Consider the following 231,938-nt stretch of genomic DNA (forward strand, 5'->3'; position numbering starts at 1 on the left):
TTTTAATGCAACATTTTGGATTACTTGAAAAGACATACTTTATTTAAATTACTTTCTGAGAGATGACAGATGACTTAGTATTTGGTTTGTTTTACAGCTACACAATTATATCACGACGCTCCTAATGAGTGACACGATTCAAGTTATTGCATAAAAAGTTCTGGGTTTACTTTCCGCGTCAAATTTGGATAAAATCTCGAGCTTTCAATGACTACCTCCATCATCTTGGTCATGGGTAAAACTGTCGTGGACCTGTGAGGCTTCCGCTTTTATAAGCAGTGGACAGCTTCTAATTGGCTGGATGACGTCACGGTGAAACCGGCGCGAACGGAGGTGGCGGCCTCTTCGTTCATAGATTTTTGTTTGCACGCTTTATGCAGCGTTGCTTGCAGCGCCATCCATCGCAACAGGCGGAGAACTGCGAGGAATGTATAAAGTCGCCATCTGCGCTCTTTCTTTATCAACTGCGCACTTCCATGCATCCGGAGTCTCTGTTGAAATTATTTTCACAAAATCTAATTTCAACTGCTTCCCTGATGATGGAGACCCAATACTTTGAAGCGTGAGCAAGTTTTCTTGTTTCATCGAATAAAATATTATGTTTATTTAACAAACTGTGCTCAGCCACCGCTGATTTTCGTAGATACCTGTATTTAAGGTGACACTCATTTTCCACACAGCGATCGGCAACAGTTGCTATAGACTCGCCCACATAATTTTTGAAACTTCCTGGCAGATTAAAACTGTATGCCCGACCGAGACTCGAACTCGGGACCTTTGCCTTTCGCGGGCAAGTGCTCTACCAACTGAGCTATCGAAGTACGACTCACGCCCACTCCTCACAGCTTCGGTAGCTCAGTTGGTAGAGCACTTGCCCGCGAAAGGCAAAGGTCCCAAGTTCGAGTCTCGGTCGGGCACACAGTTTTAATCTGCCAGGAAGTTTCATATCAGCGCACACTCCGCTGCAGAGTGAAAATCTCATTCTGGAAACATCCCCCAGGCTGTGGCTAAGCCATGTCTCCGCAATATCCTTTCTTTCAGGAGTGCTAGTTCTGCATGGTTCGCAGGAGAGCTTCTGTAAAGTTTGGAAGGTAGGAGACGAGATACTGGCAGAAGTAAAGCTGTGAGGACCGAGCGTGAGTCGTGCTTCAGTAGCTCAGTTGGTAGAGCACTTGCCCGCGAAAGACAAAGGTCCCAAGTTCGAGTCCCGGTCGGGCACACAGTTTTAATCTGCCAGAAAGTTTCATATCAGCGCACACTCCGTTGCAGAGTGAAAATCTCATTCTGGAAACATCCCCCAGACTGTGGCTAAGCCATGTCTCCGCAATATCCTTTCTTTCAGGAGTGCTAGTTCTGTAAGGTTCGCAGGAGAGCTTCTGTAAAGTTTGGAAGGTAGGAGACGAGATACCGGCAGAAGTAAAGCTGTGAGGACCGGGCGTGAGTCGTGCTTCAGTAGCTCAGTTGGTAAAGCACTTGCCCGCGAAAGGCAAAGGTCCCGATTTCGAGTCTCGGTCGGGCACACAGTTTTAATCTGCCAGGAAGTTTCATATCAGCGCACACTCCGCTGCAGAGTGAAAATCTCATTCTGGACACATAATTTTTGCCACACTTGCAAGGAATGCTGTAATTTCCCGGTACTCTTAGGCCGAGATTATCTTTCACGGGTCGCAACATTTCCTTTATCTTCCTGGGTGGCTGGAAGACTGGTCTGATTCCCTGTGCCTTTCAGAGGCACAGATGTAGAAAAAGAGGCCAGTAACCTCACTACTGACATTTGATTGTAGATAGCATCACAAATACGACACACTCATACTTGAAAACATATGATTACACTTTGGAGCTCGTACTTTCTGATATTTACGGAAATGCCTGTAAAAGATGAGAAATATTTTACGTCTATACACCTGATTATGACTACTGTCTTTCTAGTTGAGAGATTTTTTTTGCTGCCTTATGAAATGCCATATGGCTAGTGAATGACATCTTTATACTTTGCCTTGTGTATACTTGCTTATTTTGTTTGATATCTAGTTTCTAGCTGCACTGCAGTATTGTTTAAAATAAAATTTATAACATGTATTAATGTAAATATTTTATGTCTACAGATCTATTAAATAATAATTTTATAATCTATTTTCTTAAAAAACGGGAGCACTAGGACACAAAAGAAGTACAGGAAGGAGAACTGATATATACACATTAAGATGTAAATAGACATTTCCCTTCATAGGAATTGCATGCATAATCTTTTTAAAGACTTGCTAACTTGTTTGGTAGAGTAAGGTATTGTGATGCATCACTTTAGTGTTAAGATGTGACATAGGTATTAGTCATTTCCTATCTTTACTGTAATATTTTTTCTTCATAAGCTTTGTCATGTTTAGGTATAGTTTATTACTTTTGCTGCTACCGTTTGTCAGGCATTGTCCTGCTGAATTTCACTTTGTATTAGTCTGTTAAGCCAGTTTTACTAATGATTTATTTTTCTTGTTGCTGCACATTAGCTCATATTAGTTGTAATGTTGCATTTGCTTTGGTAATTTACATGTACTGCAGCTTGCTTTGTTATTTTGAATTTTTTTCTTGTTCTTCTTTGTGTTAATGTTTGTGCTGCTGCATTGCCTTGTCCCTTAGTTTATGCATCTGAGCTCAGTAGATTTTAAGTTAGTTCAAGAGGGGGGATACTATATAAGAAACTATCTATGAAGAATACGGAAAGAATGTATTGAGAAGCTATAAGAAAAAGGTTTGGCAAAAGAAAGGTAATGTACAATGAAGAATAATTATTTTGAATAAGGATATGAATAAACAAGTAGGGCTTAGTGACAACAAGGTTAAGTAGGATTTTCTTGAAAACAAATAGGAGGTAATGAATATGTGAAAATACTAATACTGGAAACATGCATAGATAGGACTTTTTGGGAATAATGATGAACTAAGGGAGATCTCTGTGAAATAAAGGAAGTTTTGTTCACAAATGAAATACGATAAATATTGCAGTACCAAATGTTATACTGAAATCAAACCCTGTCCTTTCCTTTTGTGTTATTCCACTATGTGTTTATGTGTACCATTTGAAACGCCCCCTTAGAAAACTTAATGAATTACTATGCAGATAACCCTCTTACATTATTTGGTTTTCAAACAGCTGAGCAAAACTGAACGTACTCAGACATTACTCTCTTTACTTATTCTGATCAACACTAAACTGATACACAATATTTTTGGCGCAACGCAATCTGACTTTCAATAAGCCCTACAAATGAATGGCCCTGACTAACATTAACCTATACCTTTCATGAATCACTTACCTCACAAAAATCTTCGTTACTCGAACTACTGCAATACAGCGAGCGCCACTACTGCCAGCTAAATAAAAGATTAAAACTACTGAAGGCACTAGCTACTGATAGGCATAGTTAGCAAATCAAAGATTTTGATAGAGAACAAACAATGTATTTACCTTAATAGTGTTCATGCATGAACCCCATGCTGCCCGTAATCGCAGCAGACTGTATTATTCGTTTCGGACCTCTTGATAAGTATGGAGGTGTGATTACACATGTCAATCACATCACGATTAGGGGCAGCATAGGGTTCACGTCTGAGCCTCAGGACGTGCGCTAGCAGTGCATGTCGGGTGTTTCAAGCATCAACTTCGCGTCTCAATATCTCGGGATGTAATGGGAATATTGCGATGCAATCAACGCCATTGTGTATGTGCTTTGTCATGCTATGGATTGCTGAAGAAAAAATATAGGAGGCCCATTTAAAAAAAACATAAGTTTGTGTTAAAAAACACATATGCTTTCGTTTTAGAATATTTCCAAATATGTACATTCATGGGCCCCAGCCCTACATTGATACCGGTGAAAGTCGTTTTCCAATAGATGTTATTGTTCCAGAGATATTTCAGGTGAACAAGATAGCTGGGATACCCTGTATACACACACACACACACACACACACACACACACACACACACACACACACATATATATATATATATATATATATATATATATATATATATATATATATTCTAAAACAAAAGCATATGTGTTTTTTAACACAAACTTATGTTTTTTTAAATGGACCTCCTATATTTTTTCTTCAGCAATCCATAGCATGACATAGCAGTTCATGGCATCCAATCTTACAAATTTACTGTTTCTGTCCAGATCATCAGCTCGCAAAACTCCGCCATCTCACTCCCCACATCCACCACTGCTGGCGGCTCACCTCCAACTGCGCAACGCTACTCGCTGTTAACAGCCAACTGCCTAACGCTACAATGGCGAGTATTTCAACAATGCCAAGTCTGAGCAGTAAAAAAAATGCACACTGAAGTAGTGGATTTCCATGCCGTCTTGAAGAAGTAGTGTTGTCCTTCCAACGGAAAGACAGTGCTGACTCTTGAAATGCAGACAGGTAATGGGCCACAACAGAGCAAACCCACAACAGAGTCAGTCGAAGTTTTGAAGAATATTGGTAGGTAGATCATCACAGAGTAGACCCACTATAGTCCTGGTAGAGATTACGGTATTGGTGGGCCACCAGAGGCGCAGACCCAGTGCAGTCCTTGTAGAAATAATGGTATTGGTGGGCCGTCAAAGATGCAGAACCACTGTAGTCCTTGTAGAGACGGCCAGCAGCCATCTGTTGCGACTGTGTAGGTGCACAATCACCATCAAAGAGTCTTGCGGACAATATAGGAAGTCCATAAACCACCATTTGTGCACTCACAAAGTTTTTGGAATTGTCCTTAGAACCAGCAATGCTGTTAACCAGTCCCTTACTGAATTATTAACACACGTGCAAACACTAACAGTTCCAACTTCTCACATATTGTGCATATACTATGACCAACAGAAATGTGTGCAGTGAAATGTAACTTAATTTGATGAACTGGTGTCTATACAATTATAAATTTACAATATAAGAATACAATTACAAAGGTACAAAATACATCATTAAAGAAAATAACAATGCAGATAACATTTGTGGTAATGCAGGCTTTACAAAAGAATCGAAATAACATATACATCAGTGTTACAGGAATTATGACCTAAGTACATACAAAAAAGATCAGAATAACTTTTGAAACATCAACTTCACACATGAGCAACAAAACAGAACAGATAAATAATGTCTAAACATCTTTACAAAGTAAAGAACATGGTATTAGAAAAATTCTACAACATAACTCTCATTAGCTAAACACATAAAGACAGGAAAAACACATATACACAAGGGTACACAAACACATAGCAGAATAAGACAAGAGGAAAGGGCAGGGTTTGTTTTCAGTGTAACATGTGGTACTGCATTCCAACCCAAAACTTCATTCCATAGATCTTTCGTCTTATTTCAACATTTGTTTCCACCAAAAAAATCCAATCCAAGCATGCTTCCTGTCTTTATATGTTCACATATTTCTTACCTCATTATTTATTTTCCGTTATCTTACCTCATCATTTATTTTCAAGAAAATCCTATCTAAACCTGTTGTCCCTAAACCCTACCTTTTTCTTCATATCCTCTTTCAAAATACTTTTTTGGCCAAACCATTTTCTTATAACTTCTCAATACATTTCTTCCAATTCATCACAACTCGTTCTCTTTTATAGCCTACCCCCTCTTAAGCTAACTTAAATCTACTGAGCTCAGGTGCTAAACTAAGGGACAAGGCAATGCAGCAACACAAAACAATTAACACAACCAGCAATGACAAAAAATACAAATTGGCAAAGCTAGCAGCAGTAAATCTAAAATAGCAAAGGAATTGCAATATTACAACTAATATAAGGCACTGTGCAGCAAACAAGAAAAATAAATCAGTAGTAAAACTGGCTTAACAAAGTAATACAAAGTGAAATTCAGTAACACTATGCCTGGCAAACAGCAGCAGCAAATGCAATAACTTATATCAAATCATGACAAACCCACAAGCAAAACAAATAGTACACTAAAGACAAGAATGCAGATAAGGGAAATGTCTATTCACATCTTAATGTCTATGTAATTAAAGTGGTGCACCACAACTTATTCTACAAAAATATTACCAAGTACTTGAAAAGAAAATTATGTATGCAGTTACTGTTATTAGTCCCTTCTTATTGTTCTTTCCTTTCTAAGTGCTCCTTTGTCGAAGAATGTGGATCATAAAATTATTATTTAATAGATCTGTTGACAGAAAGTGTTCACATTAGCAAATGCATTTAATTTTATAAAACCAATGCTGCAACACAGCTGGAAACCAGGTATCAAACGAAATAAGAAACTATGTACAAAGTAAAGCATAAAAATATCATTCAATAGTCATGTGGCATTTCATAAGTTAGTAGAAATTCTCTCAACTCAGGTAGAAAGACCCTTGTCGTAATCAAGTGTGCAAAGGTAAGTATCTTTCCAAGTAATGAGTGTGTCGTATTTGCGACTCTTTCTACAAAGAAATGTCAATAGCGAGGATAAAGGCCTCTTTTTTTTTCTCCACCTATGCCTCTGAAAGGCACAGACTTATAGCTTTTCTTCCAGGTGACTGTCGCTCAGATGGGCCTCCACAGCACATTACGTCAAGGTCATCTACCTTCTTCACTGAAATATTTACGACAGCAGTTTGCGCTACAGTGACAGTCTCATATAAAAAATTTCACAGGTCGAGAATTTGCGTTACAAATGTGTAGAAACAAAACCCTGTAAATACAGGGTTATTACAAATGATTGAAGCGATTTCACAGCTCTACAATAACTTTATTATTTGAGATATTTTCACAATGCTTTGCACACACATACAAAAACTCAAAAAGTTTTTTTAGGCATTCACAAATGTTCGATATGTGCCCCTTTAGTGATTCGGCAGACATCAAGCCGATAATCAAGTTCCTCCCACACTCGGCGCATCATGTCCCCATCAATGAGTTCGAACGCGTCGTTGATGCGAGCTCGCAGTTCTGGCACGTTTCTTGGTAGAGGAGGTTGAAACACTGAATCTTTCACATAACCCCACAGAAAGAAATCGCATGGGGTTAGGTCAGGAGAGCGTGGAGGCCATGACATGAATTGCTGATCATGATCTCCACCACGACCGATCCATCGGTTTTCCAATCTCCTGTTTAAGAAATGCCGAACATCATGATGGAAGTGTGGTGGAGCACCATCCTGTTGAAAGATGAAGTCGGCGCTGTCGGTCTCCAGTTGTGGCATGAGCCAAGTTTCCAGCATGTCCAGATGCACGTGTCCTCTAACGTTTTTTTCGCAGAAGAAAAAGGGGCCATAAACTTTAAACCGTGAGATTGCACAAAACACATTAACTTTTGGTGAATTGCGAATTTGCTGCACGAATGCGTGAGGATTCTCTACCGCCCAGATTCGCACATTGTGTCTGTTCACTTCACCATTAAGAAAAAATGTTGCTTCATCACTGAAAACAAGTTTCGCACTGAACGCATCCTCTTCCATGAGCTGTTGCAACCACGCCGAAAATTCAAAGCGTTTGACTTTGTCATCGGGTGTCAGGGCTTGTAGCAATTGTAAACGGTAAGGCTTCTGCTTTAGCCTTTTCCATAAGATTTTCCAAACCGTCGGCTGTGGTACGTTTAGCTCCCTGCTTGCTTTATTCGTCGACTTCCGTGGGCTATGAGTGAAACTTGCCCGCACGCGTTCAACCGTTTCTTCGCTCACTGCAGGCCGACCCGTTGATTTCCCCTTACAAGGGCATCCAGAAGCTTTAAACTGCGCATACCATCGCCGAATGGAGTTAGCAGTTGGTAGATCTTTGTTGAACTTCGTCCTGAAGTGTCGTTGCACTGTTATGACTGACTGATGTGAGTGCATTTCAAGCACGACATACGCTTTCTCGGCTCCTGTCGCCATTTTGTCTCACTGCGCTCTCGAGCGCTCTGGCAGCAGAAACCTGAAGTGCGGCTTCAGCCGAACAAAACTTTATGAGTTTTTCTACGTATCTGTAGTGTGTCGTGACCACATGTCAATGAATGGAGCTACAGTGAATTTACGAAATCGCTTCAATCATTTTTAATAGCCCTGTATAACGGTGTCCAAAAAATTTTCGCCGGCATTGTGATTCATTCACGCATTTACACACATTTCATAACTCTTAAAGTACGATTCTTGGTTTCCAACATCCTTTTCATAAATCAGAGTCCCTAACCACTACTCCTTATTCCTTACCTTATTATACATATACATATTCGTCGACACATCAATCTTGCGTCGACTCTTCAATATGTCATCATAATAAATGCGTAGCATAATCAAATTCATCATATAGCATCAGCTTATTGATCATAAACATACCTCAACAGCATAATACACTTCGTCGTCGTAATAATAACATCATAACACCTCAGTCAAATCTCAAAAACGTCGTAGCTTTCTGCAATTATTTCAAAACCTAAAAAAATTCTCTGCTCATCTCAACAGTGTCATCTACCTCAAACGTACTTTAAAAATCATGATCTCATACCAAATACATCATTCAAAGCTCTCATAGTATCACAATGGTTCCGGAAAAAATATGAAGAATTTACAAAGTACAGACAAAATACAATTTCATAAGTGTGAAGTTATCCAACTGTGTAATTATGTAAACACCTGTCACTGACGTAGTAAAAAAAAAATATTTCTTTCTCTGTTAAATAATCAGATAGCTGTGGAATTCTGTGTTAGAGGAATATGGTACCGATTTGTAAAGTTGTATAAGCAAATACCATATTAGCTAGGGCTCCTTGTGCTTGCCAAACACATGGTACACAAAGTAGGCGTGTACCCCCTGAGAATTAATGTAATTATACCCTCAGGTGTTACAGATTACAGCAATGGAATGAAATGTATCACGGAAAACCTTTGTATCATTGTAGTTCAAAAATCTTGAAAAATAAACGTTTTAAGTACAAAATTAATCACTCAAATACGTGTACTGCAGCGCTAAACTGTGCGTCTTGTTGTAACATAATCTCTGTCATTATTTTAGGGTAAAAAATGTGCCAAGTGTCGTAATTATCGTCGTCCGTAAACAAAGTTCTGTAGAAGTCAATGTTCTTACCTCGTAATAAACAAAGTGAATTGCTATGCGTATAGATATCGTAGTTGTTACGCTTATTGCCGTGATGAACTACTACACTGTAACGTATTGTTGTGCTACCAAAAAAAGCTGTCTCATTGTAAAAAATGGTTCAAATGGCTCTGAGCACTATGGGACTCAACTGCTGAGGTCATTAGTCCCCTAGAACTTAGAACTAGTTAAACCTAACTAACCTAAGGACATCACAAACATCCATGCCCGAGGCAGGATTCGAACCTGCGACCGTAGAGGTCTTGCGGTTCCAGACTGCAGCGCCTTTAACCGCACGGTGTCTCATTGTAGCTATACCACAAAGGTTACTACTAAAACATGTTTTACTTTCCAGAATAATTCAGAAAAACTGTGCAGATATAAAACAGAAACACCGCAAAAGCAACATTATAAATTCTCACTCATTAGTAGCGTCGTGATAAAATCGTGTAGCTGTCACATAAACTAACCACTGTGTCATCTGGTATCTCGCAGAAAGCACTTTAAATCCAGAATGTATTTTCAAGTAAACCAAAATGTTGCATTAAAATCTCATTATCAGTACCAGTATATGTTCTAAGTATGTAAGCCTGATAGTCGTTACGTAATCGTGCAACTAACAAGCAAGAATGTACAAATAACAACATTGTGTCGTCTGTTCACTATAACAATGCATTCGTAATTTCTGTTTAAAAATGTTCCCTAGGTTCTAGACTGGATAGTTAACTTTAAAACATTGTTGCATGATAACAGTCTCTAAGTGTGACAACGCGTACTAGTAGCGTGAAGTGAAAAATTGTATGGCAAAGACTAAGTAAAAAGCAGATTATCTTTCAATAAACGGTTTTACATGTGATATGTGGTGCAATCCTTTACTCTTCCTAGTACGCAGAGTTTCAACTTCAACGCAATTATCATGTGGTATACCTCGGATTCCGTAAGGTCCATTGTAAATCAGAAAGAATTTGTGACTCAAGTGTTTCTTCTTACGTGACAATGAATGAGCTTTAATGAGAACTTTCTGACCAATATATAATTTCTTTGCATTTGCTTTACCGTGTAGTTTTCTCCTTTTGTCTGCTGCAGATTTTATATTTTTAATAGCCAAATCAATTATGTCTTTGTGTCAAAGTTTACGTGTATTCGGGAAAGGTACAAGCTCTCTGATTCTGTTCGGTGGTTCTCCATTGTTCAGTGCAAAAATAGGTGGTAAAGCAGTGGAGTCATGAGGCATTTCATTCAGCACGTTTTGAAATAAGTGTAAATATCTGTCCCAATGCTGATGTTTTCTGTGATAATAAAGTCTGCAAAGCTTATTGATTTCTTTCATAATCCGTTCAGACGGGTTACAATGTGGTGAGTACAATGAAATAAAAACAGGTTTGATTTTATGATTCCGAAGCATGCGTGACCAAACAGCAGACCTGAATTGTGATCCGTTATCTGAAATGACTTTACTAACGTGTCCAACTTCACGTAAGAAATGTTTGCCAAAGGCGTTGGATACAGACCGTCCAGTGGCTTTACGTAACGGAGTGAAAGAAACAAATTTTGAAGTAAGTTCAACAGCGACTAGAACGTACGAAAATCCATTCGATGTTCTGACAAGGGGTCCCAAGAGATCAACAGCAGCAAATTCTTTTAATTTAGAAGGAATGATAGGAAAGAACGGAGCACGATGTGAGATAGTAGATGGTTTAGCCTTTTGACAAAGTTTACAAATAGACAAGACTCTTCGTATTCTCTTTTCTATATTATTAAAATAAGAAGTCGTTCGAAGAATATGATAACATTTTCGTGGACCCAAAATGTGCGTAGCTGAAAGGAATGTACCAAATGAGCTTATTAACAAAATCGTCTGGAATGCAAAGTACCCATAGCTTGTCATCAACAGTACAGCGTTTGAAGAGTATGTTGTTTCTCACCAGATAATAATGACGAATCTGCGTGTGGGTGTTTTCATGCTATTTACTTTTGATGTCTTTCCAAATCGGATCTTTATCTTGTTCATGAGCAATGTCCTTTAAAGATGTCGTGATGAAGTTTTCAAAGGCGACTTTCTGAATGTAAAGAATACTGAAATTTTTCTCGAGATTGCCTTGTGTGTTACTTTTCTCAAGCCCAGACGGTGCGCGTGACAGTGCGTCCGCAACAATGTTCTCCTTGCCGGGAATGTAGACTATTGTGAAGTGGAATTCTTGCAGAAACAATGCCCATCGTTTTAACTTGTCATGATTTAATTTTGAAGACATAAGAAATTGTAATGCACAATGATCACTGTATACTTTTACGTGCTTACCAGAAAGAAAGAAACGGAATTTGTTAAATGCCCAAACGATAGTTAAAGCTTCTAATTCAGTAACAGAATAATTTTTTTCAGATTTTTAGCACTCGGCTAGCAAAAGCAATGGTTTTCTGAACAGTAGTGTCATTTTCTATGACTTCTTGAAATAAATGGGCACCAAGACCAACTTTAGAAGAATCTGTGCTAAGGCAGAAATCTTGTGACCGATCTGGATGAGCCAGTATTGGCGCGTTAAGTAGCGCTTCTTTCAGAGAATTGAATTCCAACTGAGCTTGTTGGTCCCAGTTCCAAATAGTATTTTTTCCAGTGAGAGAACAAAGTTTTGGTCTAACTAGAATTTGCATATTCAGAAAATGACTTTAAAAATTTACGAGACCTAGAAAACTGCGGTTTTGTTTTTTTGTGGATGGAACTGGAATGGCTCTGATTGCTTCTAACTTTTCAGGACCTGGCTGAATGCCTTCTGAAGAAATAATATGTGGCAAAAACCTCACCTTTGACCTACCGAATTCAGACTTTTCCAAGTTAACTGTAATTCCAGAGTTCTACAAAAATGCGTAACAAACTGTTGATGATGCGATTATGTTGTTCCCATGAGGCTTCTGCTATTAGAATATCATCCACATATAAGGTGATGTGACGTTTTAAGAAATCAGGTAATATGGAATGTAGCCCGCGAATGAACGCTGCCGAAGAAATTTTCAAACCAAAAGGAAGTTTCCGAAATTGATAACAAACGCCGAAACAAAGAAAGGCTGTGTATTTTCTACATTCTGGATGAAGTTGATCTGATAAAAGCTTTTACACCATTAAAATTGTGAAGAAGTTCTTCCAACGTTTGCGGCCTGTCTGTTTCAGGAATGATGATAGTATTTATTTGTCTCGAATCTTAGACAAGCCTCATCGATCCATTTTTCTTCTCAACAACATGTAATGGATTGTTGTGTGAGCTTACTGCAGCTTCAATAATGTCCTCGTCAAGCATAGATTGTATTTCTGTTCTAACACGGTCCCTATAATGTGCTGGAATTACGTATGGTCTAACACAAAATTAAGTATGCTCACGAACACGAAATTGGTATTGAAATCCCTTGATTGTTCCTGTTTTGTGAGTAAAAACTGTGGAATGAGCTTGTAAAATCTCAAAAAGGTCCTGCCTATCAGTATCCTTACAGTTCTCAATTGTTTGAATTCTGTTCTAAATTAACACATTAGTATCAAATATGCCGTCGATATCATCCCTGTCAGTACTTGCAGTTTGATTGTTAGTGTCTAGTTCCGTCGAAAATTCCGAACTGTTGTCTAACAGAAGGTAAAGCCGATTAATTTCTTCGTCATGGTTTGAGAGCCAATCTTCAAATTTCAAAGCTATTGACTTACCTTCTTTCTCTAAACTTATTTCAGCATCGTGAAAGTTTAAGATTGCTTTGTATTCATTCAAAAAGTCTACACCCAATATAATTTCCGTCGACAATAATGGAACAATAAGAAAGTTCATAGAGAAGCTGTGGCTTTGACAAAAGTATTCTAAGTTGGTTTGTTGGCGTACAACTATACATTTTCCAACGACTGCACCTTGTAATTTAATCTTACATAACGTAAGTGTGGGGCAATCGTTCGATTGTTGAATTTGCTAAAGGCTGTTTCACCAATTACTGAAATGGGACTGCCAGAGTCAAGTACTGCCGTAAATTTTACGTCATTTACTGTAATGTGTGCGTCGTGTTCCTGGAGTAAGATGTCCCTAAGGTCTTCCATTTTTCCATAATTACTAGCCACGGCAGCTACGTCGTCAGCTTCATAAGTATGTTTTGTGGTTGCCAGCGGTGTGAGTCATTGCCTATTGTCTCTTTGTTAGCGCGCTTCGTTATTGGGATTTGGAGATCTAACTTCTACAAATTCACCTTGTCGAGAGGTCCCTGCCCTGTTTGAATCCCGCCAGTTCTGATGGAATTCAGGTCTGTCGTTTTGTCGGTAGTTTACATAGTTTCTTGTTTGTCGGTCATGTGGTGGAGAATTTCTCCCGGAATCGTAACTGTGAGGCGGACCGTTGCGTCTGAAGTTATTCTGTCTCCCTTGACAATAGTTATTTCGGTTCCCATATTGTCTGTTTCTCTGATTGTCTCTGTGATAATCATTACTGCGGAGAGGTGATCTTTCCGTGTAATTATTACTACTCTGCCAACGGTTGTCATACGGGTGGTGTCTGTTTTGGTCACGATTTACGTTGTAAGAATAGCTTTGTCGTGTCCATTTATTATTTCTGTCGTCACGGAATTGTGACAGATGTGACCTGTAATTGTTGAGTTCCTGTTTTCGCGTTCCGTGATTGTCAGTGTGAATTTCCAGTTCTTGTAAGAGTCCCTGAAAAACTTCAATGTCGTCTTTACAACGTCCTGCCAAAATAATGTGTCGTAAATGTTCAGGCAATTTGATTAAGCAAATGCGGATGAGTTCTGAGGGGCTGTATGGGTTTGAAAGATACTGATTCTTATGTAACATGTCTCCGAAATATTTGACAAGGCTAGAAAATTCCGATTGTTCTAAATGTTTCATCATTTTGATGCTATGTTTTACTCGGTCTTGTGTAGCTTGAGACCAACATGCTGAGAGGAAGACATGATAAAATTCTCCTTCACTGTGACAATTGTGAATGACCAATCGCATTCTTACAGCTGGTTCATTCTCTAAGTAGCCACACATAAATTCTAACCTGTGCTGCATTGACCAGTTGGGAGGAAAACAATGAGAGAATTGATGAAGCCATGGTTGTGGATGAATGTCGTTGCCAGAATTCTTAAATGTTTGGAATTTACGTGTAGTAATGAACAGCTTATAGTCAAAATTATCATGTCGGCGAGTCGCATATCGGTCATTGTTCCTCAGTTTCGGCGGTTTAATCTCAAAATTCAGTGTGCCTTGTCAACTTCTTAAATAATTTTCGAAATGCCTTGTGTTATTATTTTGTGACTTTTCCGTATTTCTAAGTCCTCTTCCCGTGATGGAGTGCGAGTCTCCTCTGAAATATGTAATTCTTGTATTACCTGTGTCAGCTGATCTTGAACTTCACGGATTTCTCTTTTGTACTGTGTATTGATTTGATTTTGATGTTGTTTGAATCTTCTAATTTGTTCATACTCTTCTGTGTCAGTGAAGGCTACGGGTCTTGTGTCATTCAGATCATCATCTACCTTTTTAGATAAGTTAGTGAACTGATCCGAAAGGTCGGCTACTTTCTCTGATAGTGAACTGATTTCCTCAGTGTGTTTTCCTGAACCAAGTTTCAGAGTGTCCATTTGTGTTGAAATCGTATCTACTGTGTCCTTTAAGTTTTCCTGAGTTTTTGCAAGTTGCGTAACCGAATCAGTAGACGCAACTGAGTCAATTTTAGCTTGCAAGGTGTCGTGATTTTCATGAACAATAGTATGCAGTTCTTTTATGGCTGTTTCATGATTCTGTAATGCATTTTCATGCCGCGAAAAAATAGGTTGGAAATGCTCAGAAATTTGTGTTTTTACGTGATTAAAGACTTTTTGACATATCGATTCGATGTTATGTAACTCAGCAGTTAAACCTTCACGTGTTTGTTCAAGCGTGGTGTCTAACTTTTGAAGCTGTTGCTGTGTTTGTCTCTGATTTTGTTTCATTTATTGCATTAATTGCAATAATAATGTATTAGTGTCTGGAATCTGTTCCTCTAAGCTTTTCGGCAGTGCATTTGCACCAGCAACACTCACATTTTGATGAGCAGAAAATGTGTCTTGACTTATCTGAGAAAACGGTGAGGACACAAAACCTGAATCTACAGTATTCGCAGGATTGTGTCCTGTCATTTCGGATTCCTGAGGCGAACTGTTGCCGACCGATCGATCGATAATGCTTCCCTGTTCACTAATTGTTTCACTGTCTACACCATTATTTGCCACCCACTCCATTTCCCTATGCACAATTACCAAATTACTACTTTGAAAATTAGTTAATTCATTACTCGGTGGCGCTAACAGACTGCTTTCGTCTTCACTGTCATTTCTCAGTTTACTTTGGAGAATAGTATTTCGTTTTTCACACGCCATAATTGTCACAATGTTTCACACGATAACACAGAAAAGCACAATTTGAAAAGCACTGAAAATAATATCTAGTTAATTGCAAGCGCAGCTGCAAAATACTAGGTGCAAATCTTCATGCATGCCACAAGTGTTTTACTGTACAACAATGAAAAACTACAACTACAAAGAAGATTCTCTCTACAATTATGCACTAGCAATAAACAATAGCTACACTAATTCCACAAACTACAAGAAAAAATCAGAAGATTCCAGTGAGGTATCCTGGAAGTGTCACCATATGAAACGCCTACTTTGAAAACTTAATGAATTGCTATGCAGATAAACCTATTACATTATTTGCTTTTCAAACAGCTGAGCAAAACTGAACGTACTCAGACATTACTCTCTTTACTTATTCTGATCAACACTAAACTGACACACTATTTTTAGCGTGTAATATCTCTTTATATTCGATGCATTATTCTGATACAATTCTACCCTTGAATGACGTTTACAAATTTTCTATCTTCATATTCGCAGAATCCATGTGCAAAGTAGTTTCATACAATAGCTACGCCATGAGCGCATAATTATTCTTTGTAGTACTCTCTCTGGTGGTTAGAAGAAAAAAAGCTTCCGGGATTGTCTTCGTGCCGATTAGCCTGAGCTTTGTTTGAAGAACTGTAATCTGATTATTGAGATTTATGACAGAAGATAACTGATGCGAAATTGTACGATTAAAAGAGAAATATATGTGTATATTGCTCCTTCATACAAAATGTGTGTATTTGACATTTCAGTATTAATGATATTCGTCGATATATTGCGTTGTTGTTAATCAGAAGCGAACTTCAGAAAGACTGGATACGAACCTGCATTTAATAATCCAAGAGTTCCATTATTTCTTCGGAAGGTTAAACTTCATCAAAGCCAAACATCCGCTTGATCTGAGGTTTCCCGACTGATTATACAACGCTCCCAAAATTACGAGGCATTTTATTTGCACAGATTGGCAGACTGCCGCAAAGCATGAGCCTGCAGAGAAGAAGAATCATCGCCTGATTTCATTCTAACAAGTAAAATTTCTGAATCATTTGAGTGAATGAGCTATGACTGTGTTTCATATTATGAATAACTGATTGCTCGAACGAATTGAGAGCTACATAATCACGCAGTCTCACTTTCAATAATCCCTACAAATGAATGGCCCTGACTAACATTAACCTATACCTTTCATGAATCACTTACCTCACAAAAATCTTCGTTACTCGAACTACTGCAATACAGCGAGCGCCACTACTGCCAGCTAAATAAAAGATTAAAACTACTGAAGGCACTAGCTACTGATAGGCATAGTTAGCAAATCAAAGATTTTGATAGAGAGCTAACAATGTATTTACCTTAATAGTATATATATATATATATATATATATATATATATATATATATATATATATATATATATATCAGTTCATGACATCCAGTCTTACAAATTAACTGTCTCTGTCCAGATCATCCGCTCTCAAAACTCCGCCATCTCACTCCCCACATCCACCACTGCTGGCAGCTCACCTCCAACTGCGCAACGCTACTCGCTGTTAACAGCCAACTGCCCAACACTACAATACCGAATATTTCAACAATGCCAACCAGCCATAGACTGCACACAGCACAGCCAGTGATTTTCATACAGAGCGCTACGTGGCGTTACCAATATAAAAACCTAAACAGCCTACTTACATACTGTATGTCTATGTTCTCCCTGTCTTTATGTGTTTATCTGATAAGAGTTATGTTGTAGAATTTTTCTAATACTAAGCTACATTCACTATGATGAGGAGTACTGTTATCCTCAAATACGACCTGTTCTTTAGTTTTAAGAAAAATGTTTAGATATTACTTATTCTGTTATGTTTCCTTTTTATGCTCATGTATCAATCTGATGTTCTAATTAATATTCTCATTTTTCTTCATTTATTTACTTATGTCACAATTCCTATAATACTCATGTATATGCTTATTTCCATTCTTTTGTAACCCCTGGTTTACTACTAATGTTATCATTATGTTTCTTAATGATTTTTTTACTTTTATAATTGTATTCTCATGTAATAAAATTGTAATTGACTCCAGTTCATCAAATTAAGTAAGTAGTAGAGCTTCATTTCACTGCACACATTTCTGTTGGTCATAGTATATGCACATTATGTGAGAAGTTAAAAAAAGGGTGTTGTTAGTGCTCGCAAATGTGTTGATAAATCAGCAAGGGACTGGTTAACAGCGTTGCTGGTTCTAAGGACATTACAAAAAGTTTGTGAGTGCACAAGTGGTGGTTTATGGACTTGATATATTATCCGCAAGAGTCTTTGATGGTGACTGTGCACCTGCACAGTCGCAGTGATGCCTGCTGGCCATCTCTACAAGGACTACAGTGGGTCTGCAGCTGTGGTGGCCCACCAGTACCATTATCTCTACAAGAAATACTGTGGGTCTGTTCTGTGATGACCTACTTACCAATATTGTTCAAAACTGACTCTGCTGCGGGTTTGCTCTGTTGTGGCACCTTACCTGTCTGCATTTCAAGAGTTAGCACTGTCTTTCCGTTGGAAGGACAACAGTACTTCCGTGTGCATTTTCTTTTACTGCTCAGACTTCGTGCATAAAACTGTAATTACTATTGTGATGAATGATAAGGACTTCCTTTGTGGAGTGTGAGGACAATTTTTGCTTTTGACCAAAAGTGTATCAATAAGTGTGTGCATTTGATATATTTGTTATCGTTAATATGAAAAATTTTAGCAAATCAGTATTGGCAACTGCCCAAAACAATTTGTAAAATTTTTTGTGGGGAGCATGGTTCTATGTATGTAGGCTGTTTAGGTTTTTATGTTGGTAACGCACGAAGCGATCTGAATTAATATCGCTAACTGCGCTGTGTGCAGTCTGTGGCTGGTTGGACTCGTTGTTGGAAGTTAATCGTGAAGTGTTGGGCAGTTGGATGTGAACAGCCAGTAGTGTTGGGCTGTTGGAGGTGAGCCACCTGCAGTGGTGAATGTGAGGAAAGAGATGTCAGAGGTTTGAGAGGTTACTATGAGCGGACGATCTGGACGTGTGTCCGTCAGAAAAAGGAAATTTGTTAAACTGGATGTCACAAATTTATATTTATATATATGATGACTTTTGAACACTATTAAGGTAAATACATTGTTTTTTCTCTATAAAAATCTTTCATTTGCTAGCTGTGCCTATCAGTAGTTAGTGCTTTCAGTAGTTAGAATCTTTTATTTCACTGGCAGTATTGGCGCTCGCTGTATTGCAGTAGTTCGAGTGACGAAGATTTTTGTGAGGTAAGTGATTCATGAAGGGTATAGGTTATTGTTAGTCAGGGCCATTCTTTTGTAGGGATTATTGAAAGTCAGATTGCGTTACACTAAATTATTGTATGTCAGTTTAGACATGATCAGAATAAGTAAAGATAAAACAGTCTCAGTACGTTTAGTTTTGCTCGGCAGTTTGAAAATCAAATAAGGTAAGAGTTTTTTCAGCACTGTCATTCTTAATTTTCTAAGGGGACGTTTCAATTGGAGTGACGACGCTACATACGGTCAAAGTTGTACACGCCGGCGCCTGTAAATATATGTGTATGCGTATACAGTGTGATTCTGTGTTGTTACAAATTTTCTAGGATGTTGGAGGAGAGGAAATGTATCAGTTTGAGGTAAGGGTCACTGTACTGCAAACGAACGAGACGAAAATGAAAACTATTCTGATATATCTGACAGTGGAATACAAGTATTGGTACTGTTATTACTAAGACTGCAGAACAGGCAACTTTCAGAAGTGATAGTATGAGCCAAAACAAGGAAAAAATGTACTGTACACATGGACTCTAAAATGCGTACCTGAGGAGCTGTGAGTACTTGTTTATCTTCGCTACTGTGAACCACATCTCCTCTATTGAACAAGTGCTCGTAGGTTTTAAGGTACTCATTTTAGAGTCCATGCTTTCTATATTTTTCCTTGTTTTGTTCCATACTACCACCTCTGAAAGTTACCTGCCATAAAATGTTAGCAACAACAGCACCGGTGTATGTATTTCACTGTCAGAGCTATCAGAATAGTTTTCATTTATAACTTTCGACTCGTTCGTTGCCGGTAAAGGGATACTTGCCTCAAACTGATGCATTTATCCTTCTCCATCATCCTAGCAAATTTATAACATCATCACGGAATCGCACTGTATGTACATACATTTACATGCGCCGGCGCCTATAACTTTGTCACTTTGTAGCGTCGTTGGATGACGTATCCGGACATGGGTTCCTTTCTAAAATTTTATATACTCATTCCCCTCTACAAGTCCTAGAAGTTTGTAATGGGATTTCCCGAACTCTCTGTATATGAGTCTAGCTGCCTGCTAGCTAATGACTATCAGCTGTTCTAGGGTCCAAGACATACTAACTTGGATCAGGACAGTACTGCCGTTGACAATGGGTTTTAGTCGCAACTAGAGCGCCGTAGTTACCATGACGGTTATTTTTAACGGCGTCATTTTCCAGTTAACAGGGATTTCCATTTATGAGCTGTGAGTAGTTGTTTCTCTCAGCTTAGTTACGATTGCGATCTCGATTTGTACCTTGGAAAAATCACTACCTCCGTCCTTCACAACAGTGGTTAAAACGTAAAGAATCTGCATGGCCGATCCATTACACGGATCCTACCACAGTGCTGACCACTTCAGATAAGCAGTTAGTGTGCATAGTACATTTGGCGTCTGTTAATACGGTACTGTCAGTTCTGGGATTTACGATTGTAGTTTTATTTATTTTATTTGTTTATTGCGTATTTAGCCTGACCAGTTTGGCAGCTCCACAAGCGAATTAAAAATACGTGACTAAAACTGAATCTCACTATTTTACTGTTATTAGAAGCCTCTGGAGGAAGGGATGAGCAGGATAATGCGTATATCACTCAATTATATCTTTTAATCCATCTTCCATTCTGGATATCTTCCTTGATGAGTGACTGAGTGAATCAGTCAATTTTAAAAGTTCCTTTGGCAATAGCGCCTCAAGTCCACCCTGCACAAGCTACGCCAAGCTTACAAAATGCTGTAAGGATTGTTGCCTAGGCGACATTGTATAGTGCCTGTCACCGTCAAAAATGTATGTAGAATATGCTGTTCCCGTGGATGGCTCTGAGCACTATGGGACTTAATATCTTAGGTCATCAGTCCCCTAGGACTTAGAACTACTTAAACCTAACCAACCGAAGGACATCACACACATCCATGCCCGAGGCAGGATTCGAACCTGCGACCGTAGCAGTCGCGCGGTTCCGGACTGAAGCGCCTAGAACCGCTCAGCCACAGCGGCCGGCAGAATGCTAAAATTACGACTTACACCTGACCAGCATTATAAAAGAGAAATTTTGAAGCATGTTGCTTACGATGATAACTATGACCCCAAGATCGTAGATTCCCCAACTCAGAAAGTAAAATCAAAAAACCATAAATTACCTTAAAAAAAATGTACTCTAAAATGGTACATCTGGGAAAATTTTCCAATAGAATTAACAGACTTTTCAAGAATATCAGCCTCTCTATTGACTTCTTACTAGCAAACACCCTTTTAAATAAATTAAGGTACTCTATTGGAAATACCAATGAACACTTTTCCTTTCAGGTGTATGTAAACTTACCTGAGGTACATGTGAAAAAATATACATTGGACAGACTGGGCGTAATTTTAAAACGCGTTTTAAGGAACATACCTCAGGAGTCCCACGAAGTAAACCGATGTTTGGACAAAACTATAAAAGTGAGGAGCACACAGAAGGTGACATCACCAACTGCTTCGAAATATTACACTCAAGCCCAAAGGGATTACTCTTGCACACAATTGAGGAGTTCGAAATTTTTATTCACGGGAAAACTAAATCTTCAATTCTTTTGAATGAACAATTAGATTTTCACGAAACGATCTTTTTTGATATTTTTAAAGAAATAGTGTAAGGAAGGATTCCCGCTTCATTTTCTCATTTAAGAAGGTTATACGACAAATTTTTAAACATATTTCACTGAGGGTATTCGAAATAACTTATTTCGTTTTTATCAGTTGACTCCGTCATTTTTTTAATATTTTGTTTCCTAAATATTTTTTGAATACTCATACTGTATGTTACAAAAAAAAACCTTTTAAAACGCCATTGCATTTATATTACGTATGACATAGCGACATATCTATCATTACAAATTTTAATTAATTATCTTAAAGAATTTCTACCCTGATGTTACACTGATTACTCACACATTATAATTATTGTAAATGTCGTGTAATTCTTCCAGTCTCTTATAAATCACACTATTCTTTATGCACAACGGCGCAACATTTTGTATTGCTGCACTTGTAATTAAAGTTTATTTAAAGTTTACTGTTTCATTAATGACATGCACTGTTTATTAAAACGGCACAACTTCTGTAATAACATGCATATAAGTGTACCGTTGGTTTTATACTTCGTTTGCAAGCCATAAATATTTTTGCGTAAAGTAAGATCCCATTGGCTGCAGCCGACGTAATGCAGCAAATTGCCGCGCTATCGAGCACAGCTTAACGACAGGCAGTTCAGCCACTAGCAGCAGTTCCCGTCTTGATAACACGCAGATACTCAGCAAGTCGCCATCTTCAGCAAATGGGTAAAACCCATTTTTAGTTTAATCTTTGTACATTTTATGCAAGACTGATCTCCCTAATTACTAAGCACCTTTATAATCGTCACAGCACTGTCAGTCTGAAGACGTGATACTGTACTTGCCAAAATCGGTCATTTGAAGTAAATGATATTTTGCGATTGTGATGTTTCTTCATAGGTAATTAATTGAGGGTACTGACGAAGTGGAGGGGGGAGGGGTTGTCTTAGAAGGACCCTTTCCGGTTTTTATTAAAATTGAAATTCCTTCAGCTGTACTTAAGATTTTATATTTACTTCGCTACTAGTGGTGTGGGGCACGTGTTGGTCTCACCGCGGAGTTCTTGACTGACCCACACACTACTGATTTCATCAAAGTGTACGACGCTGAGGCAACGACGAAAGTAGTAGCGAAGTATATATAAAATATGAAGTATAGCTGGAGGAATTTCATTTTTAATAAAAATCATACCAGCTGTGTCCCACCTTCATTCAGTTTAAATATGGATATACGAAAACCTTCCGGTTTTATCCACACATGTGTGAATTTAGTCTCTGCTCGTGATCGTGACAAAGGAGACCGCAAAACACGAGGGATGAAGAAGCAGGAGCATTATTTACTGCTTCTGATCGCGTGCAAATTTCGTCACCTGGTGTTGAAAGGACGCTTCGGTTTCTCACTGTAGACAACAAAGAGGTGCGAGCACATTCAGTTGTCGTTAGAGAATGGTTGAAACATTCGAGGGTGTGAGTAGTGGCACAGGCTGTGAAGAACATTTTCCTGTTGCTCGTCGCACTGCGAACTCTCGTGTCCGAGCGCGAAATGTGTGGGATTTAACACACAACGGAAAGGGGTGTTTTCATTGACGCCGTTCATGCTACTCCCCGGGGCCTCTTCGTGTCGATTCTGACCGGTGCTGAGTCTGAAATGTTTTCCTCGGCAACTCATAAGGAAGTAGCGTGATTTCAACGGTGGGCGTCGCGATTCTAACCTCCATCGCGGAAATATGGGTAAGAGGGGGTGCAACGACCTTCCCCTCGTGTGACACGTTTATAATGCTTTTAGGCAGAATTGTGGTGCGAATTTGTTGCAACGTGACATCACCAACCGCCCTTACATCTCACATGAACTTCTGTGCCCTGGCCTTTTTCTTTTCCCGCATGTGTCGACATCTTAGAGTTTGAAGCGTCACCTAGCCAGAGATTGACGTCGCAGGGGGCCAAGATTTTGCACCGTTACAGAGGAAGGTGTACGCTTCTTTCAAAATGGTTCAAACAGCTCTGAGCACTATGGGACTTAACTTCTGAGCTCATCAGTCCCCTAGAACTTAGAACTACTTAAACCTAACTAACCTAAGGACATCACACACAGCCATGCCTGAGGCAGGATTCGAACCTGCGACCGTAGCGGTCGCTCGGTCCCAGACTGTAGCGTCTAGAGCCGCTCGGCCACCCCGGCCGGCATACGCTCCTTTGAGCCCAGTTTCAAGTTTATATGTCACAATGGGAAACAGTTATACAGTTTTGAAAAAGTGATCCTTTAACTGTGTTGCGCAGTGTAGTACCGACACGAGTACTGAATTGCTCCTGTTTCGACGATTATAGAAATTAACGTTTTCCATTGATTCGGTATCTGACCAGTGACAGTCCTGTTGTTGCCCTACTTTCACCCTAATAGCTTTCATTGCAGTAATTGAACACCTCGTAGATCATTAGTATTTACCATCTCAGACCGCCCGTTGTAGCCGAGTGGTCAGCGCGACAGAACGTCAATCTTAAGGGCTCGGGTTCGATTCCCAGCTGGATCGGCGATTTTCTCCGCTCAGGCACTGGGTGATGTGTTGTCCTAATCATCATCATTTCATCCCCAGCGACGCGCAAGTCTCCGAAGTGGCGTCAAATCTAAAGACTTCCTCCAGGCGAACGGCCTACCCGACGGGAGGCCCTAGTCACACGACATTTACATTTTTAGTGTCGTATACTGTGAGACACTCTGTAGCCTACACAGTCCATCTAGAGCAAACGGCCTGGGCTGTTCACGGATGGAGTGATTCTGTTGCACATTAATGCTTGTCCACACGTCTCCAAGGCGACACAAAGTGTAATGGCCCAGTTCAAGTGGGAGCAGCTTGAACACGAGCTTCAAACCCGGACATGTCGCTCTGCAACTTCCATGTGTTTCGCCCGTTAAAAAAAAAAAAATAAATCATCTCAAAGGAATGCGCTTCAACTCGGACGACGAAGTGAGTGGCACAGTGGAGGACTTGCTCGCGGTCTCATCCACAGGAATTCTGGAAACCGGGAATCTTTCCGCTCGTGAAATAGTGGGACAGTTGTGCTCAGGTCTTTGGTGGTTACTCTTGGATAAAGACTTCAATTAAACTCACAGTATGTTTCCTTACCTTTTCTCTTGAACACTCCTCGTACCTGGTATCCGAAAACTGACAAGTAGCTTCATCGTTCTGATCAAAAACTTGTGGCGGCAGCAGGAGAAGCAGCTGAACCGTAGAGTTACGATACTTACTTAGGTTTCCCAAATTCTCATCAGGCGAATACTGGCTTCGTTTTCTGCAGAGGTCTTAAAAGGTTTCCTTTTCTATTCTTGTCCGATCAGAGTTTGTGTTCAATTTATGATGACTCTGAAGACGGCAGGACAACGACTCTAACGTTACATGTTCTCATCTTTACGGTGAAGCATTTCCAAAAGGACCAGGCCCACTACAGCACTGTGGTTTTCAAGCCAAACACCAGAATGGTGGCTAGTAGCAGTTAACGATTGTTACTAGTGGGTTTCGTCAAAAGGAAGAAGACTACAAATGGGCAGATAAAAAAGTGAAACAGAAATGTTACTGGAGCCCATCCCCTGAAATACAGCAAATTTTTCGTTAGAAGTAATCGCTATACTGGTAATTCATTAAATCCATTCATGAGCAAAGTGTGGTAATAACTTAAACAATAGTTGTTTACGATCATAAAAGCAAGGCCATACTACTTCTGCGACAAATACGCAAGGACATAACCAAAGGGGGGGGGGGGGAGTGTCCAGGGCGTCCGGACCTCCCCCCCCCCTCCCAACTACCTAAATGGAATAACACACGACCTGTTTGCCGTGTAGTGAAAGTGAAAGATGTTTTGATTTTCCATAATACGACGAAACGGGGACTCGCACTATCGATACTCAACAAGACCGACGATGGATTCAAACGATAAGTGTATCGACAGCATTATCGGTTATCGCGCATCCCTGCTTTAGCCAAGACCAAATACTGTACTATGCTGACGTTACCGGACTTCATTTACTGTTTTGTTAAACAGTTCTTACGTGCAACTGAGTTTATTGTAATTACTGCCGCTTATTGTTTTTGTAGTGTGTCTTCTTGTAATAGTTTCTAATTATGGCTAAGCGACAAGACAAAAATCAATACCGATCCGTCTACTAGCGTTATGTCAAGTTGAAAATATGTACACATGACCCGTACCATCAGCTCTTCCCAACTGAAATCGGAACTCATCTGACCAGGCCACGGTTTTTCTGTCGTCTGACGTCAAACCGACATGGTCACGAATCCAGGAGAGTCACTGCAGGTGATGTGTTGCCATAGCCCATTAGCGCCAAATTTCGCCGCACTGCGCTAATGGATATGTTCGATGTATGTCCCACGTTGATCTCTGTGGTTATCTCACACAGTGTTACTTGTCCGTTAGCAATGGCAACTCTACGCAACCGCCGCTGCTTTCGGTCATCTCGGAATACTGAATTCCCTACCGATTACCGTAATTGATTGTCCAATACGTCTAGCTCCAACTACCACTCCGCGCTCAAGGTTTCTTAATTCCGGGAGTGGGGCCATAATCACGTCGAAATCCTTTTCATATGAAACACCAGAGTACAAATGACAGCTTCGTCAATACACTGACTGCCCTTCTGTACCTTGTGTATGCAATACTGCCGCTATCTGTTGTAAGAGGTCCATGATTAAAGAATTTGTTGCTAGCGAACTCGAGCTGATGTAATTTCGATGGATTGCTCAAAAGTGTAACCTCCCCACAAAAAAATTCCGTAACCTACCAATAATAAAATGTGACTAATCTCTCAATAGAATTGTGGTTCATTTATAACCATTCAGTAATTAACTGTGAATTTAAACTGCTAAATTTTGGACTTCATCAGTGCTGCGACATGGCCCTGAAAGATCATTCTAAATAAATTGAAAATTCTTACCTCAATAAGGTCGCCGGATAACGCATATATATCTGCTCCTATAAGAAATTTTCTGGCACAGCCCTGTGCAATGCTGGCCGATAGATTTGTCATGTATAAAAAGAAACAACTGATTTTTCTTTACAATAATCGGGATGACCATGGATTGGAGAAATTAGTAAGTTCTTTAAATTGAGATGAATGATTATCAAAAGTTAATTTTTTATAAGAAAGATTATTATTAAGAGATTTTTAAAAACATTTACATGGGGCTTGACATAACAATAGTACATATGCGCGAGACTGCTTTTACCTTATATTATATCGCTCAGCCTCCGCCATCGCTCCCCACGACCGGCCAAGCAAACACAATACACCAGACTGATCGCTACTACTGCTACATCTGCCACAAAGGTCCTATTGCAGTCAACACTGCTCTCTGGTCTGAGATTCTCTTATAGTTTACATATCGCAGGCAGCGCATGAGCAATCCATCGAAATTACATCAGCTCGAGTGTGCTAGCAACAAATTCCTTAATCATGGACCTCTTACATTGCAGTCAACACTGCTCTCTGGTCTGAGATTCTCTTACACTTTACATATCGCAGGCAGCGCGTGAGCAATCCATCGAAATTACATCAGCTCGAGTGCGCTAGCAACTAATTCCTTAATCATGGACCTCTTACACTGTGCTTGTGCATATTTCACAGCGCAGCAGATGGATAAGCATAATAATAAATAACAATAAACTAAAATCAGTGCACAGAAATACACTTGGGTTTGTCTGTGTTGCCCAAAAATGATGTTACCCTACAAAAAACATGCTCCAAACGGCGATGGTTGCATATATTTTTCTTTTTTTAATTTGCTCAAAATTCTGTCATTAGTAAATGTCAAAACATCGCCAATCTCGTCACCCAGGCGGTTCACAATTATGGAAACAAATTCCGATACTGAGCGATGGGGCGGATTTTGTGGATACCGGAATAGGAATTTGATGATAGCAGGTTCTATAGTACCTTCTTTTCTAAAATACACTACTGGCTATTAAAATTGCTACACCACGAAGATGACGTGCTACAGACGCGAAATTTAACCGACAGGAAGAAGATGCTGTGATATGCAAATGATTAGCTTTTCAGAGCATTCACACAAGGTTGGCGCCGGTGGCGACACCTACAACGTTCTGACATGAGCAAAGTTTCCAACCGATTTCTCATACACAAACAGCAGTTGACCGGCGTTGCCTGGTGAAACGTCGTTGTGATGCCTCGTGTAAGGAGGAGAAATGCGTAACATCACGTTTCCGACTTTGATAAAGGTCGGATTGTAGCCTATCGCGATTGCCGTTTGTCGTATCGCGACGTTGCTGCTCGCGTTGGTCGAGATCGAATGACTGTTAGCAGAATATGGAATCGGTGGGTTGAGGAGGGTAATACGGAACGCCGTGTTGGATCCCAACGGCCTCGTATCACCTACGATGGTGTACTCAACGACGAAACTGGGTGCACGAATGGCAAAACGTCATTTTTTCGGATGAATCCAGGTCGGAATGATGGTCGCGTTTGGCGACGTCGCGGTAAACGCTCACTGGAAGCGTGTATTCGTTTCACCCGGCGTGATGGTATGTGGTGCCATTGGTTACACGTCTCGGTCACTTCTTGTTCGCATTGACGGCACTTTGAACAGTGGACGTTACATTTCAGATGTGTACGACCCGTGGTTCCACCCTTCACTCGATCCCTGCGAAACCCTACATTTCGGCAGGATACAGCACGACAGCATGTTGCAGGTCCTGTACGGGCCTTTCTGGATACAGAAGATGTTCGACTGCTGCCCTGGCCAGCACATTCTCCAGATCTCTCACCAACTGAAAACGGCTTTTCAATGGTGGCCGAGCAACTGGCTCGTCGCAATACGCCAGTCACTACTCTTGATCAGTTGTGGTATCGTGCTGAAGCTGCATGGGCAGCTGTACCTGTACACGCCATTCAATCTCTGTTTCTCAATTCCTAGGCGTATCAAGGCCGTTATTACGGCCAGACGTGGTTGTTGTGGGTACTGATTTCTCAGGATCTATGCTCCCAAATTTCGTGAAAATGTAATCACATGTCAGTTCTAGCATAATATATTTGTCCAATGAATACCCGTTTTTCATCTGCATTTCTTCTTGTTGTAGCAATTTTAATGGCCAGTAGTGTACTTTTCGGCGGGTTGCTTCAGTTCGTCCGAGAATCCCCACATTGCACTCCCTTCGTCCTTAATCTGCATACGCTCTTGTAATACTAAAATAACTGAACCTGCAATTCAATGCACAATTAAATCTTAGGATATGCAAACATTAATCAAAATACCAAACTCGTACAGTAAAAGGAAAAACATGGAATATCAGAATTACTTCTTTCGTTATCATGCATTTTATTTTAAACAATGTGCAACGACCAGTTTTTCCAAATTATCAGAGTGGGTTTAGCTCTGCGCCTTGAGCTGCTCAACTAGCAATCCCTGGATTCTGGAGCCGACGTGATTCTAATACATCTGTTGGCAACCTTGAATATGGATTTTTCTCCCCGTTTCCCACTCCTGGCGATAGTCCCTTACTTTAGGCCACAGCCAACTGCTTCCGAATTCGTTTCCTGACGGATTCAATTTCCCTTAAAGATTCAGCCTCTCTTCTTAAACGAGAACAGTTGCATCGATGACGAGACGGACATCTCCACGGAGACTCCCGGCACTAAAAACCATAAAATAAATAATATAAAATTTCCTCATTTAGGCTCATGCATTTGTCTGCCGGGACGTTCTTTAATGCAGAAAATTATATTTCTATATTGCCAGAAATGATGGATGCATACTTAAATGAGGAAATTTGGGAAAATGTATGACAATATTTCCAGAGCCTTTCCATTTTCGGATCCAAAAATTGTTCTAGCTTCTCTGTCGAAGAGACTTCTTTACTCCAACAGCGCTGTCGGTGATGATCAGGGGTGTCCCAAAAAATTTACGGTCGTTCATTCCTGATCACTTCCCCAGCTCAAATCCAGACTAAAAATGAACGACTGTAAAATTACATTGGAGGGTGAAGGAAGATTGGAGTATGACTGCTTCTTAGTGGTTCACCAAGGTACAGCACTCCTAAGTAATGAGATTGTATCTCAGCTTGGTGAAAACTCCTAGATCATTGTTCGATAAAATTGTGAAATTGTTTATCGTTTTTTACCGAAATTCACTCGAATAAATTAAAAACATGAGTCTCCTTAAAGTCTTCCTTAACAATTAGAGCTCCCCTTTAACGTGGTGCGATAATCTAGGTACTCTCCCAGCGGAGAACTGGACGTGAATTTGACAAAAGAGGGCAGGTAGCCGTTAGTTTGTATAGAATTTGGTTTTCCGCTATTTCCCTCTGTAGGCCAAGACAAACGCTGATAATTTTCGTTTTAAAAGAGGAAGACCGAGTTAATGCTCACGTTCATCAAATCCGAACTTACGTTGCAATTCAAATGGCACAAAGCCGATAGAATGTAGAAACACAATTTTCCTCCCTTCGATTCTTTGTCCGTTGGTGCTACTGGGGCTGACAGTAAGCCAGTCGCAGCTTGTTGGTGTTCCAATAGTGGCGTATTTGGACAATGGATTGAAAAAACATAGAGTAGTAATTTAATGCCTCAATGAACAGTGATTTTTGAGTATCACAAGCGTTTCCGTAGAGAGTATGAGCTTGATAGTAATTTTTTTATAGTATTGTTGCGAACGAAGAGTTACGAATTTTCCTTAAAAAAGACTGCTATTTAAAGTACATGTAAATCTCGCTGGCGCATGCCGGAGTGGCCGAGCGGTTCTAGGGGCTACAGTCTGGAACCGCGCGACCACTACGGTCACAGGTTCGAATCCTGCCTCGGGCATGGATGTGTGTGATGTCCTTAGGTTAGTTAGGTTTAAGTAGGTCTAACTTCTAGGGGACTGATGACCTCAGATGTTAAGTCCCATATTGCTCAGAGCCATTTGAACCGTTTAGAGCTGGGTAGTACGTTGAAGGCCTGCGAGGGGGAAGATTTGCCTGATGATGTGATAGATGAAGAAACTGTAGACTATATAGAAGAGATAAAGGATCCAGTGTTAGAATCAGAATTTAAGAGAGCTGTGACGAATAAGGCAGAAGGGATAGATAACATCCATATGAATTTCTGAAATCATTCGTGTAAGTGGCAACAAAAAAGACTGTTGACGTTGGTTGTGTAGAACCTGAGTCTGGCGATACACTCAGACTTCCGGGAAAAACCACACAATTCCGAAGATTGCGAGAGCCGGCAACAGCGAGAATTATCGCACGATCAGCGTTTGTGTGGAGGACTGCATCGAATGAAAGTGAATCATCGACTGGGAGAAAAAGGAAAGGAGATAATCGAAGAGTTGATAATGACGCATTAGCGTAGGGCTGAAAATTATGTTCAGTGATGAGAAATGAGTAGGTTCCTCGCAAAATGAGTGGGGAGAGGAACGTGCATGGAAATATTAAGGACTAACTTCCATGGTATTGAGGTTATCAACTATACTGGGAGAGAGAGAGAGAGAGATCGAAATAACGAGTGGTTATAATTAAAGTGCAGCTTTTCATAGACCTATAGTGTGTGCTGTAATTGTCGTATGGCAGCGAAACTTTATAGATACTCTAATGACGTAATGCGGAACCCTTTCATTTTGGAAAAAAATGGTTCCATTTTTGCTGACCAAGTGCAAATCTGCCACTGTGAATGAAAGACAGGTACATAGAAATGTTTCGGTATGTAATGGTTGAACGTGAACACAAAAGGTGAAACCAGTGACAAAGGCATAATGTTGATTTTATTATTAAACACCGCTTACACAAGTTGTTCATTATGAACATCAGAGACTTCGACGAGACGCTGCATCTGTAAAACGCCGTGATCAACAATTACTCACAGTGGTTCCGGTGCAATCTGAGCAACGTGTTCCTGTAAATAGCCTTCAAATCAAGCAGACGGAACGTGTCCCTGTCAAACGCCTTCTTTTAGATATCACCAGAACCAAAACTCGAACAGATTCGCATCAGGTGATTTGCAGGCCACCCATCTGGAAAATCTCTGTGGCGTAACACGTTCGTGGAAAGCTGAATTAAGCACACCTTTCATTGGGCGAGCGACGTGAGTTGTTAACGCATCTTGCATGAAAACAGTGGTTTCCACACAGTTGTGCACTTCCAAAGCAGGAATGACAAGCTGTACAAGGAGGCTTCACTAACGTGCAGACGTCACGATACGCCTCAAAGGCAATCTGTATGTATTCTTTTCAAAAAAGAACGGACCGATAACAAAGGTGCTTCCGAATCCTTACCTCACCACACACACCGAGTGCACAACACCCGGTTCAGCAGTACTCCAAATTCGGCAATTCCGTGTATTCGCTGCACCCTGTAATGTGAAATCTACCTCGTCTCTCCATAGAATATTGCCTGATCACCTGTCATCAACTTCGATCAGTCCCAGCAACTGAAGAATAAATGTAGAACGTTGCTGTGGATCCTAATGTTTCAGTTGCTACACCGTCGGATTTTTACCAGTACCAATGTGAAATACACCGCAAAACTTTCCGTACTGTTGATCGTGTGATAGACAATTCTCGTGACACGGCGCGAGCTCTACCACTATCAGGGGCACATTCTGCTTGGTCAATTGCAGCAACAGCAACCTCCTCAATTATTTCCATCGGGATAGGAACACCTTCCTCTTCCAGGAACATGCTAAGTTCACCCGTGTTTTCGAATTTAATTATCATCTTCTTGAAACCATTAAATGCCATCAGGCCTCTTCTCAGACATTCCAGTCGACGATAGTCTCTCAATACCGCACTTTAATTAATGCCACCACTGTAAAACAGTTTCAGAAATGAAACATCCCCTTAGAAAAATTTTATAAATGACAGTGCTGGAAAACCTCTACGTAATTTGATTTTCAAACAGCTGAGCAAAACTGAACGTACTTCGACATTTCTCTCTTTACTTATTCTGATCATCACTAAACTGACACACAATATTTTTTTTTAGCGCAACGCAATCTGACTTTCAACAATCCCTACAAAAGAATGGCCCTGACTAACAATAACCTATACCTTTCATGAATCACTTACCTCACAAAAATCTTCGTTACTCCAACTATCAGGAGAAAGAAAACTGGCATTCTACGGATCGGAGCGTGGAATGTCAGATCCCTTAATCGGGCAGGTAGGTTAGAAAATTTAAAAATGGAAATGGATAGGTTAAAGTTAGATATAGTGGGAATTAGTGAAGTTCGGTGGCAGGAGGAACAAGACTTTTGGTCAGGTGATTACAGGGTTATAAATACAAAATCAAATAGGGGTAATGCAGGAGTAGGTTTAATAATGAATAAAAAAATAGGAGTGCGGGTTAGCTACTACAAACAGCATGGTGAACGCATTATTGTGGCCAAGATAGACACAAAGCCCATGAAATGTATGACGAGATAAAAGAAATTATTCAGGTAGTGAAGGGAGACGAAAATTTAATAGTCATGGGTGACTGGAATTCGAATGTAGGAAAAGGGAGAGAAGGAAACATAGTAGGTGAATATGGATTGGGGGGAAGAAATGAAAGAGGAAGCCGCCTTGTAGAATTTTGCACAGAGCATAACTTAATCATAGCTAACACTTGGTTCAAGAATCATAAAAGAAGGTTGTATACCTGGAAGAATCCTGGAGATACCTAAAAGGTATCAGATAGATTATATAATGGTAAGACAGAGATTTAGGAACCAGGTTTTAAATTGTAAGACATTTCCAGGGGCAGATGTGGATTCTCACCACAATCTATTGGTTATGAACTGCAGATTGAAACTGAAGAAACTGCAAAAAGGTGGGAATTTAAGGAGATGGGACCTGGATAAACTGAAAGAACCAGAGGTTGTAGAGAGTTTCAGGGAGATCATAAGGGAACAATTGACAGGAATGGGGGAAAAAAAACAGTAGAAGAAGAATGGGTAGCTCTGAGGGATGAAGTAGTGAAGGCAGCAGAGGATCAAGTAAGTAAAAAGACGAGGGCTAATAGAAATCCTTGGGTAACAGAAGAAATATTGAATTTAATTGATGAAAGGAGAAAATATAAAAATGCAGGAAATGAAGCAGGCAAAAAGGAATACAAACGTCTCAAAAATGAGATCGACAGGAAGTGCAAAATGGCTAAGCAGGGATGGCTAGAGGACAAATGTAAGGATGTAGAGGCTTATCTGACTAGGGGTAAGATAGATACTGCCTACAGGAAAATTAAAGAGACATTTGGAGAGAAGAGAACCACTTGTATGAATATCAAGAGCTCAGATAGCAACCCAGTTCTAAGCAAAGAAGGGAAGGCAGAAAGGTGGAAGGAGTATATAGAGGGTTTATACAAGGGCGATATACTTGAGGACAATATTATGGAAATGGAAGAGGATGTAGATGAAGATGATATGGGAGATAAGATACTGCGTGAAGAGTTTGACAGAGCACTGAAAGACCTGAGTCGAAACAAGGCCCCGGGAGTAGACAACATTCCATTAGAACTACTGTTGGCCTTGGGAGAGCCAGTAATGACAAAACTCTACCATCTGGTGAGCAAGATGTATGAGACAGGCGAAATACCCACAGACTTCAAGAAGAATATAATAATTCCAATCCCAAAGAAAGCAGGTGTTGACAGATGTGAAAATTACCGAACTATCAGTTTAATAAGTCACAGCTGCAAAATACTAACGCGAATTCTTTACAGACGAATGGAAAAACTGGTAGAAGCGGACCTCGGGGAAGATCAGTTTGGATTCCGTAGAAATGTTGGAACACTTGAGGCAATACTAACCTTACGACTTATCTTAGAAGAAAGATTAAGAAAAGGCAAACTTACGTTTCTAGCATTTGTAGACTTAGAGAAAGCTTTTGACAACGTTAACTGGAATACTCTCTTTCAAATTCTGAAGGTGGCAGGGGAAAAATACAAGGAGCGAAAGGCTATTTACAATTTGTACAGAAACCAGATGGCAGTTATAAGAGTCGAGGGGCATGAAAGGGAAGCAGTGGTTGGGAAAGTAATGAGACAGGGTTGTAGCCTCTCCCCGATGTTATTCAATCTGTATATTGAGCAAGCAGTAAAGGAAACAAAAGAAAAATTCGGAGTAGGTATTAAAATTCATGGAGATGAAGTAAAAACTTTGAGGTTCGCCGATGACATTGTAATTCTGTCAGAGACAGCAAAGGACTTGGAAGAGCAGTTGAACGGAATGGACAGTGTCTTGAAAGGAGGATATAAGATGAACATCAACAAAAGAAAAACGAGGATAATGGAATGTAGTCAAATTAAATCGGGTGATGCTGAGGGGGTTAGATTAGGAAATGAGACACTTAAAGTAGTAAAGGAGTTTTGCTATTTAGGGAGTAAAATAACTGATGATGGTCGAAGTAGAGAGGATATAAAATGTAGACTGGCAATGGCAAGGAAATCGTTTCTGAAGAAGAGAAATTTGTTAACATCGAGTATAGATTTAAGTGTCAGGAAGTCGTTTCTGAAAGTATTTGTATGGAGTGTAGCCATGTATGGAAGTGAAACATGGACGATAACCAGTTTGGACAAGAAGAGAACAGAAGCTTTCGAAATGTGGTGCTACAGAAGAATGCTGAAGATAAGGTGGGTAGATCACGTAACTAATGAGGAGGTATTGAATAGGATTGGGGAGAAGAGAAGTTTGTGGCACAACTTGACTAGAAGAAGGGATCGGTTGGTAGGACATGTTTTGAGGCATCAAGGGATCACAAATTTAGCATTGGAGGGCAGCGTGGAGGGTAAAAATCGTAGAGGGAGACCAAGAGATGAATACCATAAGCAGATTCAGAAGGATGTAGGTTGCAGTAGGTACTGGGAGATGAAGAAGCTTGCACAGGATAGAGTAGCATGGAGAGCTGCATCAAACCAGCCTCAGGACTGAAGACCACAACAACAACAACAACTCCAACTACTGCAATACAGCGTGCGCCAATACTGCCAGCTGAATAAAAGATTCTAACTACTGAAGGCACTAACTACTGATAGGCATAGTTAGCAAATGAAGGATTTTGATAGAGAGCAAACAATGTACTTACCTTAATAATGTTTAAAAGTCATCATATATATATATCAGTTCATGATATCCAATATTACAAATTTACTCATTCTGATGGACAGACGTCCAGATCGTCCGATCTCTAAATTCTGTCATCTCTTTCCCCATATCCACCACTGCTGGCGGCTCACCTCCAAATGCACAACGCTATGCGCTGTTCACATCCAACTGCCCAACAGTACAATAGCGAATATTTCAACAATTCCAACCAGCTACAGATTGCACACAGCACAGTCAGTGATTTTCATACAGAGCGCTTTGTGGCGTTACCAACATAAAAACCTAAACAGCCTACTTACACAAAGAGCGTACGGTCTCTCTTCCCGATAGCCATATTGTTAACTCAGTTATGGCTTGTCAAATGACAGCGTGGATATCATACCATCACGCAAACAACGTACAGCGCCAGATCTGCACCCGGGTAAATCGGTTCCGCATTAACAGATTAGCAAATATACCAAATTTCGCAAACAAAAATAGGATTACCTCCAGTAGTTTTTGCCACTATTGTCTCTAGACCTGTACACTGTGAACCTGGACAGTGCCTCCGCGAGTGGCAGAATGTGGTGGAAGCAGCCTGATGAAAAATGTCAGGTCCTAAGCAACGGCCCCGGGATCTGAACTCGTTCCTTTGTGGCAGCGAGGTCGCCACTTGCGGTGACCACCTGCGCCTCGGCTGCCTTCGCTTGCGTGCAGAGTGCCATTGTCCTTGGCGTCGCGCGGAGCAGATGTCGCACGAGCGCACCTGCCTAGGGGCCCACGCCGCCTGCGACTACCGGCCACCTGCCGTCGTCTCGTTGTTCGCGCTTCAAACAGCCACTCAGCCCCACCCAGGGCTGCCAGGTCCAAAAATAGAAAAGCCGGACTCAGCGATACACGCTGACCGCCAAAATATCACGACGGCAAGGAAGCGTCGCGCGGACGAAAGTTGCTGGGCCTGTTTCTACCTCTGGAAGATGACCTCGATTCAAATTTCGCGCCAATCGCGTCAGAGCTGCGATGGTAGCGCCACTACGAAGGTGCAAATCAGGTTTATATTAAATACGCGCTGTAACGGTTGTGAACGTTATTTACCTTTGAGACTGGACTGCAGAAAGACTTGGTGGGAATGTAGCACCAGACATAATTGCTGGCAGCGGTGGTCACGAGAACGTACGGTCGCAAGAAGACCGGGCTGTGGCAACACCTTCTAACATACAGGCTAGTGATGGGGAGCTCGTGAATGAGTCGTTCAAATGAACGCTTCACTCCAGTGAAGTGTGAACTAACCACTCGATTTCAATGAACTGGTACTTCAATCTCTTCACAGATAGCACACTCCACACCTTTTTCTAGTTCACTCACTCTCTTCCCCTCTCCCTCTACCACTACATCGGCGCTACGTCACTCATCCTCCCTTCACTTCAGTCCTCCCTCTACTGCCTGTCGACGAATCGCGCGGTGTTTGTGGGGAAAGATAGGTTTACGTTGGGTAGTGATGGTGAGGGGCGAGGGGAAAGCAGCGTCAGTTGCTTCCTGCAGTGCTGCCATCATTACCCGTGACTATTTGTGAAGTTAAACTTCGCGTCTACGGGTAGCCTACCGTTGGCAGCGCTTGCAAACAAATGAATATTAAAGATACAAACGAAGAGGCTCGCTGTGTGAGCACGCACAGCCAACATGAAAATAAAAGGTTTGTTAAAAACACTGAAAGAGGGATTTTACATGAAATCGTACCAATGACTACAGGTGACAGTTTACGTTTTGAATCTGGAGGGTTATTATTCCCAACAAAAATAAAATCTACAGGAAATCTTCTGAATAATTATACTTAACGTAGGTATATAGACTTTGTGACATTGGTAAACATACTCATTCTATTTTGGATTAAATTTTAAAAGGAACATAAAATTGGACTGCATTTCGTTGGTAGCCCTAGTTTTCAGTCCATGAATACAACAAATAATGTTTCATTTGGCAGATGGACTTTTTGGGCGCTTCATGAGAAAATGTCGAGCAAGATTAAATGTAATATCTTCTTTTTATGTGACAGGCTTCTCTGTTTATCTTTCCTTTGTCCCCTTCCACCATGCTCTATTTAACTCAGACGCTGTAAGAGCGTAAAACGTTGCGTGCACGTTACTGCATAGTGAGGCCATCTGTTGGTAAAATTATGAAGTATTACGAAGCTTTATTGTACGAGCGAGGCGAAGCGAGCGTAGTCGCGGCTGAGCGGCGAACTGGGCAACTTCGCCAGGCTTCCGTACTTCATGAATGAACTACTTCATTTCAACGCTTCATGGCAAAGAGTGAAATGAATGAAGTAGTTCACGGGAATGAACGAGTTCGACCCATCTCTAAAACAGGCCTCCCAGCCAAGACGAGTAGGCCATGTGACGTCACTTCCACTAGGCCAGTGGTGGAAAGACAGATTTTGCTACAACTAGCGCTGCTGGTGGCCAAAACTGGATCTAATAGCCATACCAACCATGCAACAAAAGGCATCGGTAGAATACATTGTTCATTTAATTGAAAATGAGTATATGAAGCACTGCAAGAAAAAATAGCGCCGTTTACAAAGCAATGTGCGATAAGAAATCTGCACCGTGATATGCTGTGCTTAATTTGTGTCGATTTACCTTTATAAGCAATTCGAAATTCTGTGTTTATGTTGGATAACCTACCCGGGAAACAAAACTTGTGTTCTGTTTACTTTCAAAGTATAGTGGTTGATTCGTCGGAATTACTTCTCCGTTTAACTCTGAGATTTGATTTGATCGTAAGGTAAGCTCAGGTTCTTTACAATTCAGTTAGATTGTCTCAGGGTGTGTGTTCTTTAATTTAGAGAGCGGGAGCAACTAATCACATATTTAAGTAGCACGCTCTTTAGATGTTCATTAACAACATGAATTTGATTGATTTGATGCCCTTGTCTAGAAGATCAACTACATTACATACATTACTGAGTCACTGGAAAACTGTGATTTACTTATGCAAGAATAGCTTTAGCCTTTTAACCAGAAATACCGAGTGAACAATAATCGATTTGATCTGAAGATAACTGACACTAATCCCATGTGTTAGCATTAGTTCCCCTCGGGATTATTACATGTAGCTGATAAAAGATTTTCTCATTATTTCAAGGTCTGCGAGCTCCACTTCACTGAAGACCTCTTTCTGAAACATAGTGAATATTTCGACAGTTCCACAGGGAAGAAATATTCTGTGCCACTTCCAAAACCTCGCCTTGTGTTCCACGTTGAATAGGAAATTACGAAAATGGGCCACGAGTAGTGGTGTTTTCTTTTCCTAAAAGCACTTAACTACAGCAGAAATGGAGATCTGCAATACATCGTGAAAATTTCCAGGTTACACAGAATTCGAAGGTAAGCTCAGGTTCTTTACAATTCAGTTAGATTGTCTCAGGGTGTGTGTTCTTTAATTTAGAGAGCGGGAGCAACTAATCACATATTTAAGTAGCACGCTCTTTAGATGTTCATTAACAACGTGAATTTGATTGATTTGATGCCCTTTGTCTAGAAGATCAACTACATTACATACATTACTGAGTCACTGGAAAACTGTGATTTACTTATGCAAGAATAGCTTTAGCCTTTTAACCAGAAATACCGAGTGAACAATAATCGATTTGATCTGAAGATAACTGACACTAATCCCATGTGTTAGCATTAGTTCCCCTCGGGATTATTACATGTAGCTGATAAAAGATTTTCTCATTATTTCAAGGTCTGCGAGCTCCACTTCACTGAAGACCTCTTTCTGAAACATAGTGAATATTTCGACAGTTCCACAGGGAAGAAATATTCTGTGCCACTTCCAAAACCTCGCCTTAAAACAGGAGCCATACCATCCATTCTGCCTAATTTCGTCGGCTTCTTGTTCGAGGGAAAGTGGAGATGAGAGACGAAAGCGTCTAGCAAACAGAGACTTAGAAGTAGCCATTGCAACGAGTGTAGCAACTCATGCTCAGTATGAACAGGAAAGACATTTTGTGGACTTCAATGGTTTTGTTAAGTGTTTAGTGGGTATCAAGCTGCCTAATGACTGGCATCTCATATAGTCAGAAAGTTCCATAACTTTTGTTGTAATAGACGTCAAAGATATTCCTATACTTTTGTGTTCTGTTGTGGTGACTACTGATCTGAGTATGTCTTTACATGAAGGTAAAAGTGTAATCTCAAAACTTGGTACAAGAAAGTACCCTTTAACTATAAACCATTTAAATGACTTAATTAACACTATTGATAACTTGGAGAACTTTACTAGGAAAAACAATGGTAGTACCAGAAAAGACCACTTGCTATTCGTTACTGATTATTTGAAAGATATGGCAAAACATTTTGATGAGAGTGAAAGTAACAAAATAAATTTTTTATGTGAGCAATTGAATCTAATGGAAGTCCACAAGAGCCATTACAGATACTCAACAGACTGTATTATATTTTGTAGCAATCTATTTTCAATATCACCACATGCTTATAAGTTTATAAGAAGTACACAGTATCTTGTGCTACCTCATCCTAATACCCTGCATAAAATCTGTTCACATTTTGAAACAAACCCAGCAGCTGAGCAGCTAGGTGGCAATTTTCTGATGTATATAAAACAGAAATTCCAGTTTCTTTGTGAATCAGATCATGTTGTTTCACTAATGTTAGATGAATTACACTTGAAACCTTATTTAGACTTCACAGGAGGTAACATTTTGGGTGCTGCATTCAATTCTGAAAATGTTGCAACTAGTGCTCAGGTTTTTATGATACAGAGTTTGTTGTCTTCATATAAAGATGTAGTCCACATTATTCCAGTAAAAAGTATAAATGGTGATGGACTTTTCACTGTAATAAAGAAAACAATTTCCAGACTGCATGCAATAGGTTTTAAGGTAGTCTGTGTTGTTAGTAAGAACAATTCAGTTAACAGAAGGGCAATGTCATTCTTTGCTTCCCCTCCTCAACTGTCAGTTGTGTACAAACACCCCTGTGATGACACTGATCCTCTTTTTTATGTTTTAGATTCTGTTCACATTTTAAAATGTGTCAGAAACAATTGGATTAATAAAAAGGATCCTGATCAGACAATTATGTACCCCCAGTTTGAAACAGATTCAGAAAATACACAGCTGTGTATAGCCAGATTCTCTTCAGTTAAAAAACTTCATGACATAGAGGGTACACAGATAGTAAAATTTGCCAATAAGCTTAATTTAAAGTCTCTTTTTCCAAGTAACCTGGCGCGACAAAATGTCAAACTTGTACTTAATGTTTTCAATGAGATGACTGTCGAAGGTTTGCTAGTCTTGGGGGAACATCATCATATTGAACGTTTTGAGAGCACTGCCAAATTCATTAAAATAATTTGTACATGGTGGAACATTGTTAATGTTAGCTCACCTGGTAAAGATATCCGTTTCAAGAATCCAATGCTGAAACCACTCTCAAGCACAAGTAATGAAAATATCAGGTATTTAGAAAGATCTCTATCATGGCTGGATAAATGGAAACATGTTTCTGATAGTACATTTGGATTATCCAGTGATAAACATTTGGCCATATCACATACCACTCATGCCCTTCTAGAACTGACGAAGTATTGCACTGAGGAGCTGAATTTTAAATATCTTTTGCCAGGTAAGGTTCAGACAGATGCTCTAGAAGCAAGATTTGGAAAATATCGAACAATGGTAGGATCTCAGTATTTGGTATCTTTGAGACAGGTATTTGAAATTGAATCCAAGCTAAGAATTCAGACTCTGCTTTCCTTGAAAATTTCATCCTCTGCTCTTGGTGAAGTTGGCATAGATTTAGATTCTTTTGAAAGTGATTTTCTAGATGATATTACCCTACCACCACCATCAAACTTTGAGAGCATAATGGATTTCAGTGAAGAACAAGTTCAGTCTGTTCAGGAGTACTTGCCTGTTTTCACATACTTGTCAGGATACTGCGCCAGAGCCATTCTTAAGAAGCTGAGGTGTGAAACATGTAAAACATACTTAGTGCTTGATAAAACATTATCGGTAATAGAAAGTGATGAAAGCTATGAACTTATAAGAAAGGTAGATAGAGGTGGATTGTATTGCCCTAATAATGAGGTCATTAATGCTGTTATTTTCACTTATTTGATTGTTAAAAACTTGGTGTCTGGAGAACATGACCTATCCTTCATGAGATGTACATCCCAGAGAAATCTAGTTATAAGATTAGCTGTTGATATAATTAAAAGGGAAGACTTTTTTCTAAGGGAGTTTTCTTGTAGTCAGGTAGATCACACTGATGACAAAATTCTTCAGTCTGTAGTAAAAGTAGCATGTAATATATTTCTAAATAATTATGTTAGAAAAATTAATGACAGCCATATTGGCAGTAAAATGAAAAAGAGAAAACTGTTAACTTTAAAGTACTTTAGAATAAATTTTGTGACAGGTTGACAAACATTTACATTTGTCATTCTCTCCTAAGTCCTACTTTTCTCTACTTGATGTGTGTAGCTGCATTGCTTAAAATGAATGTGCATAAAATTAGGCCTATATTCTATTTACAATGATGTCATATCATTATCAAGAATATTCTGTTACATATTTGAGAGTTTTGATGAGACAGACAAAGGTGTCAAACTTACAAAATCCCTGATTTTGCTTTGTGGGTTAAAGGTTAGAGTAGATTCAGTTTGTGTACTATAGACTCAAAAATTATATGAGTCTCATGGGTGTGGGACATGTCAGAAGATATAACATAAAAACATAGGACACTCTAATATAATACTCACTTCCCTGATCATTTTGCCAGTAGATTGTCAAGATATCCAGATACTTTACAGTAAACTGAAACTAGTAATATCTACAGAATGTACACAGTCAGAACGAAACAGAATTATACACTTTTTTATTAAATATATCATACACAAATTACCTAATCTTGACTGTTGTGGCCAAGTGCTGTGAGAGCTTAAATCTAACAGACATTTTTACTTCAGCTGTTCTAACAGTCCCTGTTAAAAAAATTCATCTCTAGAGTACAAAAGGAGTTACCTACCATGAAGCTTTTCAACCTGTGCTTTATCTTAAATCAAGTTTTTAATGGTTGTTAGTAGTTTATTGAAAATGTGTATTCCTGAATATTGGACCAAGGTGAGTGATTTTAGGTATTTATGTAGATTGTTCTTATTCCTAGTATTGGTACTATGTATTGAGCTATTGGTTGGAAGTAGAGACATATTGTTTGCAACAAATTGCATTAAGGAATAAATATACTGAGAAGCAGTGGTTAGAATACCCGGTTCTTTGAGTAGATTTATACATTATGTTCTTGGATTTACACCACAAATGAGTCTTATTTCACGCTTTTGCATTGGTTAAATGAGTGTTTGAAATTAAACTTTGCACTGTGACAATATCTCCAATATCTATGCGATCATTGACGAGCGATTCATGCCGCAGTGAATTACATTTTTGTCCCAGTAATAAACTTATGAGCAATACAATAATTTCGTCATCCTGTCTGTTAACTGTTATGAAGTATCTACGTTAGTGTCATTTACTGGCTAATGGATCTAGGTTTCTGTAGCGACGATTTTCTTAACAAGTAAGTCAGATTTTGCATACGATTTTAAACACAACAGAAGGAGATCACACTGTGTTGTAATCAGTGTGCCAGATTGCGCGCGATATCATACAAGGGCGGCACAATTTCTCTGTAAAGGGACAAATTTAACGATCAGTGAATTTGTTATGGTTTCACGAAAGAAATACACGTTCATCGGCTCTAGCGCACAGGCTGTCTTGCAGCGGCAGAAGGTGTTAGCCTAGCGCTGATGACGTCATAGTTCCGCCGTGAGGCCTGTGTATCAGAAGGTGTTGGCTGTGGACGCCCACGTGGCACTACTGAGAAGGAAGACCATCGTGTTCGGCTCTTTCGCATCGTACTGCATCTGCAGCAGCAACATGAGCAGCAGTCGGCACCACAGTGAACCTGATCGGTTACTTCAAGCACAGCTCCGAGCCAAACGCCCTGTAGAGTGCATTCCACTGACCCAAAACCACGGTCATTTGCCACTGCAGTGGTGTCAAGTGAGAGCTCATTGGAGGGCAGGGTGAAGGTCTGTTCAGTTTTCTAATGAAAGCTGGTACTGCCTTAGTGTCAGTGATGGCCGAGTGTTCATTAGGAGACAAGCTGAGGGTCTGCAATGAATCTCTCTGGGTGCTGGGCGCATCGGACCTTTACCTTAAGTTATTACAGTATCTGATTTCGTACAACAGGAACAGTTTCGTGGTTATCTAACGAAAGCTGACTGCAAAATTGTAAGTCAAGCTGGTGATTCCGCCTGTTGTGTGGCCATTCATGAACAGCATTTCAGGGGGTGTTTTCCAACAGAATAATTCTCGCCCACGTACCGCTGTTGAAACCCAACATAGTCTAGAATGTCGACGTACTGCATTGCCACCTGTGCAACATAATACACGAACGTCTGTATGTTTGTATTCAACATTTCGGTGGTTACACCTGTTATTAATGTACCAGTGTTTTACATTTGTAATGGCTTGTATCGCCCTCACATTAACTTCCGATCTTGCAATGTTAATTACTTAATTACGTTACCTAGACAGATGTATTCCCGAAATTTCATTACTCTACATTAATTATTTTTTTCCTGTTTACAATTTTTTCCGTCAGTGTGTTTAGTCGGACATTTTGCAACAAAAGCAGGATATTTTCATTTGTTTATTAATTACTGGCAGTTTTTTTACAAGAACAACCTTAAAGGGGCTTAAACTAAAATGAGTCAGTGGACAACTTTACAACTTGCCGAATGTGATAAAGACTATGAGCTCAATCTTCTTAAATACTCCTTTCTGTTCCCAAGATAATGATCTATCCAAATTAACTAAAAATTCATCCTTACACGAAATGAATATTTATTTATTTTTACTGGACAATAAACGCAAATTGTTCAATTACACTGATTTCAATAAGACTTAGAAAAATAAACAATAAATGGTAAGTTAAACAATGTAGAGCCAAAGAAACTAGTACACCCGCCTAATATCATGTAGGGACCCCGCGAGCACGCAGACGCGCCGCAACACGACATGGCAAGGACTCGGCTAATGTCTGAAGTAGTGCTGAACGGAACTGACGCCATGAATCCCGCAGGGATGTCCACAAATCCGTAAGAATACGAAGGGTTGAGATCTCTTCTGAAAAGCACGTTGCTAGGCATCCCAGATATGCTCAATCTACATCTACATCTACATTTATACTCCGCAAGCCACCCAACGGTGTGTGGCGGAGGGCACTTTACGTGCCACCGTCATTACCTCCCTTTCCTGTTCCAGTCGCGTATGGTTCGCGGGAAGAACGACTGTCTGAAAGCCTCCGTGCGCGCTCTAATCTCTCTAATTTTACATTCGTGATCTCCTAGGGAGGTATAAGTAGGGGGAAGCAATATATTCGATACCTCACCCAGAAACGCACCCTCTCGAAACCTGGCGAGCAAGCTACACCGCGATGCAGAGCGCCTCTCTTGCAGAGTCTGCCACTTGAGTTTATTAAACATCTCCGTAACGCTATCACGGTTACCAAATAACCCTGTGACGAAACGCGCCGCTCTTCTTTGGATCTTCTCTATCTCCTCCGTCAACCCGACCTGGTACGGATCCCACACTGATGAGCAATACTCAGGTATAGGTCGAACGAGTATTTTGTAAGCCACCTCCTTTGTTGATGGACTACATTTTCTAAGCACTCTCCCAATGATTCTCAACCTGGTACCCGCCTTACCAATAATTAATTTTATATGATCATTCCACTTCAAATCGTTCCGCACGCATACTCCCAGATATTTCACAGAAGTAACTGCTACCAGTGTTTGTTCCGCTATCATATAATCATACAATAAAGGATCCTTCTTTCTATGTATTCGCAATACATTACATTTGTCTACGTTAAGGGACAGTTGCCACTCCCTGCACCAAGTGGCTATCCACTGCAGATCTTCCTGCATTTCGCTACAATTTTCTAATGCTGCAACTTCTCTGTATACTACAGCATCATCCGCGAAAAGCCGCAAGGAACTTCCGACAATATCTACTAGGTCATTTATATATATTGTGAAAAGCAATGATCCCATAACACTCCCCTGTGGCAGGCCAGAGGTTACTTTAACGTCTGTAGACGTCTCTCCATTGATAACAACATGCTGTGTTCTGTTTGCTAAAAACTCTTCAATCCAGCCACACAGCTGGTCTGATATTCCGTAGGCTCTTACTTTGTTTATCAGGCGACAGTGCGGAACTGTATCGAACGCCTTCCGGAAGTCAAGAAAAATAGCATCTACCTGGGAGCCTGTACCTAATATTTTCTGGGTCTCATGAACAAATAAAGCGAGTTGGGTCTCACACGATCGCTGTTTCCGGAATCCATGTTGATTCCTACATAGTAGATTCTGGGTTTCCAAAAACGACATGATACTCGAGCAAAAAACATGTTCTAAAATTCTACAACAGATCGACGTCAGAGATATAGGTCTATAGTTTTGCGCATCTGCTCGACGACCCTTCTTGAAGACTGGGACTACCTGTGCTCTTTTCCAATCATTAGGAACCATCCGTTCCTCTAGAGACTTGCGGTACACGGCTGTTAGAAGGGGGGCAAGTTCTTTCGCGTACTCTGTGTAGAATCGAACTGGTATCCCGTCAGGTCCAGTGGACTTTCCTCTGTTGAGTGATTCCAGTTGCTTTTCTATTCCTTGGACACTTATTTCGATGTCAGCCATTTTTTCTTTTGTGCGAGGATTTAGAGAAGGAACTGCAGTGCGGTCTTCCTCTGTGAAACAGCTTTGGAAAAAGGTGTTTAGTATTTCAGCTTTACGCGTGTCATCCTCTGTTTCAATGCCATCATCATCCCGGAGTGTCTGGATATGCTGTTTCGAGCCACTTACTGATTTAACGTAAGACCAGAACTTCCTAGGATTTTCTGTCAAGTCGGTACATAGAATTTTACTTTCGAATTCACTGAACGCTTCACGCATAGCCCTCCTTACGCTAACTTTGACATCGTTTAGCTTCTGTTTGTCTGAGAGGTTTTGGCTGCGTTTAAACTTGGAGTGAAGCTCAATAATGTTCATGTCTGGGGAGTTTCGTGGTCAGCAGAAGTGGTTAAACTAAGAGTGTTTCTGTAGTCACTCTCTAGCAATTCTGGAACTGTGGGGTGTCGCATTGTCCTGTTGGAATTGCCCAGGTCCGGCGGAATGCACAACGGACATAAATGGATGCATTGGCCAGACAGGATGCTTACGTACGTGTAACCTGTCAGTCGTATATAGACGTATCAGGGGTCTCATATCACTCCAACTGCACACGCTCCACACCATTACAGAGCCTCCACCAGCTTGAACAGTTCCCTACTGACTTGAAGGGTCCATGGCTTCATGAGGCTGTCTCCAAACCTCTATGCGTCCATCCACTCGATATAATTTGAAACAAGACTCGTCCGACCAGGCAACATGTTTGCAGTCATCAACAGTCTAATGTCGGTGTTGACAGGCCCAGGCGAGGCGTAAAGCTTAGTGTCGTGCAGTCATCAATGGTACACGAGTGGGCCTTCGGCTAAGAAAGCCCATATTGTGGTTTTGTTGAATGGTTCTCATGCTGATAGCCTAGCATTGAAATCTACAGCAGTTTGCGGAAGGGTTGTACTTCTGTCAAATTGAACGATTCTCTTCAGTCGTCGTTGGTCCCGCTCTTGCAGTATCTTTTTCCGGCTGCAGCGATGTCGAAGATTTGATGTTTTACCTGATTCCTTATATTCACTCGTGAAATGGTCGTATGGGAAAATCCCCGCTTCATCGCTACCTCGGTAGAGCAGAAATTGTACTGATGAGGACAGGCAGCCAAGAGTTATTGACGGAAACGTTTCCCCAAGGTTTAACTCTTACTGGCGGTTTACAAAACGACGTAAATTATTTCTGAGCTTCCAAGAGACTGAGACTGTCAGTAGACCGACGAGTTTTAATTTACTGAATTACGGGAGAATCGGATTGAGTAACTCAGCTTGTCTTTTGCACTGCGCGACGTTACCACGGAGAGTAGCTTAAGAGGAAGCAGCACTCCCTGAGGAAACTCCGGCATCCTACAATGTTGGCAGTGTGTGTAAGTGGCCGTCATGTTATATTATTCCTGTGATTACAGATTACAGAAAGAAAGTTGAAGGTACGCTCGGGGTAGCTGAGGCAGCTGATTAGTGGTGATTCGCCCCAACAAGAAATGAATGCATTGAACCGACTATAATCTACTTCAGGGAGTCAGGAAGTCAGAATTCTCTCCAGTCTGCCCAGTAGTGCTGTGAGAAAATCATGTGCTAGCCATATGGGGCGTTCAGTGTTGTGGCGGTTACTATGCCTAGCGTCAGGATTTCAGTCCCACTTCAGGCGAAGATTTTGTCAATAGGCACTAGTAGATCCTATTGGCCCTTGATTACGCCAAGTGGAGAACGGACGATTCCACCGTGGTTCCAAATGTACATTAAACGTGATGTCCCTTCACTACCGACTACAGGTCAGGCTGGGACATGACAGAGGCGTAAGTGGCAGCGTGGAGAAACTGTCACCAGTAACCTTTCAAACACAAGTATTTTTATTTTTATTAAAGAACCAAACGCCATATAAGGTCTCAGGACGCTTATTCTGCCTTTATTTCGGCTTGACGTGTTGAATGTATTGGTTCAGGTTTGACGGGATTTGATTCCTTCGCGTCGACAAATGGTTGTCTGCTCTAGGTTCCAAACTTCTCTAGTTTCCACGTAAGGCGCGTTTCAGGTTTCGAATCTTGGTTCGACACAAAAATTTTCATAATGTACTTTCAGGTCTTAGTATGACGATGCCTAACTGTTACTGAACATTTATTTTGATTTTCACGTCTCTTCATGGACTGTCAATAAAGATGTGTGACCGGTTCGACTCCCAGAGGGACACAGATCTTTTCGTCAAATCATTTAAAGTCCAAATACGCTTCTCCTAGCTACCGTGAAAACGAATTCGATACTTAACGTGTCTTCATGTGCAGACAGCAACGATATGTGCGTGGTTGGATTCCCACTCGTTACTGTACCCTTCGTCACGCTACTTCCAGTTACAACATGGCACATCTCGCTTCTGGCGAAAGAAACCTATATTCAGTGTGCATTCGTGCCTATAAAACAGCGACAATACGTGCCGGGTTCGAATGCCGGGAAGGCATAAATGATCAGTTTTTTTCGTCATTGCAGTTTCAAACATATCGCTAGTGCTGATACCTGGAATTTGACTGTCCTTAAATAACAATCGTATTAGGTGCTGGGTTCGAATCATTATTCACCACAACACATTGCCATTACAAGGGTTATCTGGGAATGAAACCACACTTAACATGTATCATAGTTAGTTAACAGGGACAACAGTTTCTGGATAGTTGTCTCAATCCAGTACAAAACCCTTCGCCATGAAATTTAAAGTTCAGATTTGCTAACTGACTGGCGAAAATTGTATAGCATCACATCTCTTTATAGTTAGTCAGTAATCACGATTAGTGTTGTAGTAAAGTCTCACAACATATGAATAACTTTAATTGCTAATGTCACCCTGTGTTAGATAACAAGTACGATAGGTAGTTTTCAAATTGCACATGGATCAACGTGCAATCACGAATCTAGTGAAATTGAGTGATGCGTTGTTGACTGAGGTTTTCATACAGCTCTCGACGCTGTTAACCATGGTTTTTCGAAGTGGTTAGTTCATTAATCAGTTGATGCAAAAGTACTCACTCAGTAAACGATGGCTGATGGTGAAACGTCCCATTAGAAACATTATTGAATTACTGTACTGATAAACCTCTTACATTATTTGCTTTTCAAACAGCTGAGCAAAACTGAACGTACTCAGACATTACTCTCTTTACTTATTCTGATCAACAGTAAACTGACACACAATATTTTTAGCGCAACGCAATCTGACTTTCAATAATCCCTACCAAAGAATGGCCCTGACTAACATCAAACTACACCTTTCACATATCACTTACCTCACAAAAATCTTCGTTACTCGAACTACTGCAATACAGCGAGCGCCACTACTGCCAGCTAAATAAAAGATTCAAACTACTGAACGCACTAACTACTGATAGGCATAGTTAGCAAATGAAAGATTTTGATAGAGAACAAACAATGTATTTACCTTAACAGTGTTCTAAAGTCATAATATATAGCAGTTCATGACATCCAGTCTTACAAATTAACTGTCTCTGATGGACACACGTCCAGATCATCCGCACTCAAAACTCCGCCATATCTGTCCCCACATCCACCACTGCTGGCGGCTCACCTCCAACTGCACAACGCTACGCGCTGTTAACAGCCAACTGCCCAACACTATAATAGCGAACAACAATGCAAACCAGCCACAGAGTGCACACAGCACAGCCAGTGATTTTCATACAGAGCGCTATGTGGCGTTGCCAATATAAAAACCTAGCCCTACTTACAATGGATGGTAAGAAAATCTTTTAGAGAACAGAAGTACAAGAAAGACTGATGTATTAGAGTTACGTACATGTAACAAGTAGTAATGAACGTGGCAACACTTAACAAATGTCAACACTTGTAAACTAAGTTTTTTACAAGAAGGACGGACTATCTCATGGGTTCCCTGATATTTGTAGTATCGTGATATCAATTTAAATGTAGAGATCTCGCCATAAAAAGGAGTGTTTTCTAGTGGTCACTTTTGGTAACCATTTTGTATTATAAAGTGACAGTACCGAAACGACATCAGAGGAACGGCAAAATAGTTGTGGGCTGCTTGCTACTCAGGTGAAACGTAATTCAGGTCGTTCGGTTACTTCTGAGCATGATAGTACGTATAGTCACTATTCGGTCGACAATGGAAGTGGGGTGGTTGGTAGCCAGTTACTTCCTGAGGTCTTAACAGCAACTTGTTGGGTTGAATTCTGAACCTGTACACACTATCCGAGGAAAGGACGGCGTCTATCAGTGAGATTCCACTCACTATAGGACAACTCTACTCATCCTTTCTTCTAACCCCTCTGTTGTTTACTGAGTTATGGCAGAAATCAGCTGGATTTGCTTTCATCCTGTTTTAGTCAATTACAATACTTGGTTTCGACCCACAGCAGCATTATACACTCCTGGAAATTGAAATAAGAACACCATGAATTCATTGTCCCAGGAAGGGGAAACTTTATTGACACATTCCTGGGGTCAGATACATCACATGATCACACTGACAGAACCACAGGCACATAGACACAGGCAACAGAGCATGCACAATGTCGGCACTAGTACAGTGTATATCCACCTTTCGCAGCAATGCAGGCTGCTATTCTCCCATGGAGACGATCGTAAAGATGCTGGATGTATTCCTGTGGAACGGCTTGCCATGCCATTTCCACCTGGCGCCTCAGTTGGACCAGCGTTCGTGCTGGACGTGCAGACCGCGTGAGACGACGCTTCATCCAGTCCCAAACATGCTCAATGGGGGACGGATCCGGAGATCTTGCTGGCCAGGGTAGTTGACTTACACCTTCTAGAGCACGTTGGGTGGCACGGGATACATGCGGACGTGCATTGTCCTGTTGGAACAGCAAGTTCCGTTGCCGGTCTAGGAATGGTAGAACGATGGGTTCGATGACGGTTTGGATGTACCGTGCACTATTCAGTGTCCCCTCGACGATCACCAGTGGTGTACGGCCAGTGTAGGAGATCGCTCCCCACACCATGATGCCGGGTGTTGGCCCTGTGTGCCTCGGTCGTATGCAGTCCTGATTGTGGCGCTCACCTGCACGGCGCCAAACACGCATACGACCATCATTGGCACCAAGGCAGAAGCGACTCTCATCGCTGAAGACGATACGTCTCCATTCGTCCCTCCATTCACACCTGTCGCGACACCACTGGAGGCGGGCTGCACGATGTTGGGGCGTGAGCGGAAGACGGCCTAACGGTGTGCGGGACCGTAGCCCAGCTTCATGGAGACGGTTGCGAATGGTCCTCGCCGATACCTCAGGAGCAACAGTGTCCCTAATTTGCTGGGAAGTGGCGGTGCGGTCCCCTACGGCACTGCGTAGGATCCTACGGTCTTGGCGTGCATCCGTGCGTCGCTGCGGTCCGGTCCCAGGTCGACGGGCACGTGCACCTTCCGCCGACCACTGGCGACAACATCGATGTACTGTGGAGACCTCACGCCTCACGTGTTGAGCAATTCGGCGGTACGTCCACCCGGCCTCCCGCATGCCCACTATACGCCCTCGCTCAAAGTCCGTCAACTGCACATACGGTTCACGTCCACGCTGTCGCGGCATGCTACCAGTGTTAAAGACTGCGATGGAGCTCCGTATGCCACGGCAAACTGGCTGACACTGACGGCGGCGGTGCACAAATGCTGCGCAGCTAGCGCCATTCGACGGCCAACACCGCGGTTCCTGGTGTGTCCGCTGTGCCGTGCGTGTGATCATTGCTTGTACAGCCCTCTCGCAGTGTCCGGAGCAAGTATGGTGGGTCTGACACACCGGTATCAATCTGTTCTTTTTTCCATTTCCGGGAGTGTATTTAGTAAAGTGAATGCTGCGTGAATGTGAATGTTGTAGTAAAGCGAATATGCGTCGATGTCATTAGCGCCGATGGCGGACACTGCCCCTATTAGGCAACAGGACACATGCTGAACTTAGATGACTGAAAGGCTAATCATTACTGCAGACCGTTCCAGTGTACATGTCCTGTGAATGTGAACGTTCTATCTCCAGTTGTTCAAGATGTTATGTTTTTTAAAAAATGAGTTGTACATTCATTGTAACGTTTTGCCAAAAATAATTAGACTCTTCTATTTTTTACTTTATTTTATTTTGTAAAATGAACAATCCCTCAACTGTCTTGTTCGTAATTATGTAATGTAAGTAATTTTTCGGCCTTTAAATTGTGCTGGAAGTGACTTACTTGGTGACGGAGATTGATGAAGAATCGTAAGCGCTCTATGAATAAGTTTTCGTCTTTCAAGAAAGTCGAACCTGCACCTCTATTGGAAGTCAGATTCACTTTTTAAGAAGTGATAATCTTAATAAGAATATTAACTACATACACGGGTATTTGTCACTAAGAGGACCATTAACCAACAATGGCCATGTAGGCCTGAATTCAACGTTCATTGAAACTAATAAATCAAATGAACTCAGGTTTATTCAAACCGAAAATAAGCAGTATTCACAAAAATTTCAGTTTTTAAATGAGAATACCTCTTTCCCTTTTTTATTTTTTTACCACCTTCGAAATGGATCGTTTTGTTTGATACTTCATGGTACACATAAACAAGAAACTTAGTTAGCTTATGCGAATTGAACCACTTGAAGTGACGACTGTCCATCAGGACAAAAATGCAATTTTGTTGAGTTTCCCCTATCTACAAATTTTGTTGTCAAGTAATTTCAAATTATATTCTTCCTTTCCGTATTCACATAGGTATGTGATGAGATGAGATAATGTGATATGGAGAAATTGGGCAAATATGCTACAGATAATAAGAGAAAAGGTGTAAAAACTAAGAAAAAATCATAAAATTGTCAAGACAAAAATTTTCCGGTGATCTAAAATGCGCCACCACACGTAAGCTAAGCATATCATTGTTTATTTCTCCGACTATGCATTTCTAAATTTTGTCAGTCAGTCAGGTAGATGCTTCATGGCCGATACTTTCTCAACTGCTTTGTTCAAACTTGGTAATCACTTATGTTATTTATGAAATTAGCTTCAGAAAGATGACCGAATTTCTGCACAGAGCCAACAATAAGGAATAGCGCTACTAATTGTTTCCTTAGATGAGTAATTTCTTGTTCAAAGTTTACACTTTCAGCCAATATTTTTTGTTTGTTCCAATATAAAGTGGATATACAAAAATTTCTGCCCTCTGTTGCACGGTAAAGATAGACATAATTACAAATATGGAATCTGTAAAAAAACAATGATCATGAATCACATGCTGATGATTGGCGGATTTGCCGGCAGTTGATGATACGAAATAAGAATCTGAAGGACACGAGTTAATTCCACAAACTAGACGCACAGTTAGTGGAACAGTTCATGAAATTGTATAAAAAATTAGAAGCAATGATGAAAACGAATTTGAAGACAAGTTTTCATTCCTTATCAACAAAGGCGGACGCCATTGTGTCGATACCGGAACGAAATAAGATCCGAAATTTCGGAATTAAAGGGTGTCTACCAGGTAATACCTGATGGTATGAAAAGAATAACAGAGGGAGTGGATGGTTCAAATGGCTCTGTGCACTATGGGACTTAACATCGGAGGTCATCAGTCCCCTAGAACTTAGAACTACTTAAACCTAACGAACCTAAGGACACCACACACATCCATGCACGAGGCAGGATTCGAATCTGAGACCATAGCAGTCGCACGGTTCCTGACTGAAGCGCCTAGAACCGCTCGGCCACCGCGGCCGGCGGGAATGGATGAAATGCAGTCCAGCCTAGAGGGAACTATTCAGCAGCTAACAGAAAGAGTAAATAATTTTGCCACTGAACAGGAGGTAAAATTCAAAGAACAGTTGATAAGCAGAGCCAGAACGTTTCTGATGAATTTACGAAATGGATAACAGAGAAAGACACGACCCGCCAGGGTAGCCGAGAGCGCTAACGCGCTGCTTCCTGGACTCGGGTAGGCGCGCTGGCCCCGGATCGAATCCGCCCGGCGGATTAACGACGAGGGCCGGTGTGCCGGTCAGCCTGGATGTGGTTTTTAGGCGGCTTTCCACATCCTGTTAGGTGAATACCGTGCTGGTCCCCACGTTCCGCCTCAGTTATACGCGTCGCAGACTTTTGACACACGTCCGCACTATTTCCCGATTTACACTAGACACAGACAGTTTGGGTACATTGATTCCATCCTGGGGGGTACGGGGTGGCGACAGGAAGGGCATCCGGCCATCCATAAAACTAACATTGACAAATCCGTTGTAATCACTCCGACCCTGCGATTGCTGCGTGACTATGGCGTGATCTAAAGAAAGAAAGAATAATATCAGAGAAAAACACAAAGGTTCATTGGAAGCTGGACTCTGGGTTAAAATTTACTACACAACAGGCTAGTAGAGAAACATCATCAGAACGAGGACTTCAGGTGAACTAATTCAATCTGAGTTTCATTAAATTAAAGCTACAGAAAATAAGGACATCTCTCAGTTGTGTAAAAATGTTGCTGTACAAATTAATATGAAGAGGGAGTTGTCAGCTGTTACAAAAATAGTGCATGAGGCACGCCCATCCCTTTCTTATTAGGACAGGTGAGGCTTACAATGTTTAGAGTCACTTTCTTATTCTATGTAAGGGCGAAGTAGATCATAGTAGCATCTCACCAGTATTACAGAGAATGGGGCAGCTCCTACTTAATCTGTTCTATTAGAACAAAGGTCACTAAAGCATGGCCAGTTCTAAGTCTTTTCATCCGGACAAAAAGAGCACACACACCTTGTTTTTAAACAATCAGTGAAAGGGGTTTAGCCTAAGACATGGACTGATTAACAAAAAATACAGTTCACTACAGGCTTTATCTGGGGTGAATTCGATTTTGAGCAAAAGAAGCTAAGTTTTGTCCGGGTATAAACAATTTAACAGTTTCTTGTCCAAACACTGGTATATCTTTGTACAGGAAAAGCTCAAGAAGTTTTTTATCCAGAGCCTTTTCACGGCTGGCAGCGTACTTCAGTAAGTATTCGAAAAATATTTCGACAAAACATTCTACTGGGCTCAACAATCTCACATTGACATACGTTGCGAATTCTTAAAGCTAAACTACCACTAAACATCAGAGAAAAATTAGTACCTTTTCTTGAAACTAATGTGGAGCATTTTATCTCCATATTGGACTAAATGGACTTCATGCATGAAGATTGTAAAATACATGTCAACAGCACCAGTCAGTTCACTTCATCTAGTAACGATTTTTACAATGTAAGTAGAACATATGATTGTAATGGCAGCTGCCGTCAGTTGACCATCTGACGAATAATCTTATGCAAGGATCAGTCTGCCGAACCTAAATAAAGCATGATAGTAGGTAGAATCCTGGATACTTCGGTAATAGAGGAAATTTGTGGCACAATAATCATCGCAGTCGGTGGAATCCTAATTCAGGAAATCATTGCTAATCAAATGTAAATAATGGCAGGATAAAGACTTCATGTTGAGGTGGTGAGAGATTGCCATCCCATTACGGCAAATTCAACAAACATGTAGCGACCCCATCTCGATACCCAGCGTCGCTTATGGGACTGAGTGAAGCCCATTTATCTGTTGCAATACAATGATTGGACAGATATTAGACATGAGTTATATCTGATCTTAAAATGTGTAATGAAAAATATGAAAATAAAATTGAGGCTGCTGTTAATAATGTAAAGGAAAACATATCCACAACAACTGTACTGGATATTGAAGCTGCCGCCAGTGTGGCATTAACTAATCTTTTCAATAGAACTGACATTACAGATAGAACTGACATTACAGAAGTGCCTGCCTTTCCAGCTCATAATTATATTATTCCCTGTGTGGTCGGTACTTGGTCAGGCGCTTCAAAGTGCAAACAGAAGTGCCTATGATTCTAGCAGATGGAGCCATTAGAAGAAATTTGTGGTAAGGTCGTAGTTTAATCTAACTTAAACTAAATTACACAAAGGACAGCACACACACCCATGCCCGAGGGAGGACTCGAACCTCCGACGGGGGGGGCCCCACGGACCGTGACAAGGCGCCACAGACCACTAGACTACCTCGAGCGGCGAGCTATTAGGTACACAATCCTAATTGTAGTAAGTGTAATGATGAATTGCATTCTTGATATTAAATTTTTACGAGAGAGTGACCTAAAACTAGATGTAACAAATGTTAAGTGCTGTCTACGTATTTATAGAAAGAATATCACTGCTGATCTATTGAAGACAAAACCCGTACATGGCAAGTACTATCAAGCTGAAAAGGCCAAATTTGTGAAAACGAAGGAAAGCCGCATATCAGGAGCCAGCGGCCTCATTGCACAGATATGAACTTCATTGAAAATCCTATTAAGTGACAGTGTCAGAACAAACCTTTATTCAGTGACAACCTGAAAGAGTTAATTTGTTGTTAAAGTGAGTAGATGCATTTGTAGAAAAACCAGGCATCATCAGAGGTTATGAATACCATTTTTTTTGGATCGTCAGTCTTCTGACTAGTTTGATGCGGCCCAACATGAATTCCTCTGATGTGCCAACCTCTTCATCTCAGAGTGGCAATTGCACCCTGCACACCTCAGATCTGTGCTGCATGTATTCCATCTCTGTCTTCCTCTACTACCATGGAAGTTACTCCCTGATGCCTTAACACATTTTCCATCATCCTCTTCCTTCTCTTGTCAGGGGTTTTCATCTGTTTCTTTCCTTGCAGATTCTGCATACAATCTCCTCATACCTCTTATCCGTCCACCTAATTTTCAACATTCTTATATAGCACCACATATCAAACGCTTCGATTCTCTCCTGTTCTGGTTTTTCTACAGTCCATGTCTCACTACCACACAATGCTGTGCTCCAGACGTACAAGTTAAAGTTGAGACCTATCTTTGATACCAGAAGACTTCTCTTGGCCAGGAAGGCCTTTTTCGTCAGTGCTAGTCTGCTTTTCATGTCCTCCTTGCATCCGCCATCACTGACTTTTCTGGTGCCTAGGTAGAAATATTCCTAAACTTCGTCTACTTCATGATCCCCAATTTTGATGTTTGTTTGGTTTGTGGGGCCCTCAACTGCGCGGTCATCAGCGCCCGTACAAAGTCCCAATTTTTACACAGTCCATTTTCTTTTCACAATCCAAATTAGTCACTCTCACGAATCATGATGATGAAGATGATGATTGTGTTATCATCATCAACACCCAGTCCCCGGGCAGAGAAAACCCCAACCCAGCCAGGAATCGAACCCAGGACCCCGCGATTCAGAAGCAGCAATGCTAATCCCTAGCCACGAGCTGCGGACATCCCCTATTTTGATGTCAAGTTTCTCGCTGCTCTCACTCCCACTACTTTTCATTACTTTCGTCTTTCTTCTGTTTACTCTCAATCCATATTCTTTACGCATTAGACTCTTCATTCCATTCAACACATCCTGCAATTCTTTCACCTTCACTGAGGATAGGATTGTCATCAGCGAATCTTATCAATGATATCCTTTCACATTGAATTTTAATCCCACTCCTGAAGCTTCCTTTTATTTCCCTCATTGCTTCTTCGATGCACAGATTCAACAGTAGGGGCAAATTACTACATCCCTGTCTCTCACTCTTTTTAATCCGAGCACTTCATGCTTGGTCTTCCAGTCTTACAATTTCCTCTTGGTTCTAGTATATATTGTATGTTACCTATCTTTCCCTACAGCTTATCTCTGTTTTCCTCAGAATTTCGAACACCTTGTACCCTCTTACATTGTCGAACGCTTTTTCTAGGTTGACAAATCCTATGCATGTGTCTTGCTTCCAGTATTAACCACAACGTCAGAACTACCTCTGTGGTGCCTTTCTCTTTCCTAAAGCCTAACTAATCGTCATCTAACACATCCTCAATTTTATTTTCCTTTATTCTGTCTATTATTTTTGTAAGTAAATTTGATGTTTGAGCTGTTGAACTGAATGTGCGATAACTCTGACTTTTTAGCCCTTGAAATCTTCGAAATTGTGTGGATTATGTTTTTCCGAAAGTCACCAACCTGAATAGTCGTTTTGTCACTTTGCCTAATAGTATGTTATCTATCCCTTCTGACTTACTTGATCGTAATTCTTCCAAAGCTTTTTTAAGTCTGATCCTAATACTGGGTCCCCTATGGACTCTTGTTTCTTCCTCTCACACATCATCAGCCAACTCTTCCCCCTCATAGAGGACTTCAGTGTACTCTTTCCACCTATTCGCTCTCTTCTCTGTATTTAACAGTGGAATTCCCATTGAACTCTCAAAGCTACTGCCCTTGCTTTAGAGTTCACCAAAGATTATTCTGAATTTTCTGTATGGCGAATCTGTCCTTCCAACAGTCATTTCTTTTTCGAGTTCTTCAAATTTTTCATGCAGCCATTTTGCTCTTGCTTTCATGCACTTCTTATTTCGTCCCTGATTGACTTGTATTTCTGTATTCCTGAGTTTCCCAGAAAATCTTTTTACTTCCTTCTTTCGTCGATCAGTAAAAGTATTTCATCCGTTATCCATGCTTTCTTGAAATCTTTCCGTGCCTCCTGGCTGCTTCCAAGCATACCTCCTCCTCTTGTGATTCCTGAATAGAGTATTCGCTATTAGTAGCAGAAATTTTTTGCAGAACTCAATTAATATTACTCTTCTCTCGTTTCTTTTACCAAGCCCAAGCCCACATTCCCATGTAACCTTCTCTTCTACTGCTTCCCCTACAACTGGATTCCAGTCCCTCATGACGACTAATTTTCATCTCCCTTAAGTACTGTATTACCCTTTCAATATCCTCATATATATATACACTCCTGGAAATTGAAATAAGAACACCGTGAATTCATTGACCCAGGAAGGGGAAACTTTATTGACACATTCCTGGGGTCAGATACATCACATGATCACACTGACAGAACCACAGGCACATAGACACAGGCAACAGAGCATGCACAATGTCGGCACTAGTACAGTGTATATCCACCTTTCGCAGCAATGCAGGCTGCTATTCTCCCATGGAGACGATCGTAGAGATGCTGGATGTATTCCTGTGGAAAGGCTTGCCATGCCATTTCCACCTGGCGCCTCAGTTGGACCAGCGTTCGTGCTGGACGTGCAGACCGCGTGAGACGACGCTTCATCCAGTCCCAAACATGCTCAATGGGGGACAGATCCGGAGATCTTGCTGGCCAGGGTAGTTGACTTACACCTTCTAGAGCACGTTGGGTGGCACGGGATACATGCGGACGTGCATTGTCCTGTTGGAACAGCAAGTTCCGTTGCCGGTCTAGGAATGGTAGAACGATGGGTTCGATGACGGTTTGGATGTACCGTGCACTATTCAGTGTCCCCTCGACGATCACCAGTGGTGTACGGCCAGTGTAGGAGATCGCTCTCCACACCATGATGCCGGGTGTTGGCCCTGTGTGCCTCGGTCGTATGCAGTCCTGATTGTGGCGCTCACCTGCACGGCGCCAAACACGCATACGACCATCATTGGCACCAAGGCAGAAGCGACTCTCATCGCTGAAGACGACACGTCTCCATTCGTCCCTCCATTCACGCCTGTCGCGACACCACTGGAGGCGGGCTGCACGATGTTGGGGCGTGAGCGGAAGACGGCCTAACGGTGTGCGGGACCGTAGCCCAGCTTCATGGAGACGGTTGCGAATGGTCCTCGCCGATACCCCAGGAGCAACAGTGTCCCTAATTTGCTGGGAAGTGGCGGTGCGGTCCCCTACGGCACTGCGTAGGATCCTACGGTCTTGGCGTGCATCCGTGCGTCGCTGCGGTCCGGTCCCAGTTCGACGGGCACGTGCACCTTCCGCCGACCACTGGCGACAACATCGATGTACTGTGGAGACCTCACGCCCCACGTGTTGAGCAATTCGGCGGTACGTCCACCCGGCCTCCCGCATGCCCACTATACGCCCTCGCTCAGTCCGTCAACTGCACATACGGTTCACGTCCACGCTGTCGCGGCATGCTACCAGTGTTAAAGACTGCGATGGAGCTCCGTATGCCACGGCAAACTGGCTGACACTGACGGCGGCGGTGCACAAATGCTGCGCAGCTAGCGCCATTCGACGGCCAACACCGCGGTTCCTGGTGTGTCCGCTGTGCCGTGCGTGTGATCATTGCTTGTACAGCCCTCTCGCAGTGTCCGGAGCAAGTATGGTGGGTCTGACACACCGGTGTCAATGTGTTCTTTTTTCCATTTCCAGGAGTGTATATTCTCTTTCATCTTCAACTTGCAACATCTGCATGTATATCTAAACTATCATTGTCGGTGTTGGCCTGATGTCGAATCTGATACGAACAACCATATCACTGAACTGTTGACAGTCTGTGCCCTACCTTCCTATTCATAACGAATCCTACCCCCGTTATACCATTTTCTGCAGCTGTTGATATTACCCTATATTCTTCAGACCAGAAGCCATTGTCCTCTTTCCATTTCACTTTACTGACCTCAACTATATCTAGATTGAGTCTTAGCACCTCCATTTTTAGATTTTCTAACTTGCCTATCACATTCAAAATTGTAACATTCCAGGCACCGTCTCGTAAAACGTTACCATTTCGTTGATTATTCAGTCTTTTTCTCATGGTCACCTCCGCATTGCCAGACCTTTCCCGGATATCCAAATAGGGGACCAGTCTAAAATCTTTTGTCATTGGAGACATCATCATGACACTTTTTCATTTTCAGGTCACTTGTCGTGTGGATGCACATAAGGTGTCTTTAATGCAGTGGTTTCCATTTCCTTCTGCAGCCTCATGCCATTGATCATTGCTGGTTCTTCCGCTTTAGGGGCAGTGTCCCGCTCCAAGGGCAAGGGTGACCTGAAACTATGTCTGCTCCTCCGCCTTCTTTGACAACGCTGTTAGCTGAATGGTGCTCTCTTAAGCCGGAAATCCTCGGCCGCCATTGTCGTTACCGAAGTCACTAATTTTTTCCAGTGTAAATTAACATATATTACACATTTTGATGTTTGCCATATAAACAGCAGTAGGCATCACTTTAACAGTACTTGACACAATAAAGTGAATAAGTCACATGTATTCAACAAATGATGAATTCCATTCCACAGTTTTTCAACTGAATGGCAATTATAGTTAATTTAAATAATTTAATTTAACATAACTAGAAATGACACAATAGAAGACTCTTTAAGGGGCTCTGGAAAGGCTCAAATTCATGAAAAGTTAAATTTTTCCTTTTTTGAGTTTTCTGAATCTGCAGACTATTACCTTTTAATAGATATATAATTTATTCAATTCCGAAGACTACAACTATTTTTAAATTTTTTTTGAAATGTGTTCTACATGGGCGTGACCCACTGTGGCGCTGTTAAACTGCTGTCAAATGGTGTTATTATTAACGTCCGTGTTCATCAGGTACATTTTAGTGATGTGAGATAAAGTATGTGTTGTGGCTAACCTGTGATGGTTCAATACATATCGCTGGTGTGATTGTCGATTGTTTCATGTTTATTTACTCTGTCGTTATCTCGAAAATATTCGTAATTAATTCTGTTTCTTGAGTCTCTGTTTTGTTGAAGTATAATAATGAGTAAAAGTAAAGTTATTAGAAATCCTCTGAAGGCTTTTAAGAAAAGGAGAAATGTTGGAAAGCCAAAGGTATGTGTTATTACTGTAAACAATAAAGACGATGAAAATCCCCAACATAGCTTGTGTCCCAAAGAAGAAGACAGTTGGTGTAAATACAACAAAGGATTGCTAACTGGTGAAGTGTACACTCATAAGCATAGTCTGCCTCATGCAATAATGGAGGTGATAAAACCTATTTTCAGAGACTTAGCAGCACCTGAACTGTTGAAAAAGTGTATTCACGGAAAAACTCAAAACCCCAATGAAAGTGTAAATAGTGTTATATGGTCGAGAATCCCCAAGACTGTATTTGTTGGAATAGAAACACTTCACTTTGGTGTGTATGATGCTGTTGCGACTTTCAATGATGGCAACATTGTAAGGCGCAAGGTATTTAGAAATATGGGAATGAAGATAGGTTCTAACATGGTACGAGCGATGCTTGCTTTAGACAAGGAACGCGTTCGGGCTGCAGACAGGGCTGTAAAGAGTCTAGAAATACAAGCAAGAGTAAACAGGAGGAGGAACAAGAGGAAGCTGGAGGAGGAGTTTGCAGAGGATGAAGATAATCCATCCTATGGACCTGGAATGCACTAAAAAGTTTATCCAATCTTTGTCGCTCGATTCCCAAAACTTTTATTTTCTCATACTAATTACATTTTTTCTAAGGATCTTCCAAACATATTTGTTTCAAACTTTCAGTAAACGTTAGACAGTACCTTCTGCATAATTTAACACAGCCTTTTTCCAAAAAACTGTATATTTTTGAATATATAAATAAAAAATTGCAAAAAAATGTTGTGAATTTTCATTACAATTGAAAAAAAATCATCTTTAATAACTGAACTAAAATTTTGTAAAATCTCTGTGTTAAGTTGTAGCCCATATTCCAATAAATAATCTGTAAAAAGTTCAACTTCCTACCTTAAATACTTTGTGAGGAAAGATGTAATTTATAAGCGTTATTTTAACATTGCAAGTATAGGGCGTTCCGGAGCCCCTTAAATGATAAAGACAAAGTCAGTATTTATATACATTTTCTTCCAGAACAGGCTACAAAATAGAATTTCCTACAAAATTTCAACAAATTGTTTTAAATGTTGTTTAATCAACATATCCTGTATTTGACCGCAGATCGCCAGTGGATCGTTTGACATACAAAAGACAAGGCGACACTCGGCAACTATGGTCACTTGCAAGTGCAGAACCCAGCAGCCACGAAGCAGAAGTTGATCGCCACAGAAGCAGTCTCCTTACAGGTCACCACCTTCAACTAGTACTGGTGGGTGCATCATGCTCTCAGGATTCTCGAAAACACAACAGTTAGAAGCCAAAGCTTTCACGTGTCCTCTGGCAGCTATTACATGTACCTGATCTACTGGGCAGGGACTTCCCTACGCGTGGCAGGTATCGTACTTACCGTGGGGAACTTGACACCTTACTTCCATGGCCATTTATCCTAACAGTCCGATTATCCACTCTTGCACAGAATTGCAGAAAGGACAACATGCAAGACTTTAGTTCACATTAAACCGACTCACTTTGCTAGATGTCACAGTACTCACTGTCAGAAGCCAAACATCAGTGACAACTCTAGTTGCTTCACACTTATCTGCAGTAGAGACTTACCTGCAGACAGGTAGTTATCTCTACAAGGACACATTTTTTTGCATCTAAATCTTGACCTGAGCCAATTCCCTATACAGTTTTTCACAAACGGACAAAGGATGCATGGTGAAGATGTTTTAAGACTTCTTATTCCCAAAATACACTGTTACTACTACATCACTGACTTAAACATCCAATTTTATGTTTTACTATACTTCTTAAATATTCTTCTAAAATTGTAAAACTTTAATATTTTACATACCTGTTATTTATAATTCCGGTAAAACTGGTATTTAATTTTAGGCTACTGACATTTTAAAACAAATGCTAAGGTTCTATAAATAAAAGTGCAAGTATAAATTATACACGTGGTACAAAACAATAAAATGTTTTGAATTTGAAGAACATTTCACTCCCGACATGAATGTATATAGTTGCAAGGGTTCACAACTAAACCCCTTGACCACAGGTGCCATATAGAGGTAATTTTTCACAAAATCTGTCATCATAAATCTTACTCCATCCCACGGCGCAAGTGAGAAACTGTTAGCGAAGAAATACATAAAAGATCTGAACATAAATGTTAGCTGCTGTATGGACATTTACAGAAACCTTGTCTGTAATTCATGAAAAGGTACAAAAGCTACAAGGAAAATATAGTGTTTAATATTACACGTCTTGATGTACATGTTGTATGTAATGTATGTATATTCTATAACTGAAGAGTGTGCATGAATAATGCTGTGTGACAAATTTTGCAATTTTTAGGAAACAACAATAACTGTTAATGCCAGAGAATTATTGCAAAAAATAATGTAATAGCATACATGTAGTGTTTGTGCATACAGGCTGATGAACATAGTTGTGCTTTTTAAAATTGCGCTAAGGACAGTTTTTTGAAAATTAGTAAATATTAAAATGGAAAAACGCTTTGTAGCAACAAATATACAGCATTATTCCAGATCACTTTGTACTCTGCTCTAATAAGCTTGCTTCAAATCAAAAAATTGTAAGTAAAAAAATTACAACATACAAATTAATACTTACTACCTTAAAAAGGTAATAGAACACCACTTTGCTAACAAGCTGAGACGCAAATGTGTTACATTGAACTCGGTAGTCCGCAGCTCGTGGTCGTGCAGTTGCGTTCTCGCTTCCCACGACCGGGTTGCCGGTTTCGATTCCCGGCGGGGTCAGGGATTTTCTCTGTCTCGTGATGACAGGGTGTTGTGTGATGTCCTTAGGTTAGTTAGGTTTAAGTATATCTAAGTTCTAGGGGACTGATGACCATAGATGTTAAGTCCCATAGTGCTCAGAGCCATTTTTTGAACTCGGTAAGTAAAAGACTGACTCATTGATTATCGTGTTGTTGGCTTCGTCTTCAGCTAACGATTCACCTTTGTACACTGAAGTGTGTGTATTGCCCGTAATTACAATATGTCACTGAAATCGTTTTCTTCAGCAACGAATTTAGCGTTATGTTGTGTTTCCAGTTACATTGTGTCTAGTTTTCCTAGCTTTACGATAACAACACAATGTGACTGGAATTTGTGTCGTACATCGAGAGTAATTTAGCCTCCAAATAATTTTTTCGCAATAGAACATGGCTAAGCTAAAACAATGAAACGTCACCAAGTCATCAAGAACTCCTGTGACACGAATTCCTCCATCTTGTATGGTACATTACATTCTAGTGTTAAACCATGTAGTCCTGAAAGTATTTATCCTATTATAAAAAGCAGACTTTTGAATGAGTACTGACTGCATTAACACCACTTTACAAATAAGATATTTTAATAGGCTATATTTTAATTACCTGATTTGGTATGTTGAGTACAGTCAGCTGTTCGTTTTATTTTGGTATTATAATTTTTATTGTCACTCCAGTAAATGGTTTGACATTCAATTCTTTCTTTTTTTTACTCAGTTGTCCATTGTAACAACATTATACTTAACATTATGCATTAATCATTTGTGCATGAAACAATCACAAACTACAACAATGCATTGTAATGACACACACAATATACACTAAATATTTACACTCTTTATGCAAAGTCCTGACTCGCGGGACTTAGTTGTAATATATCCCGCGTTAATCTGAACAAGGATGTGATAGAATGTTGACTGTTCTGTAGCGGGATATATTACAACAGCTGCAGCGAGAGTGGAAATAACTCTCATTAATTTTGAATCGAAATGCGTTTTGAACAAAATTCCCACTATAGCTGACACTGCACGTTTTACAGTTTTCTTTGGTCCTATTCCGACGAACCTAGACGCAGAGATCGCTGTTGGACAGCGATAAGTTGGGTGAAGTGTGGTAGCGTGATGATGAAGTACAGAACGACGAGATGTGTCGCAGTGCACAGTAAGAATAATCTAACTTTGTATTTAAAACAAATCACAGTGCACGTACTACAATGAATAATGTAATTAAGCATGTAGTAATGCGTGGATGTCGCGCGGTCATCATATCAGCAACCTCTCAGCGGAAATAAATAGTGGGGCCATAGAACGCACATAATTATTGATACGTGACGGTTATATGCAATGAGCATTTAATCAAGTATCTCGAAATATAATTATTATCAGAAATTAGCTTAAGAGTACAAATATGGATGTCTTACTTTTAAGAAGACAGACGAGTGAGAGAGTCTCAGGAATTCCAAGGAAGCTCACTTGTTTTATAAAAAAAGACCAACGAAAATACATAATTGATATTATTATATCGAAATCAGAGAAATTTCATCATCAAACACAGCTGAGTCAATGAAAATTAACATGCTATAATGGCTACGAGGACTACGGGACTCAACTTCTGAGGTCATCAGTACCCTAGAACTTAGAACTACTTAAACCTAACTAACCTAAGGACATCACACACATCCATGCCCGAGGCGGGATTCGAACCTGCGACCGTAGCGGTCGCGCGGTTCCAGACTGAAGCGCCTAGAACCGCTCGGCCACACTGGCCGGCTGTATCCCCACCTTTTCTCCCAAAATCCACCCGCTAATAATAGCAATAAAACCATATTACTGAGTGAATGGCATTAACTGATATAAGCCTGGCACAGAACAAACAATAAAAGCAGAATACACAATTCAAAATGCAATTGTGAAGAAATAAAAATAATGAAATGTACTATGAAGTTGTCAAGAAATAAAAATAATAAATCATAGTACAAAATACAAAAATAGGGGGGAGGAAACCGACGGACCACAAATTAAACAAACTAGTGGAATTGTATGGTTGTACTATAACGATCTAATTCCTACAGTAACATGATTTTAACTCTGTCAGTAGCGGGGAGCGTTTTGGAGAAAACGTGGACGTGCGGCCCTGCTGCCGTGCGGCCGTGTTAGCTATGATTTTTTTCCCTCATCCCTGCCTTCATTATTAGCTCTAGCGGTGGCCACTCTATGACGTATGCGAATAAAACGTTAATTAGTTACAAACAACGGCGTGCACACACTTTATTCAACATGAAAATGTCATTATACATATTCGGATTTAGGTTATGACATGTCGATATCCCTGCCATCATTGGCAATAATGTGGCGCACGACGAACAACGAAATTCTACATGACCTGCTGCAGTGTCGGAACATCGATGCTGTCGATGACCTCCTGAATGGCTGTTTTCAACTCAGCAATGGTTTTGGGGTCATTGCTCTACATCTTGTCTTTAATATAGCCCCACAAAAGGGAGTTGTATGTGTTCGAGGCCCATGCCAGTGTCCTCTGGGCACCCCACAGCCAGAATGCGGTCCCGTTAAGTGCTCCTGCAGGATATCAATCTCCTGTTTCGATGGAGTGGAGCTCAGTCCTGCATGAACCACATCTTGTTGAAATAAGAATCGCTTTGGATAATGGAGGTGACTTTCAGAACCTGCATGTACCGTTCGGTAGTCACCGTACCATACAGGAATATCGCACCGATTATTCAGTGACTTGACATTGCAGACCAAACAGTCACGCGTTGACGGTGAAGAGACTTCTCGATCCCGAAATGTGGATTCTCGGTCCCCCAAATGTGCCAGTTTTGCTTATTGACGAACCCATACAAATGAAAGCAGGCTTCGTCGCTAGACCAAGCCATACAGCACATACTAATTCCCATCATGCTCCGCGGCCAATCGCGCAGTTTCAATGTGCTAACGTAAACCGTTAAGAAGTTATGACGATTTTATTTCATATAGTTCAAATAATTGTCATGTTGCAAACGGTTCGTACGGCGGCCTATTGACTGGTCTTACTGGGCGTTCTCGACATGAGGTGGACTGGGCTCTTGCATGGTAAGCTACGATGGAGATTCACAAATTGGCATTCTATGGCAGTTAGGCGTTTATTTTGCTCTCCTAAGCCTATAATAATTCCAATCCCAAAGAAAGCAAGTGTTGACATATGTGAAAAGTACCGAACTATCAGTTTAATAAGTCACAGCTGCCAACTACTAACACGAATTCTTTACAGACGAATGGAAAAACTGGTAGAAGCTGACCTCGGGGAAGATCAGTTTGGATTCCGTAGAAATATTGGAACACGTGAGACAATACTGACCTTACGACTTATTTTAGAAGAAAGATTAAAGAAAGACAAAACTACGTTTCTATCATTTTTAGACTTGGAGAAAGCTTTTGACAGTGTTGACTGGAATACTCTCTTTCAAATTCTGAAGGTGGCAGGGGTAAAATACAGGGAGCGAAAGGCTATTTACAATTTGTACAGAAACCAGATGGCAGTTACAAGAGTCGAGGGGCATGAAAGGGAAGCAGTGGTTGGGAAGGGAGTGGGACAGGGTTATAGCCTCTCCCCGGTGTTATTCAATCTGTATATTGAGCAAGCAGTAAAGGAAACAAAAGAAAAATTCGGAGTAGGTATTAAAATCCATGGAGAAGAAATAAAAACTTTGAGGTTCGCCGATAACATTGTAATTCTGTCAGAGACAGCAAAGGACTTGGAAGAGCAGTTGAACGGAATGGACAGTGTCCTGAAAGGAGGATATAAGATGAACATCAACAAAAGCAAAACGAGGATAATGGAATGTAGTCGACATAAGTCGGGTGATGCTGTGGGAATTAGATTAGGAAATGAGAGACTAAAGAGATTTGCTATTTGGGGAGCAGAATAATTTATGATGCTCGAAGTAGAGAGGATATAAAATGTAGACTGGCAATGGCAAGGAAAGCGTTTCTGAAGAAGAGAAATTTGTTAACATCGAGTATAGATGTAAGTGTCAGGAAGTCGTTTCTGAAAGTATTTGTATGGAGTGTATTCCATATGGAAGTGAAACATGGACGATAAATAGTTTGGACAAGAAGAGAATAGAAGCTTTCGAAATGTGGTGCTACAGAATAATGCTGAAGATCAGATGGGTAGATCACATAACTAATGAGGAGGTATTGAATACAATGGGGGAGAAGAGGAGTTTGTGGCACAACTTGACAAGAAGAAGGGACCGGTTGGTAGGACATGTTCCGAGGCATCAAGGGATCACAAATTTAGCATTGGAGGGCAGCGTGGAGGGTAAAAATCGTAGAGGAAGACCAAGAGATGAATACACTAAGCAGATTCAGAAGGATGTAGTATTGCAGTAAGTACTGGGAGATGAAGAAGATTGCACAGGATAGGGTAACATGGAGAGCTGAATCAAACCAGTCTCAAGACTGAAGACCACAACAACAACAAGAAGCCTATGAGACGTACGTGGTACACAACGATTGGTGCGTAGGTTACCTTACGCTGGCAACGAGTGTCTTTTTGTTGATATGTTCACGGCTTTTTCGGTTAGGCCCCATTTACCCTGTGCGGTACTCGTTCACTCAAAAAACCTTTCCATGCCTCACTCGCACGGGATCTCGCATGCTACTTGTTGCGGATGATTTACAAGACGATTTTCTCTTACAAAATCAACGAATGACCTAGTGTTCACATTTTGATGGACCTTTTTAATGTTAATTAGCTTGATGTAGCATTCCTCTCAGTTTCTCTTCCATTTTGTAGCGCCTGAGATGGGATTTGCACCCTGAAACCTAGGTCGTCTGTACGATTTTATCCAAATAAAGTATTTGTCAAGCGCTAGTAGAGCAGATTTATTCATCATGAAAATATTTAGCAACTTATGAACGTCACATACTTCTATTTGGAATTATCAATTGTTATAATAAATATTTCAGCTTAACTTCCCCGAGTATACCTGTTATGAGCTGCACTGATCTATCATGACCCTAGCAGTGAGTGTCTAAATTCGTTCGACGACTGTTGTCATGCCTACTTGAGAGAAACTCCAAGAACTGGAACAATCTATATTACTGAATGGATAAAACGATCATCTCGTTCCAATTCAGGGTTCAAGTACCAACAAAAATTTTATTTTCAGTGTCCATACATATTAGAATAGTTTATGTATGTTGCACATCTCCTCCTAAACCACCACATCGATTTCAACCAAGCTATGTACAAATATCACTTACTGTCTGGGAAGAACCATTGCAGTTATCCTTAATTTATGAACATGAATGTACATTCTTGCTTCAAAATATCGGGTTTTTAAAATGGGCTGTTATTTTATATACGTATCGTAGAAATGAAATCTCAAATTGTTATACCAAGATTCGAAGTACAAGCGCATTCAGAAATTATTTCTCTAAGGAAATGCACAAGGCACGCCTCTAAAGTGTTATTCTTCTTCGCTTTCCGGAATCTTTGTTTTTCTGAATACCTATAAATTTTCTGTCCGGCTATTAATGCCAAAAATGTGAAACGTCGTTCAAGCATTTAATATAAAATGCAAAATCCTGTGGAACAGTTATTTCCTGAAGTTGTTTTAAACTGAATTACATACCTGACGTAAGTAACAGGAAATTCATGACACTCGCCTGCGTGAGAACAATTTATTAATTTGCTGCCAGTTAGTCACTGACCATGATCTGACACAAAAAATCGGCTACTCCTAGTCACATGTCAATCATGGTGAATCATACAGTCGTATGAGTAATAATATAGAGTAATATTATGGGTAATAATATGGAAGTAAATTATTTTTCAGGAACTTTATAGCACACAAAAAGATTTCTATCAAAATGATACCAGCTCTGGTTTCACGTTGGCTTGTCTGCATGTATAACGTTTGATCCAATTGTTGTTCATGAAGTTTGATTACGTAATAATATCTATCGTACTACTTTTTCGTATACGTCCTTCCCGCTCTTAAATACCTTACAGAGTATAATTATTGCAAGAATAAAACTGCGCTATTATTGATCTTGCTTTATTGCAGCTTTTTTCTGGCCACATTTAGCTTATTTCGTTTCGGACAGTTGGCAACACTGCTTGCATTATCGTCGCCCCATATGCATATTCTTAGGTACCTAATGGATGTGACTGCTTCTAGTGCTTCTCCGACAATCGGGTAATCATACAATAATGGGTCTTTACAGCTTTTGGCATGCAATACATTACACTTGTTTGTTGAGGGTCAATTGTCTATCCCTGCCCCATCGCATACAGTGCCATGACGAGTGACTGGAATGAAGCAATATGAACGATCTGTAACCTAATTGAAATGATTTAGATGGTAGAACTAGAAGTTTCACTGTGAAGTCTTGCGTTTTCGCTCTTACTACCCAACAGCTGAATTTCACCACTGAACCGCATAGGGATATCGACGAACTGCTACAGCGCTCGGTATGACAACTCCTGGATATCGTTCGTGCGCTGCCATGAGGAAATAAGCGAATAATGTAATCTACGGTTTCGTTACAAAGAAGAGAAGCCTAACGCGCAATCGCAGAGCCATTTTTAGACCCTCAGGCTCTGCGAGATGTCATGGCTACGCAGTCGAGAAAGTCTTGATGCTAAATTTTCCAAGATCCAGTTATCGCCAAATGAGCAGCACCACTCTAGGCCAAATGGTAGCTATACTTCCTCATTATGATTCGAGGAACTGCCTACGCCCAAAACAAAAAATCGCATTTAGATGGACATGTCTACTGCCGATATAGGAACTCGCCTCGTTAAAGGCGAGGAGATGATAATGGATGTTTACTTAAAGCCGAACATCGACGTCCTTAGCTCATTTGTGTATATAACTATTAGGATGGAAATCGAACCCAAATTAGCCCAAATGACAGAAAACGGTAGAGATACTCCGCTTATAGAGCAAGGCGTTACGAATATCATGCCGGTGAGACTAGTGTTACTCCATATGTTCAAAAATGAGATTTGTTTGCAACTCTATATAATACCCGTTTACGGCATGGTAAACCTCTATACTGGACGAAAATGTTATTTCCTCGAAGAAGGTTAGAAAAACTCCTTAAGAATACATACGCTACTGCCATAGCAATGGCCGGTGAACGGGTAGGTGCGTTCTTCGATGGAGCAACCTTAATATTACACGAGAACAGTTTTTCCTCGCTATTACTATGCAGACGTCCTAATAACATGGTCTAAAGAATCTGTCATTGCTTCACCCTTTTCCAAGTAGTGAATAATGATAAAGTCTTGTGAGGATGGATCAACGGTTGTAATTAATTTTTCCACCGATCGGAAGTTTCTTCACTTTTCTTGGCGAACTATTAGGTTCACGATTTATTTCGTTTTACTGCTGGTTAGTCTCACGGTTGTAATAGAAGATCCATATTTCGTTTACAGACACAAAATTACTCTAAAACTCCTTCGTGTTGTGCTCCTGCTGACATAAAACCATGATTTTAAATGTGTGGGTGAGACGGAAACAATAAACGGCACCTGTAATCTCGCAGTGTAAACCACTTAAATATATTATATAGATAAATGCATTCTCAAAATTTCATTACTCTGTATTAATTACATTTTGGTGTTGCGAGTTTTTCCTTCAGTGTATTTCCTACCTTAACATTCTCGTGTGGACAGCATAGCGAAACACTTCTTCTACACCCAGTAAAATATCTTCTGACCCACTCCGTCTCTCAGCGACCGTTTTCCATAGCATGAATGTGACTCCGCAGTTTTGTCCCTCACAGTATCGTAAAAGTGACTCACTTCTTTACTTTTAAAAGGCAACTGATGTCCTATTTTCTAAAACCACATGCCTCCCGTTAAAGTTTTACACAACCGTCTACATTTATCACTCATCTGTTAACCAATGCTTACTATTGGCACTAGACCTTTCCCATGTCCGAAAGCCCCTATGTAAAGCAGCCAACTTCATCTCTCTTTATTACATCAGATTGTCACTCTTGTGCCCTTCCTCATATGTACACTAGCTTTTTGTGTTACCACTATTTCATTATTATTATAGTTTTAACAAGCACCAAGTCTAGAGGTAGAAGAAGGAGAAAACAAACGGACGGAGAAGTTTAAATATCTAAGAGAGTGGACGGAGCCAAATATCTCAGAGAAAGAGGCTTTGGATCGTGGACCAGTATATCAATCAACCAAAAGTTAGGTAATCAACTTGTGAAAGTAACGTCTTAGATCTCCTATTAACGAACAGACCTAAACTTCCCAGATCAGTTAAAGTAGAAGAGGGTATCACTGATCCTAAGGCTGTGATAGCAACTATAACTACGTGCATTACAAGAAATATTAAGTAAGGTAGGACATTATTTTTGCTTAGCAAGAGCTCCAGGATACAAACTGCCGGGTACCTGAGTAACATCAAATCTTCAGTGCTGAGTTCAAACATGTGGTGCACAAATGGAAAAGAACCTTAAGTAGTGGTTTTGACTTTGTACATATGTACTGTTTGTGTTTTCCTTTTCTTTTTCGTTTATAAATGTATAGCTATGGTGTTCTTTTAATCATTGACAAAGGTCTTCTTAGGCACTTGTGGGTTTTATTGGTGTTCTGAAGAAGGTGTAGTTATCTACGCCGAAACCTAGGTTAACACTAGGTGCTTTTTTCGCAATCGAGGCGGGTTTTTAGTTTTTTAATACAATAACAAATGGAAAACATCCAAAAGCGTCATTCAGTACGCCTTAGACAAGTACGTGCTGAGTAAGTTCCTAAGTGATGGCAGAGATACAGCGTTGTTTAATAGCCGTGTTAGAAAACTGCTACATATGCAATGGGAGCTTCATCACGGGTTCAAAAGATGTCAAATCCTAGCTGAGAAGCAAAAGCTGAACGAAGTGAAATCGAACGTAAGATGAAAAATAAGAAAAGTGTCGAGCGTCTTTGAAAGTAAAATTTTGTCAACAGATTTGAGCAGAATTTTGTCAACAAATCTGTCTGAAAAACGTAGGAGGGCTTACTAAAATCAGGAAGCGGGTCGAAATCTTCTCTTTCGTGACTCCGTGACCAAAATAGCACCGAAACGGAAAATGACAGAGAGAAGGCCAAAATACTGAATTCGGCCATCTGAACTGTTTCACTTTGGGAGATCGTAACACGATCCATCCTTTCAACCATCGTACGAACGTCGAAATCACAGATATCGAGATAACCAATCGTGGAACAGAAAAACAACTATAATCGGTTAGTAGTGGGAAGGTATCAGGAGCACATGAGACACATATAAGATTCTACAAAGATTATCCGAAAGAACTTGCCCCCCTTCTAACGGCAGTTTGTCGCATATCGCTGCCGCAAAAAGAGTACCCAGCGAGCGGAAAAAAGCGCAGGTCATTCCCGTTTTCAAGAAGGGTCATACGTCAGATGCACATAATTAATGGTGTACATCGCTGACGCCAGTCTATTGCAGAATTGTGGAACATGTTAAATGCTGAAGTATTATGATTTGCGACTGGATTCAATACAATATATATAAATGATATAGTAGAAGCTTTTTAAGGCTGTTTTCAGATGACGAGGTTATCAGTATAAAGGTAGCAACGCGATAAGACAGTATGGATTTTCAGACTGATCTGCAGAGGATTGATGAATGGTGGAGAGACTGCCAGCTGACCCTACACGTAAATAAATGTAACATATTGCGCTTATATGGCAGAAGAAGTCAACTACTGTTCAAATAAACTACTGGCGACAATTTTCTGGAAGCAGTAACCACCGTAAAATGTCTTGGAGTAGTCTGGAACCGCGAGACCGCTACGGTCGCAGGTTCGAATCCTGCCTCGGGCATGGATGTGTGTGATGTCCTTAGGTTAGTTAGGTTTAACTAGTTCTAAGTTCTAGGGGACTAATGACCTCAGCAGTTGAGTCCCATAGTGCTCAGAGCCATTTGAACCATTTTTTTTGTCTTGGAGTATTTATCCGGAGCGACCTTAAGCGGAATGACCACATTAAAGAAATAGTACAAAAAGTTGATGCCAGTGTTACATTCACAGGAAGTACCTTAAGGAAATGTAATTCATCCACTAAGGAAGTGTCTTACATCGCCCGAGTTTGACCGATTAGTGAGTATTGTTCATCAATCTCGGACTCTTACTAGGTAGAACTGATAGAAGACATGGAGAAGATTCAACGAAGAGCGGCGCGTTTCGTCACGGGATTGTTTACTCACCGCGAGCGCGTAACAGAGATGCTCAACAAACTCCAGTGGCAGGCGGTACAAGAGAGGCATTGTGCGTCGAGGAAAGATATACTACTGAAATTTCTAGAGCTTACTTTCAAGTAAGAGTCGGACAATATATTACTTCCTATCACATACGTCGCGCGGAACGACCACAACAAGAAAACTAGAGAAATTAAAGGTAATTTAGAAGTAAACCGACAATCATTCTTTCCTCGCGCCATTCGCGAATGGAACAGGTAAAGAGGGATCAGTTATGGTACTGGAATTACCCCCCACCATACTCCCTCAAGTGGCTTGAGGTGTATTGACGTACATTTAGAGAGTGCCTAAAAGAAAAAAAATCAGTATGTAGTGCAAAGATAGGACATTACTGCACAGTAATACGAGCAACAGAATGCTCTGCTTTTTTGTTTTCAAGTCATCAGTCTTCTGACTGGTTTGATGTGGTCGGCCATGTAAGTAGTGGGACAACCTATGTGTCACCCCACATTCCATTGTTGCCAGATGTATCCAAGATGGCGGCGGTGACACCATCCAAGATGGCGTCGTGTGGACTTGGCAAGTGTGCATGACGTCATTCAGGATGGCGATTCCAAGGACCAGAGTTACCATTCGACTGTGGATCCGTCGCATGTTACATCTGGATCGGTGTTGAGATGCGGAACCACAATATGCCACACATGGGATTGGGTATGGAGGTGGATCTGTCACGCGCAATGTATGAAGCATAGTTTAGGATGCAGATACACAATCTATCACATCTGAGTTAGCGTTCGGGTGTGGATCTGTCATGGACTATATACACGGAGCTATGTTCGGAGACAGATCCTCCACGCGCCACATCTACAATAGGGTTCGCAGGTGGACCAACCACACACTACATCCGGAGGGGTATTTTGTGTTCAAAGTTTGGTCCACAAGCGGATGGGACTGGGTCCTGAGAGCCATCTACGAGGCGTGCATATGCACAGACATACAGAAAGCATGGCAAACTCTCTGAATGTGGAGGTGACTGGATACAGTCGAGTGCAGTGCTATATTACGCGTCATGGTCAATGCATTTGGGCTAGGTGGTGGCAGCTGTGCTACATTTACAATCAATTTAGGAACACAGAACGAGATGTTATGTAATGATTGCAATAATAGATCTGACCTCAAATCGAGAGAATTGCGAAAAGTGATGAGGGAATAGGTACATATTGACTGATTATAGACCCTAATGTAGTGAAATTGAGGAAGTACTTTGCTATCTTCTGGTTTGCGCCAAACAATTTGTATTTGGGACCAAGTATGCTGCAACAGGAGGAATCCTGGAAAACGTGGACATCGAAACGGAGGGAACAAGGGAAGTAGTCTATTTTTTCCCCGTTGAGGGTGCATTATACTGTATGTCTATTGAGGTACCAGTGATTACGGATGCATCAGTCACGTGGCATATCCTGCATTCTACTCGTATACAGCTACACGTTCCATATGTGTTTTAAAGCACTGTCTGCTTGTGATCGTTAACGGTAAACCTGTCGGTCATCAGAGGACTTCCTTCTCATGTGTGCAGAAACTTGACACACTCCTCTAAAGGAGCTTTGGTTTATGTGATCGCCCCTGTCGCAGCTTGGGTATAAAATCGAGACTTCAGGGTCAAACTAACTTAGCGGTAAAAGCTTGTGATGTGGTGCAATCCCTATGTAGACATTTGCCCAACTGATGCGCCGTTTGAACCGCACGACTGCTACGGTCGCAGGTTCGAATCCTGCCTCGGGCATGGATGTGTGTGATGTCCTTAGGTTAGTTAGGTTTAAGTAGTTCTAAGTTCTAGGGGACTGATGACCAGAGATGTTAAGTCCCATAGTGCTCAGAGCCATTTGAACCATTTTTTGATGAGCCGTTTACAGAGTTAGTGACGGAATGACTTGTAATTTTCACATGTCGGACGCTGCTCCTGTGCGTTTATCTTTTTCCTTGTAGGATGTATCCCCTGCTACTATCATTTTATGTAGGTCTTATGCAGGCACCGTATAATTTCTGAACCGTGAACAGATGTGAACATTGGACGCTATACGTCTCCACAAAGCTATATTGCGCTTGTATCACGCAAAGGAAATGTTTTATGATTCGATAAGATAGTTCAGCGTAGAGAAACTGTGAAGAAGGGTGTATGTCTGATAGGCTGGAAAGGTATTGGATCTAACATTATAGCCCGTTTGTAAGTGCAGAACGTTGTAGTCTTAGGAGTGTGTGTGTTTATGTTATCTATCTTACCAGTACCTTCCCGGTAAAGGTACTAGACTCTAGAACAATAATTTAGAGTTGATAGCTTCGTTGATTTAGGTAAAAATGTGTCCAACTCAATTTGTCTCGAACTCCATCGCGTATAAAAATAAGTCTTTTCTTGTTCTTCTTAACTGTATTGTATTGCATTATGGCACTTTGAAATCTGTTACTGTGCATCAATAAGGAGTGCTAAGCTCCTCGACATGGTCACATCTCGAGAAATCTCCTGCACTTGGATGGGTTGGGTCTTGGAAAGCTATATTCGTTCACGAGACATGGAGTGTAGCGCTCTTCTTCTGATCGCTTGGAGATTAATTCTCTAATGGTGCTGCAGGGTGGGTTGATCAATGACTGTGTGAGGTTGATCTTTTACCCTAAGAGGGTGAGAATGCTCTCTGACACCCATATGCCGAGAGATAGATCGTAAATTAAAGACTATGCTAGAGGTGGTACAAATATGTAGAGCACTGTCTCGTATACTTTGATGATTTATGTGTTCGAGAATTAAGAGTTAATGGACGTACTGCTCAGTCATCTATCGATGTTCGCAATGATACTTGCAACGTGGAGAGGGCATGGTTTAGCTATGTTACTGAAATTGGGGAAACATGCTGTCACATCATTGGCTGGTGCTGAACTTAGTGTAAAATTCTTTGCACTACCAAGTCTGTTGCTTAATATTACAGTACATCGATGGTTTCTTTTCCATCACATCCGCACATTGGTTACCACATAATGATTGAATGACATAACTTGTTTGAGTTGGGGAACAAGTTTTGTGGGTGGGTGGCAACTTCTGGGGGTTGCTAGCAGCTAAACAGCGATCGCGTACATGAGTGAAAAATTGCGAATAACTCGAAATGGAACGCCGAGCCATCATCTATTCCGTCACAGTGACATATGAATTTAAATGTAGAGGTCATGAAACTCTTTCGGACGGTAGTTCGGAAGCTCTCGACAAGGCTGCTAAACTCCTCTCGTTTCCTTATGTTGTAAGTGTGTTTTATTTAAAAATGATTCAGTGTTATGCTATCCGCCCTAAGAATATGATTTACATCGTGTGATGTCTAGTTTTCTGTGAGAGGTCGTGGATCAGAACGTCTTAATGTCAGTTTAGAATCTGACACAGACCTCGAAGTCGTGGCTGAAAACGAAATGCTAGGTGTTGTACAAAAGCGTGTTAGAAAACATTGTTTGAAACAGGAGCAGATGGAGCATCTAATACGATAATTCGCTTAGAGTGTAGGTGATGGAAGTTTAAAGTCATCTATGCGGTGTTTGAATATTTAATATGATCGTCTCCACATAGGCCGCTGCGGTTTGATGTGTCGAACTTGGTGAACCATTAGGAATGCCGTGGTGGCTGCACGCTACACTATTCTGGGGAAGTATTATGAAACTTCGTTCTCCGTGCTGGAGGCCCACTGCAGCTATACGTTAACTGCACACGCATCGGTGTCTAGGTGACTTGTAAATAGGATGAGCTTTTATAGTTGGTAATTTTTCTATGTTGGTGTGGTAGAGAATAATGATGATATCATGTCTGGCTGATTGATTTGAACGGACGCGGATGTGTAGTATTTGTGTCTAGTTTGGGGTCGTAGGACATTGCGCGCATTTCCGTCGAATGGACAAAACACGCTCCTGTTGCAGTAACTCTAGTCGTTATGTTTCTACATGGAGTGCAGAATGTCTTGTGTATGTGTTTCTCAGACTTCAGTTCAGTTCACACTTAAATTGGAACTAAGGCACGTGGAAAGCTGTAGAAATGGGAACGACTGCAGAATGTGTAGAGCATGACTAAAGCAGGTTGTAATTTTACTGTAGCAGACAGGAAGTTGACTCGTTTAGAGATATGAGAGTGCGTGAAATATGATTGACAGGTGGCTGTGAGGCTATGCAAGTATGTGCTTGAATGGAGAGACCTCATTCCAAATGATGGATATAATTTCTAACATATAGCGTAACACTAGAGATCCGAGAAGCTAGTGTACTTTTTTCCCCTTAGGACCTGAATCGACACATCATCTACTACTACTGTTTGCGCTCCTTGTCAATCAGTCGTCGCCTGATATGGTATCGAGGCAGAATGCGATGGAAATAGTATAGAATTATATGTTTGAGGGAGTAGCAAATACCTCTTACATACAACGTTCCTTAGCAGAATCACTTCCAAAGTTCATTGAATTTATCACGAGGTTGAATCGTTAGCTGATAATACGTATTCGTACGATCACTGTCATGGTATTTGCCCGGAAAACACCACCTCATTCAGAGGTAATGTGTAACGTCCCCTTAGAAAAATTTATGAATTACTGTGCTGGTAAACCTCTTACGTTATTTGATTTTCAAACAGCTGAGCGGAACTGAACGTACTCAGACATATCTCTCTTTACTTATTCTGATCAACTCTAAACCGACACACAATATTTTTAGCGCAACGCAATCTGACTTTCAACAATCCCTACAAAAGAATGGCCCTGACTAACAATAACCTATACTTTTCATGCATCACTTACATCACAAAAATCTTCGTTACTCGAACTACTGCAACACAGCGAGCACCAATACTGCCAGCTAAATGAAAGATTCTAACTACTGAAGGCACTAACTGCTGATAGGCATAGTTGGCAAATGAAAGATTTTGATAGAGAACAAACAATGTATTTACCTTAATAATATTCAAAAGTCATCATATATATCAGTTCATGATATACAGTATTACAAATTTACTCTTTCTGATGGACACACATCCAGATCGTCCCCTCTCAAAATTCTGCCATCTCTCTCCCCACGCTGGCCTGTGTGGCCGTGCGGTTCTAGGCGCTTCAGTCTGGAACCGCGTGATCGCTACGGTCGCAGGTTATAATCCTGCCTCGGGCATAGATGTGTGTGATGTCCTTAGGTTAGTTAGGTCTAAGTAGTTCTAGGGGACTGATGACCACAGCAGTTAAGTCCCATAGTGCTCAGGGCCATTTGAACCATTTTGTCCTATCGTGAGGGATGTATAGATTGAGCACATCGATAAAGACTAGGGTATGAGAGAGAGTTTTTAGGTGGAAAATTATAAGCGCTATAGATACTGAAGAAAAGTCGTCAGGAGGAGAATTTACGTGTACAATGATTGGTGTCAGATTGTAGCAGCAATGGTATATTGAACTGTAGTTGCATTGGTAAATAGATTCCGGGCTTCGAATATTCTTGTCAGTCTGGTATGTATTTGATAAGGTGGAGACAATTTTGCAGGTTTAACTGTTAATGCAATATTGCGATCTGTGTAAAATAACCGCTGGAAGTCCGAGATAGAATAGGTGGATGGTGCTTTGATACCTGCGGCATAAGTAATATGGCGTTTAAATTCGGTAAGAGCCAGCAGAATGCTCGATTCATTGCCATCGTTTGTGCTGTCATATAGGAGTCTCTACGTAGCGGAGGGACCGTTTGCGTAATTTGAAATCTGGAAGGGTAAGACTATAGGATCGCTGGGGAGACTGCATTCGGCGTTATTAACGTAAACAGGTCCTGTTAGGGTAAGAATTCCCGTGCATACAAGCTGAGGCATCTACAAAGCGAGTGTTAACTATTTCTGGGACACTATACAATTCCCGAGAGGTCGACTTGGCTCTTATTTTTCTACAAAGCGATGTGGTGTAAGAATAAGATTGGGAACGTTGTTAGATGAGTTTCTAATTATGTGTGTGGACTTAGAGGTGTTGTGTCGATCACGCTGGGGCGGGTATGTGCGGTTGAACGCATGTGTCAACACGCTCTGTGCTATCCTGCCTTCAATGGTAAAGACAAGTGGCGCCTGGAGATGCCTCGAATATGAGACTGGCGTGAACTCGCTTTGGAATGCTATGGCAGTATAACGGTGACTGTATAGAGGCATGCAACTTTCACCAGTGCTCCGCGGCGGCCGCTGGCGGGTGCGGCGGAGCGCGCGTGCCTGGCCGGTCGCGCCAGGAGCTGTGTCTAGGTGAACACGTATTTCGATAGGAATTTCTTAGAAATGATGTATGTAAGGGATGTAGTCGCCTATGGCCGCGGGATCCGAGCGGGAGCCTGTGAGTGGTGCGACAGCTAACGATCGCGTCACTTCGCGGTCCTGTGGGCAGGGTGTGGCAGAGGGTGCTTGCGCGCGTTGATTACATTATTTTGCGAGTATGTCTGCAGGCTGTGCTATGCGTTATTTGGACAGTTTACATGTCCTGAGCGTGTCTACACATCACAGTACTGCATTATTTAGGGGGAGTCTGAATGTCTGTACTTGAATTATTTGCGTATATGAAGAGTTGTTTGCGTGTCTGCAGACTGTGTATTGTGACCCCAAGCATAATATGACGGGTGTTTTGTGTCAGTGTGATAAATGTATTCGATCACTAAATAAAATGTTTCAAACTAAATAGAGTGCACTCCTTCTTTACTCCCCCCAACAGCCCAGCGCAGGCTGAGTCGTTTTCCCACCATTTTCCCTCACCATCTTGGTTTACGTCAGGAAATGGACGACAGCGTCCTCTGCTGGTGGTAGTGAGTACTAGACCCCGTGGAGAACACACTGTTTTCCGCCGTCATGGACAACTGTACTTGCGTCATCAGCTGGTGTCACGGACGTGTCCTCTGGCGGCGACGAAATGTTCTAAGACAGCTGGGGTCTGGAGCTCGTGGTGAACCCACTAGGTGATGCCATCTTAGATTACAGTACTTGCGTCATCACCTGACGTCACTACCGCATCCTCTAGTGGCATCGATATGAACTAAGTCAATTGAGCACTGGACTCAGTGCGGAATTCACTGGGCGGTGGTGCTCCCTCTAATTGTTTAAATAAAGGCTGGTGTATGATTTCGACAGTTGACGATTAGCAAGCAGAGTATTTTAGACAGATTATTATTTTGACAATTTACGAGTTGTCTGGCTATCTGGACGTAAATGTATTGCATTATTTACGAGTGGTTCGCATGTCTGTAGGCTGTGTGTTATTTTGGACGGTTTACCATTAGCAAGCGTGTGTGTAGACCTTATAAATGAGTTATGTAGTAGGAGTGGTTTGCAGGTCTGTATGCTGTTGGGCTTGTCAGTGCGTGTGTTCTGTAATACATATACTCCATCCCTAAATAAAATGCCCCCCCAATAAATAACGTACATTCCTTCCTCTCACCATCAGCCTAGTGCGGGCTGAGTCCTTTTACCAGCAGCCCCTAGGAAGAGGTTGCGTCCTGGAGGCTTAGGTTAGTGTTGGTGAGCTTGGTAAGCAAAACGTTTGTTAGGATGGTAACGAAAGGGCAAGTGACCTTTCTCTAGTGCAAGAATTCAAACTCGGCGCCGGTTCCTAGGAGAGTATTTGAAACTAGGTAGTTAAAAGTGTAGCGAACCCCTTTTCTTACCTATATGAGGCTGTGGGGTCAAACAGCGATGTACAGTTACGCTGCTGCAGCAGGCAGGACTACGGCGCGCTAGTAGTGCGGGCCCATGCACCAGTTGCGGCGACCGGTTAGTCCCATGCGCTCGGTAACTGTCAGATGACATGGCGGCTATCAATGTCGGCGAAATGTCGGATGGCGTGGCGTGTTTGGAATGTCAGAGCAATCTTGAATAACGGTACTCGCGTGATAAGCTGACGTCACGACAGTGTCCTCTGTGTACCAAGCCATTTGGTGGATACACTGGGTGCAGCCATCTTGAATAACGGTACATGCGTCATGATCTGACGTCACGGTGGCGCTCTCTGGTGGATACACTGTTTGCCGCCAGCTTGGATAATGGTACTTGCGTCATCATGTGACGTAACGGTAGCGTCCTCTGACGGTGGCGCTGTGTACTAAGTCAGTTGGAGTCCAGACCTCTTGGCGAACACACCTGCATGAAATTGTTCGAATAAAGATTTCTTCCTGAAATTAAGAAACGTGAAAGCGAAACTTGACAGACGGCAGCATCTGGGAGTGGTCGCACCGGTTTCATCAAGCTATTGCCTCACCCCTATGGTAACGATACAGAAACCCAATGACGATGTTAGGCTTTGTGGCAATTTGAAACATACAACCAACACACAAAGTGAAATAGATGTTTATTCCATACTACGTCTTGAGGAATGGCTGGGTAAGTTGGCCAGTGGACAGTATTTGTACAAAACTGACCTCAGAGATACACATTTGCAATTGCCGCTTGACATGAGTCTTGGTGGATTCGGTATTAATTAGTCCTTTCAGGATGCACCAAATTAACAGTTTGCCATTTGGGGTGGCTTCAGCTCCAGGAATATTCCAGCGTTTTCATGAGCAACTTATCAATGATATTCTGGGCTGGATCAGCTATACAGACAACATTTGCGTTTCAGACTCCAAAATTCTCTGACAGTTCTTCAGCGAAAATCGACTATAGGTTGCGTTTGAAGCTTGAGAAATGTGGTTTCTGCCCATAGAGGGCAGTATTTACTTGTTTACTAGCTGGGATACCAGGCCTTGCTCAGAGAGGAGATAACAGAGTGTGTGGTAGTTGGAATAAAAGAACAAACTTTAATGTCCAAGAGGTAAAAAAAATTATTGAAACTATATTCTAACTGTTCACGATACTACAGAATGAGATTTTCACTCTGCAGCGGAGTGTGCGCTGATATGAAACTTTCTGGCAGGTTAAAACTGTGTGCCGGACCGAGACTCGAACTCAGGGCCGTTGTCTTTCGCGGGCAAGTGCTCTACCACTTGCCCACGAAAAGCAAAGTCTCGAGCTCGAGTCTGTTTACGATACTTGTTAAACTATATGAGGTAAAAATTTTTTGTTGAAAACATATTCTAACTATTTACAATAATTGTTTACAAACAACATTTTTCATTTTCTTATCCTTTATATGTGCAAATTTTTCGAATTTTCTACTCGAGAGAAAGCTAGTATTATTGACATTGAGAGAAGCAGGCGTCTTCGAGGTTGATGCCGCAACATTTTAAAGTTAGTTCTTGCGCCTTATTAACTGTAAAACTGTAGGCTAATTTGATTGGAAATTACAGTCTTTTAAATTGGAATGGCAGTTCAGTGGAGATCAGTGGTAATCTGGCGATAAGTAGTGTGTGTCTTTTGTACTTTCCAGTCAAAAGTTCGGTTTAGACAACACTTGCGTTTCAGACTCCAAAATTCTCTGACAGTTTTTCAGCGAAAATCGACTATACGTTGCCTTTGAAACTTGAGAAATGTAGTTTCTGCCCATAGAGGGCAGTATTTACTTGTTAACTAGCTGGGGTACCAGGCCTCGCTCAGAGAGTTGACGACAGAGTGTGTGGTATTTGTATATGTGGCCAGAGATGTGATTTTTTTGAGCACGCGTTGATCTCGTCTGTTGGTGTTGATTTGGTGATAACTGGAAGTGTTTGTCGAAAATCTCCTGAGAGTATGTGTAGCGCTCCTCCCATCACTCCAGAGTTTGCTCGCAATTCTTGTAGTGTCCTGTCCATCGCTTCGAGTGATTTTTGATGTGCCATTCGGCATTTCGTCCCAGAAGATAATTTTAGCTTCCTTTAGAAATACACCCCGTCCAGTTGCTCTTGAAATTTTACATACCGGGAATTGTTCTTCAGCTATATTCAGTGGTAGTTGTAGGGCGGAATGAGCACTTTGTCTTCCTTCCATAAGTGTATGTGGAATGCCAGATGATGCCAGTGGAATGCGATGTGTTGTTTAGCACGTATTTCCGCTAGCAACAGATTTATTAGAAACATAGAGACATATTCCCGGAGCCACCTGGTGCGTCCAAGTAAATAATTCCGCCAGTGTTGTTGTCGATCCGGCCCATGGTAACCTGTAGATTTCCTTTTGATTGTCATGGAGGAGCGGTTTTTTGTGAGCAATGTATTGAAGTAGTTCGTTAATGTTGAAGCTCTTTTCCTTTATAATTTCGAAGTTTAGCACGCTTATAGCATCTTTTCGTGGTGCTTGCCTCCCAAGCTGTACTGATATTTGGTTCTTTATTGCCAAGCATTTATCTTTTAGGCGAATGACTGTTTCATTGAAGATGTCGTCGTCGAATTCGATGGTCAGTTCAGGATGGGCATGTCGGATTTGGTACAGTCTGTCATCACCCAACTCTCTTTGATGCAGTTTTGGATTCGATGGCTGACATGTTGCTAGAATTGTGGCGAATAAGTCTCTTATTTGTTCAGATGATACTGTGGTTGTCGTTTCCCAGTAGTCCTAAGCTTTGGCATGCACCTCTGTACGTCTGGCACAGATAAAGGTCAACAGTCGTGAGATCTGTGAAATTTGTTGGTCCCCATATTTCATGTAGCAACATCCGGAGATAGAAACATTCGGCGTTGTTCGGATGTACGGTGTATGCTCGGCCTAGTGCGTCAGTTTTCATGATTACTGTATGATCTTCAACTGGAATTCCTTGTTTTCGTCGTTGAAAGATTTTTCTTGTTGTGTTCCACGTATAATAAGTGGGGTCGTCAACATATAGTAATGTTTTCTCTAATGGATCTGTTTGGTACAGTTTGTAAAATGATGTTAGTGTTTTGTTCTGAGGCTGTTCGCTTGCAATTTTTCTGACGGTGTCTCTTGTGAAGTAAACTCTTTGTCCATTGTTCAAATCCGCCACGCTGCTTCGTTACTGTTAATGTATCTTCCCATTTGGAACATGAGGTACTCGTCGTTTCTGTTTTGTTGTTCGCTTTCTTTGTCTATTTGAAACACTCCCACGTCACTCCCATGTCACCGAATAGCAGCATTCTACGTTTATGTGTGCTTGGAACATTTTGGAAAGTAGTGTGTTGTATGGTACTACCCACTGATTATCTATTTTCAATTCGTTGCTGCCTCATAATTGTATGTTTGCTGTGAAGCCACCGTTTTTCGGTGATCGTCTTCTGTATTTGGGATAACCATCAACACCGGTTTGTGTGTCGTCCAAGTATGGTTTTGGGTATTTATTTGCACAATTTCCATCAGTCACACCTGGCGAATTGGGGTTTAATGGTCCGCTTTGTCCGTGAATCATGATTTTCACTACAGATACGAATCTTCTTGTGGATTAGGAAGTTCAGCTTGGACAATTTTGTCCATATATGTGGGATGAATTCTGTCGTGTAGCATATGAGATGGTGTGAGTGAGGCAGTCCTCGTTTTTGCCATTCGATTGTGTAGATCCAGCATCTAACGGTTTCAAAGATGTGCTGTTTTGTGATGACTTCAATATATCTCTTTTTTTTGTCGGAAAACTGGGGTTATTATGTCGTGTCGATGCATAGGTTTTTATCCGTATCTTAGTTCTTCTTTGATTTCTGGTCACGACGAGTTGCACGTGAGTGTGAATGTGATTGCGTGTTTCATTGTCTCTGATTATTAAACGGTGAGCATAGAACTCCTTGGAAATTACTTTTTTGTTTGTTTCTACGCCTGTTTCCGGTTGGATTTGCTTAACATTCAAATGATATCCCACCTCTCTGTGCAGAAATATTAATGGATGTGGGAGGACATCATATGAACGGTATGTCTCTGCAGTGCTTTGTAATCCTTCTTTCCTTCGTTATACAATTATGTCATGGCTTGTGCTTTCATTATCCACAATTACGATGGCGACTTCGTCTATCTAAGAAGCATTAAATCAACGTTCGTGTTCTCCAGGTGGTTTTTTGTCGGCTTGTGTTGTTACTTTATAGTCATCACAAATCATTCGGTCTAGTGCTGTTTTGAATGTGTGAATCAGTAGCTTGTATTTGCGTAAAATCCTCTGTACATCTTGCACTACTACTCGTCTGATCAATTTTTGTTTCTTAATTTCCGATTAAATATATTTGTAGAAATTTATGGTCTTCGTTGGGTAATAGCAGTAATGATCCCATGTTGTGATAGATTTGTCCTTGGATGGAATAAACATAATCGATTCCATCTCTGTTTGTGTTGATCGAAGTGACACCGGAAAGGACGTTTGGAAGCAGACGCTGTACTCTTTTATATTTTGAAGAAAGTGTTTTGATTCTGGAGTTTTCCGGTCATGTAACGTAAAAACTCCTGCGGGGATGCTTCCATTGGCGCTAATAGAAGTTTTTCATTCACTCAACAGAATCCTGGTGTTCCTGTACTGAATTTTTCCGCTCTGCAAAGTAAGCAGCTGTTATCCATTGCCCGCATCTCGTGGTCGTGCGGTAGTGTTCTCGCTTCCCACGCCTGGGTTCCCGGGTTCGATTCCCGGCGGGGTCAGGGATTTTCTCTGCCTCGTGATGGCTGGGTGTTGTGTGATGTCCTTAGGTTATTTAGGCTGTTAAGTCCCATAGTGCTCAGAGCCATTTGAACCATTTTTTGTTATCCATTTTTTCGATTACGACGTGTTACTTATATTCCTTCGTCGGTTCGTAGTGGAATGCTTTATTTGTTAGGTTGCAATCTTGACTTGTCCTCGTTCGCGCTGCTCATAGGGTGGTATTTACATGGCTGGCTTGAGTTCATAATCTTTTGTTATAAGGTTGTGTCGCAATTCTTGATTCTTCAATTCGTTCATTTCGTTGTTTATTTATTTATTTATGCATTTATTTTACCTGTTCTTCGGTTTCTCTGCTTCTCACGGTTCTCGCGCTCTTCGTCTGTTTCGTATTTTCGCTGTTCATTTTGTTTTCGCCGTTTTGCTTCAGAACTGGCAAGAGCTCCTCCTCTTTTACGTTTGAGCATTGCCGGCCGGTGTGGCCGTGCGGTTCTAGGAGCTACAGTCTGGAACCGGGTGACCGCTACGGTCGCAGGTTAGAATCCTGCCTCGGGCATGGATGTGTGTGCTGTCCTTAGGTTAGTTAGGTTTAAGTAGTTCTAAGTTCTAGGGGACTGATGACCACAGATGTTAAGTCCCATAGTGCTCAGAGCCATTTGAACCATTTTTTTGTTTGTTTGAGCATTGTCTAAAATATAAAATCAATTTGTGTTAACAAATGCACTAAGTACACTTTACACACATTTCGCACTTTGTTTCGATTTATATTCAGTCACTGTATCTCCTTGACTACTCACACTTCACTGTTTGTTTTTATTCACTCACTGCTCTACTTTTTAGGTACCTCGCTTCTTAATTGATAAGAAACTGATATTCAAACCCATGACGGGTCTTGCTTTATACACCCCTATCCATGTGTAACCCCACCAGTGGCGAATTCCAGAATATACCAAAAAGACTTCGAATGGTTCATATTGTTCAACAACATTCCACAACATTCGAGAGTGTTCTGGAATACTCCATAATGATCTGGGATGTTTCGGGATGTTCCCGAACATTCTGGGATTTTCTCGAATATAACAGACAATTCCCGAACATTCCAGAACAATCAGGATCATTGTGGAACATCCCGGAACATTCTGGAACGTTGTCGAATGTTCTCGAATACTCTAGAATGTTCTAGAATGTTCTTGAATACTCTAGAATATTCTGGAATGTTCTAGAAATCTGTAGAGAGCGAAACTTCCCAGCTCTTATATCTTCCAAAGCACATCCTTCAGGTGAAAATGGGAATCTACTGCATGGATGGAGGATAGAGGTCTACCACATCATATAACTCCCTTGAACGTACCGGTACTCGTTTCTGAGTTTTAGCGGCACGCACATTGTACACTTACTTTTATAATATATGTTTATTATTTATTAAAGCTAATCTGATTAGGGCTACCAGGCCCTCTCTTACACCGAATCAGGGCTCACACGTACAATACCTTTTTTTACAGAATAGTTACCTAGGAATAACCATTTTAATATGACAAGTACTTATTATTATTCATGTATGGGCCCAATATGACGACGCGAGGTACAATCCATCAATGTCACTAATGATGGCTGGCCTTCCTTCGTGTCCAAAATTGTTTCATCCTTTCAGAATGAAGTCTCTTTCTTTCATTGGACCAAAGTGTTCCAATCCGTTTTCTAACTTCCCTTTGACCAACTTTCCAAGCAAATATCTTTTGGCTGAATGTTTTTCTATCTGTAACGTCTGCCTGAGTTGTATTAAAATGATTTGAGTGAAGTGATAGTATGAATAAATTATGCTATCAACTATGTAATTAATATTGGCAGCACTGGTACTCGTATTACTGCAGCTGCTGCCACTAAGTGATAATAATAATAATAATAATAATAATAAAACAACAATAATAATAAAACAACAAGTTCCTACATACAAGTATGCACCACAAAATGTACTGGAGAATGATGAATACAAATTATACTGGAACAGAACCATTATAACAGATAAAACAACGCCACATAACAAACCTGACATCATACTCACCAATAAAAAGAAGAAATTAACACAACTAATCGAAATATCCATACCCAATACAACAAATATACAAAAGAAAACAGGAGAAAAAATTGAAAAATACATCCAACTGGCTGAGGAAGTCAAAGACATGTGGCATCAGGATAAAGTTGACATCATACCAATTATACTATCAACTACAGGAGTCATACCACACAATATCCACCAGTACATCAATGCAATAGAGCTACATCCAAACGTATATATACAACTACAGAAATCAGTAATTATTGATACATGTTCAATTACCCGAAAGTTCCTAAATGCAATATAACACATACCATACAGTTAAAAGGAAGTGACGCCTGATCAAGGTCCGCGTCATTTTTCATTTTTTAACCAGACTTAACGTCTGAGAAAGTAAAGAATAATAATAATAATAATAATAATAATAATAATAATAATAATAATAATGATAACGATAATGATAATGACAGTTATAATGGAAAGAGTGTGGGGTCTAAAACCTAACCCTGTGGGTCGCCAATTAGGTTGACACTCTGTGGTTTTCGCAAGGTCAGGGAACTCCACGAGCATTCCAGAAAGTTTTAATGTAGGGTATCGTCTTGATAAGTGAGATCTGATTTCCCACGTGCCTAGAAATCTTCGAGAACTGCCTATTGCAAACATTTTGGAGCTACTGTTCAGCTTGTTTGACATCTCCAAGTCTACCGGCCAGTAAACTTCACTCCCCTATAGTGTCCGCATGTAAAGCGTTTAGGAAGTAGGGCTGCATGGACCCTTTCTGCACACACTGTCTCCATCTTCAGCATCACTACTGTGACAGCACTTTACAGGAACTTACTTTCTCAGTGCGCAACACTACTACTAGTATCTGAGTATTTGCTTCCTTTTTTTACTAAAGTAATACAATCACAGTAGCAACACAGACAACAATGAAGAGAACTGGGTGCTGGAAGGTGCAGAACAGGGGAAAACTGCTGATAGATTTGAATATGCATAAGTGTTGTAGAGAGAAATGAGAGTAGTGGTTAGGCAGGGTTGAAAAATTTAGTAAAGGCTGGAAGAGATGGAATTCATCTAACTAACTGACAGAATGACGACTTCAAAATATTAGGCACTCCTGAGACCAGACAGAATAGTTATGGCCGGGCGGGGTGGCCGAGCGGTTCTAGGCGCTACAATGTGGAACCGCGCGACCGCTACGGTCGCAGGTTCGAATCCTGCCTGGGGCATGGATGAATGTGATGTCCTTAGGTTAGTTAGGTTTAAGTAGTTCTAAGTTCTAGGGGACTGATGACCTCAGAAGTTAAGTCCCATCATAGTGCTCAGAGCCATTTGAACCATTTGAATAGTTATGCCAGTTCCAAAGTTGACGACCTTGTCTGGCAGTCAGCGATAGCCAAGGAGGAAAGTAGCTGCTATCGGTCGGACGCAGGGGTGGCAGCTGTGTCTTGACTGGTGCAAGGCTATCAGCTATCAGTGTGAAGGTTCAAGGCTGGTCCCCAGTCGCCACAGCGTACGACAAGCGTCTGCTGGCTGGTGAGGACTAGTCTTGTACAATGCGCCGACTATTGCTGCTGGCTTTTTTCTCTGTCGCTGTGGCACGTGTGTTGGGTGACTCGTAGGTTCCACTGGCGTATTTGACGGCTTCCTGCGCCTCGCAATGATGTCTGCGAGGATTCTTAAACGCATAATTGGGCGTGCTGACAAGGTGGTACATTCCACGGTGTCTTCTCGAAGTCCCAGTGCACAAATGCCATTCTCTGACACGAGAAAGCTGCTCCAAATGCCCAACTTGGCTATAAGAATGTGTATAGCGTTTATGCAATACATGTAATGTATTTGCAGTAGCGAATAAGGACAGCGACCAGCTGTATAATGGAATGACGACAATGAAAACCTGTGCCTGGCAGGGGCTCGAACCCGGGTATCCCACTTATCGCGAGCGGTCACCTTACCATTAGGCTGTCAGAGCACGATTCACAGCCAGATCCAAACTTCCATATGTCGTCAACTACATCTACAACCCGTACTTGTACATCCATAATGTATAACCCATATAGTGTAGTCATTTTATGCAATTATTTTTCCAATATTGTCTCTCGTTTGTGTTGATATCTATGATTATGAAAATGAAACGAGGTGGTGCAGCATGGTGGCAGAGTAACTAGTGTTGTCGAGCTTAAGGTATCCCTCCTACATACTTAGTACTCTATAGAGCGGACACCTTTCCCACATTCCAACAGACGACAGGGAAAGGTATTGGTTTTAATCCAGGACAGAGACACACAATCTCGGGACTACGAAACACGAGCCAACAAAAAACTGAACCGTTATAGGGTCACTTTGTTGTCTGTCTGTAAGACTGTTAAAAACCCTTTTTTCTGAGGAAAGGGTTGGCGTATCCATTTATGTCACCTGCTAAGGGCTGTGGTTCCTCATCGATGTAAGAAATTGAGGCTTCTAAGCCAATGCAATCAAATGATACAGCCATTTTTGTCATATTTTGATACTCGCAAAATCACTCGTCTAAACCTATAGAATATCCTCTTTCCTGCAAAATACAGATAGTGACAATTTTTTTCAACGGCAGTATTAATGCCGACTACCTTTTTATTCAACATTATAACATTAACGTGTGTTCTGTTAATGACAGGAGCCGCAATCTATGTTTTTTACCTGTTTTCTATCTGAGAGGCAGCTTCATTATCTCCACACAGTGACGAACGGTATAATATCTAGGCCCAAAACGTTGTCTAGTTTCTCCAGGGTTCTGGAGACAATCTATCTCATTTTGATGAATAATCTCTGAAATAACTATTGTCTCACGAGCAGCGTTAAATTTGTGATGTAAGTGCGTCTTATAGGTTGAGGATGAGTTCAGGTGATGGTGGTGATTTCGCCTGTCGGAGGGAACTTCGTACTTCTCTGTGAGCTTGACGATTGCGGTAGGGAACACTTTCCTCCAATACTAAAATTGTCTGCGATACCTTATGTCTCAGAATGTGTGCTATCAACCGATCCCCTTTTTTAATCAAGTTATGGCACAAATTTTTTGTCTCCACAATTCTGTTCAGTATCTCATCAGTAACGCGGTCTTCCCATTTAATATTCGGCATTCTTCTGTAGCATCGCATATCAAAAGCCTTTATTCTCTTTTTGTCTTAACTGTCTACTGACCATAATTCACTTGCGCACCTGGATACAAACCTAAAAATACCTTCAGAAAAGTATTTCTAGCGCCTACATCTATCTTCAATGATAAAAAATTTCTCTTCTTGAGAAAATACTCCTCCTCCTTGTGTTGTTGAGCAACCTCAAATCCCTAGATTCATTCCCAGCAACAGTATTGGTGTTTTTAATTTATAAAATCTCAGTTTTAAAATTGTCTGCTATACTTTATGTCTCAGAATGTGTGCTGTCAACCGATCGCCTTTTTTAATCAAGTTGCGTCACAGATTTTTTGTCTCCACAATTCTGTTCAGTATCTCTTCATCAGTAAAGCGGTCTTCCTATTTAATAATCAGCATTCTTCTGTACCACCGCTTATCAAAAGCCTTTATACTCTTTTTGTCTAAACTGTCTACTGCCCATGATTCACTTGCACACCTCGCTATACACCTAAAAAATACCTCCAAAAAAGAATTTCTAGCACCTACATCTATATTCAATTATAAAAACTTCTCTTCTTGAGATATGGATTTCTTGCCACGGCCAGTCCATATTTTTTATCCTCTGTACTTCGGTTATCAGTTATTTTGCTGTCCAAATAACAAAAAAAACGTACTTCATTCTATTTCTCGTTTCCAGATTTAATATCGTCGTTGTTGTTGTTGTGGTCTTCAGTCCTGAGACTGGTTTGATGCAGCTCTCCATGCTACTCTATCCTGTGCAAGCTTCTTCATCTCCCAGTACCTACTGCAACCTACACCCTTCTGAATCTGCTTAGTGTATTCATCTCTTGGTCTCCCCCTACGATTTTTACCCTCCACGATGCCCTCCAATACTAAATTGGTGATCCCTTGATGCCTCAGAACATGTCCTACCAAATGATCCCTTCTTCTGGTCAAGTTGTGCCACAAACTCCTCTTCTCCCCAATCCTATTCAGTACCTCCTCATTAGTTATGTGATCTACCCATCTAATCTTCAGCATTCTTCTGTAGCACCACATTTCGAAAGCTTCTATTCTCTTCTTGTCCAAACTATTTACCGTCCATGTTTCACTTCCATACATGGCTACACTCCATACAAATACTGTCAGAAATGACTTCCTGACACTTAAATCTATACTCGATGTTAACAAATTTCTCTTCTTCAGAAACGCTTTCCTTGCCATTGCCAGTCTACATTTTATATTCTCTCTACTTCGACCATCATCGGTTATTTTGCTCCCCAAATAGCAAAACTCCTTTACTACTTTAAGTGTCTCATTTTCTAATCTAATACCCTCAACATCAACCGACTTAATTCGACTACATTCCATTATCCTCGTTTTGCTTTTGTTGATGTTCATCTTATATCCTCCCTTCTAGACACCATCAATTCCGTTCAACTGCTCTTCCAAGTCCTTTGCTGTCTCTGACAGAATTATAATGTCATCGGCGAGCCTCAAAGTTTTTATTTCTTCTCCATGGATTTTAATACCTACTCCGAATTTTTCTTTTGTTTCCTTTACTGCTTGCTCAATATACAGATTGAATAACATCGGGGAAAGGCTACAACCCTGTCTTACTCCCTTCCCAACCGCTACTTCCCTTTCATGCCCCTCGACTCTTATAACTGCCATCTGGTTTCTGTACAAATTGTAAATAGCCTTTCGCTCCCTGTAATTTACCCCTGCCACCTTTAGAATTTGAAAGAGAGTATTCCAGTCAACATTGTCAAAAGCTTTCTCTAAGTCTACAAATGCTAGAAACGTAGGTTTGCCTTTCCTTAATCTTTCTTCTAAGGTAAGTCGTAAGGTCAGTATTGCCTCACGTGTTCCAGTATTTCTACGGAATCCAAACTGATGTTCCCCGAGGCCGACTTCTACTAGTTTTTCCATTCGTCTGTAAAGAATTCGTGTTAGTATTTTGCAGCTGTGGCTTATTAAACTGATTGTCCGGTAATTTTCACATCTGTCAACACCTGCTTTCTTTGGGATTGGAATTATTATATTCTTCTTGAAGTCTGACGGTATTTCACCTGTTTCATACATCTTGCTCACCAGATGGTAGAGTTTTGTCAGGACTGGCTCTCCCAAGGCCGTCAGTAGTTCCAATGGAATGTTGTCTACTCCGGGGGCCTTGTTTCGACTCAGGTCTTTCAGTGCTCTGTCAAACTATTCACGCAGTATCGTATCTCCCATTTCATCTTCATCTACATCCTCTTCCATTTGCATAATATTGTCCTCAAGTACATCGCCCTTGTATAGACCCTCTATATACTCCTTCCACCTTTCTGCTTTCCCTTCTTTGCGTAGAACTGGGTTTCCATCTGAGCTCTTGATGTTCATACAAGTGGTTCTCTTATCACCAAAGGTCTCTTTAATTTTCCTGTAGGCAGTATCTATCTTACCCCTAGTGAGAAAAGCCTCTACATCCTTACATTTGTCCTCTAGCCATCCCTGCTTAGCCATTTTGCACTTCCTGTCGATCTCATTTTTGAGACGTTTGTATTCCTTTTTGCCTGCTTCATTTACCGCATTTTTATACTTTCTCCTTTCATCAATTAAATTAAATATTTCTTCTGTTACCCAAGGATTTCTACTAGCCCTCGTCTTTTTACCTATTTGATCCGCTGCTGCCTTCACTACTTCATCCCTCAAAGCTACCCATTCCTCTTCTACTGTATTACTTTCCCCCATTCCTGTCAATTGTTCCCTTATGCTCTCCCTGAAACTCTGTACAACCTCTGCTTCTTTCATTTTATCCAGGTCCCATCTCCTTAAATTCCCACCTTTTTGCAGTTTCTTCAGTTTTAATCTACAGGTCATAACCAATAGATTGTGGTCAGAGTCCACATCTGCCCCTGGAAATGTCTTACAATTTAAAACCTGGTTCCTAAATCTCTGTCTTATCATTATATAATCTATCTGATACCTTTTAGTATCTCCAGGGTTCTTCCATGTATACATCCTTCTATCATGATTCTTAAACCAAGTGTTAGCTATGATTAAGTTGTGCTCTGTGCAAAATTCTACCAGACGGCTTCCTCTTTCATTTCTTAGCCCCAATCCATATTCACCTACTACGTTTCCTTCTCTCCCTTTTCCTACACTCGAATTCCAGTCACCCATGACTATTAAATTTTCGTCTCCCTTCACTATCTGAATAATTTCTTTTATTTCATCATACATTTCTTCAATTTCTTCGTCATCTGCAGAGCTAGTTGGCATATAAACTTGTACTACTGTAGTAGGTGTGGGCTTCGTATCTATCTTGGCCACAATAATGCGTTCACTATGCTGTTTGTAGTAGCTTACCCGCATTCCTATTTTCCTATTCATTATTAAACATACTCCTGCATTGCCCCTATTTGACTTTGTGTTGATAACCCTGTAGTCACCTGACCAGAAGTCTTGTTCCTCCTGCCACCGAACTTCACTAATTCGCACTATATCTAATATCGTCAGTATCACCTAATTCCTTTCAGAGTATGCAGACAAAATAGTGCATTTCTTAGCAATCATGTACAGCCACTCACTTGACGAAAGGTCTGTTCCTAAAAATTGGGAAGTAGCACAGGTCACACCAATATTCAAGAAAGGAAATAGGAGTAACCCATTGAATTACAAACCCATATCACTGAATTCAATTTGCAGTGGGATTTTGGAGCATATACTGTACTCGAACATTATGAATCACCTTGAAGAAAATGACTTATTGATACATAACCAACACGGATTCAGAAAATATCGTTCGACAAGGGATCTCAGATCGATTCCATATTCCTAGATTTCCAGAAGGCTTTTGATACCGTTCCTCACAAGCGACTCTTAACTAAATTGCGTGCACATGGAGTATCGTCTCGGTTGTGTGATTGGATTCGTGATTTCCTCTGAGAGAGGTCACAGTTCGTAGTGATAGACGGTAAATCATCGAGTAGAACAGAAGTGATATCTGGCGTTTCGCAAGGTAGTGTCATAGGCCCTCTGCTGTTCCTGATTTACATAAATGATCTTGGTGATAATCTGATCAGCCCTCTTAGATTGTTTGCAGGTGATTACCGTCTAGTAAAATCATCAGATGATCAATTCCAATTACAAAATGATCTATAGAGAATTTCTGTATGGTGCGAAAAGTGGCAATTGGCACTAAACAGAGAAAAGTGCGTGGTCATCCACATGGATACTAAAGGAAATTTGATAAATTTTGGGTATACGATAAATCGCACAAATCTAAGGGCTGTCCATTCGACAAAATACCTAGGAATTACAATTACGAGCAACTTAAACTGGAAAGACCACTTAGATACTATTGTGGGGAAGGTGAAACAAAGGCTGCGCTTTGTTGGCAGAACACTTAGAAGACGCGACAAACCCACTAAAGAGACAGCTTCCATTACACTTGTCCGTCCTCTACTGGAATACTGCTGTGCGGTATGGGATCCTTACCAGGTAGGATTGACGGAGGACGTCGAAAAAGTCCAAAGAAGGGCAGCCCGTTTGGTGTTATCGTGCAATAAGTGTGAGAGTGTCACTGATATGATACCCGAGTTGGGGTGGCAGTCACTGTAACAAGGGCGGTTTTCTTTGCGGCGAGATCTATTTACGAAATTTCAATCACTAACTTTCTCTTCTGAATGCGAAAATATTTTGTTGACACCCACAGACGTAGAGAGAAATGATCATCATAATGAAATAAAAGAAATCAGAGCTCGAACGGAAAGATTTAAGTGTTCCTTTTTCCCACGCACCATTCGAGACTGTAATGGTACAGAAGTAGTATGAAAATGGTTCGATGAACCCTCTGCCAGGCATTTAAGTGTGAATTGCAGAGTAACCATGTAGATGTAGATGTAGATGTATCCGACTACATTCCATTATCCTTGCATTTCTTTAATTGATGTTCATCTTATTGACTCCTTTCAAAACGCTGTCCATTCCATTCAACTGCTCTTCCAAATCCTTTGCTGTTTATCACATAATTACAATGTCATCGGCAAACCTGAAAGTTTTTATATCTCCTCCGTGAATTTTAATTAATTCTACAAATTTTTTCTTGATTATCTATACTGGTTGCTCAATGTACAGATTGAATAACATAGGGGATAGGCTACAAATCTGTCCAACTCCCTTCTCAATCACAGCGTCCCATTAATGCCCCTCGACTATTGCAACTGCCACCTGGTTTTAGTACAAGCTGTAAACAGGCTTTCGCTCCCGTCAATTTACCCCTGCTACCCTCAGAATTCCAAAGAAAGTATTCCAGTCAACATTGTCAAAAGCTTTCTCTAAGTCTACAAATACTGTAAACGTTGGTTTTGCCTTTTCTTAACCTGCCATCTAAAAAAAGACGTAGGGTCAGGAGTGCCTCAAGTGTCTACCAGTTTCTCCATTTTTAGGCAAATAATTTTGTAACCATGAGTTGTGAAACTGATAGCTCGATAATATTCACATTTTTCAGCGCTTGCTTTCTTTGGAATTGGAATTATTGCGTTCTTCTTGAAATCTGAAGGTATTTCGCATGTATCATACAACCAAATGGAATCTTTGTTATGGCTGGCTCCCCCCAAGGCTATCAGTAGTTAGGAGGAAATGTCGTCTACTTCAGGGACCCCGTTTCGAGTTAGGTCTTTCAGTGTAAACTAAGTACATGTGTCCTCCTGAAAGTGGGTATAAAGTAATAATCTGTGTGCTATATGATTAATCTTTTCTTGCGAACTATTTGAACATTTGTCAAAGATATACCTTCATCGTCGCATGTAGTTTGATAAATGCAAAATATTTTGTAACGACCTATTATAAACTCCGACTGACGCAGTATAAGTGTGCTGAATGTTTTTCGTCTTGTTCTTTTTCATAACAAGCATGACACGTGTAACACTGCGTTTAGCAGTAATTTTTATAACTAAGATTTCTCATTATCAGAGAGCATAAATACCAAGCAGTTCCGATGGGTTGAAAACTGATCTAAGTCTAGACTGCTTGCTGTGTGGTATGCAACTATTCTGTGGCTTCTGATCTGCGAAGGACAGAGAGTTGGAAATATTCTATGACTAGCTGAAAACGAAAGCGTATTACATGTAGAATGAAATTAGAGGGAAAGCCTGAGAAAGTAATACCACTGTATTGCGTGTATGATAGTTTTGTAAGGCAGGCAGTGAACATAATTTCACGGATTTTGTTTGTAACTTCGAAGTGTCAACACTGCCTAATTGACACGCACCACACACACACACACACACACACACACATACACACACATGCACACACACACCCCCAATTGTGGAGTGGAAATCAATAACGGGCTAAGTGTCAAAAGACTGATTCCGAATTATTCAGTTTTTTTGTTTTGATAAAAATATTCAGTGAAAAAAACCTCATCATTATTTACTATCTACAGTAAGAGTCACAAAACTGTTGTCATTTTTTTGCAAATTTTTTAAGGTTCCCTTCCTTTGATGAAACAAAATCAATATTTTACTCTCAAAATTACAGAACGTGCTACATTCCATAGATATATTGGCAAACACGAGGTAAGTGACAATGAAAGAAATCTCAAGCATTTATCAGTTTTTTTTAATAATAAACGTTTTTCAGATACGTTTTACAGGTATACTTCCCTGCGATTAAATTATTTTTAATCCTTCTTTTAATTTTATGGAGCACAAAGCAATTTTAATTGATTAACTGTTCGCAAATTGTTCTATTAGCTCCATTCAAATACGGCAGCATCTGTTCAGGCCGTTTCACATCGCGGTCACACTATGTCACCTTACGTAACGTGACAGATGTCGTGTGACAGATGTGCAGTTCACACCGCCACCGACGTCTGTCATATACTGGGACATTGTTTCTGCTCTGTCAGTCAGTTCAGTTGAAACAGGTAACATGGCAAGTGGTTCGTGGTGCGATAGCGCGTTTACAAAGAATGTGCCTTGGTTGCATGACGGCGATAGTTCTTAGAATAGTGAAGAGGAATTCATACTGTTGTACTCGGTTACAAACCGAACGCACGGGGTGCACCCCATCAACGAAAGACGGGAACAGTGTGGCGAGTATCATCATCTGATGGAGGATTTGGAGCTAGATGATGACAGATTCAGAACATACTTTCGGCTATCTAAACCTGAGTTTGAAGAGATCTTAACATTGATAAGTAAAGATATTAGTAAAAAAGACACCAACTACAGGAGATGTATTTCCAGCAGAGAAAGATTGGCGCTATGCCTAAGGTAAGTTTACTAATGCTCTATGCAATTTACTTTTTTGAAATCTTATCGTAGGTGGTTTATAATTTTGGTAAAATTTATTTGAAACATAAAAACAAAAATGTATTACTTTTGAAAATTAGTTAGCATTTATTCTATTTAAAAATTATTCACATTTAGCTGAATCTGTACTTTAATTACGCACCTTAGAACTTATTTTGAGTTAATAATCGAGAAGGAATCGGCTCCAACGTTTCACATTGTGTAATTGGGGCAAAATCCGATACGACCGCCTCTACCACTCACTCACAACCAGAACAATTAAAACGGTTTATTGTTTAACTGAAATCGTTTTTATAGAGTTCAAGAGTACAATATTTGGTCGAAGAAAATATACATTACATTATTGAAATTAGCATAATGTGCAAAGTTACTGAGAAATTAGAGAGATTCAAAACTGGTGGTGTTATCACTCAAATAAGAGGTGCAATGCATGTTCGAAGAGCTGGATGAAGGAGAGAGGCAGGATGGAGAAAATGAATGATGTGGTACACTTGATGGTTCTTGAACAGCTTGCGACACTGGGACCGAAGAGGGCCAATGCTTTTGCTATTGACTGCATCAGTTCTAGTTTTATCCGTGTTTGCAAAAAACGAGAGAGCAAACGAGTGGACTTGTAAGCACTCGCGAAAAATAAGTCCAAGTCATCAGCTTTTGGTGCAATTCTTCTTGCTCTCTATTTTTCTTGCAAATAATTAATTAATTTGTCCACATTTCTGGGGTGATTCTTACGGGATTCACCTGGTGTTGCCGCATTAGTAAAGGGAAGGCGACTAATCTCTTCATTCTCCTCTATATCAGTAATGCTTTCATCTCCTGGAGTGAGAGGACAGTCGCAGTCAGGGACTGTTCCCCCAACAACACTTTGGTCCATTGGAGGGTTATTAGTGTCACACCTGCAACACACAAAAACAAAGACGCAGTACAACGGTGATATCACATGCAGAAACATATTAATACCAATAATTACAAGGAGAGCTAAATTTCAAAACTTAATATGTATACGTTTTAATTAATAATTACAATGTATGTAATAATTTGACAAACTGCCTATTGGCTTCTGTCTCGGGTTCTTCGGCCGACGTTCATCTAATGATTTTTCTGACGTTTCGCCAGCACGAGTGGCTGGCATTGTCAAAGCTTCACCCTCCATTGCCGGTGGTGAACTGGAGCCGAGCTCGCGGGCGCAGACTATATGTACCTGGCGCGCCAACGTCCGAGGGCTTCTCCGCGGTCATTTCCGGTGCGGTTCTCCTCTTGCTACCTGCGACGGTCGTTCGCTGCAGTACGGGAAGCCAGGATCCGTTGACCTTAAGGCTTTCCTCTTTCTTGACAAGAAAGAGGAAAGCCTTAAGGTCAACGGATCCTGGCTTCCCGTACTGCAGCGAACGACCGTCGCAGGTAGCAAGAGGAGAACCGCACCGGAAATGACCGCGGAGAAGCCCTCGGACGTTGGCGCGCCAGGTACATATAGTCTGCGCCCGCGAGCTCGGCTCCAGTTCACCACCGGCAATGGAGGGTGAAGCTTTGACAATGCCAGCCACTCGTGCTGGCGAAACGTCAGAAAAATCATTAGATGAACGTCGGCCGAAGAACCCGAGACAGAAGCCAATAGGCAGTTTGTCAACAAGTGGCCACGAAAGCCTCAACAATTTTGTATGTAATAATTTGTCTTACAACTCGTATTTACAGGATGGTAAATATATATGCAAGACAATCATGTTTGATCAGTCCCACTGGTCATCATCAGGCCTAAAAATGGCAGAAATAAAACGGTGTCACTGCTTAAATTCTATTGGCTACCAGAAGTTCCGGATACAAATTACGATAGATGCCACTGGGGTGAATTCTGTTATTTCTTGTTGTTAGTATTTAATCAGTGTTGCCATATTGATTCTGCCATTCATGTGCCTCATGATGACCGATGTGATTGGTCGAAATCGAATGCGTTTTATGTATGTTTACCGTCTTGTATGTACGTGCAGTATAACTGTAAATATATTTTAATTGCTATAAGACGTAAAGTGTTGCATACGTTGTAACGTCAACAACACTTCTCATGTTACTGAAACATTGTCACTTAAAACGACGACCACAGTCTTCGTTCATCCCCATCACTTTTAGATTGAAAAATATTTGAATATACAGGGTGATTCAAAAAGAATACCACAACTTTAGGAATTTAAAACTCTGCAACGACAAAAGGCAGAGCTAAGCACTAGCTGTCGGCGAATTAAGGGAGCTATAAAGTTTCATTTAGTTGTACATTTGTTCGCTTGAGGCGCTGTTGACTAGGCGTCAGCGTCAGTTGATGCTAAGATGGCGACCGCTCAACAGAAAGCTTTTTGTGTTATTGAGTACGGCAGAAGTGAATCGACGACAGTTGTTCAGCGTGCATTTCGAACGAAGTATGGTGTTAAACCTCCTGATAGGTGGTGTATTAAACGTTGGTATAAACAGTTTACAGAGAATGGGTGTTTGTGCAAAGGGAAAAGTTCTGGACGGCCGAGAACGAGTGACAGAGCACTTCATCACTGGCCTCCAAGAAGCCCTGATCTTACCCCCTGCGATTTTTTCTTATGGGGGTATGTTAAGGATATGGTGTTTCGGCCACCTCTCCCAGCCACCATTGATGATTTGAAACGAGAAATAACAGCAGCTATCCAAACTGTTACGCCTGATATGCTACAGAGAGTGTGGAACGAGTTGGAGTATCGGGTTGATATTGCTCGTGTGTCTGGAGGGGGCCATATTGAACATCTCTGAACTTGTTTTTGAGTGAAAAAAAACCTTTTTAAATACTCTTTGTAATGACGTATAACAGAAGGTTATATTATGTTTCTTTCATTAAATACACATTTTTAAAGTTGTGATATTCTTTTTGAATCACCGTGTATACTTGACAATGAATAAAGGTCTTTACTTCCTATGTTTCATTGTTGTAACGAGGAACTCCATTTGTTGTTCGTATTTCCATGGCATGCATTTTGTAACTGATTGGCCTGACTTGGTCTTCTTCCGGAAGAGAACTTGGCGGTGGCGGTCACGTAATTTCCTCCATTCCTCTTTCAAATTCGCTTGTGTAAAAATTAACACAATTAAGGTGTTGGTTATGTTTTTTCAGATTCTTGTCTACAGGAGATACGTTTACAACAATCAGCTTCAACTACAGAATTGGAGTTAGTACCGTGTCAAAAATAATTGAAGAGGTGTGCTTTATGGAAGAACCCGCAACCTCTGTACATGCCTACTCCAGACTAAACATGGGGCGAAACATTGAAGAGGGCTTATGTTCCAGATGGGATTTTCCGCATTGCATAGGAACCATTGATGGCAAACACTTACAAGTACAAGCTCCCTCGAACTCTGGATCAAACGTTTTTAATTAGAAAAAATACTACTCTACTGTCCTTTTGGGACTGGTTGATTCAGAATACAAGTTCATCGCTATAGATTGTGGTGCCTATGGAAAAGAATCTGGCAGTAGCATTTTTGTTGAGAGTGAATTAGGGAAAAGACTAAGCAACTATGCTATGGCAGGACACTTCAATGTTCCTTACGTGACTGTGGGTGACAAAGGTTTTCCCCCTAAACGTTTCTTGCTTCGTCCATTCCCAAAGGACCGACATCTTAACGATGAAAGAAGAATGTTCAAATACAGACTTTGTAGTTGTAGAAGAGTGGTTGAAAATGCTTTTGGCATTCTTGTGCAGAGATAGCGTATCTATTTCAGACCCTTAAACTGTAAGCTGCACGTAGTAAACAAGACAGTCAAAGCAACAGCCGTCCTCCACAATTATCTTTGCTCAAAGGGATCAAAAATGTTCAAATGTTCAAATGTGTATGAGATCTTATGGGACTTAACTGCTAAGGTCATCAGTCCCTAAGCTTACACACTACTTAACCTGAATTATCCTAAGGACAAACACACACACCCATGCCCGAGGGAGGACTCGAACCTCCGCCGGGACCAGCCGCACAGTCCATGACTGCAGCGCCTAAGACCGCTCGGCTAACAAAGGGATCATTATCTCCAGTAATGACGCCTGATGAAATTTTAGAACCCTATCACAAAGCATGGAAACCTATTCCTCGTTATGGTGCTCAGGCATCTAAAGAAGCTACCGAGGTACGAAATCACTTTGTTCAATACTTCATGTCCGAAGAAGGAAGTGTTCCATGGCAGTGGAACCACATTTAATGATAACCAAAACAGCATTTGTCCTAACAATTTGTATTGATTCTGCTGTTGTGTATGATTAATATTAACAAAAAAAAATTGTGATGTTAACAGTCAGCATGTAGTAAGAATGTGTATTCTACTGTCTGTATATGAACATTATTTGACACGTAAATTTTTTTTGTGCCATTTTCGTATAAACATAATGCCAATTTGTATTTGCGTGCATGTGTTCTTCTTTTTGTTAACTCGTGATTTGTTACCCTTGCGAGATTTTGTACTAAATTTACTTTGGGCTGTTCATTAAAGAGTATAAATAATAAAAATTTATGCTAATATTAAAGCCAGTGTAATAAATATTAAGACAACACATTTATGTTGTTAATATTATTAGACTATAATCAATTATGAAGGTTTATTTTGAAAGGTTTCCAAGAAATGGTTCAAATGGCTCTGAGCACTATGGGACTTAACATCTGAGGTCCTCAGTCCCCTAGAACTTAGAACTAATTAAACCAAACTAACCTAAGGACATCACACACATCCATGCCCGAGGCAGGATTCGAACCTGCGACCGTAGCAGTCGCGCGGTTCCGGACTGAAGCCCCTAGAACCGCTCGGCCACAACGGCCGGCTGAAAGGTTTTAAGCTTGAACTAGTACAATTAAGAACTACTTACTATTTTGTCCCAGTTGCTCTGCTATTTCGCCCCATGCTGTGTCCTTCAAATTGCTGTCTCTATACTCCTCCAAATCTGTATTCCTCAGCAGTTGACGCGTTCTGACGGATTCAATTACCTGTTCCATAACAAATAACAAAAATAGCAATACAGCTTAGTGTAACGAGTTCAGTACGAAACTCCCCGCCAGGTGTGGTCATGCGCGTGGCAGTGGAGTTTGGGCCACTGCGCATGCGCGAGGCAACAGACGTCGACAGATGCTTTGAAAAGACTGCTCTCGGAGCGATCTCGCAGATTCGTCTGTCGACGTCTGTGATGCTCTGCGAGGTCTGTGTGAATTACACCATTTAAAACTATGGAAACAGATCTTTTGAAAAATTTGTCACGTTACGTAACGTGACATAGTGTGACCGCGGTGTGAAACAGCCTTTACAGAACCTTTTTCTTTTCAGCTGACAAGCTATTTTTACATTGTTGCGATGGTAAAACAAAGTTCTTTATTATGTCAGTGGTAATCCCTTTCTTGTAAATCTTGTAGTTGTAGCTGGCCCAGTCTTTGATTTCGTTAAACACTGTTCTCATATTGACAGCACCTGGTGGAATTTTTTCCACCTGAATCCAACTGAATTTGGAAATATTTATTTTCGTTGTTAATAAGTGTATCGGCTAGCACACTGGACTCGCATTCGGGAGGACGACGGTTCAATCCCGCGTCCGGCCATCCTGATTTAGGTTTTCTGTGATTTCCCTAAATCGGTCCAGGCAAATGCCGGGATGGTTCCTTTGACAAGACACGGCCGACTTCCTTCCCCGTCCTTCCCTAATCCGATGAGACCGGTGACCTCGCTGTCTGGTCTTCCCCAAACAACCCAACGCAACCCAATAAGTGTATCGGTTGCTTCTATAAAATATAAAGGTCGTCAGGCTGGAGCATAGTAACCACAAATAATGGTTACACTGTAACGTGCTTCCAGCCTCTTACGTTTTTCAATTTCGGCAAAATCTGTGTGACTCGCTGCAAACGGTTACAAAAATTTGTGGCACTTGGCCCCCTTTAGCCTCACCAGCGCTCCGCATATACCGGTCATGCTATCCTTAGGGCCTTATAAGCCCTGTTAGAAATGATCGTAACGCTTAGCCCGCCTTTCAGATTGCTGGCAGTGCCACTTAGCTTGATTTTTTCGGGTCTTAATAAAAAAAAAAACAACTTTTTTTTGGCACTTAGGCCATTATTGATTTCCACTCCACAATTGTTCACGCGCGAATGCATACAGCAAAGGTGATATTTGGAAGGGAAAAGGAGTAACAAATGGACAAAGAGAGAGAGAGAGAGGGAGGGGGGAGGGAAAGAGAACCGGCCGGCCGCAACCCTCTTAAAACTCGCCCCTCCTGTAGTAAAGCGGTTCCTCTCTCTTTGTTAAGGGGATTTCCCGTGGCAGAATAAAGATGGAGGGGACCTCTGCTAAATGTAGATGCCTTAATTCCGAAAAAAAAGAAGAAACACCGAGTAATTATTTTGTTATTTCAACATCAGTGTTACAACGGAGAGCACTTATATCACAGAACTATGGAGACGGTGGTGCGACGTAGTCCACGTGACACATTATGTCGCAAGAACGGTTCGAGAAAATGCTGTTCGAATGCACGCATAAGTTTTTAATTTTGTGTTCGTTCCATTCTTTGCCAATAATGTGAGCAATTTTCGAATACCTTGCATAATGTGCTCCGGAAAAGGTGAGGATTGGTGCTTACATTGTATTACAAAAATTAATATTTGTACTCGCGACTTCTAGCGACCTGTTTTCACACAATTCTGACAAATTTATTAATCCACGACTTACATGTTACGCTGATGGAAAGGGTCGAATGTTAGTAAACCAAAGCCAGCCAAAGAATTAGATCGCGAGTTATGAGATCGTACTTTCGTTTTACTTTACTATGACAATAAGAAATGTTTTCAATGAGATTTATGATGAATGTATTGATAGAATAACCATATATACTTCCTTTTCTTCCCTTCTTTGGGTCACAGTTCTTACGACTGATTTAATGTGACTTATTGCAATTTCATCTCAGAATAACATCTACATCGTAAATCCAATTTATTTGTCATATATATTCTCTGTTTTCACAATTGTTTCTTCTATGCTCTCTCTAGTACCACGTAAGTGATTGTGATTGGTTTAGTTAGGAGCAATGTTGTGAAGCTGAGTTACATAGCAATAGATACAGTAAAGGTTCCACTTTGTGCATCATTGTTGTAACGATGAGTTTAGATAAACCCCACAGTTGAGTTAATTAATGTCGATTTGATTTATTGTTCCTAAGATAGGGGAAAGTGCAACATTTATAATTATTTTAATATACAGGATGTAGTGACTATAAGTGCAGATACTTTTATGTACGGTACCTTACATCTAACCATATCATGTTTTTTCTATGTGTCGAACTGTCTTCACATTATTTACAACCTGATGTTTTCTGAACAGTCGTAACAGTGCCAATAAGTAGGCTACGGCTACAGTATAGACTACTCACTGTGCATCCAAATGTCCGCACTTCAACAAATGATGTGCTTCTCAATGGAAAATAAGCACTGATGGCTTGCTCTTGTCACATGTACTTCGTGCTGCTAACCAACCTAAAAACATATTACTCCTAATAGCTAAAATTATTAGTCTGAAAATGACGTAAATACTGATGTAATGTTGCTTAGTACACTGTCCTCAGTCACCATTAAAAATATCTGCACTTACGCCTGTTACACCCTATATGTAGAGTTTACGTATGTTACCGGCATTGTGTGAAATTCTGGTGCTGTATAAAATGCCTGGGTAATGTGTAGAATGCCTGACTGTTATAGGCAAACTGTGAATATTAAGTTTTTTGTGAAAACGGTACATACTTTTTCTAGGCGTATAGAATGCCTGACTGTAATAGGCAAACTGTGAATTATAAGTTTTTTGTGAAAACGGTACATACTTTTTCTAGGCGTTCTATACAATTTCTTGATGTTATAAAGAATGACAAATATCTTTTACACAAAGTGTTAAAAGGGCGCAAGATGAGAAGCCATTATTAATTAACACATATTTGATAGTGAAAGAACAAAACTATGAAATAAAGCAACGGATATTCTTACCGAAAAACAATGGAAGCAGAACTGAGATTGAAGTACTTGAACTCACGTTTCGTCTTCACAAAGAAAAAAAAAACAACACTGTACGTTTTGGTAGTTTGATCTTGGACATACATTTCACGACTTAACAGAGGATTGCGAAGAGAATACTGGCACTAACAAAACACAAAGCAGAATTGACATGACCTTCTTGTTGCAGCAGGGAAAGCTAGAGTGAGATTTTGAGCTGCACGTAATTTGCTTTTCAAACAAAGCCGCCTCATATTTTAACATTTCGTGTAGCTCACGTGTAGCTCACACATCTTAGGAATCCCTGGCTACTTACTGTGGACTGAGAAGTACCTGCAGATCGGAGAGGTACTCGTGGTCAGAAACATCTTCAATTCTCATTAAGTCCATTGGGTATATGGTGATTTCTGATCTTGGATACAGCCAGGCCGGCTGGAGTGGCCGTGCGGTTCTAGGCGCTGCAGTCTAGAACCGAGCGACCGCTGCGGTCGCAGGTTCGAATCCTGCCTCGCGCATGGATGTGTGTGACGTCCTTAGGTTAGTTAGGTTTAATTAGTTCAAAGTTCTAGGCGACTGATGACCTCAGAAGTTAAGTCGCGTAGTGCTCAGAGCCATTTGAACCATTTGATACAGCCGCTTCAAGATTCCTTCTGCTGTTCCAAATCAGTAAAAGCCATCTTCTGTCACGTTCATGACATTTGCCAACAGACTGCGAGTCACCCCACCCTTTGTCGACGCTCGCAATCGAATCTCGCACAGTGCACCTAAAGGCACTGGAGGAATTTTTTGGCCTAAATCTCATGGTTCAGTTTAGATTCCGTTTTACTTTCGGTAGCTTTCTCAATACTGAAGCAAAGACTGGAACGCCACCCCAAACAATGGTGGAGGGAAAAATGGCGGGACAGCCGTATTTTGTACTTTGACAGCAGATAATCCGACAAAGTATACAATACCTAGACAATGTATAAAATTTCAGTACTTTGTCGTTCTATTTTAGGCATTATATACATTTCTAGACATTCTATAGAATTCCAAATTTCACACAATACACCATATACACCATCTACATAATTATAAATAAACTTTATTACAATCACTTTACTTCCACAAAATAAATGTGTTTTTTTACATCAAACCTATCTAATTCCACTTACCCTTTACAATATTTTTCCATCATTATGAGTAAATTAAGAAAACAGCCTGTCTATTGTTGTTATTGTGACTTTCAGTCATAAAACTGGTTCGAAGCAGCACTTGATGCTAGCCTGTCCTTTGCAAACTTCTTAATTTCTGAACAACTGTTAGAACATGCTTACTGTGTTAATGCCTAGGTCACCCTCAGAAATTTTTACACCTCTTACCAAACATGATATTTATTGATGCCTCAGAATGTGCCCTATCATCTGATCCCTTATTTTGGTCAAGTCATCTCATAAATTTCATTTTTACCTCATTAGCTATTCGATCTACTCATCCAATCTTTAATATTCTTCTGTAGCGCCATATTTTAAAAATATCTATTCTCTTCTTGTCTGAACTGCTTACTGTTCACGTTTCGCATTTGTACAAGACCTCATTACAGATAAATACCTTCCGAAGAGACTCCCTGAAGTTAAATTTATATGAGATGTAAAAATTTCCTGTTTTTCTACATTTTTTTATCCTCTCAGTTTCGACAATCATTGGTTATTTTGTACCTAAACTGCAGAACTCGTCTACTACTTTTAATGCCTCATTTCCTATTGCAATTAACCTCCCCCCTTCCCTCAATCGTCTTATTTTATTCGAGTGCATCCCATTACTCTTCGTTTACTCTCGTTGATGTTCATCTTATAATATGATTCCAAGATCAATCCATTTCCTTAAACTATCCTTCTAAGTCCATCGCTGTCCCTTACAGAACTACGTTGTCACTGGCAAAGCTTGAACTTTTAGTCCCTGTCCCCCAACTTTAATTCCTTTTTCAGTTTTCCCCTTGGTTTTCCGTACTGATTGGCCAGTGTACAAACTGATTAACACTAGCGATATGTTACGACTCCGTCTTACTCCCTTGTCAACCACTCCTTCCCTTTCATGTTCTTCGTCTCTTACAACTGCAGTCTGTTTTCTGTATAAGCTGTGGAGAATATTTGGCTCCTTGTACATTATCCCTGCTCTCTTCAAAATGCCAAAGAGTATATGTAGTCCAATCAAAATTGTCAATGGCTTTCACCAAAATTTGCAGATCCCTTTCTTCAGCCTATCTGCCATTATATTAACGGAAATCACTGGGTCGTGTTTCCTGGCTCATGTTCAAGTTACTGCTCTAAGCCTTAACATGAGACTTGGTGATCACGAACTAGATAAAGTTAAGGAATTCTGCTACCTAAGAAGTAAAATAACTCATGGCGGATGGGGAAAGCAGGACATAAAAAGCAGACTAGCACTGGCAAAAAGCGCATGTCTGGCAAAAAGAGTTGTACTACTATCAAACATAGGCCTTAACTTGAAGAAGAAATTTCTGAACACAAACGTCTGGAGCGCAGCATTGTATGATAGTGAAACATGGAACGTGGAAAACAAAAAAAGAAGAGAATCGAAGTATTTGAGATGTGGCGCTACAGAAGAATGTTGAAAATTAGGTGGACTGTTAAGACAAGGAATGAGGAAGATCTCCGCCGAATCGGCAAGGAAAGGAATATGTGGAAAACACTAACAAGAAGAAGGGACAGGATGATAGGACATCTGTTAAGATATCACGTAACAACTACCAAGGTGCTTGAGAGAGCTGCAAAGAGTAGAAACTGTAGAGGAATATTGAGACTAGAATATGTTCAGCAAATGATTGAGGACACAGGTTTCAAGTGTTACTCTGAGGTGAAGAATTTGGCACAGGAGAGAAATTTATGGGGGGCGTATTAAACCAGTCAGTAGACTGATGACTCAAAATTCTACCGCTGACGTCTTCAGACTGGAAGTAGACCGGATTAGAGTTGTCTTCAGTTATGAGTCCCGCTTGGAACTGAGCCCCAATGACCAGTGAAGAGCCGGCCGTGGTGACCGAGCGGTTCTAGGCGCTACAGTCTGGAACCGCGCAACCGCTAAGGTCTCAGGTTCGAATCCTGCCTCGGGTATGGATGTGTGTGATGTCCTTAGGCTAGTAAGGTTTAAGTAGTTCTAAGTTCTAGGGGACTGATGACCTCAGCAGTTAAGTCCCATAGTGCTCAGAGCCATTTGAACCTGTTTTGAACCAGTGAAGACGTGTATGGAGACGCACCGTATAGCAGGCTGGGATAGCAACGTTATTGTCGCCCGGCAAACGGTCTGACAACCAGGAGTGATGGTTTTGGATGCCAGTTTTTTTTCATAGCAGAGTTCCTTTGGTTGTCATTCGCAGCACAGCAGTATGTCGACGATATGCCATGTCCCATTTTGTTGCCCTTCATGGCAAGCCATCCTTTGCTTGCATTTCAACAACATAATTCCCGACTGCACACGGCGATACTTTCTTCTGCTCGTCTTTGTGCTTACCAAACCACCTCTTGGCCAGTAACATCTCCGGATTTCTCCCCAATTGAGAATGTTCGACATGTTGCGGATAGGGTACTCCCACCAGCTCAGGATTTTGACTACCTAACCCACCAGTTGGATTAAATTTGACACTATATCCCTCAGGAGGACATACAACAACTCTATCGATCAATGACAAGCCGACTGATTGGTTGGATAGCGGCCAGAGGTGGACCAGCGCGTTACTGAGGTGCTCAATATATGAAGCTCTGTCTCTTGAATAAATCATCCACACTTTCTGAAATTTTACTCGTTTGTTTGTCTGAACATGTACATCACATCTACGGATTTCCGTCCCATTCGGATAGTTCCTTCGTGGTGTGTCGTTTTTTAGTCTTAGATTGTATATTGATCAGTTTAGCAGTGAGGACATGTTTGAAATTGGTCTCCCAGTACAATGTTCAGTATTTTCAAATTAGCACCTAGCTATGGGCGCAGGTTTCCTTGACATCAAATGAAGCAATACATAGGAGTGGCACACATACAGACACATTTCACAGAAAACCTGGAAAAGATCTATTAAAGCTAGTCTCTCCAATGGGTAATTTAATAAGCCAGAACTGAGAGGATATAGTATGTTGCAAGGAAGGCAATGATGAGACGGGCTCCGTCTTAGAAAAAACTGCTCACATTGGCGCTATCGACACGGATTGAGACCGACTGCGCAACTGACCTCCTTGTTACAAAGAGACGATGGTGGGTTCATAGCTTCGCCGTTCAAATTTCTTTGTCGAGCGGCTCTCGCACCACCTGACTAAGGATACTAACTGAAAGGTTCTGGCGTGAAGGAATCATCCCCGGTAGTTAACTTGCACAAGCCAAGAGCAAGCACCCCCCCTCCCCCCCCCACCCCCAGTTTTTCAAGACACGGTCATTTGGTGCGGAAAGTGCGAGTACAACTTACGGGCTTTAACCACCAGTGCCGGAAAATGTGATATCCCTATGCTTAACGGCAACAACTGACTCCTCTTTACCGCACCGAGACTTGTGAAGCAGCTTTCCTGCACATTTTTCGCACCTAAACCTTGAATTAAAAAAAATGCCCTCTGTATGTCACACTTATCGTGACAGAGGTAAAAAGTGAACAAATTAGTGAGGTAACTGACCTTTCGATCAGTTCACAATTATTAAGTTTAACTGGCCGATTAAGGTTTAGTTCTCCAAGGATAAAATATTTTTTATCATTATTGCACCTGAACGGATTCTCCACATGCCACCAATTCAGTCTTGCAGTTAACAATGTCCTATTAATGTGTATATATACCTTATATCTTTCTAAAGATAAGAGGACAGCTGCAGCCTCTTGGACCTGTTTGGAAACTAAGTGATACAAAGCCGCGATAGTAACACCGGTTCCTGTCAGATCACCGAAGTTAAGCACTGTCGGACTTCTTCTTTCCATTTCACTTTACTTCCAATACAAATATATTGAGTCTTTGCATTTCCCTTTTCAAATTTTCTAGATTCCCTCACACAGTAAAAATTCTGATTTTCCTCACTACGATTCGTAGTATGTTGTCCTTTCGTTTGTTATTCAGTCATTTTCTAATTTTTACCTTCCTCCTTGGCAGTCCCCTCCCAGAGATCCCAATAGGGGACTAATCAGAGTTCTTTTTTCTGATTATTCCCCATCCCAAATGCAGGAGGTTGCCCTGAACTTCTGTCCGCTTCTCCGGCATCTTTGACAAGGATGTTGGCAGAACGCGGGTGAATTCTGATATCGAGAGTATTCGGAAACGACTGCCGATGATCTTCATACGAAATTTAAGCAGTGGATAGGAGCGAACCAGACACACTGGACGTTTTGATTATTAGTAAAAGACGCAACTCCTAGATCACGGTTCCCTACCGGATTTCTACAAGTAATTATAATTTCATAAACTTTGATTATTTCACAACAGGTCTCCTCTTGAAATCGGATATGAAGTGATAATCTCTACGCTATGTGATTTACATTTTCTTGTAAACTGTGTGAGTATTTGTAAGAATTATAACCCCATCGTCGCACGTAGTTCGACAAACACTAAAAAGGTAACTAATTATTACGAACACCGACTGACGCAATATGAGTGTACTGAATGTTTTTCTTCTTTTCCTTTTTTCACAGCTAACATTGTAGGTGTTCATTCCGTCTACCCGTAATTTATATAGCTAACATTTTTTTTAATTTCTCATTATTCTTAAGTATGTCAACTATCCGTGTACTTAAATACTAAGTAATTCCGACGAGATGGAAACCGTTCTTAGTCCTGGGTTATTACTGGATGGTACGAACTGTTCTGTGGCTTCTGACTTAGCGAAGGACAGAATATTGGAAATGTTCTGTCACTGACTAAAAACGAAAGCATCTTATAGGGGTAATGAAATCATAGGAAAAGGCTGAGAAAGTAACACCACTGTATCACGTACATGATACCCTCTTAACGCAGGCAGTGAATATAATCTAACGGATCTTGTTTGTAAGTTGCAAGTGTCAGGACGTACTTTTTACCGGCCACATATTCAATCCTCCAAGCAACAATATCCTATTAATATGAATACTTGCGTTATATCTTTCTAAAGAAAGGAGGGCAGCTGCAGTCTCTTGGATCTGTTTTGAAAACTAACAAAGTCATACTAAGCCAACGGTCTTGCTGCAGTGGTAACACTAGTTCCTGTCAGATCACCGAAATTAAGCGTTGTCGGGCTGGGCTAGCACCTGGATGGGTGACCGTCCGGGTCTGCCGAGCGATTTTGGCAAGTGGGGTGCTCTCAGGCCTTGTGAAACCAATTGAGGAGCTATTTGATTGGGAGGTAGTAGCACCAGTCACGAAAACTGACAATGGCCGGGATAGGGCTGTGCTGACCACGTGTCCCTCTGTATCCGCGTGTAGTGGCGTCTCAGAGCGGCCGGTCGGTACCGTTGGGCCTTCAAAGCCTGTTCGGACAGGGTTTCTTTTTTTACGTGGTACAAAACTCCTCACTAAGCAGTGGAAAATCCAGGATGGAATAATGAAAGTATTATGGAAACAGTACATTGCTGCTCACTACTGCGATTTTGGCAAGTGGGGTGCTCTCAGGCCTTGTGAAACCAATTGAGGAGCTATTTGATTGAGAGGTAGTAGCACCAGTCACGAAAACTGACAATGGCCGGGACAGGGCTGTGCTGACCACGTGTCCCTCTATATCCGCGTGTAGTGGCGTCTCATAGCGGCCGGTCGGTACCGTTGGGCCTTCAACGCCTGTTCGGACAGGGTTTCTTTTTTTACGTGGTACAAAACTTCTCACTAAGCAGTGGAAAATCCAGGATGGAATAATGAAAGTATTATGGAAACAGTACATTGCTGCTCACTACTGCGATTTTGGCAAGTGGGGTGCTCTCAGGCCTTGTGAAACCAATTGAGGAGCTATTTGATTGAGAGGTAGTAGCACCAGTCACGAAAACTGACAATGGCCGGGATAGGGCTGTGCTGACCACGTGTCCCTCTATATCCGCGTGTAGTGGCGTCTCATAGCGGCCGGTCGGTACCGTTGGGCCTTCAACGCCTGTTCGGACAGGGTTTCTTTTTTTACGTGGTACAAAACTCCTCACTAAGCAGTGGAAAATCCAGGATGGAATAATGAAAGTATTATGGAAACAGTACATTGCTGCTCACTACTGCGATTTTGGCAATTGGGGTGCTCTCAGGCCTTGTGAAACCAATTGAGGAGCTATTTGAATGAGAGGTAGTAGCACCAGTCACGAAAACTGACAATGGCCGGGATAGGGGTGTGCTGACCACGTGTCCCTCTGTATCCGCGTGTAGTGGCGTCTCAGAGCGGCCGGTCGGTACCGTTGGGCCTTCAAAGCCTGTTCGGACAGGGTTTCTTTTTTTACGTGGTACAAAATTCCTCACTAAGCAGTGGAAAATCCAGGATGGAATAATGAAAGTATTATGGAAACAGTACATTGCTGCTCACTACTGCGATTTTGGCAAGTGGGGTGCTCTCAGGCCTTGTGAAACCAATTGAGGAGCTATTTGATTCAGAGGTAGTAGCACCAGTCACGAAAACTGACAATGGCCGGGATAGGGCTGTGCTGACCACGTGTCCCTCTATATCCGCGTGTAGTGGCGTCTCATAGCGGCCGGTCGGTACCGTTGGGCCTTCAACGCCTGTTCGGACAGGGTTTCTTTTTTTACGTGGTACAAAACTCCTCACTAAGCAGTGGAAAATCCAGGATGGAATAATGAAAGTATTATGGAAACAGTACATTGCTGCTCACTACTGCGATTTCGGCAAGTGGGGTGCTCTCAGGCCTTGTGAAACCAATTGAGGAGCTATTTGATTGAGAGGTAGTAGCACCAGTCACGAAAACAGACAATGGCCGGGATAGGGCTGTGCTGAACACGTGTCCCTCTGTATCCGCGTGTAGTGGCGTCTCAGAGCGGCCGGTCGGTACCGTTGGGCCTTCAACGCCTGTTCGGACAGGGTTTCTTTTTTTACGTGGTACAAAACTCCTCACTAAGCAGTGGAAAATCCAGGATGGAATAATGAAAGTATTATGGAAACAGTACATTGCTGCTCACTACTGCGATTTTGGCAAGTGGGGTTCTCTCAGGCCTTGTGAAACCAATGGAGGAGCTATTTGATTGAGAGGTAGTAGCACCAGTCACGAAAACAGACAATGGCCGGGATAGGGCTGTGCTGAACACGTGTCCCTCTGTATCCGCGTGTAGTGGCGTCTCAGAGCGGCCGGTCGGTACCGTTGGGCCTTCAACGCCTGTTCGGACAGGGTTTCTTTTTTTACGTGGTACAAAACTCCTCACTAAGCAGTGGAAAATCCAGGATGGAATAATGAAAGTATTATGGAAACAGTACATTGCTGCTCACTACTGCGATTTTGGCAAGTGGGGTTCTCTCAGGCCTTGTGAAACCAATTGAGGAGCTATTTGATTGAGAGGTAGTAGCACCAGTCACGAAAACAGACAATGGCCGGGATAGGGCTGTGCTGAACACGTGTCCCTCTGTATCCGCGTGTAGTGGCGTCTCAGAGCGGCCGGTCGGTACCGTTGGGCCTTCAACGCCTGTTCGGACAGGGTTTCTTTTTTTACGTGGTACAAAACTCCTCACTAAGCAGTGGAAAATCCAGGATGGAATAATGAAAGTATTATGGAAACAGTACATTGCTGCTCACTACTGCGATTTTGGCAAGTGGGGTTCTCTCAGGCCTTGTGAAACCAATTGAGGAGCTATTTGATTGAGAGGTAGTAGCACCAGTCACGAAAACAGACAATGGCCGGGATAGGGCTGTGCTGAACACGTGTCCCTCTGTATCCGCGTGTAGTGGCGTCTCAGAGCGGCCGGTCGGTACAGTTGGGCCTTCAACGCCTGTTCGGACAGGGTTTCTTTTTTTACGTGGTACAAAACTCCTCACTAAGCAGTGGAAAATCCAGGATGGAATAATGAAAGTATTATGGAAACAGTACATTGCTGCTCACTACTGCGATTTTGGCAAGTGGGGTTCTCTCAGGCCTTGTGAAACCAATTGAGGAGCTATTTGATTGAGAGGTAGTAGCACCAGTCACGAAAACTGACAATGGCCGGGATAGGGCTGTGCTGACCACGTGTCCCTCTGTATCTGCGTGTAGTGGCGTCTCAGAGCGGCCGGTCGGTACCGTTGGGCCTTCAACGCCTGTTCGGACAGGGTTTCTTTTTTTACGTGGTACAAAACTCCTCACTAAGCAGTGGAAAATCCAGGATGGAATAATGAAAGTATTATGGAAACAGTACATTGCTGCTCACTACTGCGATTTTGGCAAGTGGGGTGCTCTCAGGCCTTGTGAAACCAATTGAGGAGCTATTTGATTGAGAGGTAGTAGCACCAGTCACGAAAACTGACAATGGCCGGGATAGGGCTGTGCTGAACACGTGTCCCTCTGTATCCGCGTGTAGTGGCGTCTCAGAGCGGCCGGTCGGTACCGTTGGGCCTTCAACGCCTGTTCGGACAGGGTTTCTTTTTTTACGTGGTACAAAACTCCTCACTAAGCAGTGGAAAATCCAGGATGGAATAATGAAAGTATTATGGAAACAGTACATTGCTGCTCACTACTGCGATTTTGGCAAGTGGGGTGCTCCCAGGCCTTGTGAAACCCATTGAGGAGCTATTTGATTGAGAGGTAGTAGCACCAGTCACGAAAACTGACAATGGACGGGATAGGGGTGTGCTGACCACGTGTCCCTCTATATCCGCGTGTAGTGGCGTCTCAGAGCGGCCTGTCGGTACCGTTGGGCCTTCAACGCCTGTTCGGACAGGGTTTCTTTTTTTACGTGGTACAAAACTCCTCCCTAAGCAGTGGAAAATCCAGGATGGATTAATGAAAGTATTATGGAAACAGTACATTGCTGCTCACTACTGCGATTTTGGCAAGTGGGGTGCTCTCAGGCCTTGTGAAACCAATTGAGGAGCTATTTGATTGAGAGGTAGTAGCACCAGTCACGAAAACTGACAATGGCCGGGATAGGGCTTTGCTGACCACGTGTCCCTCTGTATCCGCGTGTAGTGGCGTCTCAGAGCGGCCGGTCGGTACCGTTGGGCCTTCAACGCCTGTTCGGACGGGGTTTCTTTTTTTACGTGGTACAAAACTCCTCACTAAGCAGTGGAAAATCCAGGATGGAATAATGAAAGTATTATGGAAACAGTACATTGCTGCTCACTACTGCGATTTTGGCAAGTGGGGTGCTCTCAGGCCTTGTGAAATTAATTGAGGAGCTATTTGAATGAGAGGTAGTAGCACCAGTCACGAAAACAGACAATGGCCGGGATAGGGCTGTGCTGACCACGTGTCCCTCTGTATCCGCATGTAGTGGCGTCTCAGAGCGGCCGGTCGGTACCGTTGGGCCTTCAACGCCTGTTCGGACAGGGTTTCTTTTTTTACGTGGTACAAAACTCCTCACTAAGCAGTGGAAAATCCAGGATGGAATAATGAAAGTATTATGGAAACAGTACATTGCTGCTCACTACTGCGATTTTGGCAAGTGGGGTGCTCTCAGGCCTGGTGAAACCAATTGAGGAGCTATTTGATTGAGAGGTAGTAGCACCAGTCACGAAAACTGACAATGGCCGGGATAGGGCTGTGCTGACCACGTGTCCCTCTGTATCTGCGTGTAGTGCCGTCTCAGAGCGGCCGGTCGGTACAGTTGGGCCTTCAACGCCTGTTCGGACAGGGTTTCTTTTTTTACGTGGTACAAAACTCCTCACTAAGCAGTGGAAAATCCAGGATGGAATAATGAAAGTATTATGGAAACAGTACATTGCTGCTCACTACTGCGATTTTGGAAAGTGGGGTGCTCTCAGGCCTTGTGAAACCAATTGAGGAGCTATTTGATTGAGAGGTAGTAGCACCAGTCACAAAAACTGACAATGGCCGGGATAGGGCTGTGCTGACCACGTGTCCCTCTGTATCCGCGTGTAGTGGCGTCTCAGAGCGGCCGGTCGGTACCGTTGGGCCTTCAACGCCTGTTCGGACAGGGTTTCTTTTTTTACGTGGTACAAAACTCCTCACTAAGCAGTGGAAAATCCAGGATGGAATAATGAAAGTATTATGGAAACAGTACATTGCTGCTCACTACTGCGATTTTGGCAAGTGGGGTGCTCTCAGGCCTTGTGAAATTAATTGAGGAGCTATTTGATTGAGAGGTAGTAGCACCAGTCACGAAAACTGACAATGGCCGGGATAGGGCTGTGCTGAACACGTGTCCCTCTGTATCCGCGTGTAGTGGCGTCTCATAGCGGCCGGTCGGTACCGTTGGGCCTTCAACGCCTGTTCGGACAGGGTTTCTTTTTTTACGTGGTACAAAACTCCTCACTAAGCAGTGGAAAATCCAGGATGGAATAATGAAAGTATTATGGAAACAGTACATTGCTGCTCACTACTGCGATTTCGGCAAGTGGGGTGCTCTCAGGCCTTGTGAAACCAATTGAGGAGCTATTTGATTGAGAGGTAGTAGCACCAGTCACGAAAACAGACAATGGCCGGGATAGGGCTGTGCTGAAAACGTGTCCCTCTGTATCCGCGTGTAGTGGCGTCTCAGAGCGGCCGGTCGGTACCGTTGGGCCTTCAACGCCTGTTCGGACAGGGTTTCTTTTTTTACGTGGTACAAAACTCCTCACTAAGCAGTGGAAAATCCAGGATGGAATAATGAAAGTATTATGGAAACAGTACATTGCTGCTCACTACTGCGATTTTGGCAAGTGGGGTTCTCTCAGGCCTTGTGAAACCAATGGAGGAGCTATTTGATTGAGAGGTAGTAGCACCAGTCACGAAAACAGACAATGGCCGGGATAGGGCTGTGCTGAACACGTGTCCCTCTGTATCCGCGTGTAGTGGCGTCTCAGAGCGGCCGGTCGGTACCGTTGGGCCTTCAACGCCTGTTCGGACAGGGTTTCTTTTTTTACGTGGTACAAAACTCCTCACTAAGCAGTGGAAAATCCAGGATGGAATAATGAAAGTATTATGGAAACAGTACATTGCTGCTCACTACTGCGATTTTGGCAAGTGGGGTTCTCTCAGGCCTTGTGAAACCAATTGAGGAGCTATTTGATTGAGAGGTAGTAGCACCAGTCACGAAAACAGACAATGGCCGGGATAGGGCTGTGCTGAACACGTGTCCCTCTGTATCCGCGTGTAGTGGCGTCTCAGAGCGGCCGGTCGGTACCGTTGGGCCTTCAACGCCTGTTCGGACAGGGTTTCTTTTTTTACGTGGTACAAAACTCCTCACTAAGCAGTGGAAAATCCAGGATGGAATAATGAAAGTATTATGGAAACAGTACATTGCTGCTCACTACTGCGATTTTGGCAAGTGGGGTTCTCTCAGGCCTTGTGAAACCAATTGAGGAGCTATTTGATTGAGAGGTAGTAGCACCAGTCACGAAAACAGACAATGGCCGGGATAGGGCTGTGCTGAACACGTGTCCCTCTGTATCCGCGTGTAGTGGCGTCTCAGAGCGGCCGGTCGGTACAGTTGGGCCTTCAACGCCTGTTCGGACAGGGTTTCTTTTTTTACGTGGTACAAAACTCCTCACTAAGCAGTGGAAAATCCAGGATGGAATAATGAAAGTATTATGGAAACAGTACATTGCTGCTCACTACTGCGATTTTGGCAAGTGGGGTTCTCTCAGGCCTTGTGAAACCAATTGAGGAGCTATTTGATTGAGAGGTAGTAGCACCAGTCACGAAAACTGACAATGGCCGGGATAGGGCTGTGCTGACCACGTGTCCCTCTGTATCTGCGTGTAGTGGCGTCTCAGAGCGGCCGGTCGGTACCGTTGGGCCTTCAACGCCTGTTCGGACAGGGTTTCTTTTTTTACGTGGTACAAAACTCCTCACTAAGCAGTGGAAAATCCAGGATGGAATAATGAAAGTATTATGGAAACAGTACATTGCTGCTCACTACTGCGATTTTGGCAAGTGGGGTGCTCTCAGGCCTTGTGAAACCAATTGAGGAGCTATTTGATTGAGAGGTAGTAGCACCAGTCACGAAAACTGACAATGGCCGGGATAGGGCTGTGCTGAACACGTGTCCCTCTGTATCCGCGTGTAGTGGCGTCTCAGAGCGGCCGGTCGGTACCGTTGGGCCTTCAACGCCTGTTCGGACAGGGTTTCTTTTTTTACGTGGTACAAAACTCCTCACTAAGCAGTGGAAAATCCAGGATGGAATAATGAAAGTATTATGGAAACAGTACATTGCTGCTCACTACTGCGATTTTGGCAAGTGGGGTGCTCCCAGGCCTTGTGAAACCCATTGAGGAGCTATTTGATTGAGAGGTAGTAGCACCAGTCACGAAAACTGACAATGGACGGGATAGGGGTGTGCTGACCACGTGTCCCTCTATATCCGCGTGTAGTGGCGTCTCAGAGCGGCCTGTCGGTACCGTTGGGCCTTCAACGCCTGTTCGGACAGGGTTTCTTTTTTTACGTGGTACAAAACTCCTCCCTAAGCAGTGGAAAATCCAGGATGGATTAATGAAAGTATTATGGAAACAGTACATTGCTGCTCACTACTGCGATTTTGGCAAGTGGGGTGCTCTCAGGCCTTGTGAAACCAATTGAGGAGCTATTTGATTGAGAGGTAGTAGCACCAGTCACGAAAACTGACAATGGCCGGGATAGGGCTTTGCTGACCACGTGTCCCTCTGTATCCGCGTGTAGTGGCGTCTCAGAGCGGCCGGTCGGTACCGTTGGGCCTTCAACGCCTGTTCGGACGGGGTTTCTTTTTTTACGTGGTACAAAACTCCTCACTAAGCAGTGGAAAATCCAGGATGGAATAATGAAAGTATTATGGAAACAGTACATTGCTGCTCACTACTGCGATTTTGGCAAGTGGGGTGCTCTCAGGCCTTGTGAAATTAATTGAGGAGCTATTTGAATGAGAGGTAGTAGCACCAGTCACGAAAACAGACAATGGCCGGGATAGGGCTGTGCTGACCACGTGTCCCTCTGTATCCGCATGTAGTGGCGTCTCAGAGCGGCCGGTCGGTACCGTTGGGCCTTCAACGCCTGTTCGGACAGGGTTTCTTTTTTTACGTGGTACAAAACTCCTCACTAAGCAGTGGAAAATCCAGGATGGAATAATGAAAGTATTATGGAAACAGTACATTGCTGCTCACTACTGCGATTTTGGCAAGTGGGGTGCTCTCAGGCCTGGTGAAACCAATTGAGGAGCTATTTGATTGAGAGGTAGTAGCACCAGTCACGAAAACTGACAATGGCCGGGATAGGGCTGTGCTGACCACGTGTCCCTCTGTATCTGCGTGTAGTGCCGTCTCAGAGCGGCCGGTCGGTACAGTTGGGCCTTCAACGCCTGTTCGGACAGGGTTTCTTTTTTTACGTGGTACAAAACTCCTCACTAAGCAGTGGAAAATCCAGGATGGAATAATGAAAGTATTATGGAAACAGTACATTGCTGCTCACTACTGCGATTTTGGAAAGTGGGGTGCTCTCAGGCCTTGTGAAACCAATTGAGGAGCTATTTGATTGAGAGGTAGTAGCACCAGTCACAAAAACTGACAATGGCCGGGATAGGGCTGTGCTGACCACGTGTCCCTCTGTATCCGCGTGTAGTGGCGTCTCAGAGCGGCCGGTCGGTACCGTTGGGCCTTCAACGCCTGTTCGGACAGGGTTTCTTTTTTTACGTGGTACAAAACTCCTCACTAAGCAGTGGAAAATCCAGGATGGAATAATGAAAGTATTATGGAAACAGTACATTGCTGCTCACTACTGCGATTTTGGCAAGTGGGGTGCTCTCAGGCCTTGTGAAATTAATTGAGGAGCTATTTGATTGAGAGGTAGTAGCACCAGTCACGAAAACTGACAATGGCCGGGATAGGGCTGTGCTGACCACGTGTCCCTCTGTATCCGCGTGTAGTGGCGTCTCAGATCGGCCGGTCGGTACCGTTGGGCCTTCAACGCCTGTTCGGACGGGGTTTCTTTTTTTACGTGGTACAAAACTCCTCACTAAGCAGTGGAAAATCCAGGATGGAATAATGAAAGTATTATGGAAACAGTACATTGCTGCTCACTACTGCGATTTTGGCAAGTGGGGTGCTCTCAGGCCTTGTGAAATTAATTGAGGAGCTATTTGATTGAGAGGTAGTAGCACCAGTCACGAAAACAGACAATGGCCGGGATAGGGCTGTGCTGACCACGTGTATCTCTGTATCCGCGTGTAGTGGCGTCTCAGAGCGGCCGGTCGGTACCGTTGGGCCTTCAACGCTTGTTCGGACAGGGTTTCTTTTTTTACGTGGTACAAAACTCCTCACTAAGCAGTGGAAAATCCAGGATGGAATAATGAAAGTATTATGTAAACAGTACATTGCTGCTCACTACTGCGATTTTGGCAAGTGGGGTGCTCTCAGGCCTTGTGAAACCAATTGAGGAGCTATTTGATTGAGAGGTAGTAGCACCAGTCACGAAAACAGACAATGGCCGGGATAGGGCTGTGCTGACCACGTGTCCCTCTATATCCGCGTGTAGTGGCGTCTCATAGCGGCCGGTCGGTACCGTTGGGCCTTCAACGCCTGTTCGGACAGGGTTTCTTTTTTTACGTGGTACAAAACTCCTCACTAAGCAGTGGAAAATCCAGGATGGAATAATGAAAGTATTATGGAAACAGTACATTGCTGCTCACTACTGCGATTTTGGCAAGTGGAGTGCTCTCAGGCCTTGTGAAACCAATTGAGGAGCTATTTGATTGAGAGGTAGTAGCACCAGTCACGAAAACTGACAATGGCCGGGATAGGGCTGTGCTGACCACGTGTCCCTCTGTATCCGCGTGTAGTGGTGTCTCAGAGCGGCCGGTCGGTACCGTTGGGCCTTCAACGCCTGTTCGGACAGGGTTTCTTTTTTTACGTTGTACAAAACTCCTCCCTAAGCAGTGGAAAATCCAGGATGGATTAATGAAAGTATTATGGAAACAGTACATTGCTGCTCACTACTGCGATTTTGGCAATTGGGGTGCTCTCAGGCCTTGTGAAACCAATTGAGGAGCTATTTGATTGAGAGGTAGTAGCACCAGTCACGAAAACTGACAATGGCCGGGATAGGGCTGTGCTGACCACGTGTCCCTCTGTATCCGCGTGTAGTGGCGTCTCAGAGCGGCCGGTCGGTACCGTTGGGCCTTCAACGCCTGTTCGGACAGGGTTTCTTTTATTACGTGGTACATAACTCCTCACTAAGCAGTGGAAAATCCAGGATGGAATAATGAAAGTATTATGGAAACAGTACATTGCTGCTCACTACTGCGATTTTGGCAAGTGGGGTGCTCTCAGGCCTTGTGAAACCAATTGAGGAGCTATTTGATTGAGAGGTAATAGCACCAGTCACGAAAACTGACAATGGCCGGGATAGGGCTGTGCTGACCACGTGTCCCTCTGTATCCGCGTGTAGTGGCGTCTCAGAGCGGCCGGTCGGTACCGTTGGGCCTTCAACGCCTGTTCGGACAGGGTTTCTTTTTTTACGTGGTACAAAACTCCTCCCTAAGCAGTGGAAATTCCAGGATGGATTAATGAAAGTATTATGGAAACAGTACATTGCTGCTCACTACTGCGATTTTGGCAATTGGGGTGCTCTCAGGCCTTGTGAAACCAATTGAGGAGCTATTTGATTGAGAGGTAATAGCACCAGTCACGAAAACTGACAATGGCCGGGATAGGGCTGTGCTGACCACGTGTCCCTCTATATCCGCGTGTAGTGGCGTCTCAGAGCGGCCGGTCGGTACCGTTGGGCCTTCAACGCCTGTTCGGACAGGGTTTCTTTTTTTACGTGGTACAAAACTCCTCCCTAAGCAGTGGAAAATCCAGGATGGATTAATGAAAGTATTATGGAAACAGTACATTGCTGCTCACTACTGCGATTTTGGCAATTGGGGTGCTCTCAGGCCTTGTGAAACCAATTGAGGAGCTATTTGATTGAGAGGTAATAGCACCAGTCACGAAAACTGACAATGGCCGGGATAGGGCTGTGCTGACCACGTGTCCCTCTGTATCCGCGTGTAGTGGCGTCTCAGAGCGGCCGGCCGGTACCGTTGGGCCTTCAACGCCTGTTCGGACAGGGTTTCTTTTTTTACGTGGTACAAAACTCCTCACTAAGCAGTGGAAAATCCAGGATGGAATAATGAAAGTATTATGGAAACAGTACATTGCTGCTCACTACTGCGACTTTGGCAAGTGGGGTGCTCTCAGGCCTTGTGAAACCAATTGAGGAGCTATTTGATTGAGAGGTAGTAGCACCAGTCACGAAAACTGACAATGGCCGGGATAGGGCTGTGCTGACCACGTGTCCCTCTGTATCCGCGTGTAGTGGCGTCTCAGAGCGGCCGGTCGGTACCGTTGGGCCTTCAACGCCTGTTCGGACAGGGTTTCTTTTTTTACGTGGTACAAAACTCCTCCCTAAGCAGTGGAAAATCCAGGATGGATTAATGAAAGTATTATGGAAACAGTACATTGCTGCTCACTACTGCGATTTTGGCAATTGGGGTGCTCTCAGGCCTTGTGAAACCAATTGAGGAGCTATTTGATTGAGAGGTAGTAGCACCAGTCACGAAAACTGACAATGGCCGGGATAGGGGTGTGCTGACCACGTGTCCCTCTGTATCCGCGTGTAGTGGCGTCTCTTAGCGGCCGGTCGGTACCGTTGGGCCTTCAACGCCTGTTCGGACAGGGTTTCTTTTTTTACGTGGTACAAAACTCCTCACTAAGCAGTGGAAAATCCAAGATGGAATAATGAAAGTATTATGGAAACAGTACATTGCTGCTCACTACTGCGATTTTGGCAAGTGGGGTGCTCTCAGGCCTTGTGAAACCAATTGAGGAGCTATTTGATTGAGAGGTAGTAGCACCAGTCATGAAAACTGACAATGGCCGGGATAGGGCTGTGCTGACCACGTGTCCCTCTGTATCCGCGTGTAGTGGCGTCTCAGAGCGGCCGGTCGGTACCGTTGGGCCTTCAACGCCTGTTCGGACAGGGTTTCTTTTTTTACGTGGTACAAAACTCCTCACTAAGCAGTGGAAAATCCAGGATGGAATAATGAAAGTATTATGGAAACAGTACATTGCTGCTCACTACTGCGATTTTGGCAAGTGGGGTGCTCTCAGGCCTTGTGAAACCAATTGAGGAGCTATTTGATTGAGAGGTAGTAGCACCAGTCACGAAAACTGACAATGGCCGGGATAGGGATGTGCTGACCACGTGTCCCTCTGTATCCCCGTGTAGTGGCGTCTCAGAGCGGCCGGTCGGTACCGTTGGGCCTTCAACGCCTGTTCGGACAGGGTTTCTTTTTTTACGTGGTACAAAACTCCTCACTAAGCAGTGGAAAATCCAGGATGGAATAATGAAAGTATTATGGAAACAGTACATTGCTGCTCACTACTGCGATTTTGGCAAGTGGGGTGCTCTCAGGCCTTGTGAAACCAATTGAGGAGCTATTTGATTGAGAGGTAGTAGCACCAGTCACGAAAACTGACAATGGCCGGGATAGGGCTGTGCTGACCACGTGTCCCTCTGTATCCGCGTGTAGTGGCGTCTCAGAGCGGCCGGTCGGTACCGTTGGGCCTTCAACGCCTGTTCGGACAGGGTTTCTTTTTTTACGTGGTACAAAACTCCTCACTAAGCAGTGGAAAATCCAGGATGGAATAATTAAAGTATTATGGAAACAGTACATTGCTGCTCACTACTGCGATTTTGGCAAGTGGGGTGCTCTCTGGCCTTGTGAAACCAATTGAGGAGCTATTTGATTGAGAGGTAGTAGCACCAGTCACGAAAACTGACAATGGCCGGGATAGGGCTGTGCTGAACACGTGTCCATCTGTATCCCCGTGTAGTGGCATCTCAGAGCGGCCGGTCGGTACCGTTGGGCCTTCAACGCCTGTTCGGACAGGGTTTCTTTTTTTACGTGGTACAAAACTCCTCACTAAGCAGCGGAAAATCCAGGATGGAATAATGAAAGTATTATGGAAACAGTACATTGCTGCTCACTACTGCGATTTTGGCAAGTGGGGTGCTCTCAGGCCTTGTGAAACCAATTGAGGAGCTATTTGATTGAGAGGTAGTAGCACCAGTCACGAAAACTGAGAATGGCCGGGATAGGGCTGTGCTGAACACGTGTCCCTCTGTATCCGCGTGTAGTGGCGTCTCAGAGCGGCCGGTCGGTACCGTTGGGCCTTCAACGCCTGTTCGGACAGGGTTTCTTTTTTTACGTGGTACAAAACTCCTCCCTAAGCAGTGGAAAATCCAGGATGGATTAATGAAAGTATTATGGAAACAGTACATTGCTGCTCACTACTGCGATTTTGGCAAGTGGGGTGCTCTCAGGCCTTGTGAAACCAATTGAGGAGCTATTTGATTGAGAGGTAGTAGCACCAGTCACGAAAACTGACAATGGCCGGGATAGGGCTGTGCTGAACACGTGTCCCTCTGTATCCGCGTGTAGTGGCGTCTCAGAGCGGCCGGTCGGTACCGTTGGGCCTTCAACGCCTGTTCGGACAGGGTTTCTTTTTTTACGTGGTACAAAACTCCTCACTAAGCAGTGGAAAATCCAGGATGGAATAATGAAAGTATTATGGAAACAGTACATTGCTGCTCACTACTGCGATTTTGGCAAGTGGGGTGCTCTCTGGCCTTGTGAAACCAATTGAGGAGCTATTTGATTGAGAGGTAGTAGCACCAGTCACGAAAACTGACAATGGCCGGGATAGGGCTGTGCTGAACACGTGTCCCTCTGTATCCACGTGTAGTGGCGTCTCAGAGCGGCCGGTCGGTACCGTTGGGCCTTCAACGCCTGTTCGGACAGGGTTTCTTTTTTTATGTGGTACAAAACTCCTCACTAAGCAGTGGAAAATCCAGGATGGAATAATGAAAGTATTATGTAAACAGTACATTGCTGCTCACTACTGCGATTTTGGCAAGTGGGGTGCTCTCAGGCCTTGTGAAACCAATTGAGGAGCTATTTGATTGAGAGGTAGTAGCACCAGTCACGAAAACTGACAATGGCCGGGATAGGGCTTTGCTGACCACGTGTCCCTCTGTATCCGCGTGTAGTGGCGTCTCAGAGCGGCCGGTCGGTACCGTTGGGCCTTCAACGCCTGTTCGGACGGGGTTTGTTTTTTTACGTGGTACAAAACTCCTCACTAAGCAGTGGAAAATCCAGGATGGAATAATGAAAGTATTATGGAAACAGTACATTGCTGCTCACTACTGCGATTTTGGCAAGTGGGGTGCTCTCAGGCCTTGTGAAATTAATTGAGGAGCTATTTGATTGAGAGGTAGTAGCACCAGTCACGAAAACTGACAATGGCCGGGATAGGGCTGTGCTGACCACGTGTCCCTCTGTATCTGCGTGTAGTGCCGTCTCAGAGCGGCCGGTCGGTACAGTTGGGCCTTCAACGCCTGTTCGGACAGGGTTTCTTTTTTTACGTGGTACAAAACTCCTCACTAAGCAGTGGAAAATCCAGGATGGAATAATGAAAGTATTATGTAAACAGTACATTGCTGCTCACTACTGCGATTTTGGCAAGTGGGGTGCTCTCAGGCCTTGTGAAACCAATTGAGGAGCTATTTGATTGAGAGGTAGTAGCACCAGTCACAAAAACTGACAATGGCCGGGATAGGGCTGTGCTGACCACGTGTCCCTCTGTATCCGCGTGTAGTGGCGTCTCAGAGCGGCCGGTCGGTACCGTTGGGCCTTCAACGCCTGTTCGGACAGGGTTTCTTTTTTTACGTGGTACAAAACTCCTCACTAAGCAGTGGAAAATCCAGGATGGAATAATGAAAGTATTATGGAAACAGTACATTGCTGCTCACTACTGCGATTTTGGCAAGTGGGGTGCTCTCAGGCCTTGTGAAATTAATTGAGGAGCTATTTGATTGAGAGGTAGTAGCACCAGTCACGAAAACTGACAATGGCCGGGATAGGGCTGTGCTGACCACGTGTCCCTCTGTATCCGCGTGTAGTGGCGTCTCAGATCGGCCGGTCGGTACCGTTGGGCCTTCAACGCCTGTTCGGACGGGGTTTCTTTTTTTACGTGGTACAAAACTCCTCACTAAGCAGTGGAAAATCCAGGATGGAATAATGAAAGTATTATGGAAACAGTACATTGCTGCTCACTACTGCGATTTTGGCAAGTGGGGTGCTCTCAGGCCTTGTGAAATTAATTGAGGAGCTATTTGATTGAGAGGTAGTAGCACCAGTCACGAAAACAGACAATGGCCGGGATAGGGCTGTGCTGACCACGTGTATCTCTGTATCCGCGTGTAGTGGCGTCTCAGAGCGGCCGGTCGGTACCGTTGGGCCTTCAACGCTTGTTCGGACAGGGTTTCTTTTTTTACGTGGTACAAAACTCCTCACTAAGCAGTGGAAAATCCAGGATGGAATAATGAAAGTATTATGGAAACAGTACATTGCTGCTCACTACTGCGATTTTGGCAAGTGGGGTGCTCTCAGGCTTTGTGAAACCAATTGAGGAGCTATTTGATTGAGAGGTAGTAGCACCAGTCACGAAAACAGACAATGGCCGGGATAGGGCTGTGCTGACCACGTGTCCCTCTATATCCGCGTGTAGTGGCGTCTCATAGCGGCCGGTCGGTACCGTTGGGCCTTCAACGCCTGTGCGGACAGGGTTTCTTTTTTTACGTGGTACAAAACTCCTCACTAAGCAGTGGAAAATCCAGGATGGAATAATGAAAGTATTATGCAAACAGTACATTGCTGCTCACTACTGCGATTTTGGCAAGTGGAGTGCTCTCAGGCCTTGTGAAACCAATTGAGGAGCTATTTGATTGAGAGGTAGTAGCACCAGTCACGAAAACTGACAATGGCCGGGATAGGGCTGTGCTGACCACGTGTCCCTCTGTATCCGCGTGTAGTGGTGTCTCAGAGCGGCCGGTCGGTACCGTTGGCCCTTCAACGCCTGTTTGGACAGGGTTTCTTTTTTTATGTTGTACAAAACTCCTCCCTAAGCAGTGGAAAATCCAGGATGGATTAATGAAAGTATTATGGAAACAGTACATTGCTGCTCACTACTGCGATTTTGGCAATTGGGGTGCTCTCAGGCCTTGTGAAACCAATTGAGGAGCTATTTGATTGAGAGGTAGTAGCACCAGTCACGAAAACTGACAATGGCCGGGATAGGGCTGTGCTGACCACGTGTCCCTCTGTATCCGCGTGTAGTGGCGTCTCAGAGCGGCCGGTCGGTACCGTTGGGCCTTCAACGCCTGTTCGGACAGGGTTTCTTTTATTACGTGGTACATAACTCCTCACTAAGCAGTGGAAAATCCAGGATGGAATAATGATAATGAAAGTATTATGGAAACAGTACATTGCTGCTCACTACTGCGATTTTGGCAAGTGGGGTGCTCTCAGGCCTTGTGAAACCAATTGAGGAGCTATTTGATTGAGAGGTAATAGCACCAGTCACGAAAACTGACAATGGCCGGGATAGGGCTGTGCTGACCACGTGTCCCTCTGTATCCGCGTGTAGTGGCGTCTCAGAGCGGCCGGTCGGTACCGTTGGGCCTTCAACGCCTGTTCGGACAGGGTTTCTTTTTTTACGTGGTACAAAACTCCTCCCTAAGCAGTGGAAAATCCAGGATGGATTAATGAAAGTATTATGGAAACAGTACATTGCTGCTCACTACTGCGATTTTGGCAATTGGGGTGCTCTCAGGCCTTGTGAAACCAATTGAGGAGCTATTTGATTGAGAGGTAATAGCACCAGTCACGAAAACTGACAATGGCCGGGATAGGGCTGTGCTGACCACGTGTCCCTCTATATCCGCGTGTAGTGGCGTCTCAGAGCGGCCGGTCGGTACCGTTGGGCCTTCAACGCCTGTTCGGACAGGGTTTCTTTTTTTACGTGGTACAAAACTCCTCCCTAAGCAGTGGAAAATCCAGGATGGATTAATGAAAGTATTATGGAAACAGTACATTGCTGCTCACTACTGCGATTTTGGCAATTGGGGTGCTCTCAGGCCTTGTGAAACCAATTGAGGAGCTATTTGATTGAGAGGTAATAGCACCAGTCACGAAAACTGACAATGGCCGGGATAGGGCTGTGCTGACCACGTGTCCCTCTGTATCCGCGTGTAGTGGCGTCTCAGAGCGGCCGGCCGGTACCGTTGGGCCTTCAACGCCTGTTCGGATAGGGTTTCTTTTTTTACGTGGTACAAAACTCCTCACTAAGCAGTGGAAAATCCAAGATGGAATAATGAAAGTATTATGGAAACAGTACATTGCTGCTCACTACTGCGACTTTGGCAAGTGGGGTGCTCTCAGGCCTTGTGAAACCAATTGAGGAGCTATTTGATTGAGAGGTAGTAGCACCAGTCACGAAAACTGACAATGGCCGGGATAGGGCTGTGCTGACCACGTGTCCCTCTGTATCCGCGTGTAGTGGCGTCTCAGAGCGGCCGGTCGGTACCGTTGGGCCTTCAACGCCTGTTCGGACAGGGTTTCTTTTTTTACGTGGTACAAAACTCCTCCCTAAGCAGTGGAAAATCCAGGATGGATTAATGAAAGTATTATGGAAACAGTACATTGCTGCTCACTACTGCGATTTTGGCAATTGGGGTGCTCTCAGGCCTTGTGAAACCAATTGAGGAGCTATTTGATTGAGAGGTAGTAGCACCAGTCACGAAAACTGACAATGGCCGGGATAGGGCTGTGCTGACCACGTGTCCCTCTGTATCCGCGTGTAGTGGCGTCTCTTAGCGGCCGGTCGGTACCGTTGGGCCTTCAACGCCTGTTCGGACAGGGTTTCTTTTTTTACGTGGTACAAAACTCCTCACTAAGCAGTGGAAAATCCAGGATGGAATAATGAAAGTATTATGGAAACAGTACATTGCTGCTCACTACTGCGATTTTGGCAAGTGGGGTGCTCTCAGGCCTTGTGAAACCAATTGAGGAGCTATTTGATTGAGAGGTAGTAGCACCAGTCATGAAAACTGACAATGGCCGGGATAGGGCTGTGCTGACCACGTGTCCCTCTGTATCCGCGTGTAGTGGCGTCTCAGAGCGGCCGGTCGGTACCGTTGGGCCTTCAACGCCTGTTCGGACAGGGTTTCTTTTTTTACGTGGTACAAAACTCCTCACTAAGCAGTGGAAAATCCAGGATGGAATAATGAAAGTATTATGGAAACAGTACATTGCTGCTCACTACTGCGATTTTGTCAAGTGGGGTGCTCTCAGGCCTTGTGAAACCAATTGAGGAGCTATTTGATTGAGAGGTAGTAGCACCAGTCACGAAAACTGACAATGGCCGGGATAGGGCTGTGCTGACCACGTGTCCCTCTGTATCCCCGTGTAGTGGCGTCTCAGAGCGGCCGGTCGGTACCGTTGGGCCTTCAACGCCTGTTCGGACAGGGTTTCTTTTTTTACGTGGTACAAAACTCCTCACTAAGCAGTGGAAAATCCAGGATGGAATAATGAAAGTATTATGGAAACAGTACATTCCTGCTCACTACTGCGATTTTGGCAAGTGGGGTGCTCTCAGGCCTTGTGAAACCAATTGAGGAGCTATTTGATTGAGAGGTAGTAGCACCAGTCACGAAAACTGACAATGGCCGGGATAGGGCTGTGCTGAACACGTGTCCCTCTGTATCCGCGTGTAGTGGCGTCTCAGAGCGGCCGGTCGGTACCGTTGGGCCTTCAACGCCTGTTCGGACAGGGTTTCTTTTTTTACGTGGTACAAAACTCCTCACTAAGCAGTGGAAAATCCAGGATGGAATAATTAAAGTATTATGGAAACAGTACATTGCTGCTCACTACTGCGATTTTGGCAAGTGGGGTGCTCTCTGGCCTTGTGAAACCAATTGAGGAGCTATTTGATTGAGAGGTAGTAGCACCAGTCACGAAAACTGACAATGGCCGGGATAGGGCTGTGCTGAACACGTGTCCCTCTGTATCCCCGTGTAGTGGCATCTCAGAGCGGCCGGTCGGTACCGTTGGGCCTTCAACGCCTGTTCGGACAGGGTTTCTTTTTTTACGTGGTACAAAACTCCTCACTAAGCAGCGGAAAATCCAGGATGGAATAATGAAAGTATTATGGAAACAGTACATTGCTGCTCACTACTGCGATTTTGGCAAGTGGGGTGCTCTCAGGCCTTGTGAAACCAATTGAGGAGCTATTTGATTGAGAGGTAGTAGCACCAGTCACGAAAACTGAGAATGGCCGGGATAGGGCTGTGCTGAACACGTGTCCCTCTGTATCCGCGTGTAGTGGCGTCTCAGAGCGGCCGGTCGGTACCGTTGGGCCTTCAACGCCTGTTCGGACAGGGTTTCTTTTTTTACGTGGTACAAAACTCCTCCCTAAGCAGTGGAAAATCCAGGATGGATTAATGAAAGTATTATGGAAACAGTACATTGCTGCTCACTACTGCGATTTTGGCAATTGGGGTGCTCTCAGGCCTTGTGAAACCAATTGAGGAGCTATTTGATTGAGAGGTAATAGCACCAGTCACGAAAACTGACAATGGCCGGGATAGGGCTGTGCTGACCACGTGTCCCTCTGTATCCGCGTGTAGTGGCGTCTCAGAGCGGCCGGCCGGAACCGTTGGGCCTTCAACGCCTGTTCGGATAGGGTTTCTTTTTTTACGTGGTACAAAACTCCTCACTAAGCAGTGGAAAATCCAAGATGGAATAATGAAAGTATTATGGAAACAGTACATTGCTGCTCACTACTGCGACTTTGGCAAGTGGGGTGCTCTCAGGCCTTGTGAAACCAATTGAGGAGCTATTTGATTGAGAGGTAGTAGCACCAGTCACGAAAACTGACAATGGCCGGGATAGGGCTGTGCTGACCACGTGTCCCTCTGTATCCGCGTGTAGTGGCGTCTCAGAGCGGCCGGTCGGTACCGTTGGGCCTTCAACGCCTGTTCGGACAGGGTTTCTTTTTTTACGTGGTACAAAACTCCTCCCTAAGCAGTGGAAAATCCAGGATGGATTAATGAAAGTATTATGGAAACAGTACATTGCTGCTCACTACTGCGATTTTGGCAATTGGGGTGCTCTCAGGCCTTGTGAAACCAATTGAGGAGCTATTTGATTGAGAGGTAGTAGCACCAGTCACGAAAACTGACAATGGCCGGGATAGGGCTGTGCTGACCACGTGTCCCTCTGTATCCGCGTGTAGTGGCGTCTCTTAGCGGCCGGTCGGTACCGTTGGGCCTTCAACGCCTGTTCGGACAGGGTTTCTTTTTTTATGTGGTACAAAACTCCTCACTAAGCAGTGGAAAATCCAGGATGGAATAATGAAAGTATTATGGAAACAGTACATTGCTGCTCACTACTGCGATTTTGGCAAGTGGGGTGCTCTCAGGCCTTGTGAAACCAATTGAGGAGCTATTTGATTGAGAGGTAGTAGCACCAGTCATGAAAACTGACAATGGCCGGGATAGGGCTGTGCTGACCACGTGTCCCTCTGTATCTGCGTGTAGTGGCGTCTCAGAGCGGCCGGTCGGTACCGTTGGGCCTTCAACGCCTGTTCGGACAGGGTTTCTTTTTTTACGTGGTACAAAACTCCTCACTAAGCAGTGGAAAATCCAGGATGGAATAATGAAAGTATTATGGAAACAGTACATTGCTGCTCACTACTGCGATTTTGTCAAGTGGGGTGCTCTCAGGCCTTGTGAAACCAATTGAGGAGCTATTTGATTGAGAGGTAGTAGCACCAGTCACGAAAACTGACAATGGCCGGGATAGGGCTGTGCTGACCACGTGTCCCTCTGTATCCCCGTGTAGTGGCGTCTCAGAGCGGCCGGTCGGTACCGTTGGGCCTTCAACGCCTGTTCGGACAGGGTTTCTTTTTTTACGTGGTACAAAACTCCTCACTAAGCAGTGGAAAATCCAGGATGGAATAATGAAAGTATTATGGAAACAGTACATTGCTGCTCACTACTGCGATTTTGGCAATTGGGGTGCTCTCAGGCCTTGTGAAACCAATTGAGGAGCTATTTGATTGAGAGGTAGTAGCACCAGTCACGAAAACTGACAATGGCCGGGATAGGGCTGTGCTGAACACGTGTCCCTCTGTATCCGCGTGTAGTGGCGTCTCAGAGCGGCCGGTCGGTACCGTTGGGCCTTCAACGCCTGTTCGGACAGGGTTTCTTTTTTTACGTGGTACAAAACTCCTCACTAAGCAGTGGAAAATCCAGGATGGAATAATTAAAGTATTATGGAAACAGTACATTGCTGCTCACTACTGCGATTTTGGCAAGTGGGGTGCTCTCTGGCCTTGTGAAACCAATTGAGGAGCTATTTGATTGAGAGGTAGTAGCACCAGTCACGAAAACTGACAATGGCCGGGATAGGGCTGTGCTGAACACGTGTCCCTCTGTATCCCCGTGTAGTGGCATCTCAGAGCGGCCGGTCGGTACCGTTGGGCCTTCAACGCCTGTTCGGACAGGGTTTCTTTTTTTACGTGGTACAAAACTCCTCACTAAGCAGCGGAAAATCCAGGATGGAATAATGAAAGTATTATGGAAACAGTACATTGCTGCTCACTACTGCGATTTTGGCAAGTGGGGTGCTCTCTGGCCTTGTGAAACCAATTGAGGAGCTATTTGATTGAGAGGTAGTAGCACCAGTCACGAAAACTGACAATGGCCGGGATAGGGCTGTGCTGAACACGTGTCCCTCTGTATCCCCGTGTAGTGGCGTCTCAGAGCGGCCGGTCGGTACCGTTGGGCCTTCAACGCCTGTTCGGACAGGGTTTCTTTTTTTACGTGGTACAAAACTCCTCCCTAAGCAGTGGAAAATCCAGGATGGATTAATGAAAGTATTATGGAAACAGTACATTGCTGCTCACTACTGCGATTTTGGCAAGTGGGGTGCTCTCAGGCCTTGTGAAACCAATTGAGGAGCTATTTGATTGAGAGGTAGTAGCACCAGTCACGAAAACTGACAATGGCCGGGATAGGGCTGTGCTGAACACGTGTCCCTCTGTATCCGCGTGTAGTGGCGTCTCAGAGCGGCCGGTCGGTACCGTTGAGCCTTCAACGCCTGTTCGGACAGGGTTTCTTTTTTTACGTGGTACAAAACTCCTCACTAAGCAGTGGAAAATCCAGGATGGAATAATGAAAGTATTATGGAAACAGTACATTGCTGCTCACTACTGCGATTTTGGCAAGTGGGGTGCTCTCTGGCCTTGTGAAACCAATTGAGGAGCTATTTGATTGAGAGGTAGTAGCACCAGTCACGAAAACTGACAATGGCCGGGATAGGGCTGTGCTGAACACGTGTCCCTCTGTATCCCCGTGTAGTGGCGTCTCAGAGCGGCCGGTCGGTACCGTTGGGCCTTCAACGCCTGTTCGGACAGGGTTTCTTTTTTTACGTGGTACAAAACTCCTCACTAAGCAGCGGAAAATCCAGGATGGAATAATGAAAGTATTATGGAAACAGTACATTGCTGCTCACTACTGCGATTTTGGCAAGTGGGGTGCTCTCAGGCCTTGTGAAACCAATTGAGGAGCTATTTGATTGAGAGGTAGTAGCACCAGTCACGAAAACTGACAATGGCCGGGATAGGGCTGTGCTGACCACGTGTCCCTCTGTATCCGCGTGTAGTGGCGTCTCAGAGCGGCCGGTCGGTACCGTTGGGCCTTCAACGCCTGTTCGGACAGGGTTTCTTTTTTTACGTGGTACAAAACTCCTCCCTAAGCAGTGGAAAATCCAGGATGGAATAATGAAAGTATTATGGAAACAGTACATTGCTGCTCACTACTGCGATTTTGGCAAGTGGGGTGCTCTCAGGCCTTGTGAAACCAATTGAGGAGCTATTTGATTGAGAGGTAGTAGCACCAGTCACGAAAACTGACAATGGCCGGGATAGGGCTGTGCTGACCACGTGTCCCTCTGTATCCCCGTGTAGTGGCGTCTCAGAGCGGCCGGTCGGTACCGTTGGGCCTTCAACGCCTGTTCGGACAGGGTTTCTTTTTTTACGTGGTACAAAACTCCTCACTAAGCAGTGGAAAATCCAGGATGGAATAATGAAAGTATTATGGAAACAGTACATTGCTGCTCACTACTGCGTTTTTGGCAAGTGGGGTGCTCTCAGGCCTTGTGAAACCAATTGAGGAGCTATTTGATTGAGAGGTAGTAGCACCAGTCACGAAAACTGACAATGGCCGGGATAGGGCTTTGCTGAACACGTGTCCCTCTGTATCCGCGTGTAGTGGCGTCTCAGAGCGGCCGGTCGGTACCGTTGGGCCTTCAACGCCTGTTCGGACAGGGTTTCTTTTTTTACGTGGTACAAAACTCCTCACTAAGCAGTGGAAAATCCAGGATGGAATAATGAAAGTATTATGGAAACAGTACATTGCTGCTCACTACTGCGATTTTGGCAAGTGGGGTGCTCTCTGGCCTTGTGAAACCAATTGAGGAGCTATTTGATTGAGAGGTAGTAGCACCAGTCACGAAAACTGACAATGGCCGGGATAGGGCTGTGCTGACCACGTGTCCCTCTGCATCCGCGTGTAGTGGCGTCTCAGAGCGGCCGGTCGGTACCGTTGGGCCTTCAACGCCTGTTCGGACAGGGTTTCTTTTTTTACGTGGTACAAAACTCCTCACTAAGCAGTGGAAAATCCAGGATGGAATAATGAAAGTATTATGTAAACAGTACATTGCTGCTCACTACTGCGATTTTGGCAAGTGGGGTGCTCTCAGGCTTTGTGAAACCAATTGAGGAGCTATTTGATTGAGAGGTAGTAGCACCAGTCACGAAAACTGACAATGGCCGGGATAGGGCTGTGCTGACCACGTGTCCCTCTGTATCCGCGTGTAGTGGCGTCTCAGAGCGGCCGGTCGGTACCGTTGGGCCTTCAACGCCTGTTCGGACAGGTTTTCTTTTTTTATGTGGTACAAAACTCCTCACTAAGCAGTGGAAAATCCTGGATGCAATAATGAAAGTATTATGGAAACAGTACATTGCTGCTCACTACATAATTAAAACGTCGAGTCGAAGGAAGACTCTACAAAAAGACAGCTAAACGAGTAAGCTTTCTGCAAAAAGCCTTCTTCAGAATTAGACGTCATACACACACGCATTCACGCAATTGCAACGCAGCTGTAGACACTGGTCTTGTGTGTGTGTGAGTGTGTGTATGTGTGTGTGTGTGCTACGTTTTGGTGAATATGTGTGTGTAAGTTGGGTTTGGGTGAACGTGTATTTGTGTTGTGTAATTCACAAAAAGCCTTTTTGGCTGAAAGTTTACTTGATTAGCAGTCTTCTTGTAGCGACTGTCTGCGACTAAACTCCTCATTAGTAGTTCTGTCTCATCGAATTCGATTATGTGCTTTCCTCGTTTTCCCTCTGTCGTATCCTGTCTTTCAGTGTGTACCACACTAGGCCAGGTGAACAGTAAAAGCTCCAGTCATTATACTGCAGGACAGGACACCGTACCATGTATTCTGCAATGATTCAATTATATCATTCTTTTTCTGTATGAAAATGAGGTGACTTTTCCTAACAATCGTGCTTTTTATTTAGATCAGCCATCACAAAATACAAACGCGCAAGTACAGAATAGTGAACGTACTATTACCAAACGTATTCCAATCTAAAACCACCTACCCATCCGTCATCATTAAGGCTTTCTCGAGTGTGTAACACGTCTGTTAAGAAATACACACACAGAGTGAACCACAATAGTCTTGAGCTCAGTTCCTGTCCTTGCAGAAAATAATAATGAATATTAAGGATGGGTCCGTTTTTTTGCAAGTACACAAATTATTGTTTTGCTGTAATACGCAAACACGTTTCACCACAGTTGTGGCATCCTCAGTTTGTTCTTTTCTTTCATTTTTATGAAATACATATGTATGGATTCTGTTACATCGAATTTTGTTGTTATGCAAGTTACATATGTACAGGGTGTTTATAAATGAATATTGGGGTTTTAACGCTTTAAAATATTTATTACATTAAACTTACAGTTATAAATGACATGTCAAATGAAAGAGCAACTCAAACAGTTTTACCAAGAATCATAAATGTTCAATGTGAGCACCATTTGTCACACGGCACACATCAAGTCTATAGCCGAGTTCTTCCCAAACGTTGATAAGTGTGTCTTCAGTGATTGTAGCGACAGCTGCTTCAATCCGGTTTCTTAATTCAGGGAAGTATGCTGGTAGCGGAGGCACGTACACACGATCCTTGACGAACCCCAAAGGAAAACATCGCATGGCGTTAGGTTGAGTGATTGGTCGAACTTCACTGTACCCAAGCACTGGATAGGCGGCAAGGGGCCAATGACAGGGCTTGCTTTGTATGGCCTCCAAGTTCACCAGATCTAACGCCATGCGATTTTTTTCCTTTGGGGCTTCGTCAAGGATCGCGTGTACGTGCCTCCGCTACCAGCATACTTCCCTGAATTAAGAAACCAGATTGAAGCAGCTGTCGCTACAATCACTGAAGATACACTTATCAACGTTCGGGAGAACTCAGCTATAGACTTGATGTGTGCCGTGTGACAAATTGTGCTCATATTGAACATTTATAGGGTTCTTGATAAAACTGTTTGAGTTGCTCTTTCATTTGAGATATCATTTATAACTGTAAGCTTAATATAATAAATATTATAAAGTGTTAAAACCACGATATTCATTTTTAAACACCCTGTACTTATCTTTCATGTTACTTATTACGTATCATGTGGCTGCCAACCGAAATTATCACAGGTCTAAATTATTACCCCAAGTCATCTGCAAATATGAGGAATATTAGTATCTCGTCTGCATCGAATTTTTTTTTAATTTTACCTTTTTACTGTATGTTCAGGTAGAACCTGTTTTACACTTTACCGTTGTAGTAGTCCTGAGTTCTGATAGATTTGCTTTTGTATGCCAAACGTGGTTTTGTATAGTGGGACTGACCTGTAGACATGGGTGAAAGATTTGTGAAGCTTAGGTATGGAGAACTATTTGGTATAGTTTGTTATTCATGGATTATGTTTCGTATTACGAAAGTGTTACCTCCTGCTCGTTTATGAATGCTGTGTCTTGTTATGTAGCTGTGGCTTAGACAGCACAACTTTACGTTTCTGATCACCTTCTGGTTGTCGATTTTTTACTGTTTTACTTTGCGGACGTGAAACCAAAACTGTGACTATATTTTGCACTGTCAAAAAATTCCACTACTAACTATATAGCGTAAAGTTCCAACTGATAAGAGGCCACAAAAAGGGCAGACCTATCCTTCATTCATCATTATTCTTGTTACACCCTTCTGGGGATTGAAGACGGGACTTAGACGATAAAGTTTTCATAAGGATACTGTGTCCGAAAATGTACCGTTAAGATGTAAAATAAGTTTGAAGATCGGATCACTTTCAAACCTCTCGCTTCACGGTACTCATACAAAGGAGACGACAAGCGTATGACCAGTGTGTCGTAGAGGAGCCCGTTGTGTGAGAAATGTTTCGAGTGCTCGCCGTTGGGTTCTCACCTTCGTGACGTAGACTGTCCTCTTCAAAGCTGAAAGTATGCCATCTTCGTACATCCATATTTAAACTGGATCAAAGTGGGGACACAGCTGGTATAATTTTTATTAAAAATGAAATTCCTCCAGCTGTACTTAAGATTTTTTATTTACTTCGCTACTAGTTTCGGCGTTGCATCAATGCCATTTTCAAGCCCGTACGCTTTGATGAAATCAGTTATATGTGGCTCAGTCTAGAAGTCCGCGGTGAGATCTCACCGCGGGCCAGAAGATGGCGTTGACGCAACGCCGAAACTAGTAGCGAAGTAAATAAAAAAACCTTAAGTACAGCTGAAGGAATTTAATTTTTAATAAAAAATAGAGAGTATGACATGTTCGTGCAGCACCACAGTCAACCCTCAACTTACCAGTTTCTCGTAGCCTTTGTTGTAGGAGAGTAAAAACAGCGTGTGACGTCGTAATTACGACAAAACTGATGACAGCGCCATCTTTACAGTTTATATACGTACTGTAATACAGGATATTTGAAAGTGATCCGATCTTCTTTTGGACGTACGTTCCTTATCTAACCCCAATCTCCTAAATCCCCTTTACAACCCTTATACAGGGTGAGTCACCTAACGTTGCCGCTGGATATATTTCGTAAACCACATCAAATACACACGAATCGATTCCACAGACCGAACGTGAGGAGACGGGCTAGGTTAATTGGTTAATACAAACCATAAAAAAATGCACGGAAGTATGTTTTTTAACACAAACCTACGTTTTTTAAATGGAACCCCGTTAGTTTTGTTAGCACATCTAACATATAAACAAATACGTAATCAGTGCCGTTTGTTGCATTGTAAAATGTTAATTACATCCGGAGATATTGTAACCTTAAGTTGACGCTTGAGTACCACTCCTCCGCTGTTCGATCGTGTGTATCGGAGAGCACCGAATTACGTAGGGATCCAAAGGGAACGGTGATGGACCTTAGGTACAGAAGAGACTGGAACAGCACATTACGTCCACATTCTAACACCTTTTTATTGGTCTTTTTCACTGACGCACATGTACATTACCATGAGGGGTGAGGTACACGTAAACACGTGGTTCACCGTTTTCAATTAGGGAGTGGAATAGAGTGTGTCCCGACCTGTCAGGTCAATAGATGTTCAATGTGGTGGCCATCATTTGCTGCACACAATTGCTATCTCTGGCGTAATTAATGTCGTACACGCCGCAGTACATCTGGTGTAATGTCGCCGCAGGCTGCCACAATACGTTGTTTCATATCCTCTGGGGTTGTAGGCACATCACGGTACACATTCTCCTTTAACGTACCCCACAGAAAGAAGTCCAGAGGTGTAAGATCAGGAGAACGGGCTGGCCAATTTCTGCATCCTCCACGTCCTATGAAACACCCGTCGAACGTGTACCTCACCCTTCATGGTAATGTACATGTGCGTCAGTGAAAAAGACCAATAAAAAGGTGTTAGCATGTGGACGTAATGTGGTGTTTCAGTCTCTTCTGTACCTAAGGTCCATCACCGTTCCCTTTGGATCCCTACGTAATTCGGTGCTCTCCGATACACACGATCGAACAGCGGAGAAGTGGTACTCAAGCGTCAACTTTAGGTTACAATATCTCCGGATGTAATTAACATTTTACAATGCAACAAACAGCACTGATTACGTATTTATTTATATGTTCAGATGTGCTAACAAAAGTAACGGGGTTCCATTTTAAAAAAAACGTAGGTTTGTGTTAAAAACATACTTCCGTGCATTTTTTTATGATTTGTATTAACCAATTAACCCAGCCCCTCTCCTCAAGTTCGGTCTGTGGAATCGATTCGTCAGTATTTGATGTGGTTTACGAAATATATCCAGCGGTAATGTTAGGTGACTCACCCTGTATTTCCGTGATCCGAATTGTGGAACATCCTGCATTTATACAACTCCCAACTTCCACATATAAATTAAAGTGAAATTACATCATCTGTGGAATTCGAGTAATAATAAAGATAAGGTGACCGTAGTGTAACTAACAATGTAAACAGCGCTACTATAGCTAATGCAGTCCGTGTATAACACTATTACCATATTTCCTAGGTTAAATTCCAAACCCTTCTTAGAACGACATGCAGAAAACTCTTCTCTGCGCAAATGTTCGTTACAGTCACCCATACGTTTCTTAGGTTGTCAGTCTTCTCCTTGTTTTGTCGTGGCCTACCACGAATGCCACTGCTGTGTCAACCTTTTGATCTCAGAGTTGTAGTTGTTGCAAACGTTCACAACTGTTCCTTGGGTATATTACAGTTGTGAACTGCTCGTACAATCGTCCGGCCACAACTGTTGGTTCTATGCCGGCCGCGGTGGTCTAGCGGTTCTAGGCGCGCAGTCCGGAACCGCGCGACTGCTACTGTCGCAGGTTCGATCCTGCCTCGGGCATGGATGTGTGTGACGTTCTTAGGTTAGTTAGGTTTAAGTACGAGGGCAGTTCAATAAGTAATGCAACACATTTTTTTTCTTGGCCAATTTTGGTTGAAAAAACCTGAAATGTCTTGTGGAATATTTTCAAACATTCCCGCTTCGTCTAGTATAGTTTCATTGACTTCCGACAGGTGGCAGCGCTGTATGGAGCTGTTAAAATGGCGTCTGTAACGGATGTGCGTTGCAAACAACTGGCAGTGATCGAGTTTCTTTTGGCGGAAAACCAGGGCATCTCAGATATTCATAGGCGCTTGCAGAATGTCTACGGTGATCTGGCAGTGGACAAAAGCACGGTGAGTCGTTGGGCAAAGCGTGTGTCATCATCGCCGCAAGGTCAAGCAAGACTGTCTGATCTCCCGAGTGCGGGCCGGCCGTGCACAGCTGTGACTCCTGCAATGGCGGAGCGTGCGAATACACTCGTTTGAGATGATCGACAGATCACCATCAAACAACTCAGTGCTCAACTTGACATCTCTGTTGGTAGTGCTGTCACAATTGTTCACCAGTTGGGATATTCAAAGGTTTGTTCCCGCTGGGTCCCTCGTTGTCTAACTGAACACCATAAAGAGCAAAGGAGAACCATCTGTGCGGAATTGCTTCCTCGTCATGTGGCTGAGGGTGACAATTTCTTGTCAAAGATTGTTACAGGCGATGAAACATGGGTTCATCACTTCGAACCTGAAACAAAACGGCAATCAATGGAGTGGCGCTACACCCACTCCCCTACCAAGAAAAAGTTTAAAGCCATACCCTCAGCCGGTAAAGTCATGGTTACAGTCTTCTGGGACGCTGAAGGGGTTATTCTGTTCGATGTCCTTCCCCATGGTCAAACGATCAACTCTGAAGTGTATTGTGCTACTCTTCAGAAATTGAAGAAACGACTTCAGCGTGTTCGTAGGCACAATAATCAGAACGCACTTCTCCTTCTTCATGACAACGCAAGACCTCACACAAGTCTTCGCACCCGAGAGGAGCTCACAAAACTTCAGTGGACTGTTCTTCCTCATGCACCCTACAGCCCCGATCTCGCACCGTCGGATTTCCATATGTTTGGCCCAATGAAGGACGCAATCCGTGGGACGCACTACGCGGATGATGAACAAGTTATTGATGCAGTACGACGTTGGCTCCGACATCGACCAGTGGAATGGTACCGTGCAGGCATACGGGCCCTCATTTCAAGGTGGCGTAAGGCCGTAGCATTGAATGGAGATTACGTTGAAAAATAGTGTTGTGTAGCTAAAAGATTGGGGAATAACCTGGTGTATTTCAATGCTGAATAAAACAACCCCTGTTTCAGAAAAAAATGTGTTGCATTACTTATTGAACTGCCCTCGTAGTTCTAAGTTCTAGGGGACTGATGACCACAGATGTTAAGTCCCATAGTGCTCAGAGCCATTCGAACCACTTTTGTTGGTTCTATGAGTGCTCTCGGAGATGATTCATAGCAACTGTAACAGATGAAATAGTAGTTCGCTTTATTTTATAAATTACTTAGCTTTGACACAGGAGTACTGGATAATTTACAATCGGCACGGACAAACAAAGCATTACTTGATGCACTAATCGAAAAACTGTTATCTTGCGGTTCAATGTTCGACATTAACAACAGTACAAGTTCATCTGAAACTTCACAAGCACTGTTCCTTCAAAATGTTGTTGACTGCTGTATCTAAGGTCTAGGAATGGGGAAGTGCTCTTGCATGCTCGACTCTATATGGTTCTCAGCGTGAGGATGGTGCTAGGCTGAGAGGGAAGGCACTGTCTTCAGGAGTGTGTACCACACGTCGTTGCGAATTGCAGCGAGCTGTCGCTAATGTCTGTGGTATCGATTCTAACTGTCGACTTTAGTGTGGTACCGCGATGTGTGTACAATACTGCTATTACAAACTCTATCGTCCCCTACAGCTCTTTCCCTCTACTGATCCAACCAATATCATGTAATTTTTTCCCTGATCTCTCATTTCCTATCATCTAGTCGCTTCTTCTTGTCAGTGGTTCCTTACGTTCCTTTCCTCTCCGATTCTATGGAGAACCTCTTCATTCTTATCAGTTCATCTAATTTCAGTATTCTTCTATAGCACGATACCACAAATCACATGGTTCTTTTCGCTACATTTCCCACAATCTGGTTCACTACCATACAATGCTGGCTGCAAACGTACGCATTCAGAAATTTCTTCCTCAGATCAAATCCTACTTTTGATACTAGTAGGCTTCTTTCGGCAGTGAATGCCCTCTTTCCTTGAGCTCGTCTGCATTTTGTTTCCTCCTTGATCTCTCCGACGTATATTATTTAGCTTCCGAGGTATCGGCATATTTTAACATCGCCTACTTCATGCACCCCAATGGAGATGTTGCATTTGTCGCTAATTTCATTTCAGCTACACTTCATTACTTTCGTCTTCCCACAGTTTGGTCCAGTCCATATTCTGAACCGATTGGACTCGTGTTTCTATTCAGCAGTTCCTGCAATCATTCTTCACTTACGACGGCAATGCATTAAGCTTGTATTAGAACTGGTAGCCCAATCTTGAATCATTCGTGTATTTCCGTCACTGCTTCTTGAGCAGTAGGTGTGGAAGACCGCAATCTTCTTCATGTGAATGCTATGTTCTTGGTCTTCCATTCTTAGTGTTTGCGCTTGGTTCTTGCACATTCATAATATTTTGTTGTAGACAAAACTTTAGGAGAAATCAATGACCAACCACTTCCATTAGGATCCAGCAGAGAAGAGCTGTGCAGAATTTGTGCGTGGCCTCAAACGCTTAACATTTGAGTTTGAGATACTTGAAATATTTTACCAAGCACTCAGGCATATTTTCAGATGTTTCAGATGAAGTAGATGAACCAGATGAACCCATCAAGTGTTACGTTTGCGATTCCACAAAGGATTCTCGCTGTGAAGACCCATTCAGCTATCCTGCAGACCTGCCGATGACATGTCCAGGAAAAGAGGCTGACAGCTGGATGAAGAAAAACTTCGAAGGTGAGATTCCCACCGGTCTGTTTCACTAAAAGGCCAAAACGCTCACATAGTCACAGCGGCAAGTTGCCTGTTTATTAGCTCGCAGGGGCTACAAAAAGTTGTTTTTCATTATTTCACGTCATTATTGACTGAACTTCAGAATTTAAATTGTGTCATAATGTACTGTTATAACCTTACATTAACGGTGTAACACTGAGATGGAACTGGTTGTCCCGTTCCATTACGTCATCTCAGGGTATCCAGCATTCCTTTGTTGGTAACGATGGACTGGTCTTTGTAAATATTTGCTCTGTTACCGAGAAGCTCTGAGGTGGACGCCACTGTGTTTATTTGATCATGTATTAGTGCACATCCTCTCCCCTCCCATGTTATGTTGCTCTTGAACATCAGAATGAACGCTTTGGGTGTGATTCTATGAGCAGGACAGCTGTAATGCATAGATGCGCTTTTTGTTTGGTTTGTTGCCAACCTAACTCTCGTATGTAGACTGGCAAAGATGCACCAGTAGTAGAAAAGGATGGGCAGAGAGACCGTTAGGGGTGCCCCGCCATTTATCACCACTCAGATTCCGGACGGCTGAGAGTATGGACGGAACTTGTGTTGGCCTCCGTCAAGCAGATTGCAAGTTTAACGAATGGATGGGCTATATCAAACATTAAGTCACTAATCCGTTCTTTTCCAGCATCATGACACCTAGACCTACATTACGAACATTTTTTAAAATTTGTTTTCCGAGTATACCTTTAATTTTTCGAATTTTCTTGTGCTTTTCATGTCGCTGGATGTATATGGGAGGAAGTAATATGTTGTCCGACTCTTCCAGGAAAGCTCTCCATCGAATTTTCAGTAGCAAACCCCTCCGTGATGCACAACGCTTGTCTTGTGACCTCTGCCAATGGAGTTTCTTGAGCATCAATATAACGCTCTCGCGCCATCTAAACCAGGGGTCTGCAAACGTTTTAGTCTGCGGGCCACATAGACTCCTCCACGAAGTCATAAGGGCCAAGATCTACCTAGTGGGATTAAAGAAACCCAGCACTCCATGATCACCGTAATGTAAGGTAAAGGAAAGATGAAATCGCAAAAATCTAGGGTTGAGGGGATAGCTAGCACTGAAGCGAACTACGATTTTTATTTAATTACATAATTTTGATTGGTGGACGTACCTGATCGAAATTCTGGCGTATTTTATTCTGGCGAATTTCACCGACAAAAAAATCTGTCACTGCACATCTTCACAAAAGCGTCCTGCAAAGTTAACGAAATCTCAAAATCATTGTTAGCAACACTATTACTGCAAGACGTAACAGAGGTAGAGTATGTCAACGCATTGTTATTTCAAGCGGCGCAACAATTAGTTTAGTTGCGTAGTCTTGTAGCGAGTAGCAGAGCCAATGTCGCGATAGGCCTCGAAACTCAATTGTTGGCAGTATAGGTACCACCTCAAATATTTGGCGGGCCGGATTCCGGGGATGTCCGGTCAGCTAACGCGGGCCGTAGTTTGGAGACCCCTGATCTAAACGATCCCATGATGAAACTACTCTCCGTGGGATCTTCGTACCCCTCTTATCAGCCCTAGCTAGTAAGGATCCCAGACTGATTAACAATATTCAAGAATCGGTCGCACAAGCCACTTTATTCGTGTACGAGTTACATTTTCTTAAGATTCTTCCAATTAATCTGTCTGGTGTGTGCTTTTCCTACTATTCGTTTTTTGTAGTTACTCCACTTAAGGTTGCTCTGGATAGTTACTCCTAAATATTTTACAGTTGATATTATTCCCAGCAACTTGTCGTAAGTAGTATTGTTGTACAGTAGTGGATATCTTTTCCTACGTATGCGCAATATGTTACATTTATTTATGTTCAGGATCGACTGCCAGAGCCTGCACCATTCATCAAACCTCTGCAGATCACTCTGCAGAGGACTGATGAATGGTGCTGGCTATGGCAGTTGACTCTGAACATAAGTAAATACAACATATTGTACCTACATTGGAGAAGAAATCTACCAATATACAGCTATTCTACTGATGTCAAATTTATTTATTTAAACAATACACTGGGATAAGTTTACGCATTAAAAGCATCATTTTTATGAGCAGCTTTGCTTAATAATCTAGAAACGTAGGGGAAAATCTAACAAATAAACTTGAAATGGTAATTAGCAACTGGACGTGTTCATACGTTGGAATTTTTACAGAAAATGCTATGACACCATTAAATTGCAGTAGCTCAGCCAGTAGGACGACATGCTGCTTCGAATTTCCTTCAAACACACTGCAACGTCGAAGTGGGTTACGTAATTTTGGATCCTAAATTAAGGTAAAAATTTTCCGCCATTTCAAGTAGGGAAACACTGAAATCCCTATGAAGATCCATCCGTTAGAGTGTGCAGACCTCAAATGACGGCGCTCAGACAATAGGAATGGACAGAAAAGAGGTGGCGGTAATAGGAACTTGATTTCCAACTCTGTTCAAGAAATCCTACTGGTGGAGAGGAGGGGGAGACAGAGTTTGACTTTCATTTTCCAATTTATCCTTACATGTGAGAGATATTAGGTTACATCCTGACCTTGAGTGTACCACATTCAATTATCAGGGAGTCATGAGCGTTGATAATGAGATTAGATCGTTACATGCCCAGAACTCTGATACACTACAGGCGGCCGGCCGGGGTGGCCGAGCGGTTCTACGCGCTACAGTTTGGAACCGCGCGACCGCTACGGGTGCAGGTTCAAATCCTGCTTCGGGCACGGATGTGTGTAATGTCCTTAGGTTGGTTAGGTTTAAGTAGTTCTAAGTTCTAGGGGACTGATGACCTTAGAAGTTAAGTCCCATAGCGCTCAGAGCCATTTGAACCACTGCAGGCGCCCTCCCATTTTTTGGCGCCCTGGTGAAACGGAACCCAGATGCTCAGCTGGGAAATAATGTGGGAAAGAAACCTACACACACTGATTTGTATCTACATGCTTTCAGTAGTCACCACAACTCCTAATGTGAAGTTGTTTTACTCACTATCGTTCACAGCACGCGAGCAGCACAGCTTTCCATCTGGGGTACAGGATCACAGGATCAATCAGATAAGGCATTAGTTTAGACAGGCAGCACTAGACAGCAGCAGGAACAAAAAGAAGATCACAAGTCACTGCTGTACTGCTCGTTTGCCGGCAATACCTCCAGAACAGTCGGCAGATTCGCAGAACGAGATAGTGTTTAAGGTGTTTTTCGTCCACCATCTAAAACCTTTACGCTACTGGGTCCAGCAAAGAAGTATTTAAATCTTCCAAAACCTGGGGTCTGTCATATTGCCTGCCATCGCGGCGAAACTGGAGAAACTGTACGCTTGGTATTTCATGCATCTTCAGGAATTGTAGTCGTCTATAATGAGATAATAAGCAACCAGCTACATAAAAGAAATTTAATTACTTTACTGGTTTCGGGCACTTAGTGCCCTTCGTCAGAAGGCATCACATTATTTGCGAGTATCCATAACAATATGCATACAGCAAAATGCCATGGTACTAAAAAATGTGCAGGAGCAATAACTAATACAGTTCTGAATCCATTAGTAGAATAAGAACTCTTAGATGCCTACATGTAGTTCACACTGTGTTTTTCTGTTTCTTCGTAGTTATCTTCCTCGCACATGTTTTTTTCTCCACCGTTTGTGAGTGCTCTTTTTAGAGATGTCCGTGTTTCTTCAATTGAAGTGCCTACTGAGCTATTCATTATCACAGTATATGTAGCCTCAGAGAACTCCAAGTTTATCTCTCCATTCCTTAGTACTTCCGTATCTCACTTCTTTGTCTGTTCATTTTTCCTGACTAGTCTCTTAGACTTCAGCCTACTGTACATAATTACTAAAATTGTGATCGGAATCTATGTCTGCTTCTGGGTATGGCTTACAGTCCAATATCTGATTTCGGAATTTCTTCCTGACCATGATGTAGTTTAACTCAAACCTTCCCATAGATCCCGACCTTTATCGAGTATGCCTCCTCCTCATGTGATTCTTGAACAGAAAATTCGCTATTACCAGTTGAAATTTATTCCAGAACACAATTATTATTTCTTCTGTCTCATTCCCATTATCAAGTTCACTTTCTCCTGCAACCCTTTCTTCCATTCGTTCCTCTATAACCCAGTTCCAGTCCCCCACGACTATTAGATTTTCATCTCCCTTTACGTACTGAGTTATCCTTTAGTTATCCTCAAATACTTTCTCTATCTCTTCATATTCTACTTGCGACGTCGGCATATATACCTGAGCTATTTTTGTCGGTGTTGGTTTGCTGTCGATTCTGATGGGAACAATCCTATCACTGAACTGTTCGCAGTAACTCACTATTTCCCCGGCCTTCCTATTCATAACGAATCCTACTCCCGTTCTACCTTTTGCTGCTGCTGTTGATATTACCCCGTACTAATACGACCAAAAATCATTGTATTCTTTCCATTTTACTTCATTGACCCCCACTATATCTAGATTGAGCCTTAGCGTTTCCATTTTCTGATTTTCTAGCTTCCCTAACACATTCAAACTTCTGACATTCCACGCCCCGACTTGTAAAACATTACCCTTCCGTTGGTTATCCAATCTTTTTCTCATGATCATTTGCCACTTGGCAGCTCCATCGCGGAGATCCGAAAGGGAAACTACTCCGGAATCTTTTACTAATGGAGAGGACATCATTGCACCTTTTCAGTAACAGGCCACATATCCTGTGGATACTCATTACGTTTCTGTAATGCAGCGATTTGTGTTGCCTCCTACATCCTCATGTCGTTGATGATTGCTGATTCTTCCGACTTTAAGGCAGTTTCCCATCCCAAGGGCAAGAGAGTGCTCTGAACCTATGTCCCCTCTTCTGCCCCACTGGAATTGCTGATAATCTGTACAGGAACAACACTACGCCAGATGAGAATATCACCCCACACCCTCTGCAGCTAGTTCTAAATTTGGGAGAATCCCTTTTCTAGGGAACCTTTCGTTCGCCTTCGCCAAAATCCTTCAAAAATACGTTACAAACACTATATATTGGTCGGCTAACAGAATGAGAAACGAGCGGCTATGTATCTAAGACCTGTCAACACTTCCTGTATGAGGACTGCAGACAGTGGAAATTCACTAATACGGTGAATCATAGCCTTGAAGTAACGGAACGAGTGACAGGAGAAAGCATGTATCACGGAAGTACTCGTGGTTGGTCTGTGGTAGATATCAAACATGATACTAAGTACATTGCGTTCTAACTGAAAACCTTAATTATTAAATATGGAATGTTCATTCATCAATTCCTGTCTGAGTTCCATTTTGATACAAAGTCTACTGAATTTTTCTACTAACCCTTTCACATTTTCTGTTTGTCCTTTGAAGACAACAAAATTGTTGTCAACACATCGACGGTAAAAGAAGACTTGTTTGGAATTCTTTTTGTTATTATTGTAACAGCTACATTCAAGACCACTTACGGAAACGTCGACGATGAAACCTGCTAAAGAGTTATCCGTAGCCAGGTCGTCGGTTTATCTATAGTACTTGTCACTAAACGAAAAATAATTATGAGCTGTCAGCAGCTATGGGATGCAACACATTTCATTAGTCTCGTATGAGAGCAATGACTCGTTTATGGGAGCACTAGCTTCAAGATTTTTTATGATCAGAGATAGGAAAACACTGCTAGATGGAAAAACGGTACTAGTTAGTAAATCAACTAATTATTTTATTAGTTTTGATTTGGGCACGTAACAATGGGACTTTAGGATCCGTATTTTCATTTTTTGCCGCCTCAATAGGGCAGAATGAAACTCCTTTGAAAATGGATCTTCGATCTCCCGATGTTGACCTCGTTAAGGAACTGTAATGTTTCGTGATACAGGTTGTATAAAACGATGGAAGTACTTTCTTTGCCCACCCTTAACTTATCGTTAATACTTTTTAATGATAAGCGATGAACAATTTTTAGATTTCATACGAGAGGCTTTCTCTATGAGCTCATTAGCTCTGCAAGCGATTTTAAACATCTCATCTCTAGTGCATGGGGAAACGGTCGTGGCGATTATCTGATCCAGAATTAGGGATGTCGCTAGTTTTCTGTCTAGGTTACGTTGAATGCAGTGTTTCAGACCCTTATTTAACAACTGCATTTCTTTTTGGTCAAAGCCTTTGATAGAGAGATTAAGCACTCTCTCAGGAAACAAAAAAGACCTTCAACATTAACACACTCTTTCTTAGGTGTAGGGCAGTAAATACATCTGTAATTATTTAACTTAAGAGAGTAGGTGCGAACAGTCAGTTGGGCAGTATTTCAAACAGCATGGTTGACAACTTTCATTAAAACACCCAGTTGGTCGTAACAGACGAGTTAAACTGTCGAGAAATAAACTTCGCGCGAAAGTAGGTTATCTTTTTCCTTAAATAAGCACCTAATGCGGCTTGATATGAGGAATCTAAGACGCTTAAGAAAGTCTTTATTCGGACGTTGGTCCTTAGATTTGCATACAAGTAGAAGGTAATGAGATTATCATAAAGATAGTTTGTTGAAAATTATGTTCATCGCAGTTTTCATTACTTTTAACTTACATTTCAAAGCTGTGATTCATCGCATTAGTGACCCGCCATTATCTGTAGCATACATAGAGAAAGAGTTGCGTCGTCTTAGATATATCAGCACTCGTAACAACTAAAGCCCGGTGCTTGTTGATAATCGGCGAACGAACAAGACTGCACCAGCTTTCAAACGTTCGGCAAAAGCCAAGTGACATATGACCTGTCCTTTTTGTTCAATAAATGTTCGCGGAATCTCGTCTTAAACATACTGTCCAACACCCTCAACAGCTATTTCTGAATTCTTATGAAGTCTTTCGTTCAATTTAGCCAAACTGCTTCAAAAATACAATATAGACGCTGTCTATTCGTCGGCTAACAAGGTGCAAAATCGCTGTATTCATAGCGAATAGCCATACACGTAAAAATTTAATGGTTATGAGTTTTATACGAGTAACTGCGAAGAATATGGTGCAGCATACATTAGACAAACAAGCAGTATGTTTATTGAACAAAAAGTCAGGTCACACACCACTTGGCTTTTGCCGAACATTTAAAACCTAACCACCACCATCCCTCCATTTTAAATAATTTGAAAATACTTCATCCGCAAAAAATGGTCACAAACGAAAATTCAGACTTTGCTGCAATTTGAAATTGTATTATTTTTCAAAGTATGGAAGACTTCAAGCACAAGTCACATGCGGTATTACTGTTATAATTGTTCTATAATATTTTCAGAAGAATACACTTGGCTTGCATATTGGCACTAGTGATCAAATCAGTTCACAACTGTGTTCCCTCCGTATCGTCTGTAATATGTCATAATGTTATTGGCTCGATAAACTAAGCAGTACAGAAAGAGAGGAAATTTGCTTTGGGATTTATCAGAGAGATGGTAGCAGCTGCTGGGAGTGTATCAGCTTCCAGGGAAAAATGTAATGCTTTCATCCGCTCAGTAGTACTTCGTAAGGTTGTTGCCTCATTAAAGTAACCATTACAGAGAGAGAGAGAAACGTAACTTTGATGTGTGAATCAGAGAGATGGTGCCAGCCACTAGGGATGTCAGCTACTGGAGGATGTGTCATGTACTAGGGAAAGTAGCCTTCCTTTCATTCCATCTGCAATATATTAGCATAAAATCAGAGAGAAAGCATATCATGGGAAAATGACAATAATGCAAGCTGCTCTGAAACTGTCATGGTGCCTCTACTGGCTATTATTTTTAGAATCAGAGGAAAGACCTTACTGCGCGTATCCATGCTGTAAATGAAATGCTCATATGAGTACCGGAATCACACTACCGAAATTGGAAAGTGTTAGCTCATGAGGTACCAGTCAGATGTTTATCAAACTTCGTGGAGGTGTTCATCATAAAACGGGTATTTCTTGATGGAATTTACATTCGTAACTGTTGCTGGCTGCACCAGTCAGTTCAGAGTCGCAGAGCTATATAAAGTTAGGTTGTTGATGCACAAGCTAATACGTGTCACAGTAGCCAATATGAACTTATTTGTGTTAATATCACTGTATTTCATCTAAAGGAAAATGGTCACACGTGCATATATCTAAATATTGCTCATGTGCAAAGTAAGGTTAAAGTGTCTCTGTTTCGCTAGCATTATTATACTACGTCACCTAGTGCACTCGATAAAAGACAAAGTCTGTAGACTACGTCGAGAATCCTCATGGAATGTAATCAGCACTGTAATATTATAAGTCTTGAACGCTGAAGCTCAAAATAAATCAAACTTCGTTAAACCACAAAATAAATGGAATTTCCGAGCGTGGATAACTCACAAAAAATAGTACATGTTCTCACAACAGCGCCTGAGGAAGCCGACAAAGTTCGGAAAACCAAGGAAGTTCGAACTGCAGCTCAACGCCGAAAAAATTCTGAAGTGCAGAAAGCACACACACATAAAACTAAACTGAAACGGCAGGCGAGGCCAAATATGTGCGTAGACTGACATAAATTCTACCTCATTCATGGTCCCAAATTCAATTATTCCACTCATGTCTCTAATCGTCTTTATACAGCCGTAAGTTGCACTCTCTCTCATTCGGCCCAGATTATACACCAGTACAGTGTCCCATAGTCTATAATCATGAAAGTAAGAAATTACAAGTACAGACGCACACTTTTGAGCTGATTTAAATGAAGTATTGCTGGGGGTTGTATGGTTAATAGTGCACTCACAGTTTACAAAAAGGTAATTACGATGGTAGCACATTTTCACCAAGTGATTAACAGTGCTTAATATTTAGAAAGAAACGTGGCACTTGATGTTTTTGTGAAGTGAACTGTTCGTTCCGTTAGTGCATTTAGTTTTATCATAGATTCAATACAATTTGAATTAAGGCCGATTTTGGTAGTGTATATAATCACTGACTGGAATTAACCTGGTAAATGACGAAAAAATTACATTGTAAATACTGTGATTTGTGAATCAGAATGTATAGTTACTATGACTGTAGCAGGCTTCCCTTTTCAAATAACTTCGTTTTAGGATGAAATTTTCACTCTGCAGGAGAGTGTGAGCTGATATGAAACTTCCTGGCAGACTGAAACGGTGTGCCAGACCGAGACTCGAACTCGCGACCTTTTGCGTTTCACGGGGAAGTGTTCTACCGACCGAGCTGCCGAAGCACGATTCACGACCCTTCTCGCAGCTTCAGTTCTGCCAGTACCTCGTCTCCTACCTTCCATTCTTCACAGAAGCTTTCCTGAGAAATTTGCAGAACTAGCACTCCTGGAAGAAAGGATATTGCGAAGACATGGCTTAACCACAGCCTGGGGGATGTTTCCAGAAAGAAGTTTAGAAAGTAGGAGACGAGGTACTGGCAGAATTAAAGCTGTGAGGATTGGTCGTGGCTCGTGCTTGAGTATCTCAGTCGGCTGCCGGCACGGTAGCTCAGCGTGTTCGGTCAAAGGGTTAGCTACCCTCTGCAATAAAAAAACTGAGTGGACGGGTGTCATCGGACGTACGCCCCGAACAATTTCAACGAACAGTATAGAACAAAATGAGATAAAAAAGGTTCGGTAGAGCACTTGCCGGTGAAAGGCAGAAGGTCCCGAGTTCGAGTCTCGGTCACAGTTTTAACCTGCCATCAAGTTTCAACTTAGTTTGATACTGATTCTGCATGTATTCGACAGTCAGGAACCGTGCGACCGCCATGGTCGCAGGTTCGAATCCTGCCTCGGGTATGGATGTGTGTGATGTCCTTAGGTTAGTTAGGTTTAAGTAGTTCTAAGTTCTAGGGGACTAATGACCTCAGAAGTTAAATCCCATAGTGCTCAGAGACATTTTTGTATTCGACATTTCTCAGTGAGTTGTTTAATTAGTGACAAAGATTCTTGCACCTCCACATGTGTTTTGATGAGCTCCTTAAAGTTGACATTTTGATTAATGCTGTACCATTTTTTATCAAATTAATGAATTCGTAACGATTTCTCTGTTACATCTTTATTCGACTTCATGTATCTTTGGTGATTTGTATAAAAGCTGTATAAACGTGCTCTTATTGAATAGCACGTCACGCTTTTTGATAAGAGATGCCATGGATCACTGTAAATTTTTTGGTGTCCTGAACCTGAGCCTAATTATGTAGAAAATACAGTAGCCAGGACGCCATCTTTCTTGGTGGTAGCTCCCCAAGGATATTACTCCCAACTTCTGGCACTAAATGTACTTGACAGACCCATATGCACTGACAGTTTCCTCCTTGGAGTTTCGCAGATTAAGGGACACGCTGCACTTAGGTGCGAGCATTCCGTTCGTAATGTTACACCCTGTCTATTGCGCAGTATCAATCGTCATTCTTTTTGCTGTTTCCTCAAGTACATATAAACTTCAGCAAACACTGGAGGATCTCTAAGAATATGTTTTGGAATGAAGGGCGTAAAATGTGTTATAATAAAACAAGATCAATGTGTCAAAAAATATGAAAAGAAATCTGTGGGAAGGTTAACACTGAATTCATAAAACCAGTTCTGAGTCTATTAAGAACTCGAAGACAAAACTGCATGGAAAAGGGAAGAAATAAACAGAAGTGTTCTGATTCTCTGACGTGCTTCTTTCAAAATATCAGACGACTGAAACAATACACCTCCGGTATTTCAGAAAACTGAAGTTTACTTTCAGCGTATATGTTACCAATTTTGATTTGTAGCAGTGGAAGACGGACTTTAAATGACAAAAGCATTAGAAAAACTATGGTGATCACGCCGGCCGCTGTGGTCGAGCGGTTCTAGGCGCTTCAGTCCGGAACCGCGCTGCTGCTACAGTCGCAGGTTCGATTCCTACCTCGGGCATGGATGTGTGTGATGTCCTTAGGTTAGTTAGGTTTAAGTAGTTCTAAGTCTAGGGGACTGACGACCTCAGATGTTAAGTCCCATTGTGCTCAGAGCCATTTGAACCATCTGAACCAGTGATCAGTACACAGCTCCATAGGCAGTGGTTGGACATTAGGAGGCAGAAATGGGGTAGGGGACTGGGTTACGAAGACGGTCGTGGTATGAAGAAGATATGAATAAAGAAAATGGGGATGCAGAGGAGAAACCCTTGAGGGGTAACGCGTAATAGTCCAAACTGTCGTTACTCCGTTACGTCGTTAGGAAAAGACACTTAAATTATCAGTGCATGCTTTGCACTTACGTTCGCCTTTTACAAGAGTCTGAAAACTATTTTTGCGGACAGTCAGAAAGCGGCGGAGAACCTACCGACCATGATTTCCAATCTGGAAGTCCACATTACTTTTTGTGCTCACTGAAAGAAAATGTTCCTACTTGCTATTTACTCACAAAGATCATTATCTATGACTATAAATAAAAGTTTTGAGTTTAAACTGGTTGCTGTATGCTTTAAATGTTTTCTCGCAAAAAATGTAAGTCTTAGTATTCTATCCGATATACCTAATGGAAGTAATACAATTAACAGTTCAGAGGCTACCTCACGACAAGTTCCAAGTAAAATGGTCGATCGCCCTGACTTATTACCAAAAGTTAATTGCTCCTCTTAAAAGTGTAGAATAATCTCGCTACTTGCCACGCGGTTTTGTGAACATGACTAGCGGCACACCGCGGAATCTAAGTGATCCAGAATGGCGTACAGTCCTCTCGAGTTCACTTCCTACTTTTATCGAAAATGAATTGAAATTTGCCCAGCTCTGATGTCATACATAGCACAAAGGACGCAGGCGTTTGACTGACGCCAACAGATTGACATCTCGGTGGATGTGCCCCTTCTCACTGCCCCTCTGGCCGTATTTACATACGTGCGCAGTGGACCGCCAAACGGAACATCTGCTATCAACCATATTAGGCACAGGTAGCAGTATCTAAATGATCCCGTCTCAGGCACATATTAATATCTCTGTCTTTTAACAATTAACAATCTTAATTTTTAAAGAAATAGAGTTAAGTTTGCTTTAGTTACAGAGAAATTTGTAGGTCGACTTAATTTAAACTCTGCTAGCTAGAATTTTAGAACAGAACAGACAGTAGAACATGACCTCAGAACTTCCTCTTTAAGATTCCTTGTTATTATTATTATTATTTTCAATACAATCTTGAAACTTGTTCGGGCCGTATTATTGCATAAATGTGATAGAGAGCCGGAAGTAGAATTTCCTATTAGAAATACAAATGATACTTAATCTATCATGAAGAAGGACATTTTAATTCCAAATTTGGTTTTTAGTAAGTAACTTGAAAACTAATAGAGGTAGCTTATTGGTATCACATATATAATGTTTTTACAAGTAACTGAGCTCACATAGTAATTTTCATCTTTCTGAGTCTAATATTTAGTGTCTTCAGTTTTTCGTAAAAAGACGCCAGTTTTGACCAGAATATTGCTCTGATCAATTTGAAATTTGTATCTTTTAATTGAGACATACATTCGCATATTCTGAACAGTTTTTAGCTTTGTACTCTTATTATTCAGCGCCACTCATTTTTTTCATAAGATCGTACATTTGGCCTAACTTATTCATTTGAGCATTCTGACACCTTACAATGTTAACATTAATGTATTGAAGTATACACTCACGAAGTTAGGAAAAGTTAGTCTAATTTCACTGTTAGATTATTGTGCAGTCCTTTGTATGTTAAGCACAGATGCGTAATGAAGACGTGGCGCTGGAAGCTGTGAACTAGGGTAAGCCCCGTCACACTCGCTCGCCTCTGTACCTCTTACAATGACACAGCCCTTGTTTCGCCTCACCCTGACAGAGGGTAGCATAGGGAGGGAAGAGGTAGAAATGGTAGGAAGGATAAATATTGGCGCAGATTCGTTTGCCTAGAAGAAGGATTGAATTCCGGTTTCATTGGTACAGTCCATGGCGTGTGTATATGGGTTGATGAAAAAAGTATGTCTGGCATGCATTTTGCATTGCTAATAGAGAGGATAGTAAGGATGTAGAGGCTTCTCTCACGAGGGGTAAGATAGATACTGCCTACAGGAAAATTAAAGAGACCTTTGGAGAAAAGAGAACCACTTGTATGAATATCAAGAGCTCAGATGGAAACCCAGTTCTAAGCAAAGAAGGGAAAGCAGAAAGGTGGAAGGAGTATATTCAGGGTCTGTACAAGGGCGATGTACTTGAGGACAATATTATGGAAACTGAAGACGATGTAGATGAAGATGAAATGGGAGATATGATACTGCGTGAAGAGTTTGACAGAGCACTGAAAGACCTGAGTCGAAACAAGGCCCCAGGAGTAGACAACATTCCATTAGAACTACTGACAGCCTTGGGAGAACCAGAGTGACAAAACTTTACCATTTGGTGAGCAAGATGTATGAGATAGGCGAAATACCCTCAGACTTCAAGAAGATTATAATAATTCCAATCCCAAAGCAAGCAGGTGTTGACAGATGCGAAAATTACCAAACTGTCAGTTTAATAAGTAACAGCTGGAAAATACTAACGCGAATTCTTTACAGATGAATGGAAAAACTGGTAGAAGCCGACCTCGGGGAAGATCAGTTTGGATTCTGTAGAAATATTGGAACACGTGAGGCAATACTGACCCTACGACTTATCTTAGAAGCTAGATTAAGGAAAGGCAAACCTACGTTTCTAGCATTTGTAGACTTAGAGAAAGCTTTTGACAACGTTGACTGGCATACTCTCTTTCAAATTCTAAAGGTGGCAGAGGTAAAATACAGAAAGCGAAAGGCTATTTACAATTTGTACAGAAACCAGACGGCAGTTATAAGAGTCGAGGGACACGAAAGGGAAGCAGTGGTTGGGAAGGGAGCGAGACAGGGTTGTAGCCTCTCCCCGATGTTATTCAATCTGTATATTGAGCGAGCAGTGAAGGAAACAAAAGAAAAATTGGGAGTAGGTACTAAAGTCCATGGAGAAGAAATAAAAACTTTGAGGTTCGCCGATAACATTGTAATTCTATCAGAGACAGCAAAGGACTTGGAAGAGCAGTTGAACGGAATGGATAGTGTCTTGAAAGGAGGATATAAGATTAACATCAACAAAAGCAAGACGAGGATAATGGAATGTAGTCGAATTAAGTCGGGTGATACTGAGGGAATTAGATTAGGAAATGAGACACTTAAAGTAGTAAAGGAGTTTTGCTATTTGGGGAGCAAAATAACTGATGATGGTCGAAGTAGAGAGGATATAAAATGTAGACTGGCAATGGCAAGGAAAGCGTTTCTGAAGAAGAGAAATTTGTTAACATCGAGTATAGATTTAAGTGTCAGGAAGTCGTTTCTGAAAGTATTTGTATGGAGTGTAGCCATGTATGAAAGTGAAACACGGACGATAAATAGTTTGGATAAGAAGAGAATAGAAGCTTTTGAAATGTGGTGCTACAGAAGAATGCTGAAGATTAGATGGGTAGATCACATAACTAATGAGGAGGTATTGAATGGGATTGGGAGGAAGAGAAGTTTGTGGCACAACTTGACTAGAAGAAGGGATCGGTTGGTAGGACATGTTCTGAGGCATCAAGGAATCACCAATTTAGTATTGGAGGGCATCGTGGAAGGTAAAAATCGTAGAGGGAGACCAAGAGATGAATACACTAAGCAGATTCAGAAGGATGTAGGTTGCGGTAGTTACTGGGAGATGAAGAAGCTTGCACAGGATAGAGTAGCATGGAGAGCTGCATCAAACCAGTCTCAGGACTGAAGACCACAACAACAACAACAATAGAAAGGTTATAAGTGTACATTTTGTTTAATGGTTTGTGAGCCAGTGCTATTATGTTATGAAACTTTGTAATACTTTTATGTTTGTGACTGTATTGCTTCCATATGACCCACAGTAATCTTGTACATGCACGGACAGCACCTCCACTTCGGAGGCTTGTGTATCGTGTGGATCAGGGCAACAATGGTTATACATTGAATCTTGGTAACGCTCTTGTATTTGGGTTTTTGTTGTTTTCAGGTGGCAAATGGCAATACTGCACAAACAGTGACATTGAATCTCTCCTTCAGTGTTGTGAGTTGTGTGACACAGGGTGGGAGAGAGTGCATAATGAACATTTGTAATGATGTAGTGTTTTTGTTTGTTTTGGCCCCAGATGGCAGGCACTGCATAGTAAACTTCGGCGACTTACGTAATGAGCCTTTCTAACGGTAATGTGTTTGTGTTTGTTTTGGTTCCAGGTGGCGCGGAGCGGTGTTGCCTATGTAGTGACAGCGACACCAGTGTGGGGTGCTGTGGCAAGCATGGCACAGGAAGGGTCGTGTCCACCGTCAGCCTCTGCATTGTAGATGGCTGCAATGGCTCCTATTAGTAAAGAGAAACGGATGCTGATGGTATCTGAAGTATGTCAGTACATCACTTCTGTTATTTTTTACCTGTTCTATCGACACACGTATGCTTGTTAAACTGAAATATATTGTGGTAATGCAAGTAACGTACTTAAAACATTTACTATATGCTAAATAAACAGCAGAATTAATTTTACCTGGTTTTAATTTCACATATATTTACAGCCTTGAGCATCCTCTGCAGATTCAGTACCAACTCTAGGACATGCTAAAAACGAAGAATGTAGTTGTACGAGACTGTCATTCAAACAAATTACAAAATTATTCGGAAAAAATAAATGAATGATTTCTGTAATATGAGAGAGATTATGACAGTATTTATGCAATGGAATATTGCTACAGTAATTCCCCCAAATTTATCACAGCGACACTCCTCAGTTGACATCGATCTGAAGAATTACTGACTTTATTCCTAACATGTACGGAGGTAATGTATATTTCATTATTTCCGAAGTCCATCGTTGTTCACAAAATAATAAATAATGCAGATTCGCTTCGTTGCCAAACATAGCTTTGTTTGATGTTGTAACAGTCATATAAAAGACAGGTGTGGCAGTGAAATTAGGTAATCCACATAATTTTACTTAAATGTTGCCAGTGTATGATAAACCTGAGAAGAAAGGTAAGGACATTGTTTCATTTTCATAAGCGCCTTAGACATTGCCAAGTCATCATATATTTTGTAGGGTTATTTCATATTCTACTAACAAACTCTCAGATATTTAATAACTGAATTTTACGTCGGAGCTTGGCAGAACGTCATAAGAATATAAAATAGTAAAATTCTTCCTAATGTTCTGCAAAAGTATACTTATTTGGTCACGAACTGGCATTCGACTTCTTAGACCATCTCTCGGTGACAACTGAATGTCTCAAATACTGTAAAAATAATGTGTGACTTGCGCAGATATTAACTGTTCAGAAGATACAAAAATGATGTACAGTGGTTACATAGGAACACATAAAAATTTTATTTCACGTAGAAATAATTACATATACTAAAAAACCATCATATCTTAAACCAACAGCAATATGCTTGTTTATATGAGTCCTATGGCTCCTAGATTATTTGGTTTACCTAAATTACATAAAGATTGCATTCCAGTATGCCCATTAGTGTAATCCTTTTCTGCACCTTGTTATTTACTTGCGAAAGAGTTACAATATAGCACTAAAAAGGAAAAATCAATTTTAAATCCAATTTTGGTAGCAAGAAATCTATGGCTATTATTGATATAATTATAGATATGTAAGTCCCACTCAGTCATAAAGCAGCATCGTTTGGTATCACTTGCTTATTTCGGAATGTTCCTACTGATAAATATGTAAACGTATTAACAGATCCGACACACAGATCCAAAGTGAATCATCTAGAATTACGAGTCGTAATCACTGGTGCTCAAATATGTGTAAAACAGAATTACTACCGATTTGAGAACAAGTATTGTAGTCAGTGTGTTGACCTAGCAAAGGGTTCACCTCTTAGTCCTATACGCTCTGAAACTTTCATGGACAATTCGGAACAAATTTTCTTACAGAAACAGCCACTGAATTGGAAATATGTGAACCAGTACCACTAGACAATTAAATACATTACCGCAACATTTAAACTCGCAATAAAAGAAAGTTCATATCACAACGGAGCTCGGAGACTCTATTATAAATTAACTGGACCTGTGCCACCAGAAGACACTTAATCTTCATTTATCGAAAAAAAACGTAGCTACATGTACGGTAGTCCTTGCAAGCTGCCGTGACATATACAGCCACAACCATACAGCTTTCCATTCGATGGTGCATCAGCTAATATCTGTTCCATTATCAAAACAGTCTTTTAAAGAAAACTACAGACTATCAAAAATAACATCGTGCGATGGTAATAATTCTGTCCTGATTACTACAAAAAAGGAAATACGTAAATATATACCAAATTTGTACTCCGGCCAGTAACAATCCCTCAGCAGTTGTAAAAGCGGGTACATAATCTCAAATTTTGGCAACGTTTCAGGTAACCTTGCAAAAAAGTTAAAGTCTCGCGATGACAGATCTGAGTTTGTAATACTTTTGGCATACAAAAGTAGTAAAGACAAATTACAATCCTTGGCTCAAAGTAGTATGCATAAGATCACTTGCAATCAATGCAGGTTCGTCTATACTGCTCAGTCAGGCAGAGCCCTGGAAATGATCAGGCTAAATTTTCTTTTTTCTCACTTTTAGGTTACGTTTGTGTTGCGCTTTTAGTTAATGTCATTACTTCCGTGGCACAAAAAATGTGGTTTTTTCCTATGTCAACACTGTACATCATTTTCGTTTCTTCAGTACACATACTATCTTTGTAAGTCACACATGATTTTTATCTGTGTTTGCGTCATTCAGTTGTCACCTGAAGATGGTATGAGAAGCCAATATCCAATTCGTGACCAAATAAATATAATTTATTAGAACATTACTAAGTATTTTCGTATTTAATATTTCAAAAGTTTGTCAGATTAGTCGGTTGCTTGATTTAAGAAACCCTTGGACTTACCTGTTTCTACACAAAGTAATTTGTGTTATGTATTACCTAAAGTACTATAAGGCTATATTACACTACGTACACAACATACTCGAGCAAACACGTGTACTATGAAATGTATAAGATGTTTTGTGAGGAAATATTTCCATTGAGTCATAGCACATATTATGCGCAACACATAGTTACATATGTTGTTTTAGTTTTTTGTTAACATCACTACAGCGTTTCAGAATGCTGTAACTGAACTAAGCATTGCTCATATTCTGACTAAGCTGTGGCTTTATGTTCCCATAATGGGAATACTTCGTCATCATTTAGAAACGAACGCAAAGAAACAAAATTAGCACTGCAATTGTATATTGAATAGAATAATTCCTTACAGTTCATTAACTAACTACAATAGAGTGATTTGCGATGACTGATATTCGTAATTAACAACAATAGTTAGTTGCAGGTAGGTGTAGAGCAAGGTACGGCATTTTTTATATGTTATTATTTAAAACAACACGCTTTTCAAGCTTTCATTCGTCTTGAATTAGTGTAACATGTATCTGGATCTTCTGTATGTGCATCGTTAAAACATCGACAACAAATTGAGTGTTGCAACTACTTTTCCATTCTGCTTGTCGGTATTCCAATTATAATGTTTGCAGAATGGCACAAACACTTCCCTCTTCTGTATTGCACAAAAACAGCCCAGTATGCGCCATGTCGCCGACTACAAATGGCAGAAAACTGAGTTGGTAACATGACGAATACTGGCCTGGTTTTGTGCAAGACTGAAGTGGAAAAGTGTCACATCTATAAACGTGAAAATTGGAATACCATCAAGCAGAGCAGAAAGTCAGCTGCAGCATTCATCTCTGTTTTAACGATGTGCATAATGAAGATCCAGATATACATTACGGTAATTGAAGACTGGGTGAAAGCCTGAAACGAGTATTAGCTTAAATAAAAATACATAAAATGTTGATGGTTGCGGTACTTCTTAAATTAAAATAATCCACAATCCACGGAACTCAACAACAAATAGAATGAATAGTTTATTAATAAAAATAAATAGTGTAGTAGTCAACATTACTGAACAGCATTAGCCAAGTATTTGAATATTTTATTCAGTTATAAGCATTCTTTGAGTTTTAGAAATATAAATAAAACAATCAAAGTACACCATTGAAGCCCATTTTAAGTGTCACATCCAAGAACAAGAATTGAAATAAAGTGATGTAAAATATCTGTTCTATTAAAGAGGTTTTCTCTTTTGTGCGACTTCATTGAATACTAACCATTCCTGTCACTATTATATACGATACTCTTGTATTTGAACACAGCCAGAAAATTATAATGCAATACTTCGAGTATGTGAAATATTCACATATGGCATTACATTTCGTTGATTATGTATATGTATAAGATATATTTTTTTATTATTTTTAAATCTATTCGCTACCGTGTGTAAGATGCAGGCTTACACATGGAACTTAATGGGACACATTTTAAAAATATTTGTACTGAATACTCACAATATATAGTCATTGTGGACTTGCAACAAAATTAAAATAGTAAAGTATTTGTATTAAAATTCTACCCAGTCTACTGACGTCAGATCCTAGTAAACAGACAAAATTTTTTTTAAATCCATATGTGATGAACATACATATTAAAAGGTCTCTGCTACTAGAGGCATGCATTTACACATTCTTCCGCATTCAGTGATTTCTTTAGTGCAATAAGGGGATCACATCCTACCCATTCTGGAACACTGCCTCCTCCACTATTTGCTGTTCATCTACATCTACATTTATATTCCGCAAGCCACCCAAAGGTGTGTGGCGGAGGACACTTTACGTGCCACTGTCGTTACCTCCCTTTCCTGTTCCAGTCGCGAATGGTTCGCGGGAAGAACGACTGCCGGTAAGCCTCCGTGCGCGCTGGAATCTCTCTAATTTTACATTCGTGATCTCCTCGGGAGGTATAAGTAGGGGGAAGCAATATATTCGATACCTCATCGAGAAACGCACCCTCTAGAAACTTGGACAGCGAGCTACACCGCGATGCAGAGAACCTCTCTTGCAGAGTCTGCCACTTGAGTTTGCTAAACATCTCCGTGACACTATCACGCTTCCCAAATAACCCTGTGACGAAACGCGCCGCCCTTCTTTGGATCTTCTGTATCTCCTCTGTCAACCAGACCTGGTACGGATCCCACACTGGTGAGCAATACTCAAGTATAGGTCGAACGAGTGTCTTGTAAGCCACCTCCTTTGTTGATGGACTACGTTTTCTAAGGACTCTCCCAATTAATCTCAACCTGGCACCCGCCTTACCAACAATTAATTTTATATGATCATTCCACTTCAAATCGTTCCGTACACATCCTCCTAAATATTTTACGGAAGTAACTGCTACCAGTGTTTGTTCGGCTATCATATAATCATACAATAAAGGATCCTTCTTTCTACATTTTCGCAATAAATTACATGTGTCTATGTTAAGGGTCAGTTGCCACTCCCTGCACCAAGTGCCTATCCGCTGCAGAACTTCCTGCATTTCGTTGCAGTTTTCTAATGCTGCAACTTCTCTGTATACTACAGCATCATTCGCGAAAAGCCGCATGGAACTTCCGACACTATCTACTATGTCATTTATATATATTGTGAACACGACATATATTGTTGACACGACACATGGTGCCAGGTAGCTTCTTCCAGGTATTCGGCAAAGCAGACCCTTCCGTTGGTTGCCAAAGGGTACAGCGTGACTCATTACTCGTTTCCAGCCATCAGCTTTCCAATGGCGACGATGTTTACACCACCTCAAGCGTCGCTTGCACTGACCACAGAAGTGTTTAGCTTATGAGGAGCTGCTCGGCCATTTAATCATAGATTTTTAACTCCCAACGCACAGTTATTGTACTAGATGGACTGCTGGTAGCACTTTGTAACTCACACGTGATTACTTCCGCCAACTTTGTCCAATTTTTTACGACCACCTTCCGTAATACCCGACAGTCCCTGTCTATCTGTACATAAGGTCTGCCTGGTCTTGATTTACTGTGGTTCTTCCTTCGCGTGTCCGTTTCAGAATGACGTCACCAGCAGTCAGCTTGGACGGCTGTAGAATGATTGAAATGTCCCTGGTGAGATCGTTACTACGGTGACATCCAATGACAGTTCCACGTTCGAAGCCAAAGGACTCTCCTGAAGCGAGCCGTTCTGCTGATACTACTTGTCTGATGACAGCATTATACTCCCCCACCTCCTCTTATACCGGTGGGTCCGCTTTTAGTAATATCTAGGGTTCAGTCTTGCGTTACATAAGGGTCTCTGGATGTTTTTGGTCAGACAGTGTGAAATGTAGGCGGGCAGGAAAAATAGCCAGGCAGATAGACTGGAAATTCCCAAATGAAGTTTTTCGCTGGATATTACCGTATCAGAATGCACCGAGGCGACATCATCATGAAATACGAGTAGGTGACATTAGGAAACATCAACGAACAAATGGATGCATTTATTGGAAGACTGCAATGAAGGGAGCAGTCCATAGCAGTCCTTTACCCAACAATGGATGTCAAATGGCTGCGGTTGCTGGTGATGATATTCTTCTCTAATAAACATAAATCTACCGAAATGGTGATTATTACGTAAATCATAATATACAGTGTCAGTCTACCGAAATGGTGATTATTACGTAAATCATAATATACAGTGGTCATTAAATGATAACACAGCCAAGCAAAAAAAAATTATTTCCGTTATTTTTTGTTATGTAGTAGCTTATTTACACTAACTACTTATCGAACTTAAGGTTTTTCCCCTTCACATACGTAATGTTCTGGTCTCACTGAAAACGAGAAAATTGGCAAAACACACCTAAATTGAATGAAAAATTAATTAATTTCTCAGTGTCAGACAGGTTTTAATGAAATGTAACCACGTAAACATCACTTTATTGCATCCAAATGAACTCTCCGTTGGCTTATATTTCCGTCCTCTCTTCTCCTCAAAAGGTCTAATATTGATACAATAGTTTCTCACCATGTGGATATTCCAGCTTCTCTGCTGTTGTGCCTCTATCACTTTAATGATCTCGTGAAACCTCTCACGTTATTAGAATGAGATTTTCACTCTGCAGCGGAGAGTTCGAGTCTCGGTCCGGCACGCAGATTTCATCTGCCAGGTAGTTTCACTCACGTTATTCCTGACTGACATCATACAGATTTTCGGGGAAATAATCGCAGTAAATGTTCAAAACATCAATTTGAGGATCATCAGACGAGAATACCGCTTTGAACTTTTCCAACAGAATAAAAGGTGAATTACTTTCACTGTCCCGGAACTGGCCAACAACCTCCATGAACGATACCCAAACATCCCTGTCATTCACAGTCACTTTTGAGTTAAAGCACTAAATTAGTGCAAATGACAGCAATAAAATGGTAGAAATCATGTCAGTGAGATTAGTACTGTTGCATTCGCTCAAGAATGAAACTTGTTATAACTCTGCGTAATACCGGTTTACAGCTCGGAAAGTCTCTGCATTGGACGAAAATTTGTTTCCTGTAAGGAGGATATGAAAACTCCTTAAAACACATGGCTATTGCCACAGCTATGGTAAAATCCCAGGCACCTTCGCCATAGAAGTGACCCATGAATGGGCTGGTGCATTCTTCGGTTGAAGAGCCAAATAAGACAAGCGATCAGTGATTCCTATTTTCCACTCTGCAGATGATCTAATAACCTGACCCAAATAATCTGTCATATCTTCACCCTTTTCCAAACAGTAAACAATGATAACGTCTTGTAAGGAAAAATGAAAGGTTGGAATCCATTTCTCCACCGATAGGAAGTTTCTTCGCTTTTCCTGGTGTACTAACAGAGTGTAGTACTAATTAATCTCAGGTTGTAATAGTAGATCCGTATTTCGTTTTCGGACACAAAACAGGTTTAAAGTGCAGCATTACAGTTACTATTAGCGAAAGTATGGATTTTGTACAACTTACATGCATAGCGTGTCGACGCCAGAACAAGAAGAAGAAAATCTAGTGACGTATATTTCTCAGACAGAACAGTTACTGGGGAACAAAGATTGGTATAACATAAACCCGTTAAAAACATTAATTTTTTCAATGTTTTCCTCTTATGTAGATGCAATAAAAGAAATCTTTTCTCTTCATTGAATGGAGTTGACGTAAACTCATGAATATTTTGAGATGAAATAATCTCAATAGCTATCATGAGGCACTTCTCAAGAAGGAATGTCATTTGACATTGTTACTATTATGCCCCTTCAGCGTTATTTAACTAGGCACAAGATAATATCCTTCTGTCCTTATCAAAGCATAAGTTATGACTCCCGTGCGGCTCTGAGTGGTCATTCCAGAATTTCGGGAAGCACTGCTACCTTTATTTTTAAGTGGGAGAAATGCGTATTTCTTTTTCTATGGCTGTGAGTAATACTAGACAGTAAACTAAATCGGGCTGAACACGCAACTTGCAAGAAGCCACCATCAAATCTCCACGAAATACAAAACATGTAATATTTTCTTTCTACGTGTAATAGAAATTTGCGCAAACACTTGTGTTTCCATATCTCGACTACAGCAGAAATTTACGCTTCCTTGCTTAACAGTCTGCTCGGCGTATTTAGTCCGTTATGTATGTTCTGAAAGTAAGCCCTCTCATCTGGCAGCATAGCGAAACAGATCTTCCAGTCACAGTAAAATCTTTTCTTACTCGCACCCTCCATCAGCGACCATTACCCGCAGCGTGAACCCAATGAAGAAATTTTGTCTTTCACGATATCAGAGAACTGACTCATTTCTTTACTTTCAAAAGATAACTAACTGATCACATATTTCCTACAACAACATGTTCCACGTTGAATTTGGATACAACTACCTCCCTTTATCATTTATCCTTTAACCAAAGTTCTTTATGAGCACTAGGCCTTTCCTCTATCTTAATGCCAAAGAAACCAACTTCATGTCTCTTTATCACTTCACATTATCACTCTTGGGCCCTACCTTATATGTAGATTAGTTTTTTATATTACCACTATTTCATTATTACTATAATTACAAACACCAAATCATCACGTAGACTAGAGATATAAGAAGCAAAAATCAGAGGAACGGAGAAGTTTAAACATCTAAGAAGTGGGTAGAGTCAGACTCCTCTGAGAAAGAAGGCTTTGGACCATGGACTAGCATATCAAGCAATCAAAAATTAGAGAATTAATGCGTATAGGTAATGTATTACACCTCCTAACAACAAAAAGACCTCAATTCTCGAACCAGTTAACATAGAGGGGGGGGGGGGTATCAGTGACCATAAGGCTGTGATAGCATGTATGACTACGGTTATTACGGGAAATGTTAAGAAAGATAGGAAAATATTTTTGATTAGCAAGAGTGATGGGATACAAATTGCAGTGTATCTGAGTAGTGAACATCAAATATTCAGTGCTGGGGACAGGTACGTGGAGTACAAATGGAAAAAAATCAAAAGCATCGTTCAGAGTACTTCAAAAAGGTATGTTTCGAGCAAGGTCTTAACGGATGGGAAAGATCCACCGTGGTTTAATAGCCGTGTTAGAAAACTGCTACGTAAGCAAAGCGAGCTTCATCACAGGTTCTAGAGAAGCCAAATTCAAGCTAACAAAAGCTGAACGAAGCAAAAATGAGCGTAAGTACAGCAATGACAGAAACGTTTAATAAGTTTGAAAGTAATACTTTGTCAACCCATTTGATTAAAATCCCTAAGAAGATTTCGTCTTAAGTAAAATCAGTAAGCGGTTCGAAATCATCTATATAATCACTCCGCGACCATAATGACAACGAAACGGATAATGACAGAGAGAAGGCGGAGGTACTTAATTCGGTCTTCTGAATCAGTTTCACCGCGGAAGATCGTAACACAACCCCTACTTTCAATCATCACACGAACGTTGGGCAGATATTATGATAACTGGTAGTGGAATAGAAAAATAATTACAATCATTTCGTAGTGCAAAGTCATCAGGACCAGATGAGATAACTGTAAGATTCTATAGAGATTATGCGAAAGAAGTGGCTGCCTTTCCAGCAGCAGCTTATCGTACGTCGTTAGGGCAACGAGGGGTACTTACCGACTTGAAAAAAGCGTAGGTCATTCCCATTTTCAACAAAGGTCGTAGGACAGATGCACATAATTATCGTTGACATCAGATTGTGGTAAAATTACCGAACATGTTTTGTGCTCAAGTATTAGGACGTTTTTGCACAGCGAAATCTCCAGTATAAATATCAACATGAATTCCGCAAACGAGAGGTTTAGCTAAACTCAGCTCTCTCTGTTCCTCCATGAGATGTGTAGCGCTGTAGACATTGGCGCTCAAGTTGATTCTGTGTTCCTCGACTTCAGGAACGCACGTGACACTGTCTCGCAATGCCGTTTAATGAAAAAAAAAATGGTCGCGTGGTTCCAGGCTGTAGCACCTAGAACCGCTCGGCCACTCCGGCCGGCAACATGAGAGTAGCATCACTGTTTACAGTGTATATAAGTGAACTAGCAGAAGGTCTGTAAGGCTGTTCGCAGATGATATGGTTATCTGTAAGAAGGTTGCAACGTGGTAAGACAATATCGATTTGCACAATGACCTGCAGAGGGTTCATGAATGGTGGAGGGTCTAACAGTTAACCCTGTACGTAAATAAATGTAACATATTGCACATACATACGGAGAGAATTCCACTCTTGTTTAACTACACTATTGATGACAAATTACTGTAAACAGTAACCATGGTAAAATGTCTAGTAGTAACTATCCCCAACGACCTTACGTGGAATGACTACATTAAACAAATAGTGTATCCTAAGGAAATGTAATTCATCCACGAAAGAAGTGGCTTACATAGCACACGTTCGACCGATTATTCAGTATTATTCATCAATGTGGGACGCTTACCAGGGAGAACTGATAAAAGAGATAGAGAAGATACAACGAAGAGCGGCGCGTTTCGTGACGGGATCGTTTAATCAGTTTAATCACAGCGAGCGCATTACAGATATGCTCAACAAATTCCAGGGGCAGACGCTACAAGAGAGGCATTGTGCGTCATGAAGCGATTTACTGTTGAAATTTCGAAAGCGTAGTTTCCAGTAAGAGTCGGACAACATATAAAGTCGTCCCACATAGATCTTGCGAAATGAGCACCACGAGAAAATTCGAGAAATTAAGTCTTATACAGAAGTTAACGGACAATCATTCTGTCATCGCATCATTCGTGAGTGAAACAGGGAAGGGGTGGTCAGTTCGTGGTACCAGAAGCACCCTCTGCCACACACAGTTAGGTAGCTTGCGGAGTACTGATGTAGATATAGACAAAGTCTGTTAAAAAAAGTCAGTAATCAATGTCAAGATTGGACATTACTGTATAGTAATACGAAACACAGGCCGGCCGCGGTGGCAGTGCGGTTCTAGGCGCTCCAGTCCGGAGCCGCGCTGCTGCTACGGTCGCAGGTTCAAATCCTGCCTCGGGCATGGGTGTGTGTGATGTCCTTAGGTTAGGTAGGTTTAAGTAGTTCTAAGTTCTAGGGGACTGATGACCACAGCAGTTGACTCCCATAGTGGTTCAAATGGTTCAAATGGCTCTGAGCACTATGGGACTTAACAGCTGCGGTCATCAGTCCCCTAGAACTTAGAACTACTTAAACCTAACTAACCTAAGGACATCACACACGTCCATGCCCGAGGCAGGATTCGAACCTGCGACCGTAGCGGTCGCACGTTTCCAGACTGAAGCGCCTAGAACCGCTCCGCCACTCCGGCCGGCAGTCCCATAGTGCTCAGAGCCATTTGAACCATTTGAACGAAGCACAGGATGCCCTGCTGTGAATAGGAAAATCCCTGGTCGAGAAATCGGAAAAGAGAGAAAGACAGGTAATGAGGAATATCTTATGTCCGAACAAAGAAAATGATGAATTCAGAAGTCACAACCACGAACTCTACACATACGTAGAAAAGTTCACACACGCCATTCTTTGCAGCAAGATTGTTTTCTATGAACTTAGTGTCCGTATGAGTCCTACATATTTATACAATTGGATTTTCCGTTATATACGCAACATAAAAGCCAAGGAGGCGTGACCACCAAGGTGGAAAAAAGACATGCAAGAAATGGTGCCAACTGTGGAGGATATCCATAAACTCAATGCGGTCAAGAATAAACACTAACAGCTCTCAGTTTCTAAGAAGCCAAAACTGACGACTGTAGACCGTGGACTGAAACCAGAGGCTAGTGGCACACGAAACGGAAGGGGGAATACTGGTCTGAAGTTAAAGTCCAGGCGCGTGGAGAGCGAAAGTGCAGCTGAAACACCGTGATCCGGACGTGTGCAATACGAAAATAATTATTATCGTTGTTATTATTATTAGTAGAAACAAAAGAGTTACATGTTAGCACCTGTACCTGTCCTTAAAAGAAGCAGTACAAGTAATATTAGTATTTTTAGTACTTGGTCAATATCGTAGAGCAGTGGTTCCAAACTGTTGGAAAACATTATTACTGTGTCTCCCCACGCCTGTCTAAGACTAGCACTCAACTGGAGGCTTACGATGGACAAGACATTCCCGTTCTCGGAAAATGTACTTTTCCTGCAATGCTCGCATACGCGAACTGTGACTTTCACTGTGCTACAATCACGCGAGTGTGAGAACATACGAGGGTTGGAACTTAAATAGTGGCAACTATTTATTCACAACCGAAAGAAAAGAGTTACATGTTTGCACCTGTACCTGTCCTTAAAAGTAGTCACCAGCGTTGCGTAGAAACCGTTGCCAGCGATGTGGAAGGCGCAGTATACCGTTAGCAGAGCCTGTTCCGTTGATGGTGCGAATGGAGCGGTCTACTGCCTGTCGAATCTCTGGAACAGTTCTGAAGCGAATGCCACGAAGTGGCTCCTTCATCTTCGGAATCAAATCAGAGTCACAAGGACTTAAGTTCGGGGAGTATGTTGGATGGTACAGCACCTCCCAATCCCATCGACCGAACAGAGCAGCCACAGCTTGCGCTGTATGCGCCCTCGCATTGTCGTGCAAAACGATGGGTGAGTTGCGCAGAAAGTGTCGCCGCTTCTTTCGCAAAGCTGGTCGCAGGTGATGCTCCAGAAACGAACAGTAATACTGTGCGTTGACGGTCTGCCGTGGAAGAACGAGAATAACACCATCACGAGAATCGACCGCTCCATTCGCACCATCAACAGAACAGGCTCTGCTAACGGTTTACAACGCCTACCACTTCGCTGGTAACGGGTTCTGCACGACGGTAGTGACTACCTTGAAGGACAGTAACAGGTGCAAACATGTAACTCTTTTGTATCGGTTGTGAATAAATAGTTGCCATTATTTAAGTTCCATCACTCGTATTTGGCCTTGATTCGTTTGATTTCTTTGGCTTTAAAACTCAGGTCAATGTGTTGTCAATGACTGCATTCAATGCCAACGGCAGTGTAGCTCGCTTGCTGAAGAAATTCCCAGAACTCTTTTCTGAAGGTTTAGGCAAGGCTAACAGTTTTGTCGCATATATTACTCTGAAAGACAATGCTCAGCCGAAATTTTGCCAGACAAGAACTGTTTCCATTGCATTACGGGACAAAGTCGCTTCTGAACTTAAAGAACTGCAATATAGCGAAGCTGTTGCGCCATTACAAGCTAGTCAGTGGGAAAGTCCACTGGTTTTGCTCCTCAAACCTTCTGGTCGCATTCGCCTCTGTGTTGACTAAGTCTACAGTCAACCCACAAACTGTGACTGATACTTACCCCTTGTCACGGCCGGAGGATCTCATGTATAGATTAGGCGCTGGTCACTACTTTTCAAAAATTGATTTGCTCGACGCGTATCTTCAAATACCGCTCGATGATGAATCTCAAAAAGTGTGTGTAGTGAATACTCATTTGGGCGTGTTTACATATTTGGGTTTGCCTTTTGTCAGTGCTTCCGCACCCGCCATTTTCCGATGGCATTTGGAACAGCTGACTGTACAAGTGCCAAACTGTTCAAACTATTTGGACGATATTGTCGTAGCAGGCCGTAAACCTGAAAAACATATTGCAAATTTACATGCTTTGTTTCGTGTGTTGTCTGATGCAGGACTAAAGTGTACACTGGAGAGGTGTGATTTTTTTTTTTAACCCGAGTTTCAGTATCTTGGTCATGTCATAAACAGTGAAGGTGTATATCCTCTTCAGTCGCATTTGTTAGCCATACGAGATTTGCCTGTTCCTCGTAATGTCCCAGAATTGCAGTCAGTCTTAGGGAGTGGAAGACGAGCCGTCATACAAACGCTACAACAATGACTTATCAACTGTGTTATTTTGCTTGCATTGAAACTGTGTAAACCAAAGGACATTGACTATTTGCATGTCGCCATTTGCTTGCGACACACCTTTGTGAATACGCAAAGTTAAATATTATCAGTTTAACTTGCTGTAACAATACGTTTGCTTGAACTGTTGTCTAGCGATCCGAGAAAAGAGCTTCCTAGGCAGGCTATATTCAACGAGTGGGCAGACACAATTATCTCTGAGTATGTTCAGATAATAGCCATTCCCCCCACCTGACTAAACATTGGAATGAAACAGTATTTTCATTGAACATTTTAAAGTTTAAAATAACTAAAGATAAATAGATTGTTTCTTAGACGTTTCATTAAACTACGAACAAACGAGTCAATGAGAAAATTGGTACTGCTTGTTTCTAACAAGCTTCTTTTTTATAGAATGATGAAACGAGTTTTGAGTGCATCGCGAGTGCTACCTACAATTCTTTCTCAGAAACTAAAGTTAACTGCCCACAATAAGGGTAGATACTTGTAATAAAACGTGCACTTTCTGCAAAAGTCCTCCCCCTAGCGACACTTGCTTCACCTACACACTGCAACCGCAATTAAAATCAAGCAAATTAAAATGTGTGGACAATACTTAGACATGTGTAAATCACTTGACTGCTGGACTCCATAGTTCTTAACTAAATGAAGTTACCACTGGTAATAATGACAATAATAATTATAATAATGTGTAGCCCTTACAGCAGTGTAGTAGCCATTACATAGTTACTGTTGTGTCGTGCTCTCAATTATCTCATTTATTGTTGCAAAGTGAATAAGGAAGAAATTTCTGGTCTACTGCGGTATCTAGCTACAACTCGGAGAAGGCATTTTCACGAGACATTTCAGTATGTGTTAAATATACCTCTCATTTTTTGTAACATAGATGAATTCAAAGAATGTGTGTAGTGGGTGGTCTTTGCGCGGAAGATGTTCCACGAGCTGTAATAACAACTATGCAGTACATTGTGTCATGCGTAGAAAAGAAAAATTTAATTATTGGAAACTTGTGTAGTCAGTATTTCAACCTTTGAAATAGCGATAATAGTAATAATTTTTAAAAATTTAGTTTCATGATCCACACACAATTGAATCACGTTGTTTTTTGGCTTACAAAATGACAACAATGGACAGTAATTGTTAACTGGGCGCTACAAGCAGCAGTAGTGGGGAAAACTGGAGCGATGAACGAAGATTGCATTATGCATAAGAGTTGCTGACAGAAATGGAAGAAGTGGTTATCTAGGGATGAAAAGTTTAAAAAATGCTGTAAGGTATGGAGTTCATCTAACTAGGTGAAAGTGTACTGACTCAAAAAAATTAGGTTCAAATGAGACAAGACAGAAGAGTAATACTAGTCCCAAAGTTGGTGACCTTGTCCTTCAATAGTTGATAGCCAGGAGGAAAAGTAGCTGCTATCGGTCGGACGAAGATGGCTTCTGCGTTTTACATGGCAGAAGGCTATCAGCTATCGGTGTGAAGGTTCAAAGGTGATCGCCACTTCTCCTCGCCGCAGTATACAGCAAGTGTCTGCCGGTGGTGAGGACCAGTCTCACACGATGCGCCTACTGTTGCTGCTGGCCTTTCTCTCTGTCGCTGTGGCAGACGTGTCCGGTGAGTCGTAGTTTTCACTGGCGTATTTGACGGCTTCCTGCACTTCGCATTGATGCCTGAGAGGGTCCGTAAACACATTACTGGGTGTGGTGACAAGGCAGTATATTCCACGTTCACTTCTTTATGTTCCAGTTGACAGTGGAATGGAACCAGAACAATGAAAATCTGTGCCGGGACGGGATTTGAAGCCGGATGTATCACTTCCCGCGAGCGGTCACCTTACTATTAGGCTGTCTGAGCATGAATCACGCCCAGACCCAAAACTCGATATGTCATCAACAGTATGTCTACATCCTGTTCTTGTACATACATTATGTATATTTCCGTATAGAGGAGACATTTTATGCAATAGTGTTTCCAATATCGTATCTAGTTTGTGGTGACATCTATGATTATGGAAATGAAACGAGGGGGCGAAACCTAGTGACAATGTAACTAGTGCTGTCGAGCTTAAGGTCTCCCTCCGACCGACTGATTACACAGTGGACCTATGCCTACAACAGGCACTGCTGTGGAAAGGTACTGGGTTTAATCAAGGGCAGTGACACACACTGTGGGGACTGCGAACCACGCAATACCTTCAGCAAAACACAGACGGTGAATATTTTAAACAACGGCCGTATTGCAACCGACTAATTCTCTGTAGATCGCTATAATATTAACGTGTGTCCTGTTAATGATAGGAATCACAATTTATGTTTTATATCTGAGAGACTTCACTATATCTGCAGAATGACGACGGGTTTAATGTCTAGGTCCAACACTTTGTCTCGTTTATACATACACATGGAGATGTCATTTTGACAGGTAATATTTGAAATATCGATGATTTAACTTCACATAAGCAGCGTTAAATTTATGATGTATGGGAAGGAACTGTTGGTGCGTCTTACAGATTGAGAACGAGTTCAGGTTATGGTGGGACTGAGGATGAGTTCAGGTGGTTATGGTGATTTCGTCTGTCGGAGGGAACTTCGTACTTCTCTGTGAGCTAGACTCTTTGTGATAGGAAACTGTTATGTATTAACACTGTCGTTCATATTTTAATTCGCCACGTAAGCAAAATATCGAGTCTTTCATTTCACAGTGTGCTGTTGTCATCACAAGAGAGAATTTCCAAGGATCAGAAACGAGACGTGGCATACGTTACTGCAGGCGCGATGAACCGCTTTTATAGATCGCACTAAAAATTAAGTACGGTAATTGGAACATTTTACGTACCAGTTGCATCGACTGTTTTCCATTAACACTAAGAAAGTTGGCGAGTTCTTACAGAGTAAACACAAAATCCACTCCCCTGTCAAAAACTGCTGCTTTTACGGTTGTTTTATTTAGACGTTTAAGAGAGTAAACGCCTTACACGTCGAGAATAACAGCTGTCATAAACGATGTAGTCAGAGGCTTACCTACAGTTGACATTGTATCCTACAGTGTGTATGGGGACTTGAAAATCTAGAATCCAAATACTGAGGTAATTTCTAGAAAACTGAGAAATAAGCTATGCTTTTATTTTACGAGTTTGTATGGGTATCTGTTTTATTTTACTGTGTCTGAGGGTAAGTTATACAACATACGAAGATTCAAACAAGGAGCACCACCTTGTTTGATATAGAGAATTTGAGAGTCAATGTGGAAATTATTATAATACCTTATTTTGTCATATTGAGTATCACCATTGTGACTGCTTTGTCTATGAATATTAGGTAGAAAAACCACCAGGGAGTGATAGCACTTTTGTTTGGAGATGATGATATGGAATGTCCCTACTTTCAGAGCAAGCTAGGATTTTCTTCACTGTCTTACAAAAATGTTAACGGTCTTTTAATATACAGTTTATACTGGGTAATACAATGCACAGAATTTCCTCAAATAAGTGAGCAACAGGTTGTTTCATGGGGCATACGTTTCAAACTGCATGAAATATATTTGTGTAGGGTGTCATTTTGACCTTTTATTTGCGTGTTCGTATTTTTAGCAAAAGTAAGAGTTTAATAAATCATTCATGCTCATAAAAGACCTACAATAAACAATACCTAATACACTCCTGGAAATGGAAAAAAGAACACATTGACACCGGTGTGTCAGACCCACCATACTTGCTCTGGACACTGCGAGAGGGCTGTACAAGCAATGATCACACGCACGGCACAGCGGACAAACCAGGAACCGCGGTGTTGGCCGTCGAATGGCGCTAGCTGCGCAGCATTTGTGCACCGTCGCCGTCAGTGTCAGCCAGTTTGCCGTGGCATACGGAGCTCCATCGCAGTCTTTAACACTGGTAGCATGCCGCGACAGCGTGGACGTGAACCGTATGTGCAGTTGACGGACTTTGAGCGAGGGCGTATAGTGGGCATGCGGGAGGCCGGGTGGACGTACCGCCGAATTGCTCAACACGTGGGGCGTGAGGTCTCCACAGTACATCGATGTTGTCGCCAGTGATCGGCGGAAGGTGCACGTGCCCGTCGACCTGGGACCGGACCGCAGCGACGCACGGATGCACGCCAAGACCGTAGGATCCTACGCAGTGCCGTAGGGGACCGCACCGCCACTTCCCAGCAAATTAGGGACACTGTTGCTCCTGGGGTATCGGCGAGGACCATTCGCAACCGTCTCCATGAAGCTGGGCTACGGTCCCGCACACCGTTAGGCCGTCTTCCGCTCACGCCCTAACATCGTGCAGCCCGCCTCCAGTGGTGTCGCGACAGGCGTGAATGGAGGGACGAATGGAGACGTGTCGTCTTCAGCGATGAGAGTCGCTTCTGCCTTGGTGCCAATGATGGTCGTATGCGTGTTTGGCGCCGTGCAGGTGAGCGCCACAATCAGGACTGCATACGACCGAGGCACACAGGGCCAACACCCGGCATCATGGTGTGGGGAGCGATCTCCTACACTGGCCGTACACCACTGGTGATCGTCGAGGGGACACTGAATAGTGCACGGTACATCCAAACCGTCATCGAACCCATCGTTCTACCATTCCTAGACCGGCAAGGGAACTTGCTGTTCCAACAGGACAATGCACGTCCGCATGTATCCCGTGCCACCCAACGTGCTCTACAAGGTGTAAGTCAACTACCATGGCCAGCAAGATCTCCGGATCTGTCCCCCATTGAGCATGTTTGGGACTGGATGAAGCGTCGTCTCACGCGGTCTGCACGTCCAGCACGAACGCTGGTCCAACTGAGGCGCCAGGTGGAAATGGCATGGCAAGCCGTTCCACAGGACTACATCCAGCATCTCTACGATCGTCTCCATGGGAGAATAGCAGCCTGCATTGCTGCGAAAGGTGGATATACACTGTACTAGTGCCGACATTGTGCATGCTCTGTTGCCTGTGTCTATGTGCCTGTGGTTCTGTCAGTGTGATCATGTGATGTATCTGACCCCAGGAATGTGTCAATAAAGTTTCCCCTTCCTGGGACAATGAATTCACGGTGTTCTTATTTCAATTTCCAGGAGTGTATAACGGGACATCATAATTCATTTACCCTATTACTAGTTAAGTTTTATTTATGAGGTCCAGCGAATTAGTACGATACTCCCTAATTGTTAAACAAGTTAAGACCTAAGTGAGGTAAGTGGGGTGTCCTTAATGCCATAATGTTTATTTTCTACAGGATGTGTTGGATTATAAGAAACGTTAATAGAATGTTACTTACTCAGAGCGCATCTCGACATCAATACAGCGAAGATGTCATAATACGCTGTGTCCGTTTTATTGACATTTTAAGTTGACGCTTTTAACTTTTTTGTGCAAGTAGAGATTCAATCAGTAACATATTTTTCATATGTTGTTCTCACTGAACAGACAATGTTTTCCATGCAGTGTTAGAGTTTATTGTTGACAAATTTATAAGTTTTTCTTCTACGAATATATTGAAGTTAAACATGTCCGAATCTGAAGGCAACGCCAGACGAGTGGAAATTTCGCAGATTCCGTGCAATAATTCCTCCACAATGACTTACGTTGAGGAAGAAAAGTTTTGATGGCAAAAGACGTCTACATCTACGTATATATTCCGCAAGACAATAACAGAGAGTGATAGAGGATACTGCGCTCCTTACCAGCGTTAACGAGCGAACCAAGAAAATGTTTTGTTTGGCATTCGCATGTTAACTGAAATGTTGTGAGAAGATAGCGTAGCAATGAAAACTGCTTTTGTTTTAATGATTCCAATGGCAACTTACTTACGACATACACGAAATATGATAAATGTCATAGCACAAAACTTGAAACAATTCTTTGAAATTTTTCGATAGCATCTGTCAGTTCAGTTCTGTCTAGCAGTAATCCCATACCGCACAGATCATGACGTACAAGCGTATTGTAGGCAGTTTTTAGTGGATTTTATGCGTCTTTTAAATGTTCTGCTAATAAAATGAAGTCTTTGGTTTGTTTTTCCTGCAATGTTAGTTCCAATTCGAGTTGTTGCCAGATATAATCACTAGATTTTCAGTTGAATCAGCAGTTCTTTAACTTGGGACATTTACCATGTAACAGAAATGCAACGGAATTCTCTTAGTATTCAAGTGGAGGTTCACATACCTTTTATTGTAATCAACTGCCACGTTTCATATTAAAGAGATATTTTGTCGGGGTCATTTTATAATTTGCTTTGATCTTTTGTTGATGCGATTAGAGGATAAACTACGGCATCATTTGCAAACAATCTACTAGAGCTGTTCAGAATATCCTGTGAACCATTTTTGTATATCAAGAACATAACAGGCTCTATCACACTACTCTTTTATTGTGATTTGGGGAAGGTGAGGGAGGGGTGGGGAGAGAGCTATCACTCTTGTGACTAGTTTGATGCGCTGTTCGAATTCTTCTCTTTGTGCTAGCTACCCTATACCCTATCTCAGAGCAGCATTTGCACCCTACGCTCTCAATTATTTGTTTAATGTTTTCTGATGTCTGTCTTCCCCTGTATTTTTTTATCTCTACAGCTCCCTTTTTTTAAGTGCCACGGAAGTTGTTCTCTGATGTTCTAACACATTTCGTATCATGCCGTCCGTCCTTCTTGTCAGTGTTTCTCATCTGTTCCTTCCTTCATCGATTCTTCGGAGAAAGTTCTATTCCTCATCCTAATAGGTCACCTAACTTTCAACATACTTCTAAAGAACCACATCTTAGATACTTAGATTCTCTTCGCTGCCTGTTTTCCCACAGTCCACAATTCACTACCACATAATGCTGCGCTCCAAATATACATCCCGAGAAATTCATTCCTTAGATTAAGGTCGATGTTTCATACTAGAAGAGTTCTCTTGGCCAGGAATACTCTTTTTGCCTATACTGAGCTGCTTTCTATACCGCCCTTGTATTGTCTGTCACTTGCTATTTTGTTTCCTAGGCAGCGGAATTCCCTAACTGATTTTACTTCGTGGCCTTTACTTTCGTCGTTTCTGTTATATCTCATAACTTTCGTCCTTGGTCATTTCAATCCTAATGCACTGTATTCATTAGACTGATCATTCCATTAAGCACGTCTTTTAGGTCTTCTTTAGTTTCAGTGTGAATAACAATGTCATTAGTGAATTTGATAATTAATATCCTTTCACCCTGAACTATAACCCTCTTTCGAACCTTGCTTTTATTTCGTCACTGTTTCTTCGATGTGTAGATTGAACAGTAGGTAAAGACTACATCTCTGTGTTACACTCTTTTTAATCGGAACACTTTGTTCTTGCTCTTGTATTCTTATAATTCAATCCTATTTCTTCCACATAGTGTGAATTATCTGACTTTCCCTTTGGCTAACACCTATTTTTCTCAGAATTTCTAATATCTTGCACCATTTTATATCGACAGATCAAATGAACATGTCTTGATTTTTCTAAAGTCTTGCTTCCACTATCAAACGCAACCTCATAATTGTCTCTATGGTGCCCTTACCTTCCGAAAACGAAACTGATTGTCATCTAACTGATCCTCAGTTTTCTTTTCTGTTGTTCTCTTTTTTTTGTCTGCAACTTGAGAGCATTAGTCTTTAAGCTAGTTGTGCGATAGTTCACTCAATTAACGGTCATTTTACCCTTGGGATTGTGTGGATAATATCTTTCCGAAAGCCAGACAGTATGGACTCATAGATTCTACCCACTAACTTGAATAGTCGCTTTACAAGGTGCATTCAAGTTCTAAGGGCTCCGATTTTTTTTCTAATTAACTACTCACCCGAAATCGATGAAACTGGCGTTACTTCTCGACGTAATCGCCCTGCAGACGTACACATTTTTCACAACGCTGACGCCATGATTCCATGGCAGCGGCGAAGGCTTCTTTAGGTGTCTGTTTTGACCACTGGAAAACAGCAGCACAGCTGGTGAATGTGCGGCTACGGAGAGTGTCTTTCATTGTTGGAAAAAGCCAAAAGTCACTAGGAGCCAGGTCAGGTGAGTAGGGAGCATGAGGAATCACTTCAAAGTTGTTGTCACGAAGAAACTGTTGCGTAACGTTAGCTCGCTGTGCGGGTGCGTTGTCTTGGTGAAACAGCACACGCGCAGCCCTTCCCGGACGTTTTTGTTGCAGTGCAGGAAGGAATTTGTTCTTCAAAACATTTTTGTAGGATGCACCTGTTACTGTAGTGCTCTTTGGAACGCAATGGGTAAGGATTACACCCTCGCTGTCCCAGAACATGGACACCATCATTTTTTCAGCACTGGCGGTTAGCCGAAATTTTTTTGGTGGCGGTGAATATATGTGCTTCCATTGAGCTGACTGGCGTTTTGTTTCTGGATTGAAAAATGGCATCCACGTCTCATCCATTGTCACAACCAACGAAAAGAAAGTCCCATTCATGCTGTCGTTGCGCGTCAACATTGCTTGGCAACATGCCACACGGGCAGCCATGTAGTCGTCCTTCAGCATTCGTGGCACCCACCTGGATGACACTTTTCGCATTTTCAGGTCGTCATGCAGGATTGTGTACACAGAACCCACAGAAATGCCAACTCTGGAGGTGATCTGTTCAACAGTCATTCGGCGATCCCCCAAAACAATTCTCTCCACTTTCTCGATCATGTCATCAGACCGGCTTGTGCGAGCCCGAGGTTGTTTCGGTTTGTTGTCACACGATGTTCTGCCTTCATTAAACTGTCGCACCCACGAACGCACTTTCGACACATCCATAACTCCATCACCACATGTCTCCTTCAACTGTCTATGAATTTCAATTGGTTTCACACCACGCAAATTCAGAAAACGAATGATTGCACGCTGTTCAAGTAAGGAAAACGTCGCCATTTTAAGTATTTAAAACAGTTCTCATTCTCGCCGCTGGCGGTAAAATTCCATCTGCCGTACGGTGCTGCCATCTCTGGGACGTATTGACAATGAACGCGGCCTCATTTTAAAACAATGCGCATGTTTCTATCTCTTTCCAGTCCGGAGAAAAAAAATCGGAGGCCTTAGAACTTCAATGCACCTCGTATTGACGCTTCCCCCAATGATTTTAGAAATCCCAAAGGGATGTTATCTGAGGTAGGAACGATTTTTTATCGTACGTCTTCAAAGATCTATTAAACTCTGACTCTAATACTGGATCCACTATATCTTCTCTATCGACTCCTGTTTCTTCTCCTATCATGTAAACTAGTAAGCTTCACACTCGAGTGGGGCTTCAGTTAATTTTTCCGCCTATCTGCCCTCTCCTCTGCGTATAACAGTGGAATTCCCATTGTACTCTTAACACTGGAACCGTTGGTTTTAATTTCACCGCATGTTGTTCTGAGATTTCTATGTTGTGAATCAGTCATTATGCCTTCCATTTCTAGGCTTCCATGCTCTTTCTATCTATTTCATTCCTAAGTGACACACAATTCTCTATTCCATCCTTCGCCTGAACGTTTTTGTACTTTCTTCCGCCGTAGATCAGTTGACGTTACCTGCCTTGAATTTGTCTGTCTGTCCAAATTCTGTGATTACCCTTTTTAGAGATATCTCTTCCTCTTCAAAGGAACTACGTACTCTGGCGTTCATTGGCGCAGTAACTATAGCCGTAGAGTCTGATCATGATGATATCTACCTGGAATCGTCCTGCATCTCCAGGATTATTTCTACTATACGTCCTCCACTAGTGATTTTTGAACTCAGTTAGTCTTTGTACTCTCTCATTCCTATTACGAAGCCCACATTCTGCCGTAACCCTTTCTTGTATTCCTTCCCCAAGAACCGCATTCCAGTCCTGTATGACTTTTAAATTTTCTTCTCCCTTTACTAACTGAAGTACCTATTCAGTACCGTCATGTGCTCCCTCTGTCTCTTCAGTTTCTGTTTGCGAGGTCGACATATATACTTAAACTGTTGTTGTCGACGCTGGTTTGCTATCGATTCTGCCTAGAACAACCCTGCTACTGAACTGTTCACAGTAACTCACTCTCTGCCCCACCTTCCTATTCATTACGAATCCTATTCACGTTACGCCATTTTCTGCTGTTATTAAAATTACCCTATATCCACCTGTTCAGAAATCCTTATCTTCTTTCCATTTCAATTTGCGTACTTCCAATACAAATATATTGAGTCTTTGAATTTCCCTTTTCTAAATTTTCTAGATTCCCGTACATAGTCCAAATTCTGATTTTCCTCACTCCGATTCATAGTATGTTATCCTTTCGTTTGTTATTCAATCTTTTTCTCATTTTTACCCTTCTCCTTGCCAGTCCCTTCCCAGAAATCCGACTGGGGGACTAATCGGAGTTCTTTTTTCTGATTATTCCACATCCCAAGGGCAGGAAGTTGGGCAACCTGTCCGCTTCTCCGGCCTCTTTGACAGGGCTGTTGGCAGAACGCGGGTGACTTCTGTCACCGGGAGTATTTGGAAACAATTGCCGATGATCTTTATAAGAAATTTAAGCAGTGGATGCGAGCGAACCCGGGACACTGGACGTTTTGATTACTAGTAAAAGACGTAACTCCTACTCCACGGTCCCTACCAGGTATCAACGTGTAATAATAATTTAGTAAAATATTTTACTATTCTTGAGTGTTTCACAACATGTCTCCTCTTGAAAGAGTATATAAAGTGATAATCTCTACGCTATGTGATTTACATTTTCTTGTAAACTGGGTGAGTATTTGTAAGAGTTATAGCCGCATCGTTGCATGTAGTTCGACAAACGCAGAAAAGGTAACTAATTATTAGGAACACCGACTGACGCAATATAAGTGTACTAAATGTTTTTCTTCTTTTCCTTTTTCCACAACTAACATTGTAGGTGTAATATTCCGTTTACCTGTAATTTTTATAGCTAACATTTTATTTATTTTTTCTTTTATTTGTCATTATTCTTGAGTAAGTCATCTATCCATGTACTGAAATACTAAGTAATTCCGCTGAATTGGAAACCGTTCTGAGTCCTGGGTCCTTAGTGGATGGTACGAACTGTTCTGTGGCTTCTGACTTGGTGAAGGACAGAATACTGGAAATGTTCTGTGACTGACTAAAGACGAAAGCATCTTAAAGGGAGAATGAAATCATAGGAAAGGGCTGAGAAAGTAGCACCATTGTGTATCGTATATGATACCTTTTTAAGGCAGGCGGTGAACATAATTTTACGGATCTTGTGTATAAGTTGCTAGTGTCAGGAAGCAGTTTTTACTGGCAACAGATTCAATTCTCCAAGTAACAAGATCCTATTAATGTGTATACGTGCGTTATATCTTTCTAAAGAAAGGAGGACAGCTGCACTCTCTTGGACCTGTTTTGAAAACTAAGTGATACAAAGCCAACGGTCTTCCTGAAGTTGAAACACCGGTTCCTGTCAGATCACCGAAGTCAAGCGCTGTCGGGCTGGGCTAGCACTTGGATGGGTCGCTGTCCAAGTCTGCCAAGCGGTGTTGGCCAGTTGAGGGGCTACTTGATTGAGGAGTAGCAGCATCGGTCAAGAAAACTGGCAATGGCCGGGAGAGTGATGCACTGACCACGTACCCCTTGTATCCGCATCTGGAGTCGCCTCAGGGCTGAGGATGACATGGAGGCCGGTCGGTACCGCTGGGCCTTCAACGCCTGTTCAGACAGTTTTTCCTCGTTAAGCATATGGGAGATGTTGAGTCGCAGGCAGACTCACAAAGAGACAGCTCAAAGGGTAACCTTTCGGCCAAAAGGCCTTCTTCTGAAATAGGCATCATACACACACACATTCACCCAAATGCAACGCAGCAGTAGACAATTGTCTTGTGTGTGTGTGTGTGTGTGTGTGTGTGTGTGTGTATTGTCTACCTCAGAAGATGCCTTTTTGGCCGAAAGCTTACCTTTTTACCAGTCTTTTTGTTGTGGCTGTCTGAATAAACTCCTCATTAATTATTTTGTCTCATCACATTAGATTTTGTGCTCTCCTAGTGTTCCCTCTGTCCTACCCTATCTTTCAGTATGTACCATAGAGATGGGTCGAACTCGTTCATTCCCGTGAAGTACTTCATTCATTTCACTCTTTGCCGTGAAGCGTTCAAATGAAGTAGTTCATTCATGAAGTACGGAAGCCTGGCGAAGTTGCCCAGTTCGCCGTTCAGCCGCGGCTACGCTCGCTTCGCCTCGCTCGTACAATAAAGCTTCGTAATACTTCATATTTTTACCAACAGATGGCCGAACTATGCAGTAACGTGCACGCAACGTTTTGCTTCTTACAGCGTCTGAGTTAACTTAAATACAGTATGGTCGAAGGTGACAAGGGAAAGATAAACAGAGAAGCCTGTCACATATAAAGAAGGTATTACGTTTAATCTTGCTCGACATTTTCTCATTAAGCGCCAAAAAGAGTCTTCATCTGCCAAGTGAAACCTTATTTGTTGTATTTATGGACTGAAAACTAGGGCTACCAACGAAATGCAGTCCAAGTTTATGTTCCTTTTAAAATTTAATCCAAAATAGAATGAGTATGTTTACCACTGTCACAAAGTCTATATACCTACGTTAAGTAATTATTCAGAAGTTTTCCTGGAGATTTTATTTTTATTGAGAATAATAACCCTCTAAATTCAAAACGTAAACTGTCACCTGTAGTCAGTGGTACGATTTCAGGTAAAATCCCTGTTTATTTTATTCGAAAGCAGTTTTTGTGTCTGTTCACGCTTATACAATGGCTAGCAACACGCGATCGCGTAAAAGTAGTGAAATTTGGGGTTTCTTCGCCGATTTAGGTTATGTGAAAGCAAAGTGCAACTGTTGTTCTAAGTGTATTTCACCGCGCGATTCGTCAACAGGCAGTACAGGGAGGATTGAAGTGAAGGGAGAATGAGTGACGTAGCGCCAATGTAGTGGGAGAGGGAGAGGGGAAGAGAGTGAGTGAACGAACTAGAAAAAAAAGTGTGTAGTGTACTATCTGTGGAGAGTTTGAAGTACCAGTTCATTGAAATTGAGTGGTTAGTTCACACTTCACTGGAGTGAAGCGTTCATTTAAACGACTCATTCACGAGCTTCCCATCACTAATGTACCATACTAGCCCACGTGAACAGCATATGTTGCAGTCAAAATACTGCAGCACAGGACAGCGTATCATCTATTCTCCACTGGTTCAATCATACCATTATTTTTCAGCGTGAAAATTTCGTGATTTCTCCTAACAATCATGCTGTTTATTTAGATCAGCCATCACAAAATACGAAACGCACGAGTACGGGATGGTTGACGTACTCTCATCAAACATAATCCAGTCTAAGATCACTTTCCGCAGCCGGCATCATTAAGGCTTTCTCGAGTGTGTAACACACGCATTGTGAAATACACACTTAAGCGGGGTGTATCACAATCATATTGTAGTTCTGAGCCCAGTCCCTGCGCTTGCAGAAAATAATAAAGAATATTAAGGATGGATCCGCCTTTTTGCAAGTGCACAATTTATTGTCTTTCTTTAACACGTAAACATGTTTCACCAAGGTTGCGGCATCCTCAGTGGGTTCTTTTCTTTAATTTTTCGGTAATGCGTATATACAGATGATGTTGCTCCATATTTTTTTGTTATTTAAATTATATATATGTACTTAACCTCCTATTTTACATATTGTGTGTCCTGTGGTTGCCAACCGAAATCAGCCACAACTCTAAATTAGTACACCAAGTCATCTTTGAACATGAGTGATGTTAGTATATCATCTACATTGAATTTTTTTGTATAATCTAATTTTTAAAATGTATGTTCAGGTAGAAATCCTGGCAAACGCCCGTTTTTTACCACACCATTGTAGTACATTGCTAGTCCTGAGTTGTGACAGGTTTGTGTTTGTGTACCACACGTGCTTTTGTGTAGTTGCACTGAACTGTAGATATAGGTGAAAATTTTGTGGAGATTAGGTATGGAGAACTGTTTGGTGTAGTTTGTTTTTCATGGATTATGTTTCGTATTATGAAAGATTTTCCTCGTGTACATTTAAGAATACTGTGTTTTGCTATATTCCTGTGGTTTGGACACATGTTTCACTGCACAAATTTACTTTTCTGATGCGGTTATTGTTTTACTTTTCTGACGTCAAACCAAAACCGTGGCTATAGTTTACACTGTCAAAAAATTCCACAGCTAACTATATAGTCTAAAGTTCCAACTGATAACAGGTCACCAACCATTGGTGATTCAAACCGAACTGTGGTGAAACGTGCTTGATATTAAGCGGAAAATAGTAATTTGTATTCACGCAAAAGAGGCGAACCCATGCTTAATTCATCATTATTGTATCACAGTTCTTATTACAGACTCCTACAGATTGTAGAAGGGACTTAGAAAGAAAAGTTTTCACAACGATACCTTGTCCGAAAATGTACCGTTAGGATGTAAACTAAGTTTGAAGATCAGATCACTTTCAAACAATCCTATTCACAGTACTCATACAACGGAGATGATAACACTCTGGCCTGTGTGTTGTACAGGAGCCCATTGTGTGAGAAATGTTGCGAGTCCTCGCCGAGGGGTCCTCTTCTACGTGACGAATGGTGTCCTCTTCAAAGCTGAAAGTATGGCATGTCCGTGCAGTACCACAGTCAACAGCGCAACTATAGCTAATGCTGTCTATAGATAAAACGGTTATCATATTTCCTTGGTTAAAGTCGAAACCTCCCCACAACGCCATATCGAAAACGCTTCACAAATGCTCAAGACAGTCGTCCATACGGCATAGATGTTTCTTAGGTTATCAGTCTTTTCACGGGGTTGTTGTAGCGTACCACGAATCTCTCTTCTGTGTCAACCTTTTGATCTCAGAGTAGTAGTTGCTGCAAACGTTATCAATTGTTGTATTTATTTATTATTTATTTACATGTCTAGTTTCGTAGGACCAAATTGAGGAGGAAATCTCCAAGGCAATGGAACGTGTCAGTACATGAAATTAGAGCATAAAAGTAATAACAGATAAAATAAAATGATTATGAACCCAAAAAAGTCAGGCCATAAGTTTAAGTAAACGCAATCAACAATATAACATTCGAATTAGCTTAATTTTTCAAGGAAATCCTCAACAGAACAGAAGGAGTGACCCATGAGAAAACTCTTTAAGTTTCGATTTAAAAGCTCGTGGATTTCTGCTAAGATTTTTGAATTCTTGTGGTAGTTTATTGAAAATGGCTGCATCAGTATACTGCACGCCTTTCTGCACAAGAGTTAACGAAGTGCGTTCGAAATACAGATTGGATTGCTGCCTTGTATTAACTGAGTGAAAGCTGCTATTTCTTTAGAATAAGCTGATATTGTTAACAAGAAACGACAGTAAAGAATATATGTATTGAGAGGACAATGTCAAAATACCCAGACAAGTGAAAATGGGTCGACAAGAGGTTCGCCAACTTACACCACCCATTGCGCGACCTCCCCGTTTCTGAGCCATAAATATCCTTTTAGAATGGGAACAGTTACCCCAAAATATAATACCATACGACATAAGCTTATGAAAATAAGCAAAGTAGACTAATTTTCCTGTCGAACGATCACGTTCTTCAGATAACGTTCGCATAGTAAAAATGGCAACATTAAGTCTCTGACCAAGATCCTGAACGTGGGCTTTCCACAACAGTTTACTATCTACCTGAACACCTAGAAATTTGAACTGTTCAGTTTCACTAATCATATGCCCATTCTGTGAAACTAAAACGTAGAGTTTTGTTCAATTGTGAGTTAGAAACTGTAAAGACTGAGCCTTACTGTGGTTTAGCGTTAGTTTATTTTCTGCAAGCTTGGGTCATAGAGTGCACATTTGAAACGGAGCCAATGTTGCACACAACATCCTTTACTACCAAGGTAGTGTCATCAGCAAACATAACTATTTTAGAATTACCAGTAATACTAGAAGGAATATCATCTGCATAAATAAGGAACAGGAGTGGCCCCAACATTGATCACTGCCCCCCCCCCCCCTTTGACTGTATCCCACTCAGATCCCACACCACATCCATTCTCAACACTGTGAATAATGACCTTTTTGTGTCTGTTGCTAAAGTAGAGGTGAACCAATTGTGAGCTACTCCCCGTATTCCATAATGATCCAACTCCTGGAGCAATATTTTGTGATCAACACTATAAAACGCCGTAGTTAAATAAAAAAATATGTCTAGCGTTCGAAACCTTTTCTTTAACCTATCCAGTATTTCACAGAGAAAAGAGAATACAGCTTTTTCAGTTATTAAACGACTTCTAATGCTTAAATGTACATTTGATAGCAAATTATGTGATTTAAAATGATCAATTATCCTTACATACGCAGCCTTTTCAATAAGTTTAGCAGACACTGACAGCATACTAATAGGTCTAAAATTGTCTACATTATCCCTTTCTCCCTTTTTATAAAGCAGCTTTACTACTGAGTACCTTAATCGTTCAGGAAACAGAACTTTCGTAAAGGAAAAATTACAAATATGGCTAAATACCAGGCTAACGAGTGCAGCACAGTACTTTAATATTCTGCTAGGCACTCCATCATATCCATAAGAGTCCTTAGTCTTCAGTGATTCAGTTATTGACTCAATCTCCCCCTTGCCTGTATCACAGAATAGTACAGGGCTATTACAAATGATTGAAGCGATTTCATAAATTCACTGTAGCTCCATTCATTGACATATGGTCACGACACACTACAGATACGTAGAAAAACTCATAAAGTTTTGTTCGGCTGAAGCCGCACTTCAGGTTTCTGCCGCCAGAGCGCTCGAGAGCGCAGTGAGACAAAATGGCGACAGGGGCCGAGAAAGCGTATGAAATGCACTCACATCAGTCAGTCATAACAGTGCAACGACACTTCAGGACGAAGTTCAACAAAGATCCACCAACTGCTAACTCCATTCGGCGATGGTATGCGCAGTTTAAAGCTTCTGGATGCCTCTGTAAGGGGAAATCAACGGGTCGGCCTGCAGTGAGCGAAGAAACGGTTGAACGCGTGCGAGCAAGTTTCACGCGTAGCCCGCGGAAGTCGATGAATAAAGCAAGCAGGGAGCTAAACGTACCACAGCCGACGGTTTGGAAAATCTTACGGAAAAGGCTAAAGCAGAAGCCTTACCGTTTACAATTGCTACAAGCCCTGACACCCGATGACAAAGTCAAACGCTTTGAATTTTCGGCGCGGTTGCAACAGCTCATGGAAGGGGATGCTTTCAGTGCGAAACTTGTTTTCAGTGATGAAGCAACATTTTTTCTTAATGGTGAAGTGAACAGACACAATGTGCGAATATGGGCGGTAGAGAATCCTCACGAATTCGTCCAGCAAATTCGCAATTCACCAAAAGTTAACGTGTTTTGTGCAATCTCACGGTTTAAAGTTTACGGCCCCTTTTTCTTCTGCGAAAAAAATGTTACAGGACACGTGTATCTGGACATGCTGGAAAATTGGCTCATGCCACAACTGGAGACCGACAGCGCCGACTTCATCTTTCAACAGGATGGTGCTCCACCGCACTTCCATCGTGATGTTCGGCATTTCTTAAACAGGAGATTGGAAAACCGATGGATCGGTCGTGGTGGAGATCATGATCAGCAATTCATGTCATGGCCTCCACGCTCTCCCGACTTTCTGTGGGGTTATGTGAAAGATTCAGTATTTAAACCTCCTCTACCAAGAAACATGCCAGAACTGCGAGCTCGCTTCAACGATGCTTTCGAACTCATTGATGGGGACATGTTGCGCCGAGTGTGGGAGGAACTTGATTATCGGCTTGATGTCTGCCGAATCACTAAAGGGGCACATATCGAACGTTTTTGAATGCCTAAAAAAACTTTTTGAGTTTTTGTATGTGTGTGCAAAGCATTGTGAAAATATCTCAAATAATAAAGTTATTGTAGAGCTGTGAAATCGCTTCAATCATTTGTAATAACCCTGTATTTCAGACATCAGTCTCAGAAAAGCATTTTCCAAGAGAGTTATATGATTCCCTGTAGAAACTAAATTTTTATTTAATTCACCAGCAATGCTCAGAAAATGATTGTTAAATAGTGTACATATATCTCATTTATCAGTAACAGAAATATTTTTACTGCGAACTGACTTTATATCATCAACCTTGTGCTGCTGACCAGACACTTCCTTCAAAACTGACCATATGGTTTTAATTTTATCCTGTGAATTACCTGTTCTATTTGAGTACCAAACACTCTTTGCCTTCCTAGTAACAATTTTAAGCACCTTACAATACTGTTCGTAATGGGCTACTGTAGCTTCATTGTCACTATTTCTAAAATTTTGATATAATACCCGCTTCGTTCTACACGATATCCTTATCCCACTAGTCAGACACCCAGGCTGCCTTTTACTGCTAGTACACCGTTTAAAACGCTCCCGTGGAAAGCAACTCTCAACGAGTATGAGAAATGTGTTAAGGAAACATTGTATTTGTCATATATGTTATCGGCTGTATAAATATCCTGCCACTCTTGTTCCTTAACGAGGTTCAGAGAACTCTCTGCTGCCATTGGATTAGCTTTCGTACATAGTTTGTAATTATTTATGACATTTGTTTGAGTACAAAGGCCTTTTAATGTAAAAATTTGTGCATCATGGTCTGAAAGGCCATTCACACTTTTGCTAACAGAATGCTCACCTAGTAATGAAGAATGAATAAAAATATTGTCAGTGACTGTGCTGCTGTTTCCCTGAAACCTAGTTGGAAAAAACGCAGTCTGCAGTAGATCATATGAGTTTAGGAGATATACCATCATCCTTTTTCTTGCATAATCACATACAAAATTCGTATTGAAGTCACACATATAACTAATTTCTGGTACTTCCTATAAAGTGAGCCAAGAATCCTCTCTAGGTCGAGCAGAAAAGCTCTGAATCCAGAGTTAGGGGGACTATAAACAACAACAATTAGAAGTTTAGTTTCACTAAATTTAACTGCAGTTCTTGGGGATATTACAGTTGTGATCTGATGAAAGTACAATCATCCGGCCACAAGTGTGGGTCCTACAAGTGGTCAGGGAGATGATTCACTGCAACTGTAACAGATGACATGAGTTTGCTTTATTACATAAATTACTTAACTTTGCAACAGGAGTACTGGATAATTTACAACCATCATGGACTAGCAAAGCATTACCTAATGAGCTAATTGACAAACTGTCCTCTTGAGGTACAATGTTTAAGCAACAGTACAAGTTCATCTGACACTTCACAAGCCATGTTTCTTAACGATGTTGTTGACTGCTATATCTAAGGTCTCGAAATGGGGAAAAGCTGTTGCATGCTCTACACTACGTTGACCTAAGCGTGAGGATGGTGCTAAAATGACAGGGAAAGCGCGGTCTCCAGGAGCACCTCGCATACGTCGTTGCCGATTGCAGCAAGCTCTCACTAATGCCTGTGAGAGCGATTCGCACCGCCGACTGTAGTGTGGTATCGCGACATGTGTACAATACCTCAATTACAAACTCTATCGTCCCCTACAGCTTTTCTCCTCTACTGTTCCAACTAGTACCATGGAATTTATTCCCTGGTCTCTCATTTCCTATCAACTAGTCGCTTGTCAGTGGTCTCCACACGTTCCGTTTCACTCCGATTCTACGAACAACCTTCTCATTTCGTATCTTATCAGTTCATAGAATTTTCAGTATTCTTTTATAGCACGGTACCTCAAATCCCATGGGCTCTTTTCGCTAGATTTTGGTTCACTACCATACAATGCTGTGCTCCAAACGTACACACTCAGAAATGTCTTTCTCAGAATAAGTCCTACTTTCGGTACTAATAGACTTCTTTTGGCAGTGAATGCCCTCTTTGCGTGTGCTCTTCAGCATTTTGTTTTCTCTTTGATTTGTCAAGCATATATTATTTTGCTTTCGAGGTAGCCTGATAACTTCCTCTACATCATGGACACCAATGGAGATGTTGCATTTATCACTAACTTCATTTCAGCTAATCTTCATTACTTTCGTCTCAACATGTTTTGGTCTCAGTCCGTAATCTGTACTGACTAGATTTGTCATTCTGTTCAACAGGTCCTGCAAAACCTTCTTCACTTACACTGACGATAGCAATGCATTCAGCGGGTATTAGCACTAACAGCCCTTCACCAGGAATTTTAAGCCCAGTCTTGAATCTTTGTTACTTCCGTCGCTGCTGCTTGAACGGTAGTTGTGAAAGACTGCAACTCTGTCTATCTTTTTAATGTGACTGCTACGTTCTTGGTCTTCCATTCTTACTGTTTGCTCTTGGTTATTGCACTTACATATATGTTTCATATTAAACAAAAAGTCAGAAGAATTCAACGACCAACCACTTCCATAAGGACGCAGGACAGAAGAGCTGTGAAAAATTTATGCGGGGTCTCAAACGCTGACTATTTGAGTACGAGATACCTGAAATACTAAATCAAACATTCAGAAATATTTCAAATGTTTCAGACGATGACAATATACCCATCAAGTGCTACGTCTGCGATTCCACAAAGGATTCTCGCTGTGGAGATCCATTCGACCGTCCGGCGGACCTGCTGCTGACCTGTCCGGGAGAGTACACCTGCATCAAGAAAAAATTCACAGGTGAGATTCTCACCAATCTGTTTCACTGACACGGTCACAGCGGCAGGGACCACAAAAAGCTCATATTTTAGTATTTCATGTAATTATTGACTGAATTTCAGAATTTTTGTATCAAAGGTACTTATTAAATGTTATAATTTTACTTTAAAGGTGTAACACTGAGACGGACCTGGTTGTTCCGTCCCATTACGTCATTTCAAGGTATCCAGAATTCCTGTATTGGTAATGACAGAATGGTATTTATTACTATTTGCTCTGGTACGCAGAAGCTCTGGTGTAGAGGTGCACCCCACTATGTTTATCTGACTATGTATTAATGCACATCCTCTTCCTATTCCTGTTGTGTTGCTCTTAAACGTCAGAATGAATGTTTGTTTCGGGTGTGATTTGAGAGTATAATAGCTGTAATGCAAAGATGTGTGTTTTGTTTGGTCTGGTGCCCACAAAAGTCTCGTAGGTAGACTGGCAAAGACGCACCAATAGTGCGAAAGTATACGGGAGATGGTAGCAAGTCTTCCCCCCTCCTTCACTGATGAGCAAAGAAACCGATAGGGGTGCTCCACCATTTGTCGTCGGTCAGGTTCCAGATGGCAGAGAGTATGGACGGAATATGAGCTCGTCTCCGTCAAACAGTTACCTAATGCACTACTGGCCATTAAAATTGCTACACCAAGAAGAAATGCAGATGATAAACGGGTATTAATTGGACAAATATATTATACTAGAACTGACATGTGGTTACATTTTCACGCAATTTGGGTGCCTAGATCCTGGGAAATCAGTACCCAGAACAACCACCTCTGGCCGTAATAACGGCCTTCATAAACCTGGGCATTGAGTCAAACAGAGCTTGGATAGCGTGTACAGGTACAGCTGCCCATGCAGCTTCAACACGATACCGCAGTTCATCAAGAGTAGTGACTGGCGTATTATGACGAGCCAGTTGCTCGGCCACCATTAACCAGACGTTTCCAATTGGTGAGTGACCTGGAGAATGTGCTGGCCATGGCAGCATTCGAACATTTTCTGTATCCAGAAAGGCCCGTACAGGACCTGCAACATGCGGTCGTGCATTATCCTGCTGAAATGTAGGGTTTAGCAGGGATCGAATGAAGGGTAGACATCTGAAATGTAACGTCCACTGTTCAAAGTGCCGTCAATGCGAACAAGAGGTTACCGAGACGTGTAACCAATGGCACCCCATTACGCTGGGCGATACGCCAGTATGGCGATGACGGATACACGTTTCCAATGTGCGTTCACCGCGATATCGCCAAACACGGATGCGACCATCATGATGCTGTAAACCGAACCTGGATTCATCCGAAAAAAATGACGTTCTGTCATTCGTGCACCCAGGTTCGTCATTGAGTACACCATCGCAGGTGCTCCTGTCTGTGATGCAGCGTCGAGGGTAACCGCAGCCATGGTCTCCGAGCTGATAGTCCATGCTGCTGCAAACGTCGACGAACTGTTCGTGCTGATGGTTGTTGTCTTGCAAAACGTCACCATCTGTTGATTCAGGGATCGAGACGGGGCTGCACGATCCGTTGCAGCCATGCGGATAAGATGCCTGTCATCTCGATTTCTAGTGATACGAGGCCGTTGGGATCCAGCACGGCGTTCCGTATTACCCTCCTGAACCCACCGTTTCCATATTCTGCTAACAGTCGTTGGATCTCGACCAACACGAGCAGCAATGTCGCGATACGATAAACCGCAATCGCGATAGGCTACAATCCGACCTTTATGAAAGTCGGAAACGTGATGGTACGAATTTCTCCTCCTTACACGACGCATCACAACAACGTTTCACCAGGCAACGCCGGTCAACTGCTGTTTGTGTATGAGAAATCGGTTGGAAACTTCCCTCATGTCAGCACGTTGTAGGTGTCGCTACCGTCGTCAAACTTTTTGTGAATGCTCTGAAAAGCTTATCCTTTGCATATCACAGCATCTTCTTCCTGTCGGTTAAATTTCGCGTCTGTAGCACGTCATCTTCGTGGTGTAGCAATTTTAATGGCCAGTAGTGTTTAACAGAAGTATGCCGTATATCATACGTAGATTCGGTCAGTAATCCGCTCTTTTCCAACATTATCACAGCTATGCCCACGTTGTGGCCACTTTTTTAATTGTTTTACGAGTGTGTTGGATGGTTAGAGTTCACGATTCAAACGTGAGCGTGGAGATCTTTGTAATCCAGTTTTAAGTTCATATTTCATTTCATTAAATTCCAGAGTTCATCTGATTTTTATTGGTAGCGAGATATCTCCCCTTGTGCAACTTTCAACCATACGGCAGTAGCCTTCTGAAAAAGAGTAATCACCTTCAGTTTAGCAATTGGGCGTGTGGATAGCATGAAACATTTAAAGAATTTTGCGCGTGACGTTAGTTTCCCTGATTAATTTTTTTTCTTTTTGGCCTTTGTCTCCACGGTGCCAAGCGTGCAGTACTGTACGGAGAAACGGCCACCAGCATACTAAATGAAAATCAATAAGATTTTGCGTGTGAAACTGTAATACACTCCTGGAAATGGAAAAAAGAACACATTGACACCGGTGTGTCAGACCCACCATACTTGCTCCGGACACTGCGAGAGGGCTGTACAAGCAATGATCACACGCACGGCACAGCGGACACACCAGGAACCGCGGTGTTGGCCGTCGAATGGCGCTAGCTGCGCAGCATTTGTGCACCGCCGCCGTCAGTGTCAGCCAGTTTGCCGTGGCATACGGAGCTCCATCGCAGTCTTTAACACTGGTAGCATGCCGCGACAGCGTGGACGTGAACCGTATGTGCAGTTGACGGACTTTGAGCGAGGGCGTATAGTGGGCATGCGGGAGGCCGGGTGGACGTACCGCCGAATTGCTCAACACGTGGGGCGTGAGGTCTCCACAGTACATCGATGTTGTCGCCAGTGGTCGGCGGAAGGTGCACGTGCCCGTCGACCTGGGACCGGACCGCAGCGACGCAAGACCGTAGGATCCTACGCAGTGCCGCAGGGGACCGCACCGCCACTTCCCAGCAAATTAGGGACACTGTTGCTCCTGGGGTATCGGCGAGGACCATTCGCAACCGTCTCCATGAAGCTGGGCTACGGTCCCGCACACCGTTAGGCCGTCTTCCGCTCACGCCCCAACATCGTGCAGCCCGCCTCCAGTGGTGTCGCGACAGGCGTGAATGGAGGGACGAATGGAGACGTGTCGTCTTCAGCGATGAGAGTCGCTTCTGCCTTGGTGCCAATGATGGTCGTATGCGTGTTTGGCGCCGTGCAGGTGAGCGCCACAATCAGGACTGCATACGACCGAGGCACACAGGGGCAACACCCGGCATCATGGTGTGGGGAGCGATCTCCTACACTGGCCGTACACCACTGGTGATCGTCGAGGGGACACTGAATAGTGCACGGTACATCCAAACCGTCATCGAACCCATCGTTCTACCATTCCTAGACCGGCAAGGGAACTTGCTGTTCCAACAGGACAATGCACGTCCGCATGTATCCCGTGCCACCCAACGTGCTCTAGAAGGTGTAAGTCAACTACCCTGGCCAGCAAGATCTCCGGATCTGTCCCCCATTGAGCATGTTTGGGACTGGATGAAGCGTCGTCTCACGCGGTCTGCACGTCCAGCACGAACGCTGGTCCAACTGAGGCGCCAGGTGGAAATGGCATGGCAAGCCGTTCCACAGGACTACATCCAGCATCTCTACGATCGTCTCCATGGGAGAATAGCAGCCTGCATTGCTGCGAAAGGTGGATATACACTGTACTAGTGCCGACATTGTGCATGCTCTGTTGCCTGTGTCTATGTGCCTGTGGTTCTGTCAGTGTGATCATGTGATGTATCTGACCCCTGGAATGTGTCAATAAAGTTTCCCCTTCCTGGGACAATGAATTCACGGTGTTCTTATTTCAATTTCCAGGAGTGTATAAAATCCAAGAATGATCATAGATGGTGACTGATTTAGAGCCATGGATTTCCAAGATCCCACGTGGGCTTGGGTGCTCAGTCGGTGAGCTAACGGACGTTCTTGTGGAAACACAAAACAGGCTAGTTGGTTGACTGGGGAGGGGACCAAACAGGGACGTCATCGGTCCCATAGCAGTTGGGAAGGATGGGGAAGGATGTCGGCCCTGCCCTTTCAAAGGAACCATTCCGCCGTTTGCCTCAAGCGATATAGGGAAATCACGGAAAACCTAAATCAGGATGGCCGGACGTGGGTTTGAACCGTTGTCCTCCAGAATGCAAGGCCAGTGTGCTAACCACAGCGCAGCCTCGCTCAGTATATAGAGTAGGAATTGCGTGTGTTTCGTGTGAAGGATTGATACTATCCATCAACGATCAAAGATTGTAACTTTATTGGCAATGACAAGATGTTAATGAAATGTTATGGGTGATTCGTCATTGCATACGGTTGTTCTTGTAGAAATTGATTGTTGGTTTTGCAAGTGTTCGTGTGACGGATTTAATAGAATGAATGTCATTTCTGTGTATTAACAATTAATAAATGTATCTGCTTGCTTATCACGCGACCGTCCGCTATAAGATCGCGTCCTAGCACGCGATGTTGTTCCCGCCCAAATCAGAGGGGGACACCGAAATTCGGTTTAAATAGATTGTATTAAAATACCACTTGTTACTCAGTCCACGTGTGGCATGGGTATGAGAGTGTCGTGTGAGAACGGTAATCCCAAGAGTAACGGAACATTTCGCTTTATCACGTGTGTATCACTGAACTAAGAGACCATTTAGATTAGAAGGAGAACGCATAATGTCCTTGTAACTTGAATGTTAATTTGTGCAGAACTGAGAAGAGGGGCGTGCGGCCCAAGGAAAGTGGTATTTAAATGGTAATATTACGTGTGTGAAACAATAATTTCACCCCGTGTCCCGTACCCAGTAAATGCAATCCTGAACTGAGCCACCGTAATAATGTGAAATCAGAAATTATTGAAAGTGAAGATTCCATATGAGAGTATATGGTGCCTGAAAGCGGGGCAGATGCTGTCGGTTAGCTGGGTTTTTTGGTTGCTTGAGGCCCACACCCCACCTCACCACTTCCTTTGCGTTATCCGCTGCGAAATAGGTTCACTGAATCATCATTAAATTAATAACCATTTAGACAATCCGTGCTATCCCTTTACTGACTATTTGTCAAGCACTGAATGAAGCAATGCAGGGAGAGTATCAGTATCAATGCAAACTTAGATCACCAGAGTCAAGAAACGGCCCCTTACCAAATTCGGCACAGAGTAAAATTTAGTCACTCAAATTGTCCACAAGTAGGAAAGATAGGCAGGATCAACGGTAATCATGCAACACAATGAGTCAAGCATTGAAGTTAGAAACTGTGTATATGTCTCGAGGCGGCATACCTAATGATGTGATGATGATGATGTTTGGTTCGTGGGCTGCTCAACTGCGCGGTTATCAGCGCCCGTACAAATTCCCAATCTTTACTCAATCCAATCTTGCCACTTTCAATGAATGATGATGAAACGATGAGGACAGCACCAATATCCAGTCTCCGGGCAGAGAAAATCTCCCAACCCGGCCGGGAATCGAACTCGGGACCGCATGATCCAGACGCAGCAACGATAGCCACAAGACCACGAGCTGTGGGCGCCTAATGGTATGGAAATCACTCACACTATACTGCGCTACAGAATTAAATGATCACTTTTCCGATTCTGCAGAGAACCTCCTCATTCTTTACTTCATCAGTTCACCTCATTTTCAACATTCTTCTGCAGCACCACATCTAAAATCCTGGGATTCTTTTCTTTTCCAGTTTTTCCACAGTCCATATTTCGCATCATACAGTGCTGTGTTCCAAACGTACATTCTCAGAAATTTCTTGCTCAAAGTAAGGCCTCCGCTGACGTTAGGAGACTTCTCTTGGCCAGGAACGCTCTTTTTGCCAGAGCTAGTCAGTTTATTACATCCTCCTTGCTCCATCCATCATGGGTTACTTTGTTTCCGAGAGAGAGAAATTCTGTATCTTCGTCTCATCATGATCCCAATTTTCATGTTAAGTTTCTGTTTCTGTTCATTTCTGCAAATTCTAATTTCTTTCGCGATTCTTCGATTTACCCTCAATGCAGTCCTAAGTGAATTGTGTTTCTGTTTCCTGAATTTCCCTGAACATTATTGTACTTCCTTCTTTCGTCGATTGGCTGAAGTATTTCTTCTGATATCCATGGTTACTTTTCGTGGTTACATTCTTGGTACATATGTAGCCTCAGAGAACCTCAAGTGTATTTCTTCATTCCTTAGTATTAACTTGTCTCACTTCATTTCCTGTTGATTTTCCCCGACTAGTCCTTTAAATTTAAGCCTGCCTTACATAATTGCTAAATTATGGTCGGAATCTGTGTCTGCTCCTGGGTACACCTTGCAATACAATATCTGGTTACGAAGTGTCTGCATGATCATGACGCAATTTAACTGCAATCTTCCCATACATCTCGGCCTTCACCGAGTTCACCTCCTCCTCTTGTTATCCTTGATCAGAAAATTCACTGTTACGAACTGAAATTTATTGCAGAACTCAAGTATTCTTCCTCCTCTCTCATTCCTGGTACCAAACCCATTTCCTCCTGTAACCCTTTCTCTATAATCCAATTAGATTTTCATCTTCGTTTAGGTATTGAATTACCCGTTCGTTATCCTCATATACTTTCTCTGTCTCCATCTTCAGCGTGCGACGCCGGCATGTGTACCTGAAATGTTGTTGCCAGAGTTTGCCGGCTATCGATTCCAATGAGAACCATCCAATCACTCGAATGTTCACAGTAACTCACTCTCCGCCCTACCTCCGTATTCATAGTACGTCCTACTCCCGTTATACCATTTTCTGCTGTTGTTGATATTACCCTATACTTGTCTGACCAGAAATCCTTGTCTTCTTTCCATTTAACTTCATTGACCCCCACTATATCCAGATTGACCCTTAGCACTTCCCTTTTCTGATTTTCTAGCTTCCCTACCACGTTCAAACTTCTGACATTCCACACCAAGACTGGTAAAACGTTACCCTTTCGTTGGTTATTCAATCTTGTTCTTATGGTCACCTCTCCATTGCAGCCCCGTCCAGGTGATCCAAATGGGAGACTAGTCCGGAATCTTTCTCCAATGAAGAGATGCTCACGACACTTTTTCAACAACAGGCCACATGTCTTACGTATCTTTAGTGCAGCAATTTGCCATTGATAATCACTGATTCTTCTTGCCCTTAGGGCAGTTTCCCACCTCAAGAGCAAGAGAGTACCCTGAACCCATGTCCACACGTGCACGCTACTGGGATTGTTGTTGATCTGTACAGGAAAGAGATTACACCAGATGAGAACGGCATCACCACCACACCTTCAACAGCTGCTTCCAGATTTGTGAGAATCCCTTTTTTAGGGAACCTTTCGTACGCTTTAGCCAAACTTCTTCAAAAATACGATATAAACATGACACATTCGTCGGCTAACAGGGTGGGAAATGAGTGCCTATATATCAGACTTGTTAACAATTTTACCATGGAGGCAGCAGATAATGGCAATTCATTAACACAGTGAATCTTAGCCTTGAAGAAAGCGAGTAAGTAACGTAGCGGATGACAGGAGGAAGTATGTATCACGGAATGACTTGTAGTTGGCTTGCGGTAAATATGAAACATAATACTAAGTACAGTAAGTTGTAACTGAAAATCTAAATAATTAAGTACGAAATGTTCATTCATCAATACCGGGATGAATTCCATTTTTGGACGAAGTGTACTGAAGTTTTCTACTAACCCTTTGACATTTTATGCTTGTCTGTTGAAGAGAACAAAAATGTTGACATATCGACGGTTAAAGAGGACTTGTTTGGAATTGTATTTGTTATTATTTTGATAGCTATATTTAAGACTATTTACAGAAACATCGACGATGAAACCCGCTACAGAGCTACCCATAGCCAGGTCTTCGGTTTTTCTATAGTATTTGACACTAAATGAAAAATGATTATGAGCTGTTAGCAGCGGTAGGGTGCAGTAGATTTCATTAGTCTCGTCTTGTGTAAGTCAGGTCTTATTTACAAAATTTTCTTGTATGGGAGAAATTGTCTCATTTATTGGAACATTAGTGTTAATATTTTTATAACCGAAGATAGGAGAACACTGTTAGCTGAAAAACGCCACTAGTGACTAAATCAGCTAATTCTATCCTGTTTCGTATTGAGAAGTTCTGCTTGAATACAAAGTTCTCTTGCAAAAGTTTTAATAGGTATTCAGAGACTAGTTCCCCCATGTTACCATACCATTAGAATCGTACTATTGGGTGAAGCAATATATGACCTTTAATTTGGGCACATTACAATGAGACTTTAGGATTCATTATTTTCATTTTTGCCGTCACATCAGGGTAGAATTAAACTCCTTTGCAAATTGTTTTGGTGGTCAGTTTAGATCTCATGATGTTATCATTATTACGGAACTATAACGTTTTGGTGATGCAGTCAATTTTGTAGTGGAAGTACTTTCTTTAATCACTGGTAACTCATTGTTATTAGTTTTTAATGATAAGTAATGAACATTTTTGGATTTCTTACGAGAGGCTTTCTCTATTAGCTCATTAGCTCTACAAATGATTTTAATCTTCTCATCTCTGGGGCATGGGGAAACGTCAATGACTATTTTCTAATCCACTGTTAGGGACGTCGCTAGTTTCCTACCTGGATTAGGCTGAATGCCGTGTTTCAGACTCTCACTTAAAATTGCATTCCTTCTTGGTCAAAGCGTATGCCAGAGAGACTAAACACTCCGTCAGAAAACAAGAAAGACCTCCCACGTTAGCACACTCTTTTTTAGGTGTAGGGCAGTAAACGTATCTTTAATTATTTAACTTACGAGACTAGGTGCGAGCGATCGGTTGGACAGTATTCCAAACAAATTGGTTGGCAACTCTCATTCAAATATCCAATTGGTCATAATACCGAAGTTAAACTGCTGAGACATAAACTTCGTGGGAAAGTAGATTAAGATTATCTTTTTCCTTGTATAAACACCTAATGTAGCTTGAAATGAGGAATCTAGTACACTTAAGGAAGTCTTTATTCGGGTGTTAGTTCTTAGATTTGCCTGCAGGTAGACGGGAATCAGATTATGTTGAAGACAATGTTTCTTGAAAATTATGGTCGCCGTAGTCTTTATTACCTTTAACTTACATTTCATTGTTATGATTCACCAAGTTAGTGACCTGCCATTATCTATATCTTGACCAGTCTTAGATATATCACCACAAGTAACGGCCACAACCCGATTACTGTTGGCGATCCATACAGGAACAAGACTATGCCAGATAAGAACAACATCTGTCCCACGCCATAAGTAGTTATTTCTCAGTTTTTGAGAATCACTTTTGTGGGGAATCTTTCGTACGACTTCGTCAAATTCCTTCAAAAATACGGAATAAGCACTGCATACGTTGCACCCGTGGTCCAGGGTAGCGTCTTTCATTAGTAATCAAAACGTCATCGGTCCCAGGTTCGAATCCCACCACCGCTTAACTTTTGATTACTAATCAGCATTGGCGGCCGAAGACTTCCGGCATAATAAATCACCCTCATTCTGCCAGCGGCCTTGTCAAAGAGGGCGAAGGATCGGACAGAGGTTCAGGGCACTCTCTTGTCCTAGGGTTGGGAAACTGCCCCTCAAGGCGCAAGAATTAGCAATGATCAACGGCATGAGGATGCAGAAGGCGATGGAAACCACAGCATTAAAGACACATAACGTGTATACACAGGACATGCGCCTTGTACCTGAAAAAGTGTCATCACGATCTCTCCACTGGCAAAAGATTCCGTAATAGTCCCCCATTCCGGTCTCTGAGAGGGACTGCCAAGGTGGAAGTGACCATGAGACAAATATTGAAAAACCAATGAAAGGATAACGTTCTAGGTGTTGGGGCGTGTAATATGAGAAGCTTGAAGGTGGTACGGAAACTAGAAATCTGAAAAAGGAAATGCAAATGCTCAATCTAGATATAGTAGGGATCAGTGTGTGGGGTGGCGGGAGGCATAATTGTTAATGTTCCTACTATTTATTTAATGCTGTTGCCGTTCTCAACACTGGCTCTCTAACTACAATATTGGCAACCAGAAAGTGATTAGCAAAACGTGAAGCCTGTAATTAGAATTCATAGTGCCCACTTCATCTGATAAATACATTTATAGCTACAGCTTATAGCTCTGAGGAATTAGGAGATTGTCTGGGATTCATAACCAAAAACCATTCTCTCTAAAATGTTCACTATATTCTGAAAGTCACAGACCAAAAAGAATCCACACAATCCAACTACCAGAGCAGTTCAGAGTCTAATGCGATGATGCAACTATAACTGTTCAAATTAAATGTTTACGTGAATGCTCACCATAATTTGATGATAATGTTCATCAAACGTCACGCTAATAATGGTAGAATGTCTGTCCTGCAGTGGCACGTGAAAATACGACATACGCAAACTAAAGATAGATCATTAACGTAATCCCAAAATTAACACTTCACTCGAAAACGATTTCATGGCTACGCGTATCCCGAGTAACTTATTACTGCATCCGAGGCTGTTTATATCAACGATACCGATGCGACGCGACTCCCGGCACAAGTGGTGCGCTAATCAGCATCTGGATAGAACTGGGGCCATCCTTTTCTCGCGCAGCATTCTTACATATAAAGCCACGGTGCGGACGGCTAAGGGAACGTCTGATCAAATCTGCTCTCCCGATTAGCCGCAGGGCTAGTAATGCACCACTTTAAGTTATCGAATAAATCATTGCTTCCTTTGCGGATGGGCGATGAAGCTTTCAATTTAATTGTGCAATCAGCACACAAGTAAGTAATCATAATAAAAGTCTGATGTGGCTAAGTCAAATATTTTGGGCGAGAGAATTAATTTAATTACACTACACGCAGTAGACGAGCTCTGAACTTGCTCTTTGGAGATACGATATAGCTATAGTTTTATAGTTATTCTGTTGAAACTTCTCACATTTTTATGATTATAGCGGATCTCCCTTCTACTTAAATTTAAACATCCTAGCTTTATTTATTCGCCTACTTAATCTATCTTGCTTCCTTAATTTCTAAGACAAAAACCAGAAAATCATGAATTTCAACTAAAATTTTAATTTGTGAGATCCAGAATACTGTTTCTACTAAATTATTATGCAAAAGGAATCTAAATATAAATTTCTAAGTTTCTAGCTCTTTTCTGTTGCGCCAATGATTTTTACAGAAAAACATCCAAATTTCGAAAATGGGTAAAGTTATTGAACTGATATCCAACACATATTGATTTCGTATTACTCCTGATATGCTAGAAACGTTTCAGCTTATTAACTTCATTTTAAAGTATTGCGCAATATTTATGACGTCAGAGCTAGTTACAGTGGACTAGGCTGGCACACAATGGAAAGGCTGATGTGAATTTTATAAGGCGTGAGTATGCTGCTTCCCTACAAGTGAAGTGAAATGGAAAGAAGACAAGAATTTCTGGTCAGATGAGTATAGGGTAATATCAACAGCAGCAGAACAGAAAATGGTATAAAGGGAGTAGGATTCGTTATAAATAGGGAGATAGGGCAGAGAGTGTGTTATTGTGAACAACTCAGTGATAGGGTTATTCTTATCAGAATGGACAGCAAACAAACACCGCCAGCGATAGTTTAGGTATACATGTCGACGTCGCAAGCTGAAGATGAAGAGATAATGAAAGTATATGAGGATATTTGAAGGGTAATACAGTACGTAAAGAGAGATGAAAATCTAATAGTCATGCGATAACGGAATGCCATTGTAAGGGAAGGAAAAGAAGAAAAGATTACAGAAAAATATGGGCTTGGAACAAGGAATGGGAGAAGAGAAAGACTAATAGAGTTTCGCAATAAATTTCAGCTAGTAATAGCTAATACTCTGCTCAAGAACCGCAAGAGGAGGAGCTATACTTAAAAAAGACCGGGTGATACGAGTAGATTTCAGATAGATTACATTATGGTCAGACAGAGATTATGATATCAGATGTTGTTGTTGTCTTCAGTCCTGAGACTGGTTTGATGCAGCTCTCCATGCTACTCTATCCTGTGCAAGCTTCTTCATCTCCCAGTACTTACTGCAACCTACATCCTTCTGAATCTGCTTAGTGTATTCATCTCTTGGTCTCCCTCTACGATTTTTACCCTCCACACTGCCCTCCAATGCTAAATTTGTGATCCCTTGATGCCTAAGAACATCTCCTACCAACCGGTCCCTTCTTCTTGTCAAGTTGTGCCACAAACACCTCTTCTCCCCAATTCTATTCAATACCTCCTCATTAGTTATGTGATATACCCATCTAATCTTCAGCATTCTTCTGTAGCACCACATTTCGAAAGCTTCTATTCTCTTCTTGTCCAAACTATTTATCGTCCATGTTTCACTTCCATACATGGCTACACTCCATACTTTCAGAAACGACTTCCTGACACTTAAATCTGTACTCGGTGTTAATAAATTTCTCTTCTTCAGAAAAGCTTTCCTTGCCATTGCCAGTCTACATTTTATATCCTCTCTATTTCGACCATCATCAGTTATTTTGCTCCCCAAATAGCAAAACTCCTTTACTACTTTAAGTGTCTCATTTCCTACTCTAAGCCGGCCGAAGTGGCCGCGCGGTTCTGGCGCTGCAGTCTGGAACCGCGAGACCGCTACGGTCGCAGGTTCGAATCCTGCCTCGGGCATGGATGTATGTGATGTCCTTAGGTTAGTTAGGTTTAACTAGTTCTAAGTTCTAGGGGACTAATGACCTCAGCAGTTGAGTCCCATAGTGCTCAGAGCCAGGCTCCTACTCTAATTCCCTCAGCATCACCCGACTTAATTCGACTACATTCCATTATCCTCGTTTTGCTTTTGTTGATGTTCATCTTATATCCTCATTTCAAGACACTGTCTATTCCGTTCAACTGCTCATCCAAGCCCTTTGCTGTCTCTGACAGAATTACAATATCATCGGCGAACCTCAAAGTTTTTATTTCTTCTCCATGGACTTCAACACCTACTCCGAATTTTTCTTTTGTTTCCTTTACCTCTTGCTCAATATACAGATTGAATAACATTGGGGACAGGCTACAACCCTGTCTCAATCCCTTCCCAACCGCTGCTTCCCTTTCATGCCCCTCGACTCTAATAACTGCCACCTGGTTTCTGTACATATCGTAAATAGCCTTTCGCTCCCTGTATTTACCCCTGCCACCTTTAGAATTTGAAAGAGAGTATTCCAGTCCACATTGTCAAAAGCTTTCTCGAAGTCCACAAATGCTAGAAACGTAGGTTTGCCTTCCCTTAATCTATTTTCTAAGATAAGTCGTAAGGTCAGTATTGCCTCACGTTTTCCCACATTTCTGCGCCATCCAAACTGATCTTCCCCGAGGTCGGCTTCTACCAGTTTTTCCATTCGTCTGTAAAGAATTCGTGTTAGTATTTTGCAGCTGTGACTTATTAAACTGATAGTTCGGTAATTTTCACATCTGTCAACACCTGCTTTCTTTGGGATTGGAATTATTATATTCTTCTTGAAGTATGAGGGTATTTCGCTTGTCTCATACATCTTGCTCACCAGATGGTAGAGTTTTGTCAGGACTGGCTCTCCCAAGGCCGTCAGTAGTTCCAATGGAATGTTGTCTACTCCCGGGGCCTTGTTTCGACTCAGGTCTTTCAGTGCTCAGTCAAACTCTTCACGCAGTATCGTATCTCCCATTTCATCTTCATCTACATCCTCTACCATTTCCATAATATTGTCCTCAAACACATCGCCCTTGTATAGACCCTCTATATACTTCTTCCACCTTTCTGCTTTCCCTTCTTTGCTTAGAACTGGGTTTCCATCTGAGCTCTAGATATTCATACAAGTGGCTCTCTTTTCTCCAAAGGTCTCTTTAATTTTCCTGAAAGCAGTATCTATCCCACCCCTAGTGAGATAAGCCTCTACATCCTTACATTTGTCCTGATATCAGATACTGGACTGTAATGTGTACCCAGGAACAGATATAGACACAGATCACAATATAGTAGTGATGAAGAGTAGGCTGAAGTTTAAGGGATTAGTCAGGAAGAACCAATACGCATACAAGTGGGATACGGGAGTACTAAGGAATGACGAGATGCGTTTAAAGTTCCCTAAGGCTATAGATATAGCAATAAGAAATAGCTCAGTCAGCAGTACGGTGAAGTTGAATGGAAATCTCTAAAAAGAGTCATCACAGATGTTGGAAAGAAAAACATAGGTACATAGAATGTAACGGCGAAGAAACCATGGTACTTCAGTCGATAGATGAAAGGAGGAAGTACAAAAATGTCCCAGGAAACTCAGGAATACAGAAATGCAAGTCACTGAGGAATGAAATAAATAGGTCGTGCAGGGAATCTAAGACGAAATGGCTGCATGAAAAATGTGAAGAAATCGAAAAAGAAATGACAGTCGGAAGGACAGACTAAACATACAGGAAAGTCAAAACAACCTTCGCTGTCATTAAAAGCAAGCATGGTAGCGTTAAGAGTGCAGCAGGAATTCCGCTGCTAAATGCAGAGGAGAGAGCGGGTAGGTGGGAGCAATACATTGAAAGCCTCTATGAGGGGGAAGATTTGTCTGATGTGATAGAAGAAGAAACAGGAGTCGATTTAGAAGAAATCCAGTATTAGAACCAGAATTTAAAAGAGCTTTGGAGGACTTCCGATCAAATAAGGCAGAAGGGGTAGATAACATTCCATCAGAATTTCTAAAATCATTGGGGGAAGTGGCAACAAAACGTCTTTCACGATGGTGAGTAGAATCGATGTGTCTGGCGATATACCATTTGACTTTCGGAAAAATATCTTCCACACAGTTCCGAAGACTCCAAGAGCTGACAAGTGCAAGAATTATCGCATAATCAGCTCAACAGCTCATGCATCCAAGTTGCTGACAAGAATAATATACAGAAGAATGGAAAAAGAAAATTGAGAATGTGCTAGATGACGATCAGTTTGGATTTAGGAAAGGTAAAGGCACCAAAGAGGCAATTCTGACGTCGCGGTTGATAATGGAACAAGACGTATCACGACAAGTTCATAGTATTTGTCGACCTGGCAAATGCGTTCGACAATGTAAAATGGTGCAACATGTTCGAAATTCGGAGAAAAATAGGGGTTAGCTATAGGGAGAGACGGATGATATACAATATGTACAAGAGCCATTAATAAAATTGGAGACCAAGAACGAAGTGCTCGGATTAAAAAGGGTATGAGACAAGGAAGTAGTCTTTCGACCCTACTGTTCAATCTGTACATTGAAGAAGCAATGATGGAAATAAAAGCAAGGTTCAGGAGAGGTATTAAAATTCAACGTGAAAGGATAACAATTATACGATTTACTGATGAGATTACTGTCCTGAATGAAAGTGAAGAAGAATTACAGGATCTGCTGAATGGAATGGATAATCTAATGAGTACAGATTATGAATTGAGAGTGAATCGAAGAAAGACGAAAGTAATGAGAAGTAGCAGAAATGAGAACAGCGAGGAACTTAACATCAGGACTGATTGTCACGAAGTAGATGAAGTTAAGAAATTCTGCTACCTAGGCAGTAAAATAACTAATGACGGACGGAGCAAGGAGGACAACAATAGCAGATTAGCAATGGCAAAAAGGGCATCCCTGGTCAAGAGAAGTCTACTAATATGAAATATCGATATTAATTTGAGGAAGAAATTTCTGGGTATGGACGTGTGGAGTACAGCATTGTGTGGTAGTGAAACATGGACTGTGGGAAAAAGCGGAACAGAAGAGAATCGAAGAATTTGAGATGTAATGCTATAGACGAATGTTGAAAATAAGGTGGACTGATCAGATAAGGAGTGAGTAGGTTCTGCGCAGAATTGGAGAGGAAAGGAATACGCGAAAAACAATTATAAGGAGAAGGGACAGGATGATAGGACATCTGTTAAGACATGAGAGAATGACTTCCATGGTATGAGAGGAAACTGTAGAGGCCAAAAACTGTAGATGAAGACAGAGTTTGGAATACATCCAGCAGATAATTGAGGACATAGGTTGGAAGTGCTGCTCTGAGATGAAGAGGTTACCACAGGAAAGGAGTTCGTGGCGGGCCGCATCAAACCAGTCAGAAGACTGATCACCCAAAAAAAGCACTGTATAGTCGGCTGACAACGTGCACAGCTGTTATATTCATGACGAACAGGCACACACTTACAAATTTAATGGTTCTGGGATATATAGGAGTGACTGCACTGAATATGATGCTGAATACATTGTACAAACAGGTAGGATGTTTAAGACGAGATTCTGCAAACATTTATTGAACAAAACTGGTGAGGTCATACACCACTTGGCTTTTGCTGAACATTTGAAAGCTAACCGCCACCATCCGTCGATCTTAAATAGTTCGAAATTTACAAAAAAATGGTCACAAGTGAAAATTCAAACTTTGCTGCAAACTAAAATTGCTTTATTACGGAGGACTTCAAACACAAGTCACACATGATATTACTGTCATAATTCAGTTATTATAAAATATTTTTAAAAGAAAAAATAACCTACATACTGGCACTATTGATAAAACCAGTGGGTTAAGCAGCAGTTATTAAGTTCGCAACTGTATTCCTTTCGCTTTTGCCTCATTAATGTAACCATTTCAGAGAGAGGGAAATATAATTTTGGAATCAAAAAGACGGTGCCAGTCACTAGGGATGTCAGCTACTGGAGGAGGCGTCATGTACTAGGGAACGTAGTCTTCCATTCATTCCATCTGAAATATATTGGCATAAAACCAGAGAGAAAGCATATCAGGGGAAAATGGTAATAATGCAAGATAGTCTGAAACTGTCATGGTTCCCTACTGCCTGAAATGCTGATATTAGAGTCAAAATCACACTATCTAATGTGGAAAGTGCTAGCTCATGAGGAACCGGTCAGATATTTATCAAACGTCGTGGAGGTATTCATCACGCAGTGGGTATTACTTGACTAAATTTCAATGCGAATCTGTTGCTGTCTGCGTTTGTCAGTTCAGAGTCGCAGATAACATGCAGCTAAAGAGCTATATAAATTTTGGTTGTTGATGGGCAAGCTAATACGTATCATAATAGCTAACAACAAATTATTTTTGTTAATATCACTGTATATCATGCAAAAGAAAATGGTCACACGTTTCTATCTACATATTCATGGTATGTAAGGTAAGCTTAAATGGTCTCTGTTTCTCAAGTATTGTTGTACAACAGCACCAAGTCCACTCAGTAAAAGACAACGTTTGTAAACTCCGTCGAGAGTATCCATAGAACGTAGCCACAACTGTAATGATACAAGTCCTGAGCGCGGAAGCTCAAAATAAATCAAACTATGTTAAACCACAAAATAATTGAAATTTCCGAGCATGGATAACTCACGATAAACAGTACACGCTCTCACAACAGCACGTGAGGAAGCTGATAAAGTTCGAGAAACCACGGAAGTTCGAGTTGCAACTGAACGCCAGAAAAAAGTCTCAAGGGCCTAGAGCACCCACACATTAAACTCTAAATTAAAACGGGTACTCGAGGCCAAACAGGTGAGTAGACTGACATACCTCCTACCTCATTCATGGTCCCAAATTCGAGTATTCCACTCCAGTTTCTGATCGTCTTTATATAGCCGTAAATTGCACTCCCTCTCATGGTTGGTCATTAGGCTCAGACTATTCACCAGTACAGTTATTCTATAATCGTAAAAGTTAGGAGTTACAGGTACAAATGCACACTTCTGTGGTGATTTAAATAGAGTATTATCGGGAGTTGTACGGTTAATAGTTCACTCACAGTTTACAAAAGGGTTATCTCGAAAGTAGCACACTTTCATCAAGTGATTATCAGTGTTTAATACTTTAAAAGAAACGTGACATCTCATCTTTTTGTAAAATGAACCGTTCGTTCCGTGAGTGCAAATACTTTTATCGTAGATTCTATACAATTTGGATTAAGGGTGACTTTGGTAGTGTGTATAATCGCTGGCTGGAATTAACGTAATAAATTACGGAAAACTTACATTGTAAATGCTGTGATTGATATGTTAGAAGGTCTAGTTACTAGTGACTATAGCAGCCTTCCATGTTAAATTAATTTATTTTTATACCGATTCTGCATGTACCCGACATATCTCAATGAGTTATTTAGTCCGTGAAAAAGATTCTTGTACCTTTTAATCTTACCCTTCCACACATCACAATTAAAATTCTCTGTCGCTGCACAAGTTCTGAAAGCTTAGCGAGGCGTAAGATATGCAAAAGAAAAACTTTTTACTTATCTTCATTTTCTCTTGTTGTTGGCTCCAGTCTTGCATCTAGGGCTACATTCTTGTGGCTGAAATTTTGACTTACTGGGTTGTAGATGACTAAATAAGAGATAAAGTACTATATGCTTTATGATTTTATTTTATTTTATGCCATTCTTCTACATCACACCGACTATACAATTTCCGATTCGGAACATAAATTCACATTGTTGCTGACAAGATTAGAAATTCGTCTGCATCAATCAGAGCCATGTCCAATGCTCCTACATTCTGCGGTACTCACAATATTCCAAAGAGTTTACAAAGCAAAAGAGTTCTCAAACTTTCTTGACAAGAGAAGAATCATCACTAAGATATAACATTATTTTATAAGTGAATCGAGAAATAAATTTAATAATTAGCATCAGATTGTGCAATTAAACTATGAATTTTAAGTATGCCAGATATTTCGTTGTTTCACCTATTTTTTGAAAGAAGAGTAGTTTTAACGGTTAGGACTCATACATATCGACTGTTACAAATTAATTTATTTTTATTCATTTTAGCCTGAAATATAATACATCGTATACAAAATCATATGAAATTCATTTAGTTAAACAGCATGGAATGTCCAGCTGTAGAAGAATCGATAGTATAAATGGTATCGGTTATTACTACAAAGAAAGGTAATGCTAGAGAAGAGTGTCCCATTACAACCTCCACATGTAGATTAGATTAGATTAGATTAGATTAGATTAGATTAATACTAGTTCTATGGATCATGAATACGACACTTCGTAATGATGTGGAACGAGTCGAATTTTCCAATACATGACATAATTAGGTTAATTTAACAACATACTTAAGTTAATATAACAACTTTATTTTATTGTGTTTTTTTGTTTTTCTTTATTTTTTATTTTTATTATTTTTTTATTTTTTTAAATTTTTTTAAAATATGTTTTTGTTTTTTTTCTTAATTTATATCTAAAAATTCCTCTATGGAGTAGAAGGAGTTGTCATTCAGAAAATCTTTTAATTTCTTCTTAAATACTTGTTGGTTATCTGTCAGACTTTTGATACTATTTGGTAAGTGACCAAAGACTTTAGTGCCAGTATAATTCACCCCTTTCTGTGCCAAAGTTAGATTTAATCTTGAATAGTGAAGATCATCCCTTCTCCTAGTATTGTAGTTATGCACACTGCTATTACTTTTGAATTGGGTTTGGTTGTTAATAACAAATTTCATAAGAGAGTATATATACTGAGAAGCTACTGTGAACATCCATAGATCCTTAAATAAATGTCTGCAGGATGATCTTGGGTGGACTCCAGCTATTATTCTGATTACACGCTTTTGTGCAATAAATACTTTATTCCTCAGTGATGAATTACCCCAAAATATGATGCCATATGAAAGCAATGAGTGAAAATAGGCGTAGTAAGCTAATTTACTAAGATGTTTATCACCAAAATTTGCAATGACCCTTATTGCATAAGTAGCTGAACTCAAACGTTTCAGCAGATCATCAATGTGTTTCTTCCAATTTAATCTCTCATCAATGGACACACCTAAAAATTTGCAATATTCTACCTTAGCTATATGCTTCTAATTAAGGTCTATATTTATTAATGGCGTCATACCATTCACTGTACGGAACTGTATGTACTGTGTCTTATCAAAATTCAGTGAGAGTCCGTTTACAAGGAACCATTTAGTAATTTTCTGAAAGACAGTATTGACAATTTCATCAGTTAATTCTTGTTTGTCAGGTGTGATTACTATACTTGTATCATCAGCAAAGAGAACTAACTTTGCCTCTTCATGAATATAGAATGGCAAGTCATTAAAATATAATAAGAACAACAAAGGATCCAAGACTGACCCTTGTGGAACCCCATTCTTGATAGTTCCCCAGTTTGAGGAATGTGCTGATCTTTGCATGTTATGAGAACTACTTATTTCAACTTTCAGCACTCTTCCAGTTAGGTACGAATTAAACCATTTGTGCACTGTCCCACTCATGCCACAATACTTGAGCTTTTCTAGCAGAATTTCATGATTTACACAATCAAAAGCCTTTGAGAGATCACAAAAAATCCCAATGGGTGGTGTTCGGTTATTCAGATCATTCAAAATTTGATTGGTGAAAGCATATATGGCATTTTCTGTTGAAAAACCTTTCTGGAAACCAAACTGACATTTTGTTAGTACTTCATTTTTACAGATATGTGAAGCTACTCTTGAATATATTACTTTCTCAAAAATTTTGGATAAAGCTGTTAGAAGGGAGATTGGACGGTAATTGTTGACATCAGATCTATCCCCCTTTTTATGCAAAGGTATAACAATAGCATATTTCAGTCTATCAGGGAAAATGCCCTGTTCCAGAGAGCTATTACACAGGTGGCTGAGAATCTTACTTATCTGTTGAGAACAAGCTTTTAGTATTTTGCTGGAAATGCCATCAATTCCATGTGAGTTTTTGCTTTTAAGCAAGTTTATTATTTTCCTAATTTCAGAGGGAGAAGTGGGTGAGATTTCAATTGTATCAAATTGCATAGGTATGGCCTCTTCCATTAACAGCCTAGCATCTTCTAATGAACACCTGGATCCTACTATATCCACAACATTTAGAAAATGATTATTAAAAATATTTTCAACTTCTGACTTTTTGTTCGTAAAGTTTTCATTCAATTTGATGGTAATACTGTCTTCCTCTGCCCTTGGTTGACCTGTTTCTCTTTTAATAATATTCCAAATTGTTTTAATTTTATTATCAGAGTTGCTGATTTCAGACATGATACACATACTCCTGGATTTTTTAATAACTTTTCTTAATATAACACAGTAGTTTTTATAATTTTTGATAGTTTCTGGGTCACTACTCTTTCTTGCTGTCAAATACATTTCCCTTTTCCGGTTACAAGATATTTTTATACCCTTAGTAAGCCATGGTTTGTTACAAGGTTTCTTACGAGTATATTTAACTACACTCCTGGAAATGGAAATAAGAACACATTGACACCGGTGTGTCAGACCCACCATACTTGCTCCGGACACTGCGAGAGGGCTGTACAAGCAATGATAACACGCACGGCACAGCGGACACACCAGGAGCCGCGGTGTTGGCCGTCGAATGGCGCTAGCTGCGCAGCATTTGTGCACCGCCGCCGTCGGTGTCAGCCAGTTTGCCGTGGCATACGGAACTCCATCGCAGTCTTTAACACTGGTAGCATGCCGCGACAGCGTGGACGTGAACCGTATGTGCAGTTGACGGACTTTGAGCGAGGGCGTATAGTGGGCATGCGGGAGGCCGGGTGGACGTACCGCCGAATTGCTCAACACGTGGGGCGTGAGGTCTCCACAGTACATCGATGTTGTCGCCAGTGGTCGGCGGAAGGTGCACGTGCCCGTCGACCTGGGACCGGACCGCAGCGACGCACGGATGCACGCCAAGACCGTAGGATCCTACGCAGTGCCGTAGGGGACCGCACCGCCACTTCCCAGCAAATTAGGGACACTGTTGCTCCTGGGGTATCGGCGAGGACCATTCGCAACCGTCTCCATGAAGCTGCGCTACGGTCCCGCACACCGTTAGGCCGTCTTCCGCTCACGCCCCAACATCGTGCAGCCCGCCTCCAGTGGTGTCGCGACAGGCGTGAATGGAGGGACGAATGGAGACGTGTTGTCTTCAGCGATGAGAGTCGCTACTGCCTTGGTGCCAATGATGGTCGTATGCGTGTTTGGCACCGTGCAGGTGAGCGCCACAATCAGGACTGCATACGACCGAGGCACACAGGGCCAACACCCGGCATCATGGTGTGGGGAGCGATCTCCTACACTGGCCGTACACCACTGGTGATCGTCGAGGGGACACTGAATAGTGCACGGTACATCCAAACCGTCATCGAACCCATCGTTCTACCATTCCTAGACCGGCAAGGGAACTTGCTGTTCCAACAGGACAATGCACGTCCGCATGTATCCCGTGCCACCCAACGTGCTCTAGAAGGTGTAAGTCAACTACCCTGGCCAGCAAGATCTCCGGATCTGTCCCCCATTGAGCATGTTTGGGACTGGATGAAGCGTCGTCTCACGCGGTCTGCACGTCCAGCACGAACGCTGGTCCAACTGAGGCGCCAGGTGGAAATGGCATGGCAAGCCGTTCCACAGGACTACATCCAGCATCTCTACGATCGTCTCCATGGGAGAATAGCAGCCTGCATTGCTGCGAAAGGTGGATATACACTGTACTAGTGCCGACATTGTGCATGCTCTGTTGCCTGTGTCTATGTGCCTGTGGTTCTGTCAGTGTGATCATGTGATGTATCTGACCCCAGGAATGTGTCAATAAAGTTTCCCCTTCCTGGGACAATGAATTCATGGTGTTCTTATTTCAATTTCCAGGAGTGTATTTTCTTGGGGAAGCAGTTTTCAAATGCATTTACAAAAATGTCATGAAATAAATTATATTTTAAATTGGCATCAGGTTCATGGTACACCTCATCCCAGTCTAACTGCTGTAGGCTTTCCCTGAAATTTGCAATTGTTAAATCGTTGACTGGACGTACTACTTTGGAGGACTGTTTAGTATTGCTGAATGGAGCTATGTCATATATTGTAACTAGCTGTGCACCATGATCAGAAAGACCATTATCAACAGGCTGAGCATTTATCTGGTTAAACTTATCTTGGTCTATAAAGAAGTTATCTATCAGTGAGCTGCTATCCTTTACCACCCGAGTAGGAAAATCAATAATGGGTGTCAAATTGAAAGAACCGAGTAATACTTCAAGGTCATTTTTCCTATTACCCTCTTTCAGAGAATGTACATTGAAGTCCCCACAAATAATAATTTGCTTCCCCCTGTCTGACAGATAGCACAACAAGGAGTCCAAATTTTTCAGAAATAGATGAAAATTTCCTGATGGGGACCTATATACAGTTACAATTATAAATGTGCCTTTATTTAATTTAAGCTCACAGGCACATGCTTCTATATGTTTCTCTACACAAAAGTTTTTTGTTTCTATACTTTTTGCACAACGATAACTTTTGACATATATGGCAACTCCTCCTTTCTCCATATTTTCTCTCATTACATGTGCAGACAGCTTATATCCACTTACATTTACCTTATCCATATCAGTAACAATGTGATGCTCAGACAGGCATAGTATATCTATTTCATTCCTAGCTTCTAAATCTTCTAAACAAACCAGAAGCTCATCTACTTTATTCTTTAAACTCCCAATATTTTGATGAAATATACTTACATTATTTTTAATTATACTTTTATGAGAACCTTTCCTTATTCTAACATTTGCAGTACTCTCCTGTCTGAGTTTCTCATTGTGCTTAGGCCTAGTTCCTATACCAGTGGTCACACGGTGTTCAGAGAGGCAGATTATGTCAACTGGGTTGGGTGACTTTAATTCATCAATGCAATTACCTAGGACTGAGATACAACTTGGTGGAGATAAAATTTCTGGTGATTGGTGAAAATTTATAATTGATAGCTGTGATTGGTGATCCAATGTGCTAGAATTGTGCTGTTTAATTTCTTTCCTAAACTGAAGATTTGTTTCAATCCTGACCTCTCGTAGAACTTGACATCTTTCTGTCTTACCTATCCTAAAAAAGGTGCTGCTCCAACACCTGTAACCACTGGTATTTTACCATTCATGGCAGTGCCTCCCCCCCCTTAAATTTCCTGCTATTACCCCAGCCAGTTTCCCCTTCCCTTTCCTGTTTTGATGAGCTCCTTAAGCTGACATTTTGATTAATGTTGTACCATTTTTTTGTCAACTGTAATCAGTTTGAAAGATTTCTGTGTTATATCTTTATTCGACTTCCTATACCTTTGGTGATTTGTATGAGACCTATATAAATGTCCGCTTAATTGAGTAGCACGTCACGCATTTTAGTATAAGATATCATGTAACACTGTAAATTTTTTGGTGCCGTGAACGCGAACATATGTTGAAAATACATTAGCCCGTCTACTACCTTCCTTGGCGGTAGCTCCCCAAGGGTGTGACCCACGACTTCTGCCACTCAATCTGTTTGACAGACCCACAAGCGCTGACAGTTGCCCACCTGGAGTTTGACAGAATACTGGATGTGTCATACTTAACGTGAGAACATTCCGTATGTAATATTACACCCTGTATGTTGCGCAGTATCGATTATCATTCTTTTTGCTGTTTCCTCTAGTGCAGATAAATTTCAACAAACCAGTGGAAGATCTCATAAGAATATGATTGGGAATGAAGGGCTTCAAATGTGTCCTAATAACACAAGATCAATGTGTTAAGAAAATGTGGAAACAAATTTGTAGAAAGTAATGCTGACTTCATAAAACTAGCTCTGAGTCTATCGATTATTTAAAGACAAGGCCTCATGCAAAAATGAATAAGCAAACAGAAGTGTCCCAATAATCTGAAGTACTTCTTTCAAAATACATAAGACTGAAACAACACACTTCTGATATTTGTGAAAACTGAAGTTCACTTTCAGTGTATTTATTGCCAACTTTGATTTATAGCAGTGGGAAATGGACTTTAAATGACAAAAGATTAGAAAAACTATGGTGATCGAGTGAACAATACAGAGTTGCATGGGAGAAGAGTGGATATTAGGAGGCAGAAATGGGGTTGTGGACCGGATGACTCAAGTGGACATGGTATGAAGTAAAAATGAAAAAAAGAAAATTGGTATTTAGAGGAGAAACTCTTGTGGGGTGGCGGGTAATAATCTAATAATCTCCGTTATTCGTTATGAAAAAACACTTAAATTGTCTGTGCGTGATTTTAACTTACTTTCGCCTTTAACAAGAGTCTTAAAACTATTTTTTCGGTCAGCCAGAAAGCGATGGAGAACATACTAACCTTAATTTCCAGTCTGGAAGTCCACATTTTTCTTTGTGCTCACTGAAAGAAAATATTCTTACTTGCTGTTTACTCAGCAGGATCAGGAACCATGACTATAAATAAAAGTTTTGAGTTTGAACTGACTGATATATTCTGTGAAATTTCACATGCACAAAATGTCTTAGTGTTCTATCTTATGTACCTATCGGATACAGCACTGTTAACAGTTCAGAGGTGACCTCTACGGAAGGTTCCAAGTAAAATGGTCCGTCGCCCTGACTTATAATCAACAAACGTTAACTGCTCGCCTTAAAAGTGGAAAATAATCTTGCTACTGGCCACGAGGGTTTGGCAACGCTATGGGAGGGAGGCACACAAACAGTTACGTCGGTGAAAGCTAAATGATCCAGGAGGGCGTACTGTCCTCACGAACTCACTTTGTACTTTTATCGAAAACTCATTCAAATCGGCCCAATCCTGACGTCATCCGGGGAACAATGCACTCAGGTGTTTGACTGACGTGCGAAGTGTCTCTTCCCATTGTCTCTTTGCTTGCAGTTATATAGCGGCGCAGCGGACCGCCAAACGGAACATCTGCCATCAACGGCCCTAGGCACAGCAGGCAGTAATGAAATGGCCTCTTCATCGACCATTTATTAATTAATATCTCCATGGATTAACAAATAACAATACTCTTAACTTTTATACAGAGTTAAGTTTGCATATGTTACTGACAAAGTTTTACCTGGACTGCATTGAAACTTTATCAGTTAGAATTTTAGAATGGAACCGACAGTAGAACGTGACCTCTGAACTGCCTCTTTAGGATTACTTGTAATTATTATTACTTACGATACAGTCTTGAAACTTGGTACAGTTGTATTATTGCATGAATATAATCGAGTGCTACAAGTAGAACTTTCTGTTACAAGTACAAATGATACTTTATCTATCATGAATAACGACATTTTCATTCCGTCTGGTTTTTAGTAAATAACTTGAAAAGGAGTATGCTTATTGGTGTCACATATATAATGTTTTCACATGTAACTTAGATTACATACGAATTTTTGTCTTTCTGAGTCTAATATTTAGCGGCTTCAATTTTTCTTAAAATGCCAATTTTGGCCGAAATATTGATCTGATCAAGTTGAGACATGTAGCTTTTAGGTGATGACAACCATTTACATATTCTGAACAAATTTTAGCTTTGTAGTCTTATTATTCAGTGCTATTTATTTTTTTCTTTAAGATAATATATTTTACCTAACATATTCATTTCATTATTCTGAGATCTTACAATGTTAACATTAATATACTTAAGTCTACAATGGCGAAGTTTGGAAAAGTTATTTTAACTTTTAATTTCAGCGGGCCGCTGTGGACGAGCGGTTCTAGACGCTTCGGTCTGGAACCGCGCGACCGCTACGGCCGCAGGTTCGAATCCTGCCTCGGGCATGGATGTGTGTGATGTCCTTAGGTTAGTTAGGTTTAAGTAGTTCTAGGGAACTGATGACCCCAGATGTAATGTTCCATGGTGCTCAGAGCCATTTGAACCATTTTTAAGTTCATTCTTAGATTAAAATTCAGTCGTTTGTATGTTAAGCACTGGCGCATTATGATCATGTGGCGCAGGTTGTAATCAACTGGGGTAAGCACCGGTACACTCACTCGCCTCTGCATCTCTTACAATGATACAGCGTTTGTTTAGCCTCACCATCATAGGGAATAGCGTAGGGAGGAAAGAGGTAGAGTTGACAGTATGGATAAATACTGACGCTGATCCGTTTGTCTAGGTGAAGGAGTGAATTGCAGTTTCCTTGGTAGAGTTTACAGAGTGTATATATGAGGTTGAGAAAAAAAGTATACCTGGGGTCCATTTTTCATTGTTAATAGAATGGTTTAAGTGCACTTTATTTTTAACGGTATGTGAGCCATAGGGATTATGTAATGAAACTTTGTAATGCTCTTATGTCTGTGACTATATTGGTTCGAGATGTTAACAGTAATCTTGTACACGCAGGGATGGCACCTCCACTTTGGAGGGTTGTCTTCCACATGGAGCAGGGCGACAAGGATTATATAAATAACCTTACTAAAGCTGTTTAATTTGTGTTTGTGTTGCTTTCAGATGGTAACCGGCAATACTGCACACACAGTAACAACGTGTCCCCCTTCAGTGTTGTGACTTGCGTGATACAGGGTAGGAGAGAGTGCATAATGAACATTTGTAATGGTGAAGTGTTTTTGTTTGTGTTGGCTGCAGATGAGAGGCAATGCACAGAGAACTTCCGCGCCTTGCTTGACAGAATTGTTGCATAATGAGCATTTTTAATGGTGTTCTTGTGTTTGTTTTAGATCCAGATAACATAGAGCGATGTTGCTCATGTAACGTCACCGACACCAGACTGGGATGCTGTGCCAAGCATGATCGGTTAGCGTACAAAAACAGCTATTGCTTTGCAGATGGCTGCAATGGCTCCAACTTAGAGTTTTAAATAAAAAATGATGCTGATGACATCTAAAGTACGCCAGGACGTCACTTCTGTTATCTATTACGTCTTCTGTCAACACACGTATGCTTACTAAACTGAAATATATTGCAGCATGCCGCACATATCTTTAAAACATTTAATATATACTAAATAAACTGCAGAATCAAATTTACCTGGATTTAAATATATTTACAGCCTTTATTTAATCATCATCCGTGTCCTCTGCAGATTCAGTATAAATTGTGGGACATTTATGAGTCATAATTATAGGAGAGCAAAAGAGACCTGTTCAGGAAGGACACTCATTCTGTAAATTTTTACAAATAACTGGTAGAGCCAGAATGTGACAAGTCTCTTTTCAATACTGTTAATGGCAATAACAGAACGGGCATCTGAAGCTGTTTGTTATGTATTACATTCTGCAACAGTTTCAAAACTCTTAATGTCAGACAGTAACTATGTACTAAAGAATAAATGAAATATCTCTCTGGATCATTAATATTTGAGCTATTCAGGTCTACCTTATTGAATGAACAGTTTATTTCAATATATATATTCCACTGATTAAATACGTTTGCATAACTAAAGATGATTATTTTTAATCAAAACCTGGAATGTAGAAATACGAAACTGTCATCGAAACCAACTATAAATTTATTCGAAAAATGTGAATAAATGATTACTGTAGTCTCAAAGAGATAATGTCAATATATACTCAACAGAAAATTGCTTCAGTAATTTACTCAATTTTATCTCAGTGACAGTCTTCAATTGAGATCGATCTGAAGAATTATCGACTTTATTCGCCACATGTACAGAGGTAATGTATCTTTGATCATTTTTGAGTACATCTAGTTCACAAAATAATAAACAACCCAGATTCGCTTCCTTGCCAAATATACCTTTGTCTGATGCTTTCACAGTCACGTAGTAAGACAGTTATCGCAGTAAAACTGAGTGATCCACAGACCTTTAGCTAAATGTTGTCGATACTGCTAAACTGAGAAGAAAGGTAAGGACATTATTTCATCTTAAATAAGAGCTTTAGACACGGCCAGGCTATCACGTATTTTGTAGGGACGTTCCAAATTCTATTGACAAACTATCAAAGATTTATTAACTAAATTTTCCTTCTTTGCTTGGCAGACAATCAAAACGTATTTAAAAAAAAAAAACGCTTCCTGATGTTCTGCAAAAATGTATGAATTGGCTTTCGGGTTCGTAGGCCATGTTTAGTATATTTATTTGGTCATGAGCTGAATTTTGTCTTCTTTGGGCATTTTTAGGGCATAATTTAATGTCGCAAGCACTGTAATAATGATGTGCAACTTTCGCAGATATCAACTGCACAGAAGATACAGAAAGTGATGTACAATGCTTACATATGAACATATTGTTTCTTCGTCACATAGAGATAATAGCATTAACTAAAAAGGGGACAACTGGTGAGAAACAAAATGATTTTAAGATTTGAATGTAGTATTTGTAATTAAAATGTACCTTAACAAAGGGGAAAAAGGAAATTGAGTCTGATCCTTTAATACTAAGCTGTCAATTTGTGTCATGAGTTTGTTGATTTCCAGTATTTCCAGTAGGACCACATTTCTGCTATTCATATGTTAAACTTCACATTCTACAACATACAAAAGGTTTTCTGTTAAAATAATGTACGGCAAGACTGAAATATTCTTCCTTAATCTCCAGCTTCTCTCATGTTTAGATAACCTAACTTCCACAGCATTGCCTGACTGACCAATATATACTGTATCACACTACTTCTGTATGATTTTATACAATTTGTCTTTACAATTGAATCAAAATCTTTACTATTACATAACAACTGTTGGTTACGAACAGGTGTTGTCGATGGTTTATCTGTTGTTAACTGCCACAGTTTTTCTTTTTGACGCAATACATTTGGTGGAGAGCTGCATTTACGCCTTTACAACACCTGTTCACATGCAGGTTTAAGAGGAAAGCAATTTCTAACAATGTCATTCAACTGTTTTGAACATAGGCGATTGCATTGTCAGAGTGAACCAATTCCTCCTTAGTCCTGTCTTTCAACATCTATGAAAAGTATTGATGGCAGATTTCGTTGAACAAATACAATCCACCATCAGATCAATAAACCATTATATCTTAAACCAATAGCTGTTGTTGTTGTTATTGTTGTTGTGGTCTTCAGTCCAGAGACTCGCTTGATGCAGCTCTCCATGCTACTCTATCTTATGCAAGCCTCTTCGTCTCCGAATAACTACTGCAACGTACACCATTCTGAATCTGCTTAGTGTATTCATCTCTTGGTCTCCCTCTCCGATTTTTACCCTCCACTCTTCCCTCCAATGCTAAACTGGTGATCCCCTGATGTCTCAGAACGTGACCTACCAACCGATCACTCCTCCTAGTCAAATTGTCACAAATTCCTCTTCTCCACAGTTCTGTTCAGTACCTTCTCATTAGTTATGTGATCTACTCATCTAATCTTCAGCATTCTTCTGTAGCACCACATTTCGAAAGCTTCTATTCTCTTCTTGTCTTCACTGCTTATTACCTTTGTTTTACTTCCATACATGGCTACACTCCATAGAAATATTTTCGTAAAAGACTTCCTGTCCCTTAAATCTATACTTGATGTTAACAAATTTCTCTTCTTCACTTTCCCTGCCATAGCCAGTATAAATTTTATATCGTGTCTACTTCGACCATCATCAGCTATTTTTCTCCCCAAATAGCAAAACTCATTTACTACTTTAAGTGTCTCATTTCCTAATCTGATTCCCTCAGCATCACCCGACTTAATTCGACTACATTCCATTATCCTTGTTTTGCTTTTGTTGATGTTCATCTTATATCGTCCTTTCAAGACATTGTCCATTCCGTTCAACCGCTCTTCCAAGTCCTTTTCTCTCTCTGACAGAATTACAATGTCAACAGCGAACCTCAAATTTTTTATTTGTTCTCCATGGATTTTAATACCTACTCCGAATTTTTCTTTTGTTTCCTTTACTGCTTGCTCAATATATAGATTGAATAACATTGGGGATAGACCACAACCCTGTCTCACACCCTTCCCAACCACAGCTTCCCTTTCATGCCCCTCGACTCTTATAACTACAATCTGGTTTCTGTACAAATTGTAAATTGCCTTTCGCTCCCTCTATTTTATACCTACTCTCTTCAGAATCTGAAGGAGAGTCTTTCAGTCAACATGGTTAGAAGCTTTTTCTAAGTTTACACATGCTCGAAACGTAGGTTTGCCTTTCCTTAATCTATCTACTCACATAAGTTGTAGGGGCAGTATTGTCTCTCGTGTTCCAACATTTCTACGGAATCCAAACTGATCTTCCCCGAGGTCTGTCTGTACCAATTTTCCAATTGTTTGTAAAGAATTAGTGTTAGTATTTTGCAATCATGACTTATTAAACTGATAGTTCGTTGATTTTCACATCTGGCAACACCTGCTTTCTTTGGTATTGTAATTATTATATTCTTCTTGAAGTCTGAGGGTATTTTGCCTGTCTCACACATCTTGCTTACCAGATGGAAGAGTTTTGTCATGGCCAGCTCCCTCAAGGCTATATGCTTGTTAATGGGAAACTTGTGGCTCCTGCATTATACAGATTACCTAAATTATATAAAGATGGTATTCCATTACGCCCCTTAGTGTAATCTATTAGTGAACCTTGTTATTTACTAGGGAAAAGGTTACATTATATCACTTAATAGGAAACAAGTTTAATACCTAATTTTAGTAACAAGAAATAGATGGCTGTTATTGATAAAAGTAAAGAGGTGTAAATCCATTTCAATTCTAAAGAAGTATCGTTTGATGTTACTAACTAATTTTGAAATGTTCCTACTGACGAGTTTACAAACATATTAACAGATCTTTTAAAGTTTTACAGAGATCAGTGTTATAGTCAGTCTGAGATCTAGGTATGGGTTCACCTCTCAGTCCTATACCATCTGTATTTTTCATGGACAAATTGGAACAAACTTTCGTAGAAAAACAGCCACAGAATTGGGTTTTAATGTAATGATTCGGATATGTGGACCAGAACCACTAGACAATGAAATACATTAAACTCATTTAAAACAGAAAATTCACTTCAAAATGGCATTGGGAGATTCTACAATAAATTTATTTGACCTTAATATAGATATTACCATAAGGAGACACTTATTCAGCATTTAATAAAGAAGTCCGTGCAAGCTCCCAGCACCCATACTGTCACGAACATGCAAGTTTCCATTTGATGGAGCATCACCTAATATCTGTTCTGTTATCCAAACAGGCTTCCAGATAGGACTGTAGACCGCGAAAATTTCACTTCCAGCAATGACAATAGGTCTACCCTGAGCGATAATATACTAAGCAAAAAAAAAAAGCCTAAAAATACGCCACTTCTGTATTCTGACTAAAAGCAGTCCCTCAATAGCTGTAAAGCCTAGTGCATAATCCCATATACTGACAACGTTTCGGATGATCTCGAACAAAATTTAAAGTCTCGCAACTACAGACATGCATTTTCTAATACTTACGTTATATAAAAATTTTTATTCAATAGTAAAGACAAATTACAAACATTGGCTCAGAGTTGTTTGTATAAAATCATATGCAAGCAATGTGACTACATGTATAATGAATGGTCAGTCAGGCAGAGCTGTGGCAATAATCAGGCTAAAGCTATTTTTTCCCCTTTTATTAGATTACGTTTTAGTTGCTGTTTTAGTTAACGCAACTACTCCTACGTCACAAAAATGTAGTTGTTTCCTACGTATACACTGCATGTCACTTTCGTATCTTCATTACAAATAAAACACGATTATTATCTGCGTTTGTGACATTCAGTTGTCACATGAACATGGCATAAGATGCCGATATCCAGTTTGCAACCAAATAAAAATAATTTTGCAGAACATTAGAAAGTGTTTCCCTATTTAATTTTTCAGAAATTCATCAGATTTGTTGGCTGCTTGGTTTAACAAACCCTTGAGCCTCCCTGTTTGTATGCCGAGTAATTTGTTTTGTGTATTACCTAAAATACGTTAAGGCTATATTACACTAAGTACCGCACATATACGTGTACTACGAAATGTATAAGTCGTTTTGTGAGATAACATTTCCATCGACATATTGTTCGCAACACAGTCACACATGTTGTTTTGCTTTTTGTGGTAACATCACAAGAGCATTTCAGACTGCTCTAACTGATTTCGACTTTCTAGTGGTCACCTTCTGAGTAAGAGCACATGCTGCAGGCGGCAGCTTTATGCTCCCGCTATGGAAATACTTCATCATTTAGAAGTGAAGACAAAGAAACAGAACTACCACTGCAACTGTTTACTGACTTGAATAATTCCTTACAGATCATTAACTACCTACAGAAGAGTGATTTGCAATGACTGATATTAGTAATTAGCACCAATTGTTTGTTGTGGTGAAGTTGCAGGTTAGCGTAGAGCAAAGTAAGGTACTTTTTATGTGTTCTTAATTAAGCTAATAAGCGTTTTGGCCTTTCACACATCTTGGAGTAGCGTCACACGTCTTTGGGTCTTCAGTAGGTACATCGTTAAAACAGCGAGAGCAAATTGCATGTTGCAACTAACTTTCTATTCTGCTTGTTAGTATTCCAATTTTAGCGTTTGTAGAATGGCACAAACACTTTCCTCTTCCGTACTGCACTAAAACAGCCCAGTAAGCGCCATGTCGCCGACACCACACGGCGGAATGGTGAGCTGGCAACATGGCGGGATACTAAGCTGGATTTGTGCAATATAGAAGTGAAAAGTGTCACATCTATAAAGGCGAAAATTGGAATACCAACAAGCAGAGTAGAAAGGCAGCTGCAGCAACCGTCGTTGTTTTAACGATATACCTACTGAAGATCCAGCTATACATTACGATAAATGAGGATTGGGTGAAAGCCTGAAATGCATATTACCTTAAATAAAAATACATAAAAAGTGGCTGGGTGCCCTATTTCTTAAAATAATCCACAGACCACAGAGCTTAACAACCAAGAGAAAGAATAGGTTATTAATAAAATAAATAGTATAGTAATCATTGTAATACGGTACTTAAAAATTACTAAACGGTATTAGCCAAGTACTGGGATATGTTATTCAGTTATAAACATTCTGTGAACTTAGGAAATACAAATAACACAGTCAAATTAGACCACTGAACCCATTTTAAGAGTCCCTCTTGTACCTGAACATAGCCAGAAAATTATAATACAAGACTACAATACTTCGAGTATGCGCAATATACATCTATGGTATTACATCTCGTTGATATATACACTGCTGGCCACCGTAAATGCAACACCAAGAAAGACAAGAGGTAGCACAACAAGATTTATTTTGTAGATAACATGTTGACCAAGTATCAAATGATTACGTTTACAGACGTCTGTGACATGTGGTTCCTGCCAGAATCAGTAGCCAGAGTAGCCGCCATTGTTGGAGATCACCGCTGCCACACGTCTCGGCATTGAGTCAAAGAGACGTTGGATGTGTTCCTGGAGTACAGCAGCCGAAGCAGCTTCCACACGTTGCCAAAGATCATCTGGTGTGGCAGCTGGGGATGTAATCTGGGTCACTCGTTGAGCAACCATGGACCACATGTTTTCTATCGGCGAAAGATCCGGAGAGCGGGCCGGCCAGGGAAGCAATTCAATCTGGTTATTGACGAAGAACCTTTGGACAATGCGTGCCACGTGTGGTCGCGCATTATCCTGTTGAAATATGGCTGTGGCCGAACCCTGAAGGTAAGGAAGGACAACTGGCTCCAGCACCTCGGATATGTAGCGCCGGCTATTTAAAGTACCGGCAATACGTACTAGAGGCGTGCGAGAGTAATATCCAATACCGCCCCATACCATAATACCCGGTGCAAGACCAGTGTGGCGGTGCATAATGCAGCTGTCCAGCATCCTCTCTCCACGGTGTCTCCACACTCGAATCCGACCATCGTGGTGCTGCAGACAGAAGCGTGCCTCATCAGTAAAGACAACGTCATTCCATTCTGCCGTCCACATCCGTCTGTCATCACACCATTGGCGACGGAGACGTCTGTGGCTCTGCGTCAATGGTAGACGAAGCAATGGACGTCTTGCGGACAGACCACTCTGCTGTAAACGGCGTCGAATGGTACGCGCAGACACTGGATGATGCGTTACAGACGCAATGTGCTGTGCTATAGTTCGGGATGTCACTGAGCGATCCTTCACTGCCATGCGCACAATTTGCCTATCAGCACGTGCAGTGGTGCACCGAGGTGAATGCGATCGACCACGTCGGTCCGTCGAACCCTCCTGCATCCAACGGTCACATATCCGCATTACAGTTGTTTGGTTTCGTCCAACACGACTAGCGATTTCTCTGTATGATAATCCACAATCTCGGTAAGCCACTATCCTTCCTCTGTCGAACTCGGATACTTGATCAAAAGATGTTCGCTGTTGTCTACGAGGCATAACTGATCGTCTTGTGAAACAACCACAAGTTAAACACTCGTGCCGAACGTACACTCGTCGAAAGCGCCAAGCCTTAAATGGCGCTATGAGGTGGCGCCACAGGCGCGCGTGATGTGCGTCTGCGCTGAAATTCTAATCAGTTGCATATCTCATCGCTGCAAACCCATGGTGTAAAATTCACTTGAATCGGATGCTTCCTTCAGGGTGTTGCATTTACGGTGGCCAGCAGTGTATATAAAGGGACTTGTAAGCTATTACAGTGCACAATACTATTACTTGGCAGCAGACAGAAGAGAGGCTTACACGTGGAACTTATATATAATAATAACTGGACTTGTAACAAAATCAAAATATGAAAATCTGTGTATTAAAATTCTACTCAATCTACTGACTCCAGGTGCTAGTAATCAGACAGTCCGCAGCTCGTGGTCTTGCGGTAGCGTTCTCGCTTGCCGCGCACGGGGTCCCGGGTTCGATTCCTAGCTGGGTCACGGATTTTCTCTGCCTCGTGATGACTGGGTGTTGTGTGTTCTTCATCATCATTTCATCATCATTGACACACGCAAGTCGCTGAAGTGGCGTCAACTAAAAAGAGCTTGCAATACGGCGGCCGAACTTCCCCGCATGGGGCCTCCCGGCCAACAATGCCGTACGATCATCATCAGTAATCAGACAAAAGAAAATTTTGTAAATCCATATGTCATGAACATACATCAAAGGTCTCTGCTACTAAAGGCATGTATTTACATATCCTTCTGTATGTAGCGATTTCTTAAGTGCAATAAAGGGATCACACTCTACCTGATTCTGTAACACTGCCTCCTCCACCATCTGCTGTTGGCACGACACATGATGGGAGATAACGTCTTCCCGGTATTCGCCAAAGCAAACCCTTCCGTTGGTTGCCGCAGAGCACAGCGTGGCTCATCACTGGTTTCCAGCCATCAGCATTCCAGTGGCGACGATGTTTACACCACCTCAAGTGTCGTTTGCACTGACGACAGAAATGTGTAGCTTATGAGGAGCTGCTCGACCATTGTAACCCTAGATTATTGACTCCCTACACACAGTTATTGAGCTAGACGGACTACTGGTAGCACTTTGTAACTCAAAAGTGATTACTTCCGCTGACTTTGTCCAATTTCTTACGACCACCTTCCATAATGCCTGGTCTTGATTTACGT

The 231,938-nt window shown here is 41.8% G+C and overlaps 2 protein-coding genes across 2 annotated transcripts; both read left to right on the forward strand.

Annotated features, from left to right (window-relative positions):
* The first annotated feature begins 90,924 nt into the window (after positions 1-90,924).
* Positions 90,925-161,283, forward strand: LOC126237324 (uncharacterized). The gene is made up of 3 exons (XM_049947293.1): positions 90,925-91,024; positions 145,634-145,795; positions 160,984-161,283. The coding sequence occupies exons 1-3, from the start codon at positions 90,970-90,972 to the stop codon at positions 161,112-161,114; spliced, it is 348 nt and encodes a 115-aa protein (XP_049803250.1). The 5' UTR covers positions 90,925-90,969; the 3' UTR covers positions 161,115-161,283.
* A 15,204-nt stretch (positions 161,284-176,487) lies between these two features.
* On the forward strand, positions 176,488-223,454 carry LOC126237325 (uncharacterized). The gene is made up of 3 exons (XM_049947294.1): positions 176,488-176,645; positions 195,454-195,591; positions 223,134-223,454. Exons 1-3 carry the CDS (start codon positions 176,591-176,593, stop codon positions 223,271-223,273), a joined length of 333 nt encoding a protein of 110 aa, XP_049803251.1. The 5' UTR covers positions 176,488-176,590; the 3' UTR covers positions 223,274-223,454.
* The last annotated feature ends 8,484 nt before the right edge of the window (positions 223,455-231,938 follow it).

The sequence above is a fragment of the Schistocerca nitens genome, chromosome 2 (assembly GCF_023898315.1).
Source record: "Schistocerca nitens isolate TAMUIC-IGC-003100 chromosome 2, iqSchNite1.1, whole genome shotgun sequence".
NCBI lineage: Eukaryota > Metazoa > Arthropoda > Insecta > Orthoptera > Acrididae > Schistocerca > Schistocerca nitens.

Coding starts and splice junctions, on each gene's coding strand:
- LOC126237325 (XM_049947294.1), top strand. CDS start 176,591: ATGCGCCTACTGTTGCTGCTGGCCTTTCTCTCTGTCGCTGTGGCAGAC. Junction 176,646..195,453: donor CGCTGTGGCAGACGTGTCCG/GTGAGTCGTAGT, acceptor CAAATGTTTCAG/ACGATGACAATATACCCATC. Junction 195,592..223,133: donor CATCAAGAAAAAATTCACAG/GTGAGATTCTCA, acceptor TGTTTGTTTTAG/ATCCAGATAACATAGAGCGA.
- LOC126237324 (XM_049947293.1), top strand. CDS start 90,970: ATGCGCCGACTATTGCTGCTGGCTTTTTTCTCTGTCGCTGTGGCACGT. Junction 91,025..145,633: donor CGCTGTGGCACGTGTGTTGG/GTGACTCGTAGG, acceptor GCATATTTTCAG/ATGTTTCAGATGAAGTAGAT. Junction 145,796..160,983: donor GATGAAGAAAAACTTCGAAG/GTGAGATTCCCA, acceptor TTTTGGTTCCAG/GTGGCGCGGAGCGGTGTTGC.